Genomic DNA, 247446 nt, shown 5'->3' with positions numbered 1-247446 from the left:
CAAAAATAAGCCTGATAGTGAAAGGTAAAATATAAAGGAAACCAGAAAAGCGATCCAAAAGAGACTGAAAAGATCACTACGCCTCATGATGGAAAAAAAACGTCCTTCAGACTGTAAAGAGAGAAAAGAGGGGGGGATGGGACATGATATACTGCCTTTCTGTGATTACAAAATGGTTTAATATTTTTTTTTTTTTAAATAGTTGTAGTCTTGTTTTAATATTGTCTTGTAATGCTTGTTCTTAATTTGTTATGTAAGCCAAATTGAACCTGAGCTTTCTTGAGAAAATGCAGGGTAGAAATGTCATCATAAATAAATTATATACAGGTACTTATTTTGTACCAGGGGCAATGGAGGGTTAAGTAACTTGCCCAGAGTCACAAGGAGCTACAGTGGGAATCAGACCCAGTTCTCCAAGATCAAAGTTCACTGCGCCAACCAGTAGGCTACTCCTCCACTCCAGCTGCTCTTTCTGTAATTCCTGGGACATCAAGGGTCAATCTTAGGGCTGCAGTGCAGGAATGCATGCGTGTATGAATGGATGTGTGCTTGTGGGCATATATGAATGTGTGTGTATGAATATGTATTTTGCATGTGTGTGTGTATGTATGTGAATGTGTGTTGTGCACATATGTGTATATAAATAGATATGTGTAGCCTAGCTTGTAGCGCTATAGAAGTGATAAGTAGTAGTAGTAGTGCAGTGGACTTTGATCTTGGGGAACTGAGTTCGATTCCCACTGCAGCTCCTTGTGACTCTGGGCAAGTCACTTAACCCTCCATTGCCCCTGGTACAAAATAAGTACCTGAATATATGTAAACTGCTTTGAATGTAGTTGCAAAAACCTCAGAAAGGTGCTATATCAAGTCCCATTTCCCTTTCCCTATTTGAGATTCTACATGGAATGTTGAAACTATTGGAGTTTCTAGAAGGAATGTTGCTACTATTGAGATTCTGTTGCTACTATTTGCAGTGGGGCAAGTCACATAACCCTCCATTGCCCCTGGTACAAAATAAGTACCTGCTTTGAATGTAATTGCAAAAACCTCAGAAAGGTGGTATGTCAAGTTCCCTTTCCCTTTTGTGTGTGTGTGTGTATATATATATATATGAATGTGTGTATGAATTGTGTATTTATGGACCTATATGAGTGTGTACAATTATGTGTGTGTGCATATGTAAATGTGTGCATGACTATCTGTCTGTGTGTGTTTGTGTGTGCATGCATGTGTGTCAACCACTTGTAATGGGGCTCAAATCATCACCCTGTCACTGGACACAGAAGCTCCTGGCAAATGCTTTTTCAAGATATCTTTCAACAGTACAGGATCATAAATAAATAAACCTTCTGACATCTAGTGATGCATTTTGAGAAAGAAATCTGCACTCTGCAAGATAACATGCTGATGCAAGCCCAGAGAAACATCACATGTGCTCTGGGAGGCTATATATAAATCAGGAAATCATCCCATCATAAAGCACAACGCCACTTTGATGTCCAATGCTTCCAAGGGCCTAACTCAAAAGTCACCCACGCAGGGACTCTGGAACTGTTCCCTCCTGGGATCCCTGTGGCTTAGCTGTTTATTTATTAGTAAAAAAGGCCCGTTTCTGACACAAATGAAACAGGCGCTAGCAAGGTTTTCCTCGGAGTGTGTATGTTTGAGAGTGTGTGTGAGTGACTGTGTGAGAGAGAGTGAATCTGCGAGGGTGTGTGTGTGACAGAGCGAGTGAGACTGGGTGCGAGTGTGTCTGTGAGAGTTACGGACACAGGTAGGCAGACGCATAGAACGTTGGAGGTGAGAATTATTATATATGATGTGTCATAATGGGTCTAGTGACATCAGGTAGGGCTTCAGATTCCATCTGTGAAGAAAGTTACGGACACAGGCAGGCAGATGCATAGAATGTTGGAGATGAGAATCCTATATAATAAAAAGCACCTCCAACATTCTGAAGCTGACTCCGTGGCACTATGGCAGTGTAGGGTTCGTAAGTCTGTAGTTCAGCGTTTCATTGGCTCTCACTGTCAACGAAGAACCAATCAGACAGAACGGAACTTGGAGGAGGGAAGTGGAGCGGATTGAATCTCTAACAAACAATCATATACAGGGAGGTACAAACATCAGTGGAAGCAAGTGCACAGAACGGAAGGGAAGACAAACATTTAATCACTTTGTCACTCACACACATCACACACACACAGACAGACAGACACTCAATCACTCTGTGTATCTCTCTCTTACACTGTCTGTAAAACACATTGAGGCATGTTTTCAAAGCACTTAGCCTTCCAAAGTTCCATAGAAACCCATGGAACTTTGGAAGGCTAAGTGCTTTGAAAATATGCATATTTGTCACTCTCAGTCTCTCACATGGGCAACTGTATGTTGCATTCTCATGAATAAGGAGCTCTTCTGATGTGATTGTTAAACTGATTGAAGGGCCTGAACAAGGAAAACTTGTACCACATTGTAACACAGTTTACATAAAAACTATTGTATATAAAGAAATCTTACACATGTAAACAACAATTATATTCAGAATACAACCGTGGAAACATTAATGGCAGGAACTCGTTACATTGCTAGCGCCCGTTTCATTGCATTAAGAAACGGGCCTTTTTTACTAGTATGAAATAAGTCACCACTGAGGTCTGATACAAAATGTGTGATTAGAATTGTGCAGTAGGAAGAATATTGGGTTTATTTAACTGATTCAATTTGATGACTGCTGCTGAACAATGAGGATCTGAACAAAGCGATTTATCATAATGTGTTGATGTGGTATGTCTGCACCTTCTGCAATTAGATCAGTATTCTTCACTGCAAGGCTAGCGGGCCAAAGGCAGCCTCCATTAACTCTTTTTAAGTGTGGTCCTGCAACTGGTGCTGTATCCCTAGCACTTATTCTGTTTTCTACCACCAACTTTCAGGTCTCATAAGGTTGAGATGTGTGTTGTTCAAACTCCTCCACTATTCTCATAAGACTGAGAGCACTGTGTGAGACTGAGCAGCTCGGAAGAAAACAGAATAGGTGTTCCCCTGATGCAGGTGCAGGGTTTGAGAGGAGTTTTCATGGTAGCAGTCTGGTCTCCGCACAGGCTGATGAAGCTGCATTTCTGTGACCCCTGTCACCCCCAGACGTCTGAAGGTGAGGGACCTACATTTTATTTAGGGGGGGCTATGCCCCCCCAGCACTACTGGCATGAAGGGGGGCACTGGAAGAGCACCCGTAGGAGCAGTGACTTTTTCAGGTGCCAGAGAGGCAGGCAGGCAGGCAGGTTTATCAATTAAAAGCAGCAGGACCTTTCAGCCTCCGCATGCGCTTGAGATTTGCTCTGTCTTGTACCTTCCTGTTTTGAAAAGCGCAGGGAATGACAGGCTGTGAGCATGCAGAGGAGCCAAATATGCTAGAGAGGTGTAACCAGGAGGTGTTGAGGCCCTTGTACAAGTTGTTGGTGAGGCCCCACCTGGAGTATTCAGTTTTGGAGGCCGTAAAGTGTGGCCTCCACTCCATCCCTAAAAACAATTTACGAACTAACCAACTTTTGTAAATCTCTGAAGAACTCTCTCTTCAACAAGGCATACCACAACGATCAAGGAATGTAAATGAAACATATCATCACTTTACTTGATATTCTGAACTGTTTTCTTCCTATATCTGTTCATGCAACACTACTATGTCATCCATGATTGTTATCTGGAATGGCGAACGCCATAACAGAACATTGTAAGCCACATTGAGCCTGCAAATAGGTGGGAAAATGTGGGATACAAATGCAACAAATATAATATAATATATCCCTGCCCATGGAGCTGTTTCCTAATAACTACACATCCTTTGCTCTCTCCCTCTGCAAGACTTCTACAGAGTTGAGGGAAATGCATTTCCAGGGTAACAGCGCTAGCCTCCTGCCCCAGCCTTTGCTTCGTTTCCATGGCAACAGCACTGGCCTGTCTGGCCTCAGCTTCGTTTCTATGGTAACAGAACTGGCCTTCCCTCCTGCCTCAGCTTCATTTCTATGGCAACAGCACTGGCCTTCTGCCTCTGCTTCATTTCCATGGCTGTTGCACTGGCCTGCCTGGCCTCTGCTTTGTTTCTATGGCAACAGCACTGGCATGTCTGGCCTCAGCTTCGTTTCTATGGCAACAGCACTGGCCTTCTGCCTCTGCTTCATTTCCATGGCTGTTGCACTGGCCTGCCTGGCCTCTGCTTTGTTTCTATGGCAACAGCACTGGCCTTCCCTCCTGCCTCTGCTTCGTTTCTATGGCAACAGCACTGGCCTTCTGCCTCTGCTTCATTTCCATGGCTGTTGCACTGGCCTGCCTGGCCTCTGCTTTGTTTCTATGGCAACAGCACTGGCATGTCTGGCCTCAGCTTCGTTTCTATGGCAACAGCACTGACCTTCCCTCCTGCCTCTGCTTCGTTTCTATGGCAACAGCACTGGCCTTCTGCCTCTGCTTCATTTCCATGGCTGTTGCACTTGCCTGCCTGGCCTCAGCTTCATTTCTATGGCAACAGCACTGGCCTTCTCTCCTGCCTCTGCTTCGTTTCTATGGCAACAGCACTGGCCTTCTGCCTCTGCTTCATTTCCATGGCTGTTGCACTGGCCTGCCTGGCCTCTGCTTTGTTTCTATGGCAACAGCACTGGCATGTCTGGCCTCAGCTTCGTTTCTATGGCAACAGCACTGACCTTCCCTCCTGCCTCTGCTTCGTTTCTATGGCAACAGCACTGGCCTTCTGCCTCTGCTTCATTTCCATGGCTGTTGCACTTGCCTGCCTGGCCTCATCTTCGTTTCTATGGCAACAGCACTGGCATGTCTGGCCTCAGCTTCATTTCTATGGCAACAGCACTGGCCTTCCCTCCTGCCTCTGCTTCGTTTCTATGGCAACAGAACTGGCCTTCCCTCCTGCCTCTGCTTCGTTTCTATGGCAACAGAACTGGCCTTCCCTCCTGCCTCGGCCTCTGCTTCGTTTCCATGGGAACAGCACTGGCCTTCTCTTCTGCCTCGGCCTCTGCTCCCCCCACCCCCCATGGTCTGGAAACCCCGCCCCCCGGCCGGCCTCCGCTGCGTTTCCATGGTAGCTTCAGTCTCGGACGGAGTGAGCCCGTCATCATGGCCGCCGCCGCCTCCTTCTCCCGCCGCCTGCACGGGAATGAGGCTTCCTTCACCGACGCCCTCCGCAGCCTCATCAACAGTCCGCAGTTCAGGTGAGCTCCTGCGGCCGAGCGCAGCTGGGAAAGGCGGGGGATAGGAAGGCGGAGCAGGCCGCGAAACGCACAGCAACTAAAGACCCCACTGCCACGCCCAGCTTATTAGCAGAATTAACATATATGCAAATTAACCGCTTAGTCTCCCTGTTCCCGCGCTTTTCAGTTTCACTCTGTGTTTCTTCAGCTCCATCCATTCGTGGGGACGTGGTGTCTGGGGGGTCGTGAGAGGCGCCTCTTCAGCAGATTTACACACTCCACAGTTACTAAAGCGTGTTAAAGATACATGTTAACGCGGCAGGAGCGTAGCCAGACAACAGATTTTGGGTGGGCCTAGGCAAGAAGTGGGTGGGCACCAAGTGTTCTTCCCTTCCCCCGCCCAACCACCACCAAAAAAATCTCAGCTGGCGGGAAAATGTGCTGAAAAATGAGCATGCTCAGGTGCCAGTATCATGGAGAGTAGCGTTTTTGTTACCATAAGGGAGAAGTCTTCAGCTGGCCAAGCTTGGGATCCCTACCATGTGTGCTACTGTTGAGTGGGCCTGAGCCCACCCATTTAGGGCTCAGGATCAGGCCCACCTGTGGCTATGCCACTGCAACGCGGGTTTAGTACCTAGCTGTGATTCCTGCTAGATTTAATACACTAACACTGTCCACAAGTAGCCAACTTTTCAAAATTATTGCGGGTGCTAAGCCCAGTAGAAACCATGTAAACTACATGCTACAAAACGGACTCTTCCCAAAGGAAAAAGGAAATATTTTGCTTACCCCAATACCCAAAGACACAAAGAAAAGCGCAACCGAAATAACCAATTACAGACCAGTAGCATCTATACCACTAATAACTAAAATAACCGAAGGGATGGTAACAAAACAACTCACAAACTATCTAAACAAGTTCTCAATACTGCATGATGCCCAATCAGGATTCCGGTCAGATCACAGCACAGAAACAGTATTAATTACCCTAATGACTAAATTTAAACAACTGATTGCAACCGGCAACAATATACTCCTCCTACAATTTGACATGTCAAGTGCCTTCGATATGGTTGACCACGGAATCCTATTACACATACTTGAATATTTTGGCATCGGAGGCAATGTCCTAAACTGGTTCAAGGGGTTCCTAACCTTGCGATCATACCAGGTCACATCAAATTCAACTACGTCTGCTGCATGGACACCAGAATGTGGAGTACCGCAAGGATCACCCCTCTCCCCAACTATTTTCAACCTAATGATGATACCCTTGGCAAAACTACTAGCAAACCATAAACTTAACCCACATATATACGCCGACGATGTGACAATATATATCCCTTTCAAACAAGACATTAAAGAAATCTACAATGAAATCAACCAAAGTTTACACATCATGAACACCTGGGCAGATGCATTTCGATTGAAACTGAACGCAGAAAAAACTCAATGCCTGATACTTACCTCCCAATACAACACGAATGAATTTACCGCTATAAACACACCAACACTAAATCTTCCAATCTCAGAAACTTTAAAAATCCTTGGAGTCACTATCGACCGCCACCTTACACTTGAAACTCACGCAAACAACACAACCAAAAAGATGTTCTACTGCATGTGGAAACTGAAAAGAATAAGACCATTCTTCCCAAGATCCGTCTTCCGCAGCCTAGTGCAATCACCCGTACTCAGCCATCTGGATTACTGCAACTCACTATACGCAGGATGTAAAGAGCAAATACTGAGAAAACTTCAAACAGCCCAAAACACAGCAGCCAGACTTACCAAAATACGAAAGTGCGAAACCCTTACGAGAGAAGCTACACTGGCTCAAGGAACGCATCACCTTCAAAGTATGCACACTAGTCCACAAAATCATCCATGGTGAAGCCCCAGCCTACATGTCTGACTTAATAGACCTACCACCCAGAAACTCCAAAAGATCATCCCGAAATTTCCTCAAGCCTCCACTTCCCAAATTGCAAAGGCATAAAATACAAAGTGCTGCACGCATCAACCTTTTCCTACATGAGCAAGCAATTCTGGAATAAACTACCACGCAACCTGAAAACGATCTACGAACTAACCGACTTCCGCAAACTATTAAAGACTCATCTCTTTGAAAAAATCTATTGAAAGGATCAAAACAAATGAATTACACACACACAGTTAGCAATGCATCAATATACTCTCTTCTATACTCTCATCCCCAGTAATTTTATCACATTTAAACCTCAATTTACAGATAGAATCCCTACATACTCAGTTTTACAACACAATATGATTAGTGTACTGTTATTTATACTAACATTACGAAAACTAACCTGAAACATTTACAGACTATTGAGAACACAGTTGCCCATATTATCTGTCGAGCCTCAAAATATTTATTTATTTATAACATTTATACCCCACTTTTTCCCACCCACTAGCAGGCTCAACGTGGCTAACATCAAACCGCAAAGGCAATCGCCAATCCCGTAAATAAACAAATCCAGTATAGTGTGGTGAACAGGAAGGATAGTAATTACAAGGGATGAGGGAAAAGAGGGGGAGGGTAAAAGAGTCCATGACGGCCCATTAATTAGTTGTATTCCAGGAATTATGGATTTAAGACGGGTCCATTAGGAAGCCTTTCCAAATAAGCTGGTCAAAATATGATAGGGCCACTCCTCTCTTACGCTGTCTTCAATGGATTCCGACAGACTTCAGAGTAAAATTTAAAGTTCTCATTCTGACACATAAAGCGCTTTAAACGGCAACCCCCATCTTACCTTGCAATGCGAATGCTCCCTTCACTCACATACAATAGACTAGTTATACCCCCATCTTCAAGACCTAGATGAGAATCAACCTGTGCATCAGCATTCTTCTTTTTATCCCCAGCATTATGGAATTCTTTACCACAGTCAATTAGGTTAGAACTATCATACTTAGTTTTAAAAAGAAAGCCCGTGATAGGAAGATTTTACATCTTGAGCATCAAGTTACTGCAGCGTGCATTCTCTATGGCACTTACATAGTAACGTAGTAGATGACGGCAGAAAAAGACCTGCACGGTCCATCCAGTCTGCCCAACAAGATAACTCATATGTGCTAATTTTGTATATACCCTACTTTGATTTGTACCTGTGTTCTTCAGGGCTCAGACCGTATAAGTCTGCCCAGCACTATCCCCGCCTCCCAACCACCAGCCCCGCCTCCCACCACCGGCTCTGGCACAGACCGTATAAGTCTGCCCAGCACTATCCCTGCCTCCCAACCACCAGTCCCGCTTCCCACCACCGGCTCTGGCACAGACCGTATAAGTCTGCCCAGCACTATCCCCGCCTCCCAACCACCAGCCCTGCCTCCCGATGTTAACTAAGCTCCTGAGGATCCATTCCTTCTGCACAGGATTCCTTTATGCTTATCCCACGCATGTTTGAATTCCGTTACCGTTTTCATTTCCACCACCTCCCGCGGGAGAGCATTCCAAGCATCCACTACTCTCTCTGTGAAAAAATACTTCCTAACATTTTTCTTGAGTCTGCCCCCCTTCAATCTCATTTCATGTCCTCTCGTTCTACCACCTTCCCATCTCCGGAAAAGGTTCGTTTGCGGATTAATACCTTTCAAATATTTGAACGTCTGTATCATATCACCCCCGCTTCTCCTTTCCTCAGCAGAGGGGTCATCTGTTGGCAGCCCAGGTCGTCCTTAATGAACTTCTTCATGAATGCACAATTAAATCTAAGCAGTATTACAAGTATCGGCTCTATTTACATGACAACAAGCATGGGCAGCTTTTGGTCAACCTCGTCTGACACTCTAAAGGGTCGCAAGTCATCTCACAAGTGGATAAAGGGAGCGGGGCTGTTAGTGTACAAGGATTTAGAGATGGCTGCAGTATTTTGGGATTATTATAAACAACTTTATGCTTGTCTCTCTGGAGGAGGTCTGGAAAGCGACGTTTAATGGAAAAGTTTGAATTTGCTTACAATTTCTACTAATTCTAAAGGTAAGTTCAGTGCCCTGATTACAGCGGATGAGGTTGACTTGCAAGCTGATTTTCAAAGCACTTAGCCTCCCAAAGTGCTTTGAAAATATGCCTCCTGATGATCCAGCAAAGAGCCCTGACAGGTTCCGGATAGAATTCTATAAGATGCTAAGTTCCTTGATAGTGCACACCTTGCAGTCTTTATTTAAGTAATTTGTGGTGAATGGTGAATTGTCAGACTTATTGCAACTTGCTCGGGACAGTGGTGCTTTTGAAGCCTGGGAAAGATCCTACTGAAACCACTTGTTACTGGCCCGTTTCTCTTTTAAATGTTGAAACCAAACTGTTGCCAAAAGTTTGGCTAACCGTTTGGCACAGGTGTTACTGCCATTAGTGGTGGATTCACAAGAGGGATTTGTATGGAGATTTACGATTACAAAGAATGTGAGAATGCTCCTTGCTTCCATGAAGCAGGTGGAGAGGTTGTCAGTACCTTCTCTGTTCGTCAGTTTTGATGCAAAGAAGGCGTTCGACTGCTTGAGCTGGGGTTTCCTATTTTCTATTCTATGTAAGTATGGTATAGAGGAGGTTTTTTTTGGGTCCAGTACGGGCTCTTTATGTGTCACCCATCGTTGTACTCTGGGTAAATGGTGTTCTGTCTGGATCCCTTGACATTCAGAGAGGCACGTGTAAAGGGTGTCAACTTTCGCCACTCTTGTTTATTCTATCTTTGGATCCCCTTATTTGGGAGATTCTGGATAATTCGGACATTAAAGGAATGCGGATTGGTACTCAGGAATTCTAGCTTTTGGCATTCGCTGCAATCTTTTGGTCCACCTTGTGGAACCACATTTCTCTTTATCAGGGCTGATGGACAACTTTGCCAAATACGCTGATTTTTCTGGTTTTAAGTTGAATCTGGACAAGTCTTTGGCATTGCCTGCTGTGGCCTCGGTACAACATTATTGGGAGGGCCCTTTTCCCTTAAAGTGGGAAACTGCATCCTTTCGATATTTAGCCATTCAGTTGCCCTCTAAAAATTATTTGCTTTGAGTGGTTAATATCTTGCATCTTTTAGATCATATGACTTTCCCCTCTCTGTTCATGGCCAGATTCACCTTTAAAGAGGGACGCCATTTTGAAATGCTTTGGCATTTATAATGACGGAACAGAAACGCATATAAGGTAGGCACTGCACTAGGAAATTATCCATGTGAATTGAAATCCCTTGTAGCTTTCACTTATATACCTCCTTGTTTAATGTATTTTATTTTATCCAGGGCAAGATAAAAAGAGGTTTGACTCCTGAGGAAGCTTATTGTGAAACAGAGGCTTGCTGTTGAGCAAACCAAATCATACTATACTGAATGAAGATAAGTGCCCTTGAATAGTTATAAGTACATAAGTACATAATTATTGCCAAAGGTCCATGAAGCCCAGCATCCTGTTTCCAACAGTGGCCAATCCAGCTCACAAATACCTGGCAAGATCCCAAAAAAGTACAAAACATTTTATACTCCTTATCCCAGAAATAGTGGATTTTCCCCAAGTCCATTTAATAATTCCTTTAGGAAGCCGTCCAAACCTTTTTTAAACTCCGCTAAGCTAACCGCCTTTACCACATCCTCTGGCAACGAATTCCAGAATTTAATTACACGTTGAGTGAAGAAAGGTTTTCTCCAATTCGTTTTAAATTTACTACATTGTAGCTTCATCGCATGCCCCCTAATCCTAGTACTTTTGGAAAGCGTGAACAGACGCTTCACATCTACCCATTCAACTCCACTCATTATTTTATAGACCTCTATCACATCTCCTCTCAACCGCCTTTTCTCCAAGCTGAAGAGCCCTAGCCGCTTTAGCCTTTCCTCATAGGGAAGTCGTCCCATCCCCTTTATCATTTTCGTTGCCCTTCTCTGCACCTTTTCTAATTCCACTATATCTTTTTTGAGATGTGGCGACCAGAATTGAACACAGTATTTGAGGTGCGGTCGCACCATGGAGCGATACAAAGGCATTATAACGTCATCATTTTTGTTTTCCATTCCTTTCCTAATAATACCTAACATTCTATTTGCTTTCTTAGCCGCAGCAGCACACTGAGCTGAAGGTTTCAACGTATCATCAACGACGACACCTAGATCCCTTTCTTGGTCAGTGACTCCTAACGTGGAACCTTGCATGACGGAGCTATAATTCATCATGCAAGGTTCCACGTTCTGGATAATAGACAATATTAGGTATAGTCATATTGATGTACATATATTAAAAACAAAAAAAAAATAGAATATATAGTAAAATTTTAATTCAACTATCGGAGGTTTTTTGGACTGATGAGGAAGCTCACCCGGCATCCATAGGAGCAATTGTTCCGTTGAGAGCCGAGCATCTGAAGTCTTTTCCTCCGTCAAGCAAATATATCTGCAGGTAACAGGAGGGATGGCGCTTGCATAATTTATAGTGTTGTTCTCATAAGCAAGCTAGCGTTTTGTAGTAGATTTAATTACAATAGACTTCTACCAGGTCTCCACTTGTTTGTAGGAAAAAAAATCTTCATTGTTATTTATGTCTTGTCTTGGACTTTGGGAAAGTGTTATATTGAAATAAAATGTTTCACAGTAATAAAAGGTTACAGATGACTTTGTGTAGGGAGGGGTGTCTGTTGCACCCACACATCTTCAGTAGTCTGTTCTGATGCAATAGGAGATGCTGAGGTTTCCTGTACACAGGAAATATGCAGAAGTCGTATCTGCAGCTTATCATGGAATAAACATACACAGAACAGGTGGTTTTCATGACCCTGGTAGTCTTGCGTTCTGAACTTTCCCTCGTTTGGGGACTGGTGTGTTGAGCATTTTTTCTGCTAATGCAAATGCTGTTAATGCACATTATCTGTCATAGGGCTCAGAGAAATAAAATGGGCCCTGTGGCAGGTAAGGCACCCTGGTGTTTAGTAAATAAACCCCTCCCCTTTAGTACATTTGGCTGTTGGAGAGACCGCAGTCCTTTTTATTTGGCTGATGAAAATAAAATATTAATCTTTCTCCCCTATGCCTATGCTACAAAAAGAAAAAAAACAATTTCCTGTATTCTTTTATGACTTTCCCTTTCAGACGTTAGCATTAATCAAGAAATTACCTTGTTTTGTTTGTGTAAGAAACATTTTTTTTCAGAGAGAGTTCTGAGAAAAGAGGAAGCCTCAGTGGGTAAGTGAATATTACTTAGCTGGTAGATTTGGGAGCTCATTTTTGAAACAGAAAAATGTCTAAAAAATGTAATAACAGGCAGATATACATATTTCTTGCAGAAAAACGTCTAAAGAGTATAATAAAAAAAAAACCCTGCTCACAATCCTCTCCTGCACACACACACTCCCCCTCCCCAGCACAAAACCTCTTCCCCCCCACCCATCTCCTCCCCCTGAGCACACACCCACCTACCCCCTCTCCCCAGTACATACCACCACAGCACATTAGCTGGATCACAGCCCTTCCTCATCCCCCTCCCCCCCCCCCATCCACTCTGGGAACCACCTCTCCCACCCTGTTCCCGAGTTTCTGGCGATGGTCCAGGCCTTGCAGGAGCAGAAAGTGTGTCAGAGTCCTCCCTTGAAGGGCTCCCACTGTGCTCACAGTCATCAGTTCATCCTGCTTTCTTCTGCACCCTGGGAATCTGGCCAACTGATTGGCTGGGTGGCTGATCTGCTTCCCGGCCCAGCACCCAGTAAGGGACCGTCTGCTGTCCCTGAGGGACCTGGCCTCACAGTTGTCCCTCTGGCTTGAGGTGCTGGGGGTCCCATCCTTGGATGCTTGGATATCTGTTGTGGTTCTGCAGTTGAGGCGGGTGCTGTGAAGCTTGGCTGGGTGGTGTCACATGCGGCTGGTGTGGAGGATGTTGCTGCAGGACTGGTGGCCTCAAGGGTCCCAGTTGGAGGCTGAGGTGCTTAATCGCCAAGGCCACTATGTATTTCTGAAGATCTCACTGGATAGCCAGAAGCTGCTGCCAGATATTCTGGGCTGTATCTTGGCTCTCCTGCTGCATGGTTCACAGCAGCTGCCCGAATTCTTATTGGACTTGGAGCCCAAAGATGTTTACCTCTACATTCAGCACTGCAGGAGCCAAGAGGTATGGTGCACTGTGTACCTCAAAGGCCAGGGTGTCAGACAGCCAGACAGCCAGGTGGGTACAGAAGGAAGGATTTTGGAAGTGGTGTGGAGGGCACAGTGAGAGGAACACAGAGGCATAGAAAGCAGGAATAGACATTGATTCGTGATGTGCGTAGGCGGAGGGGGGAAAATTAAGTCACTTAAACATTACAGATATAGGGGCCCTCCACCCAGTCAGCTGAGTGGCCCCAGACCTGCCCACTAATCAGTACTTTCTGTTGAATTATTGGGATGTAGTCTTGGTGTGCCTTCTAACCCCCTCCCCTACCTACCTGAGAACCTGTACTATACATGGGAGTTTTATCAATGAGCCCCCCCCCCCCCATACTCTCCCTGCTTGAGGAAGAGAGGGTGAAACAGAGAGCAGCCAGCACAGCTTTGTTCGTCCAAACTTACCTGGCTTCCCAGCCTGTGCTGAGGTGTCCTGGCTTCCCAGGCCACGGATGCCCTCCTGGATAAGAAGGCTGGGCACCATGTGCTCTATAGGCCCTAGCCTTACACCTCACAAATCTCTTCAACTGCCTCCATTTTCTTCTTTTCTTTTCCACCTCCCTATTTGCGAGGTAGATCACATTAAGCTTGTTGCATATGTTGACCCATTCTTTTCCATTGGTATAAGCACATATTGTTTGCCCCTTCGGAGTGAAGAGATTGGCATGACGTGCTGTGATCTCCTTGACAAGGAGCTCAATCTTGCCAGCTCTGGAATTGCAGTTCCTGCTCTGGGCCTTCTTTTAGGGTGCCATAGCAATTGTGGGATGTGGAGGGTTGAAAATCCTGAGATGCACATTTTTATAGGGCACTGTAGATGTTTCAACTGCGGCCACTTAGACGTATGGAAGATGGACTTTTTAAAAATTATGAGCCACACATGAAAACGTTTTAGGAAGAATGACGTCTAAATCTTGTGATTTAGATTCCATTTCAAACCTTAATGTTCCTAATGGGGAGATGGGTTCTCATCTGTCTGGAATCTTCTACACCTGGGAAACTAACTCATTTGCTCTCCATTCTGTCTCTGCAGCATCAGGCAGCTGAACCCTGGAAACCATGAGCCAGCTGAAGTCCCTTTTTGCCAGTGCCTACAGGTAAGCAGAGACCTCTGATCCTACCATTCCCATTCTGGTAGGGAGCTGATCTGAGACCAGATCTGCCTTATGTTTCTCCTAACAAAGGACTCCTTACTTTTTGCCGAGCCCGGCTACTGGACAAGTCACTTAACCCTCCATTGCCCCATGTAAGCCGCATTGAGCCTGCCATGAGTGGGAAAGCGCGGGGTACAAATGTAACAAAAATAAAAAAATATTGTACTGTATTGGGATCTTGCCAGGTACTTGTAACCTGGTATCGCCACCTGTTGGAAACAGGATGCTGGGCTTGATTGACCTTCGGTCTATCCCAGTATGGCAACACTTACGTTCTTATGTTCAGTTCTTTTGTAGCTAATTGAACTTTTCAGGTCAGGATTGGTCATGATGCTTCCTCTTGGATCAGCGTTATCTGCTATTCTTTTCAGTCTTTATATGACACCAACTGAAGTGGCCAAATATAATTAGGCAGTTGCTATTTGTATTAAAGGAGGAAAAAGCCTCTGTGTTCCCGATTCAGAACATCATAACGTCTGTTAGACCGGGGTGGAATCTTCATCGGCTGAAAAACCTCCAAGTAAAACTTTAATTGGCAAATAATCACATCAAAACGAACACTTATCTTAGTGCCGCAGGTGCAGTTTGGTTTCACTCTTGTACGCCCGACGGGGTCCCGTTTCGCCGTCACAGGCTTTATCAAGGGAACAACTTTATACTGTGATGTGAAATCTGTGAACGAGAGTGGCCTAGTGGTTAGGGTGTTGGACTTTGGTCCTGAGGAACTGAGTTCGATTCCTGGCACAGGCAGCTCCTCGTGACTCTGGGCAAGTCACTTAACCCTCCATTGCCTGCCATGAGTGGGAAAGTGTGGGGTACAAATGTAAAAAAAAAAAAGCAAATTAGCCCCTGCAAAAATACCATGCTCATGTACTTGGGTTCCAGTTTACACTCTTCTGTATGACCTACTTGTTGTGCTATGCGGTTTCTCATAACAGTTTTACAGTGTTGCAATGGGCTACTAAGGGGGAACATAACTGTTTCCTTTTCAAACATGATTTGTGTTCTAATAGCCTTGTGTGGAGCTGTCTCGTGGTTTTGCCTATGTAGATCTTCAAACAAGGACACTGCAATAAGTAGACGACATGGCCAGATTTGCAATTGGTATAAGAATTTATGTAATATTTCTTTGAATCAACCGGATTGACAAATTCATTACATTCAGACATCATATTGCAGGTACTGCAGCCATTGCATTTGAAATGGCCCCTTGTTGCTGTTGGTCCAGATTTCTCCCTCAACCTTGCTGGACTCAGATATTCCTTTAAATACTTGCCCCTAGAATATGCAATGTGCAAATTGCTGTTGATGAACAACGGGTGAGATTGTACTATGTCCCAGTTCTTCCTTATGATGTTAGCTATTACCTCACCCCCTCTCATAAAATTCAAAGTGAAAATTTTGTGGGTGTCTCTGGTGGGAACTTCAGGATCCTTATCTAGTAATAAATAATCCCGTTCACTGTATTTAGCTCTTGTATACGCTTTTTTGATAATTATGGCTGGGTAACCTCTCTCTTCTAAATGCAAGGATCCTTGTTTGAAGATCTACATAGGAATGCATTGGCGTCTCTAATGTTTAGCGCGCCCACAATTTTAGCGTGCGCCAAAAACGTGAGTGCGCCTTAGTAAAAGACCCTCTTAGTTTGCTAGAGGGCTTTCTTTGATCATCTATTTTTCAAGTGATGGGACCTACTCTATGGAATGCTTTGCCTCATAGGCGTAGTTTGACTGTTTCATTTGGGGGGGCAAAGAATGGGCGGAGCATATTAGCATATCATTTGCATATATACATATGCAAATGAATATGCTAATATGGAGGAAGGAAATGAAATTTACAGGCAAAATATCACAGATGCACATTTCAAAAAGCTGACACATTTCAATTAATAAATTATGAATAAAATAAACTTTTATTTACCTTTGTTGTCTGATCATTTAGTTTTTCTATTCGCTTTGATCCCAGTGTCTTCTGTTTTATGCAGTGTCTTCTTTCCAGTAGGCTTCCCTCTGCTCCCCACCCTCCCAGTCCCATCCATCTCTTGCTCTTTCCCTCTGCTCCCCACCCCTCCCAGTCCCAACCATCTCTTGCTCCTTCCCGCTGCTCCCCACCCCTCCCAGTCCCATCCATCTTCTGTTCCTTCCCTCTGCTCACCATCCCTCCGTCCCATCCATCTCTTGCTCCTTCCCTCTGCTGTGCCTGACCTCTCCAAATCCCATCCATCTCCTGGTCCATCCCTCTGCTCCCCACCCCTCGCAGTCCCATCCATCTTCTGTTCCTTCCCTCTGCTCACCATCCCTCCGTCCCATCCATCTCTTGCTCCTTCCCTCTGCTGTGCCTGACCTCTCCAAATCCCATCCATCTCCTGGTCCATCCCTCTGCTCCCCACCCCTCGCAGTCCCATCCATCTTCTGTTCCTTCCCTCTGCTCACCATCCCTCCGTCCCATCCATCTCTTGCTCCTTCCCTCTGCTGTGCCTGACCTCTCCAAATCCCATCCATCTCCTGGTCCATCCCTCTGCTCCCCAACCCTCGCAGTCCCATCCATCTCTTGCTCCTTCCCTCTGCTCACCTCCTTTCCCAGGCCAATCCAATTCCTGGTCCTTCCCTCTGCTCCCCACCCACCCCTCCCAGTCCCATCCATCTCTTACTCCTTCCCTCTGCTCCCCACCCACCCCTCCCAGTCCCATCCATCTCTTGCTCCTTCCCTCTGCTTCCCACCCCTCCCAGTCCCATCCATCTCCTGCTCCTTCCCACTGCTTCCCACCCTCCCAGTCCCATCCATCTCTTGCTCCTTCCCTCTGCTTCCCACCCTCCCAGTCCCATCCATCTCCTGCTCCTTCCCTCTGCTTCCCACCCTCCCAGTCCCATCCATCTCTTGCTCCTTCCCTCTGCTTCCCACCCCTCCCAGTCCCATCCATCTCCTGCTCCTTCCCTCTGACCTTCTTTCCCAGTCCAGTCCAATCCAATTCCGGGTCCTTCCCTCTGCTCCCCACCCACCCCTCCCAGTCCCATCCATCTCTTGCTCCTTCCCTCTGACCTCCTTTTCCAGTCCAGTCCAATCCAATTCCTGGTCCTTCCCTCTGCTTCCCACCCCTCCCAGTCCCATCCATCTCCTGCTCCTTCCCTCTGACCTCCTTTCCCAGTCCAATCCAATTCCTGGTCCTTCCCTCTGCTTCCCACCCCTCCCAGTCCCATTCATCTCCTGCTCCTTCCCTCTGACCTTTCCCAGTCCAGTCCAATCCAATTCCTGGTCCTTCCCTCTGCTTCCCACCCCTCCCAGTCCCATCCATCTCCTGCTCCTTCCCTCTGACCTCCTTTCCCAGTCCAGTCCAATCCAATTCCTGGTCCTTCCCTCTGCTTCCCACCCTCCCAGTCCCATCCAATTCCTGGTCCTTCCCTCTGCTCCCCACCCACCCCTCCCAGTCCCATCCATCTCTTACTCCTTCCCTCTGCTCTCCACCCTCCCAGTCCCATTCATCTTCCCTCTGCTGCCCCCCCCCCCCCGCGAGGTCCAGGATCGTGACTCCGTTTACCCCCTCTCTTCCTCCCTCCCTCCGGTGCAGGCAGCAGTCTTCTTCAACCTTTCTGTGCTCCTGGCAGCGGTAGCGACGTATACACGCTGCCTTCGGTCTGCCCCGGAAGCCTTCTCTTCAAGTTCCTGTTCCCACCTACGCGGGAACAGGAACTTGAAGAGAAGGCTTTGGGGCAGAGCTGAAGGCAGCGTGTACGTCGCTACCGCTGCCAGGAACAAGAAAGGCTTAGAGAAGATTGGTGCTGCCTGCGCCGGAGGGTAGGAAGAGAGGGGGTAGATAGACACGCTCGTCTCCGTCCGCTTCGCTGCTTCCCTGCCCTCTCTGTCTGCGTCCCGCCTTCCTCTGATGTCATTTCCTTTCGGGCGGGACGCAGACAGAGAGGGCAGGGAAGCAGCGAAGTGGACGGAGACGAGCGCGTGCCTGCTTGTTTTTTTTTTTTTTCATTCTAGCGCCAGTCCACGTCATCGTCGTTTGGGGGGGCATTGCCCCCCCTCGCCCCCCCCAGTCTACGCCTATGCTTTGCCTGCTAATTTGCGTAAATTGGAGTCTTATCTTATTTTTAGAAAACAGCTTAAGGCTTTTTTATTTCAAGAGGCATTTGGGTAAGCCAGTTTGTTACCTGTGATATTTGTATTAAGAGGTATAAAAACTATGAGCACTCACGTGTCATTGTCTTAATATATATGTTTTATTGTTAGTATCAGATATTTTGATTATGTGTGTGATATTGTGGTTTATGCAGAATATAAATGTTTTAAATAAATAAATAAACGTTGATTTCACCATTTGAATTGCATATCAAAAATGCCCTCCACATGACTTAAAGCTTGAGATAGAAGAGAATTTGTAGCTTTATTAATAAAAATCTTTTTTAATTTCATTAGAAAAGGTAAACAGTTAGTATTTTGTTTAGTCTAGCATTATTTTTCTTTAGTTTAAATGTAATTGTTAGAGCCCTAGAACAGTAAGAAAAGGTATATATTAGATACTTATCAGGTCTACATCATTTTGCCTTAGGTTAGCTTTCATTATTAAACTAGTAAAAGAGGCCCGTTTCAGAGCAAATGAAATGGGCGCTAGCAAGGTTTTCGTCGCCAACACCCCCCTCCGTCCCTGGGCAACCCCTTCATTGTTCTGGCATTGCTCCGCCCCCAACGTCATGACGTTTGACGCGAGGGCAGGGCCAGGAGCGATTTCCCACCCCCCGCCTCCCTACCTCCATCCCTGCCAACCCCTTCGTTGTTCTGCCATTGCTCGGGCGGGGCCCGGAGCGATTTCCCCCCCCCGCCTCCCTGCCTTCCTCCCTGCCAACCCCTTCGTTGTTCTGCCATTGCTCCGCCCTCGAGGGCGGGGCCCGGAGCGATTTCCCACCCCCCCGCCTCCCTGCCTCCCTCCCTGCCAACCCCTTCGTTGTTCTGCCATTGCTCGGGCGGGGTCCGGAGCGATTTCCCCCCCCCCCCCCGCCTCCCTGCCTTCCTCCCTGCCAACCCCTTCGTTGTTCTGCCATTGCTCCGCCCTCGATGATGAGGAAAATGGTTATTACCGGAGGATGTGGTAAAAGTGTAACTGTGTTTAAAAAAAGTTTGGACAAGTTCGTGGAGGAAAACTTCATAGTCTGTTATTGAGATAGACATGGGGAAGCTACTGCTTGTCCTGAGATCAGTAACATGGAATGTTGCTACTTTTTGGGATTCTGTCAGGTACTTGTGACTTGGCTTGGCCACTGTTGGAAGCAGGATATTAGGCATGATGGACCCTTTCTGTGACCCAGTAAGGCAACTTTTATGTTCTTATAGAAAATAGTTGGAAAGCAGCTGTTCTCTTCCCTTCAGAACTGCAGGGTGTTGCTTCAGCCTAGCCCTGCTCACTGCACGAAATGCATTCTGCACACCTGGCTAAAGCCACAGTGTCAACTTTCCAGCAGTATTTTCAGGCAGTGCCCCTCTTTGTTTTTATAGCATGACAACCATATCCTGATTTCAACACCTCAAACAGATTTTCTGGGTGATAAAAGTAGCCAGCTCTTCTTTAAAAATATCACACATAAACTTGTGGTAAACAGACAAAAGCAAAGTAAAAAAATGGCTTGCTGATGGAAAAAATGCGGTTATCACACTTCTTTTTACAGCTTGCCGAACACCCACGTTCTGTAACAGCCAATAACAAATTCTCTGAAGTCAGCACTATTTGCTGCTTCCTGCATTATTTTTTTTAGTCTGTTACTAAATGCATGCACTTTAAATCTTGCTAACTTGTGATGCATTGCTGGGGAATAATCTGCAGGCGATATGCAAACACTAAAGATGATAATACAGTATATTATGACTTTTTAACAATTCCTGATAACCCCTGTTTCTGCCTCCCTCCCCCCTCCGTTAGACTATCATTTCAGCATTTTATGGCCTCTTCTGTTGTAGAGTTGGCAGGGAACACTTCTGAAACTGAATGCTTCTTCTGTTCTTTTCTTTTAGTCTAATCACATGGGTATGAAGCATGTAATGCTTATACAATTTTAAAATGGTGGAAAGTTTTGGGTAATCGGAAGCATGTGAAGACACTTTATTTAGAAAACTGGCATATAATGTTATAGTAGTCCCAGAAGTTGATCAGACATTAAAGGTTTTAATTAATTATTATTATTATTTGTTGCATTTGTATCCCACCTTTTCCCACCTCTTTGCAGGCTCAAAGTGGCTTACAATACATCATGAGTAATGGAAGAATGCTAGAAAATAAACATTTAGTATTACAGAAGGATCTTGGTCAGCATGATGATAATAAAACAAAGTAATAGTATGCAAGCAGATATTATGAAACAGTTCTGAATATAAATGGGCGAGTTGTGCATATTCACATTAGTTGATCTTTGTGGTAGGCTTTATTAAAGAGATGGGTCTTCAGTAGTATGCGGAAGTTCATTCTTTCGTAGATCGATTTCAAGCTGCGCAGCAATGCGTTCCATAATTGTGTGCTCAGGTAGGCAAAGCTTGATGCACTGTTTGCAACTTTAAAGAAAGAGAAGAGTCAAGTATTACCTATATGATAACACATATCTTTCTAGAATCACTGAAGACAGATCATTTGGAATGTCTGACTTAACAGCATTCAAGTTTAGTTTGTTTAAACTGAGATAGCATTCAAATGGCAGTGTAAGATCATTCATCAGTGGATTGTAGATCTTGATGTTTTTGGCATATATCCAAAAGCCAAAATAAGAACATAAGAGTAGCCATACTGGGTCAGACCAATGGTCCCTTTAGCACAGTATCCTGTTTTCCAACAGTGGCCAAGCCATCACAAGTACCTGGCAGAAAACCCAAATCATAGCGACACTCCATACTACAAATCCCAGGGCAAGCAGTTGCTTCCCATATCTGCCTCAATAGCAGACTATGGACTTTTCCTCCACGAATTTGTCCAAACCTTTTTTAAACCTAGATACGTGAACCGCTGTTACTACATCCTCCAGCAAAGAGTTCCAGAGCTTAACTATTCGTTGGGTGAAAAAATATTTCCTCCTATTTGTTTTTAAAGTATTTCCATGTAACTTCCTTGAATGTCCCCTACTCTTTATACTTTTGGATCAAGTAAAAAAATCAATTTACTTCTACTTGTTCTACACCACTTAGGATTTTGTAGATCTCAATCATATCTCCCCTCATCCGTCTCTTTTCCAAGCTGAAGAGCTCTAACCTCTTTAGCCTTTCCTCATACGAGAGAAGTTTCAATTCCGCTATATCTTTTTTGAGATATGGCAACCAGAACTGAACGTAGTACTCAAGGTACGGTTGCACCATGGAGTGATACAAAGTATTTTTTATCTTATTCGCCATCACTTTCCTAATAATTCCTAGCATCCTGTTTGATTTTTTTGGCTGCCGCTGCACACTGAGCAGAAAATTTCAGTGTTTAATCTACAACGACATCTAGATCCTTTTTTTTATTGCTGACCCCCAAAGTGGACCCTAGCATCAGGTAACTATGATTTGGATTATTCTTTCCAATATGCATCACCTTGCATTTGTCCACATTAAATTTTGTCTTCCATTTGGATGCCCAGTCTTCTAGTTTCCTTCAGTCTTCCTACAATATTTCACAGTTCACTCGTGTTTTAACAACCTTGAATAATTTTGTATCATCTACAGATTTAATCACCTCACTCATTGTTCCGATTTCCATATAATTTATAAGTATGTTAAATAGCATTAGTCCTAGTATAGATCCCTACAGCACTCCACCCTCCTCCATTGAGAAAAGTGACCATTTAACCCTACCCTCTGCTTTCTGTCCAATAACCAGTTCCTAATCCACACCAGAACCTTGCCTCCTATCCTATGACTCTTTAATTTTTTCAGGAGTCTCTCATGAGGAATTTTATCAAAAACTTTCTGGAAATCTAGATACACTACATCAACCGGCTCACCTTTATCCACTTGTTTATTCACGCCTTCACAGAAATGAAGCAAATTGGTGAGGCAAGATTTCCCTTGGCTGAACCCATTAAATCATAATGAGACAGAGTCAGCATGGGTTCAGCCAAGGGAAGTCTTGCCTCACCAATTTGTCTATGTGTTCTGTAATTTTATTCTTTATAATAGTTTCCACTATTTTGCCTGGCACCGACATCAGGCTTACCAGTCTGTAATTTCCCGGATCACCCCTAGAACTCTTTTTAAAAATTGGTGTCACATTGGCCACCCTCCAATCTTCAGGTACTACAGATGATTTTAACAACAGGTTACATATTGCTAATAGCAGATGAGCAATGTCATGCTTGAGTTCTTTATTTATTTTTATTATTTATTTATTGCATTTGTATCCCACATTTTCCCACCTATTTGCGGGCTCAGTGTGGCTTACAATACATTGTGAATGATGGAAATACAATTTGTTACAGTACGATTATGGGTTACATTGTGAAGAGTTATGGGAAGACAAAGTCAAAGTCAAAACATCATTTGGGGAATAGAACAATTGAATTTAACAATGGGGAAATGATAGGGCGATAAACAGTAACAAGAGAACATTAGGGTATAACAATTTTATCTGTGGGTAGAGTTTTAAGTGTGGTGAAAATACGGGGGAAGAGAATTCAGAAGAGAGTGTATTGATGCATTTCTATTAGTGTGTATGGACTTCATGTTACTATGTTACAATAAGTTTTCTCAAAGAGATGAGTTTTCAATAGTTTGCGGAAGTCGGTTAGTTCGTAGATCGTTCTCAGGTTGCGTGGTAATGTATTCCAGAATTGCGTGCTCATATAAGAGAAGGTTGAAGCATGCAGTACTTTGTATTTTATGCCTTTGCACTTAGGGAAGTGGAGATTGAGGAAAGTTCGGGATGATCTTTTAGCGTTTCTGGGTGGCAGGTCTATTAAATCAGACATGTATGCAGGGGCTTCACCGTGAATGATTTTGTGAACTAAGGTGCATACTTTAAAGGTGATACGTTCCTTGAGTGGGAGCCAGTGTAGTTTCTCACGTAAGGGTTTTGCACTTTTTTATTTTGGTTTTCCAAAGATGAGTCTGGCTGCTGTATTCTGGGCTGTTTGAAGTTTCCTCAGTATTTGCTCTTTGCAGCCCGCGTATAGTGAGTTGCAGTAGTCCAGATGACTGAGTACGAGTGATTGCACTAGGCTGCGGAAGACAGATCTTGGAAAGAATGGTCTTATTCTTTTCAGTTTCCACATGTAGAACATCTTTTTGGTTGTGTTGTTCGCGTGAGTCTCAAGTGTTAGGTGGCGGTCAATAGTGACTCCAAGGATTTTTAAAGTTTCTGAGATTGGCAGATTTAGTTTAGGTGTGTTAATAGTGGTAAATTTATTCGTGTTGTATTGGGAGGTAAGTATGAGGCACTGAGTTTTTTCTGCGTTCAGTTTCAATCGGAATGCATCCGCCCAGGTGTTCATGATGTGTAGACTTTGGTTGATTTCGTTGGAGATTTCATTAATGTCTTGTTTGAAAGGAATATATATCGTTACATCATTGGCATATATATAAGGGTTAAGGTTAAGGTTTGATAGAAGTTTTGCCAAGGGGATCATCTTTAGGTTGAAAATAGTTGGTGAGAGGGAGGATCCCTGCGGTACTCCACACTCAGGTGTCCATGCAGCAGACGTAGTTGAATTTGATGTGACCTGATATGAGCGTAAGGTTAAGAACCCCTTGAACCAGTTTAGGACATTGCCTCCGATACCAAAATATTCAAGTATGTGTAATAGGATTCCGTGGTCAACCATATCAAAGGCACTTGACATGTCAAATTGTAAGAGGAGTATATTGGTGCCGGTTGCAATCATTTGTTTAAATTTGGTCATTAGGGTAATTAATACTGTTTCTGTGCTGTGATTTGACCGGAATCCTGATTGGGCATCATGCAGTATTGAGAACTTGTTGAGATAGTTTGTGAGTTGTTTGGTTACCATCCCTTCGGTTATTTTGGTTATTAGTGGTATAGATGCTACTGGTCTGTAGTTAGTTATTTCGCTTGCGTTTTTCTTAGTGTCTTTGGGTATAGGGGTGAGTAAACTTTTTCCTTGTTCCTTTGGGAAAAGTCCATTTTGTAGCATGAAGTTCACGTGGTTCGTTAGGTCTGTTATGAATTGTTGAGGAGCTGATTTCATGAGGTTGTTTGGGCAGATATCTAGTTTGCATTGGGATTTGGCGAATCTTTTGAGCGTTTTAGAGATGAGGTCCTCTGACAGTAATTCGAATTCGGTCCAGATCCTGTCTGCTGGATATATTCCGTCTTCTGGGTCTAGACAGTTTAGGAGTGTGGCGTATTCAATAGGGCTGGCGGGTATTTTAAGTCGTAATTGTATAATTTTCTCCTTGAAGTATTTCGCGAGGTCGTCGACCCCTGGTGTATCTTTGCTGTTATTTGTAACTGGTGTGGTGTCTAGCAATTTATTTACAAGGTAGAAGAGTTTGTGTGTGTCTTTGTAGTTTGGTCCAATCATTGTTTTGTAGTGTAGTCTTTTAGTCTGTTTTATGGTATATTTGTATTTCCTCCGAAGTAATTTCCAGGCATTCAGTGTGTGTTCATCTTTCTTTTTGTTCCATGCGCGTTCTAGTCTTCTGACTTGTGTTTTGAGTTCTTTCAGCTCTTCGGTGAACCATGGATTTGATTTTTTCCTATGTGATGTTCTAGTTTGGATTGGGGCAATTGTGTCTAATGTTGTTTTACATATATCGTCCCATTCTTGGAGGAATTGAATGGTGTCTGCATTTGAGTTCTTTCAGTTCCTCCACATCATCATCCTTGAAAACCAATTCCAGTACAAGCAGATCTCTTATATCTTCTTCCATTAAGACCGAAGCAAAGAATTCATTCCGTTTCTCCGCTATGGCCTCGTCCTCCCTGAGCACCCCTTTTGCTCCTTCATGGTCCCATGGATTCCTTGCAGGCTTTTTGCATCTAATGTACTTGAAAAAGTTGTTACTGTAAGTTTTACCCTCATTCAGATGAGTTCTCCAGCATGTAGCATCAGTTAATAATAGATGTCTTGCAGTATGATTCTCTGAAGAAGCATAGCGAAACGGGACCGTTGGAATCAACACGCGAGCTGGAGTTCACAATAGAAAGATAAGTTTACATATTCATCTAATCTTTTGATTCCATAAAAGAATTTGACATATGAGGATGTGATGCATGAACAGATCTAAAAGAAATAAAACAATAAAGAAAATATAATCTATGGGGTTTTTTCATCTATGATGACTTTTTTCTGCGTGCAATCAATGATTGAGATTTTTTCCTCAGCAGTTGAGACTTTTCCCCCTATTTAATATAGACACTACGGAACTGCTAATATAGTTTTTGAGGATATCAACATCAGCAAGCAGTATCTTTGATCTGTGTGTGGTATGTGCAAAAGTTTAGCCACTCCTCTCTGGTGGTTATTATAAGAAGAGCACACCACTTCCCCCACCCATCCTTTCTTTAATTTTTGATGTTCTACTGCTGATAAGTATGTTTCCTGGATGTATGCTATATCCGTCCCCCTCCTTTTTCAGCTAAGTCAGGATCTTAGTCCTTTTTACGGGAGAGTGGATACCATCAACGTTTAATGTTATTATTTTGAGCTTAACCATCACCACTACACAGCTCTGCAACAGCGTATCCTCTAATAACCTAGCCCTTTGGATCTCCCAGCAAAACCCTCCAGGTTGTACTATTGTAAATTCAGAGAGTGAAGAAAAAAAGAGGAAATAACACATAAGGTACTCCAATCCTCCCCGTCTTTCCTTCCCCTTCATTCCCAGCAAGCTCCTTGTGAACTACTTCTTACTACTGCTTCTAATGCGCTACTAGACTTACACAGCGCTGTACACTTGAACATGAAGAGACAGTCCCTGCTCAACAGAGCTTACAATCTAATTAAGACAGACAAATAGGACAAACAAGAGATAAAGGAATGTTAAAGTGAGGATGATAAAATAAGGGTTTTGAACAAGTGAATAAGGGTTAGGAGTTAAAAGCAGCAGATTTCCTTTGCGGGTTCATCCCAGACAGTAGCTCAAACTTGATCATCTTATGATCACTGTTTTCCAGGGAACCCAACACAGCCACCTCTCACACCAAGGACCAGATCCAAAATGGCTCCCCCTCTTGTTGGTTCCTGGACCAGTTGCTCCAAGAAGCAGTCGTTTATTACATCTAGAAATTTTATCTCCCTGGCACTCCCTGATGTAACATTTATCCAGTCAATATCGGGGTAATAGAAATCACCCATTATTATAGCGTTGCCAAATTTGCCAGCTTTCCTAATTTCTGTAAACATTTCTTCATCTGTCTGTTCGTTTTGTCCCAGCAGACAGTAGTACAGCCCTACAAGAATACTCCTTCCCTTCAGACATGGAATTTCTATCCATAATGATTCCATGCTGCTAGCTGTTTCATGTGGAATGTTTATTTTACTTGACTCAATTCCCTATTTAACATATAGCGCAACCACCCCTCCCTATAATTTGATCCTCTCTATCATTGCAATACAATTTGTACCGTTAACACAGTGTCCCATTGATTGTCCTCTTTCCACCAAGTTTCTGAGATTCCTATTATATCTACTTAGATTGTGAGCCCTCCTGGGACAGAGAAATACCCAGAGTACCTGAATGTAACTCACCTTGAGCTACTACAGAAAAAGGTGTGAGCAAAATATGTTACAAGAAATTATTTACTTGGGGAATATTGCTCTAAAGCACTCGCTACTGTTTATAATATAAGAGCAGGCGCTGTATTTATAAGTTTTAGGATATTAATTTCTCTACCAATCACCAAAGGTGATAATTGCAATAAATTAAATAAATTAAGTATATATCTCTGTTGAAATGCAGTATTCTGTACTGCAAGATTTGAAAGCAAGTACTCAGAGCATGGCACTAAGTTTAAAAGTGTCCATGCGCTATCAGTATAACCTTAACAGATACCATATACACAGAACACAAAGATACTATATTTTTAGCTTCAGAAAAGGTTTATTTTAAAATACAATTGCACACCAAACGAGAGTTCTTTAGGAGATCTTTACAGATAATCTGTACTTAAGTAAGGTAAAGTAGCAGGTCTAGATCAAAAGTTATGTTACTTACAAGTCCTTGTTACATAGTATGAACAGCATGAGGTAAGCACATGTTTGCAGAAGAGGTCCTCATAGCAGGCAGGTGGGCTACAGGTCCCAGGAAGAGAGAATCTGCAGAGAAGAATCTGTGTTGCAGTTGAAGGGAAGCATCTGCTTGTCTGGAACAGCTTCTATCTTTTATACTCTTGCAAGCTGCAGGAAGACATGCCATGAGTATCTCTGTCTTGGTTTCCTGGTTTGCACACGACCCGGAGTAGTTGCAAAGCATTGTGGTATTTTGGTCTCATGTCTTATGACATCACAAGACTTGCTGTCTGGATTTTGCTGACAAATAGTTTATTGTAGTGCAGGGTTTCCTGCTTGAATTTCTGTGATAGATATTCTGATAAGATTTGTCTGGGGCGGCCAGCAGGTGTCCTTTGTCTTTATTAGCTGTATTTCACACCTTTCCCACCTGCCTGTCTCCTTGCCTCTACTGGATACCTTTGATATTTGTTGTGTTGATCAGCCAGTCTTTTTGATCAGAGGATCACCACACATGTCCTCGTCTCATCCATGCAAACGTTCCCGCAATATCTCCAATTTCATCTCCATTCCCCTCCTCCCCCCTTCCTCCCTCCCCTTCTCGTGTGCCCTGTGGAATGCCCACTCAATCGGCAACAAACTTACCTTCACCCATGATCTCTTCATCTCCCGCTCTCTCCATCTGCTCGCTCTAACCGAAACCTGGCTCACCCCCGCCAACTGTGCCTCAGTCGCAGCCCTTTGCCACGGAGGCTACCTTTTCTCCCATTCGTTCCGCACAGCTAGCCGCGGTGGCGGCGTTGGCCTACTACTTTCGCCCTCCTGCAGTTTTCAACCCCTCCTCCTACCACAGTCTCACTGCTTCTCATCCTTTGAAGTCCATTCGATCCGTCTATTCTACCCGCTGCCACTCCGTGTTGCAGTCATCTACCGCCCCCCTGATAAGTCCCTCCCTTCCTTCCTTACTGACTTCGATGCCTGGCTCTCCATTTTTCTCGAGCCCTCATCCCCATCCCTCATTCTTGGTGACTTCAACATACACACTGATAACCCATCTGACTCATACGCTTCTCAATTCCTCACCCTAACCTCCTCCTTCAACCTCCAACTGAGCTCCACCACCCCTACTCACTAATCTGGTCACTGTCTTGATCTCGTCCTCTCTTCTACCTGCTCGCCCTCTAATCTCTGCGTCTCCGCTCTTCCCATTTCTGACCATCACCTGATCACATTCACACTTCATCACCCTCCCCCTCAGTCCCGCCCAACCCTAACTACTACCTCCAGGAATCTCCAGGCAGTTGACCCCCCCCCACCTTATCCGCTAGTATCTCTGATCTCCTCCCGTCCATCACGTCCTCCGAGTCTGTCAACAAGGCTGTCTCCAATTACAATGTCACTCTCTCCTCCGCCCTTGACACCCTTGCACCGTCTGTTTCCCGTCCCACTAGGCGCACTAATCCCCAGCCCTGGCTTAACCCTTGCACCCGTTACCTTCGCTCCTGCTCCCGATCGGCTGAACGCCTATGGAGGAAATCTCGCACCCATACTGACTTTATTCACTACAAATTCATGCTATCCTCCTTCCAGTCCTCCCTATTCCTCGCCAAACAGGACTACTACACTCAATTGACTAATTCCCTCAGCTCTAACCCTCGTCGTCTCTTCGCCACCCTCAACTCCCTCCTCAAAGTGCCCTCCGCTCCCACCCCCCCTTCACTCTCTCCTCAATCACTGGCTGACTACTTCCGTGACAAGGTCCAGAAGATCAACCTCGAATTCACCGCTAAACCTTCTCCTCCCCTTCATCCTATCTCCCACTCCCTCAACTAACCAACCCAGGCCTCCTTCTCCTCTTTTCCTGATATCACCGAAGAGGAAACCGCCCATCTAATCTCCTCCTCGAAATGCACCACCTGTTCCTCAGACCCCATCCCCACCAACTTACTTACCACCATCTCTCCCACTATCACCCCTCCCATCTGTCATATCCTCAATCTCTCTCTCTCCACCGCAACTGTCCCTGACACCTTCAAGCATGCTGTTGTCACACCTCTCCTCAAAAAACCTTCACTTGACCCTACTTGTCCCTCCAACTACCGCCCCATCTCCCTCCTACCCTTCCTCTCCAAAATACTTGAACGCGCCGTTCACAGCCGTTGCATTGATTTTCTCGCCTCTCATACCATCCTCGATCCGCTTCAATCTGGCTTTCGCCCACTTCACTCGACAGAAACGGCATTATCCAAAGTCTGTAATGACCTTTTCCTCTCCAAATCCAAAGGTCATTACTCCATCCTCATTCTCCTCGACCTATCCACCGCCTTTGACACTGTCAATCACAACTTACTTCTTGACACACTGTCCTCTTTTGGGTTCCAGGGTTCTGTCCTCTCCTGGTTCTCCTCTTATCTCTCCCATCGTACCTTCAGAATACACTCTCATGGTTCTTCCTCCACCCCTATCCCGCTCTCTGTTGGAGTCCCTCAGGGTTCTGTCCTTGGACCCCTTCTTTTCTCTATCTACACCTCTTCCCTGGGCTCCCTGATCTCGTCTCATGGCTTCCAGTATCATCTCTATGCTGACGACACCCAGCTTTATCTCTCCACACCTGACATCACTGCAGAAACCCAGGCCAAAGTACCTCCACTCTCTATTTCGGTTGATAACACCCTCATCGTCCCCGTCTCATCTGCCCGCAACCTCGGTGTCATCTTCGACTCCTCCCTCTCCTTCTCTGCGCATATCCAGCAGATAGCCAAGACCTGTCGCTTCTTCCTCTATAACATTAGCAAAATCCGCCCTTTCCTCTCTGAGCACACCACCCGAACTCTCATCCACTCATTACCTCTCGCCTTGACTACTGCAACCTACTCCTCACTGGTCTCCCACTTAGCCACCTATCCCCCCTTCAGTCCGTTCAGAACTCTGCTGCACGTCTTATATTCCGCCTGAACCGCTACACTCATATCACCCCTCTCCTCAAGTCACTTCATTGGCTTCCGATCAGATACTGCATTCAATTCAAGCTTCTGCTACTAACCTACAAATGTACTCGATCTGCAGCCCCTCCTTACCTCTCAACCCTCATCTCCCCTTACGTTCCTACCCGTAACCTCCGCTCTCAAGACAAATCCCTCCTTTCAGTACCCTTCTCCACCACCGCCAACTCCAGGCTCCACCCTCTCTGCCTCGCCTCACCCCACGCGTGGAACAAACTCCCCGAGCCCATACGCCAGGCCCCCTCCCTGCCCATCTTCAAATCTCTGCTTAAAGCCCACCTCTTCAACGTCGCCTTCGGCACCTAACCTCTACATCTCTACCCAGGAAATCTAGACTGCCCAACTTGACATTTCATTCTTTAGATTGTAAGCTCCTATGAGCAGGGACCGTCCTTCTTTGTTTATTTTGTACAGTGCTGCGTAACCCTAGTAGCGCTCTAGAAATGTTAAGTAGTAGTAGTAGTAGGAAGAGAGTCAATTTAGCCTTGAGGCAGTCTCTTACTTGAGAAGTCTTTTGTTAAAGAGGGAGGGAAAGGGGGAGGTGAGGTCAGCAGTACCTTTTGTCTTTTAACTGTCTTTTAAATGTTCCCCAAAGGGAGGGGGAAGAGGGCTTTTGGAATGAAAGCCAGTTCTGCTGCAGTGTCAAATATATTTTTAAAAGCTGCACAGATATATTGGTGTATATATATATGTATCTGATCCAACACAACATCATGCTACACATTTAATTCTGATGATTAAACTCATATCACGCTACATTTATCCCTCTCTTGATTCTAAGTGACAATGTTTACAATATATTGGAACGAAGAATCATAAAATGAACTATAAAAGCTAAAATTAAAAACTCTAACTCTGACCTAGTACAGTAGCATAATTTCAAAAAGAACAGTAGCAAAGATACTGAACTGTTTACGTGGGCATGTGTATTGGCTTCCTTCTCAACCCATGAGCCAGCTTTTAGGTTGCCAGATATGTGCTGTCCCTCTGCCTCCTCAAGATAATGTGGAGCTGCTATCTCCTGAGCTGGTGACCAGGGTCCCTTGCATGATGAGACAGGGTGAAGCTGCTTACTGGAAGGTAAACTATGCTGGGCAAGGGCATGTGCTTAATTTAGTTTGTTGGATACTTTGCTTAAATTAAAGGAAAATGCCATTAATAATCCTGTTTGCAAACACACTTTGAGCTTCCCCAGCACTGACAGCCACGTCAGGGCCAGCAAGATATTTTGTCTGAATGTAGTACCTTAGAATTTGATGAGAGATCTCTCTTCAGACACTCTAATGCCACTTCTGAGCTGGCATTATGATTTTGGTGGTAAGGGCGGCTTTGTTTTGTGCAGTGTTCTTCTCCCAGGGTCGCCCAAATTGGCATAATCAAAAGCCGATTTTTGGCATCCTCAACTGCTTTCCGTTGCAGGGACGACCAAAGTTCATGGGGGTGTGTTGGAAGCATAGCGAAGGCGGGACTGGGGCGTACTTAACACATGGGGTGTCCTCGGCCGGTAATGGAAAAAAGAAGGGCGTCCCTGACGAACACTTGGCCGACTTTACTTGGTTTTTCTTTTTTAACGACCAAGCCACAAAAATGTGCTCTAAATGACCAGATGACCACCGGAGGGAATCGGGGATGACCTCCCCTTACTCCCCCAGTGGTCACTAACCCCCTCCCACCCTAAGAAAATTTTAAAATATTTTTTCCAGCCTCTATGCCAGCCTCAAATATCATACCCAGCTCCATGACAGCAGTATGCAGGTCCCTGGAGCAGTTTTAGTGGGTACTGCGGTGCACTTCAGGCAGGCAGACCCAGGCCCATCCCCCCGCCACCTGTTAAACTTGTGGTGGTAAATGTGAGCCCTCCAAAACCCACCACAAACCCACTGTATCTACATCTACATCTAGGTGCCCCCCTTCACTCCTAAGGGATATGGTAGTGGTGTACAGTTGTGGGGAGTGGGTTTTGGGGGCTCAGCACCCAAGGTAAGGGAGCTATGCACCTGGGAGCAATTTCTGAAGTCCACTGCAGTGCCCCCTAGGGTGCCCGGTTGGTGTCCTGCCATGTGAGGGGGACCAATGCACTACAAATGCTGACTCCTCCCACGACCAAATGGCTTGGATTTGATCGTTTTTGAGGTGGGCGTCCTCGGTTTCCATTATTGCCGAAAATCGGGGACGACCATCTGTAAGGTCAACCTAAATGTTGAGATTTGGTCGTCCGTGACCGTATTATCGAAATGAAAGATGGATGCCCATCTTGTTTCGATAATATGTGTTTCCCCGCCCCTTCGCAGGGACGTCCTGCGAGGACGTCCTCAGGAAAACTCAGGTGCCCCATTCGATTATGCCCCTCTTGATATTTGAATGTTTTCAGCAAAATATCCAAAATTGGATTTAGATATCATATCGAAAATGGCCCTGAATATATCATTCAGTGCAGATGTGATGAAGGAAACTATGCTGGGGAGACAGGCCAAATACTAAAGAGAAGAATCAACTCACATGATGCCAGTGTGGGTGAGCATTTTTCAGAGTCTGGGCATTGTGTCAGTGATTTTATGGTAAGAGTACTAAGAGGTAACCTTTGAAGTTAAGGTGATGAAATATTTTGACACCCATGTGACAGGGCTTAACAAGGATCTGGGTTCATAAAATTATACTGCTTTGTCACCTTCTGATTACCCATCCACCTCTCCCTGTTTCTCAGCCCCTCTTACCCTCCCCCCCACCCCTACATTCCTCTATTATCGGAATGTTTATGTGTTTCATTTATATATATTTTGAAATCGTCATCTTTTGCTCATACCTGACCTGAAGAAGAATGAAAGTTTGTCAAAAAATGTATTGTTAGTTGAATAAAGAAGCATCACCTTATTTTCCTTTGTTTTATTTCTGTTTGTTAGTAGTGGCACAGAAAGGCTGGCTGTCAGTTTGCTGTGAGAATGGTTTTCTTCACTCTCAGATGTTCCTGCTGTGTCACTGTGTCTCAGAGCTGTCGTCAGCATTTGCACAGATAGGTGGCATGGTTAGTGCCAGTGGAATGTTTGTTGGCTTTGAAGAGTTTTACTTCCTCTGTGTGTGCATTTTTTCACATCCTTTTCAGTCTCCTACCCTGCCTATGCCGGAGGGTAGTGAGTCAGAGCTCCACTGCTTCTTATGTTTGTTAGTACAGAAATGGACTTTCCATTGAGTGATCTATGAAAAGTGAAAGTCTTGTGGTATTCAGGATCTGTAGGAGCATTGTTCTTTCCAGTATGTATCATGGAAGAGGTTGAAGATTCCGTGTGGTTGTGCAGGGGAATACCCAGAGCACACACACCAGTGGTTAATATAGGCAACCGAGACCCCTCGGGCATATAGGTTATCTGATATTTACAATAAGGACACAATAATAATCACCCGACACATGGTATTTTCTTAAATATGGCACAACTTGGCCGCAGCTTTATTTAGATACAACACATCTTAAAACCTTAGGTATACCCAAGCCAAATTCAGCCTTCGGCTCATTATCCAACATTCAGCCTTTGGCTCATTAACCAACCGAGTTCGCCGTATTAGCAAGACTGACCAGTCGTAAACATTGCTCCCCGCCGCACAGCAGGGGAGCTCAACCGTAAGCACAGCTATCCTAGCTGCCTAGCTTATACCATCAGGCTTGGGTACCCCACCAAATCCCTTTGTAGCTCTTCCCCCTTTTCAGCGGGGTGCCCTTTGGGCGGCGGGAACGTGCCCATCACACCTCGCTTGCACCCCGCTGGCCTGGTGCGCATGCCCATCGGGGCACGGCGCCATATTATAGGCGGCTCCGTGCACCCATGGGGGCACTGCGCCTTGCTTTAATGCCCCTAAGGAATTTCTGCTGCAAGGCTGATGGCCCAGAGGAGGTTGCAGCCCAGAAAGCAAGTCTCCTCTCTCAACTCTATTTGTTTAAAGATAGAGGGGTAGGAAGAACACATTAAGGGAGGTATGATATTATAACCCGCTTAGACTCTTGCAGATATAGCGAGTTATAAATAAAGTTTTATTATTGTTTTATTATTATACCAGTACAGAAAAGTGCTGCTCTAAAATTAGGGCAATTTATTATCTAGTTACACTTCATATGGCCCAATTTCCGCTGTGAGAACCTGGCTTTACAAATCATAAGATAGTCAAAGATAGTCAATCCGGGCTTGCTTTTAGTGGGCCCTAGAAAGGTGAGTGTAATCATGATCACTTGGGTTAAGTGTTTGCCACATATCCAGCAAAGTATAGTCTTATGAATTTGAATGGCAGCTGGGGCCATGGATTTGTCCATTGCGGGGTCAAACACCCCATTAAAATTGCCCCCCCCCAGAATGAGGGGAAGATCTTCAAAATACTTGAGGGAATGTAGAAGTCTGGTATAAACTTTTTTGTCATAAACATTTGGTGTATAAATGTTGCAAAGGACATATTTATTCCCAGCAATGATCATATGGAGAATAACATATCTGCCTTCTTGGTCGTCCACCACCCAGTGTACAGAAGCATCTAGCCCTTTTCATAACCCCTGCTGTCTTTCCCTTAGCGGGGGATTCATAGCAGACGCCTACTGATCATCTGACCAATTTCTTGTGTTCAATGGATGATAAATGTGTTTCTTGCAAAAATGCTATGGTGGCATGATTCTGTTAAGTGCTGATAAGATTTTTTTTTATTTCTTTATGGGAGAATGGCTCTCACATTCCAAGAAATCAGTTTCAAATCATTAAGTGATCCCACCTGGAAAGAGAAAAAGAAAAAAGACCATAACACCAGGGAGAGTGTCCCAGCCTCCACTCTCCCTAAATTTCCCCAGTATCCCAACAGCAAACCCTCCCCACTGACCCACCCCCTCCTATTCCCTTCCATATCCCAAGAAGTGCCCTTAAAATGACCAGTCCACAGTAACACGGCACCTCTCCCCATTCCACCACCCTAGAAAAAAGAAAAAATAAAAAAGCTAAAATATAAAGCCCCCATCTCTCTTTAATGTAAATACCCAATGAAAACATAGCTGGCAACAGCACGCATTAAACAGTAATGAAAATCTCCTGCTACAGCAAAGAAGAACAGTAAAACCTATAGAAGGCAAAACAATCAGTGGTTCCCGAACAGGGAGAGATAAAAAAAGGATGATATTCTGTCATCCTGCTGCACCGGCAGTCATAATGATCCCGGATCAGGAGACAGCTCAGCAACTGCAACACAGGCCCCAGTGGCCTAGCCGTAGGTTCTTTGCAGGCCACCGCTCTCGGTTACCGCCAGGATCAGATATATGCCATCCAACAGAACTTACGTGGCCCAACAGAAGGCCTAGAAGCACACTCCAGCAAAATAATTTTGAATTAAAACAATGTTTTTTTTACTTTGTTCTCTAAAAGAATTTCTCCAGTCCCCATCCATTCAAGGAGTTTCACAGGGGCTGTAAGATTATCTCTTGCTTTTGGCTTGCATGTCCTGCAGAAGAGTGCCTGAGATTTTGCTGCTGAGGAAGAAGAAGAGTCATGTCCTCTTTGTCCTTTGTTTCAGCAGCCCTTGTATATTTTCTGTTGCAGTGACGTGAAATTTCTTGTGGGAAAGGAGAAGCAAGAGGTATGTGCCCACCGCTGTATCCTGGCTTCCCGCTGCAGTGCGTTTCGTGCGATGTTCAAGCAATCACTTCAGTCCCCAGACTCTTCCCAAGAGCCACCACAGGTCCCTATCATCCTGAGTGATGTACAGCCAGAGGTCTTCCTGCCACTGATCGAGTTTCTCTACACTAACTCTGTGACACTCAACAACTTGATAGTAAGTAGCACTGGTGCAGGGATCTGGGAAAATGCTTGTTTCCTTGAACATACATTTATGTATTGCTTTTCATTCAAACAGGATTCCAACTTGCATTATGTCTGTGGCTCTTCAGGATCCCACAAGTGGTCACTCTTTGGATGGCTTTTTCAGTGCAAGGACATTGTGACAACTTCCATAGGAAGGAAAGGATTAAAAAAAAACAATTTTATGAGGAGCAGGAGAAAAGCCAACCTTTCATCTAATCAACGACATAAATAAATTGATTGCTCTTAGTATGAGCTCTAAAGTGACTATCAGGGTTAGAAATTGGTGGGTTTCTCACTGAGAATAAGGGCGTTACTAGTGGCATGCCACAGGGATTGGTTCTTTCTCCTGTTCTTTTTATTATTTATTTATTTGTGTTATTTTATTTTATTTTTATTTTTAGGATAGTTTCTTAACACCCGGAGTGGCCTAGTGGTTAGGGTGGTGGACTTTGGTCCTGGGGAACTGAGGAACTGAGTTCAATTCCCACTTCAGGCCCAGGCAGCTCCTTGTGACTCTGGGCAAGTCACTTAACCCTCCATTGCCCCATGTAAGCCACATTGAGCCTGCCATGAGTGGGAAAGCGCAGGGTACAAATGTATCAAAAATAAAATAGATACTATTGGAGATTCTAAATGGAATGTTGCTACTATTGGAGATTCTAAATGGAATGTTGCTACTATTGGAGATTCTACATGGAATGTTGCTATTCCACTAGCAACATTCCATGTAGAAGCCTGCGCGGCCACATTGGTGATCTGCAAGGGCCGACCTCTACATGGAATGTTGCTAGTGGGACTCTGGGCAAGTCACTTAACCCTCCATTGCCCCATGTAAGCCGCATTGAGCCTGCCATGAGTGGGAAAGCGCAGGGTACAAATGTATCAAAAATAAAATAGATACTATTGGAGATTCTAAATGGAATGTTGCTACTATTGGAGATTCTACATGGAATGTTGCTATTCCACTAGCAACATTCTATGTAGAAGCCTGCGCGGCCACATTGGTGATCTGCAAGGGCCGACCTCTACATGGAATGTTGCTAGTGGGACTCTGGGCAAGTCACTTAACCCTCCATTGCCCCATGTAAGCTGCATTGAGCCTGCCATGAGTGGGAAAGCGCAGGGTACAAATGTAACAAAAATAAAATAGATACTATTGGAGATTCTACATGGAATCAGGGCCGTGCCGATGCGGTAAGCGAGGTAAGCGCCGCAGGGGGGCGCCCACCTCTGGAGGGCGCCGCCGCGGTGCTTACCCTCGCCCCGCCGAGGACCTCAAATCTTTTGGCACCAGAGAGGGGGGTGCCGCCGCTCCCGCTGCTCTTCATCCTGGCACCCCCCCCCTCCCGCACCAGCCCTTTAAATTTATTTGCCGAGCGAACGCAGCGCAGCACCTCGTGTGCAAGTAAAAGAAGCGGATCCGATCATCTCATTGGGCCTTCCCTCACTGTCCCGCCCTCCTCTGACGCAACTTCCTATTTCCTCTAGGGCGGGACAGTGAAGGAAGGCCCAATGAGATGATCGGATTCGCTTCTTTTACTTGAACACGAGGTGCTGCGCTCTCTATCACGTCGGCGATTTCTTTTTAAAGACGGGTGGCAGGGAGAAGACGAGGCAGGGTGAGGGTGGGGGACAGATGGGGTGACCGTGAAGGTGGGGGAGGACTCGGATAGCAGAAGGGACTGGGTGGGAGCCAGATGGGGTGAGGGGGACTCGGATGGGCAGAAGGGACTGGGTGGGAGACAGATGGGGTGAGGGGGACTCGGATGGGCAGAAGGGACTGGGTGGGAGACAGATGATGGGGTGAGGGTGCGGGGCACTTGGATAGCAGAAGGGACTGGGTGGGAGCCAGATGGGGTGAGGGGGACTCGGATGGGCAGAAGGGACTGGGTGGGAGACAGATGGGGTGAGGGGGACTCGGATGGGCAGAAGGGACTGGGTGGGAGCCAGATGGGGTGAGGGGGACTCGGATGGGCAGAAGGGACTGGGTGGGAGACAGATGGGGTGAGGGTGGGGGGCACTTGGATAGCAGAAGGGACTGGGTGGGAGCCAGATGGGGTGAGGGGGACTCGGATGGGCAGAAGGGACTGGTTGGGAGACAGATGGGGTGAGGGGGACTCGGATGGGCAGAATGGACTGGGTGGGAGACAGATGGGGTGAGGGTGGGGGGCACTTGGATAGCAGAAGGGACTGGGTGGGAGCCAGATGGGGTGAGGGGGACTCGGATGGGCAGAAGGGACTGGGTGGGAGCCAGATGGGGTGAGGGGGACTCGGATGGGCAGAAGGGACTGGGTGGGAGACAGATGGGGTGAGGGTGGGGGGCACTTGGATAGCAGAAGGGACTGGGTGGGAGCCAGATGGGGTGAGGGGGACTCGGATGGGCAGAAGGGACTGGTTGGGAGACAGATGGGGTGAGGGGGACTCGGATGGGCAGAATGGACTGGGTGGGAGACAGATGGGGTGAGGGTGGGGGGCACTTGGATAGCAGAAGGGACTGGGTGGGAGACAGATGGGGTGAGGGGGACTCGGATGGGCAGAAGGGACTGGGTGGGAGACAGATGATGGGGTGAGGGTGCGGGGCACTTGGATAGCAGAAGGGACTGGGTGGGAGCCAGATGGGGTGAGGGGGACTCGGATGGGCAGAAGGGACTGGTTGGGAGACAGATGGGGTGAGGGGGACTCGGATGGGCAGAATGGACTGGGTGGGAGACAGATGGGGTGAGGGTGGGGGGCACTTGGATAGCAGAAGGGACTGGGTGGGAGACAGATGGGGTGAGGGGGACTCGGATGGGCAGAAGGGACTGGGTGGGAGACAGATGGGAGAAGGGGCATGGAGCTGGAACTGGGGTCTGAAAAGTGAGCAGGAGGGAGAATGGGGTCATGCCTGGGGCAAGGGTGGATGGGAGAATCAATGGATCTGGAACTAGGGGCAGCCGCAGGTGGGAACTGGGAGCCAAAAAGAGGGGGCAGTGAGAGAGGGGGGATAGATCCTGGATGGAATGGGGAGTGAGAGGGAGGGCAGACCCTGAATGGATGGGAGGGCAGAGAGGCATGGATGGGAGGGCAGGGCCCAGGGAGAGGACAAATTGCTGGAAGGGGAGGGGAGAGAGGATTGCTGGCTATGGATGGAGGAGGGAAGGGCAGAGAGGGACAAGGATGGACATGGGGGCCCAGGGAGAGGACAAATTGCTGGAAATAGAGGGGAGGGGAGAGAGGAGGATTGCTGGCTATGGATGGAGGAGGGAAGGACAGAGAGGGACAAGAATGGACATGGATGGGAGGGCAGGACCCAGGGAGAGAGGAGAAATTGCTGGAAATGGATATAGAGCAAGAAATGAAGAAGAAAGGAGAAAAGTAAAGAAATAAATGGAAAGGAAGCCCTGGAAATGGAGTTAAGAGGACAGATAGCAGCAGAATCAGATACTGGACCAGCATGATCAGAAAAAGAAAGTCACCAGACAACAAAGGTAGAAAAACATTATTTTATTTTCATTTTAGCGTTTGGAATATGTCCACTTTGAGAATTTACATCTGCTATCTTATTTTGCAATGTATAGCAATTTGTTTCTAAGAATATTGCTGACAATTCCTTTCAGTGTGGCAAGTGGTGAGCGATCATTTTCATGGGGGGGGGGGGTGATCATTTTCACGGGGGGGGGCGCCAACTGATAGTCTGCAGGGGGGCGCCAGAGACCCTAGGCACGGCCCTGCATGGAATGTTGCTACTATGGGAGATTCTACATGGAATGTTGCAATTCCACTAGCAACATTCCATGTAGAAGGCCGCGCAGGCTTCTGTTTCTGTGAGTCTGACGTCCTGCACGTATGTGCAGGACGTCAGACTCACAGAAGCAGAAGCCTGCGCGGCCACATTGGTGATCTGCAAGGGCCGACTTCTACATGGAATGTTGCTAATTTAATAGCAACATTCCATGTAGAATCTCAAATAGTAGCAACAGTGGAGGAGTGGCCTTAGGGTGGTGGACTTTGGTCCTGGGGAACTGAGTTCGATTCCCACTTCAGGCACAGGCAGCTCCTTGTGACTCTGGGCAAGTCACTTAACCCTCCATTGCCCCATGTAAGCCACATTGAGCCTGCCATGAGTGGGAAAGCGCGGGGTACAAATGTAACAAAAATAAAATATATACAATTGGAGATTCTACATGGAATGTTGCTAGTGGGACTCTGGGCAAGTCACTTAACCCTCCATTGCCCCATGTAAGCTGCATTGAGCCTGCCATGAGTGGGAAAGCGCGGGGTACAAATGTAACAAAAATAAAATATATACAATTGGAGATTCTACATGGAATGTTGCTAGTGGGACTCTGGGCAAGTCACTTAACCCTCCATTGCCCCATGTAAGCTGCATTGAGCCTGCCATGAGTGGGAAAGCGCAGGGTACAAATGTAACAAAAATAAAATAGATACTATTGGAGATTCTACATGGAATGTTGCTACTATTGGAGATTCTACATGGAATGTTGCAATTCCACTAGCAACATTCCATGTAGAAGGCCGCGCAGGCTTCTGTTTCTGTGAGTCTGACGTCCTGCACGTACGTGCAGGACGTCAGACTCACAGAAGCAGAAGCCTGCGCGGCCACATTGGTGATCTGCAAGGGCCGACTTCTACATGGAATGTTGCTAATTTAATAGCAACATTCCATGTAGAATCTCAAATAGTAGCAACAGTGGAGGAGTGGCCTTAGGGTGGTGGACTTTGGTCCTGGGGAACTGAGTTCGATTCCCACTTCAGGCACAGGCAGCTCCTTGTGACTCTGGGCAAGTCACTTAACCCTCCATTGCCCCATGTAAGCCACATTGAGCCTGCCATGAGTGGGAAAGCGCAGGGTACAAATGTAACAAAAATAAAATAGATACTATTGGAGATTCTACATGGAATGTTGCAATTCCACTAGCAACATTCCATGTAGAAGGCTGCGCAGGCTTCTGTTTCTGTGAGTCTGACGTGCAGGACGTCAGACTCACAGAAGCAGAAGCCTGCGCGGCCACATTGGTGATCTGCAAGGGCCGACTTCTACATGGAATGTTGCTAATTTAATAGCAACATTCCATGTAGAATCTCAAATAGTAGCAACAGTGGAGGAGTGGCCTTAGGGTGGTGGACTTTGGTCCTGGGGAACTGAGTTCGATTCCCACTTCAGGCACAGGCAGCTCCTTGTGACTCTGGACAAGTCACTTAACCCTCCATTGCCCCATGTAAGCCGCATTGAGCCTGCCATGAGTGGGAAAGCGCAGGGTACAAATGTAACAAAAATAAAATAGATACTATTGGAGATTCTACATGGAATGTTGCTACTATTGGAGATTCTACATGGAACTAGCAACATTCCATGTAGAAGGCTGCGCAGGCTTCTGTTTCTGTGAGTCTGACGTCAGATTCACAGAAGCAGAAGCCTGCGCGGCCACATTGGTGATCTGCAAGGGCCGACGTCTACATGGAATGTTGCTAGTGGAATAGTAGCAACAGTGGAGGAGTGGCCTAGTGGTTAGGGTGGTGGACTTTGGTCCTGGGGAACTGAGTTTGATTCCCACTTCAGGCCCAGGCAGCTCCTTGTGACTCTGGGCAAGTCACTTAACCCTCCATTGCCCCATGTAACCCACATTGAGCCTGCCATGAGTGGGAAAGTACGGGGTACAAACTCTGGGCAAGTCACTTAACCCTCCATTGCCCCATGTAACCCACATTGAGCCTGCCATGAGTGGGAAAGTACGGGGTACAAACTCTGGGCAAGTCACTTAACCCTCCATTGCCCCATGTAACCCACATTGAGCCTGCCATGAGTGGGAAAGCACGGGGTACAAATGTAACAAAAATAAATACATTTTCCAGACCAATACATTTGTACTCCATATTCAGTAACTTATTAAGGCATCTTATTCCCTATCTGATACTAAACTACAAAACTCAAACCCATTAGCATCTCTTCATCTTTTTGTACAACATTTTCCTTGTTTAACATAACGGTCCAATTCTTTTTAACATTTTTGTAAGCAGTATTGCAGAAGGATTAATATTTTTGTGCGTGATATTGTGAAAGGATTGTCAGGTAAGGTTTGCTTTTCCCTTGATAATACCAAAATCTGCAATAGGTTAGCTGCCCTGGAACTTGTAGATAATATGTGAAGGGAACCAGTGAAAACTGGAAAATGGTCTAGAATTTAACAGCTAAGATTTAATGCTTAAAAAATGTAGTCTTATTCATTAGGACTGCAAAACCTGTAGTTTTATGGGGTGAAGTACTTCTGTGCACAGAAAAGGAGTAGGACCTTGGGGTGATCATATCTGACAGCCTTAAGATGACCAAGGTGATGGCAAAAGCCAGAAGGATGCTTGGGTGCTTAGGAGAGGAATAGGCAGCAGGAAAAAAACTACTACTCCTTGAGATCTTGGAAACGTCACTTAACCCTCCATTGTCTCAGGTACAAATTTCAGTTGTAATCCCTTCAGGAAAATACATGGAGGGGCATGTTTGATGTGACAGGTCTAAGTCCAATTTTGGATGTTTTGCTCAAAACGTCCACACTCCGAATAGCAAATATAGCCATTTTCAAAAAAGCAAAACGTCTATCTTTTTTTTTTTTTTCGTAAATGGATATTTGCTCGATGTTCTTGTGCTCTGTGCATTTATTTTTTTGGTTCATTTTTGAAAAAAAAACCAAACATCCAAGTGAAGAACGCACAAAGTCAAGCCATTGGGATGTAGGATGAGCCAGCATTGTTAGTAGACTGGCCACACAGACATCCCAGCAGAGCAGTGAGGCACCCTAGGGAGCACAGCAGTGGACTTCACCTAAAAGCTCCCAGGTACACATCCCACCGTTGCTCCCTTATATTGTATGGTGAGCCCTCTAAAACTCACCAAAAAAGCTACTGTACCCAACTTATGCCACTACAATAGCTCTTAAGGCTGCAGGTGTCACCTATATGTGGGTACAGTAGGTTTTTGGTGGGTTTTGAAGGGCTCACACTTTCCAGTACAAGAGTGGATTATTGACGTCGATCCCCTTCTCCACAGTGCACTGCACTAACCACTAGACTAGTACAGGGACCTGCTTGCTGCTCTAATAGCCTCAGATGTAACAGCCAGTCCTATCAGAGAGGATGGTATGCACTGTTTCTTTCATATCTTTGGGGGATGAGGGAGGGAGTCAGCGACTCTAGTGGTCATCTTATCATGTAGGGCACTTTTTTAATGACTTAAGTCATTATTAAAACAGGTTTAGCTCAAAACGTCTTAGTTTTAGTCCTGGACGTTTTCATTTTGTTCCATTATGGCTGAAAAACATGCAGTTGGAATGCCCAAATCCTACCCTTATCACGCCCCCGACGTACCCCTTCAGATTTGGATGCATTGCAGACAAACAGCATAGAAAAACATCTGGAAAATGGGTTTCCAAAATACTGATTTGGACGTTTTGGCGAGAGAAACATCCATCTGCCGGTTTATGTCACTTTTTAAACGTTTTTCTTTTTTGAAAACGAGCCCATAGTGTACTCGAATGTAATTCACATTGCCATGAGCTAAATCCACAATCTAGAATTAGGCATATTGTGAAGTAATATAAAACCTTAAAGTCATGTAAGATCTATAAAGCAAATATACCATACCACCAAAGCAGTTACTTCCAAGACTCACACAACAAAGGACTACCAAGGAAAAAATAACACTGTAAATATATCAGTGGACACAAGAACATTAATATACCCTACTAAACAAACTGGATAAATACAGATTGATTCTACAGAGATACTCAACACTTTCAGAATAACATGCCTTTTTCACAAATGCAGAACACAGACAGACTCTCACCAAGAATTAAATAAGTAACCACAAACTAAAAATAGAAATATGTAGATAAAAAATAAACTGAAACCTCAAGAAGCTGGACTCTGCATCCAGTATAACACCAGAGAACTAGAAGCAGTGTTTCATTTCCTTCTGTACTGTGCAAAATAAAACAATTCACTCTGCTAATTTCTCCTATCAAGGCACCAAACTTTGGAATTCTCTTCCTCAGTCAATCAAGTTTACAGATGATCACCTAACTTTTAGAAGAAGTCATCTAAAAACACATTTCTTCAGTCTGGCCTTTCTGATTACAAAGAGCTCTATCTGAACTTTACCCAAATCCTTTTCTTAATCTAATTTTTTCCTTTTTTCCCCCCCATTTAGTCCTGCCTAATTATGGTCTCACCTATCCATCCTTAATTATTTGTTTGTCCTTGAGATAGTCTAAAATCTTGCTTACGTACTGCACATATATTAATTTGCTTCTTGAAGTTATTGTAATTTGTGTTATATTCTGTACATTATTATGTTTTATTCACTTACACCCTCATGATCAAAAGCAAACGCTGGTGCTAGAGGCTGTTAGCGCCATACTAGTGTCGGCGTTTGCTAACCCCACATGATCAGAGCCCTCAAGCGCGTGAAACAACGCACTCAAGGGCTCTTACCACAAGTAGCATGCAAATGCATGCTAAATGGGGCTTAACGCATTCATCCCCAATGATCAGCGACCAGCGCGCCAAAGATTGGGTCGCTGGCCACGACAAACCCTATGCCAGCTCCGAGCTGGCGTTAGGGTTTGCAGATCATTGGGGAGGAATGGTAAGCCCTGTCCAGCATGCATTTGCATGCTGGCAGGCCCCCATTCCCCCCAACAACGCAAACCCCCCCCCCCCCCCAGTGACAGGGGACTGGAGGTCCGGCGGACCTCTGGTCCCTCCCGACAATCCCATCCCTCCCCCCCAGGTTCAGGGAGGGCTGGAGATCCAGTGGGCCGAATATGGTCCCTAATGGTCCCTGGTGGTCCAGTAGCTGCCGCCCCCCCAACCCAACCCCCAGCATTGGCAAGGGTCCGCTCTGCCATCCGATCCGACGCCCACCCTCCCTCTCTGCCTGCCCGGTGCCCACCCCCCTACCTTGGTTGGAGGAGGGACACAGCCTGCCTCCCTCATCTTCCTTCGATGCCGCAAAATGGTGGCGCCTTGGTCAGGATAGCTTACTTACCTGAGGAATTTAGGCTTTGGCTTCCAATAGCTAGTCAAAAAATGTATTTAGTCCAATAAAAAAAGTATCACTTTATTTTCTGTGTTTTGTTGTATTTATATTTATTAACTTTTTTAATGTGGACTAGGAGGGGCATTTTCGATATGACATCTAAGTTTGAATATTACTTGCCAGCCTCAGATGTTATATCTGCATGCTATTTGACCTGAGTATAACATCTGAGGCTGGCATAAAGGCTGGCAAGTAATATTTTTAATCACATTTTTGGGGGGTAGGAGGGGCTTAGTGACCACTGGGGGAGTAAGGGGAGATGATCCCTGATTCCGGCCAGTGGTCATCTGGTCATTTGGGGCATCTTTTTGTGTGAAGTGGAGGAGTAGCCTAGTGGTTAGTGCAGTGGGCTTTGATCCTGGGGTAGTGGGTTCAATTCTCACTGCAGCTTTTTTTTTTTTCAAAAACAGGCCTAGCTCAAAACGTCTTAAGTTTTAGTCCTGGACATTTTTGTTTTGTTCCATTATGGCTGAAAAACACCTAAGTCTTGGGAACGCCCAAGTCCCGCCTTGAACACGCCCCTGGCACACCCCCTTGAGATTTAGATGCACTTCTGATGGAATTCAGAGAAAAACGTCTAAAAAGAGGTTTCGAAAATACTGATTTGGACGTTTTTCTGAGAAAATGCAGACGTCACTTTTTTTGGACGTTTTTCTCATTTGAAAATGAGCCCGTAGGTATGTTTAAGGAGAAGAGATAAAAAATAGAGAACAAATCTCTAATTGTGAATGAAGAATCATTTTACTAGACCACCGGACACGCAATTAAATTACGTGGAAATACTTTTAAAACAAATAGGAGGATATATTTTTTCATTCAATGAATAGTTAAGCTCTGGAACTTGCAGCCGGAGGATGTGGTAACAGCTGTTAGTGTATCTGGGTTTAAAAAAGGTTTCAAATAAGTTCCTGGAGGAAAAGTCCATCGTCTGTTATTGAGAGGGACATGGGGGAAGCCACTGCTTGCCCCGGGATTGGTAGCATGGAATGCTGTTACTAATTGGGTTTCTGCCAGATACTTGCAACCTGGATTGGCCACTGTTGGAAGCAGGATCCTGGGCTAGATGGACTATTGGTCTGAACCAGTATGGCTAGGCTAGTCTTATGTTCTTAAGTATGAAAGAGGAAACTAGACTGTTGTTCTGAGCTAGCAACTTTACTTTGAATAAGGTGCAATAATTGGTATTTATTTGAATAGCCAGCAGGTTTAGAGACATCCTACTTAAGACTGCTGAGGCAGGCCATTGTGGCCGAAACATGACTCGTGTTGAGTCTTTGGATGCTGTAATAAACTCCTTTTATTTTGGACATCATCTAGTTGTCCATAGTTTTGTCACCTTCGCTGTGTTGGACATGGCTTAAGTATGAAAGGGCAGGAGAAAACTACCAGGCCAAAAAACACATGTGCTATTGGGTTGCAGCAGGAAACTAGGGGCAATTGCCATACTAGCCACAAAGTCCCCTGCCCTCATCCCTTGCCTGGAAACACAAGCAGACCGTACACAATCTGCAAATCACCCATTTTCAAATTGCTTTGGAGATTGTGCTCCTCTGTTTTTTGATGTTGGTTCTTTGTAATGTACTATTGTGTTAAATAAAGATGTGACAAATGTAAAAATAATTTTGCTGCTAAGTATTTTGTAGATTGGTCAGACTGCACTGCTGTTGCTCTGTTTTATCTCTGCTCATCTGTGGAAGTTCTCTTTGGCTCATGAATAGCTGGCTTGATATTTAAAGCTGCTTTATCCTTGGCTAAATCCCTAAAGTTTTAAAGAAGCAGAGCTTTTTTCCTTTCATGGCAGTTGTTACAGGCTGAGGGCCTCTTTGAACTCCTTTTCACTTTGCTTGTTTTGTCCCTCTGCCACAGGCCCTGGAAGTACTTACTTCAGCCATGGAGTATGAGCTGGATGACCTGAGAAAGGTAAGGAATGATTTCTCAAGTTTTATGCATGATTTTTTTTTTTCAAATGAGAAATGTGAGTGCTTTGATCCTGTGTTGCACTGGAGAGGGGGCTTCAGACTACCCAGGAAGTGGCTGCTAGTAGAGGGGCAAGAGGACATACCCATATCAGTTAATTTTCTGACCTGCTGTCGAGGCCTTGTAAAGCATAATATTTTTAAGGCTTTAATATCCAAGAAGTGTAACCTTGGCACATCACACCCAGGAGTCTCTTTTCTTTTTCTGAAATTTACCTTTTTGAATAAATGTAGATAGTTTACTCACAGTCAGTAGATGTTCAGAAGTTCATGTTTCAAGGCAAGAGGCTTCATAGCTCTGAGAGCTGCAAGGGTGGATGGAGGTAGAAATCTGAAGAAAGGAGGGTGATTTAAATAGATGGAAGCAACAATTTCTCCTTGGGCGCACAGCCAAATATTGAATAGATTGCCATGGGGTAGATAGCTCTCTCATTTCCAAAAGCAGTGCTCTGGGACAGGGGGAGGCAGGGTAGGATGAGGGGGGAGAAGCGGGTTAGGGCTTGGGAGGGTGGGGAGGGGAGGACAGACACCACAAAGACATTACTGTATTATATAGGAAATTCTTGGTCATGGAGAGCTGTTTTGGACTAATAATCATTATGGTTCACACATTTCAGGACTAAGAACGGTTCATAAACAGTACTCATAGAAATAAGGTTTGAAATTGCTCAAGCTATTAAATGTGTCCAAGGAGATAATATCCATAGAAGTAGCAGAAGGTTAGTAGCTTAGTTAAGGGTTCGTTTTCTAAATTCATTGTTGGAATAACCAAGTTATATACTGCTCTAGGGGTTACATCACTAGTAGTCTCAACATTAAATTGATTGACATAGCTGGAATCTGCACTAATGGTGGGGGAGGAAGGGCTGGGGGGAAGGGAGAAAAGTTATTAAAATGGTGGATGAAGGCTTATATCGTTTTGTTCTTCTCTGTACGTTTGCTGTTGGTTAATGGTTTTAAACCAGCTATTGCTGTATTACCAAGAACTTTCATCAATAAAAATGTTGAAACATAAATAGATGGAAGCAATCCGGAAATGGAGTGCTGGATTTGTGCAATATCTTGAGAGAAAGAAACAACAGGGTGAAAAGATGAGTTTTCTTCAGGGGAGCAGAAAGACAAGTAAGTGCTGTGGTGGCAAAGATGGAGAATGCGCCTCATGGAGACAGGGAGGCCAAGAAAAGCCCCACACAAGCACAGGGAGGGGGAAGTAAAGAGGCCAATAGGGACAGAACCTGAGATCAGCTATCAGGGGTGTTCACAGAGCGGAAGTACCTGAGTCATGTAATACATTTTAATATTGTTTTGGAAATGCTTGACTTTCCCTAGCAGTTTTTGGTTGAAACAGAGTATATTTTTTATTCTATTTATGAAATTGGGGACTGCAGCAGTACATTATTTTGATTTAATACATTTGACAGCGTGTGCCTGGCAGTAATTCCGAGTTTGGTGCGCGCCGAATCCTGTGGTAGAAAATATTTTTCTATTTTCTACTATGGTGAGGGGGGGGGGGGGGAGGGGAGTGTTCCTGGCGGTAATTGGCAGCTTGGCTACTTTGGTGTGCACTGCATAGTTACCACATGGCTAGCAAGTGAGTCCTTACCGCTAAGTCAATGGCTGGCGGTAAGGAATAAGGCCGTAAATAGGCATACGCTATTTTTAAATTTTGTGCACGCTCATTTCCCTTCCCATTAAAAAATGGCCTTTTTTTTCCCAGCTGTGGTAAAAAGTGGCCTAGCGTGCACCCAAATGATGTGCCTACACTACCGTAGGCCACTTTTTACTGCGGCTTTTTAAAAGGACCCCAAAGAGAGGTTGTCTTAGTGAATTCACAGAAATGTCATACTGTCATATCAGCCATCTGTCCACAAAGTTCCCAGCTGCACCCTAATCAAGGAGAGCTTGGACAACAATTTGTTTATCTTCCCATTGAAGGGCAACAGGTAGAGTAATGAGAGAGGTCAGTACAACTCAGTAAGGACCTAAGGAAGTCTCCCCCACTACTCCTAGCCCTTGAAGTGTTCCCGGTTTCCTAGGACATCACTTAGCATAATGTCCCAGGTGCACACAGTATAGACAGAGGTCTTGGGTTCTCCGACACCTTTTTTCCTCATCTGAAAGTCAAGAATGTCCTATCTGCATGGGAACCGCTTCCTCCAGGGTGGCAGGAGGAGCTGGCATCTGTGGGTCTTTGGGGTCCTGAAACTGGGGTGTCGACCGTGTAGAGCGACATTTGCCTCCCATGTTCCTTAGCCCTCTCTTGAAAGCGGATGTCCACCTTGATGCATAGGGAAACCAAGTCATCCAAACTGGTGGGGAAATTCCATTCCCACCAGCTCATCCTTAATGTGCCCTGCCAGACCGTGTCAAAAGGTGTCCACCTGGGCTTCCTGATTCCATTGCAGCTCTGAAACCAGGGTCCGGATTTGAATGGCATATTGACCCACAGTTAGTGCCCCTTGTCGTAGGTGCAAGAGCTCAGAGGCCAACGAGGACAGACACCCCGGCTCATCAGATACCTGCCAGAAGCACATGATGAAGGCCACTAGATTGGACATAAGTGGGTCATTTTACTCCCACAGAGGAGATGCCCAAGCCAGTGCTTGCCTGGAAAGGAGAGAGATGATAAAGGGATGTGGTCCCTCTTCATAAAAGTGGTGATAGGGAAGAAGCTGGAAACTACAGGCCGGTAAGCCTCACTTTGGTTATTGGAAAAGTAATGGAAGCGATGCTGAAGGAAAGGATAGTGAATTTCCTTGAAGCCAATAAGTTGCAAGATCTGAGACAACATGGTTTTACCAAAGGGAAATTGTGCCAAACAAATCTCATTGACCGGAGAATTGAATCAGGAACGTGCTGTAGATGTAATCTACTTAGATTTCAGCAAAGTTTTTGACACGGTTCCCCACAGGAGGCTCTTGAACAACAGGCTGAAGATAGGACCCGACGTGGTGAACTGGTTGACGGACAGATGCCAGAAGGTGATGGTAAATGGAATTCACTCGGATGAGGGAAAGGCGAGTAGTGGAGTGCCTCAGGGATAGGTGCGGGGGCCGATTCTGTTCAGTGTGCTGCTGCGGCTAGGAAAGCGAATAGAATGTTGGGTGTTATTAGGAAGGGTATGGAGTCCAGGTGTGCGGATGTTATAATGCCGTTGTATCGCTCCATGGTGCGACCACACCTGGAGTATTGTGTTCAGTACTGGTCTCCGTATCTCAAAAAAGATATAGTAGAATTGGAAAAGGTACAGCGAAGGGCGACGAAAATGATAGTGGGGATGGGACGACTTTCCTATGAAGAGAGGCTGAGAAGGCTAGGGCTTTTCAGCTTGGAGAAGAGACGGCTGAGGGGAGATATGATAGAAGTGTATAAAATAATGAGTGGAATGGATCGGGTGGATGTGAAGCGACTGTTCACGCTATCCAAAAATACTAGGACTAGAGGGCATGAGTTGAAGCTACAGTGTGGTAAATTTAAAACGAATCGGAGAAAATGTTTCTTCACCCAACGTGTAATTAGACTCTGGAATTCGTTGCCGGAGAACGTGGTACGGGCGGTTAGCTTGACGGAGTTTAAAAGGGGTTAGATAGATTCCTAAAGGACAAGTCCATAGACCGCTATTAAATGGACTTGGAAAAATTCCGCATTTTTAGGTATAACTTGTCTGGAATGTTTTTACGTTTGGGGAGCGTGCCAGGTGCCCTTGACCTGGATTGGCCACTGTCGGTGACAGGATGCTGGGCTAGATGGACCTTTGGTCTTTCCCAGTATGGCACTACTTATGTACTTATGTACTTATGTACTTATATTTGTGAGTGACATTGCCGAAGGGTTAGAAGGTAAAGGTTGCCTTGTTGCGGATGACACCAAGATTTGTAACAGAGTGGACACCCCGGAGGGAGTGGAAAACATGAAAAAAGATCTCCGGACGTCAAGCCTGACCTTGCGCCGTCTCGGGACGTCGAGCCCTGCTCTGTCTCTGGACGTTGCTCCATCTCCAGATGTCGAGCTCTGATCTGCCTCCGGGCGTGGGCGTGGTTGTGTCTCTTTGGCCCGGCTGCGTCTCCGGGCGTCGGGCTCTGCTCTCCCTCCAGACATCGGGCACTTCTCCATCACTAGACGTCGGGCCTTCTTTGCATCTGGGCAATGGCCCTACTCCGCTTCCGGGCATAGGGCCTTGCTTCGCCTCTGGGCGTAGGGCCCTGCTCCGCTTCCAGATGTCAGGCCGTGCTCCGTGTCCGGACGTCAGGTCCTGCTCTCCAGCTGCTGGCCCAGCTCCGTCTTTGGATGTCGGGCCCTACTCCATGTTCGGGATGTCAGGCCCTGCTCTCTGGCTGCTGGCCCTGCTCCGTCTGCGGACGTTGGATCTGGTTCTGTCTTCGGACGTTGAGTCTTCTTCCAGAAGTTGGGTTTTGCTCCTTTTCAGAAGCTGAGCCCTAGTATGTCTGCTTCTTGCTGGCCTCCCACTTAGTCACCTCTCCCCTCTCCAGTCGGTTCAAAACTCTGCTGCCCGTCTCATCTTCCGCCAGGGTCGCTTTACTCATACTACCCCTCTCCTCAAGACCCTTCACTGGCTCCTTATCCGTTTTCGCATCCTGTTCAAACTTCTTCTACTAACCTATAAATGTATTCACTCTGCTGCTCCCCAGTATCTCTCCACACTCGTCCTTCCCTACACCCCTTCCCGTGCACTCCGCTCCATGGATAAATCCTTCTTATCTGTTCCCTTCTCCACTACTGCCAACTCCAGACTTCGCGCCTTCTGTCTCGCTGCACCCTACGCCTGGAATAAACTTCCTGAGCCCCTACGTCTTGCCCCATCCTTGGCCACCTTTAAATCTAGACTGAAAGTCCACCTCTTTAACATTGCTTTTGACTCGTAACCACTTGTAACCACTCGCCTCCACCTACCCTCCTCTCTTCCTTCCCGCTCACATTAATTGATTTGATTTGCTTACTTTATTTATTTTTTGTCTATTAGATTGTAAGCTCTTTGAGCAGGGACTGTCTTTCTTCTATGTTTGTGCAGCGCTGCGTATGCCTTGTAGCGCTATAGAAATGCTAAATAGTAGTAGTAGTATGTCTACGGACGACATACCTGGTGTCATCTATGGAAGGCGAGGCCTGTTTCACCTTCGGGCACCGGGTCTGCCTCTATCTCCAGGCACCGTGCCTTCCTCTGGGTTCGAGCTCCGGGCTTGGCTCTGTCTTGAGGTGCCAAGCCTTGCTCTGACCTGTTTCACCTTCTGGCGCCGGGTCTGCCTCTATCTCCAGGCACCGTGCCTTCCTCTGGGTTCAAGCTCCGGGCTTGGCTCTGTCTTGAGGTGCTGAGCCTTGCTCTGTCTCCGGGAGCAGAGCCTTACTCCGTCTCTGGGCATGGGGCTTCACTCCGTCTCCAGTCATCGAGTCTTGCTCCATCTTACGGATGTCCCTTCTGGCTGTCTCGACGGGGCTGGTTTCTCCTTGCCTGGCTTCTTTGCTGGATGTTGGCCCTGACCCAGCCAGCATGCTGGCTATGAAGACCTCACAGGCATTGGCTCTTGTGGTTTGGGCTCTTTAGATTTTGCGACAAGCGGCTCCGGATATGGAGCCTGTCGGTCCTCGGCTACTACAGTAGGCTCTTGACTGGCTCCATCCTTTTCCAGGGGGACCGGCTTAATATGCTGGCATGCAGCATGATTGTCTGAACCGGCTTTGGCCTGGTTCTTGCCAGGCTCTGTCTACCTCCCGGCAGTCTTATATATCTCACTAGGGATGGGCAGTCTTGCCTAGCTCCGCCTTTCTCTGCGCAGTCTTGCATAATCTCGGTCTTGTATGGGTAGTCTTGGTCAGCTCGGTTTTGGCTGTTCCTTTTTGTCTAGCTATGAGTTCTGCATGGCAGGATTGCATGGCTCCAGTTCATTCTTGGAACCGGGCTTAATTACAGCTTGTTCCTGACCCTATCTGGTTTGGAATGCATCTGTACGGCCTTTCTATCTGCGGCAGAGGTGGACGACCTTGCCCATCTTGGCCCCCTCAGCGGAGATATGTGGTGGCTCCGCACTTTGTTTCGGAATTCCGCTGTTTCCAGAGGTCCGTCAGGTGTTCTTTTCCCTTGGTTCCGACATTTAAGTCTGGCTGAGTGGCAAATTTGGCCATTGTGCTGGGCTTGGCTCCATCTCTGTCAGGATGGTCTGATCCATGTGCGCTGCTCTTGGCTGGGCTTGGCGTTTCTTCTCTGGCTGACCTCTTGGATTTTTTCCCGGTGCTGACCCGGTACAGCAGGACCTCTTGGGGGCTGCTTTGGGTGGCCCTTCGTGCCTTCTGCCATCTAGTTATATCCCTTTGTTCTGACTGGCTACTGCTTTGTCGGTGGACCTAGTTCCAGCCTTACCAGGTGGTCTTTCGTACAGCTGCTTCTTCCAGTTTACATGTTGGAGACTCTTGGTTTCCTGTTGAAGGATCTTCGTCTCTTGAGCAGCTAGCCCCTACTGATTCCTTGGTTCTTGATGGTCCTAAGGGCTCTCCTGTGGTGCTCTGAGCCAGGTGGTTTATTCTTCTGTGCTGTTCCCGATGGTCCAGGTGGAGTCCGTTTTTACCAGCTGATACCTTCAATTTCGCGCGATCTTTGTGGGCTCCATTTCTTTATCCGAATCTGCTACTGGATACGTGTCCTTGCCAGGTACTTTTGCAGTTCACTCTTGCTGTTAGTTGGTCCGGGAATCTTCCCTGCAGGGGTTCTGTGTAGTAGGAGTGACCACGCAGGCGGTAGACCTTGGTGGTCCTTTCCTGGTTGAGGGTGCTCTAGGGTTCCCCAGCCACTGGAGTGTTTTCCCCGGTGATGCTATTTCATCGGCTTGGTATGGGATTTCGGGTCTCTGTTCCCTCTGCTGGCCTGGTTCTGCGTACCATTGGGTGTACTTTTTCCTCGGTGCCAGCATCTCTGGTAGTATGCTGGTATTCTTCACTTGTTTTTCTCTTTATGGGTTGTGCTGTCCCGCCCTAATTGTGGACTGCTGTGGTACATCCCACTCGTCTCTGGATTGATCTGTGGGACGTTATGGAAGGTAAAATTAGTTCTTACCTGATCCTTTTCTTTTCATTAGTTCCAACAGATCAATCCAGAAGCCCTCCCTGTGTTGTCATTGATTGATTGTGGAGCTGTTTTCTTTTGTTTAGGTTCTTTGAGATGTTCATCGAGCTGTCAAGCTACAGTTTCTCAATTTGGATATTTCCCTCCCGCGGGAGTGGTGGAGGTGGTGCCTACTTGGCCGATGTACAGGCAAGAGAGGGTGTTTATGTTGGATTTATTTCTTCTTCCGCTGCTTTGGTATCGACAATACTGAGGCTAAGATGGAGGCACAGGTCCATATATGGCAAACCTTTGAGGTTCTCTCTATCTCCACCTGCTGGTAGAGGGACATAACCCACTCGTCTCTGGATTGATCTGTTGGGACAAATGGAAAGAAATTTATCGGGTAAGAACTAATTTTACCTCAGCAGAGTCAGTATGTAAAAAAAATGCTGACCGTCACTAGCTGACTATTGACCAATTGGTTTTAGTTTTGCTAATATGGCTATTGAATCCATCAGCTGGTCAGATCATTCCTTAATGAGTTTTAAGCCATCTGGTTTTTCATTCTTAATTAATGGTGGTAGAAAAAAAGAGAGTCACCTTGATTTTGTGGCGGATGTGAAGCAAGTTGTTTTAGATCCAGCTGGTTCCCTTTCACATCTGCTTAATAATTGGAATCTTGATTTGATTTAACATAAATTTATTGCCATTTGGCTCCAGAGAACATCCATCAGCTTAGCAGCCTAATCTTTCCCCTGTACGATAAATAGCTTTGGGAAAGGAAGCATAATAATAGACACCTGGAGAGATTCAGACAAAAAGTCCAGTCAGTGAGTGATAGAGCTAATTTTTTGGCCCACATATATCTTATAAGCAGTGGCGTACCAAGGGCAGGGCGGTGGGGGCGGACGGCCCCAGGTGCAAACCAGTAGGGGGGTGTCCTAACTTTTGCTTTGTCCGTCGGGTCTTCGGCCTGCCTTCCCCAAGTTCCCCTAACTTTTTCCATGGCGCCAGCACGCACTTTCCACCTCCGCCCACAGTCCGCCGAGTGCTGTTCACTGCATCTTCTCCGGTCCTCCCAGTGGCTGCTCTCTCCCGCCCAATGAGGTTTGCTCCTGCCCATCTGCACTACTACTACTACTACTTAACATTTCTAGAGTGCTACTAGGGTTACGCAGCGCTGTACAAATTAACAAAGAAGGACGGTCCCTGCACAAAGGAGCTTACAGTCTAAAGGACGAAATGTCAAGTTGGTGCACTACACACGTCACTGCGCCTTCCTCCCCCTGCGGCACCCTGACCCTGCGCACCATTCACGCTAGTTCGCCTTGCGGCCTTTCTGCAGCTGCTGTGACATCTCCGGGTGGCTGCCTGACTTCGCTCTCCGCCCTGTTTCATGGCCGCCTGCCGTCTTCACTGCAACCACGAGCCTTTGCCTTCTTCTTCCAGCTGCACTACTAGTGCACTCCACCCTTCGGGGCCACCAGTCGGCAGAAGAATCTTGGAGCAAAGCCAGGTAACTAGGCCCCACAGCGTGACGTAAGATTCATTTAAATTGTGCTGCCTTGACTTTTTTTTTTAACATTTTATTTCATTTCCTGCTGCTACTGATTTGTAGTAGTAGTAGTAGCACTGCTGCTAGTTTGGCAAGAGCAGCAAGCGGGGGCGGGGGGTCACAAAATGTGAAAAGGAAGCACTGGCGGGGGGGGGGGGGGGGCAAGAACACTAGTCTGGATGGGAGAGAAAGAGAGCATGCTGGATGGAGGGGAGTGGGGACAGACAGAGGGATGGACGGCACTGAAAATGAGAGAAGGGCAGACCAGACGCTAGGTGGAAAGGTGCAGAGAAAGGAGGCAGATGCTGAATGGGAAGGGGCAAAAGAGAGAGAGGGGGGCGTATGCTGTATGGAAGGCAGGGAGAGAAAGGCAACAGACGCACATGCGGCTAGATGGAAAGGGACAGAGAGAGTTTCAATAAAAGAAAATGTTCACTGTCTATTTCTTTTCTGACCATTTATCTCATTTCATGATTATTGCTAAAAATAATTTTTTCATGGGGGGGGGGGGGGGTTAAAAAAATGGTTGGCCCCGGGTGTCAAGTATGCTAGGTATGCCACTGCTTATAAGATGGCCAAGTAGGAAGCATCTTAGTTTGATCTGGCCTTAAATCAGACCAAGCAGCTTTTTTAATGTGGTACAAAGATTAACCAGTCTGTGTTGGTCTTCCATCAGCTCCATATTATATTGTGGTGATTGCTTACTATTTGAGTGACAAAATGAGGGAACCGGGCCAGAGTTTACCTCTGCAGCATTCCTGCTTCAGGTTGATGGTAGGCCTAGTAGGCAGCTTTCTATAGGCTAGTCACTGTCTGAACCATTAATGAAATTGGGATCATTGATAAGCTAAGCCTGTGCTCCAGACTCCTTGTCCCTTCTAATTTTATTAATGAATCTGATGCTGATTTAGAGGCATCTCTGGCAATGATTAATAGTTCACTGTTCAACGTGATGTTTCTAGACCTTCTTAAGAGGATTTAATAAAGGCACTTTTCAAAATAACCTCTCTTTAGATCCTACTCAGATTGAAAATTATAGACTGGTAGCAAATTTAGCATTCCTTGCCAAGATTATTGAGTGCTCCCTTCTAGGAGAGCTTCATTTATTACGAATATGGACACTGGATTGTATCCATTTCAGTGCCAGTATCATTGTGGTTTTACTTTCTTTTATTGATGGCCTTTGAATGAATCTGGACCATGGTCGTGTGACATCATTCATCATGGACTGTGGTCATGTGGCACGATTCATCACTAGATCCTCTTCTCTAGGTCACTGTGAGGGGGTCTACAGAACATTGCCCCTCTCCCTTAAGAAAAGACCCTCCGATAGCCGAGGCCATCTTAACTGTCCGTCCAATAGCTGGGAATACCTTAAGAGCATGAGACCTGCCCTGGGAGGAGGTAAGCTTGGAGGGGTGGAGCCCTTACCTGGGAATATAAAAGACAGGGCCAGGCTAAGGATAAGGAGGCCCAGGGGAGGAGAAGGAGAAGCCCCAGCATATGCCCTGACTAAATAAATCTCCGTTCTGTGACCTGAGGTAAGCACCTTTTTGATGCTGCTTTTAACTCCTAACCCTTATTCACTTGTTCAGAACCCTTATTTTATCTTCCTCACTTTTAGTATTCCCTTATCTCTTATTTGTCCTGTTTGTCTGCCCTAATTAGATTTTAAGCTCTGTCGAGCAGGGACTGTCTCTTCATGTTCAAGTGTACAGCGCTGCGTACGTCTAGTAGCGCTATAGAAATGATTAGTAGTAGTAATTTATCAGACTGAACCGCATAAGTTTTTGCTTTCAGGTCTCGCGGGATCCAGACCTGAGCTTTGACAAAGACTTGAGAATTCACGGCTGTGTTTGGGGTGTGCCGCCAGAGGCCGTTAAGACAACATTGAACTGCAGAAGTTTCCCTATCCTATATCTCGGCCCTGTGAAAAGAACAGGCCGAGAATTTCTTTAAATAAATACTTAATTTGCATTCATACCTGTTGTCCAGCTGTGTTATTCCACTGGCCTACTCCCCGCTTTCGCTTGGGGTGTCGTGTAGCAGCGATGGGATCCAGAGGTTGTCCTGCCTAAGGAAGCCGGATCCGTGAATTCTGGGGCTCTGGGTCTTTTGACAAGACAACGCGGGAACAGCGGGCAAAAGGGATTAGCCCTGCTGTAGTCCGGGGGGGGGGGGGGGGGGAGTTTAGCTAGTGCTGGACAGGTAGGTCTTTTATTTTATTTTCTGGTGTACTGTGCGGTCCGAGCCGCTGACAGTGGAACCATGGAAAGACTGCTTTAAGCCTTGGTGGAGGGCCAACAGCAGTTTATGCAGGCGCATATCGAGCAGCAGAAGCAGCAATAACAGATGAAGGCTACAGCAGCATCAACAAGTGCAGCAGCAAGTGTTGCAGAAGCTTGTCGAGCTGCACAGCGCTCGCAGGCCCAAACAGGGATAAGTGCCCAGGCACCCAGTCTATCAGTAACCCCTTCGGGTTCTGTGTTAAAGAAAATGGTACCGAAAGATGATCCGGATGAGAAGTGCCCACTTTGCTGGTTGGCCAGAAACTTTGTGGACTGCATATCTGGGAAATTTAGTGACCGGTAACAGCCAGACAGCATTCCAGGATGTTAATCCCACTGGGACAGCTAACTATGCAGAGGTGAAAGCAGCTATCTTGGAGAGAGCGGGCTACACCCCAGAGGCCTGTCGGCAGTGGTTCCGGAAGGGTTCCACGCAAGCCAAAGAAATCCCCAGGAGTTTCTTCTACCGCTTCAAGGAGGTCGCCTGGAGGTGGCTGCAGACAGAGGAAAAGGCAGGCCCGTAGATCACAAGAATCATCCTCCTGGAAGGATTACCACGGTCCGAGAAGCAATGGGTGTGACAACTCCCCAAACTAACCCCAGAAAGTGCATTAGAAGCAGTCAAGGCCTTCTACGAAGTGCAGCCAGAGTCAAAAACTTGCAAGGAGAAGAAGCAACCTGAAAGCCCTGTGAGGAGATAGGAGAGACCTGGACCAGACAATCCGAGGGTTCAGAGACAGCCCTCTAGCCAGGAGTCTCCAAGGAAGGGATTGTAGCAGTGGAAGCCCTCATCCCCACAAGCATACCGTGGCTCTTTTTCCTGAGCACAAGAAGAATATTCCCTCATTTTGCTAAATTATTTTATTTTTACCATTTTTATTGTTGCTAGTTTTATTATATACATTGTGCTGATTTTTTTTTTTTTTATTTTTTTTTTTATTTTTACATTTATTCAAATACATTATGCAATCCACATAAATTCACATTCTGGAAATAAAACAAGACTTCTATATTGGGAATTAATTCCCTTAATAAAGGCAAAATAAATAACAATTTAGTCCACATAATATTGCATTGTGCTGATTTTTTTGTTAGACAATTAAGAACTGGAAATGAACATCCTGAGAGTAGGTCTCCTTATTTCAAGCCCTCAGGCTGTTTCTGGTTTCCTGCTTTCTGCCCTCTGACCCCTTCTTTCCATCACCTTGATCCTGTTTCCTCCTGGTTCTAGCTTATACCTTTCAAGCTGATTAGATAACATTGTTAGCACATGACACCTAAAGTGTGAGCTTTATGTAGGAGATCTTTTCCATTCCTTGTGGATAATGAAGAAACCAAGCCCTCTTATCTTAAGATACTGTTTGCAATTGTTGCTCTGAGCTCAATACAATATTTCTCTTTCATTTGTTGAAGATATCAGAACTCCTTTTCTTGACTTTGTCCTAATCTTAGGTTGCCTTTTTTTGCTGACCTTTTTAAAAGTCATTTATTCAGGACAGTAAATAGCTCTTTACCCAGGTAAAAGGGCTGTCTGTTTTTTAATGTATGGAAGCTGCTTCTACCCTTGAGAGGCTTTTCGCATGTTGCATACAAGTTGAACCATCTCCATTCCAGCTGCCTGTAAGGAAAGTTTTTTTCTGAATTGTCAATTTTTAAGTAATGTGCACAAAAGGGGAGGTAGTTCTAGCTTGGTGAATGTATCAGCACACTTCAGGGTACCTGAGAGCATGTGGCACTGCATTTTGTTAGTACTAATTTGATATGCGATGTGCATAGTGTCCACTCAGATATGAGCAACCTGATGTGGAAGCATTTACTCAACAGAATCATTTGCAAGAGAAGCATGAACATTCTCAGCATAACGTGATCCTTGATATGGATTTGCCTACACAAGCTGAAAATAACCATCTGAATCATTCTGTCCCTTCTGAATTGTGAAAATATCAAAAATCAAATTTATTGGGGCAAAAGTAGAAATATGACTCAAGAATAAAACCAAAAGGAACAGAACACTGAAAAAGAGTGCCACTGATTAAATGTGTGATTTGGGTAGTGAGCCAATTTCATAACAGAAAAGATCATTTAGTACTTCCTGGGAGTTCACAAACCATCAGGAACTTTGTCTCTTATTCTTTCTTTCTTTCTTTCTTTCTTTCTTTCTTTCTTTCTCTCTCTCTCTCCACTGCCAGCCCAAAGGTTTTGGACATCTTAGGTGAACCATCAGCTATGCACTCCCTTGCCCCACCGATGGTCCACCATCTGCCCTTCCCTTTCCTACCCCATACCCAAAGACGCAAAGAAAAGTGCTAGTGAACTAACCAATTACAGGCCAGTAGCATCCATTCCCTTAATAACCAAACTTACGGAAGGGATGGTGACCAAACAACTCACAAACTATTTAAACAAATTCTCAATACTACACGACTCCCAGTCAGGATTTCGGACCAACCACAGCACTGAAACAGTACTAGTTACTCTCATGACAAAATTCAAACAAATGATTGCAACTGGCAAGAACATACTACTTCTACAATTTGACATGTCTAGCGCCTTCGACATTGTTGATCATGGAATACTAATGCATATCTTCGAGTACTTCGGAATTGGAGGCAATGTTCTCAGTTGGTTCAAGGGGTTCTTAACCACACGATCATATCAAGTGACATCTAATTTGACTACATCAGCCACATGGATACCTGAATGCGGAGTTCCACAGGGATCCCCCCTTTCACCGACCTTATTCAACTTAATGATGATACCCTTGGCCAAACTACTATCAAACCAAAACCTCAACCCATACATACAAGCAGACGACGTAACGATCTACATCCCGTTTAAACAAGATTTAAAGGAAATTTCCAATGATATCAACCAAAGTCTACATATCATGAATACATGAGCGGATGCATTTCAGCTGAAACTCAATGCAGAAAAAAACCCAATGCCTAATACTCACCTCTCAACATAGTAACACGAACAAATTCACCACCATTAACACACCAAAACTGAGTCTTCCAATTTCGGACACCTTAAAAATTCTTGGAGTTACCATTGATCGACACCTAACACTTGAGAGTCTTGCGAAAAACACAACCAAGAAGATGTTCCACTCAATGTGGAAATTAAAAAGAGTAAGACCTTGCTTCCCAAGGACCGTCTTCCACAACCTGGTACAATCAATGGTATTCAGTCATTTAGACTACTGCAACACACTCTATGCTGGCTGCAAAGAGCATATAATCAAGAAACTCCAGACAGCCCAGAACACGGCAGCTAGACTCATATTCCATAGAACAAAATATGAAAGTGCTAAACCCCTACGAGAAAAGCTACACTGGCTCCCTCTTAAAGAATGCATCACGTTCAAAATACGTACCCTAGTTCACAAAATCATTCACGGAGATGCCCCAGCCTACATGTCAGACCTGAAAGACTTACCACCCAGGAATGCTAAAAAATCATCCCGTACATTCCTTAATCTTCATTTCCCCAACTGCAAAGGTCTAAAATATAAACTAACGCATGCGTCAACCTTCTCCTACTTGAGCACACAATTCTGGAACGCGCTGCCGCGCAACTTAAAAACGATCCATGAATTAACTAACTTTCGCAAACTATTGAAGACCCATCTCTTTAACAAGGCATACCACAAAGACCAACAAATGTGAACTCCTCTACATATATCCAGAATTGTCTTATAATATTTGATTGTTATACTAATATCTTGCTTTATCATTATCATGCTACCCAAGATCTTTCTGTAATACTAAATGTTTATTTCTTATACATCTCCACCATTCATGATGTATTGTAAGCCACATTGAGCCTGCAAAGAGGTGGGAAAATGTGGGATACAAATGCAATAAATAAATAAATAAATACCCCTCAAGTCTCCAACATCTCCTGTTCTCTAGTCATCCCCACCCCTCTAGTCAGCATCCCCCCTTCCCAACCCCTCTCCAGGTGTTTGGCATCTCTTTTCTTCCTCTCCCTCCCCCAGGTGGCCAGTATCGCTCCCTCTTCCCTCCCTCACAAAATGTCCTGCGTCTCCCCCTCCCTTCCCTTCCCCCTGCCGCCACTATTGCCTCCCCCACCTCCCTATCACAGCAGGAGCCCAAAGAAAATACATGCTTTGAGGTTGACAGCCCTGTGCCAGCAAATAAAATCTGCTGTTATCTTTGCCAGCTGTGCTGGTGCTGCACTGTCATCCCCTGAAGCCTTCTGCCCTAAGCGAATAACTGGTCTGTCTAGTGTTAAGGTCAGCCCTATCTTCTTTCCCTTTAATCTTCCTCTGCCTTCCTCCTTTTCTGTCTTCTCTCCCCCAGCTGTGGGATAGGAGGTCATGAATAGAGATATTTATTCATTCAAAATTCTTATATACCACCTACACCTCTCCACAAGGAATGATCTACACAGTGCACAACCACATCATCAAAGCCATCATACACTATAAAAGAACAGAAAAAGGTATAGGTATAAGTGTCAATCCCATTACCCCTCCACACCTCTCCAGAAGCACAGACCTTTTAGATAGCTCCAGATTTCACTTGGGCTGTTCCTTGGCTCACTATTTTTCTTTAGATGTTCTGGTCAATATCAACCCTGTGGCAGTCAAAGGGCTTTTTATTTATTTATTTATTGCATTTGTATCCCACATTTTCCCACCTATTTGCGGGCTCAGTGTGGCTTACAATACATTGTGAATGATGGAAATACAGTTTGTTACAATGCGATTATAGGTTACATTGTGAAGAGTTATGGAAGACAAAGTTACATTGTGAAGAGTTATGGAAGACAAAGTCAAGTCAAAACATCTTTGGGGCATGGAAATTATTGAATGTGACATTGGGGAAATGATAGGATGATCGAATAATATCAAGAGGGCGTTAGGGTATGACAACTTTATTTGTGGGTAGATTTTAGGTGTGGAGAGAATCCAGGGGAAGAGAATTCAGAAGAGAGTGTATTGATGCATTTCTATTAGTGTGTATGGAGTTCATGTGTTTTGGTCCTTGCAGTAAGTTTTTTCAAAGAGATAAGTCTTCAATCATTTGTGGAAGTCGGTTAATTTGTAGATCGTTTTCAGGTTGCGTGGTAGTGTATTCCAGAATTGCGTGCTCATATAGGAGAAGGTTGATGCATGTAGTACTTTGTACTTTATGCCTTTGCACTTAGGGAAGTGGAGATTGAGGAAAGTTCGGGATGATCTTTTGGCATTTCTGGGTGGCAGGTCTATTAAGTCTGACATGTATGCAGGGGCTTCACCGTGAATGATTTTGTGAACTAACGTGCATACTTTTAAAAGGCTGGCTGCTGCGGGCTGTTCAGTGACTGCCGTATCCAATTACCAGTTCTTGTCTGGATACTTCCAGTATTCAGAGCTGGCACCAGATAGCTATGCAGGCCAGTTACGACTGTGGTGCCTGGATAACTTCTGCCTTTGCCCCGTTCCCAGGACCAGCCCAGCACTAACTGGACAGTGTTGTGACTCTCAGACATGATATTCAGCAGCACTGTCCAGGTATCATGAAGGAACCTGGTCAGTGGGAGTTAACTGGACACAAGCTGCTCCTACTCGTTAACTCCTGCTGCAGAAGGACTCCATTATTTCTTATGTCAACTGAGAATTGTGTTAACCTTAAAAACTGGATTCCCATAATTCTCTTCAGTGTGGTAAAATTATTTATTTGTTGCATTTGTACCCCACATTTTCCCACCTCTTTGCAGGCTCAATGTGGCTTACATAGTACCGTGAGGTGTTAGCCACCTCCGGTGATGAAACAAATACAGAGTGATGTTGTTACAGAACATTAGAGAATCGAGAGAAGAAGAGGGATATATTGTTCATTGCAGGTTATGGAGTGCCTCAGGGATCGGTGCTGGGGCCAATTCTGTTCAATATATTTGTGAGTGACATTGCCGAAGGGTTAGAAGCAGGGCCGTGCCGATGCGGTAAGCGAGGTAAGCGCCGCAGGGGGGCGCCCACCTCTGGAGGGCGCCGCCGCGGTGCTTACCCTCGCCCCGCCGAGGCCTTTAAATCTTTTGGTCGCCCCGGGTGTCACCAGAAAGGGGGGTGCCGCCGCTCCCGCTGCTCTTCATCCTGGCACCCCCCCCCCCCCCCCGCACCAGCCCTTTAAATTTATTTGCCGACGCGATAGTGAGCGCAGCACCTCGTGTGGAAGTAAAGGAAGCGGATCCAATCATCTCATTGGGCCTTCCCTCACTGTCCCGCCCTCCTCTGACGCAACTTCCTATTTCCTCTAGGGCGGGACAGTGAAGGAAGGCCCAATGAGATGATCGGATTCGCTTCTTTTACTTCCACACGAGGTGCTGCGCTCGCTATCGCGTCGGCAAACAATTTCTTTTTAAAGACGGGTGGCAGGGAGAAGACGAGGCAGGGTGAGGGTGGGGGACAGATGGGGTGACCGTGAAGGTGGGGGAGGACTCGGATAGCAGAAGGGACTGGGTGGGAGACAGATGGGGTGAGGGGGACTCGGATGGGCAGAAGGGACTGGGTGGGAGACAGATGGGGTGAGGGTGGGGGGCACTTGGATAGCAGAAGGGACTGGGTGGGAGACAGATGGGGTGAGGGGGACTCGGATGGGCAGAAGGGACTGGGTGGGAGACAGATGGGGTGAGGGTGGGGGGCACTTGGATAGCAGAAGGGACTGGGTGGGAGGCAGATGGGGTGAGGGGGACTCGGATGGGCAGAAGGGACTGGGTGGGAGACAGATGGGGTGAGGGGGACTCGGATGGGCAGAAGGGACTGGGTGGGAGACAGATGGGGTGAGGGTGGGGGGCACTTGGATAGCAGAAGGGACTGGGTGGGAGGCAGATGGGGTGAGGGGTACTCAGAAGGGACTGGGTGGGAGACAGATGGGGTGAGGGGGACTCGGATGGGCAGAAGGGACTGGGTGGGAGACAGATGGGGTGAGGGTGGGGGGCACTTGGATAGCAGAAGGGACTGGGTGGGAGACAGATGGGGTGAGGGGGACTCGGATGGGCAGAAGGGACTGGGTGGGAGACAGATGGGGTGAGGGTGGGGGGCACTTGGATAGCAGAAGGGACTGGGTGGGAGGCAGATGGGGTGAGGGGGACTCGGATGGGCAGAAGGGACTGGGTGGGAGACAGATGGGGTGAGGGGGACTCGGATGGGCAGAAGGGACTGGGTGGGAGACAGATGGGGTGAGGGTGGGGGGCACTTGGATAGCAGAAGGGACTGGGTGGGAGGCAGATGGGGTGAGGGGGACTCGGATGGGCAGAAGGGACTGGGTGGGAGACAGATGGGGTGAGGGGGACTCGGATGGGCAGAAGAGACTGGGTGGGAGACAGATGGGGTGAGGGTGGGGGGCACTTGGATAGCAGAAGGGACTGGGTGGGAGGCAGATGGGGTGAGGGGGACTCGGATGGGCAGAAGGGACTGGGTGGGAGACAGATGGGGTGAGGGTGGGGGGCACTTGGATAGCAGAAGGGACTGGGTGGGAGCCAGATGGGGTGAGGGGGACTCGGATGGCAGAAGGGACTGGGTGGGAGACAGATGGGGTGAGGGTGGGGGGCACTTGGATAGCAGAAGGGACTGGGAGGGAGACAGATGGGGTGAGGGGGACTCAGATGGGCAGAAGGGACTGGGTGGGAGACAGATGGGAGAAGGGGCATGGAGCTGGAACTGGGGTCTGAAAAGTGAGCAGGAGGGAGAATGGGGTCATGCCTGGGGCAGGGGTGGATGGGAGAATCAATGGATCTGGAACTAGGGGCAGCCGCAGGTGGGAACTGGGAGCCGAAAAGAGGGGGCAGTGAGAGAGGGGGGATAGATCCTGGATGGAATGGGGAGTGAGAGGGAGGGCAGACCCTGAATGGATGGGAGGGGGAAAGAGAGAGGGCAAATGGTGAATCGAAGGAGCGAGGGCAGACAGTGGATAGAAGGGAGTGAAAGAGCAGACAGTGGATGGAAGGGGGCAGAGATAGAGGGCAAATGCTAGAGGGAAAGGAGAGAGAGAGGGCAGATGGTGGATGGAAGGGGGAGAGAGAGATGGCAGACTGGGGCAGATGGTGGATGGAAGGAGCAGAAATAGAGGGCAGATGTGGATGGAAGGAACATTAGAGAGGGCAGACACTGGAGAGCAGAGAGAGAGCGAAGACAGATGCTGGATGGAAGGAAGACGGTGAAAAGAAGATAAGGAAAGCAGAAACCAAAGACAACAAACTGTAAATATATATTTTTATTATTTTGCTTTAGGATATAGTATTTTAGCTGTGTTAATAAATGTTTATAAATAGAACATGTAAATAAGGTAATCTTTTTATTAGACTAATTTTAATACATTTTGACTTAACTTTCAGAGAACAAAACCCCCTTCCTCAGGTCAGGATAGGATACTGTAACAGCACTATACTGTATTGACCTGAGGAAGGAGATTTTGGCCTCTGGAAGCTAAATGTATTAGTCCAATAAAATGGTATTATTTTATTTTCTGTATATGTTTTATTTCTATTTGTTAATTTGTAAAGTGGTAATTGGTATTTGTTAGTTTTTTCAAATTTACATCTGCTGTCTTTATATTTTGCACAGTACTAGGGGACATTTTCTGTTTCTGTGGTGTTGCATTGTATGCAGAGTCTGGCATCGGGGGTTCAGTTTAATTTTTGTCTAAATAGAAAGTTTATGATTACTTATCCTATAGTGGATTAGGGTGTATCTGTGTTTGAAAAAGACATGGCTTTCAGTTGGCATTGACTGTGCAGGATCTACGATCTGTACTATTCTGTCTGGTTTCGTTTTACAATAGGTGAATTGATGTTCTAGTGCTCACTGTAGTGTTTAAGATGCTTTCCTTTTCCTTGTGTGACTCGTAGAAACGACTGCTTATGGTATGGTAAAATTGCTCTATAGGTCGTGAGTGTTTTGTATTCTCGGTATGCCTAGTACTGGATTTGGGGGGGGGGGGGGTGTTAAACAATGACCGGCCCCGGGTGTCAACTACCCTAGCTACGCCACTGCTGCCGACGTCTCCCTTCCCTTGCACTCGTTGGTTCCCTCAGTGTCCCGCCTTCTTCTGACGTCAGAAGAAGGCGGACACTGAGGGAACCAAGAGCGCAAAGGGAAGGGAGACGTCGGCAGCGCTCCGCTTTCACTGACGCTGCTGCGACCGGAAGTAAAAGATTTAAAGGCCCCAGGGTGCGGAGGGAAGGGCAGAGAGGCATGGATGGGAGGGCAGGGCCCAGGGAGAGGACAAATTGCTGGAAGGGAAGGGGAGGGGAGAGAGGATTGCTGGCTATGGATGGAGGAGGGAAGGGCAGAGAGGGACAAGGATGGACATGGGGGCCCAGGGAGAGGACAAATTGCTGGAAATGGAGGGGAGGGGATAGAGGAGGCAAGGATTGCTGGCTATGGATGGAGGAGGGAAGGGCAGAGAGGGACAAGGATGGACATGGGGGCCCAGGGAGAGGACAAATTGCTGGAAATGGAGGGGAGGGGAGAGAGGAGGCTTGCTGGCTATGGATGGAGGAGGGAAGGGCAGAGAGGGACAAGAATGGACATGGATGGGAGGGCAGGACCCAGGGAGAGAGGAGAAATTGCTGGAAATGGATATAGAGCAAGAAATGAAGAAGAAAGGAGAAAAGTAAAGAAATAAATGGAAAGGAAGCCCTGGAAATGGAGTTAAGAGGACAGATAGCAGCAGACTCAGATACTGGGCCAGCATGATCGGAAAAAGAAAGTCACCAGACAACAAAGGTAGAAAAAAATTATTTTATTTTCATTTTAGCATTTGGAATATGTCCACTTTGAGAATTTACATCTGCTATCTTATTTTGCAATGTATAGCAATTTGTTTCTAAGAATATTGCTGACAATTCCTTTCAGTGTGGCAAGTGGTGAGCGATCATTTTCATGGGGGGGGGCGTGATCATTTTCACGGGGGGGGGGGGGCGCCAACTGATAGTCTGCAGGGGGGCGCCAGAGACCCTAGGCACGGCCCTGGTTAGAAGGTAAAGTTTGCCTATTTGCGGATGATACTAAGATTTGTAACACAGTGGACACCCCGGAGGGAGTGGAAAACATGAAAAAGGATCTGAAAAAACTAGAAGAATGGTCTAAGGTTTGGCAATTAAAATTCAATGCGAAGAAATGCAAAGTGATGGAGTAGAAATCCACGGGAGGCATATGTGTTAGGCGGGGAGAGTCTGCTAGGTACAGACGGGGAGAGGGATCTTGGGGTGATAGTATCTGAGGATCTGAAGGCGACGAAACAGTGTGACAAGGCGGTGGCCATAGCTAGAAGGTTGCTAGGCTGTATAGGGAGAGGCGTGACCAGCAGAAGAAAAGAGGTGTTGATGCCTCTGTACAAGTCGTTGGTGAGGCTCCACCTGGAGTATTGTGTTCAGTTTTGGAGGCCGTATCTTGCTAAGGATGTAAAAAGAATTGAAGCGGTGCAAAGAAAAGCTACGAGGATGGTATGGGATTTACGTTACAAGACGTATGAGGAGAGACTTGCTGACCTGGACGTGTATACCCTGGAGGAAAGGAGAAACAGGGGTGATATGATACAGACGTTCAAATATTTGAAAGGTATTAATCCGCAAACGAACCTTTTCCGGAGATGGGAAGGCAGTAGAACGAGAGGGCATGAAATGAGATTGAAGGGGGGCAGACTTAAGAAAAATGTCAGGAAGTATTTTTTCACGGAGATGGTGGATGCTTGGAATGCCCTCCTGCGGGAGGTGGTGGAGAGGAAAACGGTAATGGAATTCAAACATGCGTGGGATAAACATAAAGGAATCCTGTTCAGAAGGAAGGGATCCTCAGGAGGTTAGCCTTGAATGGGTGGCAGAGATGGTTGGGAGGCGGGGCTAGTGCTGGGCAGACTTATACGGTCTGTGCCAGGGCTGGTGGTTGGGAGGCGGAAATAGTGCTGGGTAGACTTATACGGTCTGTGCCAGAGCCGGTGGTGGGAGGCGGGGCTGGTGGTTGGGAGGCGGGGATAGTACTGGGCAGACTTATACGGTCTGTGCCAGGGCTGGTGGTTGGGAGGCGGGGATAGTGCTGGGTAGACTTATACGGTCTGTGCCAGAGCCGGTGGTGGGAGGCGGGGCTGGTGGTTGGGAGGTGGGGATAGTGCTGGGCAGACTTATACGGTCTGTGCCCTGAAAAAGACAGGTACAAATCAAGGTAAGGTATATACAAAAAACTAGCACGTAATGAGTTTATCTTGTTGGGCAGACTGGATGGACCGTGCAGGTCTTTTTCTGCCGTCATCTACTATGTTACTATGTTACTATGTTGTGTTGCTGAGTTCAGTTACTTAAGTTGGATCAGTAGTGTATGCCTTTTCGAACAGATCGGTCTTTAGTGATTTCCAGAAATTGAGGTGATCCTGCGTTATCTTTATGGCTTTCGGTAATGCGTTCCATAGTTGCGTGCTTATATAGAAGAAGCTGGATCCAAAGGTTATAGAGACAGAAAAAGGCTGTTTTTATTAAGGATGTAACTCATCTGAGAAGCTTTGGAAAGTGTTGCCAGAAACAATAATTTACGTTTTCTAAACTTTCCCTGTGTGAACTTGGTCTCTCCTCAACAGATGTTAAAGAGATAATATAATGGATGTTTTGCAAGTTCCTGAAGAAAAAGTTCCACCTGTTACTCGAGCTTATTATTTAGCCTTGCCAAGGAGCTGGGAAAGGAAAGGATTTGGAAGGCTCTTTGGAGATCTCAGACACTGAATCTGAGACAAGTTCCACTCACAGTAACCTTTGCATTGGCTCCAGATAAGCAGTGGTTGTTAAATTTGTTTTTTAGAAACAGAGAGGAACTTTTTCGTGGTTTAAAAATGTGGTTTTTTTTCCCCTAATGTCTCTTGAAACATCCAGAGACACAGGCAGCAGTTTATTTTGATGAGGCCTGGGGTGTTTCAGTTAGGGCCACTTTCTTTTTCAGATATCTGTGTAAATGTGTAATCAGATTTCAGTTTTCTTTAAATCAAACTCACTTAGCTGCTATTTTGGCAGCCATGCACATTGCTATCCACCTCAGATATAGGAAGAAGGATGTCAAATTTTGACTTGTCTAGTTATATTGATGTGTCTGTGTTTTGTCCAGGTCACATTTCCTTAATGCTATAATTATCTTTATTTCCTCCATGTGTTAACTCTCGGATCCTTATATTGTGGACTTTTCCCTGTCACTTATATACCTTTATTTGGAATTCATATTGTATTTCTTTTCTGTACAAGTTCATGTAGCTTGGTTTGTAAAACTTAAAATCTTATAAATACAATTTTTTTTTTTTTAATGGCTTCCCAATCTTGGTCAGGAAATAAAAGCAGAAGAGAAGCAGGAGCTGTGGCCAGCAGACTCTGAAAGCCAAAGGAAACCAGGAGTGTTTGTAAGCGTGTCTGGAAAAGACTAGCAAGCCCTCCTTTAAATGTGAAGACACAGTGTGATGCATTGTGTCTGGCAGGACACCTGTCCTCATTACCTTGTTCATCCTGGCACTGTAGCAGTGTGATTCATCAGCCCCCAGCAGGAGGGGGTGAATCCATGACAGCTAGGGAAGACTCAGCAAAATCATTATGTACTGAACATGAAGCAGAGCGTTTTCTTTTGTTTCTTTTTATTTTTCTGAATATTAAAACATTTGGATTTGGGTCATCCTGGTAGTTCAGTGGCAGCTCTTGAGTTTGATTTTCAACTCATGCCTTCAGCTCCCCTGGCCAGCTGAGGCTAGAGAGATGGTGCAGTGGCAGTGTTCACAACCCCAGGTGTTGGGGGTGGGGTGGGGTGGGGAGGAGAGAGAATGTGTCCCACTGATCACACAAACATGAATGAAGAGACTGCGTTCATCTGAGACCTTCCCATTTCAAATGATGATAAGCTCAGTGGAAGAAAACTGGATGTGTTGAGGGCAGTTCTGTAACTGGGCACCCTGAGGGCGCATGGTAGGAGCCTGTCTGCAGTGGATTCTAGGTTCCCATATAGAAGACTAATATAACCCATATCAATGGGCTTAACATTTAGGCATGCACACTTAAGTCAGTCTTAGATCTGGTGTAAGTGCAAGCAATATCTCTCTTATCTGCACCCTTCTCCTCCACCGCTAACTCCAGACTCCGTTCCTTCTATCTTGCTGCACCGTATGCCTGGAATAAGCAGACTATCTTTCTCCCGTGCCGATTCAAAATGGCTGCTGAGAGTTTAAGCAGTGACCATGCAAGACTTCTGCGGAAGGCTCGTGAGGCCGCCGCTTGAACTCTCGGCAACCATTTTGAATCGGTGCCGGGAGAAAGACAGTCTGTAGATGTGTCAGGCAGGAAAGAGGGGGCTCTTTCCTGCCCCGAAGAGGTCACTAGACCACCAGGGCACCACACTAAGGTAAAGGAGGGGAGGGTAGGGTCGCTTTACTCATACTACCCCTCTCCTTAAGTCGCTTCACTGGCTCCCTATCCGTTTTCGCATCCTGTTCAAACTTCTTCTACTAACCTATAAATGTACTCACTCTGCTGCTCCCCAGTATCTCTCCACACTCGTCCTTCCCTACACCCCTTCCCGTGCACTCCGCTCCATGGATAAATCCTTCTTATCTGTTCCCTTCTCCACTACTGCCAACTCCAGACTTCGCGCCTTCTGTCTCGCTGCACCCTACGCCTGGAATAAACTTCCTGAGCCCCTACGTCTTGCCCCATCCTTGGCCACCTTTAAATCTAGACTGAAAGCCCACCTCTTTAACATTGCTTTTGACTCGTAACCACTTGTAACCACTCGCCTCCACCTACCCTCCTCTCTTCCTTCCCGTTCACATTAATTGATTTGATTTGCTTACTTTATTTTTTGTCTATTACATTGTAAGCTCTTTGAGCAGGGACTGTCTTTTCATGTATGGTGTACAGTGCTGCGTATGCCTTGTAGTGCTATAGAAGTGATAAATAGTAGTAGTAGTAGTCTCTTGTAACCAGAGCTAATATTGTGATGTCATAATGCCTCAGGCCACCAATAAGAGCCAACCTCATCAGTGATGTCACAATGGCTTGATTGTCCTATACTTGGCTCACTTTTATTACATAGCTCTTTGAGCAGGGACTGTCTTTCTTCTATGATTGTGCAGCGCTGCGTACGCCTTGTAGCGCTATAGAAATGCTAAATAGTAGTAGTAGTAGCAACATTCCATCTAGAATCTCCAATAGTAGTAGACTTTGCACCTTCTGTCTCGCTGCACCCTACGCCTGGAATAAACTTCCTGAGCCCCTACGTCTTGCCCCATCCTTGGCCACCTTTAAATCTAGACTGAAAGCCCACCTCTTTAACATTGCTTTTGACTCGTAACCACTTGTAACCACTCGCCTCCACCTACCCTCCTCTCCTCCTTCCTGTACACATTAATTGATTTGTTTGCTTTATTTTTTGTCTACTAGATTGTAAGCTCTTTGAGCAGGGACTGTCTTCTATGTTTGTGCAGCGCTGCGTACGTCTTGTAGCGCTATAGAAATGCTAAATAGTAGTAGTATTAGTAGTAGTAGGACGCCTGTCTGCCCGCTAGCCTGCCCATTCATCTGTTTCTGCATAGGCGGAGTACATCAAAAAGAAGGCTGTGGAGCCTGCGGGAGCAGTGTGTATCAGTCACATTGCTCACTGCTGGCGAAGATGTACTCTTTAAAAGATATGCGGGAGGGAGAGGTGTTGGGAATTTCACCTGGCAGGGCTTAGGGATCCTCGCCAGACACATCATAGCTGTGCTGCTACTGCATTGGCCTGAGTGGAATTATGCAGATACTAGCTGGATCTATATAAATCCTTTTGTCTAAGCAGTGTCACCCTTGGAATGCTCCAAATCTCATCCCCTTTTTGGATGGTTAATTTTAGCCACATATCGATTTATACATCTGAATTAATCTGTTCAGCCCCCAGGATTTCTAAATAAAAAGCACTTGTATGACCAGTGCTGCTGCTGACCTCATAAATGTGTTATTAATAACATCAACATTTGTAAAGTTATCAATCCACACTGCATTTCTTGAACTTTTTTGCAGTGTACCCCAGAAAATCACAGAGAACACATTCATTTGACACTTTGACTTATTTCTGTTACATATTTGTATTACAAATACCTGTACATACATATGGGGGCAGTTTGGAAACAGTACAACAAGCTTTGGTACAAAAAATCCACAGGAATTTTCATCCAGAGGCTTTGTAGCAGTGCTTAAAAGGACAACTACAAGCACACTTACCCTCTGATCATGCACACTTTTATATGATTTTAGAGTGGGTCATTTTCAGAAGCATTTTTACTCAAGCAAATCGCTATGTACCACAAAAATGAACTCCCAATATGCAATTCTGTTGTTACAAGATTGTTCTTTGAGAGGTGGCTATGGGGTCATCATGATGGTTCATGGGGGGGAAGTGCAAAGGGTACAGTCACCCAGGGTCGTGGCCTAGGGCACCTAATAGTCTTGCACCAGCACTGTTTCTACTGTAGTCAGGAAGTGATGCATAGCAAGTTACAACACTTTATTACTATGGCACAGTGTATGTAATCTTAGTATTGTCACTTGTCCTTTGAGGAACATTCAACCCTGCAGCACAACATCTGCTGTTCATTTTAAGCAACACAAATGTAATATATTGCCAAATAGTCTGTACAAATTAGTTGACTGGATCTGGGAAGCTTCTCCTTCTTACAGTAGATAGAAATCACAGTAAGCAGTGATCACAGAGATCAGAACCTTGAACTTGAAGGAGGTTTTGGCCTCCAAACGCTTGTAAAAATGTATGAAGTTAGTCCAATAAAAAGGTATCATCTTATTTTCCCTTTTTTTTTCTTAATTTCTTATGCTGAAAAACTTAGGGCTCCTTTTACAAACCTGCGCTAGTGACTCCAGTGCGGCAAATGTGATGAAGCCCATAAGAATTCAGTAGGCTTCGTTGCATTTGCCATGCTGGAATTGCTAACGCGGCTTTGTAAAAGGAGCCCTTAGTATCCAAGGGAGAAAAAGCTTCACTGAAGAACATAAATTACATCAGAAAATAATACTCTCCGAGGACAAGCAGGTTTATAATTCTCACAAGTGGGTGATGCCGACCCGTGTCACCCGGTCTGGAATTTACCAGACTTAAACAAGAGTTTTGTGGAGCATGTGCGAGTGCCTTCCCGCCCACCGCGAGAACACGGTCTCCTCAGTTATTTTTCTACTTTGGTGAGGAGAGGACATGTTTTTTTGTACCATCTTCTCACATCGCTCGGTCCTAGAGAGCTTTTTTTGTGCCTTTCGGCTATTTTTTATGTTTCAATCATTTTTATTCAAAACTTAAGAAGAAAAGTTAACATCATCATGTATGAACGTCTGATATTTTCCCCCCATGTGGCTAAACTAACACACAGTACTTCTACCCCAACAAATAGGACTTAACCTTCCCTCCCATTCCCTTCCCCTCCCACCCCCCACCCCCTTTGTTTCCCTTGCTATGGCATCAAATGAACATAATAATGCAGGGTACAGGGCAATATCTAGAAGTTTTTTTTTTTTAATTTCTTTTTATTCATTATAAACAAATTACAAATAAATGCTTCCTTCTTGCAAAAAGCAAAACCACAGCTGTAATACACTGATCGCCTTTCTCAATTGTTACAACTGTTAAATGAATTCCCCTCCCCCTATCTCTCCCCTCCCACCCCCCTAGGCCATAACATTATTAAACATCATTAAATCCCTTTCCATTGTTTATATGGATTCCAAATTTTTTGAAATTTTTGTAGATGTCCTTTTCGGATAGCTGTCAGTTTCGACATTTGGTAGACGTGGTGTAATCTATCTTCTACCACCTGTAGTTTGGGAACTTCCTTCTGCCTCCACACTTTAGCTAGAGCCAGCTTGGCTGCCCCCAGGAGCTGGATAGCCAGTTTATGACAGTGTGTCGGGCTCTTTTCAGGTTGTATATTCAGTAGACAATACATAGCATTCCCCGGGTAAACTAGCTTTAACATATCCTGTATCCATCCTAAAATTTCAAGCCAAAACCCCTGTACCTTGGGACACTCCCACCAGATGTGCCAGAATGTACCCGTCCCCCCACATTCTCTCCAACAATCTGTCGAGAGGCTTGGATAGAATCTATGGAGCCGCACCGGAGTATAATACCATCTATACAAAATTTTAAATCCATTTTCTACCAATGGCTGGGCGATGGATGGTTTCAGCAGGTATCTATAACACCCCGCCCACCACTCCTCTGTCCCCTGGAGCTGGAGATCCTCCTCCCAATGTTTTGTGTAGATGCCTTGAGGCGAGGAAAGGAGAAGCAGTGCTCTATATAATCGAGTTATACTACCTTTGCTCCCCCCCCCCCCCCATAGCCTTTTCCAACCCTGTTTCTGCCAACTCCAGCTCTTCTCTCGCCCGCCTCATAACATAATTTCTTAGACAGATATAATACACCATGTCCCTCTCTTCCAAGCCAAACTCCTCTTTCAGATCCTCAAAGGGTTTTAGTTCTCCATTACACCACATCTGTCCAGGGTACTAAACCCTTTCTTGGCCCATGTCTTATACAGTGGTGGAAATAAGTATTTGATCCCTTGCTGATTTTGTAAGTTTGCCCACTGACAAAGACATGAGCAGCCCATAATTGAAGGGTAGGTTATTGGTAACAGTGAGAGATAGCACATCACAAATTAAATCCGGAAAATCACATTGTGGAAAGTATATGAATTTATTTGCATTCTGCAGAGGGAAATAAGTATTTGATCCCCCACCAACCAGTAAGAGATCTGGCCCCTACAGACCAGGTAGATGCTCCAAATCAACTCGTTACCTGCATGACAGACAGCTGTCGGCAATGGTCACCTGTATGAAAGACACCTGTCCACAGACTCAGTGAATCAGTCAGACTCTAACCTCTACAAAATGGCCAAGAGCAAGGAGCTGTCTAAGGATGTCAGGGACAAGATCATACACCTGCACAAGGCTGGAATGGGCTACAAAACCATCAGTAAGACGCTGGGCGAGAAGGAGACAACTGTTGGTGCCATAGTAAGAAAATGGAAGAAGTACAAAATGACTGTCAATCGACAAAGATCTGGGGCTCCACGCAAAATCTCACCTCGTGGGGTATCCTTGATCATGAGGAAGGTTAGAAATCAGCCTACAACTACAAGGGGGGAACTTGTCAATGATCTCAAGGCAGCTGGGACCACTGTCACCACGAAAACCATTGGTAACACATTACGACATAACGGATTGCAATCCTGCAGTGCCCGCAAGGTCCCCCTGCTCCGGAAGGCACATGTGACGGCCCGTCTGAAGTTTGCCAGTGAACACCTGGATGATGCCGAGAGTGATTGGGAGAAGGTGCTGTGGTCAGATGAGACAAAAATTGAGCTCTTTGGCATGAACTCAACTCGCCGTGTTTGGAGGAAGAGAAATGCTGCCTATGACCCAAAGAACACCATCCCCACTGTCAACATGGAGGTGGAAATGTTATGTTTTGGGGGTGTTTCTCTGCTAAGGGCACAGGACTACTTCACCGCATCAATGGGAGAATGGATGGGGCCATGTACCGTACAATTCTGAGTGACAACCTCCTTCCCTCCGCCAGGGCCTTAAAAATGGGTCGTGGCTGGGTCTTCCAGCACGACAATGACCCAAAACATACAGCCAAGGCAACAAAGGAGTGGCTCAGGAAGAAGCACATTAGGGTCATGGAGTGGCCTAGCCAGTCACCAGACCTTAATCCCATTGAAAACTTATGGAGGGAGCTGAAGCTGCGAGTTGCCAAGCGACAGCCCAGAACTCTTAATGATTTAGAGATGATCTGCAAAGAGGAGTGGACCAAAATTCCTCCTGACATGTGTGCAAACCTCATCATCAACTACAGAAGACGTCTGACCGCTGTGCTTGCCAACAAGGGTTTTGCCACCAAGTATTGGGTCTTGTTTGCCAGAGGGATTAAATACTTATTTCCCTCTGCAGAATGCAAATAAATTCATATACTTTCCACAATGTGATTTTCCGGATTTAATTTGTGATGTGCTATCTCTCACTGTTACCAATAACCTACCCTTCAATTATGGGCTGCTCATGTCTTTGTCAGTGGGCAAACTTACAAAATCAGCAAGGGATCAAATACTTATTTCCACCACTGTATATGTTCTCTTCTACCCCAAGTGGGAAACCCGGTGCTCCTCGTATTGCCATCTGTAAGAAGTATTTTCTATCAGGGAAGACCCTCTTTCTAATTTGAAGCCATGTATGTAACAAGTGGTTAAGGCCCAGCGGCACTCTTCGTGCTGCTGTTAAGATATCTTTTCCCACGCTCCAAAGAATGGAGCTCAAGTCTCGGGTGCCCAGCCAGGCTCTTTCCCAGTGTAACCACTTCTTGGGTCCCACTCCGCTAGAATTCGCAGTTGTGCCGCTTGGTAATATACATAGAAGTTTGGGACTCCCATACCTCCCCTAGCTAAAGTTTGAAACATCATGCTTCTTCGCACTCGAGGAGGCCTTTTACGCCATATATACATAAACATTTTCCTGTTTAGCTTTTGAAAAAAGGCCCGGAGGGATCGGCAGTGGGAGCGCCATGAATAGATAGAGCAATTTTGGTAGAAGCATCATCTTGATGGCGTGAATTCTGCCCAGCCAAGTTATAGTGAGGCCTTCCCATCTGTCTAGCTCATCAAACAGCTCATTTAACTTCTTTGGAAAGTTTTCCTGATATAAGTGTTCTATTTTGGGGGTAATCCTCACACCTAAATATCTAATTGCTGTGGGCGCCCAATGAAATGGGTAACTTTCTTTTAGCTTCAATGCATCTCCCACGGGCATGGTGAGATTGAGGATCTCCGATTTATTTACATTAACTTTAAACCCCGAGAGCCTACCATAACGGGACAGTTCCTCTATGACCTGCTGGAGCGATTGTTCGTGGTGAGTCAGTGTCAGTAGCACATCATCAGCAAAGAGCATGATCTTGTGTTCCCTGGAACCCCTGACTACTCCCCGCACCCTCCCATGTTCTCTGATCCTCTTTGCGAAGGGCTCAATCGTTAAGGCAAACAGCAGGGGGGAAACTGCACACCCCTGTCTCGTCCCTCATTCTAAATGTAGCACTTCCGTGTGAGTTCCATTTATTTTCAATGCTGCCATTGGGCTCGTATATAACAATTGTAGCCACTTCACAAATCTCCCTCTCAAGCCTATCTGCTCTAGAACGGCAAACAGAAAAGGCCACTCTACCCGGTCAAAGGCCTTCTCTGCATCAACTGAGAGAAGGGTGACCGGGTTAGCCTCATCCGAGGCCTGTTGTATTATATGTATCAGGCTTCGAATATTATCGAATGTCTGTCTGCCTTCAATGAAGCCCTCCTGGTCCTGATGTATAATATATGGCAATACCCTCTGAAATCTATTGGCCATAACCTTTGTGAAAATCTTATAGTCAATATTTAATAGGGATATGGGCCTATATGACCCACAACTCAAGGGGTCTTTATCTGGCTTCTGAATTAACACCACCTCCGCCAGCCTCCATGCAGGGCCGTGCCTAGGGTCTCCGGTGCCCCCCTGCAGTTGGCCCCGCCGGCGCACCCCCCCCGAAAACGATCGCTACACTACCCGCCCTCTTCTCCCCAGATCCTTTTCCTTTTTGTTTAAATTTACCTCTCCGGCGCGCGGCAGCGTAGCGTTAGTGAGAAGAAGGCGGCGCTCCCCCGCCCCGGCGTGTCTTCTTCCCTTCGCTCAGTGTCCCGCCTCCTTCTGACGTCATTTTTGATGTCAGAAGAAGGCGGAACCGAGTGAAGGGAAGAGACTGACACGTCTGGGCGGGGGAGCGCCGCCTCCTCACTAATGCTACGCTGCCACGCGCCGGAGAGGTAAATTTAAACAAAAATAAAAAGGACAAGGATCTGGGGAGAAGAGGGCGAGGTAAGCATGGTGCGGCGGGGCGCCCCCCAGAGGATGGCGCCCTCCTGCCATGCTTACCTCGCTTACCGTGTCGGCACGGCCCTGCCTCCATGAATATGGCAGTTCTCTTGCCTGATCAAAGGATGTGAGCACTTTCAGCAGCAGTGGGGCTAGCCATTTTGCAAACATTTTATAAAAGCGTGCTGGAAAGCCGTCAGGGCCCGGGGATTTATTTAGTGGTAGAGCTTTTATCACTGTTTCAATTTCCTCCAGAGTCACAGGATCAGATAACTCATCCGCTGCCTCCTGTGACAGTTGTGGGAGCGGGACCTCTTGTAAATATTGCTCTATTTCTTCCTGCACTATGGTCTGTTCTGATTTATATAACTGGGCATAAAAGTCCCTGAATGCTGTCTGTATTTCATCTACTTGGTTGCATAATTTCCCCGAGGAGTCCTGTATCCCTGAGATAAAATTTCTCTGGGCCTGCTTTTTTAATTTTTGCGCCAAAAGCCTACTAGCTCTGTTCCCGAATTCGAAATGGGCTTGCTGTGCGTGTTGCAGTTGTTTAGCTATTTCTGACATTTGGAGTTCATTAAGCTGGGCCCTAGATTGTTGTAGGTCCTGTAATATCTTCTTATCTTTCGGATTTATTTTGTGTTCCCCCTCTCTCATCTTTATCTGTCGTCTGAGTTTAGTCTCCTGTTCTATTTGGCTTTTATTTGTGTGGGATTGTAAAGCTATCAATTGACCTCGCAGGACCGCTTTCAAGCCCTCCCAAACACTTGCTGGTTGCACTTCTCCCGTATCATTAAATGTGATGTATTCAATGATGTATTTTTCTATCACTGAGCTCTTCTGTGGATCTAGTAATAAAGCTTCATTTAATCTCCAAAATGTTTTCCCATGTGTTTTAATACCGGTGTGCAGCGACATGGTCACCACCGAGTGGTCCGACCAAATGCAGGCTTCAATTCGCACCCTATCTGTTTTGGTTCTCACACTCACATCGCCCAGCCAATAGTCTATTCTCCCAAGCGTAGTGGGTATAATCTTTTTCTTTCCCATGGGTATCCTGCCATAAATCAATCATCCCCCATCTCGCCAGCCAGGTCTTAAAAGCCTTACGTTCCGCTACCGCATATCCCACCGTGCCCCCCGAATTATCAAGTTGTGGGTCAAGGGTCAGATTAAAGTCACCCCCCACAAGCAAATGGCCTTTAAGATGTCTCCGGAGGAGCTGTTCCAATTCTCCAAGGAATTTCCCCTGGCCCTCATTTGGTGCATAAATACACAACATAGTATAGTACACTGTATAATAAGATGCAATCAACAAAAGATATCTACCTGCTTTGTCTCTAATAGTAGTGTGTATCACCCATGGGTGCGCCTTTCAAAACGCTATCATAACCCCTCTTTTTTTTTTATCCTCCATACTAGACGCATAAAATATTTGTGGGTAGTACTTGTGTCTTACTAAACATTCATACTTCCTCTTGAGATGTGTCTCTTGGAGAAACACCACGTCAGTCTTTAGGCGCAGCATCTCCCTAAACATCTGTTTTCGCTTTTGCGGGGTATTTAATCCCCGTACATTAACAGTTGCACAGTTAATCATTATCTAGCGGTGACATAAAAGCTATCCATATTCTAGTTATAACAAATAGTGGGATTTTCCATCTTCGCCATTCACTATTCCACCCACCCCTACTTCCCCACCCCCCAACCCTCTTCTGCTTCCCTACTCCCCAGCCCCTCCCCCCCGTAACCCTTACCCCTTGACATAGTATCCGCGCCATCATGTGGACGGATCCAGAGGAGAGGTATGTGAACCTGCAGCCCCTATTTGCAACAAATCCTTTTTCACAGCAAAGTCACAAACATTAACTTCTCTTAATAACTTGGTCTCAACAAACGTGACCCAACTTAACTGTTCAAACAAAAGCAGCAGCCATGTAGTCCGTCGAGGCCTTGCAACAACTTTCGTAAGCCTCTGAAACTGGGCACTTGCACGGGCGCCTCCCGGGCAGTCAGTTATCCAAAGTCTGCTTACTGACTAGTTGGTTCATCAAGTGAGGCGCCCTGCCGATTTCTGGCGTTGCAAACGTTTATGTCCCACGCGCTGCCATTTCGGGTGCGCTTGCGATGCTTGATTTAGCTTGGAAGTGCCATGTGTGGATGGCGGGTCTACCCTGTGGCCCTCTTGGAGGATCTCCTGAGCCTCTGCTAGCGATTTGACCTGGTGTAACTTGCCATCTTTGTAGAATGCCAGTGCAAATGGGTATTTCCAGCGGTAGCGGATCCCTAGATACCTCAATTTATTTGTGAGTGGCCTGAGTTCCGCTTTTCGTTTGAGGGTGCTTGCTGCCAGGTCCTGATAGACCTCAATTGAGTAGGAGTCCCATTTAAAATCAGATGCCCGCCGCGCTGTAGTCAGCACGCGCTCCTTGATGTGCCTGTGATGGATCGTGAGGGGCACTTTTTGCTGTGCCTCTAAAGAGAATGCTGTTGCCAACTCTTCCTGGACATCCTCCGCCAGCGCCTCCCAGGACAAGGAACGTATATAATGCTTTAGCTGTGCATAATAGAACTCATCGGAGGGCGGCAGGGCGTATTCAGCACAGAGCTCCTGAAACGGCTTTACCTGTCCTTCACGGGTAAGTACTTGTAACAAGTATACTATCCCTTTCCTTTTCCATCTGCGGAACACCAGATATAGCCTTCCAGGTGCAAAGGCAGGGTTCCCGCATATTGGCAAGTATGGTGTAACCTTAGAAGAAAATCCGTGTAAATTTACAGATCCATTTCCAAGGTGCTTTTGCTGATGTCGTTATTCCTGTATGCTTCAGTAGGGGCGGCAATGGTAATCCCATTGTGTGCAAATAGCTGCTGAAGTGCGTTTCTGGGTATAATTGTAATTCCAGTTCTGTATTTGTATGGTCCTGTGTTCTGCAAAACCAGTCAGTGATGTGGCGCATGCCACTAGCTATTGTTAGCTATTTCACGTTCAGTAGTCCCAAACCCCCATATTCTACCGGTATACTCAGTGTTGGAATGGAAAGGCGGGGTTTCTTCCCACTCCACAAAAATTTTTGCATTAACCTCATTAATTTCTTTTCCTCCCCCCTCTTTAAGTAAAGTGGGAGAGTTTGAAAAACATAGAGCCACTTTGTAACTACAATTCCATTTCATCATGCTGATCAATCCATAGACTGGTGGGTTGTGTCCATCTACCAGCAGGTGGAGATAGAGAGCAAACTTTTGCCTCCCTATATGTGGTCATGTGCTGCCGGAAACTCCTCAGTATGTTCTCTATCTCAGCAGGTGGTGGTCACACACAGCAGCAGCTCTGGCTAGGCCTCCAAGCCTAATTTTTAGGTTTTGTTGAGTGCCTGGGGTTGAGGGCTCTTCTTGAGCAAGTGCAAACCTGGTGGTGCCAGGTCCCTCCTTTTCTCCCCCCTCCCGCTGGCTCCGTTAAAAAAAAAAAAAAAAATTTTGACCGTCCTTAAAGGCGTTTATTTCGACGTTTATTTAAACGTTTATTGCAGCTACTCACTGGGACACCAGGTCGTTACAGCTCGGAGCGGAAAGCAGGTAATTTTTTACCTTTTGTATAGCGGGCAGGGGATCCCCGATTTATCTCCACGTGGCATATGGCGTCGGAGGGCGATGGCGTAAAGAGTCGCTCCCCGGATCGCTTGAGCGCTTCTAGAGGGGATGCGGGGGTCTTAAAGCCTGATTCGCCCTTGTTGGGTGACAGTTTCATGACCGAAGAATGTCCCGGTCCTTCGTCCGACGTGGCGGTTTTTCCCGCCATAGACGCCCATCCCCCACTCCTCGCCTCCGTCATCTTGGCCGGCCACGCGGCTCGGACGGCTTCTTCTTGGGCCGCCCTTGAGGTTGGAGACATTAATGCCATGAACGCCCTTAATTTGGGCGACGGCACCAAAGCGGCTAAAGTTAAGCGCCGCTCTTCCCGCGCGGCTCCTTCGCGGAGTGTCGTGCCGGACGCCATTTTGGATGCGCAGCATGTCTCTCCCCCGCTCTTGCGAGCGCCGGTTGAGGGTGCGTCTAGGGCTGTTGCCCAGGCTGCGGAAGTGCACAGTCTGGGGGGTTTCTCCCCCGAGTTTGTTTTGCTGCTGCATCAGGCCTTCCTTATGCAAAACGCTGCCCCTGCTCCCTCGTCTGGTAAAGAGGTGGAGGTTCCCAGAGGTAAACGCCCTCGGGTTGATTCCCAGGCCTTGGAGGACTTTGTCTCCTCCGATGTAGATGAGGGCAGCGTATCTGAGTTCTCCCAACGGTCCTTTGCGGATTCCTTGGAGGAGACGGATCCCCGCTCGGATGGAGCGGATGACCCCTCTGCAGCGCGGCTCTTTAGCTCAGAGGATTTGCCCAACCTGTTAGTGCAGGCCATGGGCATTTTGAAGATTTCCTCTCCGGAGGACGTCTCTCCCTCAGCCCCTGTTGGCTCTGCCATTATGCTGGGGACGAAACGCCCGCCTAGAACCTTCCACGTGCATGATGCCATGCACACCTTAATTTCGGCTCAATGGGATGTCCCGGAAGCGAGCCTTAAAGTGGCTAGGGCTATGTCCCGCCTCTATCCTTTGCCTGAAAGTGAACGTGAGGCCTTTCTGTGGCCTACCGTGGATTCTTTAATCACTGCGGTGACTAAGAAAACGGCGTGACCAGTGGAAGGTGGCACGGCCCTAGAGGACGCCCAAGGCAGAAGATTGGAGGCGGCCTTAAGGTCGTCCTTTGAGGCGGCTGCTTTAAGTTTGCAGGCCTCAGTTTGCGGCTCCTATGTGGCCAGGGCGTGCCTGACTATGGTGCAGCGGGCTTCCCCCTCAGATCTTTCCTTGAGGGCTGATTGGCCGGCCCTGGAATCGGGCTTGGCCTATTTGGCAGACTTGCTGTATGATGTCTTGAGAGCCTCAGCTAATGGCATGGCTCAGACAATCTCTGCGCGGCGGTGGCTTTGGCTGAAGCATTGGTCTGCAGACCACGCCTCTAAATCCCGCCTGGCTAGTTTGCCTTTTAAAGGCAAGCTGCTCTTTGGGGTCGAGCTGGACAAGATCGTGACCGTTCTCGGCACGTCTAAGGGCAAGAAGTTACCAGAGGTCAGGGCTCGGGCTAGTGCTCGCCCTGGTACCTCCAGAGGACGGTTGCAGGAAGCCCGTCGGTACCGCCCGGGCAGGTCGGGCTCTTCTGCCCCCTCTTCCTTCAAGAGGAACTTCTCCCCCAAGCAGCATTCCTTTCGCAGAGACCGCCGTCCCGGAGGTGCTCCCTCCGGTCCTCCCCCAGGGTCTCGTACCCAATGACGGGGCCTTGGTCCACGCCCCGGTGCAGATTGGAGGACGGCTGTCCTCGTTTATGGGCGAGTGGACCACAATAACTTCAGACGCTTGGGTGCTGGAAGTCATCAGAGACGGCTACAAGCTAGAGTTCTGCCGACCCTTAAAAGACGGGTTTGTACTCTCTCCCTGCAAGTCTCCGGTCAAAGCTGTGGTAGTGCAGCAGACCTTGGACAATCTGATCCGCCTGGGGGCGGTCGTTCCGGTGCCAGAAAATCAGCTTGGCAAGGGACGTTACTCCATTTTCTTTGTGATTCCAAAGAAAGGAGGTTCTGTACGGCCTATCCTCGACCTCAAGGGGTCCATTGAGCCTTGAAAGTTCGGCACTTTCGCATGGAGACCCTCCGCTCTGTTATAGCGGCAGTGAAGGCAGGAGAGTTCCTGGCATCCTTGGACAGCAAGGACGCGTACTTGCATATTCCCATCTGGCCTCCTCATCAACGCTTTCTGCGTTTTGCAGTACTGGGCCGACACTTCCAGTTCAGAGCCCTCCCGTTCGGGTTGGCTACTGCTCCGCGGACCTTCTCCAAAGTAATGGTGGTCATTGCGGCCTTCCTGAGGAAGGAAGGAGTTCAAGTCCATCCTTATCTGGACGACTGGTTGATCCAAGCCCCCTCTTATGCAGAGTGCGGCAAAGCTGTGAACCGGGTGGTTGCTCTTTTGAGCTCCCTGAGGTGGATCATCAACTGGGAGAAAAGCCAGCTGCGCCCGACTCAGTCCCTGGAGTATCTGGGAGTTCGATTCGACACCCAAGTGGGCAGAGTGTTCCTGCCAGACAATCGGATTGTCAAGTTTCAGGCTCAGGTGGACTAGTTCCTAGTAGCCTCTCCTATTTGGGCTTGGCACTATGTGCAGCTGTTGGGCTCTATGACGGCCACGATGGATGTAGTGCCCTGGGCCAGGGCTCATATGAGACCACTACAACAATCTCTGCTGCTGCGCTGGACTCCGATGTCGGAGGTTTATGCTGTGCGCCTTCCCTTGGACCCAGCAGTGCGCAAGGCGCTGAGCTGGTGGACGCAGACAGACAAGTTGTCTGCAGGAATGCCTCTGGTGACCCCGGAGTGGATTGTCGTCACGACGGACGCCTCTTTGTCGGGCTGGGGAGCCCACTGCTTGGGAAGGACAGCGCAGGGGCTCTGGTCTCCTGCAGAGGCAAAGTGGTCTATCAACCTCCTGGAACTCAGAGCCATTCGGTTGGCGCTTTTGGAGTTCATCCCGGTACTGGCGTTGAAGCCAGTACGGGTCCTGTTGGACAATGCCACGGCTGTGGTCTATGTCAACCGCCAGGGAGGTACCAAGAGCGCCCCTCTAGCCAAGGAAGCCATGAATCTATGCCAGTGGGCGGTAGCGAGCCTGGAGCAGCTGTCAGCGGCCCACATTGCCGGAGTCATGAATGTCAAGGCGGACTTTCTCAGTCGCCATACCTTGGATCCCGGAGAGTGGCAGTTATCGGCTTAGGCGTTCTTGGATATCACGAAGCGCTGGGGCCAGCCGAGCCTAGATCTGATGGCGTCATCGGCCAATTGCCAAGTGCCGCGCTTTTGCAGCAGAGGACGGGACCCTCGATCTCTGGGAGTAGATGCTCTCCTCTAACAGTGGCCAACACAAGAGCTTCTCTATGTGTTCCCGCCCTGGCCCATGTTGGGCAGGGTGCTAGACCGATTGGCAAAGCATCCGGGCCGGATAATCCTGGTGGGGCTGCCAGTGGAGCAGGGTCTGTTACATCAGGGTCCCGTGGTGATGGAGGATCCCTCCCCCTTTGGTCTTACGGTCTGGCTATTGAGCGGCAGCGTCTGAGGAAGAAGGAATTCTCAGACAAGGTCATCGCCACTATGCTGAGAGCGAGGAAAAGCTCTACTTTTACTGCTTACGCCAGGGTTTGGCGTACCTTTGCAGCGTGGTGAAGCAGGCTCATTTTCTCCATTCACTGCTCCAATTTCTTCAGTGTTGGCATTCCTGCAAGAAGGTCTGGAGAAAGGCCTGTCGCTCAGTTCCCTTAAAGTCCAGGTAGCGGCCCTGGCTTGCTTCAGGGGCCGCCTGAAGGATGCTTCCCTGGCTTCGCAGCCAGATGTGGTGCGTTTTCTCAAGGGAGTTAAGCACCTGCGCCCTCCTCTGCACTCAGTGGTGCCTGCGTGGAATTTCAACCTGGTGCTAAGAGCATTACAGAAGCCGCCTTTTGAACCCTTGTTGAGGGCATCTCTGAAAGACCTGACGTTGAAATGGGGGCTATCACTTCAGCCAGAAGAGTTTCCTAGCTCCAGGCACTCTCATGTCGAGAGCCCTTTCTGCAGTTCACTGAGGCAGGAGTGTCTATTCGCACAGTGCCTTTCTTCCTGCCCAAGATTGTTTCTCGCTTCCATGTGAATCAGCAGCTCTGTCTCCCTTCCTTTCCTAGGGAGGACTACCCAGAGGAGTACTCTGCTCTTAAATATCTGGATGTGAGACGAGTCATCATCAGATACTTGGAAGTGACCAATGATTTCCGGAAATCGGATCATCTGTTTGTCCTGGTTGCAGGTCCTCGTAAGGGTCTGCAGGCTGCTAAGCCTACAGTGGCAAGATGGGTCAAGGAAGCCATTGCAGCGGCTTTTGTGGCCGCGGGGAAGGTGCCGCCTATACAGCTGAAGGCTCACTCCTCTAGAGTTCAGGCGGCCTCGATGGCAGAGGCCGGGTCCGTCTCCTTGGAAGACATATGCAAGGCGGCAACTTGGGCATCGGCCCATACATTCTCCAAGCATTACCGCTTGACTGTGGCTGCTCGGGCGGAGGCCCGGTTTGGAGCTTCAGTGTTGCGATCAGGGATTGCTATGTCCCGCCCTGGGTGAGTACTGCTTCGGTACATCCCACCAGTCTATGGATTGATCAGCATGATGAAATGGAAGGTAAAATTAGGTTTCATACCTGATAATTTTCTTTCCATTAATCATAGCTGATCAATCCATAGCCCCTCCCAGATATCTGTACTGTTTTTATTCTGGTTGCATTTCAGGTTCAAGTTTAGTCTTCAGTTACTTCAGAAAGACTTCGTGTTCAAGTTTTTTCACTTGGATTCTTCAAGAGTTGAGACGAGTTTGTGTTACAGTGAGCTGCTGCATTCCTCTCCCCTCCGTTTTACGGGGCTGGATTGAGACTTAAAATTCTGCCGGCACTCCCTCCCGCTTCGTGCGGTTGTAGGGCAGCTTTGTACCCCTCCCGCTTCGGCGGTGTTAGGGTCAGTCAGCTCCTCCCGCGGTTGCGGTTGCAGGATAAGCCAGATCCCCCCGCATCGGCGGGTGTGGTGTCCCTCCCCCGCTCCGCGGGGATGAGCTGGACGGATTCCCCTCCCCCACTTGTGTGGGGATGAGCTGGGTTAATTCCCCTCCCCCGTTTCGGCGGTGGTGAGCTGGGCAGAGTGTCCCTTCGTGGGTGTAATTCTCTAAGTGCTGAGTCCTGCGGATGGAGCTTTGATATCGACATACTGAGGAGTTTCCGGCAGCACATGACCACATATAGGGAGGCAAAAGTTTGCTCTCTATCTCCACCTGCTGGTAGATGGACACAACCCACCAGTCTATGGATTGATCAGCTATGATTAATGGAAAGAAAATTATCAGGTATGAAACCTAATTTTACCTTATATTGTACAATGCAATACGCCCCAGGAGAGAGAGTGGAAGGGATCCCCATGCCTGCAATTGTTTTTCAGTGTCTTAATAAGCGTTGTATATTTAGCTCATATAACTGGGACAAATCAGCTGGAATACATACTCCTAAATACTTAATCATGCCCTGCACCCACTGTAAGGGAAACTGTCCAGGCCAAGATGTTTCGGCTATTTTTTGTTTTTCATCTTTTATTGTGGAACCTCCATCCTTTTATTTTTCCCTTAAATTGTTAGTGATTTTGCCCAATTTTAAGTTTCCTTTTATTTTTCGTCGTTATCAGGCTGCTTTTAGGCCTTGACTTCGGCTGGGAACTTTTTTCTTTCTTTTTTTGCCATGCCTTTCTCCTTTTTCAGGCACTATCGCTTCATTTAATTTAGCCGAGGAAGTTTCTCCTTACATGTCCACAAAGGTTCCCAGTGGCTTCAAGCGCTGTATCCGGTGCAATCGGACAATCTCTAGAAAAAACACCCATTCTTGGTGTCTACAGTGTCTTGGGCCCAATCATAGGTTCTCTGACTGGAAGCTGTGCAAAGAAAATCTACAGAAATGGTATGGGATTTGCATTGCAAACCGTATGAGGAGAGACTTGTCGACCTGAATATGTATACATTTGAGGAAAGGAGAATCAGGGATGACATGATACAGATGTTCAAATATTTGAAAGGTATTAATCTGCAGACAAACCTTTTCCGAAGACAGGAAGGCGGTAGACCTAGAGGACATGAATTGAGGTTGAAGGGGGGCAGACTCAGGAGTAATGTCAGGAAGTATTTTTTCACGGAAAGGGTGGTGGATATATGGAATGCCCTTCCACGGGAGGTGATGGAGATGAAAACGGCAATGGAATTCAAATATGAGCGGGATAAACACAAAAGAATCCTGTTTAGAAGGAATGGATCCATGGAATCTTAGTGGAGATTGGGTGGCAATGCTGGTAATTGGGAAGCAAAACCAGTGCTGGGCAGACTTCTACGGTCTGTTCCCTGATTGTGACTGAATAGATATGGATGGCTGGAGTGTAAATTTTAAGGGTCTTCGCGATGTTAGCTTCAGAGTTTTTAGTACAAGAACAGTGCTGGGCAGACTTCTATGGTTTGTGCCCTGAGAATGGCAAGGACAAATCAAACTCGGGTGTACATATAAAGTATCACATACCATGTAAAATGAGTTTATCTTGGGCAGACTGGATGGACCATACTGGTCTTTTCTGTCGTCATTTACTGTGTTACTATGTTACTAAGTCTTCGCATGAAAAAGAGGACCCAGGTTTCCAGAGAGGCTTAATGAGAGAGGATTTGTGGAGCCAAGTCCAGTTCCTTGGCATTGATGTCGAGCGTTGCACTGGCATCGGGAGCTTCAGTAAGCATGGCTGCTGCTAGACTCTTAACTGGGAGCAATGAAGCAACAAGTGGGTCTCCACCTGCCTCGAGGCCTGCTGCTGTGCAGAGCCCCCAGGACCGTCCATCGTCAGAACCAACCCCAAGGCGATGTGTTGATTCGACATTGTCCTGTCGGCACCGAGGAACCTTGGTGACACACTTCAGGTGAAGACCAAGAAGCATCATCATTGGTCACCTTCGACACATGGTGCTGGGAGCTCCAGAGCACGGAAGGATTCGGCACCCAAGTAGGCACTGGGAGGACCACTCCCCCTCCTTACAGGAGGTGTCGATGCATCGGTTTCCCAGCAGCAAAGACTCTGCTGCCTGAGTCTGAGCCGGCACCCCAGATTTTTCCAATATCTGCCCTTGATGAGCGTATCTGGGCCTTGCTCCCTGAGCTGCTGGATTGCCTCTTGCAATGGTGTGCATCGGCATCAGGGGTGCTTGCGCCTACCCTTCCTCCTGTTGCGGCCCCACTTGGCCCTCAGCCTGTGGTGCGGCCTTGGTGTCGACTGCCACCCAAGCCGGCACTCCCTCGACGTTGGTGGAGGACGCTTCACTGGAGTTGAGGCAGGAACCAACTTCTCGACACCGCTCTTGAGGACATGGTTCCTCCACATCAAGGCAGGTTTGGTCTCGACACTCCCATCAGGAGATAGTGTCTGACACCGAAAAGGAGTGCTCATAGGATTCAGAGGAGGATCCTTTTCCTCAGATGACTCCTATGGAATTCCTTCTGAACCCTCCCCTCCACCTGAAAGGAGAAAGTCTCCTCCAGGGAGCCTTTCATCTGTTGTTAAGGAAATGGCTGATGCCATTTAGTTTCCTTTGGAAGTGGAGGATGAGCTCAGGGCCAAGATGCTCGAGGTCCTGGATTACACATCTCCTCCTAAGGAGGCTGTGACTGCTCCTCTCCACAAGGTACTCAGGGAAGTCCTCATCAGGAACTGGGAGTCCCCTCCGTTGGTACCTGCATTGCCCAAGAAGATTGACACCAGGTGTCGGATCCACAGTGTGCCTGGTTTTGGTAGACCTCAGTTGCCTCACAATTCCATGGTGGTGGAATCCGCTGTCAAGGGCCAGGAGTTCTAGGGACTATGCCTCGGCACCCCTAGGTATAGAAGCTAGAACCCTGGATTTTTTTGGGAGGAAGATGTATCAGGCTTCAATGCTCATTTCCTGAATAAAATCAAACCAGCTCTTTACGAGCATCCACTTGCGAAACTCGGTGCGCAAGTTGTACAACTTGGCTGAGGTGCTCTCCCCAGAGCAGGCCGAGTCAGTTCGCCAGTTGGTCAAGCAGCAGAAGGCATGTTGAAAGTTCTTGGCCAGGGGCACTTACGACACTTTTGATGTGGCCAGGATTTCTGTTCAAAATATAGCAATGCACAGACTCTCATGACTGCTTGTTTCTGACTTGGAACGTTCTGTTTAGCAGAGGTTGGTGGATGCCCCATGCGGGAGGATAAACTTTTTGGAGAGAAGATTGAAGAGGTTGCAGACCAAATCAAAAAACACACTGATACCATCTCTTCTCTCTCCTGCCGGGCGCCTTCTGAATCAGTCTCCTCAGCTAGGAGGACTTATGGCAAGCCAAGGAAGAGTTCCTATTAGTATCCTAAGCGTAGGTACAACCCTTCAGCTTGCCATCCTACTTAGGCTCAACCTCAGTGTGCTTATTCACGTCAACAGCATGCACCTAAGGCCCCTGCTGCTACCCAGGTAAAGCAAGGAACAGCTTTTCACTGGCTCCAGCAGAGCATAGCTGCAGTAAATGTGTCCATCCAGGACGACTTGCTAGTCGGGAGGAGGTTAAAATTTTTTCATGAAAGGTGGCCTCTTGTAACCTCCTACCTGTGGGTTCTTCAAATAGTCTGCTCAAACGCCCTCAATTGGTATCTCAAGCCTCCAAATTTCCCACCGAGAGCTCATTCATTCAGCTCTCAGCCCAGGTAGAGAAACTCTCAGCCCATCTGAAGGCCCATGCGGTCGAGCCCATATCACCAGGGGAGGAAGGGCAGGGATTCTATTCCAGGTACTTCCTTCTGTAAAAGAAAACAGGGGGGATGTATCCCATCCTAGACCTAAGGACCCTGAACAAATTCCTTGTCCAAGAAAAGTTCAGAATGGTTTCCCTAAGCACTCTTCTCCAAATGATTAAAAAAGCGATTGGCTATGCTCTCTGGACTTAAAGGATGCATATACTCACATCCTGATACTTCCAGCCTACTGGAAGTATCTTCAATTTGGGCTGGGAATACATCACTTTCAGTACCACATCTTACCTTTTAGTCTCGTGTCAGCTCCCAAGGTCTTCACCAAATGTCTAGCGGAAGTTGCAGCATCGCTACACAGACTTAGTCCATGCGGATGACTATTCAGGTGCTCGAGCTACTAGGGTTTGTTTTAAACTACCCCAAGTCCCATCTCCACCCTGTCCAGTGATTAGAGTTCATAGGAGCTCTGCTTGATACTCAGATGGTCGGGCCTACCTCCCGGAGGTGAGAGCAGACAATCTGATCGCACTCGTGTCCAAGGTTCGTACCTCTGAGCAGGTCACGGCTCAGCAGATGTTGAGATTGTTGGACCACATGGCTTTCACAGTGAACATTACACCCATGACATGTCTTCATATGAGATCAGCTCCATGGACCCTAGCTTCTCAGTGGTATCAAGCCACGGGGAGTCTAGAAGATGTCATCCAAGTGTCCCAAGAGCTTGTACTCTCTCTTCAGTGGTGGACCATTTGATCCAATTTGACTCTGAGACTTCCATTTCAAATTCCTCAGCCACAAAAAGTGCTGATGACGGATGCATCTCACCTGAGATGGGGAGCTCATGTAAATGGACTTCACACTCGAGGAGCTTGGTCTTCCCAGGATATGAATCTTCAGGTCAATCTCTTAGAGCTCTGGGTGATTTGGAACGCTCTAAAGCTCCTTGTGACTCTGGGCAAGTCACTTAACCCTCCATTGCCTCATGTAAGCCGCATTGAGCCTGCCATGAGTGGGAAAGCGCGGGGTACAAATATAAAAAAATAAAGGCTTTCATAGATCGGCTGTCTCACCAAATTGTTCTCATCCAAACCTCAATCAGGTTGCAATTTATTACATCAACAAGTAGGGGAGCACCAGATCATGCCCTCTGTGTCAGGAGGTTGTCCGGATGTGGCATTGGGCATGTTATTGCAGTGGAAAACGAAAGATTGAGGATATGACAGATAAAAGGGATGACAGTAGTAGAGATAGTGCTAAGTAGATGGGTGGGAATAGGATCAGAGGAACAGGTAGTTAGTTTCAAGGAGGAAAGAAAATGTGCAGTTTCCTCTTCAGTGATTTCAGAAAAGGAAGAAAAAGAGGCAGGGATTGAAGGAGGGTTTGAAGGAGGGTTGAGAGAATGGACTAAGGGAAGGAAAGGTGGAGGTAACTTGGTTGAGAATTCAAGTTTAATCTTGTGAACCTTATCATGAAAGTACTCAACCAGAGAGTGGGGAGAAAGTGAAGGGGGAATTGGAGGTGAAGGCACTTTGAGGAGAGAGTTCAGTGTGGCAAAGATATGTTGAGGGTTTGAGCCAAGTGAATTAGTCAACTGGATGTAGTAGTCCTGTTTGGCAAGTGAAAGAGCAGACTGGAAGGAGGTCAGCAAGAATTTCAAATGTATGAAGTCAGCATGGGCACGGGATTTCAGCCAAAGGCATTCGGCAGAGCAGGCACAGGAGCATAGGTAATGGATTCTAGAGGTCAGCCAAGGCTAGGGTTTGGTACACCTTACGGAACGGGGAGTGGCAGGAATGAGAGTATCCAGAGAAGAGGAGATAATATTATTATAGGAAGAGACAGCCTAATTGACAGACTTGGATAACATAGTGGTTGAGAAGAGATTTGAAACACTGGAGGACAGAGTAGAAGGGTTAATAGCCTGAAGATTCCTAAATGTATTGGTTGAGATTGGATGGGACTGGGGGGAGCATGTTTAAGTGTGAAAGTTGATGATGTTCAGAGAGGGGAAGAGATGAGGTGCGGAAACTAGAGAGTGAGCAGTTGGGGAAGAGGATAAGATCAAGACAGTGGCCATTCTGGTAAGTGGGGGTAGTGGAGCACAGTTGAAGATTGAAAGAGGATGTTAAAGCAAGAAACTGAGAAACATAAGAATCAGAGGGTTAGCATGAATGTTAAAATCCCCAAGAATGAGGGAAAGAGATGAAAGTTCAAGAAAGAAGCAAAGTCAGGCGTCAGTCAGTGAGTAAAGAAGAAAGGAACTTTATCAGGGAGTCAATAAATGACTGCTACTCAGAGAGGCAGAGGAGTGAATAGATGGATGGAATGGACTTCAAAGGAAGAAAAGCAGTGAAACTGAGGTGGAAGAAGAGATTGAAATTTACAGGAGGGTGAAAGCAGTAGCCCGACACCACCTTCGCGGCCAACTGGGCGAGGAATATGGGAGAAAAGATAACCTCTATGACAGGGCCACGGCTGAAGCAGAGTCTTCAGGGCAAAGCCAAGTCTCAGTTATGGCAAGCAGTTGCAGAGTACGAGAGATAAAGGTCATGGATGTAGGAAAGTTTGTTGCAGACAGAGCAGGCATTCCACAGAGCACATGAGAAAGGCAGGGAAGAAGGGGGGAGGAGAGGAACAGAAATTATATTGGAGACATCACCGTGTGACCTGTACAAATAGGATGAGAGCTAATGTGGAGGACCAGGATTGGGATCGATATCCCCAGTGGAGAGCAGAAGAAGGAGCAAGAGAGTACAGAGAAGAATAGGAGAGACATGACGACAGCGATGAAGATGAGATGTACACAGAATGGAGATGGTTGAATGGAAGGAAGGAAATATTGATGGTTGAGAGCTGAGAAGAAGGGAGAAGACAAAAGACATGGTGAGACGATAAAAGCAGAAGGTGGGCAATGTGTTCCTGCGGTATACAGTGGTTTCAGATGGAGAAAGAGATTGGGAAGGCAAAGTAGTAATTGGGAGAAAATACAAAGTGTATAGAGAAAATGCTTCGGCACCTGGAACAAAGTCTCTGGGAGGATCGGGGTGAACCTGGGAGTCACCCTGGAGAAGGCTGTGAGGATATGCAGATGGGCTACAACTCCTCCACAGCACCTGGAAGACAGCTGGTGGGAGCGCTGGGCACCTGAAGTGAAAACACTACCATTGTAACACAAAGACCACTATCATAGACTGGCCAGGAAAATAATTGCTAGAAACAGAGAAAAAGGTAGGCAGATAAAGACACCTATCCAGTCTGCCCATCCATGTTATCTACACTCCCTATCACTCCCTTAGAGACCCTGTGTACTTGTTCCAAGTTCTCTCAAATTCATTTACTGTTTTCATCTTCTCCACTTCCACTGGGAGGCCGTTCCATGAATTCACCATCCTTTCCATGAAAAAGAATTTCCTTAGGTCACATCTGAGCCTGTCCCCTTTCAGTTTACAGTTACAGTTTATTGAATTTAATATACAGCTTTACATAATATTATATCAAAGCAGTTTGCAATAAAAATATATAAAAAGATGAAATCACAGAAAAGAAACTACAATAGTATAGGAAAGCCTTGATCTTCATCCTATGCCTCTCGTCTTCAATTAAAAGAGACTCATCTCCTGTGCATTTATGCCACATAGGTATTTAAATGTCGCTATTATATCTTATTTTTAGTTTATTTTATTTGTTACATTTGTATCCCACATTTTCCCACCTATTTGCAGGCTCAATGTGGCTTACATAATACCGTAACAGCGTTTGCCAAAGTGTACATATTGAGATCTTTAAGTCTGTCTCCATATGCTTTATTACAAAGACCACTGACCATTTTAGTAGCCACCCTCTGGACCGACTCCATCCTGTTTATAACTTTTTGAAGGTACAGTCTCCTGAATTGTAGAGTCCTGCTCCTCTTTCATGCACAAAAATTCTTCACCCCCTAAACTGTACTGTTCTCTAAGGTTTTGCAGCCCAAATGCATGACCCTGCATTTTTTTTAGCAGTATATCTAAGCTGCCAAATTCTAAACCATTGCTCTAGCTTCGCTAAGTCTTCCTCATTTTATGCACACCATCATGGGTGCCTACCCTATTGCAGATTTTGATATCATCTACAAAGAGGCAAAACTTACCAGGCAGCCCTTCAGCAATATCGCTTACAAAAATGTTAAAAAGAACCAACCCAAGAACCGAACCTTGCGGTACACCACTGGTAACATCCTTTCCTCAGAATGAGCTCCATAGACCACTAGCCTCTGTCGCCTTCTACTACTACTACTACTTAACATTTCTAAAGCGCTACTAGGGTTACGCAGCGCTGTACAATTTAACATAAAAGGACAATCCTTGCTCAAAGAGCTTACAATCTAAAAGACGCGTGGGCAGTCAGACCGATAGGGGCAGTCACCCAAGCAGCTGCTAACCCAGGGCCCATACCTGAGTGTAACTCGCCTTGAGCTTGGACTTGGTAAATGCAAGTGATTAAAATTTAACTCGGCAGTAACAAGGATGCTGTCTCTGTAAGAGCAGAAGAGTCAGTGTGATAGGATGAATGAGAGGGGCTTGGGAAAGCCTGCAGTGTAGTTAGTACCTGCACTCACAAGTCTCCAGACATGTACAGTGTTCTGGGTTGTGAGACACCAAGGTTGTGTCCTTAACCTACATTCATTCTCCCAGAACGAAATGCTGACTGTACCAAGAAGGAGGTGGAATGGATAGGAATGCAGGTGCAAGCCTTGGCATGCTGGGGGGGGGGGGGGGGGGGGGGAGGGGGGATGATGCAAGGAGACAGAGAGAAAGTGCTTTCCAGTTTAGAGGCGACTCTAAATGATTTGAATCTTAAGTTCTATATTCCTCACAATGCTTAATGTCTACATTCAACAGTGACACAAAGGGGCAGATTTTATAACACAGACATCTATTTGAGAAGTTCAAAAGGGGAGCTTATTTTAAATTATTTTATAAAAATATAAACACCCACACAAATACCCATGCACAAATTTACACTTGTTTCCAGTTCATGTAAATGCATGCAAAATATATGTATATTACAATTCCACTACTGTAGGAGTGCCTGCATATAAACATGCCACAGCTAAACACTATCAGGGGCATTTTCGAAAGAGAAGGGCGCCCATCTTCCAACACAAATCGGGAGATGGGCGTCCTTCTCTCAGGGTTGCCCAAATCGGCATAATTGATAGCCAATTTTGGGCGCCCTCAACTGCAGTCCGTTGCGGGGACGACCAGAGTTCACGGGGGCGTGTCGGAGGCGTAACAAAGGCGGGACTGGGGTGTGCTTAAGAGATGGGCGTCCTCAGCCGATAATGGAAAAAAGAAGGGCGTCCCTGACGAGCATTTGGTCAACTTTACTTGGTCCATTTTTTTTTCACTACCAAGCCTCAAAAAGGTGCCCAAACTGACCAGATGACCACCGGAGGGAATCGGGGATGACCTCCCCTTACTCCCCCAGTGGTCACCAACCCCCTCCCACCCTAAAAAAAATCTTAAAATTTTTTTTTTGCCAACCTCAAATGTCATACCCAGCTCCATGACAGCAGTATGCAGGTCCCTGGAGCAGTTTTAGTGGGTACTGAAGTGCACTTCAGGCAGGCGGACCCAGGCCCATCCCCCCCCCCCCCCCCCACCTGTTACACTTGTGCTGGTAAATGTGAGCCCTTCAAAACCACCCGAAACCCACTGTACCCACATGCAGGTGCCCCCCTTCACCCCTTAGGGCTATGGTAGTGGTGTACAGTTGTGGGGAGTGGGTTTTGGGGGGGGGGTTTGGGAGGCTCCGCACCGAAGGTAAGGGAGCTATGCACCTGGGAGCAATTTGTGAAGTCCACTGCAGTGCCCCCTAAGGTGTCCGGTTGGTGTCCTGGCATGTGAGGGAGACCAGTGCACTATGAATGCTGACTCCTCCCACGACCAAATGCCGTGGATTTGGTGGTTTTTAAGGTTGGTGTCCTCGGTTTCCATTATGGCCGAAAACCAGGAACGACCATCTCTAAGGTCAACCATCTCAAGATTTGGGCGTCCCCGACTGTATTATCGAAACGAAAGATGGACGCCCATCTTGTTTCGATAATACAAGTTTCCCCGCCCCTTCGCCGGATGTCCTTAGAGGTGGGTGCCCTTAGAGATGGTCATCCCCGTTCGATTATGCCCCTCCACATCAGCCATTCCCAATCCAGTCCTTGGGGCACACCTAGTCCCATCGGGTTATCAGGATATCCACAATGAACGTGCATAAGATAGTATCTAACTTATACATATTCACTGTGGATATCCTGAAAACCCAATGGGACTAAGTGTGTCCTGAGGACTGGGTTGGGAATGGCTGCACTATACCGTGATTTTAAATAGTTAATATAGTACACAATAAAGAAAAATTGGATCCAGTAATCTCAGCAGTGCTGCTTTCAGTATCATCAATACATACTGAAAGACTTATAACACCCAACTCCTCACTGACCTTCGGATCACAATTTTTGAATTTCAATTAATAATATTCTTACTACTTAATACTTCAGTGGTATGAACATAATGTGACTTTAATAATTTCTGAAAATTAAAGATGAGCATGATTAAAGTCACATTATATTCATACAACTGATTAAATGATTAAAGTCACATTATATTTATACCATTGAAAAAGTATTAAGTAGTAAGAATACCATTTCTGGCACCGGTATCTCTCCCAAGTCTTCCTCGGTGAAGACTGAAGTAAAGAATTCATTTAATCTCTCCGCTATGGCTTTGTCTTCCCTGATCGCCCTTTTTATCTCTTGGTCATTTAGCGGTCTAACCGATTCTTTTGCTGGCTTCTTGCTTTTTATATACCTACAAAATTTTTACTATGTGTTTTTGCCTCAAATGCAATCTTTTTTTCAAAGTCCCTCTTTGCCTTCCTTATCAGCTTTGCATTTGACTTGACATTCCTTATGCTGTTTCTTATTATTTTCAGTCAGTTCCTTCTTCCATTTTCTGAAGGACTTTCTTTTAGCTCTATAGCTTCCTTCAGCTTACTTTTTAACCATGCCAGCTGTCGTTTGGCCTTCCTTCCTTTTTTTAATATGCGGAATACATTTGGCCTGGGCTTCCAGGATGGTATTTTTGAACAGCATCCACGCCTGATGTAAAATTTTGACCCTCGCATCCGCTCCTCTAAGTTTTATTTTCACGGTTCTTCTCATTTTATCTTAGCCTCCTTTTTGAAAGTTAAACGCTAACGTATTGGATTGTAAGCTCTTTGAGCAGGGACTGTCTTTCTTCTATGTTTGTGCAGCGCTGCGTATGCCTTGTAGCGCTATAGAAATGCTAAATAGTAGTAGTAGTAGATTTCCTGTGTATACTTACTCCAAAGCTAATATGAAATCTGATCATATTATGATCACTGTTATCAAGCGGCCCCAGCACCATTACCTCCCATGAGGAACTTAAGAGAATGGGAGACTGGGCATCCAAATGGCAGATGACATTTAATGTGAGCAAGTGCAAAATGATGCATGTGGGAAAAAGGAACCCGAACTATAGCTACGTGGTGCAAGGTTCCACATTAGGAGTCATTGACCAGTGATGATACATTGAAACCCTCTGCTCAGTGTGCTGTGGCGGCTAAGAAAACAAATAGAATGTTAGGTATTCTTAGGAAAGGAATGGAAAACAAAAATGAGGACATTATAATGCCTTGGTATTGCTCCATGGTGCGACCGCACCTCGAATATTGTATGCAATTCTGGTCACCGCATCTCAAAAAAGTTATAGTGGCATTAGTAAAGGTACAGAGAAGGGTGATGAAAATGATAAAAGGGATGGGACGACTTCCCTATGAGGAAAGGCTGAAACGGCTTGGGCTCTTCAGCTTGGAGAAAAGACGGCTGTGGGGAGATATGATAGAGGTCTATAAAATGAGTGGAGTGGAACGGGTAGACATGAATCACTTGTTTACTCTTTCTAAAAATACTAGGACTAGGGGGCATGCGATGAAGCTACAAAGTAGTAAATTTAAAACAAATCGGAGAAAATATTTCTTCACTTAATGTGTAATTAAACTCTGGAATTCGCTGCCAGAGAATGTAGTAAAAGCAGTTAGCTTAGCGGGGTTTAAAAAAGGTTTGGATTGCTTCCTAAAGGAAAAGTCCATGAGCCATTATTAAAATGATTTGGGGAAAATCCACTGCTTATTTCTAGGATAAGCAGCATAAAATGTATTGTACTGTTTTGGGATCTTGCCAGGTACTTGTGACCTGGATTGGCCACTGTTGAAAACAGGATGCTGGGCTTGATGGACCTTTGGTCCGTCCCAGTATGTACTTATGTGATTGCTGATTTATTATTGTATTAGTGGTACAGTTTTGATAAATTTGATATTGTTATTTATTAATTGTAACGGAATTCAAACATGCGTGGGATAAGCATAAAGGAATCCTGTGCAGAAGGAATGGATCCTCAGGAGCTTAGTCGCGATCGGGTGGCAGAGCTGGTGGTGGGAGGCGGGGCTGGTGGTTGGGAGGTGGGGATAGTGCTGGGCAGACTTATACGGTCTGTGCCCTGAAGAGCACAGGTACAAATCAAAGTAGGGTATACACAAAAAGTAGCACATATGAGTTATCTTGTTGGGCAGACTGGATGAACTGTGCAGGTCTTTTTCTGCCATCATCTACTATGTTACTATGTTTAATTATTGATTTGTAATTATTTTTATTTTGTAAACTGCTCTAGAACTTATGTATTGAGCGGTATATCAAGTGAATAAATCCAGTCCAATGCAATTGTGTACAGTAGGTCTTTGGTGTGTTTTAGAGAGCTCACCGTACAATATAAGGGAGTAATGGTGAGATGTGCACCTGGAACATTTTATGTGAGGTCCAGTGTTCTGCTGGGATGTCTGTGTGGCCAGTCTACTAAGAATGCTGCCCCCCCTGCATCCCAATTGCTTGTTTTTGTGCGTTTTTCCCTTGTATCTTTTTTTTTTTTTTTTTTTTTTAATGGTCTCTAAAAGATAGACGCACAGAGGACAAAAACATCTCACAAATGGCCATTTTTGAAACAAAAAGTTGGATGTTTTTCTGGTTTGACAATGGCCATGTTTGCTACTGGATTTTTACATCTACGTTGCCAATTTATATTGAAAGGTGATATAGCAAATGCAAATGAACATAAATTTCTCCGAGGACAAGCAGGCTGCTTGTTCTCACTGATGGGTGACGTCCTCGGCAGCCCCTCCAATCGGAATCTTCCTAGCAAAGTCCTTTGCTAGCTCTCGCGCGCCCACGCGCACCGCGCATGCGCGGCCGTCTTCCCGCCCGAAACCGGCTCGAGCCGGCCAGTCTTCTTTCGTCCGCACTCGGTACGGCTGTGTTTTTTGCCGTGTTGAGCCCCGGAGAGTCGACCTCGCGCGTCCGTTATCTAATCGACGTGTTTTTTCTTCGGAAAAGTTCTTTTCGTTCGGAAAGTGCTCCGGAAACCCCCTTGGGTTTCGTTTGCCCCTTCCCGTATTTCCAGTTTTTGCCCCGGTAAGTTTTCTTTCGTTGTCGGGGTAGGCCTCTTTTCGGCCTCGGTCGAGATTTTTCTCCCTTAAAGTTTTGGTGCTCCAAATTCGTCATTTCGGATTTTGACTTCGCCGGCGTGATTTTTCCGCCCATGACATCGAAGCCTTCCAGCGGCTTCAAGAAGTGCACCCAGTGCGCCCGGGTAATCTCGCTCACTGATAGGCACTCTTCGTGTCTTCAGTGTCTGGGGGCCGAGCACCGTCCCCAGAACTGTAGTCTGTGTTCCCTCTTACAAAGGCGGACTCAAGTAGCGAGATTGGCCCAGTGGAACGTTTTGTTCTCGGGCTCTTCGTCGGCATCGGCACCGGGGTCATCGTGTGCATCGACGTCATCAGCGTCCAGACCTTCTTCCTTGGCTGCCAGTGCATCGAGTGCATCGAGGCATCGGCCCTACATCGGCGCCGAGACATCGGATAGCTGCATCGACGTCGGTGGTACCGGGACCTCGTCTCCTGATGTCGTCGGACGGTGGTGCATCGAGTGGAGTGCAGGTGAGGGCTGTCCATTCCCCTGCTGGTGGCGGTGAGCCCTCGGGTGGGTCTCCTCCTACCCTGAGGGCTCCTGCGGTACAGCCCCCCCGAGACCGACCTCCTTCGGCCTCGGCCCCGAGGAAGCGACGGCTGGATTCTACGTCCTCCTCGTCGGTGCCGGGGAGCTCCGGTGACATGCTTCGGAAGAAGTCGAAGAAGCATCGACACCGGTCCCCTCCCCGCGTCGGCACCGAGAGCTCTGGGTCGCCGAGGGAGTCGGCACCCAGCAGGCATCGGCACCGAGAGGACCGCTCACCCTCTGTTCAGGAGGTGTCGATGCGCTCCACTCTGGACAGCCCGGAACAGCCTCCACGCCCGGAACAGGTTCTGACGTCGACGCCTGCATCGACCTCCATGCCTTTCTCTGCAGCCGCTCTGAACGAGAGCCTCCGGGCCGTTCTCCCAGAGATTCTGGGAGAGCTGTTGCGCCCTACCCCTCCGGTACCGGCGGTGCTTGCGCCTCCGGTACCGTCGAGCGTGGCGCCGGCTGGCCCATCGCCCGGGGTGAGGTCCCCGACGTCGGTACCGCGTGCGGTGCCGACTGCGGCCACCTCCCAGGAGGGCTCCCCGACTACGTCGGCGGAGGGAGCTTCGCCGATGCGGGCGAGGGAGTCTACCTCTCGACGCCCCCATCGTGGACGTGGCTTCACGGAGTCGAGCCGGGCACGGTTGCAGACGCAGGTCCGTGAGCTTGTGTCTGACACCGAGGGTGAGGCCTCGTGGGAGGAAGAAGAAGACCCCAGATATTTCTCTGACGAGGAGTCTGAGGGTCTACCTTCTGATCCCACTCCCTCTCCTGAAAGACAGCTTTCTCCTCCCGAGAGTCTGTCTTTTGCTTCCTTTGTCCGGGAGATGTCTACGGCCATCCCCTTCCCGGTGGTTGTGGAGGACGAGCCCAGGGCTGAAATGTTTGAGCTCCTGGACTATCCTTCTCCACCTAAGGAAGCGTCCACTGTTCCCCTGCACCATGTCCTCAAAAAGACATTGCTGGCGAACTGGACCAAGCCTTTAACTAATCCCCACATCCCCAAGAAGATCGAGTCCCAGTACCGGATCCATGGGGACCCAGAGCTGATGCGCACTCAGTTGCCTCACGACTCTGGAGTTGTGGATCTGGCCCTAAAGAAGGCTAAGAGTTCTAGGGAGCATGCTTCGGCGCCCCCGGGCAAAGACTCTAGAACCTTAGACTCCTTTGGGAGGAAGGCCTACCATTCCTCTATGCTCGTGGCCAAAATTCAGTCTTACCAGCTCTACACGAGCATACACATGCGGAATAATGTGCGACAGTTGGCGGGCTTGGTTGATGCTCTTCCCCCTGAGCAAGCCAAGCCTTTTCAGGAGGTGGTCAGGCAGCTGAAGGTGTGCAGAAAATTCCTGGCCAGAGGAGTTTATGACACTTTTGATGTTGCGTCCAGGGCCGCTGCTCAAGGTGTGGTGATGCGCAGGCTCTCATGGCTGCGTGCCGCCGACCTGGAGAATAGAATCCAGCAGCGGATTGCGGACTCGCCTTGCCGTGCGGACAACATTTTTGGAGAAAAAGTCGAGCAGGTGGTAGAGTCTCTCCACCAGCGGGACACCGCATTCGACAAGTTCTCCCGCCGGCAGCCTTCAGCTTCTACCTCTACAGGTAGACGATTTTTCGGAGGAAGGAAGACTGTTCCCTATACTTCTGGTAAGCGTAGGTACAATCCTCCTTCCCGACAGCCTGCGACCCAGGCTAAGCCCCAGCGCGCTCGCTCTCGTCAGCAGCGTGCGCCTCAGCAAGGCCCCGCGGCTCCCCAGCAAAAGCAAGGGGCGAGCTTTTGACTGGCTCCAGCAGAGCATAGCCGACATCCAAGTGTCAGTGTCGGGCGACCTGCCAGTCGGAGGGAGGTTGAAAGCTTTTCACCAAAGGTGGCCTCTCATAACCTCCGATCAGTGGGTTCTGCAAATAGTCCGGCAAGGATACACCCTCAATTTGGCCTCCAAACCTCCAAATTGTCCACCGGGAGCTCAGTCTTACAGCTTCCAGCACAAGCAGGTACTTGCAGAGGAACTCTCCGCCCTTCTCAGCGCCAATGCGGTCGAGCCCGTGCCATCCGGGCAAGAAGGGCTGGGATTCTATTCCAGGTACTTCCTTGTGGAAAAGAAAACAGGGGGGATGCGTCCCATCCTAGACCTAAGGGCCCTGAACAAATTTCTCGTAAAAGAAAAGTTCAGGATGCTTTCCCTGGGCACCCTTCTCCCCATGATTCAGCAAAACGATTGGCTATGCTCTCTGGACTTGAAGGATGCCTACACACACATCCCGATACTGCCAGCTCACAGACAGTATCTGCGATTTCAGTTGGGCACACGCCACTTCCAGTACTGTGTGCTACCCTTTGGGCTCGCCTCTGCGCCCAGGGTGTTCACAAAGTGCCTAGCTGTAGTAGCAGCGGCACTTCGCAGGCTGGGGGTGCATGTGTTCCCATATCTCGACGATTGGCTGGTGAAGAACACATCCGAGGCAGGAGCCCTGCAGTCCATGCAGATGACTATTCGCCTCCTGGAGCTACTGGGGTTTGTGATAAATTATCCAAAGTCCCATCTTCTCCCAGTGCAGAAGCTCGAATTCATAGGAGCTCTGCTGGATTCTCGGACGGCTCGCGCCTATCTCCCAGAGGCGAGGGCCAACAACTTGTTGTCCCTCGTCTCGCGGGTGCGAGCGTCCCGGCAGATCACAGCTCGGCAGATGTTGAGATTGCTGGGCCACATGGCCTCCACAGTCCATGTGACTCCCATGGCCCGTCTTCACATGAGATCTGCTCAATGGACCCTAGCCTCCCAGTGGTTTCATGCTGCTGGGGTTCTAGAAGACGTGATCCACCTGTCCACGAGTTTTCTCGAATCCCTGTATTGGTGGACAATCTGGTCCAATTTGACTCTGGGACGTCCTTTCCAAATTCCTCAGCCACAAAAAGTGCTGACAACGGATGCGTCTCTCCTGGGATGGGGAGCTCATGTCGATGGGCTTCACACCCAAGGACGCTGGTCCCTCCAGGAACGCGGTCTACAGATCAATCTCCTGGAGTTGCGAGCGATCTGGAACGCTCTGAAGGCTTTCAGAGATCGGCTGTCCCATCAAATTATCCAAATTCAGACAGACAACCAGGTTGCCATGTACTATGTCAACAAGCAGGGGGGCACCGGATCTCGCCCCCTGTGTCAGGAAGCCGTCAGCATGTGGCTCTGGGCTCGCCGTCTCGGCATGGTGCTCCAAGCCACATATCTGGCAGGCGTAAACAACAGTCTGGCCGACAGATTGAGCAGGATTATGCAAACTCACAAGTGGTCGCTAAACTCCATAGTGGTGCGCCAGATCTTCCAAGCGTGGGGCACCCCCTTGGTGGATCTCTTCGCATCTCGAGTGAACCACAAAGTCCCTCAGTTCTGTTCCAGGCTTCAGGCCCCCGGCAGACTGGCATCGGATGCCTTCCTCCTGGATTGGGGGGAAGGCCTGCTGTATGCTTATCCTCCCATTCCTCTGGTGGGGAAGACTTTGTTGAAACTCAAACAAGACCGAGGCACCATGATTCTGATTGCTCCTTTTTGGCCGCGTCAGATCTGGTTCCCTCTTCTTCTGGAGTTATCTTCCGAAGAACCGTGGAGATTGGAGTGTTTTCCGACCCTCATCACGCAGAACGAAGGGGCTCTTCTGCATCCCAGCCTCCGGTCCCTGGCTCTCACGGCCTGGATGTTGAGAGCGTAGACTTTGCCTCTTTGGGTCTGTCAGAGGGTGTCTCCCGCGTCTTGCTTGCTTCCAGGAAAGATTCCACCAAGAGGAGTTACTTCTTTCTGTGGAGGAGGTTTGCCGTCTGGTGTGACAGCAAGGCCCTAGCTCCTCGCTCTTGTCCTACACAGACCCTGCTTGAATACCTTCTGCACTTGTCTGAGTCTGGTCTCAAGACCAACTCTGTAAGAGTTCACCTTAGCGCAATCAGTGCATACCATTACCATGTGGAAGGTAAGCCGATCTCGGGACAGCCTTTAGTTGTTCGCTTCATGAGAGGTTTGCTTTTGTCAAAGCCCCCTGTCAAGCCTCCTACAGTGTCATGGGATCTCAATGTCGTTCTCACCCAGCTGATGAAACCTCCTTTTGAGCCCCTGAATTCCTGCCATCTGAAGTACTTGACCTGGAAGGTCATTTTCTTGGTGGCAGTTACTTCAGCTCGTAGGGTCAGTGAGCTTCAGGCCCTGGTAGCCCAGGCCCCTTACACTAAATTTCATCATAACAGAGTAGTCCTCCGCACTCACCCTAAGTTCTTGCCAAAGGTCGTGTCGGAGTTCCATCTGAACCAGTCAATTGTCTTGCCAACATTCTTTCCCCGTCCTCATTCCTGCCCTGCTGAACGTCAGCTGCACACATTGGACTGCAAGAGAGCATTGGCCTTCTACCTGGAGCGGACACAGCCCCACAGACAGTCCGCCCAATTGTTTGTTTCTTTTGATCCCAATAGGAGGGGAGTGGCTGTAGGGAAACGCACCATATCCAATTGGCTAGCAGATTGCATTTCCTTCACTTACGCCCAGGCGGGGCTGGCTCTTGAGGGTCATGTCACGGCTCATAATGTTAGAGCCATGGCTGCGTCGGTAGCCCACTTGAAGTCAGCCTCCATTGAAGAAATTTGCAAAGCTGCAACGTGGTCATCTGTCCACACATTCACATCTCATTACTGCCTGCAGCAGGATACCCGACGCGACAGTCGGTTCGGGCAGTCAGTTCTTCAGAACCTGTTTGGGCTTTAGGATCCAACTCCACCCCCCGAGGGCCCTGTTTGTTCTGTTCCAGGCTGCACTCTCAGTTAGTTGGTAAATTTTTTAGGTCAATCTCAGTTATGTCCTCGCCGTTGCGAGGTCCAATTGACCATGGTTGTTGTTTTGAGTGAGCCTGGGGGCTAGGGATACCCCATCAGTGAGAACAAGCAGCCTGCTTGTCCTCGGAGAAAGCGAATGCTACATACCTGTAGAAGGTATTCTCCGAGGACAGCAGGCTGATTGTTCTCACAAACCCGCCCGCCTCCCCTTTGGAGTTGTGTCTTCCCTTGAAGTGTATTGTCTTGCTACATACTGGACTGGCCGGCTCGAGCCGGTTTCGGGCGGGAAGACGGCCGCGCATGAGCGGTGCGCGCGGGCGCGCAAGAGCTAGCAAAGGACTTTGCTAGGAAGATTCCGATTGGAGGGGCTGCCGAGGACGTCACCCATCAGTGAGAACAATCAGCCTGCTGTCCTCGGAGAATACCTTCTACAGGTATGTAGCATTCGCTATACTGGCACCAAGGAATTTATCGACTAGAAAGAGTGAAAAATCTTGCAAATCTCTCCCAAAAAGAATTTTACCTGCATTAAAAACAGGTGTAAAAGTCATATTTTCAAAGCAAAAGTATGTAGTATTTTCCTTTGAAAATTTGGTGTAACAGCCAGTGGTTAAAACTTACATTAAAATATTTTTATATGCCCATCTATGATTCTGAGTGATGTACAAAGCAACACAAGAAATAACAGTGTTTAACACAGTGGGCCCTGTTTACAAAGGTGTGCTGGCGTGTAGATGCCCATAATATTCCTATGGGCATGTACATGGTTAGCTTGTGCTAAAAACACTAGCGCACCTTTGTAAACAGGGCCCAAAAACTCAACTACATAAAAACAGGATAAATAAGACTAAACACAAAGATAACAATCTATTGAAAAAAATGTTCCAAGAAGCATTGCTCAGCATTATACAGAAAAACCTGAGAATCGGAGTAAATGACCTCCTAGACCACATGTGCCCATGAATATTGCACCAAAGCAGGTGGTTTGAAAATGACCTTCTTAACTGGATGGAAGATTTAAATTGTATCAAAGCCCCATGTTTAGGGTGATCTTGAATCTCTGTGCTTTCCTCACTCTAAGAGTTAGGAGAGCTGCTCTTCACCGTGCATATTTTTGGTGTCTGCAGTTGATCCAGAGCTAAATATGGTGATGCTTATGCAAACAATATCCCAAGCTGAAAGATGCCTATCAAGTCTAAATGCTTTTTCATTCACACCGTGATGCTTAAGGTCAACAATGTGTTTAATATGTTTAATGGAGGAAAAGACCTCAAAAGTCTAGGCACAGCAGCAAGTGTAATATCTTAGTGCCTGCACATAACCGACTCTGGTATTATCATAGGTGAAAAAGCCTCCACATATTTTAATTCAAATTCACTGGCTTAACCTATAACTTTTTTCTAAATTTTTCTTCTGTTTTCTTAATCTTAAATAATTACAAAAACTGTATCATGACGGGCAATTCTGAAGTAATTTAGCTTTCGCCTTGCCCATCGGGGCTCTCTGTTTCACTCACTGTGGAGCTTCTTCAGGGGACTAAGTTCTTCTAAAACCTACAAAAATCCAATATAATCAACCAACTAAGCAGAAGAAATATGTTACAGCAAAAACTCACAGTGGAATGTCTCACTCATCTTATCATCTGCGTTAATCTTAAAGATGGCGTTCCACGCCTCAAGAACACGAACCTCTTTGTGAACAGGAAGCGGAACAAGAATGACATCGCTCATCATTCGAATAATACATTGCCTCAAAATGTTTTTATAAAAAAAACAGTCCATTCGATCTGTGAATTTAGACCGAGTGGTTCAAGGGATTTCAAAATAGAGATCCCTCTCGTTCTCGTTTTCTTAATATTTTATTTCTATCTCCTCTTCTGTCATTAAATGGGACCATATCAATGATAAAGCAACGAAATGCTTCAAAACCTTGTTGTTTCTCTAGACAGTGTGCAACCAGTGGTGCCCCCTTTTTTTGATTCTTTACACAGGAACGATGTTCTGTGATACTTACATGTAAATTTCTGGTGGTTTTTCCGACATATAATTTCTGGAACTGAACTGTAGAATATAGATCACAAATGAAGATTGACAGTGTTGTGTTGTGTTTTAACTGAAAAATCTTACCGTCAACTGGATTTGTAAATTCAGTGATTTCTGCCGTCATGGAGCACGTTTTACATTGGCCATACTTTTTATGTCCTCCCCCAATACCGGTACCGTCTACCTGAAAAGGGTGGTAAATTTGTTGGACTTAAAATTTCTTTGATATTTCGTGATCTAGAAAATGCCATTCTGACTTTTTGGTCATGAAAAAGGTGATGCGTTTGCATCACATCCCAATTACGTTTTATGATTTTTTTTTTTGCTGAGATTTTGTGCAGATATTTTTGAACGATGGATAGGACCAACCATTTGTAGTTTGCCTCAGTATTTATTTATTTGGATTCTGCTCATACCTTTTTCAATAGTATCTCAAGGTGAGTTACATTCAGGTACACAATCTATGGGGCCCCTTTACCAAGCTGCGGGAAAAAGGGCCCTACGCTGGCGGCAGGGGCCATTTTTTTCATACGCTAGGGTGCAGCAGGTAAAAAGACCCCAGGCATACATGGCCATGCGACGGGGAGCCCTCACCGCCACCCATTGAGGTGGTGATAAGGGCTCCCGCGCTAACCCAGCACCGCCACCAGTAGGTTATTGCTGTGCAAACCATTTCCGGGGCTTTTCTTTTTCCCCTAGAAATGGCGCATGCTCGGAGCGGGGCCATTGAAAAGTAAGCGGTAAGCCTGCATTGGGCTTACCGCTGGTCTGTGGCCCATAAGGTTGTACCTGAGGCAATGGAGGGTTAAGTGATTTGCCCAGGATCACAAGGAGCAACAGTGGGATATGAACCAGGCACCTCTGGATGTGAAGGCCAGTGCTCTAACCAGTAGGCCACTCATCTCCTCAGCCCAAACCTGTGACACTTTGTGTTTTCAATATTGAATGCATAACTGTTTTAAAATACTTTTGGTAGTGTTTGTTTTTTATGCTGTTGTATCATGGCTATATGTGGCTTTTTATGGTTACACTGCCCAGAGTGCGGTTTTGTATCCTGGTGGACTATAAATGTAAATAAATAAATATGTTTCTCCGAGGACAAGCAGGCTGCTTGTTCTCACTGATGGGTGACGTCCTCGGCAGCCCCTCCAATCGGAATCTTCCTAGCAAAGTCCTTTGCTAGCTCTCGCGCGCCCACGCGCACCGCGCATGCGCGGCCGTCTTCCCGCCCGAAACCGGCTCGAGCCGGCCAGTCTTCTTTCGTCCGCACTCGGTACGGCTGTGTTTTTTGCCGTGTTGAGCCCCGGAGAGTCGACCTCGCGCGTCCGGTGTTTAATCGACGTGTTTTTGCTTAGGAAAAGTTTCTTTTCATTCGGAAAGTGCTCCGAAAACCCCCTTGGGTTTCGTTTGCCCCTTCCCGTATCTCCAGTTTTTGCCCCGGTAAGTTTTCTTTCGTTGTCGGGGTAGGCCTCTTTTCGGCCTCGGTCGAGATTTTTCTCCCTTAAAGTTTTGGTGCTCCGAATTCGTCATTTCGGATTTTGACTTCGCCGGCGTGATTTTTCCGCCCATGACATCGAAGCCTTCCAGCGGCTTCAAGAAGTGCACCCAGTGCGCCCGGGTAATCTCGCTCACTGATAGGCACTCTTCGTGTCTTCAGTGTCTGGGGGCCGAGCACCGTCCCCAGAACTGTAGTCTGTGTTCCCTTTTACAAAGGCGGACTCAAGTAGCGAGATTGGCCCAGTGGAACGTTTTGTTCTCGGGCTCTTCGTCGGCATCGGCACCGGGGTCATCGTGTGCATCGACGTCATCAGCGTCCAGACCTTCTTCCTTGGCTGCCAGTGCATCGAGTGCATCGAGGCATCGGCCCTCTGCATCGGCGCCGGGACATCGGATAGCTGCATCGACGTCGGTGGTACCGGGACCTCGTCTCCTGATGTCGTCGGACAGTGGTGCATCGAGTGGAGTGCAGGTGAGGGCTGTCCATTCCCCTGCTGGTGGCGGTGAGCCCTCGGGTGGGTCTCCTCCTACCCTGAGGGCTCCTGCGGTACAGCCCCCCTGAGACCGACCTCCTTCGGCCTCGGCCCCGAGGAAGCGACGGCTGGGTTCTACGTCCTCCTCGTCGGTGCCGGGGAGCTCCGGTGACATGCTTCGGAAGAAGTCGAAGAAGCATCGACACCGGTCCCCTCCCCGCGTCGGCACCGAGAGCTCTGGGTCGCCGAGGGAGTCGGCACCCAGCAGGCATCGGCACCGAGAGGACCGCTCACCCTCTGTTCAGGAGGTGTCGATGCGCTCCACTCTGGACAGCCCGGAGCAGCCTCCACGCCCGGAACAGGTTCTGACGTCGACGCCTGCATCGACCTCCATGCCTTTCTCTGCAGCCGCTCTGAACGAGAGCCTCCGGGCCGTTCTCCCAGAGATTCTGGGAGAGCTGTTGCGCCCTACCCCTCCGGTACCGGCGGTGCTTGCGCCTCCGGTACCGTCGAGCGTGGCGCCGGCTGGCCCGTCGCCCAGGGTGAGGTCCCCGACGTCGGTACCGCGTGCGGTGCCGACTGCGGCCACCTCCCAGGAGGGCTCCCCGACTACGTCGGCGGAGGGAGCTTCGCCGATGCGGGCGAGGGAGTCTACCTCTCGACGCCCCCATCGTGGACGTGGCTCCGCGGAGTCGAGCCGGGCGCGGTTGCAGACGCAGGTCCGTGAACTTGTGTCTGACACCGAGGGTGAGGCCTCGTGGGAGGAAGAGGAAGACCCCAGATATTTCTCTGACGAGGAGTCTGAGGGTCTACCTTCTGATCCCACTCCCTCTCCTGAAAGACAGCTTTCTCCTCCCGAGAGTCTGTCTTTTGCTTCCTTTGTCCGGGAGATGTCTACGGCCATCCCCTTCCCGGTGGTTGTGGAGGACGAGCCCAGGGCTGAAATGTTTGAGCTCCTGGACTATCCTTCTCCACCTAAGGAAGCGTCCACTGTTCCCCTGCACCATGTCCTCAAAAAGACATTGCTGGCGAACTGGACCAAGCCTTTAACTAATCCCCACATCCCCAAGAAGATCGAGTCCCAGTACCGGATCCATGGGGACCCAGAGCTGATGCGCACTCAGTTGCCTCACGACTCTGGAGTTGTGGATCTGGCCCTAAAGAAGGCTAAGAGTTCTAGGGAGCATGCTTCGGCGCCCCCGGGCAAAGACTCTAGAACCTTAGACTCCTTTGGGAGGAAGGCCTACCATTCCTCTATGCTCGTGGCCAAAATTCAGTCTTACCAGCTCTTCACGAGCATACACATGCGGAATAATGTGCGACAGTTGGCGGGCTTGGTTGATGCTCTTCCCCCTGAGCAAGCCAAGCCTTTTCAGGAGGTGGTCAGGCAGCTGAAGGCGTGCAGAAAATTCCTGGCCAGAGGAGTTTATGACACTTTTGATGTTGCGTCCAGGGCCGCTGCTCAAGGTGTGGTGATGCGCAGGCTCTCATGGCTGCGTGCCGCCGACCTGGAGAATAGAATCCAGCAGCGGATTGCGGACTCGCCTTGCCGTGCGGACAACATTTTTGGAGAAAAAGTCGAGCAGGTGGTAGAGTCTCTCCACCAGCGGGACACCGCATTCGACAAGTTCTCCCGCCGGCAGCCTTCAGCTTCTACCTCTACAGGTAGACGTTTTTTCGGGGGAAGGAAGACTGTTCCCTATACTTCTGGTAAGCGTAGGTACAATCCTCCTTCCCGACAGCCTGCGGCCCAGGCTAAGCCCCAGCGCGCTCGCTCTCGTCAGCAGCGTGCGCCTCAGCAAGGCCCCGCGGCTCCCCAGCAAAAGCAAGGGGCGAGCTTTTGACTGGCTCCAGCAGAGCATAGCCGACATCCAAGTGTCAGTGTCGGGCGACCTGCCAGTCGGAGGGAGGTTGAAAGCTTTTCACCAAAGGTGGCCTCTCATAACCTCCGATCAGTGGGTTCTGCAAATAGTCCGGCAAGGATACACCCTCAATTTGGCCTCCAAACCTCCAAATTGTCCACCGGGAGCTCAGTCTTACAGCTTCCAGCACAAGCAGGTACTTGCAGAGGAACTCTCCGCCCTTCTCAGCGCCAATGCGGTCGAGCCCGTGCCATCCGGGCAAGAAGGGCTGGGATTCTATTCCAGGTACTTCCTTGTGGAAAAGAAAACAGGGGGGATGCGTCCCATCCTAGACCTAAGGGCCCTGAACAAATATCTCGTAAAAGAAAAGTTCAGGATGCTTTCCCTGGGCACCCTTCTCCCCATGATTCAGCAAAACGATTGGCTATGCTCTCTGGACTTGAAGGATGCCTACACACACATCCCGATACTGCCAGCTCACAGACAGTATCTGCGATTTCAGTTGGGCACACGCCACTTCCAGTACTGTGTGCTACCCTTTGGGCTCGCCTCTGCGCCCAGGGTGTTCACAAAGTGCCTAGCTGTAGTAGCAGCGGCACTTCGCAGGCTGGGGGTGCATGTGTTCCCATATCTCGACGATTGGCTGGTGAAGAACACATCCGAGGCAGGAGCCCTGCAGTCCATGCAGATGACTATTCGCCTCCTGGAGCTACTGGGGTTTGTGATAAATTATCCAAAGTCCCATCTTCTCCCAGTGCAGAAACTCGAATTCATAGGAGCTCTGCTGGATTCTCGGACGGCTCGCGCCTATCTCCCAGAGGCGAGGGCCAACAACTTGTTGTCCCTCGTCTCGCGGGTGCGAGCGTCCCAGCAGATCACAGCTCGGCAGATGTTGAGATTGCTGGGCCACATGGCCTCCACAGTTCATGTGACTCCCATGGCCCGTCTTCACATGAGATCTGCTCAATGGACCCTAGCCTCCCAGTGGTATCAGGCTGCTGGGGGTCTAGAAGACGTGATCCACCTGTCCACGAGTTTTCTCGAATCCCTCTATTGGTGGACAATCTGGTCCAATTTGACTCTGGGACGTCCTTTCCAAATTCCTCAGCCACATCCCCTTTGGAGTTGTGTCTTCCCTTGAAGTGTATTGTCTTGCTACATACTGGACTGGCCGGCTCGAGCCGGTTTCGGGCGGGAAGACGGCTGCGCATGCGCGGTGCGCGTGGGCGCGCGAGAGCTAGCAAAGGACTTTGCTAGGAAGATTCCGATTGGAGGGGCTGCCGAGGACGTCACCCATCAGTGAGAACAATCAGCCTGCTGTCCTCGGAGAATACCTTCTACAGGTTTGTAGCATTCGCTATCTCTGAGGTACCGTACATCCTCTCATCCCAACACAGCGCAGACATCCCCACAGGTATCACACCCTTCCTATCTCAGACAGCTTGAAAATCCTCGGCGTTGCAATGGACCGTAACTTAACACTAGAGAGCCAAGTGGCATCCACGACAAAGAAAATGTTCCACTCAATGTGGAAACTCAAACGTGTGAAGCAATTCTTCCTGAGAGAAACATTTCGCAACCTGATACAATCAATGGTACTAAGCCATGTAGATTACTGCAATGGAATTTATGCGGGATGTAAAGAACAAACCTTAAAGAAACTTCAGACCGCTCAAAACAAGGCAGCTAGGCTTATATTTGGTAAAACGCAGTTTGAAAGCACAAAACCCCTCCGTGAAAAACTACACTGGCTCCCACTCAAAGAATGCATTGCCTTCAAAATCTGCACCCTGATTCACTAAATCATCTACTGAGAAGCCTCGAGTTACATGACAGACTTGATTGACTTACCAATTAGAAATACATCTGAATCAACACGATCTTATCTAAATCTGCACTACCCAAGCTGCAAAGGACTTAAATACAAAACAACTTATGCATCTAGTTTTTCCTACATAAGTACACAACTGTGGAACGCATTACCAAAAGCCTTGAAAACAACGTACGACCACCTAAACTTCCAGAAATCACTAAAAACCAACCTGTTTAAAAAGGCATACCCTACCGATCCAACTTAAATGCCTAATTTCTGCAACACAACCAAACTAAAGCACGTAATGGACATACCACAACTCTTCCGTTCTCAGATTCCCAAATGTGGCTGTGCCACATGAACTTGATCTTACCACAACATCACCCTATATTCACACCAGAGCCTGCAAAGGCCTCTCCGTTTCTATGTAAGCCACATTGAGCCTACAAATATGTGGGAAAATGTGGGATACAAATGTAACAAATAAAATAAATCCCAGCACTTGCATTGGTATGCTAAAGTTTGGATTCGAATGGGGCTCCATAGCCTACTCTACCCGCATGACCTGCAGTTAAGTATTATTTTGTGTTGTTGTATTGGCTGTATAAGGTGTCAGTGTCATACAAAAGTTTCCTTCTGCCACAGCCTCTCCCAAGGCTCTCTGTGTGGGAGGATTCTCTGATACCACGCCGCTCTTTCCAAAAAAAGTCATCCTGCCATACAGTGATGATTAAGGGATTTGGAAAGCAAAAAAGTGGATATACTGGAGGTGTAGTGATACTAGGTGCTGCCACCACACCTGAAGGGATGTGGAAAAGAAACAGAATAAAACTAAAATTAGTGCTGCAGGTGACACCATGGCCTGTTTGTTTATTCCGGCAAAGATGAACGTTTTGCTCTGAAAAAGACTGAAGCTATAATTACCTTTCCTGTTATTACATTCCTGAGATATGAATGCACATTGAGGCACCTCTTCTGCTCTGAAAACCATAAGCAGCAGGCTGCAGCATTGTTTAGCATTGCTTCACAGGACGGGTGGCATGCAGCCTGCCCTCATTTCCTTTTTTAAAGCCTTGACAGCTATTAGGGCCTTATACCATCATCCGATCACAGAGTTCAGGGTAAATGGACTGTCTTCTGCTTCTTTTGCTATAGATTGGGGGATGAGACAGGGATGCCCTCTTTCCCCACTCCTATTTGTACTGGTCTTGGACCCTTTGATCAGAGATATATTGGTTACAGAAGACATAAGAGGGATGTAGATTGGCTCATGTGAGAGTGCAGGTGAAAAGGGATCCGGGAAGGCATGAAGAAAGGGGGTACAGGGAGCCGGGGAATCCCAACGGGGCAGATTTCATGTGCACAACACCCACATTCAGAAAGCTGGCTACCGGAGGCAGAGAGGTGGCTGGGTTAAGGAAGAAGGGGAGGAACTACCAGTCCCAGAATCCTTCTCTTCCCCACCCGGCTGTGCAAGAGTTAGGGGAGGAGATAGAAGATTGGGAAATGGTCTCTGAGGAAGGTGATGAGGGCCAGCTGGAGAGATTGGGGGCGGGGGAAGTGAAGAGGAGGATAAAATGGAGATTACTGAAGGGCTAGGGGAGGAACAGATGGAGATTGGAGCCCTGGCTCAAACCCAAAAAGCTGCTGTAAGAGGGTGGCTAGCTGTACCTTGGAGAGACTGGTGGAAGACCGGAGGAGAGAGGCTGAGGCACTGGGGGAAATCTCTACTAAAGAGGAAACAGCTGCAGCCTGTGGGAGAGAAAGAGAGCTGGGCACAATTGAAACCCCAGCCTGAACCAGGTGGGAATAAAGCTGTGTAACCGTGCTGTAAGAAGGTGCAAGAAAGACTGTGTAAACTGTTTCATACTAAAAAGGTCTGGGCTGCAACCTACCAAGCTATTGGGTTTTTCCCTCTGATAATGTACTGTTCCCTAAGTGAAGTAATCTGAGCTAAAGTGAAGTGAAGTTGTATGGACTGTTTTTGAACCTGAGTTTGAAGTTATATGGACTGTTTTTGAACCTGAATTTGACTGTGTTGAACTGAATTGTGCTCTGGGCTGCTAGCCTAAACAACCTGGAGTGAAGGGTGCTTTGTTGATTTGAAGCAAGAAAATAAAAGCTCTTACTTATAAACATTGGGCTTTGAATGTGCCTCTGTGAAAGGAACGGAGGGAGGAGAAGGTCCTGGGAGCTCGCAGGGCCTGGAGCCAAGGCTCAGAGGAGCCAGATTGCTGTGGAGTGAAGGCAACAGTCATGTGGAGGAAGAGGCAGCTAAGCAGGGTCGAGCCAGCTACACTCGGAACATTTTAAAATCTCTGCATTTATTTATTGGATTTATTAACCACCTTTATGAAGCAGTTCACCCAAGGCGGTGTACAGCAGGTACAGTTTAACATAAAACTTACAGTTTTGGTTAACAGCATAACAATAGTTAAATGATCAAGATAAATGTAAATACAATAAATGAGGTAAATTTGAAAACAGCACATTGAAGCCTACCATGAAACAGGATCAAAAATATGCATATTTAATAGCACTGAAATTCAAACAACAGAGATATAATACGATGTCAGCATAATACTAATGAAGCATCTAATAAGCATGCATTAGAACATTCAGCTGAAGGGCCAAGTGCAGATGGGGACAAAATGTGTGGTAGAGAGTCAGTTGGCATAAATAGATGGGTGGCTAAACTCAAGACAAATTCTTTGTACAGTTAAACAAGATATAAGTTACTGATCTAAGTTAGTGTGTGTAGCAAGCTAGTCCAGGTTCAGAATGAGTGTATAGTCAGTCACACTATGGGAGAAGAGCCAGGCTTTCACCTGCTTCCTGAAGTAGAGGTAGTCTCCAGCCCCTCTGGGCTCGCTGGCAGGTATCATCGTACAATTTCTTTTGATGAGGGGACAGATAGTGATGATCCTTGAGAGGACTTTAGAGGTCTGAAAGGTGTGTAAAGGGCCCATTTTGTCTGAGGACCTTGAAAATCAAACATAGAGTTTTAATTTAGCCCTATAAGGTCCTGGGACCTCTTTTCTCCATCTGTACTTCTTTCCTTCGTATTCTGGTTTTCAATATCACGTTTATTCTGATGACTCCCAGATCTATCTCTCCACATCAGAAATTTCAGCAGGAATCCGGGCCAAAGTATCGGCCTGCCTGTCTGACATTGCTGCCTGGATGTCTCACCGCCATCTGAAACTAAACATGACCAAGACTGAGGTTCTCATCTTTCCCCCTAAACCAACCTCTCCTCTTCCTCCATTCTCTATTTATGTGGATAACACTCTCATCCTCCCAGTCTCATCAGCTCATAACCTTGGGGTCGTCTTTGACTCCTTCTCTGCACATATTCAACAGACTGCTAAAACCTGTCATTTCTTTCTCTATAATATTACCAAAATTTGTTCTTTCCTTTCTGAGCACACTACCAGAACCCTTATCCACACTCTTAACACCTCTCTCTTAGATATTCCAACTTGCTTCTCACAGGTCTCCCACTAAGCCATTTCTCTCCCCTTCAAACTGTTAAAAATTCTGCTGCACGCCAGTGTCGCTATGCTCATATTAGCCCTCTCCTCAAGTTGCTTCATTGGCTCCCTATCTGTTTCCACATATTTATTTATTTGTTACATTTGTATCCCACATTTTCCCACCTATTTGCAGGCTCAATGTGGCTTACATAATACCGTAAAGGCATTCGCCAGTCCGGTAAGGAACACATACAAATAGATGTTAGGGTCAATAGGGTAGATAAGGTTCTGGCACATTATGGATTGGGGATAGGAAGGGGTATATAATGACTGATAAGATTGTTCAAACTCCTCTTATTGACTTACAAGTGCATTCACTCTGCAGCTGCTCAGTACCTCTCCACTCTCATCTCTCCCTACATTTCTCCCCGGGAACTCCATTCACTGAGTAAATCTCTCTTATCTGCACCCTTCTCCTCCACTGCTAACTCCAGACTCTGTTCCTTTTATCTTGCTGCACCATATGCCTGGAATAGACTTCCTGAGCTGGTACGTCAAGCTCCATCTCTGGCCGTCTTCAAATCTAGGCTAAAAAGTCCACCTTTTGATGCTGCTTTTAACTCCTAACCCTTACTCACTTGTTCAATATCCATGTTTTATTATTCCCACCTTAGTAATTCCAGTGCCGTAGCTAATGGCACCCGGGGCGGGTTGCCGCTGCTCACCCCCCCCCCCCCCGGGTGCAGCACGGCGCGACCCCCCCCCCCCCCCCTGGACTGCATTCTTACCCTGCGGGAGGGCCGATCCGCCCCGAGTGCATGTCACTCGGAGGCTGCGTCGGCCCTGCTGGTTCCCTGTTCTCTCTGCCCCGGAACAGGAAGTAACCTGTTCCGGGGCAGAGAGAGCAGGGAACCAGCGGGGCTGGCACCCCCCCGAGCGTGTGCACCCGGGGCGGACCGCCTCTCCCGCCCCCCCCCCCCTTCCTACGCCACTGAGTAATTCCCTTATCCCTTATTTGTCCTGTTTGTCCTACTTAGATTGTAAGTTCTGTTGAGCAGGGACTGTCGCCATGTCCAGTATACAACACTGCGTACATCTAGTAGCTCTATGGAAATTATAAGTAGTAGTAGTAGCTTTTGCAGGAAGGGTATGATGTGGTCACATTGCTTGTAGCCTTCTATCAGTCCTGCTGCAGCATTCTGAATTAGTTGGAGCTGATACAAACTTTTTTTGGTTTGACCAGTGTAGAGGTCATTACAGTAGTCTAGTCACGATATTTTATCATGGCATGCACCACTGTGGTCAGACTCATCTTTTCAATATATGGAGAGAGTTTTCGTAGCTGCCATAGGTGATAGAGACCGTTTTTAAAGGTTGTTTGAATTTGCGGGATCAGAATGATCTCTTAGTTCTTCTAAGTGACCCTTCATTGCCAGCTTTGTCAGACATCTTCTCAGAGTTTGCAGACGTCTCTGGGTTCTGCCTTAATCTTGCTAAATCTGAGGTTTTAATGATTAATTTGGATGATAGTTTTTTTTGAGGGGGTACTTGGGGGTACTGAGTACCGGCACCTTTTCCATTGTCTGCTAAAATTGACCCATGGACCCCAAGTTTTAATGAAAGAGTTCAGTCTCTACACACCAATTCTGCCTTGACATAGATTCTGTGACTAGCTGCAGGGTCCTGGCTATTGTGGTCCATGGGTCCGCCCCTGAATGATGGCCTAGCATTTGAGTACCGGCACCTTTTTTGCTAGAAAAAAATACACTGATGATACTGATTGGGAGATGTTGCAATGTCCTTTAGGGAGGGCTCAAGATACATTTATCTATCTGGGGGTTCAGCTTTGTGGGTATAAGTACATATACATCCTATATAATAAAACGCACCTCCAACATTCTGAAGCTGACTGCATGGCTCAGGCATTCCTGCTCTCTGTATCCATCTCCTGAATTGACATCACGTACTTCCGGGTTCGTCACAAGCAGAAGTGACCAACCACACGAGGTTTCTCGGCTTCAGAATGTTGGAGGTGCATTCTATTAAATAGGATTGGTCAGTTCCTTGAAGCACAGCCAGAGCTCAGCGTCCTGCACAGTAACGCTCAGACACCAGAGAGAGAGAGGGTGGAGGGCTGACAGCAGAGAGAGGGGGGGGAGGTATCTCTGTCACACACTCTCACACACCCTCTCTCTCACACAATGTGTTTCTGTCTCACACACACTGTCTCTCACACTGTATCACATTCACTCTCTGTGTCACACAGTCACTCACACACTCTCTTGGTCTCATACACTCAGTCTCACAGAGAGTCTGTCTCACACACACTCTCTCTCTCACGCACGCACACACTGTATCTGTGTGAAACACACTCTCTCTCTCTCTCTCTCTCTCTCTCTCTCTCACACTGTGTCTCACATACACACTTGCACACACTCTCATTCTCACACACACACACACTATCTCTCTCACAGACACACTCGCACCCAGACTCACTCTCTCACATACACACACTCGCACATTCACTCTCTCGCACACACAGTCACTCTCACATACACTCTTTCAAACATACACATTCCGAGGAAAACCTTGCTAGCGCCCGTTTCATTTGTGGGAGAAACGGGCCTTTTTTTACTAGTAAATACATAAGTGTTGCCATACTAGGACAGACCAAAGGTCCAACAAGCCCAGTATCCTGTTTCCAACAGTGGCCAATCCACTTCACAAGTACCTGGCAAGATCCCTACACAGTACAATACATTTTATGCTGCCTATCTCAGAAATGAGCAGTGGATTTTTCCCCAAGTCATTTTAATAATGGTCTATGGACTTTTCCTTTAGGAAGCCGTCCAAATCTTTTTTGAAACCTCGCTTAGCTAACCGCCTTTACCACATTCTCTGGCAACGAATTCCAGAGTTTATTTACACGTTGAATGAAGAAAATTTTCCCCCGATTCATTTTAAATTTACTACTTTGTAGCTTCATCACATGCCCCCTAGTCCTAGTATTTTTGGAAAGAGTAAACCAACAATTCATGTCTACCCGTTCCACGCCACTCATTATTTCATAGACCTGTATCATATCTCCCCTCAGCTGTCTTTTCTCCAAGCTGAAGAGCCCTAGCCGCTTTAGCCTTTCCTCATAGGGAAGTCATCCCAACCCCTTTATCATTTTCGTTGCCCTTCTCTGTACCTTTTCTAATTCCACAAAATGAGCAACACTATAATAATGGGTGATTTCAATTACCAAATTGTAAAGAATTGCTTCTACAATTGTCCTAAATATCTCAAGGTATATCTTATGTAATGAAAAATAGTGAAAAAAAAAAGACCTCAGTCTCTTCAGAGAACACCATAGTTTGAATGCTAAAACTTTCATAAACACAGAGGGCTCCTCTTAATCATTGATCTTTTGTGTTTAGGAGCCAGCAGAGACGCTTGTCAGCTGAAATTTTGTTCTTGGATGGATTATATTTAAAAAAGTGTTTTCCCCCTGAAGCAGCCAGGTCAAGGCGAAACAGGGTTCCCCTGTTGGGATACATGTGGACATTTACTTGTGGATATTTACTTGATGAATATGAAGAGTCATCCGAGATAAGTACTGTGTGTTTATAAACAGCACTTTATTGTCTCCAGTCAAATTGGTATCTTTAAAAAGGGTATCTTGTTTTTGATATATGAATATTACTGGGACTAATGGAGTTTTTTTTCAGACCAATGATTAAGAGGAGCCCTCTGTGTTTATGAAAGTTTTAGTGTTCAAACTGAGGTGTTCTCCAAAGAGACTGAGGTCTTTTTTTCTCCACTATTTTTCATTACATAACATAAGATATACCTTGAGATACTTAGGACAATTGTAGAAGCAATTATTTACAATTTGATATTAAATTCTACAGATTCCAATACTTGTAGTGATTTCAATTACCCCAATACTGACTGGATAAAAGTTAGATTAGGGAGCACTAGGCAGGTAAAATTCCTAGATGTAATAAATGACTGCTTCTTGGAACAACTGGTCCAGTAACCAACAAGAGGGGGAGCTATTTTAAATTTAGTCCTTAGTGGAATGCAGGGCATAGTACGAGAGGTAATGATTTAGGATCTGCTGGGAAACAGTAATGATAACATTTGAGCTGATATCTGGAGTGAAGTTACTAAGGAAACTACTGTGAGAGCATTTAACTTTCGAAAGGGTAACTATGATAAAATGAGGAAAATGGTTAAATAGAAGCTAAAAGGATCAGCCACAAAGGTTAGGACTTTAAATCAAGCATGGATGCTGTTTAAGAATACCATTGTGGAAGCCTAGATCAGATGTATTCCACGTATTAACAAAGGTGGGAAAAAGAGCAAACAGCAGCCAGCATGGTTAAAAGGTGAAGCAAAGAAGGCTATTAAAGCCAAAAGGACATCCTTCAAAGAATGGAAATAGGATCCATCCTAATAAGAAGCAAAAGAAGCATTGGCAAGTTAGATTCAAAGCATTCATAAAGAAGACTAAAAGAGAATATGAAGACAAACTTGCCACACATCAGAAGCAGAAAGCTTGTGAGGAAATCCATGGGACTGTTAGATCATCAAGGAGCAAAAGGGATGTTCAGGGAGGACAAGGCCATAGCCGAGAGACCGAATAAATTTTGCACTTTGGTCTTTACGGAAGAAGATATAAGAGATCTACTTAAACCAGAAATTTATTTATTTACTGCATTTGTATCCTACATTTTCCCACCTATTTGCAGGTTCAATGTGGCTTACATTGTTCCGTCATGGCGATTGCCATTCTGGAGTGAGAAATACAAGAGGTATTACATAAGATCATGAATAACATAGTAGATTAAGCAATCAGGTATAAAGAGTTCAAGTTCGCAAGAAGAGAGAGAACGGTATTCCATTAAAAGTTCATAGGATAGGTCGTTGGAGTATGCCTTGATGAGGACATAGTAGATTCAATTTCGGAATGGGAGATAAAGCGGTATTGCATTAACGTTCATAGGATGGATCTTTGCGGTATGCCTTGTTGAAGAGGTAGGTCTTCAGTGATTTCCAAAAGTTGGTTAGGTCTCGCATTTTTTTCATGTCGTGTGGTAGTGCTTTCCATAACTGCGTGCTTCTGTAGCAAAAGCTGGATGCATGTGTTAGTTTGTATTTTAATCCTTTGCAGCTGGGGAAATGGAGATTCAGGAAAGTGCGTGCTGATTTTTTAGAAATGGTTTTCAAAGGTAACGATGCGGAGCAACTGAAAGAAATCTCAGTGAATCTGGTCGACAAATTAAGGAGCCCTCTGATGTACATTAGCAGAGTGATTTACACACTAACAAGAAAAGAGAGAACTACAACAATAGTAAGCTAGAGAGTTTAGAGAGAATAGAATGGAGAGGAAGGCAAGGGCAGATAGGAAGATAGCTGCTACATGTGGTGCAATGGAGGTATCTTCGGTGGGATAGTTGTGTAGGAGGACTTTCTGATCTAGGGAGGGCATCTGGGGCAGTGGTGCAGGGGGAGTACTTTGAGGAAGAAAATCCTGGAGAAGGACCACGGTCTGTTGCCAGGGAATATCTGGGAATGGAGTGGATATTGCGCCATTCACGGATGAAAGCATTTATAAACAGCTTGAAAATCTGAAAGTGGACAAATCTGTGGGGCCGGATGGGATAAATCCCAGGATACGGAGGGAGCTCAGAGAAGTCTTGACAGGACCCCTTAAGGATTTATTTAATAGATCTTTAGAGATGGGAGAGGTTCCACGGGATTGGAGATGAACTGTTGTGATCACAAAAGCAGGAACAGGAAAGAAGTGGGAAACTGCAGGTTGGTAAGCCTCACGTTGGTGGTAGGAAAAATAATGGAGTCACTGCTGAAGGATATTTAACTTTACAGAAGCCAACAGATTACATGATCCAAGGCAACATGGCTTTACCAAAGGAAAATCCCGCCAAACGAATCTGATCGACTTCTTTGACTGGGTGATCAAAGAACTGGATGAAGGACATGCACTAGATGTTATCTACTTGGATTTCAGCAAAGCCTTTGATACAGTTCCTCACAGAAGATTCATGAATAAGCTGAGAGGGCTGAACTTAGGACCCAAAGTGGTGAACTGGATTGGAAACTGGTTGTCCGACAGATGGCAGATGGTGGTGGTAAATGGAATTGGCTCAGAGGAAAGGAAGGTGAGTGCCTCGGGGGTCTGTGCTGGGGCCAATTCTGTTTAATATATTTGTGAGAAATTGCTGAAGAGTTAGAAGGAAAAGTTTGCTCTTTTGCGAATGACATAAAGATAGCCAATAGAGAGGATACCCTGGAGGGAGTAGAAATCATGAGAAGGGATCTCCAAATGTTGGAAGAATGGTCAAGGCTCTGGCAGTTAAAATTTAATCTAAAAGAACTACAGAAACCTTGTTATATAATAAGAATCATTACACAATTTCACGGATGAACTGAACTGAGTGCATCATAGAGAGCTTAACATGTTGATGGAGAGAACCTCAAAAGAGAGGGTAAAACAGCATACAAACCAATCCAACAACAAAAAGAAGCAACACTGGGTCTTCAAGATTGGGATAATCAATATTCTCCTTTATTGCGCAATAAAGGAGAATATTGATCTTGAAGGCCCAGTGTTGCTTCTTTTTGTTGATGGAGAGAACCTACCATGAATGATTTGTACGAGTTAACACCCTAGTCTTCAGATAAGTTGAATTTTTGATTTGAACAAGTGAGTTTATTGATAAGTTTAAGGAAAAATCATTTTGCAATTGAACTTTTGTGTCTGCAAGTTCTGAACACAGCTATTGGTAGGAAGGTGGACTTTAGTGCAATGATGGTGGCAAATAGTGCTATCAGTTTAGATGGCTCCTATTCTATGATATGCATTCATTTCTGAGCACTATTCACTATATTTAGTAAAAGTCTAACAAAAATAATAAAAAATGATTGTTATTATATAAAAAGGAAGAGTTAAACTTTAATGTCAAGAAGTGCAGAGTGATGCACTTGGGGTGCAGAAATACAAAAGAGACATACCAGATAGGAGGGGAGAGATTGGTAAGCTCAACTGAGGAGAGGGACCTAGGCGTGATGGTGTCCGAGGATCTCAAAGTGGCGAGACAATGCGACAAGGCGGTGGCTCGGCCAGAAGGATGCTAGGTTGCATGGAGAGGGGTATAACCAGCAGAAGAAAGGAGGTGTTGAAGCTCGTGTACAAGGCATTGGTGAGACCCCACGTGGAGTGTTGTGTTCAGTTTTGGAGGCCTTATCTTGCTAAGGATGTAGAAAGACCTGAAGCGGTTCAAAGAAAAGCGACGAAAATGGTATGTGGTTTACGTAGCAAGATGTACATGGAGAGACTTGCTGACCTAAACATGTATGACCCGGAGGAAAGGAGAAACATGGGTGATATGATACAGATGTTCAAATATTTGAAAAGTATTAATCTGCAAATTAACATTTTTCCAGAGACAGGAAGGCAGTAGAACCAGTGGCGTTCCTAGCCTCGACGGCATCCGGGGCGGATCGCCGATGCGCCCCCCCCCCCCGCGAAATGACACTCCCCCGGGTGAACGCCGCTGGGGGGGGGGTGCCGCAGCACGCGCCTGTCTGCTCCCAGTTCGCTACGCTCGCTAAATTCTCTCGTTCGCTGCAGCTCCCTCCCTCTGCCCCGGAACAGGAAGTAACCTGTTCCGGGGCAGAAGGAGGGAGCTGCAGCGAACGAGAGAATTTAGCGAGCGTAGCGAACTGGGAGCAGACAGGCGTGCGCTGCGGCACCCGGGGCGGACCGCCCCCCACTGCCCCCCCCTTGGTACGCCACTGAGTAGAACTAGAGGACTTGAATTGAGGTTGAAAGCAGGAATAATGTCAGGAAGTATTTTTTCACCAAGAGGGTGGAAGAAACCTGGAATGCCCTCCCACAGGAGGTGATAGAGATGAAAACGGTAGCAGAATTTAAAAAAATGCATGGGACAAACACAAAGGAATCCTGTTTAGAAGGAGTGGATCCAAAGAAGCTTAGAGGAGATTAGGTACAAAAGTCGGTGCTGGGCAGACTTCTACGGTCTGTTCCCTGATTGAGGCTGAATAGATTTGGATGGGCTGGAGTGGAACTGTTGGGCAGGCTGCATGGACTGTACAGGTCTTTATCTGCTGTCCTCTACTATGTTACTATGAGTTGTGTGTCCAGGGAAAGTGTCAGGGTGCAGTGGATGGTTTGGAGGAACAGCCTCCTAACACCAATGGCAGATAAATTCTTTTATTCTGGGACACTACCCTCTCCTTCAGCAGTGTTGCTGTGGTTTCAATGGAAGTAAAACCCAGGCTGGCTCAATCTGGCCTCCTTTATCTGGAGCCATATGGTAACTTTATGCTGTGCTGCCTCCAGTCCTTTTATTTTATTCCCAGCAGGAAAAGCCCTTCCTGTCCTGCTGCTGTGGGGCCAGGTTTCAGGGTTTGATCCTCAAGATTGAGACCTGGCCCCAAGGCAAGACGAGAGGAAGTGCTTCAGTGCCTTTCCTGCTGACGTGGTGCACTGGGGTCGGGGATAAAATAAAGAGATCGAAGGCAGCACAGCAACACTGCTGGCAACATAGGCGCCCGGTATAAGAGGCTAGCCTCCCCAGCCACAGCCCAGCCCAGCCATTAGCATCGACTCCGTGGGTGCTGGGGGTGCACCCACCGGAAGTCACGACTCTGTCTACCCCCTCTCTTCCTCCCTCCCTCCGGCGCAGCAGTCTTCAGCCTTTCTGTGCTCCTTGCAGCGGTAGCGACGTATATATGCTGCCTTCGGCTCTGCCCCGGAAGCTTTGTCTTCAAGTTCCTGTTCCCACCTATGCGGGAACAGGAACTTGAAGAGAAGGCTTCCGGTGCAGAGCCAAAGGCAGTGTGTATACGTCGCTACCGCTGCCAGGAGCACAGAAAGGCTGAAGACTGCTGCGCCGGAGAGAGAGAGGGGGTAAACGGAGTCACGATCACCGTTTGGGGGGGCTTGCACGATCCTGGACCTCGCAGGGGGCGGGGGCAGCAGAGGGAAGATGGATGGGACTGCGAGGGGTGTGGAGCTGAGGGAAGGAGCAGGAGATGGATGGGACTGGGAGGGTGGGGAGCAGAGGGAAGGAGCAAAGGAGCAGGAGATTGATGGGACTGGGAGGGGTGGGGAGCAGAGGGAAGGAGCAGGAGATGAATGGGACTGGGAGGGATGGTGAGCAGAGGGAAGGAGCAGAAGATGGATGGGACTGGGAGGGATGGTGAGCAGAGGGAAGGAGCAGAAGATGGTCAAAGCCAGTAGGTAGATGGATACTAAGGACTAAAGAGTGAGAGAAAAGTTTGTGGGTGGGGGGGAGGGTCGGGGGGGAGATGTAAAATGATAGATCAGTGCCAGACAGATGCAGAGAAGGACAGTAAGAAGACAAGAGAAGGGCGAAGAAATGGAAAAGTCAACCTGGAAAAGAATTTAGGAGAATATTGATACATGGAAAATGGAAAGGAGACTGGGACCAGACCAACTAGAAAAATAGAATGCTCAGACAACAAAGGTAGAAAAGAAAACATTCTTTGTATTTAATGCTTTTTAAGGACTAAGATGTGCCTGCTTTGTGAAATGTACTTTTTTTTTTTCTATTGTATTTTGCAGAGTACAGGAGAAAATACATTTCTGTTTATCTTTTACTAGTATTTGCACTGCTTACAGAGTCTGTCTTTCTTAAAGAGATCTATATTTCAGTTTTTGTGGGCATGTTTTTTGTGGTTCCCTATTTTGTATCTCATGAGGGTCTGTCCCTGTTCTGCGTATGTGACGGATTCTGCTAGCATATATGTGTAACAGTCCAGCTTGTTGCAATTTTCCAGTAGCAGGTATATTGATGCTGTAGGGTCCGATCATCTTGGGCTGGCTGGGTGGCGTTTACAACCCCCCTTTTTTTCTCCATATGCTGAAAGATTCACATTTAATTGTGGGTGATAACTTGGTCCTGTATCCTGTCATATCCTCAACCTCTCTCTCTCTACTGCAACTGTCCCTGACACCTTCAAGCACGCCGTAGTCACACCTCTCCTCAAAAAACCATCATTTGACCCTACCTGTCCCTCCAACTACCGCCCCATCTCCCTCCTACCCTTCCTCTCCAAAATACTTGAGCTTGCCGTTCACAGCTGCTGCCTTGATTTTCTCTCCTCTCATGCCATCCTCGATCCACTTCAATCCGGTTTTCACCCTCTACACTAGACAAACAGCATTCTCTAAAGTCTGTAATGACCTGTTCCTTGCCAAATCCAGAGGTCACTACTCCATCCTCATCCTCCTCGATCTATCCGCCGCTTTTGACACTGTCAATCATGACTTACTCCTTGCCACACTGTCCTCATTTGGGTTCCAGGGCTCTATCCTCTCCTGGTTCTCCTCCTATCTCTCCCACCGCACCTTCAGAGTCCAGTCTCATGGATCTTCCTCCACTCCCATCCCCCTATCTGTTGGTGTTCCCCAGGGATCTGTCCTTGGACCCCTTCTCTTCTCAATTTACACCTCATCCCTGGGCTCCCTGATCTCATCTCATGGTTTCCAGTATCATCTCTATGCTAATGACACCCAGCTGTATCTCTCCACACCAGACATCACCGCGGAGACCCAGGCAAAGGTATCAGCCTGCTTATCCGACATTGCTGCCTGGATGTCCAACCGCCACCTGAAACTGAACATGTCCAAGACCGAGCTCATCGTCTTTCCACCAAAACCCACTTCTCCTCTTTCTCCACTTTCTATCTCAGTTGATAACACCCTCATCCTCCCCGTCTCATCTGCCCGCATCCTCATCTTTGACTCCTCCCTCTCCTTCTCTGCGCATATCCAGCAGATAGCCAAGACCTGTCGCTTCTTCCTCTTTAACATCAGCAAAATTCGCCCTTTCCTCTCTGAACACACCACCCGAACTCTCGTCCACGCTCTCATTACCTCTCGCCTTGACTACTGCAATTTACTCCTCACCGGCCTCCCACTTAGTCATCTATCCCCCCTTCAATCAGTTCAGAAATTTGCCGCACGTCTTATATTCCGCCAGAACTGATATACTCATATCACCCCTCTCCTCAGGTCACTTCACTGGCTTCCAATCAGATAACGCATTCAATTCAAGCTTCTCCTTCTTACCTACAAATGCACTCAGTCTGCCGCCCCTCACTACCTTTCTACCCTCATCTCCCCTTACGTTCCCGCCCGAAACCTCTGTTCACAGGACAAGTCCCTCCTCTCTGTGCCCTTCTCCACCACCGCCAACTCCAGGCTCCACTCATTCTGCCTCGCCGTGCTTGGAACAACCTTCCTGAGCCCATACGCCAAGCCCCCTCCCTGCCCATCTTCAAGTCTCTGCTTAAAACCCACCTCTTCATTGCTGCGTTCGGCACCTAACTCTTACCGTCAGTAAATCCAGACTGCCCCAATTTGACTGTTCACTTGTCTACTAGATTGTAAGCTCTTTGAGCAGGGACTGTCCCTCTATGTAAATTGTACAGCGCTGCGTAACCCTAGTAGCGCTTTAGAAATGTGTAGTAGTAGTAGTCATAAAGATGACTTATACTGTGCCAAAATTGAAATTTGAAAACTCTTATCTCTATCTGGTTATTAATAAAAGGAGCTCATTGTGAACACTATCCACCCTAAAAGGATGTTTTGTGGCTGTACATGAGAATTGTGACATGATCCCTTGTTTCATATTGTTGAGGGTCTGCATTTTCCATATGGGTGGTATATTGGTGTATTAGGTTCTGCCCAGTGTAATATTTATGGTACAGTAAGGTTCTGAGTGTGTTTTTGCACAAAGTTGTGCATAGTGTTTTGCAGTTGAGCGATTGTGGTTAGTATATGCTTTGAGCAACCACTTTATTCTTTGACATATGATACATATCTAATTTCTAAATTTAATAAAAGGTATTAATTGTGACTTTTATTTTTTTTTTTTCTGTGTGTTATCAGACAATTATGGATTTAAGCTCCACCCCTGGCCCCACCCCTAACCCCGCCCCCTTTAGACTCCCCAAACAGTTGGGCCACCGACTGCCTAAGGCTGGCAATAAATATAGTTTCTGCAGTGCCACTGTTGCTGCCTCCCCTTCAATTCTGCAGTCCCCTCACTATCTACTGGTAGTCTTAGCTCTTTGCAGGCTCACTCAATGGTGGCTACACCGCCAGTTAAAATAGATTAGATGGGCCATGCAGCCTTTTACCTGCCATCATGTTCTATATCTCTGTTTAAATATGCATGCCAGTGATGGCAGGCATAATATATAATAACTATGTGGATAAAGGGTGCTTTGTAAGTTCAGGTTACTGTTTGTATTGTTTCTCCTGGGAAAATACCTTATTACTATGGTTTCCCAGTCTAAAGTGTATTACACATCCCATTACAGTAATGTGAAACCACCTATTTCAGTCACAGTATCTCCTGGGGCTTTCTATGTTCACAAAAGATTGTTGTCATAGGCACAAAATGGTACAAAGCCCAGTTGCCTTCTTCAGAGGTTAAAATCTGAGTTAGCAGTTTGCAGTACCAGTGGGGAAATAAACTTTAATTCAGGCTGAGAGGATTTTCTCTCAGCACTGGCCAAATCTCTCCAGACTTTCTGTGCTTGCCCTTCCTCACTGAAATTTAAATTCTGATTCTGGGCACATGAGCAGCCACTTGTGCTGGTGAAAGGAGGTTAATCTGATAGTGCTGCTGACTGTATTCCAAGTATTTGAGGTATGTGGAGGAGTGGCCTAGTGGTTAGAGCACTGGTCTTGAAATTCAGAGGTGGGCGGTTCAAATCCCACTGCTGCTCCTTGTGATCTTGGGCAAATCACTTAACCCTCCATTGTCTCAGGTACAAACTTAGATTGTGAGCCCTCCTAGGACAGAGAAATATCCAGTGTACCTGAATGTAGCTCACCTTGAGCTACTACTGAAAAAGGTGTAAGCAAAATCCAAATAAATCAAAATAATAATGTGTTTACAATGCATTGGTTCCTGAGACATACAGAGCTGCAGAAATTGTCAGTCTTGCAAAGCCTCTCCACGCTGAGGCATTTGGAGAACAGTTTCAAGAAATGTACCATGTGCCCAATGCAAAGAGCTTCTAGCTCTTAGAGAACGTGTCCGTTCTTTTGAGGCTAGAGTAGCAGACTTGGTGGAGCTGAGGGAGACAGAGAGATACATAGAGGAGACCTACAGGGATGTTGTAGAGAAGTCCCACCTCCAGTTTGGTAGCCCTTGTGCTACCTTGGAGGAGGGAGGTCTTCTAGAAGGAGAGCATCACCCTGGTGAAGTAGGAAGTACTCCTGTAGCCAGGACCTGCCCACCAGGGAATGTACTATCCTCTCACACCGAGGATATGTCTCCAAGTGCTGCCCGGGAGGGAATGGTTAGGACAGCTGTTGTAGTTGGTGATTCGATCATTAGGCATATAGATAGCTGGGTGGCTGGTGGACGTGAGGATCGCCTGGTGACTTGCCTGCCTGGTGCGAAGGTGGCGGACCTCACGCGTCACCTAGATAGGATTTTAGATAGTGCTGGGGAGGAGTCCGCTGTCTTGGTACATGTGGGTACCAATGACATAGGAAAATGTGGGAGAGAGGTTCTGGAAGCCAAATTTAGGCTCTTAGGTAGAAAGCTCAAATCCAGATCCTCTAGGGTAGCATTTTCTGAAATGCTACCTGTTCCACACGCAGGGCCAAAGAGACAGGCAGAGCTACTACTACTACTACTACTACTACTATTTAGCATTTCTATAGCGCTACAAGGCATACGCAGCGCTGCACAAACATAGAAGAAAGACAGACCCTGCTCAAAGAGCTTACAATCTAATAGACAAAAAATAAATAAAGTAATCAAATCAATTAATGTGGACGGGAAGGAAGAGAGGAGGGTAGGTTTAGGCGAGTGGTTACAAGTGGTTACGAGTCAAAAGCAATGTTAAAGAGGTGGGCTTTCAGTCTAGATTTAAAGGTGGCCAAGGATGGGGCAAGACGTAGGGGCTCAGGAAGTTTATTCCAGGCGTAGGGTGCAGCGAGACAGAAGGCGCAAAGTCTGGAGTTGGCAGTAGTGGAGAAGGGAACAGATAATAAGGATTTATCCATGGAGCGGAGTGCACGGGAAGGGGTGTAGGGAAGGAGCTCCGGAGTCTCAGTGCGTGGATGAGACGATGGTGCAGGGAGGAGGGTTTTAGATTTGTTAGGAACTGGGCAACATTCTGGGGAAGGGGGAGCCTATTCCGAAAGGATGGGCTCCACCTTAACCAGAGTGGGACCAGGCTGCTGGCATCGGCATTTTAAAAGGAGATAGAGCAGCTTTTAAACTAGAAATGAGGGGGAAGGCCGACAGTCGCTCAAAAGCGCATGGTTCGGGAAAAGGTATCTTGCAAAGATACCTCACAAACAGGGAAGATAGGGTTTCTGGATAGTGAGGTTGCACAACAGACCGTGGTAGGCCAGGTGCCCTTAAATGCAACTAAAGATCAGACAAAAGATGTCAAATCAATAGTGTCAGGTACTAAGCATCATGCAAATAGGAACATCAAACAGACTCTGAAATGTCTATATGCAAATGCTAGGAGTCTAAGAAATAAGATGGGAGAGTTGGAATATATTGCACTAAATGAAAAATTGGATATAGGCATTACTGAGACCTGGTGGAAGGAGGATAACCAGTGGGACACTGTCATACCAGGGTACAAAGTATATCGTAGTGATAGGGTGAACCGGACTGGTGGAGGGGTAGCATTGTATATTAACGAGAGCCTTGACTCAGATATATTACAAATTCAGCAGAACACAAATCACACCTTTGAATCATTGTGGGTTGAAATTCCATGTATAAAAGGGAAAAGGACGGTGATAGGAGTGTACTACCGTCCGCCTCGCCAGGATGAGCAGGTAGATGCAGAAATGATAAAAGAAATCAGAGATGCAAACAAAATGGGCAATGTGATAATAATGGGTGACTTCAATTATCCAAATATAGACTGGGTAAATGTAACAATTCTGGAACGCAATTCTGGAACGTGTTGCCACGCAACCTAAGAGCGATCTATGAACTGACCAACTTCCGCAAACTACTGAAGACCCATTTCTTTGACAAGATATAGCACAAAGATCAACACATGTGAAACTCTCCACATATATCCAGAAATGTTTAATAATGCCTTCTGTTATATTACTATCATGTATTCCATTACCATGCAACCCACAATCCTTCTGTAACACCTAATGTCTATTTTCTTCCTATTTCCACTATCCATGATGTATTGTAAGCCACATTGAGCCTGCAAAGAGGTGGGAAAATGTGGGATACAAATGCAATAAATAAATAAATAAATAATAAAAATAACATCGGGACACGCTAGAGAGGTACAATTCCTTGATAAAATCAAGGACAGCTTTATGGAGCAGCTAGTGCAGGAGCCGACGAGAGAAGGAAAAATTCTAGACTTGGTCCTTAGTGGGACGCATGATCTGGTGAGGGACGTTATGGTACTGGGGCTGCTTGATAACAGAGATCATAATAAGATTAGTTTTGATATCAACTTTATGGAGTGGAGGAGTGGCTTAGTGGTTAGGGTGGTGGACTTTGGTCCTGAGGAACTGAGTTCGATTCCCACTTCAGGCACAGGCAGCTCCTTGTGACTCTGGGCAAGTCACTTAACCCTCCATTGCCCCACGTAAGCCGCATTGAGCCTGCCATGAGTGGGAAAGCGCGGGGTACAAATGTAACAACAAAAATAAAATAGATACTATTGGAGATTCTACATGGAATGTTGCTACTATTGAGATTATACATTGAATGTTGCTACTATTGAGATTCTGTTGCTACTATTGGAGATTCTACATGGAATGTTGCTATTCCACTAGCAACATTCAATGTAGAAGGCTGCGCAGGCTTCTGCAGGACGTCAGACTCACAGAAGCAGACGCCTGCGCGGCCACATTGGTGATCTGCAAGGGCCGACTTTGCTAGTGGAATAGCAACATTCCATGTAGAATCTCAAATAGTAGCAACAGTGGAGGAGTGGCCTAGTGGTTAGGGTGGTGGACTTTGGTCCTGAGGAACTGAGTTTGATTCCCACTTCAGGCACAGGCAGCTCCTTGTGACTCTGGGCAAGTAACTTAACCCTCCATTGCCCCATGTAAGCCGCATTGAGCCTGCCATGAGTGGGAAAGGGCGGGGTACAAATGTAACAACAACCTTTAAGTAACTATACACAGGAAGTCAAATACATTAGCATTTAACTTTAAAAAAGGAGACTATGATAAAATTTTATTTTATTTTTATTTTATTATAAAATGAGAAGAACGGTTAAAACAAAAACTTAGGGGGCAACTGAGAGGGTAAAAACTGTACAACAGGCATGGACGCTGTTCAAAAATACCATCCTGGAGGCCCAGGCCAAACATATTCCGCGAATTAGAAAAGAAAGACGGAAGTCCAAAAGACAGCCGGCGTGGTTGAAAAGTGAGGTGAAGGAAGCTATTAGGGCTAAAAGAAACGCCTTCAGAAAATGGAAGAAGGAACTGTCTGAAAATAACAAGAAGCAGCATAAGGAGTGTCAAAGCAAATGCAAGGCGCAGATAAAGAAGGCCAAGAGGGATTACAAAAAATAAAGATAGCATTAGAGGCAAAAAAACATAGCAAAAATTTTTTTCGGTATATTAAAAGCAGGAAGCCGGCAAAAGAATCGTTTGGGCCGCTGGATGACCGAGGGGTAAAAGGGGCGATCAAGGAAGATAAAGATGTAGCGGAGAGATTGAATGATTTCTTTGCTTCGGTCTTCACCGAGGAAGATTTGGGTGGGATACTGGTGTTGGAAATGGTATTTCAAGCGGACGAGTCGGAGAAACTTACTGACTTCACGGTAAACCTGGAGGATGTAATGGGGCAGTTCAGCAAACTGAAGAGTAGCAAATCTCCTGGACTGGATGGTATTCATTCTAGAGTACTGATAGAACTGAAAAATGAGCTTGCGGAGCTACTGTTAGTGATATGCAATTTATCCTTAAAATTGAGCGTGGTACCGGAAGATTGGAGGGTGGCCAATGTAACGCCGATTTTTTAAAAAGGTTCCAGGGGAGATTTGGGAAATTGTAGACCGGTGAGTCTGACGCCGGGGAAAATGGTAGAGGCCATTATCAAAAACAAAATTACAGAACACATCCAAGGACATGGATTACTGAGACCAAGTCAGCATGGCTTTTGTGTGGGGAAATCTTGCCTGACCAATTTACTTCAATTCTTTGAAGGAGTAACCAAACATATGGACAAAGGGGAGCCGGTTGATATTGTGTATCTGGATTTTCAAAAGGCGTTTGACAAGGTACCTCATGAAAGGCTACAGAGGAAATTGGAGGGTCATGGGATAGAAGGAAATGTCCTATTGTGGATTAAAAACTGGTTGAAGGATAGGAAACAGAGAGTGGGGTTAAATGGGCAGTATTCACAATGGAGAAGGGTAGTTAGTGGGGTTCCTCAGGGGTCTGTGCTAGGATCGCTGCTTTTTAACATTATTTATAAATGATTTAGAGATGGGAGTAACTAGCAAGGTAATTAAATTTGCTGATGACACAAAGTTATTCAAAGTTGTTAACTCGTGACAAGATTGTGAAAAATTACAGAAGGACCTTACGAGACTGGGAGACTGGGCGGCTAAATGGCAGATGACGTTTAATGTGAGCAAGTGCAAGGTGATGCATGTGGGGAAAAAAAACCCCGAATTATAGCTATGTCATGCAAGGTTCCACGTTAGGAGTTACGGTCCAAGAAAGGGATCTGGGTGTCGTCGTCGATAATTCACTGAAACCTTCTGCTCAGTGTGCTGCTGCAGGTAGGAAAGCGAATAGAATGTTGGGTATTATTAGGAAAGGTATGGAAAGCAGGTGTGAGGATGTTAAATGCCGTTGTATCGCTCCATGGTGCGACCACACCTTGAGTATTGTGTTCAGTTCTGGTCGCCGCATCTCAAGAAAGATATAGTAGAATTGGAAAAGGTGCAGCGAAGGGCGACTAAAATGATAGCGGGGATGGGACGACTTCCCTATGAAGAAAGACTAAGGAGGCTAGGGCTTTTCAGCTTGGAGAAGAGACAGCTGAGGAGAGACATGATAGAGGTAATGAGTGGAGTGGAACAGGTGGATGTGAAGCGTCTGTTCACACTTTCCAAAAATACTAGGACTAGGGGGCATGCGATGAAACTACAGTGTAGTAAATTTAAAACAAATCGGATAAAATTTTCCTTCACCCAACGCATAATTAAACTCTGGAATTCGTTGCTGGAGAACGTGGTGAAGGTGGTTAGCTTAGCAGAGTTTAAAAAGGGGTTAGATGGTTTCCTAAAGAACAAGTCCATAAACCACTACTAAATGGACTTGGGAAAAATCCACAATTCCAGGAATAACATGTATAGAATGTTTGTACGTTTGGGAAGCTTGCCAGGTGCCCTTGGCCTGGATTGACTGCTGTCGTGGACAGGATGCTGGGCGTGATGGACCCTTGGTCTTTTCCCTGTGTGGCATTACTTATGTACTTATCTAAATTAGAAATGTACCTGTCTAAATTGGCTTTCTAAAAATTGCCCTGACTTGCCACCCTTGCATCCTCCTCCCCTGGGGTTTGTGCGTAAAAGTGAAGGAGGCAAGTTGGAACGTGCATTGCTTCCCTTTCAAAAGTAGCATAAAGGGGTAAATGGTGCCGAAATTTAGGCACTAGGATTAATGCAAGCTAAGCATGAATTCTTAATGGCTGTTCTGTGCAGAACTTCCGTATTTATTTATTTATTTATTTTATATTTTTCTTTATAATGCCATATGTATCCCGCATTATCCCAAACAGAGCTCAGGTTCAATGTGGCTTACAATCCAATTTTAATACTATAAGTTCACAGTTTTGCAGCTAACTTTAGGTACGAGCACTTATGTCAAAGGCTAAGAACATAAGTGTTGCCATACTGGGACAGAACGAAGGTCCATCAAACCCAGAATCCTGTTTCCAACAGTGGCCAATCCAGGTGACAAAGACCTGGCAGGATCCCTGGCAGTAAGACGTGTAACCCCTAGCATTCTGTAACCTGCACTCATAACTCCTAGTCCGCTTCTGCCTCTCCCACAGCCATGCCCCCTAGTACGTAGCTTCTAGAATAGCGACTACAGTCAGTTGTATGCGCAACTGCCAATTAAGGCCAATTAACACCAATTTAAACCAGTAAATGACTGTTAACTCCAACCAGTTATTAACTTAAGGTGCTCAGCTGTGTGGTAAGTGTGACCACATCACACCATTTTTGCAAAAACTTCATTGGCTACCAGTAAACTACAGGGCTAAATTTAAAACTCTGTCTGATCTTCAAGGCCCTAAAAGGAAATGGCCCCGAGTATCTGAAGAATAGGATCCTCCACACACCGCCAAGGACACTAAGGTCCTCCCAAGGACTTTCACTAACTACACCCTCTCCAAAAGACATTATAGGATGTGATACCTGCAAGTGAGCCTTCTCCGGAGTAGAATGCATTGCCTGAAAGGCTCCGCTTAACACAAGACTATCTGTACTTCAGGAGGCAGGTGAAAGCTTGGCTCTTCAACTAGGCCTTTAAGAGAAGAAGTAGCTAAATTTAATAAATTTAAAACAAATCGGAGAAAATTTTTCTTCACCCAACGTGTAATTAAACTCTAGAATTCGTTGCCGGAGAACATGTTGAAGGCGGTTAGCTTAGCAGAGTTTAAAAAGGGGTTGGACGGTTTCCTAAAGGACAAGTCCATAAACCGCTACTAAATGGACTTGGGAAAAATCCACAATTCCAGGAATAACATGTATAGAATATTTGTACGTTTGGGAAGCTTGCCAGGTGCCCTTGGCCTGGATTGGCCGCTGTCATGGACAGGATGCTGGGCTCGATGGACCCTTGGTCTTTTCCCAGTATGGCATTACTTATGTAGTTATGTAACTTGTTAGTCTCACTCACACACACAAGGAGTGACTCGGGCTGCACATACTGCAGCAGGACATGTTTATCCACTCCTACCCTAGCTGAGATAATATTTAACCATCTCTGACCTCATGTGCACCTTCTTTAAATTATTTTCTAACCCTTCTTACTCTCTTTCATATCTATATGTTCCATTTTTATATATACCCTTCACTATCAATTAAAATGTTCTACTACGTAGTGGGTTGACATTGTAAGTAGTACACTATGCCATACTTTGTATTGTTTGAATATTTTTACTGCTGTAATTGCCTATTGCTCATATTTGATTTTTTCTTACTGTATACCGCCTTGAGTGAATTCCTTCAAAAAGGCAGTAAATAAATCCTAATAAATAAATAAAGTTTATAGAATTAGGGGAAGCTGCACATTTGGAAGTAATTTTCTAAAGGTTGCTTTCATTAGTAAGCAGGATGGAGTCATACAAACAAGTGGGGTGACATCTTCACAGGTCGCAGGGACATAAGAATTGTCCCACCTAGCTTGGTAGCTTGTTTCCTCAGTCCAGGTGGATCCCAAAAAGTGGCACGATTCCATGCTACCGACCCCCAGTGATAAGTACTGTGCTGATTTTCCTCATGTCTATCTCAATAACAGTTTCATGGACTTTTCCTCCAGGAATTTGTCCAAACCTTTTTAAACCCAGCTATGTTAAATGCGAGCACAAGAGCTCAAAGGAGCAAGAATAACTGGGGGCTGGGCTCCCCACTCTGGTGGCCTGCCAGTGTTGTGGAGGCAGGATGAGAAACTGGGAGGAAGGGATATGAAAGGGATAAGGTCAGGATCAGAGCCTCTGGGGATTAGTTAGTTTGAAGTGTAGCGGTCTTTCCCTTCGAGGCTCTGTATCCTCATTGGTGTAGTAGCAGGAAAGAGGGAGGGCAAGAGGAGAGTATTTAGGGGTTGGACGTCCGGGGCAGAGAAGCTTCTTTTGGTTCCTCGGAGGTAGTTTTCCCACCCACTCTCCCTTTGAAGAGTTGTTACCAGGAACGTGGTCCTGGGAGGGAGGTGCCAAAGAGTGAGGTGCAGGATGTCGCAGCGGGTGGATACCCAAGCTGCAGGAGGAAGCTCAGTAAAATGAACTTACGGAAGGCTTCATGAACCGGAAGGTTGGAAGGTCAGGTGACCCAATGCTGATAGGCATGGAGATCCATGCTGCAGCTACCACTCTAGCTGAAATGGCGAAGCGGTAGTAAGGGGGGGGAAGGGAAATTTAAGAAAGTTATGATGTTAGGATTATTACTGTAGCTCGGGTTTTCAGCAAGGTGTTTAGTTGTTCATAATTTGATATATGTTAATAAACAAGCTGTGGCCTGTGTGTTTATACCAAATGTGTGTCCAGTGTCTGTTATTTAGGGGGGGGGTGATTGAGATGAGATTGAAGGTTGAGAAGCAATGGCAGTTGGGGGGGGGGGGGGGTTGGAGTGGGGACAACAGGGCTGGCCCAAGGCAAGATGCTGCTTGAGGCAGAGCTAACATGCCACTCCCCTCGGGCCGAGATGCCTCCCCCCCCACTTCCCCGGGCATCTTACCTCCTGAGTGAAACAGGAAGTTACTTCAGGCGGCTGCAGTAAAGGGAATAGGCAGGTGCTGGCGGCGGCAGGGCAGCGTATGTGAATTGCTGCCGCTGACGGGTTTGGAACATCACCGTGACAATGTGAAATGCTGCAAAATTGCCCCTTAAGATGCCGCTCCTGAAGAGTGCCGCCTGAGGCCCCTGCCTCAGGTGGTCTAATGGTCGGGCTGCTCCTGGAAGACAGTACAAGATCCCAAAGTTACTGCTTTTTACCAAAGCTTAACTAGGTGTTGAGTGAAAAATTATTTTCTCTTATTTGTTTAAACGTGCTACTTAATAACTTCATGGCATGTTCCCTAGTCTTTGTATTTTAATTTGTGTTTACCCGTTCTACTCCACTCAGGATTTTTTAGACTTTGTGAAACACACAGAAATGTGTGTTTTTACAGAAATGGCAGTGGATGCTTGTGACACTCTCTCGGTGGAGGTGGTGAGATGACACAATCGGTGATAGAATTATAAAAGGTATGAGATAAACACACAGGATTCTTATATAGAAAGAGCATGGAATCAAAGCAAAAGAAATCACATAGATGCGAGTGGGCTTTGATCCTGGCAACATGGGGTCATTTACTATGTTACTGTAGCTGTTTGTGACCTTGGGCAAATCCATTGTCCCAGATACAAAAACTTAAATTGTCAGCCCTCTAGGGGCAGAGAAAGTGCCTGCTTATAATGTGGATAGTGCTGTGTATGGCTAGAGTGCTATAGAAATCAATACTAGCAGCAGGTGCAATGTTAAAAAAATGTATAGAGGAGGTAACAGCATGTTCTGCACAAAGCAGCAGGTATAACTAGCCACCTTGCTGGGTAGGATCATGTGTTACCATGCTGATCTTTATCTGTTTGCTGTTACTATGTTACAAGCAACACATACTTGGCTCCTTTTCTAAACCGGCTTTAGTCTCTCTACTTTTCAATACCCCCATTCCTGTTGTGGATTGATTTCGATATCTTGCTGTTATCCCAGATTCAAAACGCTCCTTTGATGTCCAGGTTTCACAGGTTCTCTTTGTCGACTTTGTGCGATTTCTGTATTTTTCTCTTCTTCATGCATTGGTTCATGCATTTGTCATTTCTCATCTAGGTTACTTAATATCGTATGCCCTGGTTTAACCGTGCATCTGTCCTGAAGGCTACAAACCCTACAGAACACCACTGCCTGTATTTTATGTAAAGCTCTCAGAAATGACCTGGCATCTCCATTGTTACTTAAATTGCTTTGGCTTCTGGTTAAGTTTCACATATGGATTATCAATAGAAATCAAACAAAATAAAACATGGAAAAGAAAATAAGATGATACCTTTTTTATTGGACATAACTTAATACATTTCTTGATTAGCTTTCGAAGGTTGCCCTTCTTCGTCAGATCGGAAATAAGCAAATGTGCTAGCTGACAGTGTATATAAGTGAAAAACATTCAAGCATTGCTATGACAGTCTGACAGGGTGGGAGGATGGGGGATAACTACATAGAAAGTTTCAGACATAGGGTTAAATCACAACTCTCCAACAAACAAAAAAGAATTCTGTACAATCTTACCCCACCAGAAAGAGCGGCCATAAGAACCCTACAAACTAACGAACGCATTATCATCAAACCCGCAGACAAAGGAGGCGCAGTGGTAATTATGGACATACAAAAATACATTGAAGAGGGCCACAAACAGCTCTCAGACAATAAATACTACAGGAAACTTAACTGAGGACCCCACACAGGACTACACAAAACAGCTGAAAGACCTTATCAAAACATTTCCTACACAAGCGCAACCTCACCTGAAGAAACTCATACCAAATCAACCTTCCGTTGGCACATTTTACATGCTACCCAAGATCCACAAACTGGGAAACCCTGGCAGACCAATCATATCAGGTATTGGCACACTCACGGAAGAAATATCTGGATTCATAGAGGGAATTCTGAAACCTCTCGTACACAAAACTAACAGCTTCATACAAGACACCACAGACTTTCTGAATAAATTGAAAAATATCAAGCAACTACCACCTAACACCCTTCTGGTCACGATGGATGTAGAATCACTATACAGCAACATTCCACATGTGGATGGCATAGCTGCATGTGGAAGACTTCTAAAAAAATCCACACTGGACCATCAATACTCTCCAGAAACTATTACAAAATTAATCAAATTCATTTTAACTCACAACTACTTCCACTTTAACAATGATATCTATCTGCAAATAATGGGCACTGCGATGGGCACCAGGACAGCACCCCAATATGCCAACCTTTTTATGGCTGAGCTGGAAGAGACATTTCTGAATACACACCAGACCAAACCTCTAAAATACTACCGGTACATCGATGACATTTTTATGATTTGGACGGAGGGTGAAGAAACTCTGAAACAATTTTATTCTGCATTCAATACATACCATCCTACAATCAGATTCAAAATTGACTACTCTCCAGAAAAAGTCAATTTTTTGGACACCACAGTCTCAATCAGTGATGGCTGTATACAAACATCTGTATACAAGAAACCCACAGACAGATGTAGCTATCTCCACAACTCCAGCTTCCATCCTTCACATACAAAAAGATCCATCATTTACAGCCAAGCCACAAGATACCACCGTATCTGCTCTGACCCAGGGGACAGAGACAGACACCTTAAAACCCTGACTGAATCCTTCAAACAGAAGGGCTACAACCCCAAAATAATCTCCAAGAATATTGCCTCCTCCCTCAAAACACCCAGGGAGAATCTGCTACAGTACAAAAGAAAAAATCCACAGACAGAATCCCGCTTGTAGTGACATACAATCCAGAGCTGGAAAAACTGAGGAAAATCATAAGAGATCTACAACCTATACTCCAGGAGGATGAATTACTGAAAGAGATATTCCATCCCCACCAGTACTGGCCTTCCGACAGCCACCCAATTTAAAACACAAGCTAATCAGAAGTAAACTTCCTTCACAGACTGAAAAGGAACAGAAGGGCACACTTCCCTGTAATTTATCCAGTTGCAAACTATGCCAAAATATTTCACAGGACCCCAAAGTCATCCACAAAGGAAAGACATTCAACATAAAGGGATCTTTCACTTGCTCATCTTCCAATGTGGTATATATCATTCAGTGTAAAAAATGTAATGAAGGATGCTATATTGGAGAAACAGGCCAGATGCTTAAGACAAGATTCAATTTACATAGACATCATATAAACAATGCTGGTGCCAGCAGGGTTCCCACGCCTGTTGGGCAACATTTTACAAGACCAGGACACTGCACCAGTGACTTCACAGTGAGAATCCTCAAAGGTAACTTTAAAACCATACAAGAACGTAAGACCTTTGAAGTCAGAATGATTGAATATTTTAACACCCAACAGAAAGGACTTAACAAGGACCTGGGGTTCCTAGCCCATTATAAACCATAAAGCTGTATGTCTCTGTTGATCACCCTCCCCTCACCTGTCCACACCCACCCTGTTAGAATACCAAAGATATACTTTGATGTCCCCATGCATACTTCCTACCCACCCCCATCCTCCCACCCTGTCAGACTGTCATAGCAATGCTTGAATATTTTTCACTTATATACACTGTCAGCTAGCACATTTGCTTATTTCCGATCTGACGAAGAAGGGCAACCTTCGAAAGCTAATCAAGAAATGTATTAAGTTATGTCCAATAAAAAAGGTATCATCTTATTTTCTTTTCCATGTTTTATTTTGTTTGATTTCTATTGATAACCTTAAGAGTGGACTAACACGGCTACCACACTCCTCTACATATGGATTAAAATCCCTTGCATTACTCATGAGATCCTTCATTTAGGTTCCCCTTCTTACCTTGCCTCTGTAGTAATTCCCTATACCCTTACCCGGTCCCTTCATTCACTCGGCTCCCACTGTTTAGTCCTTTACTCCTCACTAATCCACCTCACCAACCTACTCAGTTATGAAAACCCACCTTCTATAACTACCCTAATCACTCCCTTCCTCTTCTCTCTTCCCTACTTAATCTCGGCACAATACTAACTGTATCTGATACCCTAGAATGACAATGTTAATAAAACTATGTAAGCCACATTGAGCCTGCAAATAGTGGGAAAATGTGGGATACAAATGCAATAAAGAAATAAAACAAGCTCATTATAAATCAACAAGACGTGCAGCTTTATAAATTTTTGGCTCCAGAGCTTTGGAATGAGCTTCCTTCTTCCCTTGACATCTGAGCTCTCTTGTTCACGATTTCAATCCCAGCAGAAAACTCACTTTTTTACTTGCTTTTGGTGTCACATTTCCTGGCAGGCCACATTGTCTTTGACATTCTTTGTTTGTTATTCTTGTGTGAATAGTTCTTTTCCTGTTTAATATGGCATTTGTTTTTGTGTTTTATTAGCCTCTGCTTTATTTATTTATTTATTTATTGGGATTTATTAACCACCTTTATGAAGAGATTCACCCAAGCTGGTGTTCAGCATGTACAGTTTAACATAAAGCTTATAATTTTGTTAATTATTATAAACCGTTGTGACCTACACTTAGAAACGGTGGTATATCAAGCATAACAATAAACATAAACACATACAGGCACATATAAACACACACACATAACCCTCCACCCTTCACACTACTCCACAGGCAACACAGTTACCTACAGCCCCATACATATGTAGTAGTGTTGGAAAGAATTTCATGAGCCATGCTCCACCTGCTTTTCCCACTTGTTGATTTTTCTAATGTTTAATCTGGGATGTGGGTTCCTTCCTTGTCTTATTACCTGGTATTGGAGTAATCCACACAGCCACCAAAATATCAAGGCCTCCCATGCTTGTTGGTGTTTGGGTTTAAGCCATGATCAATCCATAGTGGTTGCTCTTAGCCATCTTGAATGCCTGAGGCAGCTGTTCAAGTACTGATCAGGGATGTAATTGCCACTCCATGCAGGGCATCCAAGTGGCAGATGAAATTTAATGTGGGCAAATGCAAAGGGATGCACAGTTGGAAGAATAATCTGAATTATAGTCACCTGATGCTAGGGTCCACCTTGGGGGTCATCACTCAAGAAAAAGGTTATATTGTAGACAATACGCTGCAATCTTCTGCTCATTGTGCAGCGGTGGCAAAAAAAAAAAAGCAAACAGGACACTAGGAATTATTAGGAAAGAGACGGTAAATAAAACCAAGAATACTATAATACCTCTGTATTGCTCCATGGGTGCGACCTCACCTGAGTATTGCATTCAATTCTGGTCACCATATCTCAAAAAAAGATAGAGAGGAAATAGAAAAGGTTCAAAGAAGAGTAACCAAAATGACAAAGGGGATGACATTCCTCTTATATGAGGCGGTGGCATAGCCAGACCTGATATTTTGTGTGGGGGGGGCAGAGTTAACATGGGGGGCACTAGGCATATAGGTGTGAGTAGTTCTTGATATACTAAATAATGCTGTAGAGTACACTTGATAATGAATTAGTAAACAGTCTGTCCTGCATCAAAAATAACCCCATACACACTTATGGAAACTTTGGAAACACTAACATTTTTATGTTTCAACGTTTTTATTGAAGACACAACAGAAACTTTTTTACAATCATTGAAACCACTTTTGACAAATAAAGTTTTACAACAACTTGTGGCTATTGTCTCCAAAGATTTCTTTTCCTCCCCCTCCCACCTCCCACCTCCCTCAACCCCCCCTCCCCGCCCCCATTTGAAAATGATACATATGTGTTATTAACATCTTAATGTGTTGAGGACCAAACTTCTTCCCTATGAGACAGAGAGTCTATATAAGCACCCCAAATTTTCATAATGTGTTCTTTCTTTTCAATGAACGGTTGGCTTCTTTTGCTTCCCACATCATTAACTGGTGGGTGAGGTTCCGCCAGTGCCAATAATCTGGTCCTATGTCATTCGTCCAGTTTTGCAAGATACATTTCTTTGCCAACAGTGTTGTTTTACGTAAAAATATATATGTTCCGGTATTGACCTCTAAATGATCCCGGTAAATTAACAGCATCTGCACTGATGTGCCTGCCAGCTTGTGGCCTAAAAGTTGTGATATGTAATGAGTTATTTTTCCCCAAATCTTCTAACCTTCCAGCAGCTCCAAAAACTATGGTAGTATGTGTTATCTGTTCTCCCACATCTCACACACAAGGGCTGTCTGCAATCCCCCGAATTTGCTAGTTGTGCAGGTGTCATATATGCTCGGTGTATAAAACGGAATGCACATTCCCTATACTGGGCTCCACTGACCAATTTCGGTATCCCCTTCAGTTGCCTTTCTACATCCCATCCCACTAGTGTAACTCCTAAGTCTTTCTCCCAGCGCTCTCTTAACTTTTGAAAGTTTTTGGGTTTCTCATGTGTCCACAGTGCCTATGTATCCCTGAAATTGATGGTGCTTCTTCAGAAATCTCTAGGAAAACATTTTTTTAGCTTCAATCCCTGTTTTCTGTTCCAATCGGCCTTGATCTAGTGACTGAATAAAATGCTTCAGTTGGCATGTGCGCAAATGTGTCACCCCATTGAATTGTATCTGCACCCAACAGTTGATCTAAAGATTTAATTTTCCCACTTTCATCTAGTACGTCTTCCAGACATTCCAAACCTCTCTCTGCCCATCGCTGAAAAACTGGGTTTTCTATACCTGCTGTAAAGGTTGGGTTTCCTCTAATTGTTATAATTCTGTTACTCCTCTCCCCATCTTCAATCTGTTCCCCAAGAATTGCCACGCTCTCCTAAGCGATTTTAGTAGTAGGTTATTCCTGTGTATCTCCGGGATCTGCGGCGTTTCTAATTGTATCAGGGATTCCAATCGCCACTGACCAAAGTATTCCTGTTCTAACGCTAATGGTGTATACCATGTCGTTCCAAATATCCAGTCCCTCACATGTCGCATTAAACAAGCCATATTGTATAACTTCAAGTCTGGTAATCCCAGCCCTCCCTGTTGCCAGTTACCCATCATGAACTGTTGTTTCATCTTAGCTTTCTTATTGGCCCAGCAAAATTGCATTACCATCTTAGTGAATGTTTTCAGATCTTTACCCATTATACATATTGGTATGGTCTGCATAACATACAACCATCTAGGTAGGATCACCATACGAATTAGGCATATTCTACCCATCAGCGACAACTGCAACTGACTCCAACTTGCGAGTTGGTGTCTAGTCTGAGTCAACAGCATCTTAATGTTAAGTGAGTATAATTCTACCACATCTGGCGTCAACTGTATACCCAAGTATCGAAACGATTTAGTTGCTCTTCTCAATGGAAACGTTCCCTGCCAAGTCGCTGTATTCTGTATATTACTAACCAATGCTTCTGATTTCTCCAGATTTAGTTTGAACCCAGAATAGGTTCCAAATTCTTTAAACACTTCCAGTAATGCTTGTAAGGACTCTTCTGGGTTTGTAAGTATAACTAATAAATCATCTGCAAAGGCAGCCAATTTGAATTCCTGTTTCCCCAACACCACTCCTCTTATGGCCGTCATATCCATAATATCTCTAATCAGGGGGTCTAAGTATAATGCAAAAAGAAGTGGCGATAGGGGACACCCTTGCCTAGTTCCTCTTTGTATTTCAAAAGCCTCCGAGCAATTATCATTGACCGTTATTCTAGCTTGCGGGGATGTGTATAGTGTTCTAATTGCTGTGACAAACCACCCTGCAAAGCCATAGGCATTTAGCGTGTCGAACATATAGTTCCAGTCAACTCGATCAAATGCCTTCTCGGCATCAAAACTGATCATCAAGGTTGGTTGTAACTCCCTCTTTACATGTTCCAGCGCTGTGATAATTCTCCTCAAATTTTTAGCAACTGATCTTCCTTTGACAAATCCCACTTGTCCCTCTTGCACTAAATTTGGTAATACGCGGCTCATGCGTCCTGCCAATATCTTGGCAAATATCTTCATTTCACAGTTCAATAGAGAAATAGGTCGATATGACTCCGGCAAGGTATGATCTCGTTTGGGTTTGGGTAGCAAAATAATTTGAGCCATGTTCAGTTGTCTAGGAAGAAATCCTCTCTCTACCCACCCATTGAAAGTCTCTACCAGTGCAGGCTGTATTTCTTCTCCTAATAGTTGGTAAAATTCTACTCTTAGCCCATCCGGTCCTGGCGCTTTCCCTGGAGAGCTATTAGTTATTGCCCAATGTACTTCATCAATATTTATTGGTTCATTTAATATTTTTTTGTTCCCTTTCAGAGAGAACCGGATGGGCCACCCCCTCTAAATATAAATTGCTCGGAAGACCTGAGTTATGTTCTTCTGCATATAAGTTCTGGTAGAAAGTTTTAAAAATATTTTGGATTTCCACATCTTTAAAGCACATTTTTTCCTTTCTCGTCCTTTAAAGTTGTAACTCTTCTCGATGTCTGTTTCTGGGCAATAAGTCTGGCCAACATCTTTCCCCCCTTACTGCCATACTTATATAATTGAAATTTATAATAAGCTTGTGACTTCATCTCTCTCTCATGTATAATAGTATTTAGAGCTACCTGAGCTGATACCAATTCTTTCTTCAGTTGAGCGCTGGAAGACCCATCATATCTTTTCCTCAATGTTACAATTTCTTTTTCTAGCCTCAGTATCTCTCTGTCTCTAGCTTTTTTTAATTGGCTTACATAACTAATGATCTCTCCTCTTAGGACCGCTTTCGCCGCTTCCCAGAATATTATTGGGTCGGAGGCTGTATTCTCATTAAAAAGTTTATATTCTTTCCAAGTTTTCATCAAATGTTCTCTAAATCCCACATTATGGGTCAAGTAACTTGGGAATGTCCACTGTCTAACTTTACCTCCCTCCTCCCCAGGTTTCCAATTCGCCCAAACTTCTGCATGATCCGATATTGCATAAGGTCCTATTTGAGTATCCTGTATCTCTCCCATTAATGTACGTGACACCAGCAGGTAATCTATCCTTGATTGTGTGTTGTGTGCTCTGGACATATGTGTGTAATCTCTATCTTGTGGGTGGAGCACTCTCCAGATATCCAATAGGCCCAAAAGTGAACACAAGTTCGGTAGACCTTTTGACATCCAGTGAGATGGTGTCTGTGTGGCACTAGATTTGTCCATCTGCGGGTCCCATACTGTATTAAAGTCTCCTCCCAAAATTAATCTGGAAGAGTCTTCTCCTATTAAATGCCCCAATAGTTGTCGATAAAATTTTTTATCCATTTGGTTTGGTGCATAAATACTGCCCAGTATTATCTGCCTCTTTGCCAAAAGTACCTTACAAAAAATGTACCTTCCCTCTGGATCTTTAATTACATCGCAAATCTTGTCCACCACCCCTTTTCTTATGAGGACAACCACTCCGCCTTTTCTCCCCTTTGCAGGCGATCCAATGCATTCTCCCACCCACCATTTTTTAAGTTTATCCTGTTCTGTCTCCTTTAGGTGTGTCTCTTGTAAAAGAGCGACATCTGCTTTGATTCTCTGTAGATATTTTAATATCTTAGAGCGCTTCACTGGCGACCCGATGCCTCCCACATTCCAGGTCACTATTTTAACCATCTTTCACGTGTTGTGGTGGCTACGGATCACCCACAGAAGCTCTTTATCATCCGGGAGCAACCACCCCAGCCTATGGTTCCCCCCTCTTATCATGTAGTCCCCACACATTCTCTTTTGCTGCATAGTATCATTTTTTCTCTCTTCCTTGTTCCTTATCTTGTTTACGTCTATTTGCTTCCCCCTACGCCCTATCCTTCCCCAACTCCTCCCTCCCCTTAACATCCCCTCCCTCCCTTCTATTACCCTCCCTCCCATGTTCCCTATTAACCCTCTACGTTCCGTCCCTAGTATGGGACTAATCACGTTTACGCCTCTCTCTACATTCCTTATAATTAAGCTTCTATTGCAAGGTTACTTCCCTCTTCTATATGTGAGCCCTTATACGAATTCCCCGTTCCTCCCTCTCTCTTCTCATATTCAAGGGCATCTCTTATCATATTCAGTGATCTGTAATTCTAAATAACTGTTTCAATATAACATTTTCCCATCTTGTGGTTATGCCCTCTCCTATAATTGGGGCCCATTGTATATTATATATATTAACTCCAACATTAACCAATAACGTTATGATTTCCTTAATCTAGTGTTTTCACAACTTGCATGTATAGCATCATCCCCGTCTCCCTCCTTTCCATCTTAACAAGATGACATGGTTTTATCTACTAAGCATTGTCTTTGTAAATGTTCAATTCCAGCTTCTCCGGAAGATCAGCCGAAACTCTTCCAGTGTATCTTCCATGTTATTTCAAAAGTTCCACTCTTGTTGGTTAGCGATAGTATTATTGACTGTGGTTGCTCGCCTTGGTTGTTGCTTATTCATTCAGCAGTTGTAATCCACACTCCTGTATACGGACGATCATGTTGCCTCATCCCATCAGCAATTGTAATCCAAAAGTATAATAGGGTTGTTCAGGTTGCGGCCTCCACCTTTTATTCTTATTATAGCCCGTCATGGGCCACTTGTATTCCGTGTTGGCTGCTCAAACCACGTCCTGATTATTTTCTTAAATTGTAGTCCCCATTATTCCACCCCGAATCATGTCTTCCTGGGCACTTGGTTTTGTTATTCAACTTCTGAAAGTTTCTACTCGCAGTGTTTCTGCCGCTTCATTTCCGAGTTTGTAATCCATTGTATTCCAGTTGATGCTTCCATGTATGTCATTGCTACTCAACCCTGAGCCTCCGTCAGGGTCTGGAGCTGAGCCGATAATCATTCAGTTCTTATGTTTACTGTGACCCCCGAATTTATCTGTAATCATACCAACTCCGGCTGTCGCTTTATATCACTGAGGTCATTTTATCCAAAGATTTAACTTCCTTAATCAACTTTTCAGCATTGTCCATGATTTAATTCCAACATTCAACTGTTTTATTCCATGTCTTTCCCAGTCTCAGCCTGATCCGTCATTCATCTCTTTCACTCAGTATTTGTCTAATGTATTGCTGTGCTTCCAGGACCGTCTCACAAATTTTAACAGATGATTGGTAAAAGATCTTTAATTTTGCTGGGTACAACAGCGCGAATTTGACCTTGTGTTGCACTAGTTGTGAGCACGTCGGTGAAAAAGCCTTCCGCTGCGCGGCCACTGCGCTCGAATAATCTTGAAAACACAGGATTTTTTGATTGTTATAAGTCAGAGGTGTTCCACCACGTATGGCCTGCATTATTGCAGTTTTATGGTTAAAGTTAAGTATTCGGCATATCACTATTCTGGGCCTCCCCACGCTTTGTCGCATAGGTCCTATTCGATGGGCTCTCTCAACGATTAGGGGCCCCATTTCTGCTTGCAGCTTTAGTTCTCTCATTAACCATTTCTCTAGGAAAGGGCGAAGTTCTTTTTCCCCTATATCCTCAGGTAGCCCAACAAAACGCAAGTTATTACGTCTAGACCTATTCTCTAGGTCTTCTATCTTTTCGGCTTGTGTTTCCACTGTTTTTAAGAGTTTACCATACCTCTGTTCCATAGTTGTAACTTGGTCTTCCAGGGCCCCCGTTCGTTGTTGAAAGCCCGCCATATCCTGGGCGAGTTGCGCCATATCGCTCTGCAAACCTACTAGTTTGGAGTCCAGTCCCTGTAATTTTTTGTCTAGAATAACTTCCAGGGCTGCTATTACTTCTCCCACTATTTCGGCGGTCCATGCTGAGCTAACTGACAAATTCGATGGGCTCGCCGGTGCCGCCATCTTGTCTTCTCCCGCTTTTCCTTTACGAAGCGATTTAGCGGCCATTGCTACTTCGGACCTCCGATCCAAAAAGATAGGTGGATGGGTAAGCCTCACGGGTTCTTTATTTTAAATTTTAGCCGGTTTCCGTTTTTTAGTTCGAGGGTTTTAGCTTAGAATGCGAGAGAGGGCACGGAGCTAATCTTTTAGTGACCGCTCGCGTGCATCGCGTCACGTGATCCACACTAACATTTTTAAATAAGTAGTTTTATCCCATAACTTAAATGTTGCCATTATAGTATTTATTTATTAGGATTTATTTACCGCCTTTTTGAATGAATTCACTCAAAGCGGTGTACAGTAAGAATAGATCAAACATGAGCCATAGGCAATTAGAGCAGTAAAAATATTCAAACAATACAAAGTATGGCATGGTATACTACTTGCAATGACAACACAATATGTACTAGAACATTATAATTGGTAGTGAAGGGTAAAGCAAAGTTGTAACATATAGATGAGTAAGAAAGTAGGAAGAATTAGAAAGTAAGGTGATTGATTTGAAGAAAGTTGCACATGAGGTCAGAGAGACTTGTGTCTGGTCTACATCTCAACACACATTGCAGTATCGGGCAAAATAATTACGATAATGGCGCACATCCTTCAACTTTGCTTTAAAACAAATATAAATTTATTATAAAGCTATAATAATAAAGATATTAATAAAATACCTATGAAGTAGCAATTTAATTATGTAGCCTGAAAATCTAATATACACAAAATATCAACCCCTGACACTGCACACTGGACCATCCTACTGTTAATTTAAACATATATTTTGCATCCACATAAAGCCCCATAATCCCTCCTCTGATAGTAAAAAAATAAAAAAATATATATAGCAGAATTAGAAAAGGTTCAAAGAAGAGCAACCAAAATAATCATTTTGAACTCCTCTCATATGAGGAAAGGTTTAAGAGGTTAGTACTCTTCAGCTTAATGAAGAGACAGCTGAGGGGGGTTATGATAGAATTCTACAAAATCCTGAGTGGAGTAGAACAGATAAACGTGAATTGATTGTTTATTCTTTCAAAAAGTATAAAGACTAGGGACACTCAGTTATAGTTTTAAAACGAACAGAAGGAAATATTTCTTCATGCAACGAATAGTTAAGCTGTGGAACTCACTTCTGGAGAATATGGTAACAGCAGTTGACATATCTGGGTTTTAAAAAGGTTTGGACAAGTTCCTAGAGGAAAAGTCCGTACTGCTATTAAGATGGAGATGGAGAAAGCCACTACTTCACCCTGGAGTTGGCAGCATGGAACCTTGTTACTCAGGATTCTGCCAGGTACTTGTGACCTGGATTGGCCACTGCTGGACGCAGAATACTGGCCTGGATGGACCATTGGTCTATCCCAAAATGGCTTTTCTTAAGTTCTTATGTAAAGCAGAAAAGGAGCGTTTCCTCAGGAACTCACCATACAAAAAAAAAATTCTGATTTTGGTGTCATCTCAGTAAAAACAAACACTCACTCTGCAGTTGTACTCTTATTGTAAAGTACTTGTAATGCCTAAACAGACATTGAATGTTAACAGAATACCTGACCTTTTCACACACGGAACGCAAATAGACCCTCAAGTACAGAATAAGTAAACCACAAACTAAAAGTAGACATATGAAGACAAAAATTAAATTGAACCCCCAAGAAGCAAGACTTTGCATACAGTGCAACACTAGAGAAATAGAAACAGAGACGTATGTCCTTCTGTAGTGAGCAGATATAAATTTCAAAAATTGACATATTCTAATTGCTACATTATAAATTAACAAATAAATGCTGGGGTTTACTAAGCTATGTGCATCAAGTCAGTGTTACTGCCCAATTTTCGCCACATGCCAGAAAATAAAAGTTATTTTTCGGTGCGCGTAAATAAATGAAATTACTGCACGGGCCACACGGTAGCCAGGAGGTAACTCCGAATTGGCTTGCGTCGGGCTTGTGTAGGCATATACAGTTTGTCTGAATCTCAAGGGGCGTGTTGGAGGCATGTTTTGTGTGAGACTAGGGTGGGCATAGGATTTGAACGTTTTTCCTCGACAATGAAACATTGTAAAAATATCCAGGGAAAAAAAGTATTACATTTTTGGTTAGACCTGTTTCAGTAATGACTAAGGGGTCCTTTTATTAAGATGCGCTGAAAAATGGCCTGTGCTAGTGTAGGCGTGTGTTTTGGACATGCGCAGATCCATTTTTCAGGAGGAGTAGCCTAGTGGTTAGTGCAGCAGACTTTGATCCTGGGGAACTGGGTTCAATTCCCACTGCAGCTCCTTGTGATTCTGGGCAAGTCACTTAACCCTCCATTATCCCTTGTACAAAATAAGTACTTGAATATATTATGTAAACCGTTTTGAATGTAGTTGCAAAAACCTCAGAAAGGCAGTATATCAAGTCCCATTTCCCTTTCCCTATTTGAGATTCTACATGGAATGTTGAAACTATTTGTAGATTATAGATGGAATGTTGCTACTATTGAGATTCTGTTGCTACTATTTGAGATTCTACATGGAATGTTGCTATTCCACTAGCAAAATTCCATGTAGAAGCCTGCCCTTGCATATCAGCAACACGGCCGCGCAGGCTTCTTTTTCTGTGAGTCTGAGTCTGAAGAAGACGCGCTGAAGAAGGCTCTTTGGCTGGCGGGGATTGGGGACCCCTGCCAGCAAACAAGTTACCTGATGTGGGGGCAGGGGGCGGGGGGGGGGGTTTGAGGTCAAGGTGGGGGTCCAAAGTGGTGGGGGGGGTTGCTGTTGTGGCGGGGGGGGGGGGGTCAGCGGCTAAACAGTGCCCCCCCACCTCGGGCTCTGGCCCCCCCTCACGCCGAGGTCTGGCTACACCCCTGGTACCTGGGACCTTTTATGTGAAGTTCACTGCAGCGCCTCCTAGGCTGCCCCACTTTTCTGCTGGCATGTCTCTGTGGCCAGTCTAGTAGGACTACTGGTCCCCATATATCCCAGTGGCTTGTTTTTTTTTGTTCATTTCCCTTGGACATTTTTTGTTTGAAAATGGCCCTAAAAGAAAAAAATGCACTGAGCACAAAAAAACGACATCAAATCGAAAATGCCCTTCCATACCACATACCACACCTGAAACCCCAATATCACATACGGTAAGTGAAAATGTAAAAGCAATACACTTAAAACCATCAAATGTGTATAGGGACCAGGCAAGGTGCACTACCTACCCTTGTGGTGTTAGACATTCACTTCACCCAAGGTAAAACTGCAATAATTACAAAAAGAAAACGTCAGAGCTATGTATAAATATAAAACTTAAAGCCACTCAGTAGCAATTATAAAGAGGGCAGCATAGAATATTAAAGGGAGTGCACACACCATGAGCTCCTATCACCAGCTTCAATAAGTGTCTATATAGAGAACAACTCCTTTTAACAGCTGCTGCGTCACACATGACTTGCTGCCAGCATGATAATAAAATTTAAAAAAATTAAAAAATGTGAAATGGTATTCAACTCTGGGATGTGGATGATGTTTAGGTTGCTCCAAGTAGATGGGGGTGGGAGTTCCACCTGCAACAGTTGAAAAGATGCTGATAAACATTTTTATCGAGAGATATGTATTTTCTGTGGAATAGTCTTTTGTAGTGTTTAGTATGATGTAGTATCAACACCTGTTTACCATTTAAGACAATGGGGGAGGGTGGGTGGGAGAGAGGGGAAGGAGGGTGGGATGGAATTGTTAAAATGTTTGATGACGCATTCCATTTTATAGTTCGCTTGTGGAAGTTACAATGTTGGCATTTTTTTCTTGGTCAGTAATTGAATACTTTGTATTGTGTCTGTCATCAATAAAATGACGAAACATTAAAAAAATGTGAAAAAAAAACCTTTAAAACTGCCCTGCCCATAAAGTGCATTCATAAAACATAAGAAGACTGGATTTAAAATTAATATAAAAATATTACAAATAACTTTAAAATATGTTTTATTTCCACTGTGTGTCACAGTGACATCACAGGAAGCAATGTGGCCACTGAGATGAAAACCTATTCCATAAAACTTTAACAAAAGCAACTTTTTGTTACAAAAACAGTAGAAATGTACAGGGTAGAGGCAGATTAAGTAAAAAAAAAAAAAAGCCACCTTAGAAAACAAATTAAAACACCTTAAAAATCACGATTACAGTGTCAGAACCAAGATGGTTGCCATCATTTCAAAGTTAAAATACTCCCTTAAAAATGCTGTTGTGAAAACAGAAAGGCAGATCCATGAACTACAAAGGAGATGTGCCTGTGACTTTAAAGACGATTTGAATATCATCCGCATAAGAAAATTAAGTGCAAGAACAGTTCTGAATGGCAGTGAGCAGAGGGGCTAAAATTTTTTTAAAGAGAGCTGGTAACAATATAGAGCCTTGAGGAACTCCAGAAAGAAGATGGAGAATTTGTGTTTTTTCTTGTTGTGCTCACCCGGCAGTATTGACCTTGTGTGTGAAGTCTGCAGCATCGCTCCTTGCCATGGCGTCTCAGACAGAGTGCAAGAAGCACTGCCCCCTTGTTCAGCATCTTCCTTCTGTGTCCTTTCCCCTGTTCCACTATCTACCTTCTGTGTCCAATGTCTGCCCTCTGTGTCCCTGTTCAGTATCTCCACTTGGTGTCCATTTCCTCCTTTGGTCCAGCATTCCCCATCCTAGTCTTTATCTCTACCCCATGCCCTCCCCATGTCCAGCATCTCCTTTCATCCAGCCCTGTCCCTGCCCTATCTCTATGTCCAGTGTCTCCCATCTCTGTCTCTGTAATTGCCCTGATCCCTCCCCCCATGGCCCAGCACCTCTCATCACAATGTCCTCCCCCCACCACACTCATGGGCTTAATTTATCCTGAGTCTAGAAACTACAGCAGCAAGAGCTAGGGGCCTGCCTTGGGATCATGCATATGCTGAGGTAGATCTGGAGCATCCCACCGCCTCCAGTGCTAGAGGGGAAGGACATAGCAGGCCACCTCAACACACACATAGGCTCAAGGTAGGTCCCACACTTTCCATTTCCTGTGCCGGTCAGCACTGCTGGCTGCCGCTGGCAGTTGACATGTCCCAAACAGTGGCCAATCCAGGTCACAAATCCATGGCAAGATTCCAAAAATGTTCAATACATTTTATGGTGCTTATCCCAGAAATAGCAGTGGCTTTTCCCCAAGTCAATTTAAAAATAGTCTATGGACTTTTCCTTTAAGAAGCCGCCCAGACCTTTTTAAACCCCCCCCCCCCCAAGCTAACCACCTTTACCACATTCTCTGGCAACGAATTCCAGAATTTAATTACAGGTTGAGTGTAGCAGTGGCGTACCAAGGGGGGGCGGTGGGGGCGGTCTGCACCGGGTGCACACCACTGGGGGGGGGGTGCCGCGTGCCTGTTGGCTCCAAGTCCGCTCGTTCCCTCCCTGCTGTTCCCTCTGCATGGAACAGGTTACTTCCTGTTCCGGGGCAGAGGGAGCAGCAGGGAGGGAACGAGCCGACTCGGAGCTAATAGGCGCGTAGCACCCCCTCCCCCCAGCAGGTAAAAATGCACCGGGGGGTAGTTTCGCTGGGGGGGGGGTCGCTGCACCCGGGGGGGGGGGGGTGCATCGGCGATCCGCCCCGGGTGTCAGCCAGGCTAGGAACGCCACTGGAGTATAGAAATATTTTCTCCAATTTGTATTAATTTTACTACTTTGTAGTTTCCTTGCATGCCCTCTAGTCCTAGTATTTTTGGAAAGAGTAAAGAAATGATTCACTTCTACCCGTTCCACTCCACTCATTATTTTATAGACTTCTATCATATCTCCGCTCAGCCATCTTTTCTCCAAGCTAAAGAGCCCTAGATGCTTCAGCCTTTCCTCAAAGGGAGTCGTCCCATCCACTTATCATTTTCATAGTCCTTCTCTGTACTTTTCTAATTCCACTGTATCTTTTTTGAAGTCTGGGATGTGATCAGCAGGTTGGCAACAAACATACTTAATCCAACAATGTTGGGTTTCCCATCACCACGTCTTAGCAAGCTTTTAAATCATTAGACAGTTTATGACACTATGGGACTGTTACCCAAAGAAGTCCCCATGGAACTAGCAGACAGTACCTGCCAGCACCAGCTTGATTGACTTCTGGAGAGTTGTACCTCATGTACCACTCTTTCGGCTTCATCGCCTCTGCTGTTACTTCTGCTTGTTATCTCCAAACCCTGTTCTACCCAACTCCTCCCAGCTTGGTATATTATCTGCAAACTTTGTAAGTGTGCTCTTAGTGCATTCACCCAAATCATTAGAAATATGTGGGAAGATATAGTTTGTGTACAAAGGCAAGAGTGAAAGGGCCTGCTGTGTAACTGTCAACAGAAGCAGCTGGTTTGACTGTGAAAAGACCAGATTAACCTCAGAGGATGGGAGGGCAGAAATCCATAGTGCTGTTTTTCTTGCACCTGCTGGGACCCTTTAAAAGAAAGTGAAAACAAACCCTCTGTATTAATCCCGAGGAAATCCCTTCTGCTGTGGGGCATGCTGGCTAGATCCCTGGCAGGAAATGGAGGCTTGTGTGTGTTTGTTCACTTGTTGTAAGCTGAGACTCCTGGGGCCTTGTGCCATTGTGTTCTTAATGTTCCAGGGAGGGGGACGCAATGGGGTTTACATGTGCAAAGCTGATGCCTGGGTGGGTTTACCTCCTGTAGAGTTTCAAATCTTTCATATGATTAATGGTGCTGTGAGTCTTTTGGCCCTGCCTGAGATCAGGTAGAAGGGAAAAGTGCTTTCCTCATGGGTTATAGGGAAAGGGAAATTGGACTTGATATACCGCCTTTCTGAGGTTTTTGCAACTACATTCAAAGCGGTTTACATAATTCAGGTACTTATTTTGTAGCAGGGGCAAATGGAAGGTTAAGTGACTTGCCCAGAGTCACAAGGAGCTGCAGTGGGAATCGAACTCAGTTCCCCAGGATCACTATGATTGCATAGAAAGAAAGACCAGCAGACAAGTACAGGTGATATATTTGTCCTGGACCAATGGTTCTCAACCAGTGTGTCCCCAAGAGGTGGGAGGTGTGTCACAGTAAATTTGGTATAGACGCACAGCCTGTTGTTTCCTTTTACAACCATCAATACCTGCAAGCTGGAAAGACCGGCAGCAATCTCCAGAGCAGTGGCGTTCCTAGGGTCGCTGACACCCGGGGCGGATTGCCGATGGGCCCCCCCCCCCCCCGGCGAAATGACGGACACCCTCCACGGGTGCATCTTTACCAGCTGGAGGGGTGCCACACATCTGTCGGCAACACTCGTTCCCTGCTCCCTCTGCCCCGGAACGGGTTACTTCCTGTTCCGGGGCAGAGGGAGCAGGGAACGAGTGAAGTCGACAGACGCGCGGCACCCCCCCAGCGGCGTGCACCTGGGCGGACCGCCACCACCCCCCCCCCCCCCCCCCCCCCCCCCCCCCCCCCCCCCCCCCCTTGGTACGCCACTGCTCCAGAGTCAGGTTCTTGAAATCCTTGTAACTGGTCCCTGTTTCTGCTTCTCCACTACCCCCAATAATAACTACTGTCTCCAGCCCCAACTGAAAATGTTGCAGCTCTGCTAGCCATAGATTCTGTTTGCTGTATAGTAGCATATTTGCAGGTTGTTGTTGTTGCTTCACAATATCTGGCCATGGAGGGATTTTGGGTTGCTGTTACTGAGGCGACACTAGAATGTGAATGTTTCTTTGTTTTGTTGTATGACAAGTGAGAAATCTGGGGCTGATGTGTTGCATATAGCTTTTTGATATTGGATAGGCAAAGTCATGCTAAACTTAAAGTTAAACAATGAAATATTTAGGAGTGCTTTTTTCAGCTGTGAATTTTACTGTTTGGTGTGTCACATATATGAACAGAAGAAAGGTTGAGAACCACCTTCCTGGACTATCTTGTGACTGGCTCTCAAGAGCTGAGCTCCAGACCCTTTTTTTTTTTTTTCAAAGCTGCAAGATGTATTTGCAGAGAGGTGAGAAAACAGCACAATATACAGCTACAGGAAGAAGTCTGTGTTGATGGCACAGGAAACTAATATCCTTGTTAAGTCCCTTTGCGTTTCTTGAAACCATTTGATCCTTCTCATTTCAAATGCCTAAGTTCCAGAGTAGTTTTGAAGGTCCTTTTTGCGGTTCTTGCTGCTATGATCTGGCCTAGTTTCTTGGTCAGTGTTCCACCTTGTAATTCTCTGTGTCACGTTGTCTTGTATCTGTATTCTTCTGTTTAAAGTTTGACTTGTGTCACTTTTCATATTTTCTGTCCTGCTTTCTGTGTTAGCTGTCCAGTTAGCGCTCTGAACAGACCCCCATAGGATAGCACCTCCAGTCAGTGCCGAAACCACATGTTTGGATCCCAGGGCTGAACATCAGTTCCTTTGTGCTTAATGTGTTGCTTTCTGAGGCATGTCATATAGTGAACCTCACCCCAAAGCCAGGGTATAATGCTCCCCATGGTGTTTCCCATGTGGATTACTGGGGGATCTTGTCAGATGTAACATAGTAACATAGTAGATGACGGCAGAAAAAGACCTGCACGGTCCATCCAGTCTGCCCAAGAAATGTGCCACTTTTTTGTGTATACCTTACCTTGATTTGTACTTGTCTTTTTCAGGGCACAGACCATATACAGTAAGTCTGCCCGGCACTATCCCCGCCTCCCAACCACTAGCTCCGCGGCTCTGTTATCCAATCTCGGCTAAGCTCCTGAGGATCCATTTCTTCTGAACAGGATTCCTTTATGTTTATCCCACGCGTGTTTGAATTCTGTTACCGTTTTCATCTCCACCACCTCCCATGGGAGGGCATTCCAAGCATGCACCACTCCGTGAAAAAAATACTTCCTGACATTTTTCTTGAGTCTGCCCCCCTTCAATCTCATTTCATGTCCTCTCGTTCTACCGCCTTCGTATCTCCGGAAAAGGTTCGTTTGCGGATTAATACCTTTCAAATATTTGAACGTCTGTATCATATCACCCCTGTTTCTCTTTTCCTCCAGGGTATACATGTTCAGGTCAGCAAGTCTCTCCTCATACGTCTTGTAACGCAAATCCCATACCATTCTCATAGCTTTTCTTTGCACCGCTTCAATTCTTTTTACATCCTTAGCAAGATATGGCCTCCAAAACTGAACACAATACTCCAGATGGGGCCTCAGTTTCCAGCATGGCCTAGTTTCTTGGTCAGCTTTGGGGTGAGGTTCACTATATGATATGCGTAAACTGAGCTGTTTGGGACATAACTGCCTCAGAAAGCAGTTTCCAGCATGGTATTATCTTGTTTTGAATTTCTGTTTGAAGTGTTATTACCATGACGCTAGATAATGTGTAACTTCGTAATCTCTGTCTATCTATTCCCTAATGTGCTTCAGCTGACTGTTAAATAAAGTGCTGGCGCTATTCATATATTCAGCAACAGAAGCTGTTTAATTCAGGGCTTCCCAAACCTTTATCCAGTGTGACCCCAGAAAGCAATAGCAGACCTGCAGCCCCCTCTTTTCCCTCATCCACTTCCTTCTTATCCCACCTATCCAGAGCAGGAAGGTAGCAGCAATCAACACAAGCCCAAAAAGGAGGCAGCATAACCTGTGAACATTCATTCCCTCACTGACTTGCTCCATGCTGACTGCCCTGGAGTTGCAGAGACCCCGGTCACTGATGAAGTGACCCACAGTTTACTCATTGGACAGCCCCTGCTTACCCCCAGCTCTGCCCACTCAAGTAATAGTCATTTGTCTGAAATTTCTGCCCTTACACTGGCTTAACCCCTGGATTCTATAAGGTTGGCCAGGGCAGATATAAGTACATAAGTGTTGCTACACTGGGACAGACCTAAGGTCCATCAAGCCCAGCATTCTGTTTCCAGCAGTGGCCTATCCAGGGCACAAATACCTGGCAAGATCCCAAAAAAGTTCAATACATCTTATGCTGCTTATCCCAGAAATAAGCAGTGGATTTTCCCCAAGTCAATTTAATAATGGTCTATGAACTTTTCCTTTAGGAAGTTGTCCAGACCCTTATTAAACCCCGCTGAGCTAACTGCCTTTACCACATTCTCTGGCAACGAATTCCAGAGTTTAATTAATTACACGATGAGTGAAGAAAACTTTTCTCTGATTCTTTTTAAATTTACTACTTTGTAGCTTCATCGCATGCCCTCTAGTCCTAGTATGTTTGGAAATTGTAAACAGACGCTTCACATCTACCCGTTCAACTCCACTCATTATTTTATAGACGTCTATCATATCTCCTCTCAGCCACCTTTTCTCCAAGCTGAAGAGCCCTAACTGCTTTAGCCTTTCCTCATAGGGAAGTCGTCTGATCCCCTTTATCATTTTCATTGCCCTTCTCTGCACCTTTTCTAATTCCACTATCTTTTTTGAGATGCGGCTACCAGAATTGAACACAATATTTGAGATGCGTTCGCACCATGGAGCGATACAAAGGCATTATAAAATCCTCATTTTTGTTTTCCATTCCTTTCCTAATAATACCTAACATTCTATTTGCTTTCTTAGCTGCAGCAGCACACTGAGCAGAAGGTTTCAACGTATCATTTATTTATTTTCACTTGTATCCCACATTTTCCCACCTATTTGCAGGCTCAATGTGGCTTACAAAGACCTGTTGTAGCATTGCCATACAGGATGAAGTATACATTTGGTGTTACAAAGAAGTTAAGGAAGACAAGAGGAATTAATCAAGTAGTTGAAGAGAGATACATTCTGCCTAGAGTTGAGAGGGTGTTGTGTTATGGTTAGCTATGGGTTCTCGTGGTAGGCTTTGTCAAAGAGGTAAGTCTTCAGTGATTTGCGGAAGTTAGTTAATTCGCTAATCGTTCTTATGTGAATTGGAAGTGTGTTCCACAACTGTGTACCCATATAACAAAAGCTAGTCGCGTGAGTTAGTTTGTATTTTAATCCTTTACAGCTGGGGAAGTGTAGGTTGAGAAAGGTGCGGGAAGATTTTTTAGCGTTTCTAGTTGGTAGGTCCACTAGGTCTAGCATGTAGGTTGGGGCATCTCCGTAAATGATTTTGTGAACAGTCGTGCAGATCTTGAACGCTGTACGTTCTTTAAGTGGGAGCCAGTGTAGTTTTGCTCTCAAGGGTTTTGCACTTTCATATTTTGTTTTCCCAAATATGAGTCTAGCTGCGGTGTTCTGGGTTGTTTGAAGTTTTTTTGATGATTTGTTCTTTACAGCCAATATAGAGTGCATTGCAATAGTCCAGGTGACTTAATACCATTGATTGAACCAGGTTCCGAAAAATGGCTCTTGGGAAGAAAGGTTGTACTCTTTTGAGTTTCCACATGGAATGGAACATTTTCTTAGTTGTATTCTTCACGTGGTTTTCCATTGTAAGATTTCGGTCAATGGTAACACCCAGAATTTTCAAATTGTCTGAAATGGGGAGGGATACGTTTGAGGTGGTTATAGTGGTGAATTTATTTGTGTTGTATTGTGAGGTGATTATAAGACATTGTGTTTTTTCTGCATTGAGTTTTAGTTGAAATGCATCTGCTCATGTATGCATGATTTGGAAGCTTTGGTTGATTTCGTTGGTGATTTCCTTTAAGTCATGTTTGAATGGGATGTAGATCGTGACATCGTCTGCATATATGTATGGGTTGAGATTTTGATTGTCTAATAGCTTAGCTAGTGGTATCATCATTAGGTTAAAGAGGGTTGGTGAGAGGGGGGATCCTTGGGGAACCCCGCATTCGGGTATCAATGGGGCTGATATCTCAGCGTTGGTTGTTACTTGGTAGGATCTTGTTGTTGGGAATCCTCTAAACCAGTTAAGAACATTGCCTCCCACTCCAAAATATTCCAGGATATGTAATAATATGCCATGGTTGACCATATCGAAGGCACTGGACATGTCAAATTGTAAGAGAAGTATGTTGTTGCTGGTTGCAATTGTTTGTTTAAATTTATTCATTAAAGTTACTAACCAGCTTATTTTCGAAAGAGAAAAACGCCTATAGTGCGACCTAAATCGGGAGATAGACGTTTGTCTCGCAAAGGCGCCCAAATCGGTATAATCGAAAGCCGATTTTGGGCATTTCCAACTGCACTCCATCGCGGAAACGAATAAAGTTGACGGGGGCGTGTTGGAGGCATGGTGGAGGCAGAACTGGGGCGTGGTTATCAGCCGAGGAGAGATGGGCGTCTTTAGCTGATAATCGAAAAAAAAAAGGCGTTTTTACCGTGATTTTGGGTCACTTTTTTTGGACCCTTTTTTTTCACGAACAAGTCCCAAAAAAGTGCCCCAACTGCCCAGATGACCACTGGAGGGAATCGGGGATGACCTCCCTGGACTCCCCCAGTGGTCACTAACCCCCTCCCACCAAAAAAAAAACCCACTTTAAAAACTTTTTTCCCAGTCTGTATGCCAGCCTCAAATGCCGTACCCACCTCCATGACAGCAGAATGCGTTCAATCCTGTCACAGCCTTTCCCTGGGTCAGATTTGGCTCTCGGGTGCAGTACAGGGTCACATCAGCAGTGCATTGTGGTGGGTGTAGGGTATTGGGCTCCGTGATTTCATTAGCTTGTGTTACAGTCTCACAATGTTGGTAGTTGGTAGGCTCTTCTCCCATGGTGCTTTTCCCCCTGCCTACTAGGTCAGAGTGTGCCCTGTTGTGTTTCCTGTTGTAGTCCATGCGGTAGTGGCCATTTTTGTAAGCCAGTTTTAGTTCCCTTTCGTGTGTTAGCCACGTTAGACAACTTAGTTCTTCCCTTGAATGTGGCTGAATGAGGGCATTGTACAGCATTCTGCCAGTTCTGACCTACTGCTCATCTCAGTACCAGGGAGACTCGTTGCCATTGGGGCACAACCTCTGATCTGCAGTTAACTGTGAGTAAAGGCGGTTATTCCAATAAAGGACGTTTTCGTAGAGATTAGTCTTCAGGTGTCAACTGGTGTGCCAAGGTTATATAGCAGCAACCAGTCCTAGAGGCCTGCGTGTATGCAGGACCCTGGAGCACTTTTAGTGGGTACCGCAGTGCACTTCAGCCAGGTGGCCCCAGGCCCATCCCCATCCCCCCCCCCCCCCCACCTGTAACACTTGTGCTGGTAAATGGGAGGCCTCCAAAACCCACTGTACCCTTCCCTACACCCCTTCTCGTGCACTCCGCTCCATGGATAAATCCTTCTTATCTGTTCCCTTCTCCACTACTGCCAACTCCAGACTTCGCGCCTTCTGTCTCGCTGCACCCTACACCTGGAATAAACTTCCTGAGCCCCTACGTCTTGCCCCATCCTTGGCCACCTTTAAATCTAGACTGAAAGCCCACCTCTTTAACATTGCTTTCGACTCGTAACCATTTGTAACCACTCGCCTCCACCTACCCTCCTCTCTTCCTTCCCGTTCACATTAATTGATTTGATTTACTTTATTTATTTTTTGTCTATTAGATTGTAAGCTCTTTGAGCAGGGACTGTCTTTCTTCTATGTTTGTGCAGCGCTGCGTATGCCTTGTAGCGCTATAGAAATGCTAAATAGTAGTAGTAGTAGTAGTAATGTAGGTGCCCCCTTCACCCCCTAAGAGCTATGGTAGTGTTGTACATTTGTGGGTTTTGGGGGAGTTGGGTTGGGTGTTCAGCACCCTTGGTAAGGGAGCTATGCATGTGGGAGCTTTTTCTGAAGTCCACCGCACTGACGTAGGGTGCCCAGTTGGTGTCCTGGCATATCAGGGGAGGCGAGTGTACTATGAATCGTGGCCCCTCCCACGACCAAATAGCTCGGATTAGGACGTTTTTGAGCTGGGCGTTTTTAGTTTCCATTATCACTAAAAAAAACAAACGCCCAGCTCAAAAACGTCAATTTTTTCGAAAATACGGTTCGGCCCGCCCCTTCACGGACCCATTCACGGAGATAAACGCCCATGGAGATAGGCGTTTCCGTTCGATTATGCCCCTCTAATACTGTTTCAGTGCTGTAGCTCGATCAAAATCCTGATTGGGATTTGTGCAGAATTGAGTATTTAGGTGGTTCGTGAGTTGTTTCGTTACTACTCCTTCCATAAGTTTGGTTATCAGCGGGATAGATGCTACTGGGCGATAGTTGGTTAAGTCATTTGTAGACACCTAGATCCCTTTCTTGGTCGGTGATTCCTAACGTGGAACTTTGCATGACGTAGCTATAATTTGGTTTCCTCTTTCCCACATGCATCACTTTGCACTACACATTAAACATCATCTGCCATTTAGACGCCCAGTCTCCCAGTCTTTTTAAGGTCCTCCTGTAATTTTTCACAATCCTCCTGCAGTGTCATTAAATTGAATAACTTTGTGTCTTCAGCAAATTTAATTACCTCACTAATTACTCCCATCTCTAGGTCATTTATAAATATGTTAAAAAGCAGCGGTCCCAGCACAGACCCTTGGGGAACCCCACTAACATTTTCCCAGTCAATTAATTGGCACTAATTTGGACTTACACAAGCTATTCTATAATACTGTGCGCCCAAAGTGTCTCGCGCACAACCCAGAAGGGGGTGTGGCCATGGGAGGAGCACGGGCAGGTCAAGGGGCAGTGTTATATGTTTTGTTACATTTGTACCCCGCGCTTTTCCACTCATGGCAGGCTCAATGCGGCTTACATGGGGCAATGGAGGGTTAAGTGACTTGCCCAGAGTCACAAGGAGCTGCCTGTGCCTGAAGTGGGAATCGAACTCAGTTCCTCAGTTCCCCAGGACCAAAGTCCACCACCCTAACCACTAGGCCCCTGTATTATAGAATACAGGGGTTATGCACCCAACTTGCGTGCCAGGATTTACACCAGGTTTCAACAGGCGCAAATCAGGCAAGGGAATCTGATTTAAGTGCTATTCTACAAAAGCTGCTCAGCCAAGAGCGCCGTTTGCTGAACCTGGCTCTACGTGAGCAGAGAGATTCTGGGGGCAGGGAGAGGGTTGTTAGGCAAGCAGCACGCATAGCTTTCATCTTAAAATCTCCATGTGGGATTTTGCCTGTGAATTTGATTTCCCTCTGAAAATCAGCTCCAAGGGCCGTAATTCCAAAGTTCTCATGTATTTTGTACATTTGTGCTTTGGAAATAGCGATGCCATTGCAATATGATGTAAGCCACATTGAGCCTGCAAATAGCTGGGAAAATGTGGGATACAAGTGCGGCAAAATAAATAAAATTCCCCTCAACTGAAAACCCAGCTGAGCTCTGTGGATTTGAAAATTGATACAGTTGAAGGTGTTGCTGGGAGTAGAATTGGGGGCCAGAGGTGTAAAATCACTTACCCAGGGTCAAATAGAGAGTCATTGGCAGATCTGGGATTAGAATGGAGGCATGTAACTTGTCTGAGGTTGTACACAGAACAGAACTGGAACCTCCTTGGCAGAGGCTGAGCCTGTCAGAGGGGCAGGACTCAGGCCAGGAGGGCATTAAAAGCCCTGAGGCTGAACAGATCAGGCACCCCCCCCCCCCCCCCCCCCAATGCAGAGGTTTTTCAGGGTGGAGCTCCAGGAGAGAAGAGGACTCCATTTTAAGCTAAGCTGCAGTACCATAGGAGAGGATCAGGGAAGCAGTGTGGCTCAAGCTTAATCCTCTAGAGTGTATTTGGGAAGACTATCAAGGTGGGAGAGAACCTTGAATTCTCTGCTGGAAGTACTTGTTTTGATGCATGTCCAGAGGGAACCCAGGAAGGGGTTAATGGACACTGTTGGGCTAGGCTGGGAGCCAGCCCTAGAGAGAGAGTGCTGACCAGTGGCAGCCCTACTGTTAAGCCAACGGAGGTGGGGGCCTGGGGCGGCACTCTCCCCTTCCCTCTTCTTCAGGTTTACTTTACTTTTTCCTTTTCCAAAAGGTGGTAATGGCGGTGGCAGCGATTCTCATAGGCTGCCCTGCTGTCAGCACTGGCCTCTTCTCCCTACTGTGGCCCGCCTCTTGGCATAGCTTCGAGCGAAAAGGCTGGTGTCGGTGGTACTGCGGCAGGGCAGTCTGTGGGAATTGCTGCTGCCTTTTGGAAAAGAGAAAAATAAGTTAAATGTGAGGAAGAGGGTTGAGGAGGGAAAGGGGGAGATGCCAGACCAGGTATGGGCAGGGGTGGGGGCGGCATCTCATCCCATCCGACCCTGGTGCTGACAGTGATATCTGAGGAACCAGATAGAAAGCAGAGACTGTAACTGTGCTGGAGTAAACCCTGTGAAGTAACAGGGGTGAACATATTGAGAAACAATACAATATTTCCCGTTTTTTCTTGCAAACCCTCTGTCTGACTGAGTTTGTGCCTGATCCAAATCCCATCTTTGACCACATTATCACAGATGGTAAAAACATAGGACTTTCATGGGCTGATTAATGGGAAGTGTGGGGTCCCATTTGTGTCATCGTCTGACCTCTGCTCATGCTGACTGTCACATGGGGATACTCACAAGACAATCAGCGAAGGATCTCTTCCCTTCTTAGAATAATCACAAGATAAAAGCTGTCTTCATTGCTTCCTCTTCTGGGCCTCTTATAATTTATTATGTTTTAGTGACTTCTGGGAGGAGGTTCTGATATCATGTAGGGTCTTTGCAGATTGAGACTATTAGGTTTTATTGTGTATTATTCATGCGACCTGCACCAGGACTTTCTCTGTGAACTATCCCGCCTCTTCTGACACAACTTCCTGTTTTGTGCACACGCTGAACATAAAGTATTTATGTAGAGAGAAATGGGTGGAGAAGGGGTACTATGGGCATGGGCCCCACTTTGTGCATATTGGCCTAGTGGTTAGGGTGGTGGACTTTGGTCCTGGGGAACTGAGGAACTGAGTTCGATTCCCACTTCAGGCACAGGCAGCTCCTTGTCATTGAGCCTGCCATGAGTGGGAAAGTGCAGGGTACAAATGTAACAAAAATAAATAGATACTATTGGAGATTCTACATGGAATGTTGCTACTATTGGAGATTCTACATGGAATGTTGCTATTCCACTAGCAACATTCCATGTAGAAGGCTGCGCAGGCTTCTGTTTCTGTGAGTCTGACGTACATGCAGGACGTCAGACTCACAGAAGCAGAAGCCTGCGCGGCCACATTGGTGATCTGTAAGGGCCGACTGTTGCTAGTGGAATAGCAACATTCCATGTAGAATCTCAAATAGTAGCAATAGTGGAGGAGTGGTCTAGTGGTTAGGGTGGTGGACTTTGGTCCTGAGGAACTGAGTTGGATTCCCACTTCAGGCACAGGCAGCTCCTTGTGACTCTGGGCAAGTCACTTAACCCTCCATTGCCCCATGTAAGCCGCATTGAGCCTGCCATGAGTGGGAAAGCGCAGGGTACAAATGTAACAAAAATAAAATAGATACTATTGGACATTCTACATGGAATGTTGCTACTTTTGGAGATTCTACATGGAATGTTGCTATTCCACTAGCAACATTCCATGTACAAGGCTGCACAGGCTTCTGTTTCTGTGAGTCTGACGTCCTGCACGTACGTGCAGGACGTCAGACTCACAGAAGCAGAAGCCTGCGCGGCCACATTGGTGATCTGCAAGGGCCGACTTCTACATGGAATGTTGCTAGTGGAATAGCAACATTCCATGTAGAAGGCTGCACAGGCTTCTGTTTCTGTGAGTCTGACGTCCTGCACGTACGCAGGACATCAGACTCACAGAAGCAGAAGCCTGCGCGGCCACATGTGTGATCTGCAAGGGCCGACTGTTGCTAGTGGAATAGCATCATTCCATGTAGAATCTCAAATAGTAGCAACAGTGGAGGAGTGGCCTAGTGGTTAGGGTGGTGGACTTTGGTCCTGAGGAACTGAGTTCAATTCCCACTTCAGGCACAGGCAGCTCCTTGTGACTCTGGGCAAGTCACTTAACCCTCCATTGCCCCATGTAAGCCGCATTGAGCCTGCCATGAGTGGGAAAGCGCAGGGTACAAATGTAACAAAAATAAAATAGATACTAGTGGAGATTCTACATGGAATGTTGCTACTATTGGAGATTCTACATGGAATGTTGCTACTATTGAGATTCTGTTGCTACTATTGGAGATTCTACATGGAATGTTGCTATTCCACTAGCAACATTCCATGTAGAAGGCTGCACAGGCTTCTGTTTCTGTGAGTCTGACGCCCTGCATGTACGTGCAGGACGTCAGACTCACAGAAGCAGAAGCCTGCGCAGCCACATTGGTGATCTGCAAGGGCCGACTTCTATATGATTACTCCTAGGACCTTTTACCATAGAATTTTGAGGAATTGGGACTGAGGAGAGCATGAGAGGATGTGTCAAGACAATATTAGGGGAGTTTGAAAATAGTATACATCTTGATTTATCCAGATTAAGCATATTATTGTGGTTATTTGTGTCAATTTAGAGTTAGCTTCCGAAATCTTTCAAGAATTATGGGAATCTAGAGGATATAGTAGTTGAATGTCATCTGTGTATACATAAGTTGTGAACTTGAAGCCTAGGGTTTGAGTCAAGGTAAGAAAATGTGCCATAAAGATATTGAAGAATGGTTTTAGTGCTATGGTGTGCATGGAATCCCATTTGATTTGGATGAAGGGCATTAGCTTTATTCAAAAAACTTGGAGTTGGTTATAAATAATTTTCTCAATTTTATGAGAAATGGAAGATTAGCTATCAGTTGGTAATTACTACTTTCTGTTGGTTTGGAAGTATTTGTCAGTTTTGGTCTAATAGCTGCAAGTTTCCATTCACGGTGCACAATTAAGAAGCTGTTGGAACATTAAACGTTGAAACGGTACTAGCAGGTAGTTCAATTTGCATATCTGATTGAGGTTGTGCTGTGTTTGTGGTAGAAGGTAAGCTAGCCAGTAGAGAGGAAACTTTGGTATGAAAGTAATCTGCAAGATCTTGACTAGAAGGTAGTTTGGTAGTAATTTGTTTATTTAGGTAATAAGTAGTCCAGTGTCTTCGTGGTTTGATACAGCACAGCAGTATTGGGGGCTTTAGTGGTTTTAGTAGTATGGTACGTTTTCTTGACATTTTGCAGTGCGAATTTATAGGATCGCGTGGAGGGGCATAATCGAACGGCCATCTAGATGGCCGGCGCCGCAAAAAACGGTCCCAAACCGTATTATCGAAAAAGATGGCCAGCCATCTTTTGTTTCGATAATACGGTTGGGGCCGACCAAATGTCAAAGATGGCCAGCATCAGTTTTCGCCCATAATGGAAACTAATGCCGGCGATCTCAAACCCAGCCATATCCAAGGCATTTGGTCGTGGGAGGAGACAGCATTTGTAGTGCACTGGGCCCCCTCACATGCCAGGACATCAACCGGGCACCCTAGGGGGCACTTCTAAAAATTAAAAACATAAAAATAGCTCCCAGGTGCATAGCTCCCTTACCTTGGGTGCTGAGCCCCCCAAATCCCCTCCAAAACCCACTCCCCACAACTCTACACCATTAGCATAGCCCTTATGGGTGAAGGGGGGCACCTACATGTGGGTACAGTGGGTTTTGGGGGTGGGGGTTGGAGGGCTCCCATTTACCACCACAAGTGTAACAGGTAGGGGGTGATTGGCCTGGGTCCACCTGCCTGAAGTGCACTGCACCCACTAAAAACTGCTCCAGGGACCTGCATACTGCTGTCAGGGAGCTGGGTATGACATTTCATTCTGGCATAAAGGCTGGCAAAAAAGTTTTGTTTTTTGGGTGGGAGGGGGTTTGTGACCACTGGGGGAGTAAGAGGAGGTGATCCCTGATTCCCTCCGGTAGTCATCTGGTCAATTGGGGCATTTTTTGAGACTTTGTCCTAAAAAAATGGATCAAGTGAAGCCGGCGAAATGCTCCTCAGAGCCGGCCTTCTTTTTTCCATTATCAGCTGAAGCCGGCCGTGTCTTACAACGCCCCCGTCCCGCCTCCCATACCCTTCCAAAATGTCCCCTTTAACTTTGGCCGGCTCTGCGACAGAAAGAAGTTGGAGCCGGCCAAAATCAGCTTTCCATTATACCGATTTGGCCGGCTTCAGGAGATGGCCGGCTATCTCCCGATTTGTGTCAGAAGATGGCCGGCGATCTCTTTCGAAAATAAGCTGGTTAGTGTCTTTATAGGTCACTAGAAGAAGGTTGGCGTCTCCAGTTACACTCAGCCTGTCTGAGTTGATGTTTCATTTGGTGGAGTATCGGTGTAAACCATGGTTTGCTACGTCGATTGGGACTTCTACAGGGGAGTATTTTAATTAGGGCTAAAGTGTCTAGAGATGTACAGAGTGATTCATTTCAAACACTGGCCTGAGTTTGTATAGGTAAGCTATTAAAAGAATCGAAATCTGAAGAGGTATGGGTTAAGAATGCTTGTGCAGTAAGCTGGCTAAGATCTCTGAACTATACACATCTAATGATGGAGTGCTGTGTAGAGATGACGGGGCAAGAGTAAAAATCATTAGATAATGATCGGTCCATGGCAAGGGGTAAAGAGAGATGGAGCGTGGCTGATCCTTTGAAGAAGAGACAGTGAGGATAAGATCTAGTGTGCACCCTCCAATATGAGTTGGTTGAAGTATATGTTGTCCGAGATCCAAGTTAGAAAATAAGAGTTAAAAGATCCTAGGTATAGGGGGCTGTGGCAACATCAAGATAGAAATTAGTTGCCTAGAATAATGGAAGCAATCAAATTAACACAGTGATCCGTCAGTAAGGTTTGAAAGAGGGAAAAAGAACGTGCCAATGGGGGGGGGGGGGGGGGGGGGGGGGGGGGGGGGGGGGGGGGGGGGCTGTGGACTGGGCATGGAGGCACGTTAACAGAGTGACCTTTTTCCTTTATCTCTGTCTTTCCTATCTGGCATTCTGGTTCACTCCCTTTGATTTTCATTTGTTTTACACCACCTTGAGCAGTATATCAAATAACTTTGGAACTTGGAGTGGAGAGAGAGAGAGCAAAGTAGGATACTGATGCAGGGAGGGGAAAGGATATTGTTGGAGCTGCCTGGTAATATTCCTGGGGCTGCTGAGGGGGAAGAGGGAGATGGAGCTGCTGGAACTGAGATGAGGTGGGAAAAGAGCTAGGGGTTCACTGGAGAGAGAGAAGCTGATGGGGTCAGGAATAAAGAGGAGGCTGATGTACTGAAGGTGTGTGACATGGCTGGGGGGGAGGGAGATTCGTTGAGGGTAACTAACTGGACTGGAGCAGCCCTAATTGGAGCTTATGTAGATTTTTCCCGGTCAGGTCAAATTAGAGACCAGTACCTGACTCCCCAATGTGAATGATTAATCTCTGAGGTTAAGAAGGAAACGGGGCATTAATTAGAGAACTGTCTGAGCTCTGGGGTGAGAAAGGTACCTGTAGTGATGTGTAATTTGAGGAGTGACAGAGTTGTCTCCTGTAAGTAATAATTTCACTTTGTGTATATACTGTCACTGTATCAGAACGGGAAAATGTGCTGATTGAAAAGTGGGTAGCGTGGGAGGTCTACGTTTGCGCCCCCTTGTTGAGACATTTCTCCAGCAATGAGTGACTCGGCTGTTTGTACTGTGTGGGATGTGGGACAGTCAGGGAACTCCTCTGAGTTATTTCTGCTGTAAAACAAGCTAACATCCTGACCGCAAAAGTGCTGTAAATGGCAAGCAGTGAGCAAATGAGAAAGCGAGGGAAGGAGTTTCCTTTCTCAAGCTGCCACGTGGGAGGGAGGATTGTCAGATGACTTTCTCTTTAGTCTGACCTGGTTGTATAACCCCTTGTCTTGGGTTTGATGCCTAGGGTTCTACTTTATGACCTCGGCTTATCAGTTTCTCAGTACGTGAACAAATTTTACATCAAATGAATACATATGCTGTGGCAGCGAGAGACATCCGAATGTTTCCTTAGTCTTTGTATTAAGGATTTGTTCCTTTTTCTAATGGGCAATATGTGTTAAGCTGCTGTACATTGAACTATCTCTCTACACACATGGAATCTGTTATGTGGCATCCGAGTTTTCCCCAGCTATCAGAGAAGCTGATACAGGCTGGACATAACCAGCACTGATTTTAGAAAATAAAGAAGTGCAGTAATGCATACCAACAAAATAACCTCCTCCCCTTCCCTGCTGTATGCTTTTAATACTTAGCATTACTCACCAGCTAATGCAAAACCTAGGGGATTTCTCACTGCTTCTTTGCTTTACCACATTCAGGCAGCACAACAGAAAGAGATTGTTAATCAGAGGCAGTAGGTGGCCAGCAGGAGACAGGGGCTGTCATATTCCTGTAGAGAGTTTGAGTTGTGTGTTGTTGAAATGTCTGTTAAAGGTAGAGCCATGCTTTCCATGGTGGCCTTCTCCTCCTCTGAGAAGCACAGGGCATGTTCTGTACTCTTTGATCACTAACACTGTCTCTGGTTTGTTTTACAGTTGTGTGTGGAGTTTGTCATAGAGATGCTGACAGTGGATCAGGCCTGCGAGGCCCTGCAGGTGAGTCATCCCCTGTTGTGTAGGTGACAGCTCCTACCAGAGCAAAATAGAGCAGCTTTCACATGTGGGCAAGAGCCACACACTCGATTTCTGAAGAATTTCTAAGGAACTTCTACCACAGAAAGATACCCAGTGTGTGCTACTATTTCTCTGTCATACAATAAAAGCTCCACATGTCAGTGGTTCTTGTAGCTGAAACATCAGTCATTCAAACTCAGATGTGGCACTATCTGAACAGCTACAAGAACCAGCTGCAGCAGCCTAAGAGAATAGCGATGTGACAATATTCAAATATTAACATTATCTGTGGCTTTTTAAACCTCTTCTGCGCATGGTGCTAAGAACATGTGGAGAGCAGTGACTGCTGCTGGCTCTACAGATTATGGTGATATTCAGGCACTGTGCAGTTTAATTGGGGGATCTCGCCAGCTATCCACTCTTGCACTATTAAAAATGTTCTGCCGCAAGATCTAGATAGTTCCGTTGGACAGTGCCATTTAGGCACATCCATTTAGTGGCTACCATTATATGCATACATGCTTTTGCATATCCAGCCATGAGTTTCTTGCAGCACTTGAGTGACAAAGTTGTTTTTCTGTCCATAAGCAGGACTGATCAGACATCCAAGTGGGAAACATCATTTGGGAAAGTTCTCCCAGCGTTCACAATTAAGTAAAAGGTTCTGATCATGCAAGACAATTCCCCTTCAAAGAAATGTAGTAGATTGGTGAGGCAAGATTTCCCTTCACTAAATCCATGTTGACGTGGAAGGGCATAATCAAAAAGGGACAACCATCTCTAAGGGCGACCATCTCTAAGGACATCCTGGCGAAGGGGCGGGGAAACCGCTATTATTGAAACAAGATGGGCGTCCATCTTTCGTTTCAATAATACGGTTGGGGACGCCCAAATCTCAACATTTAGGTCGACCTTAGAGATGGTCGTCCCCGGTTTTCAGCCATAATGGAAACCAAGAACGTCCATCTCAAAAATGACCAAATCCAAGCCCTTTGGTCATGGGAGGAGCCAGAATTTGTAGTGCACTGGTCCCCCTCACATGCCAGGACACCAACCAGGCATCCTAGGGGGCACTGTAGTGTACTTCATAAATTGCTCCCAGGTGCATAGCTCCCTTACCTTGGGTACTGAGCCCCCCCCAGCCCCCCCCAAACCCACTCCCCACAACTGTACACCACTACCATAGCCCTAAGGGGTAAAGGGTGGCACCTACATGTGGGTACTTTTGGTTTTGAAGGGCTCACGTTTATCAGCACAAGTGTAACAGGTAGGGGGGATGGGCCTGGGTCCGCCTGCCTGAAGTGCACTTCAGTACCCACTAAAACTGCTCCAGGGACCTGCATACTGCTGTCATGGAGCTGGGTATGACATGTGAGGCTGGTATAGAGGCTGGCAAAACATTTAAAAAATTTTTTTTTTAGGGTGAGAGGGAGTTGGTGACCACTGGGGGAGTAAGGGGAGGTGCTCCCCGATTCCCTCCGGTGGTCATCTGGTCAGTTTGAGCACCTTTTTGAGGCTTAGTCATGAAAAAAAATGGACCAAGTAAAGTGGACCAAATGCTCGTCAGGGACGCCCTTCTTTTTTCCATTATGTCGCGTTCTCGAGGGCCTTGGCATGCTGTCAGGTCCTCGAGGCGGAACTGGGAATAGTGAGTCCTTGGACCCCTGCCAAGGAGCGGCAGAGGCAGGCAAGACCACCCTGGAGCGGAACACACGGAAGGGCCGGACTGGACCTCTGGATTGGGAGCAGGCAACTGGAACTAGCAGAACAGGAACCTCTTCACCTGCACTTAGCCACCGTTCCGCTAGAGTTGAGCTCTAGCGTGCAGGCGGCAGACAGGACTTGCAGGACAAGGTGGAACTGGAATCCAGAGGACCCCCCCGGGTCTAGGAAACACGAGGGAACAACTATACTAGACTGCACTAAGCGCTGCACGCAGCCGCTAAGCCAGACACACCGCACAGACTAGACAGAAGCTTATCAGGAGCAGGGACTAGGGCAGACATGCAAGCAGGAAAAAAGGGGAGACAGGGAATACCCACAGGGCAAACCCACTAGCTAGGTCAAGGCAGGTAACAGGATAAATTCCCCAGAAGATACACGCTAGCTAGACAGATAAACAGGAATCAGGATACATAAGCAGAGATCCGGATAAGGATATACAAGCAAGGTACAAGGTAGACACACGGGACAGAAGGTAGCTAGGCAGAGCGGAAAGCTGGATAACACTAGCTAGCCAAAACCAGGACGAACAAGCAAGGACCAGGATATGCACACAGGATATACAAGGTTCAAGATGTTCACACAGGGAAGATGGCAGCTAGGCAGAGCGGAAAGCCAGATAACCCTAGCTAGCCAAAACCAGGACTCAGGACGAACAAGCAAGGACCAGGATGTGCACACAGGATATACAAGGTTCAGGATGTGCACCCAGAGTATACAAGCAGGGAGTAGGGCAGGCTGCAAACACAGATGGGGAAACTCGGGCTGACCTGCAGAGGCTACCTCCACAGTGAAGGCAGAAGGACTAGCAGCCAGGATGTGCACACAGGATGTACAAGGTTCAGGATGTGCACACAGAATATACAAGCAGGGAGTAGGGCAGGCTGCAAACACAGACGGGGAAACCCGGGCTGACCTGCAGAGGCTACCTCCACAGCGAAGGCAGAAGGACTAGCAGCCAGGATGTGCACACAGGATATACAAGTTTCAGGATGTGCACACAGAATATACAAGCAGGGAGTAGGGCAGGCTGCAAACACAAACGGGGAAACCAGGGCTGAACAGCAGGCTCCAAACACAGACTAAAGGCAGAAGGGATAGCAGCCCACTCAGAAGGGCAACCAGCCCACAGGTACTGGGAACAGAAGGGCACCAGCCCACACAGAAGGTCAAGCAGCCCACAGGTCCTAAACAGATGGGAAAGCAGCCCACAGGTACAAAACAGAAGAGCAACAAGCCCACACAGAAGACAGGCTTAGAAGCAGCGCAGCAACACACTGACTAACCTGTAGGCCTCTGGGCATGACACCAGACAATGACACCATGCAAAGGCACTGACTGCAAGCACAGGCCTTCCTTATAAAGGAACTCACTGATGAGTCACCACCAGCAGGACAGAAGCAGGAAGTTCCTTGCCTCCAAACAGAGGCTTGACACACAGAGGAAGTGAGCCCACAGGAAGGACAAGCAGGAGCCATCTTGGATACTGGCATAGAGGAGGCGGCAGCCATCTTGGAAGAGGCATAGCCCACACAGGTGAGGTCCAGTAAGGCAATCATCACACATAGCCAGAGAGAAACTAAGACAGAGACAGACACAGTGACAAGCAGAAGCCAGCACAGCCACTGACTCCCAGAAACAGGGTAAGTATGAGGGTGGTCACGGCCACAGACGTGACACATTATCAGCAGAGGATGCCCATCTCTTAAGCACGCCGCAGTCCCAGCCTTCGCTACGCCTCCGACACGCACCCGTGAACTTTGGTCATCCCCGCGACGGACTGCAGTTGAGGACGCCCGAAATCGGCTTTCGATTATGCCAATTTGGGCGTCCTTCTCTTTCGAAAATGCCCCTGTTTGTCTAATTAATCCACGCTTTTGAATATGCTCTGTAATTTTGTTCTTTAGTATAGTCTCTACAATTTGCCCGGCACCAACATCAGGCTCACTGGGCTATAATTTCCCGGGTCACATCTGATAGATTGTTCAGGCTGGTGCTGCTGGTTCCTGGCCTAGCTCCCCACTCTGCTGGCTTTGGCTGTACAGCGAGGTTCACCTATTTTCAGGCCAGCTAAGTGGTTTATAATAATACATTAATTTAGAGAGATAGGTAGAAGGAAAAGAAAATGGAAGGGGTTCACAATACAGATAGGGAAAGAGGGACAGAATTTAGAAGTGCATCTATTCTATTTTCATTCTCATACTCCAGTGCTAGGTTATCCCTCATTCACTGGCAATATGGGTTTTTTTTCAGAAAAGTAGGATTTCAGAAGCATCTTGATCTTACCAAGAATTCCAAATGCAAATGCAGTGGCAAGGTATTCCACAAGGAAGGAGCCACCACACTGAATAAAGAACTCATAGCATATCTGTCAGTAAGATGGGACAGTCAGTAAATTCTGGTTAGCAGGGCACAAAGCCCTGTTTGGAACATAGGGGGGGTCAGATAGTGGGACAAACAATGGGAATCCCAAGGAACGAATCTAATGGGTTAATGTGAGAATTTGATGTAGGATTTTACAAACAGCAGGTGACCACTGTTCTTCTTTAAGCAATGGTGTTACATCGTCCCATTTTTTAGTGCCAGCAATGAGTTTGGTGGTGATGTTTTGGGATTATTTGATGAAATCTTAAGTCCTGTACCCATAAGCCTTTAAATAGAGAATTGCAGTAGTCCGTTACTAAGGAATGTACCAAAATGTGAATGAACTTATGATCAGGAAGGAAGTGCGTGGAATGAATTAGTTTCAACTTAAAGAAACATTTTTGTAGCAGAGAAATGAGAGACTGGAAAGTTAGATTTCAATCCCTGATCTTCAGGGAGTCCACCGATTCTATAGTTTGATCTGCTATACAGAGAGGCCTAGTTAAGGGAAATCTGGCTTCATCGGAAAACACAATGGTTTTCAACTTAACAGGATTCATTATGAGTTTGTGTTCTGTGAGCCAGCTAGAAATAAGCTTCAGCTTTGAACTAAGGTTAAGAATATCTTGTGCATTGGAGGGATCCAGAGTACTCAAAGGGTGTAAGGTCTAAATATTGAATTAGCAAAGCCAATGGTGATTTAAAAAATGTTGAATACTATAGGTTTTAACACTAAGCCTTATCACAGAATAAGTGATATGATGAGGATTGGATATTGTCCCATAGCACAGCGTTAGAGCTATTGAATAAATATGAATGAAGCCAGAAGTACACTGTGTCTCTACATGGGAGAATGGTATGGGGGGAGGAATGCTGGCTTCGGCCTAACCCCTGGTAAGCCTTTCCTCAGCTGAGAGGTGCCCAGCTCTACCACCGGCTGCCTTTCAGGTGCTGTGGAGGACTTGCAGCTCATCTGCATATCCTTTACAGCCTTCTCCGGGGTGACTCCCAGATCCACTCAGGGCCTCCGCTCTAGGGGCATTTTTCTCTTTACATCTATTTTTCTCTCAGTTACTACTTATGGCTCCAGTACACTTTTTCTTCTTGGCACTGTCCCTTCATAATGTGTTTCTACATCTTAAACCACTGTACACTGCAGGAACACATTGTCCACCATCTGTATTCATCATCTCACCATCTCTTTTTTTCCTCTTCCTTTTTCTCAGCTCTCAACCTTAAACATTTCATTCCTTTTATTCATCCATCTCCTTTCTATCTGAGTACATCTCGCCTTCGTTGCTGTCGTCATACCTCTCCTACTCTTCTCCGTACTCTCTTACTCCTTCTCCTGCTCTCCGCTGGGGACATTAATCCCAATCCTGGTCCTCCACATCAGCTCTCATCCTATTTGTGCAGGTCACACCGTGATATCTCCAATCTAATTTCTGTTCCTCTTCTCCCCCCTCCTTCCCTGCCTTTCTCTTGCGCTCTGTGGAATGCCCGCTCTGTCTGTAACAAACTTTCCTACATCCATGACCTGTTGCTGCCCTGAGACCTCTGTACCTCCCTGTCCTCTGCAGGATGCCCCCCTCCCAGGAGAAAAAAGGGGGGGACAAGCATTAAAACCTACAGGAAAGAAACACAGGACCATTTACCTCTCAGTCCGCCTGTTCCAACTCGCTCCAGCCCGTCCTTTCCAGCTTGCTCTGGCTCGCCTGATCCACTTGTTCCTGCTTGTTCTAGCTCAGCTGCTCAGCTCTGCTCCAGCTTGTTCCGGACCATCCACTCCAGCTTGTTCCAATCCACCTGATCCAGCTTGTTCCAGCCTGTCCCGGTCCTGCTGCTCCGCTCTCTTCTGCTTATGATTACTCTGGTCTGTCTTTTCCAGCTTGTCCCGGTCCTGCTGCTCGGCTCTTCTTTGCTGCAGCTTATTCTAGTCCGACTGCCCCAGCTTGTTCCAGTCTGCCTGATCCAGCTTGTTCCAGTCCGTCCATTCCAGCTTGTTCTAGTCCTGCTCCTCTGCTCGTTCCAGTCTGTCTGTTCCAGCTTGCTCCAGTCCTGCTGCTCTGCTCTCTTCTGCTCCAAATTATTCCAGCTTCCTCCAGTCCTGCTGCTGAGCTCTCCACTGCTCTCATCCATTCCTGCCTGCCTGCCTTGCCCATCAACCAACCTACCTGCTAGTCAACCCATCAACTTGCCTTCTTGTCAGCCCATCAACTACCTGCCTCCTTGCCTGCACAACTACTTACTTACCTGCCTGCCTCCTGCCTGCACAACTACCTACCTGCCTCACCGCTTGCCAGCCCATCAACTTACTTGCCTACCAGCTCACCCATCAATCTGTCTGCCTCTTAGCCCATCAACTTAGTGCCACCCAGCTCACCCATCACCTGCCTGCCCCCCAGCCCATAAACCTAGCTACCTACCGCCCACCCATCCACCTACCTACCCTGCTGTCCCAGTCCTAAGCCTCCAGTTCTACTATCCTGCTCTACCCGTTGCCTCCCAACTCACCCATCAACCTGCCTGCCTCCCATCCCATCACCTGCCTGTCCATCAACCTAGCTACCTGCTTGCCCTTTCCTTTCTGAGCACACTACCAGAACCCTCATCCACACTGTTATCACCTCTCGCTTACTATTGCAACTTGCTTCTCACAGATCTCCCACTTAGCCATCTCTCTCCTCTTCAATCTGTTCAAAATTCTGCTGCATGCCAGTGTCATTATGCTCATATTAGCCCTCTCTTCAAGTCACTTCACTGGCTTCCTATCCGTTTCTGCATACAGTTCAAACTCCTCTTATTGACCTATAAGTGCATTCACTCTGCAGCTCCTCAGTACCTCTCCACTCTCATCTCTCCCTACATTCCTCCCCGGGAACTCCGTTCACTGGGCAAATCTCTCTTATCTGCACCCTTCTCCTCCACTGCTAACTCCAGACTCCGTTCCTTTTATCTTGCTGCACCACATGCCTGGAATAGACTTCCTGAGCCAGTACGTCAAGCTCCATCTCTGGCTGTCTTCAAATCTAAGCTAAAAACCCACCTTTTTGATGCTGCTTTTAACTCCTAACCCTTATTCACTTGTTCAGAACCCTTATTTTATCCTCACTTTAATATTCCCTTATCTCTTTTTTGTCCTGTTTGTCTGTTCTAATTAAGATTGTAAGCTCTGTCGAGCAGGGACTGTCTCTTCATGTTCAAATGTACAGCGCTGCATACATCTAGTAGCGCTATAGAAATGATTAGTAGTAGTAGTAGTATGGTCAACAATGTCAAGGTAGACAAGAATCACAGTTTTGGGTTTATCCAGATGCATGTAGATTTAGGACATGGTGCCTAATGGGGCCAGTCTCTGTACTATGATAAGCCCTAAAGCCTCTTTGACTAGGTTGAATAGTATTTGTTTTCTGTATGAAGTGGACTAATTTTGAAATGAATGATAAGTTTGAAATATGACAAAAATTTGAAAGTACTGATTTGGGGACTGTAAAGAAAGATCCAGAATTCAACACCCATTCCAGATACCTGGTATGTCTGGGTTCAGAACATCCTCAAGCTGACTGTGTGCATTGTGCCAAGATGTCTCTGTGAGCCTAAAAAGACCACCTAAACCACATTGTTCCTCCTAAAGACCGGATCGCCATCTGCAAAAAGTTTCGGATACATTTTCCTGTGAAATATGTAATGTTTTAATAAATATGTATGAAATACGTATTAAATATATGAACATGTATTGAAATGTGTATTTCAATAAATACATGTATCTACTTGCTACATGTATTTATTGAAATAGTGTGTTTGTTTTAATTATTCAGGCCCCACAATACACACTTTGCCCTATACTGTACACACCAAAGATATATTTTTTTAGTTTTCTTTTATTTATTTATTGGGATTTATTAACTGCCTTTATGAAGAGATTCATCCAAGGCAGTGTACATAAACTGTGGATAGGAGGATCCAGCCAACCAGAAGCAGGAGAAATTTCTGTGCGGTACAAGTGAAACTTCTGCATCTAGTGGGGGCAGAAGATAAATGAACCCCCACTAATAAAAATGCCTCAATACATTTCTATGGGAGAAGCAGCTCCAAGAGCTTCAGTATACAGTACATACACTGCAGGTCTGAGGTGCCATAGAAAGTTAAGGAGAGCTCCCCTTCCCCCCCCCCCCCCCCCCCCCCACCGTGACCTAGATTTCTGCATCAGCCCCCACACCCAACCTTTTAAAAAATCCATTGTATTTAGCAGCATCCCTCACTCCCCTGAATTAGACCCGACCCCTTTCCACCTTAAAAGTAAAATATCTCTGGGGTCTAGTAACACCTCCCTGCACCATTTCAACCCCTCCCCTCCCCCATTGTACCCTGAAGAGGTAGGAGCAGCTCCCACTCGCTCCTGCCTCAGCACTGCCATTTTGGAAAATGTGTGCACCTGGTACATCAGGCTGCACAGAGCAAGGTCGGGTTGGGCTGTCAAATAAGACAATTTTTCCCTCATATGGTCATCTGGGCGGACACTACCAATAAGAGAAAAATTACCTTATTTGGCTGCATGGTGTCAGGTGCCGCCATTTTCCAAGATGGTGGTACTGAGGCAGGAGCAGACAGGCATCACTCCTGCTTCTTCAGTGTACAGTGGAGGGAGGTTTGAGGGGCCAGTGGGAGCGATTGGGGTGGGGGGTGTCAATAGGCACTAAGAATATTTTAAATGTTGGGTAGAAGGAGGGCCTCAGGTTGTGGGGAGGTCTTCTAGACACTAGGAATTTTTTACTTTTAAGTCTGGGGAGGAGGAGGAAGGTTGGATCAGGGGATAGGGAGGAGCTACTAGATACCAGGAAATTTAAGTAGAGGGGGTGGGGGTGCCGCTAGATACGAGGGATTTTTTTAAATGATGGGTAAAGGGAGGTCAGGGAGCCAATGTAGGGAACCACATGCTGGGGGGAAGGGGATGGGGGGCAGACTACCATCCACTTTGTAGACTTGGGTAGCTATTTATATTTGTAATGTCCTCCTTCCTGTCATTGTTTGAGCCAATCACTGCTTTGCACTGAGAGAATGGGGACATTTCACAATGAGGACATACGAGAAGTGGAAGGGCAGTGGTCCAGGCTGAAAGAAACTATAAATAGGGCCACAAACCTTTATGTAAAGAGAGTACATAAAAACAAGAGAAAAAGGAAACCAATATGGTTTTCCAAGCAAGTGGCTGAGAAAATAAAGGCTAAAGAGTTGGCATTCCAGAAATACAGAAAAACTCAAGAAGAGGAACACGGAGAGGAATACCGGATGAAACTGAAAGAAGACGAGAGAGATACATCTGGTGAAAGCGCAAGCGGAAGAACAAATGGCTAGAAGGAAGAAAATCCTGGAGAAGGGCCGCGATTGACTGGCAAAAGTACATGTGAGAATGGAGTGGATAGAACACCGTTCACGGAAGAGAGTGTGTATGAACAACTAGGAAATCTAAAGGTGGACAAAGCCATGGGACCAGACGGGATCCACCCCAGGATCTTGAGGGAGCTCAGAGAGGATCTGGTGGGTCCTCATAAAGATTTGTTTAATAAATCCTTGGAGACGGGAGAGGTTCCGTGGGATTGGAGAATGGCAGAGGTGGTCCCTCTTCACAAAAGTGGTGATAGGGAAGAAGCTGGAAACTACAGGCCGGGAAGCCTCACTTCGGTTATTGGAAAAGTAATGGAAGCCATGCTGAAGGAAAGGATAGTGAATTTCCTGGAAGCCAATAAGTTGCAAGATCAAAGACAACATGGTTTTACCAAAGGGAAATCGTGCCAAACGAATCTCATTGAATTCTTTGACTGGGTGACCGGAGAATTGAATCAGGGACGTGCTATAGACGTAATCTACTCAGATTTTATCAAAGCTTTTGACACGGTTCCCCACAATAAACTTGACAGGCTGAAGATAAGACCCGACGTGGTGAACTGGTTGATGGACAGGTGCCAGAGGGTGCTGGTTAATGGAATTCGCTCGGATGAGGGAAAGGCGAGTAGTGGAGTGCCTCAGGGATCGGTGCTGGGGCCGATTCTGTTCAATATATTTGTGAGTGAAATTGCCGAAGGGTTAGAAGGTAAAGTTTGCTTTTTGCGGACGATACTAAGATTTGTAACAGAGTGGACACCCGGGAGGGAGTGGAAAATATGAAAAAGGCTCTGCAGAAGCTAGAAGAATGGTCTAAGGTTTGGCAATTAAAATTCAATGCGAAGAAATGCAAAGTGATGCACTTAGGGAGTAGAAATCCAAGGGAGACATATGTGTTAGGCGGTGAGAGTCTGATATGTACGGACGGGGAGAGGGATCTTGGGGTGATCGTATCTGAGGATCTGAAGGCGACGAAACAGTGTGACAAGGCGATGGCCGTAGCTAGGAAGTATTTTTTCACGGAGAGAGTGGTGGATGCTTGGAATGCCCTCCCGCGGGAGGTGGTGGAGATGAAAACGGTAACGGAATTCAAAAATGCATGGGATAAACATAAAGGAATACTGTTCAGAAGGAATGGATACTCAGAAGCTTAGCGGAGATTGGGTGGCAGAGTCGGTGGTAGGGGGCGGGGCTGGTGGTTGGGAGGCGGGGCTAGTGCTGGGCAGACTTCTACAGTATGTGCTGTGAAAATGGCAGATACTAATCAAGGTCAGATATACACAAAAAGTAGCACATATGAGTTACCTTGTTGGGCAGACTGGATGGACCGTGCAGGTCGTTCTCTGCCGTCATCTACTATGTTACTATCCTGCTTATTTTCGAAGGAGAAGGGCAGCCATCTTCCGACACAAATCAGGAGATGGCCGGCCTTCTCCTAAGGCCGGCCAAATCGGTATAATCGAAAGCCGAATTTGGCTGGCTTCAACTGCTTTCCTTCGCAGGGCCAGCCAAAGTTCAAGGGGGCATGTCGGCAGTGTACTGAAGGCGGGACAGGGGTGTGGTTAAGACATGGCCATCTTCAGCCGATAATGGAAAAAAGAAGGCCGGCCCTGACGAGCATTTGGCCAACTTTACTTGGTTACTTTTTGTTCACGACCAAGCCTTGAATAGGTGCCCAAACTGAGCAGATGACCACCGGAGATAATCGGGGATCACCTCCCCTTACTCCCCCAGTGGTCACCAACCACCTCCCACCCAAAACAATTAAAATACATTTTTTTGCCAGCCTCAAATGTCATACCCAGCTCCATCACAGCACTATGCAGGTCCCTGGAGCAGTTTTTAGTAGGTACTGCAGTGCACTTCAGGCAGGCGGACCCAGGCCTATCCGCATCCCCCCCTACCTGTTACACTTGTGGTGATAAATATGAGCCCTCCAAAACCCACCAGAAACCCACTGTACCCACATGTAGGTGCCCCCCTTCACCCATAAGGGCTATGGCAGTGGTGTACAGTTGTGGGGAGTGGGTTTTGGGGGGCTCAGCACACAAGGGAAGGGAGCTATGAACTTGGGAGCAATTTTTGAAGTCCACTGCAGTGCCCCCTAGGGTGCCCGGTTGGTATCCTGGCATGTCAGGGGGACCAGTGCACTACAGATGCTGGCTCCTCCCACGACCAAATGGCTTGGATTTGGCCGGGTTTGAGATGGCCGCCATTAGTAAACATAGTAGATGACGGCAGAAAAAGACCTGCACGGTCCATCCAGTCTGCCCAAGAAGATGAATTCATATGTGCTACTTTTTTATTTGGACTGTCCTCTTCAGTGCACAGACCGTATAAGTCTGGCCAGCCCTAACCCCGCCTCCCAACCACCAACCCCGCCTCCCAACCACCAGCTCTGGCACGGACCCTATAAGTCTGCCCAGCACTATCCCCGCCTCCCAACTACCAGTCCCACCTCCCACCACCAGCTCTGGCACAGACCGTATAAGTCTGCCCAGCACTATCCCTGCCTCCCACCACCGGCTCTGGCACAGACCGTATAAGTCTGCCCAGCACTAGCCCCGCCTCCCAACCACCAGCTCTGCCACCCATTCTAGGCTAAGCTCCTGAGGATCCCTTCCTTCTGCACAGGATTCCTTTATGTTTATCCCACGCATGTTTGAATTCCGTTACCATTTTCATGACCACCACCTTCCGCGGGAGGGCATTCCAAGCATCCACCACCCTCTCCGTGAAAAAATACTTCCTGACATTCTTCTTGAGTCTGCCCCCCTTCAATCTCATTTCATACCCTCTCGTTCTACCGCCTTCCCATCTCCGGAAAAGGTTTGTTTGCGGATTAATACCTTTCAAATATTTGAACGTCTGCATCATATCACCCCTGTTTCTTCTTTCCTCCAGGGTATACATGTTCAGGTCCGCAAGTCTCTCCTCATACGTCTTGTAACGCAAATCCCATACCATCCTCGTAGCTTTTCTTTGCACCACTTCAATTCTTTTTACATCCTTAGCAAGATACGGCCTCCAAAACTGAACACAATACTCTAGGTGGGGCCTCACCAACGACTTGTACAGGGGCATCAACACCTTTTCTTCTGCTGGTCACACCTCTCTCTATACAGCCTAGTAACCTTCTAGCTACGGCCACTGCCTTGTCACACTGTTTCATCGCCTAGCAGACTCTCACCGCCTAACACATACGCCTCTCTTGGATTTCTACTCCCTAAGTGCATCACTTTGCATTTCGTCGCATTGAATTTTAATTGCCAAACCTTAGACCATTCTTCTAGCTTTTTCAGATCCTTTTTCATGTTTTCCACTCCCTCTGGGGTGTCTACTGTGTTACAAATCTTAGTATCATCCGCAAATAGGCAAACTTTACCTTCTAACCCTTCGGCAATTTCACTCACAAATATATTGAACAGAATCGGCCCCAGCACCGATCCCTGAGGCACTCCACTACTCACCTTTCCCTCCGAGCGAACTCCATTCACCACCACCCTCTGACGCCTGTCCGTCAACCAGTTCCTAATCCAGTTCACCACTTTGGGTTCTATCTTCAGCCCATCCAGTTTATTTAAGAGCTTCCATTATCGGTGAAAACCAATGTCGGCCATCTCTAAGGGCGGCCCAAATGTTGAGATTTGGCCGGCTCTGACCGTATTATCGAAACGAAAGATGGCCGCCCATCTTTTTCGATAATACGGTCGGGTACGCCACTTTACGGGGTCATCATTATAGATGGCCGGCCCTGTTCGATTATGCCCCTCCACATTACTATGACCTGTGGATTAGTGCTGCGATTTTAATGTAGAACATTAAAACATACCCTTTCCTCAAGGCATTTGGCCTGTAGGGTATCTGCCACCGTCGAGGCTGGTTCAGGTTGTGGGTTAGTCCTGTGTAGTAGCAAAGTGTAGCCTACCTTCTTTTGTGCTTTTTCTGTTCTTCCTCTTTCCTATGTTATTGTAGCTCCTTTCCTTTGTAAACCACACTGATAGTTGTTTCCTAAGCAGTATTTTAGGTCTATAATAAATTTGAAACACATCACCAATAAATGAACCCAAAAATTATAGTGGAAAATACAATATATAACCAAAAACAACAACAACAACAACAACAAAATCCTTCCCCAATATCTTTGTTTTTGACGATTTTAATGTGGCAATAATTTGCATGCACATTGAATATTGCATCCTATGGGTAATGTTTTGCAAAAATCTTGTGTTAGAAACCATGCAATTGCCAGCTCTAACACAGGGCTTTCTGCATTGGCCTGTCTGTGCTACACGGGTGCTGTTTCTGGCTAGATCATTTGTTCTCAGGTAGATTATTTATTTTTTTTATTTATTAGGATTTATTTACTGCCTTTTTTAAATAATTTACTCAAGGCAGTGTTCTGTAAGAATAAATCAAACATAAGCAATAGACAATTAACAGCAGTAAAAATAACAATACTAAGTATAGCATATTATAACATCAGTTGTAGAATCCTTACTTTCTTCTTTGATGATACTTGGTATGTGGTTTGTATTTGTGCTGAGGGAGGATCCTGGAAGACATTTCCCCTTTTGTGACCTTTAGATTGTGTCCCCAGCCAAAGCCTGATAATGAGGTCTCATAGCAGTACTTGTTTTCTCTTTTGATTTGTTTTATCAGTGCCTTGGGGATTTTGTGTGTTGAGTATTTTTTATCATCTCTGGCACCAATTTGGATTCTATTTCAGGACTGTTACAGTTTTCCAGTGCATCAAAGGCATTTTGCAGTGGTATATCATTTGGGACAATGGTGTCTCTTTGGTGGAGGTTTCTAGTGACATTTTCTTGTTTGTATATCCAGTTTTTCAAGATCTTTTATGGGTCCAGCGTGCAAGTCCTCTGAGGAAAGGTTAAATCAGTTGATAATACTTACTGCCTTTCTGTTGTACAACCAAATCTTTGTAACAATGTAAACTGGTTTTCACCTCCTTTCTGTACTCTCCAGTCCTCAGTTTCCCTTTTTCACCTCTTACCTACCTACTAGCTTTCCATCCTCTACTCTCCCTCCTCCCCACTTAACCGATTCCCTCCTCTGTCTCTCACTGTTTCCCCAGTCTTCTGTTCCTCTTCTGTCTTCCTCTCAATCCCTAGAAAAGGGGTGTCCAACCTCTGTCCTCGAGGGCTGCAATCCATTCAGGTTTTCAGGATTTCCTCAACGAATATGCATGAGATCTATTTGCATGCACTGCCTCCATTGTATGCAAATAGATCTCATGCATATACCTTTTTTCTGTGGTATCTTTTTTAGAATTGTTTTACTTTCAGTTTTTTTCTGAACTATAAGGTTATAGCAGAATACAAGAATGTATCAGTATCATGGGGGAAATCCTGAAAACCCGACCTGGCAAGGGCCGAGGTTGGACACCCCTGCCCTAGAACCTCATTTACAACCTTCTGTACTGAACCCCCGTCTAGCACTCTCCCAGCATCCTCTGCTTCTTTATAAGCTCCATCTCCTTCCCTCTTACTGAGTCCCTTCTTGACCTCCGGCCTTTTATTGTGTCTTCTACTTAGGTTCTTCTTAATTGCTTTCACCTCTTCCACGGCTCCTCTATTTTTCCACCTTCACAGACCTGTCCTTTCCTCAGTTTTTCAGCCTTTCTCCTGCACCTCCACACCCTTCACAGTTTCACACTATTACTCCATCTCACCTGTCTGTTCTACTGTCTACCTTGTCTCAATACCCCATCCCATTCAACACTGCGCTACAAACACAATCCCACCGTTCCCAATTCTCTACTCCCACTCAGTTCCTCAGCTCACGCATTCCAACTTTCCACCCAATCTTAGTCTTGAAAGCCATTTTTTTCGGTTGGGGGGGGGGCACTTGCCAAGTGAATTGAAATCACAATTCAAAATCATTTTGTGTGATTTTTAATTTTTATTTGTTATCAATAGAAATCAAACAAAATAAAACATGGAAAAGAAAATAAGATGATACCTTTTTTATTGGACATAATACATTTCTTGATTAGCTTTCGAAGGTTGCCCTTCTTCCTCAGATCGGAAATAAGCAAATGAGATAGCAGATAGTATATACAGTGGTGGAAATAAGTATTTGATCCCTTGCTGATTTTGTAAGTTTGCCCACTGACAAAGACATGAGCAGCCCATAATTGAAGGGTAGGTTATTGGTAACAGTGAGAGATAGCACATCACAAATTAAATCCGGAAAATCACATTGTGGAAAGTATATGAATTTATTTGCATTCTGCAGAGGGAAATAAGTATTTAATCCCTCTGGCAAACAAGACCTAATACTTGGTGGCAAAACCCTTGTTGGCAAGCACAGCGGTCAGACGTCTTCTGTAGTTGATGATGAGGTTTGCACACATGTCAGGAGGAATTTTGGTCCACTCCTCTTTGCAGATCATCTCTAAATCATTAAGAGTTCTGGGCTGTCGCTTGGCAACTCGCAGCTTCAGCTCCCTCCATAAGTTTTCAATGGGATTAAGGTCTGGTGACTGGCTAGGCCACTCCATGACCCTAATGTGCTTCTTCCTGAGCCACTCCTTTGTTGCCTTGGCTGTATGTTTTGGGTCATTGTCGTGCTGGAAGACCCAGCCACGACCCATTTTTAAGGCCCTGGCGGAGGGAAGGAGGTTGTCACTCAGAATTGTACGGTACATGGCCCCATCCATTCTCCCATTGATGCGGTGAAGTAGTCCTGTGCCCTTAGCAGAGAAACACCCCCAAAACATAACATTTCCACCTCCATGCTTGACAGTGGGGACGGTGTTCTTTGGGTCATAGGCAGCATTTCTCTTCCTCCAAACACGGCGAGTTGAGTTTATGCCAAAGAGCTCAATTTTTGTCTCATCTGACCACAGCACCTTCTCCCAATCACTCTCGGCATCATCCAGGTGTTCACTGGCAAACTTCAGACGGGCCGTCACATGTGCCTTCCGGAGCAGGGGGACCTTGCGGGCACTGCAGGATTGCAATCCGTTATGTCGTAATGTGTTACCAATGGTTTTCGTGGTGACAGTGGTCCCAGCTGCCTTGAGATCATTGACAAGTTCCCCCCTTGTAGTTGTAGGCTGATTTCTAACCTTCCTCATGATCAAGGATACCCCACGAGATGAGATTTTGCGTGGAGCCCCAGATCTTTGTCGATTGACAGTCATTTTGTACTTCTTCCATTTTCTTACTATGGCACCAACAGTTGTCTCCTTCTCGCCCAGCGTCTTACTGATGGTTTTGTAGCCCATTCCAGCCTTGTGCAGGTGTATGATCTTGTCCCTGACATCCTTAGACAGCTCCTTGCTCTTGGCCATTTTGTAGAGGTTAGAGTCTGACTGATTCACTGAGTCTGTGGACAGGTGTCTTTCATACAGGTGACCATTGCCGACAGCTGTCTGTCATGCAGGTAACGAGTTGATTTGGAGCATCTACCTGGTCTGTAGGGGCCAGATCTCTTACTGGTTGGTGGGGGATCAAATACTTATTTCCCTCTGCAGAATGCAAATAAATTCATATACTTTCCACAATGTGATTTTCCGGATTTAATTTGTGATGTGCTATCTCTCACTGTTACCAATAACCTACCCTTCAATTATGGGCTGCTCATGTCTTTGTCAGTGGGCAAACTTACAAAATCAGCAAGGGATCAAATACTTATTTCCACCACTGTATGAGAGAAACATCAAAGCATTACTTTGACAGTCTGACAGAGTGGGAGGGTGGGGGTATGCATGGGGACATCAAAGCCTTTCATTGATATTCTAACAGAATGGGTGTGGGTAGGTGAGAGGAGGGTGATAAACAGAGAAATAAAACTTTATGGTTTACTAGTAAAAAAGGCCCGTTTCTTTTTTTTTTTTTTTTTTACCATTTATTTTATTATTTCATGTATAAACATATCAAAACAGAGAATAATTTTAATACAACCATATTGCTTGACACCTTGCCTGGACTGTTTCCCATTTCTAATTCCACTCATTCAATTTCTCAGAGCCCCTCCCACCCCCTCCCTTCCTCTCCTCCCCCCCCCCCCCCCCCCCCCCCCCCCCGCTCGATCTACTCATTCGTGCCTAACATTTACTGTCTCTTAGTGTCTCGGGAGGACAACCACTGTAAAAAGGCCTGTTTCTTAACGCAATGAAACGGGCGCCAATGAAATGGGCGCTAGCAATGTAATGAGTTCCTGCCATTAATGTTTCCACGGTTGTATTCTGAATATAATTGTTGTTTACATGTGTAAGATTTCTTTATATACAATAGTTTTTATGTAAACTGTGTTACAATGTGGTAAAAGTTTTCCTTGTTCAGGCCCTTCAATCAGTTTAACAATCACATCAGAAGAGCTCCTTACTCGTGAGAATGCAACATACAGTTGCCCATGTGAGAGACTGAGAGTGATAGTGTGTTTTACAGACAGTGTAAGAGAGAGATACACAGAGTGATTGAGTGTGTGAGTGTGTGTGTGTGATGTGTGTGAGTGACAAAGTGATTAAATCTTTGTCTTCCCTTCCGTTCCGTTCACTTGCCTCCACTGATGTTCGTACCTCCCTGTATATGATTGTTTGTTAGAGATTCAATCCACTCCACTTCCCTCCTCCAAGTTCCGTTCTGTCTGATTGGTTCTTCGTTCCTGTGACGTCGCGTTTGTTTGCTTGGCAACTATGCAGCGTTCCGTTTCCTCGACGTGAGGGTGGGGACAGTGAGAGCCAATGAAACGCTGAACTACAGACTTATGAGCCCTACACTGCCACAGTGCCACAGAGTCAGCTTCAGAATGTTGGAGGTGCTTTTTATTATATAGGATAATGGGCTAGAAAACTCAGATCCTTATTAAGTCCTGTCTGTTGGGTGTCAAAATATTCAATCATTCTGACTTCAAAGGTCTTACGTTCCTGTATTGTTTTAAAGTTACCTTTCAGGATTCTTACCATGAAATCACTGGTGCAGTGTTCTGGTCTTGTAAAGTGTTGGCACACAGGAGTGGGGGCCTGACTGGCACCGGCTATTTTCATGTGATGTCTGTGCAGATTGAATCTTGTCTTAAGCATTTGGCCTGTTTCTCCAATATAGCATCCTTGGTTACATTTTTTACACTGAATGATATAGTAACATAGTAACATAGTAGATGACGGCAGAAAAAGACCTGCACGGTCCATCCAGTCTGCCCAACAAGATAACTCATATTTGCTGCTTTTTGTGTATACCCTACTTTGATTTGTACCTGTGCTCTTCAGGTCACGGACCGTATAAGTCTGCCCAGCACTATCCCCGCCTCCCAACCACCAGCCCCTCCTCCCAACCACCGGCTCTGGCACAGACCGTACAAGTCTGTCCAGCACTATCCCTGCCTCCCAACCACCAGTCCCGCTTCCCACCACCGGCTCTGGCACAGACTGTATAAGTCTGCCCAGCACTATCCCCGCCTCCCAACCACCAGCCCCTCCTCCCGATCTTGACTAAGCTCCTGAGGATCCATTCCTTCGGCACAGGATTCCTTTATGCTTATCCCACGCATGTTTGAATTCCGTTACCGTTTTCATTTCCACCACCTCCCGCGGGAGGGCATTCCAAGCATCCACTACTCTCTCCGTGAAAAAATACTTCCTGACATTTTTCTTGAGTCTGCCCCCCTTCAATCTCATTTCATGTCCTCTCGTTCTACCATCTTCCCATCTCCGGAAAAGGTTCGTTTGCGGATTAATACCTTTCAAATATTTGAACGTCTGTATCATATCACCCCTGTTTCTCCTTTCCTCCAGGGTATACATGTTCAGGTCAGCAAGTCTCTCCTCATACGTCTTGTAACGCAAATCCCATACCATTCTCGTAGCTTTTCTTTGCACCGCTTCAATTCTTTTTACATCCTTAACAAGATACGGCCTCCAAAACTGAACACAATACTCCAGGTGGGGCCTCACCACATTGGAAGATGAGCATGTGAAAGATTCATGTTGAATATTTTTCCTTTGTGAATGACTGTGCGGTCCTGTGAAATGTTTTGGCATAGCTTGCAGCTGGATATATTACAGGGAAATGTGCCCTTCTCTTCTTTTTTAGTCTGTGTTGGGAGTTTACTTCTAATTAGCTTGTGTTTTAAGTTGGGTGGCTGTCGGAAGGCCAGCACTGGTGGGAATGAAACCACTCACCCTGATTTACATTTGAAATCACATATTCAAGTGATTTTGTATCTTTTTCCGTTATTAAATGAAAATCACTTGCTGATGGTTGTTGATTTCATCTTAGGATTCATGAATTTATTACTGTGATGGTCAATAACACCTGCAAGGTCTAAACTGGAGCCTAAGCTACCAAAATCCCTAAATCCTATTTATATATTAATTTTTGCTATATATAGACTTTAATTTGCATGTCAAATGAAATATAAATTAGTCTGTAATCCTGTCATGTGATAGTTATATTTAATAGTAGTACCTTGCTCTGCCAATTTTCCATTTAAATTTGAAATCACAACTGGCTTACTGATTTTGATCTCAAATCCATTTTGTACTTTTTGATTTTAATTTGAAATCTTTGTCAAAATGATTTTACCCAACACTGCAATTAAGACATTTAAAACTTAGACACTTAAAATCCCCATAACCAGTCTCTATTTCTTTTTGACTCCCTGGTTCTCCTGACCCTCGGAGCCTACAGACACGCATGGTTGTTTAGAAAAGGATGAGTTTGGTGACACACCAGTGTGTCCTGACACACTGGTTGAGAACCACTGTTCTAAATGAAGCAGAGCATCTCTTTCCGCCAGCCTTTCCTTGTCTCTCTTCCAATTCTTCTTTTATCTCTTTCTCTTCCATTTCCTTGCTTATTTTCCTTCCTCATTCCTTTCCTTTCCCTTCCTTTCCTAATTTTCCTTTTCAGTCCTGCTGAACACCAGTAATAGTGTGGGTCTCTAATCACCTCTCTCCATAGCCATCTCCAAACAGGAAGCACTGAGATCACACTGCACATGCTGAGAGACTCTGCAGCCGGGGGCTGCTCTCACTGTTTCACTTAGAATGATGCCCTCAGGCAGGCAGAGCACTCAGGTAGCCACCAGGGTAACTGTTCCATGACACCACTTCTTAAGCGCAGATATAAGCATATTCTTTAGAGAATAGGCTTAAAATCAGGGGCATAGCCAGACCTCGTGGTGGAAGGGGTCCAGATCCTGAGGTGGGGGGCACATTTTGGTCTGCTGTCCCCCCACCACATCGCCGCCCTGCCACTCCCCACCCACTGTCACAGTAAGTACCTTGGCTGGCGGGGGTCCCCAACCCCCACCAGTTGAAACCTTGTCCATCATCAGTGTCCTCCGGTGCCACCGTATTGCCTGCCCTGCTCTCTCTTCCCCTCACAACCTGTTCAAAAAGGCATAGCCTACCGACCCAACTTAAATGCCTGAACCCTGCAACACAATGAAACCAAAGATCGTAATGGACATAAAATACCTCTTCCTCTCCACAATTCCCTAATATGTCTGTTACACATGAACCTTATTCTATCACAATATCACTTTGTATTTGTTCATACCGGAATGGGCGAACGCCTTTACGGTACTATCCTGCTTATAATCGAAAGAGAAAAACGCCTATATTGCGACCCAAATCGGGAGATGGGCGTCTTTCTCCCGTGGGCGCCCAAATCGGTATATTCGAAAGCCGATTTTGGGCGTTTCCAACTGCAATCCGTCACGGAAACGGGTAAAGTTGACGGGGGCGTGTTGGAGGCGTGGTGAAGGCAGAACTGGGGCATGGTTATCGGCCAAGGAGAGATGGGCGTCTTTAGCTGATAATCGAAACAAAAGGCGGATTTTGGGTCACTTTTTTTGGACCCTTTTTTTTCACGAACAGGTCCCAAAAAAGTGCCCCAACTGACCAGATGACCACTGGAGGGAATTGGGGATGACCTCCCCGGACTCCCCCAGTGGTCACTAACCCCCTCCCACCAAAAAACCCCCACTTTAAAAACTTTTTTTTCCAGCCTGTATGCCAGCCTCAAATGCCGTACCCACCTCCATGACAGCAAAATGTGTTCTATCCTGTGACAGCCTTTCCCTGGTTCTGATGTGGCTCTCGGGTGAGTGTGACACCTTTTCTGTTATGCGCACTGCAGAGTCACATCAGCAATGCATTGTGGTGGGTGTAGGGTATTGGGCTCCGTGATTCCACTAGCTTGTGGCAAATGCTCACGATGTTGGTAGTTGGTAGGCTCTACTCCCATGGTGCTTTCCCCCCTGCTTACTGGGTCAGAGTGTGCCCTGTTTTGTTTCCGGTAGTCCATGAGGTAGTGGCCATTTTTGTAAGCCTGTTTTAGATCCCTTTCACGTATTAGCCATGTTACAGAACTCAGTCTTAGAGGCCTGCATGTATGCAGGTCCCTGGAGCACTTTTAGTGGGTACCGCAGTGCACTTCAGCCAGGTGGACCCAGGCCCATCCCCCCCCCCACCTGTAACACTTGTGCTGGTAAATGGGAGGCCTCCAAAACCCACTGTACCCACATGTAGGTGTCCCCTTCACCCCTAAGAGCTATGGTAGTGTTGTACATTTGTGGGTAGTGGGCTTTGGGGGAGGAGGTTGGGTGCTCAGCACCCGTGGTAAGGGAGCAATGCATGTGGGAGCGTTGTCTGAAGTCCACCGCACTGACCTCTAGGGTGCCCAGTTGGTGTCCTGGCATGTCAGGGGGGCGAGTGTACTACGAATCGTGGCCCCTCCCACGACCAAATGGCTCAGATTAGGACGTTTTTGAGCTGGGCGTTTTTAGTTTCCATTATCGCTAAAAAAAACAAACGCCCAGCTGAAAAACGTCCATTTTTTCAAAAATACGGTCTGTCCCGCCTCTTCACGCACCCGTTTTCGGACATAGACGCCTATGGAGATAGGCGTTCGCGTTTGATTATGCCCCTCCACGTAAGCCACATTGAGCCTGCAAATAGGAGGGAAAATGTGGGATACAAATGTAACAAATAAAATAAATGCTCCTTTTAGTGAAATTGAGCCAGCAAAACCAGGGACCCAGAGGAAATTTGGGGGGCCCAGGCCCCCGTGGCCCCACGTAGCTACACCACTGCTTAAAATAGATGCCTTGTTCTGGAATGACTCTCCACATGCTTCATGGCATATTTGTCATGCAGTTGGCCATCTTAAGACTGCATACATCTGTTTCTGGAGATGTTTGATACAATATGACAAAGTAAACATGTAAAGATGATTATACCTTGAAAGATGATTCAGTGTTTATTTGATGCATAATTTGTGGAGAGGAGAAATCTGGAAAATATTCAAGGGGCTCATGGCCAGGGGTTTGCCCATGAACCCATAAATGGTTAAAATGGCCCTGCAGAAGTGGATGCAACAAGAATCTGAGATCCTAATTCACCAAACATTTTCCCTATAGGCACCAAAGAGCAGAAAACACTTAATAAATCAGTCCCTTGGAAAAAGGTAAACAGAGTGACACAAATCATTGTTTAATACATAAATTTGTAGCACATCAGCCCCCACTTTTATACATCACATCTATGAGCGTTGGAGAAGATAAGTGCTTTGGATAGTGGGCAGTGACAGCTTTTATCATTCCTTTAATCTATATTTCTTGGTGAGGTTTTCTTACTTACTTTATTTATTTATTGCATTTGTATCCCACATTTTCCCACCTATTTGCAGGCTCAATGTGGCTTACAGAGTTTTGTTATGACATTGTCATTCCAGGATATCAGATACAATTAGTAGTGTACAAAGATTGAGTAAGGGAAGAAAGAAGGAAAGTGTTAGGCGGGTAAGTATAGAAGGTGGACTTTCATAACTGGGGTAGGTTGGTGAGGTAGTTTAGTAAGGCTATGGGTTTTCTTTGTAGGCCTTGTTGAAGAGAGATGTCATCAGCGATTTGCGAAAGTTAGATATTTTGTCAATAGTTTTCAGGGCTGTAGGTAGTGCATTCCACAACTGTGTGCTCATGTATGAGAAGGTAGTGGCATGTATCAGCTTGTATTTTAGTCCTTTACAGCTGGGGAACTGTAGATTGAGAAATTTGCGGGATGATCTTATGGCGTTTCTGGGAGGCAGGTCCACGAGGTTTAGCATTTAGGTTGGGGCGTCTGCGTGAATGATTTTGTGTACAATTGTGCAGATCTTGAACGCGATGCCTTCCTTAAGTGGAAGCCAGTGAAGTTTCTCTCTTAGGGGTTTTGCACTTTCATATTTAGTTTTTCCAAATATGAGTCTGGCGGCGGTATTCTGGGCTGTTTGGAGTTTTTTGATAGTTTGTTCTTTGCAGCCAGCGTAGAGTGCATTGCAGTAGTCCAGATGACTTATTACCATTGACTGTACCAGTGTACGGAAGATGTATCTCGGGAAGAAAGGTTTTACTCTTTTGAGTTTCCACATGGAGTGGAACATCTTTTTCGTCGTATTCTTCACGTGGGCATGAGGTTTCGATCAATGGTAACTCCAAGAATTTTCAGATTTTGTGAGACGGGAAGAGAACAGTATGGTGTGGTTATGGTAGAGAAGTTGTTTGTGTTATGTTGTGAGGGTGTTTTTTCTGCGTTAAGTTTTAGCTGGAATGCATCCGCCCAGGAGTGCATGATTTGGAGGCTTTGGTTGATCTTGTTGGTGATTTCATTTAGATCATGTTTGAACGGGATGTAGATTGTGACATTGTCTGCATATATGTAGAGGTTGAGGTTTTGATTGGCTAGAAGTTTGGCTAAAGGTATCATCATTAGGTTAAAGAGGGTTGGTGAGAGGGGGGATCCTTGGGGGACTCCACATTCAGGTATCCATGGGGGTGATATGTCCACGTTCGTTGTTACTTGGTATGATCTTGTGGTCAGGAATCCTTTGAACCACTTGAGAACTGTACCTCCTACTCCGAAGTATTCTAGTATATGTAATAGTATTCCATGATTAACCATGTCGAAGGCACTGGACATGTCAAATTGTAGGAGGAGTATGTTATTACCAGTTGCAATTGCTTGTTTGAATGAATTCATTGCAGACACTAGAACAGTTTCAGTGCTGTGATTTGACCGAAATCCTGATTGAGACTCATGCAGAATTGAGTGTTTGTTTAGGTATTCAGTGAGTTGTTTCGTCACTATGCCCTCCATGAGTTTGGTTATGAGCGGAATAGATGCTACTGGGCGATAATTGGTTAGGTCCATTGTGCTTTTCTTAGCATCTTTAGGCAGCGGAGTAAGATGTTTCCTTTATCCATGGGAAAGAGACCATTTTGAAGCTTGTGGTTTACGTGATTCATGAGGTCTGTTTTGAATTGTTTGGGGGCAGATCTTTTTGGCTAGTAGGGCAAATGTCTAATTTGCATTGCGACTTGGTGTATTTTCCGAGCCATTGTGAGATTTCATCTGATGAGAGCGTGTCAAAGTTGGTCCATGATCGGTCTGCTGGGTATTCCCCAGGTTTTGGGTTGTCTGTCCTAATTAGATTGTAAGCTCTGTCGAGCAGGGACTGTCTCTTCATGTTCAAGTGTACAGCGCTGCATACGTCTAGTAGCGCTATAAAAATGATTAGTAGTAGTAGTATCATGAGTCGGAGTTTTATAATTTTTTCATTGAAGTAGTTCGCAAGATTGGTTGCAGATGGGGTGTCTATATTATTAGAGGTAACCGGTGTAGTATTTAGTAGTGTTTACGAGTGAGAAGAGTTTGTGTGTGTCCTTGTATTTTGGTCCTATTTTGGTTTTATAATACGTTCTTTTAGTTTGTCTGATAGTGTATTTGTATTTTCTTTGTAGTTGTTTCCAGTCTTTGAGTGTGTGTTCGTCTTTTTTCTTGCTCCATGCTCTTTCTAATCTTCTGACCTGTGCTAAGTCTCACTTTATTTTGCCAGATGTATGTAACTGAAGCCATGTAGAATGAAAGCATTGAGTGGCTCTGTCAGCAGCGAAGTTGAACAGCAGGCAGAAAGTGGAGGAAGAGAGAGAGACACAGATGCGAAAGGATTTGAAGAAATGAATGGGTTTATAGACAGGCCTTAGAAGCACAAAGAATGAAGACCTTGGAAGAGTAGGCACTAAGCATGGTACTTACAGGTAAGGGATAAAAGAAAGGAAGCTGGGCATGTCGTGAGAAGTACTTGTAGGGACTAGTGTAAAGAACACAATAGGAAGGGGTTGTGTAATGAAGAAGAAAATAAGTCAACAGCATCAAGACATGAATGGATAAATCATTGGTCTAAATCAGCTAAAAGGTATGAGCAGCTTGTAAATGAGTCTATCAGTGTTTATGCCCACCACATTCACAAACTGAACTTGCTTCTCTTCAGTAGAATCAGTGGAAGACTAGCAGGCTTATTTTCGAAAGAAAAGGGTGCCCATCTTTCAACACAGATTAGGAGATGGGCGTCCTCCCAAGGTCGCCCAAATCGGCATAATCGAAAGCCGATTTTGGGCGTCCTCAACTGTTTTCTGTCGCGGGGATGACCAAACTTCATGGGTGCGTGTCAGAAGCGTAGCGAAGGCGGGACTGGGGCATGCCTAACACATGGGAGTCCTCGACCGATAATGGGAAAAAGAAGGGCGTCCCTGACGAACACTTGGCTGACTTTACTTGGTCCTTTTTTTTTTTTTTTACGACCAAGCCACAAAAATGTGCCCTAAATGACCAGATGACCACCGGAGGGAATCGGGGATGACCTCCCCCTACTCCCACAGTGGTCACTAACCCCCTCCCACCCTAAAAAATTTTTTTTTAATATTTTTCCAGCCTCAAATATCATACCCAGCTCCATGACAGCAGTATGCAGGTCCCTGGAGCAGTTTTAGTGGGTACTGCAGTGCACTTCAGGCAGGTGGACCCAGGCCCACCCCCCCACCTGTTAAACTTGTGGTGGTAAATGTGAGCCCTCCAAAATCCACTGTACCCACATGAAGGTGCCCCCCTTCATCCCTAAGGGCTATGGTAGTGGTGTACAGTTGTGGGGAGGGGGTTTGGGAGGCTCAGCACACAAGGTAAGGGAGCTATGCACCTGGGAGCTTTTTCTGAAGTCCACTGCAGTGCCCCCTAGGATACCCGGTTGGTGTCCTGGCATATGAGGGGGACCAGTGCACTACGAATGCTGGCTCCTCTCACGACCAAAGGGCTTGGATTTGGTCGTTTCTGAGATGGACATCCTCGGTTTCCATCATCACCGAAAATCGTGGGCGACCATCTGTAGAGTCGACCACCTCTAAGGTCGACCTAAATGTTGAGATTTGGGCGTCCCCGACAGTATTATTGAAACGAAAGATGGACGCCCATCTTGTTTCGATAATACGGGTTTCCCTGCCCCTTCGCGGGACATCCTGCAAGGATGTCCTCAGGAAAACTTGGGCGCCCCGTTCGATTATGCCCCTCCACGGTTCCTCCAGAGCAGTGCCTCTCAACCTTGTCCTGGTGGCACGCCTAGCCAGTCAGGTTTTCAGGATTATCACAATGAAAGGGGCATTTTCGATAAAACGTCTAATTTTGGAGTTTTGCTAGAAACATCCAGAAATTGAATGGTGAACGGAGGCCATCATTCTTAGTAGACACAGACATCCCAGCAGAGTAGTGGGGCAGCCTAGGGGGCACTGCAGTGGACTTCACCTAAAAGCTCCCAGGTACACACCTTATCATAACCCCCTTTGCTCCGAGGAGAAGCAGGCCTATAATGTTCATAGCAGTGGCAAAGCTACTTGGGGCCATGGGAGCCTGGGCCCCTGTAGATTTGACCCTGGACCCCCCTGCCAATGACCCTCTCGCCCCCCCCCCCCCCCCCCGCTGCCGACCCTCCCCCGCCACCACCGTTGCCTTGGGCTACCTTTGCTGGCGGGGGACCCCAGTCCCTGCCAGCTGAAGTCCTCTTCTTCCCGCAGAGGCTTCGTTCTGTTTCTGACGTCCTGCACGTTGTACATGCAGGACGTCAGACTCACAGAAACAGAACGAAGCCATCTTGCAAGGCTTCATTCTGTTTCTGTGAGTCTGACGTCAGAAACAGAACGAAGCCTTCGCGGGAAGAAGAGGACCTCGACTGGCGGAGATTGGGGTCCCCCGCCAGCAAAGGTAGCCCATGGCGGTGATGGGGGAGGATCGTTGGCGGGGGGGGGGGGGGGTCGAGAGGGTCATCAAAGTTGGTGGTGGCGGGGAGGGGAAGGGAGGGGGGGTCGGCAGCGCCGGGGGGGAGGGGCAAAATGTGACCCCCTCACCTCGGGCTCTGGACCCCCCCCCCCCCCCGCTGAAGTTTGGCTGTGCCCCAGGTTCATAGATGGGTAACACATGTCCGCATTGCTGGTCCAGAGCTTGTGACAAGCTTAAAAATACGTCTTTGAGCGCGAGACTCACTCCACCATGCATGTGTGAGTGCCTTCCCACCCACCGCGAAACTGCATGACCAGCAGTTCTCTTTTTTCCACGGTGAGGAAAGGACATGTTCAATATCCACTCCTCACAGCTGGTTCGGATATTTGGTCTTTTTGTGACTTCCTTTCTTTTTTTAATACCTCTTTTGAGGTTTATCTTTATTTTATTCCTTCCTGTATTATTTTTAGATAATTTTTGCCTTTTTTTCTAAGTTTTCTTTGTTTTGCCATGCTTGCTAGGCTGTATTTAGGTCTGAGCTCTGGTCAGGGTTTTTCCCTTTTCTCTTTTTTGTTGCTCTCCCTTTTTTTTTTTTTTTAAGCACCATTGAGCATTTGATTTGCCCACGGCTGGGCTGACCCTTGAGGGTCATGTCAGGGCTCACAATGTCAGAGCCATGGCTGCATTGGTTAGCCCACTTGAGGTCAGCGTCCATTGAAGAAATTTGGAAGCTGCAACGTGGTCTTCAGTCCAACTTAAATGCCTGAACCCTGCTACACAAGAAACCAAAGCTCGTAATTGGACATACCATAACTCCTCCTCTCTATAATTTCCCAATGTGTCTAACACATGAACCGTATTCTACCTCAACATCACGTTGTATTTGTTCTTACCGGTCTTGGTGAACTCCATACGGTACTATGTAAGCCACATTGAGCCTGCAAATAGGTGGGAAAATGTGGGATACAAATGTAACAAATAAATAAATACGTTCACATCTCATTACTGCCTTGAGCAGGATACCTGATGCGACAGTCGGTTTGGACAGACAGTTCTGCAGAATTTGTTTGGGGTCTAGAGTCCCAACTCCACCCTCCTAGGCCCATTTTGTTCTGTTCCAGGCTGCACTCTCATTCAGATTGTATATAGTTTCAGGTTAATTACTATTTTGCCCTCGCCATTATGAGGCCCAATTGACCACTGGTTGTTGTTTTTGATGAGCCTGGTAGCTAGAGATTCCCATCTGTGAGAACTATAGGCCTGCTTGTCCTCGGAGGAAGCAAAGATAGATACTTACCTGTAGGAGGTATTCTCTGAGGACAGCAGGCCTTATATTCTCACATACCCCCCCCCCCCCCACCTCCCCTTGGAGTTCTTTCCTTTTTATTATGCTTTATATTGTACTGCTTTTGTGATGGGCGGGAAGGCATGCGCACATGCGTGATGGAGTGCATCTTGTGCTCAAAGACCTATTTTTAAGCTTGTTATAAGCTCCTGACTATCAACGCAGACCCGCGTTACCCATCTGTGTGAATATAAGACCTGCTGTCCTTGGAGAATACCTGCTACATATATCTTTGCTATATTGTATGGTGAGCCCTTTAGGAGCAATAATATACCCACTGTACACCACTACAATAGCCCTCAAGCTTGCAGGTGTCACCTATATGTGGGTACAGTAGGTATTTAGTGTATTTTGGAGGGCTCACATACTCCATCACAACTGTGTACCAGTTAGAGTGGGATATGGACCTGGGTCCCCTTCTCTACAGTCCACTGTACTGACCACTAGGCTACTCCTGGGACCTGCTGCTCTAATAAGAAACTGTCATGAAGCCTGGTATTTACTGTCACTGTCACATCTTAGAGGGCTGGGAGGGGGTCAGTATAAGGGGAGGTTATTCGTTAATCCTTCCAGTGGTAATTTTGTTATTTAGGGCACCTTTTGGCCACTTAGTCGTGATTGAAACAGGTATACTCAAAAACGTTTGTCTTTTGAGGCCGTCCAGGTCACACCCAAAACACGCCCCCATCATGCCCCTTGAAATATGGGCAAACTGTGGAGCAAAATGTCTAAAATCGGGGTGTTGAAAATTGCAACTTGGATGTTTTTGAGAGAAAAAAGTCCTTCTTCCACATTATGACATTTTTTGAACATTTTTCTGTTTTGAAAATGAGCCCCCTGCATATGGAGAAGATTTCTATTATATTGAAGACCCATTGGATGCAAGTCTTATCTCATTTATTTACATTTTGGCATATGCCTTTCTCAGTGGTAACTCAAGGTGAGTTACATTCAGGTACAATAGGTTTTTCCTTGTCCCTGAAGGGTTCACAATCTAAGTTTGTACTGAAGATCATAAGGAGTGTCAATGGAATTTGAACTCTGGCTTTCCAAGTTCTCAGTCTGCTGCTCAAACCATTATGCTTCTCCTCCACTCCTTGTATATTCACTGTGGTAGTCCTGAAAATTTGACTACATACGTGTGCCTCCAGGAGAGGGTTGAAGTGCTAAGGTGGATAAAAATCAGTGATTTAAATAAAAATAAAACAAATCAGATTTTTTTTCTACTAAGAGTTTTAAAATTCAAACCATACTTTAAAATATTCTTAAAACATTTTGGGGAAAAAGGAATTTACCTAAAAGATATTCTCCGAGGAGAAGCAGGACAGGTATCTATACATATGGGTGATGTCATCCCGACGGGGGCCCGGTGCAGACGTTGCCCAGCATCTTATAACTTTTAGAGATTTTTGGCCACAGCCCTACTGTGCATGCACAAGTGCCTTTCCGCTTGACAAGCGAGCGCGGGACCCTCAGTCTCGTTTTTTTTGCAGAGCTGAGGTCGCATCTCATTGATTTCCTCAGCTTGTTTTCACTGCGTGTTGTGCCTTCCCATGGCCGGTATTTAAAAAAATATTTTTTTTCTCTTCCCTTCCTTGTACCCTTTTTAAAAGTTTTCTTTCTTTTTCACAGCTCCTGAGGCCCTCTTAGGCCAGAGCACCGAGCTCAGTTTGAGGTAAGCCTCTTTTTTGGCCTCACAATTGAGCCTTTTGATTTAGCTGCTGTTCTTTGTCTCAGAAGACTTCCAGTAGCTTCAAAAGATGCACCCAGTGGAACTAGGTGATCTCTAGCACTGACCTACACAATTGGTGTGTGGGTGTGTTTCCACCTTGGCCCCTAATCGGGTGGATTCTCAGGAAGGTACATAATCATCCTTTCTTGGTCCTGCTTGTGGCCTCGAACTGTCTAAGGGAGGCAACCATTGCCTGATACTGATACAATACCTGGATCCCTTTTGTCTTATGGTTTGGCGGTGGCTGTGTAGGAAGGGCTATTCTTCCTCAGTAGATTTGACCCTTCTGAAGGCCTGAAGAGCTTCCACTTCACTGCCTTATTTTCAGATCTGGAAGGTATTTGAGCAGTAGTGTGTTATATATGAGGATTCACCTTGGAGAGCAGATTTTTCTTTCATCATAGCTTTCCTGCAACATGATCTGGAGAAAGGATTGGCCTTGAACTCTGTCAAGGTTCAGAGTGCAATGGTAGCCTGCTGTCAGGGCCAGACTCAGAAGGAGTCCTTGGAGGCCTATCCAGACATTTCCTTTTTCCTTTGGGGTGTCAAACAGCTGTGGCCCAAATTCAGGCAGGTAGTTTCTCAGTGGAATCTCAGGCCCAGATGCACAAAACTTTAACGACCCTCTAACCAGGAAAATTTGAAACGTAGCATGCATTAAAGGCCATTTTCCGACGACGCTAGCAGCTAACGAAAACGGAATGCAAACGAGAAACTACCATTGAAATGTGGACAATTCGGAATGCACTAACCATACCGACGATTACAACGAATCATTTTCCGTGAGAAATTTAACGTCAGCTCAGACCTGTCGTTACGGCCTGAGCTGTCATCTCCTCGCTTCCCCCTGCACCATGAAAATCCAAGCTGGCAAGTTTAAAAACAAAAGTGAGATAAAAACACAAACAGTGGCTCCCCGCTTCCCTCTGCATAAAATAAAAAATGAACACAAAATCGAAAAAGGATCGGGAGGGGGCAAAGGCGCTCGTCAGAAGCGTCCTGTATGGACGGCCTTTCCCCCCCCCCCCCCCCCCCGAGGTCGCCACTGGTCCCCGCTTCCGCTCGTATAAAATAAAAAATTAAAGCAAAACTAAAAAGTTTAGCAGCCCCGCCCCCCCCTGAGGTCGTCGCCACCGCTCCCCCACTCCACCGGACCCCCCTCCACCTTACCGGCCCGCGCAGCACCGCTCACCTCTGTGTGAAGGCGCTGCACGGGATGGAACAGCTGATCGGTGATCACTGCTGCCTCCTCCGACGTCTCTCTGTTCTTCCTGGGCCCGCCTTCCTCTGACATTAGTTATCTACGTAGGTAACTTACGTCAGAGGAGGGCGGCCCAGGAAGAACAGAGAGACGTCGGAGGAGGCAGCAGTGATCGCCGATCAGCTGTTCCATCCCGTGCAGCGCCTTCACACAAAGGTGAGAGGCGCTGCGCTGGCCAGTAAGGCGGAGGGGGGGGGGTCCGGTAGAGGGGGGAGTGGCGGCGACAAGCTCAGGGGGGCGAGGCACGGGGGCGGAGGATGGCGGGGGGCAGAGCTATGGGAGAAGGAGTACAGAGAGAGGAAGGGAGGGGGACAGGGGCTGCTAAACTTTTTTTAGTTTTGTTTTAATTTTTTATTTTATACGAGCGGAAGTGGGGAGCAGCGGTGACCTCGGGGGGGGGGGGGGGCAAGGCCGTCCATACTGGACGCTTCTGAGGAGCGCCTTTGCCCCCTCCAGATCCTTTTTTGATGTATGTTTATTTTTGTATTGATGCAGGGGAAAGCAGGGAGCCACGTGTTTGTGTTTTTTGTTTTTTTTTGCTGCTGTTTTGGACGTTTGTGGCATGCGCAGAGCAGCTAGCATAACGCTTGGCTGCTCTGCGCATGCTTTAGGGGCCGATTACCGACGGGGATTACGAATCTTTGACACATTGTACTTTTCAATACCGCACCGAACATGTGCGACTTGTTTTTTTGCTGCATGCTTCGTTTTTTCAAATTCGTTAAGGACTTTAACGTTTTAGATTTTTTTACGTATGGTTGATGCATCTGGGCCTCAGTCTGGTTCTCTCTGAGCCACTGAAGCATGCAATAGTGAAGAATCTCACCCTGAAGGTGGTCTTTTTTGTGGAAATTGGTTCCATCTGTTGCATCTTGGAGCTGCAGGCTCTCTGTTACAGGAGCCCCCTACCTGACATTTTCTGGTGAGTTGGTCTCCCAACATTTTAGAAGTAGGAGTTTAGAGAGAAGGACAAAGTTCTGCGGCTGTGGGATGTACATAGGTGTCTACTTAGATCCTGGAAGTGACTGTTGCCTTCTGAATGTCGGTTAGTCTGTTTGTTCTATTTAATGTTCATCAGAAGTGGGTCAAGGAGGCAGTTCTTCAGCTTACATTCTGAAGGGTTCGCCAAACCCATAAGGCATTAAAGAACATTCCAGTGGCGTACCAAGGGGGGGGGGCGGTGGGGGCGGTCCGCCCCGGGTGCACGCCGCTGGGGGGTGCCGCGGCGCGCGCCTGTGGGCTCCAACTTCGCTAACTTCGCTCGTTCGCTGCAGCTCCCTCTGCCCTGGAACAGGTTACTTCCTGCAGCAAACGAGGGAAGTTAGCAAAGTCGGAGCCCACAGGCGCGCGCCGCGGCACACCCCCCCCCCCCAGCGGCGTGCACCCGGGGGGGGGGGGTCATTTCGCCGGGGGGGAAGGTGTAATTTTGCATGCGGGGGGGGCGTGCTGCACCCGGGGGGGGGGGCGCATCGGCGATCCACCCCGGGTGCAATCCAAGCTAGGAACGCCACTGGAACATTCCACTCGAGTTTAGGCTGCTTTGTGGGCTGATGTATGGGCAGTGTTGCCAGAAGACATTTGCAAGATGCTCACACAGTTGTCTCTATGTTCTTTTGTCCAGGCTCGAGAAGATTCAGCCTTCAGGGAGGCTGTGCTTATGGCAGCTGCAGCCTCCTTTCACCTGGTTGTGTGAAGATTGGGTACTTCCCTTAGGTTTGGGCTGGGCTACCAGGATAATAACGAAGGAAAAATTTGGTTCTTACCTGATAATTTCCTTTCCTTTCTTTGGGTCCTGCCAGACCAGTCCCATTGCCGCCCAGAGATGGTTTGGCTGTGAGAAATGTTCTCCGGTGTTGGCATCTTTCTCATCTTGATGTCATTTGGCACATGGAGCCCTTGTGATTGAGGCATGTAGGATGGAAAGTTAGACTGTTTCCCTATAGTGGGTCCATTTTTCCCTTTTTACTCTGTTGTGCTTTGACATTCATTTCAAATTCTAGGTCTGTGCAAATGGAATTTAAAGATTTATTTCACTTTCAAGGCTGTATTAAAGCTTCAGTACTAAAAGTGAAGTTTAAAAAATGATCTCATTGCTAGTATAATTTCCAGCATTAGAAGTAATTCCATATGCAGGTCATTTCCATCCATCCAGATGGAAAGTCTGCCAAATTTAGTGCACAGTTTTGATGTGCCCTTCCTAATTTGAGGAAACCTGCAATCCAGCAGCACTCAGGGAGTCCCGTAGTATTTTTGGTCAGGGGTGACACTGAGTATGGGCAAATCAGGCAGTTTAGTTTGATTCTCCGACAGGAGACTAGTGTGAACTCGGGGGGGGGGGGGGGGGGGGGCTCTGGATACTGCCCTCTCTGGGAGTTAAGGACAGTGAGTGGGCGAATGCCTATGTCTAGAGTTGATCAGTCATTGCACTGTTCCTCAGACTCTCTTGTTCTTAATTTCCTCTTGTTTTCCACATACATTGTGTATTTGCTGTTATGCATTTTCTAGTGGAGCTCGTCCTGAGATGGTCAGCTTGTTCTTCATGTGACCAATATGACGTAAACCTTACAGTATGCTGCATGAACATTACTAAGCCACGCTGGAAAACAAAGTGCTTCCTGTTTACAACACCAGGAGGTGGGCCGTGGCATGGGGACACACGGGACAACAACGAACGAAAGAAGAGGAACCGCAAAACAGAAAGCAGGTCAACGGCTAATTCTTTATTTTTACTGAAGGCTGTGGCCCGTCTTCCTCCCACAAAAGATGTCAGGCTGAAATCGGCTGCTTTTAGCATGCCTTGTTTATGTCATACAGCAAACTGCTGATAAGATTTTGCAGTGCAGGTGTCCTGTCCCCTCAGCAGATTTGTTACGCAATTAGAGATGTATAAAGTCACTACAGAAACAGTATTATAAAGGCTTTCTAGCCTGCATCAGATTATTGTCTGTGTAACTGATATTTTGTCATTTGCAAACAGTTCTTCAGATGGATTATTAATATCTGAAACTGACAATGGGATCTAAATTGCCAAGTGATCCAGTATTTGAATGGTCCTAATTTATTAGTGCATTGTGGGATTTATGATCTGTCCTTTTCATGTAAACAGATTTCATCAGGAGTGAATATCAGAAAACTAGAACTGGTCTAATATGTATCTCTGAAAACTGGCTACCCGATATTCAACCCCTGGCAGTCAGCAATTTTTAAAACCACTGACTGCTGAAGGCTGAATCTCATCCGGATATTCAATACTGAGGCCAGGGCAGGGCAGTGGTGTGCTGGAGCCAGCTCGCACCAGCTCGAGAGAGCCGATTGTTAAATTTTTTAAAGATCTTGCGAGCCGGTTGTTCCAGGGGCATAGCCACGGGCGGGCCTGGACGGGCCCAGGCCCAGCCACCCAACATCCCCTCGGGGTTTAAATCTTTTTTACCTCCGTCATGGAAGCATGAGGTCGTGCTCGCTGTTATCCCTCGCCCCAATTTCCCCTACATTGTGCACTGCACAACCCATTTCCTGCAACTCAAGTGCTTTTCTCTCTCTAGCACAGAGGTTCTTCTCCTCGTTTCCTCTTCTTGCGTTTGATCTTTCTTAAAACTCCTGACATCGCTCTCCAGTCCTGTCAACCTGCAGAGTCCATGACCTGTCACAGCCTAGATCTTCAAACCGGCCGCATCATTGAAAGCCCTGCCCATCAAGCCTTCCCTTCGTGAGTTTGTCCACTCAGAGTCCCACCTTCTGACTTCATTTCCTCTTTCCGCCCATCCATCCAACCTGTTGGCCCACCCAAAAAATGCCTTCTGGCAATGCCACTGGGTTGATCTGCAGGGCGAGCCGGCTCAGGTAAACGAGGTAAGCATGGCAGGAGGGCGCCACAAGCCCTATGATGGGGGGGGGGGGGGGGGGGGAGGGGTCAGTGACCACTGGGAGAGTAAGAAGAGGGTCATGCCTTAATCCCTCCATTGGTCATTTAGGGCACCTTTTTGTGACTTAGTCATGATTGAAACAGGTCTAGACCAAAGCATCTAACTTTTAGCCTCAAACATTTTTGCTTTGTTCCATTATGGCAGAAAAACGTCTTAAGTTTTGGGAACACCCAAATCCTGCCCCCAACAAGCCCCCTTGAGATTTGGATGCACTGCATAGAAAACTGTCTTAAAATGGGTTTGAAAATATGATTTGGACGTTTTGGGAAAAAAAACTTCTATCTGCCACTTTGTGCTGCTTTTTGGATGTTTTTCTGATTTGAAAATGAACCCCATTGTCACTCGTGTTATTGGTTATAAGTATGGTGGTCATCATGGTTTAGGGTCCTAGGTCATAGGACACAGGGCTGGCTTAACCATTGGGCCAAGTGAAGCTCTGGCCCAGGACGCTGGCAATTCAGGGCGCAAAATACCTAGCTTCTGATTTCACCTGGTCTACAGGTTAAGCCTTTTCTTCCCTCCTCACCAATTCTGGTCCAGTCTCTCCCCTTCTCTTTTTCCCTTCCCCGCGGGTCTGGCACTGCTCCCTAACCTCTTTCACTCCCCCACGGTCCTGTAAAGTTTACTTCAGTCACCAGCAGTAGCAGCAGCATGAGAGGCTGCCTTTGGCCAGCCCCTGGGTCTTCCCTCTGCCGTGTCCTGCCTCCTCTGATGCAATTTCCTATGGGCAGGATGCGGCAGTGCTCTGGGCCCCCAGGCAGTAAAGGTCATTTGGCCCCCTCCGGCATTGTCTGTGCCCTCCCATCCACACACTGATGCCCCCCCCCCCCCCCACACACTAGTGTGCCCTCCCCAGTCCTACATTGAAGGGCCCTGGCTGTCTATTGCCTCTTCTGGGGCAGGAAAGAAAGCAAAGAACCCTATTCTTTCCTGCCCGCTGCTGCTGCTCTGCCCGGCGTCGCCATGTTTTCAAAATGGCTGCTTAGACTTCCTTTAGTAGTCTCACAGGTTTCAGCAGTCTCATGAGACTGCCAAAGGGAAGACTCAGCAGCCATTTTGAAAATGCAGCAGCACTGGGCAGAGTAGCAGCAGCAGATAGGAAAGAGGCCCTTCAAGGTGGGACCGTAGGGATGTAGTTTGGAGGGGGGGGGGGGGGAGAGAGAGAGAGAGAGCTTCAGGGCCCTCAAGCATTGCCTGTATGATTAGTCCACCCCTGGGCAGAAGGAAGATCCAGGGGGTAGCGAAGGCAGTCTGTTATGCTAATGCCGCTGCCACTTTACAGGATCACAAGAGTGAGGGAGGTGAGGGAGCAGGAAGGGAAAAGAGAGACTGTACCAGGGGGAGGTGAAGAGATGCCAGCCCAAGGGAGGGGGGCAATGGGGGGGGGGTGCCACTATCCCTTGATAGGACAGTTGGTAATAACATAACGTAACATAACATGACATAAGACAGTAAATGCAGAATACAGAAAACCAGAAACTAAAAGATATGGAATAATAAAACTAAGTAAAATGTAAATTTGATATTTTATTTCAAACCATATCACAATGACAACTCAATCATTTTCACACAGTATCAATTTTATGATATAAATATCATGTTATGTAAGTAAATGATTATGGGGCTCATTTTCAAAAGAGAAAAACGTCCAAAAAGTGGCATAAATCTGCATTTGGACATTTTTCTCACAAAAACGTCTAAATTGGTATTTTCTAAACCAATTTTTAGCCGTTTTTCTATGAAGTCCATCAGAAGTGCGTTCAAATCACAAGGGGACATATCAGGGGTGTGTTAAGGGTGGGATCTGGGCGTTCCTAACGGACGTTTCTCTGTCATGATGGAACAAAACAAAAACATCCAGGGCTGGAAGCTGGACGTTTTGGTCTAGACATGTTAAACGACCAGATGACCACTGGAAGGCATCAGGGATGACCTTCCCTTACTCCCCCAGTGGTCACTAACCCCTTCCCACCCCCAAAAAATGTGATTTAAAAACATTACTTGCCAGACTCCGATGTTATACTCAGGTCCATTACAGCAGCATGCAGGTCCCTGGATTAGTCAGACAGGTGGACCCAGGCCCAGGCCCTTACCTCCCCCTACCTGTTATACTTGTGGAGGAAAATGAGAGCTCTCCAAAACTCACCAGAAACCCACTGTACCCACATATAGCCCCCTTCACCCATAAGGGCTATTGTAGTGGTGTACAGTTGGGGTTAGTGAGTTTTGGGGGACTCAACAGACATTTCACATATTTTTAAACGTGCCGACTTGTGCAGCATACAGATGTACAAAGATGAAGTATAATAACGGAATAACTTTTCATAGGTAAAGTAGTAATTTGTTATAAATCGTAATCAGTGTGTCATTTGGAGGGGCTGGTTATAGGGACACCCTAGCACTGTTATATTTGTGTAGAGAAAAAGATGGTGGGGAGGAGGTGGCGAAGATCAGTGTGGCCGGGGGGGGGGGGGGGGGGGGGGGAGGGTTGCCGGGAAAAATAGTTCAGACATGAAGGGTGCCATGAACCGAAAAAGTATGGGAACCACTGCCTTAGGCTGAGCAGTATAGAGGAGAACCACCAGGCAGTCTGGGCTAATTAAGCCTCACTTCCAACCATTACTGTGTTTCTGCTATAGTTGGCTGGGTCTAGACATGCATTTTGTAATGCCTGGGATCAGGAAGGTGCTTGAGACTCTGTAAGAGAGTACTGTTGTTTTGCAGCATGGGCAGGTGCTTGGGGAAGAACCTCCTCTCCTTTCTTGTTTTCATTTACACACATTACTTTCTAAGCTCTAAGGGCTTCTAACTGCTTCCAGCATCCTGTTTCTGCTTTCCTCTAATGCTGCTCTTTCACCTGCACTCTGAAGTAAGTCTCACTGTCTATGTGGTTCTCAGCTCTTTGCCTGCCTCCATCCTCTCTCACTGCAAGTTCCTCTTAACTTCAGTGCAAGCCTGGAAGCTGTCCTCATTGTGACATTAGTCATCAGATAATTGGCCTACGTCTTTAGATGGTGACTTCCTTCTTTTATAACAACAGGTTCTTCGGCATTGCAGATGTCATTTCTTCCATATTGTCTGCTCTCTGATCCTGTATAGGAGTGAATGTTAACCAGTAAACTGAGATCAGAGCTGAATGGTGTGCAGAGGATAGCCAGTAAGTTTTGCTTCCCACAGTTTGAACCACACACGGCACAGTAATCTTGCAGGAGTTGCTAGCCCAGCAGGAAATAACTGGAGCAGCAAGAAGAAGGGTGTTAGCTGTCCCTCACAGAGTTTAAAGGGACCATGAGTCACAAAGCAACTGCACCCAGTCATTATCCAGAGAATTCGCAGGAAGAAAGGTGTTCACTGTCCCTCACACAACTTAGAGGGAGCATGGGTCACAAGATGATTGCGCCCAGTCATTACCTTGCGGTCTCAATTTTACACACTTAAGTTTCGCACCAGAAGAACAGTTCATTGGAAAGTGTTTTGGGCTTGGCTTAGATTCCAGCCTGGTCCAAATCTGCCCTAATCCAGTTTACTGAAAGGAGGGTGGTGGTCTGAAGCTGAGATGCTAAGGCCTTTGGTTTCCAACCCCCACCTACTATAATTAAATAAAAAACTAAATTTTGCATACTTGATCAAAATTATGCAGTAAAATACCTGTTCTTGAGTGTTAAGTAATTTAATTTACTGAAAACAGTGTTTCTCAGGGATGTGAGAATGTTAGGTTTTTGATGCAGAATTCCCCAAGGTATACTGTAATGGCTTCCCATAAGTAGGACTTCTGGGTTTTGGCAATCCACAGAGAGCAGGAAGTGCTCTGAGCTACAGGCAATTCTAACTACTTGCAGCTGCCAATACTATGTTCATTTTTAATACATGGAAGCATTGCTATGAGTTTATCCATTTAAAATTCTGGGCAGATTATTGCCCTTCACCCTGTGCAAGTAAAAGTGTGCACATGCATATTCCAGGGGAAAATGTGGGTAGAGTCAGGTCACCATATCTCAAAAAAGATATAGAGGCATATTTTCAAAGCACTTTGGGAGGCTAAGTTCCATAGGTTTCTATGGAACTTTGGGAGGCTAAGTGCTTTGAAAATGAGCCTCATAGCGGAATTAGAAAAGGTTCAAAGAAGAATAACCAAAATAATAAAGGGGATGGAAAAGCTAAAGAGGTTAGGGCTCTTCAGCTTGGAAAAGAGACGGCTGAGGGGGAGTATGATTGAGGTCTACAAACTCCTGACTGGAGTAGAAGTGAATTCATTTTTCACTGTTTCAAAAAGGTCAAAGACCAGGGGACAGTCGATGAAATTACATGGAAATACTATTCCTGGAGGAAAAGTCCATTGTCTATTGTTGAGACAGATATTTTTATTATTTGTTACATTTGTACCCCACATTTTCCCACCTATTTGCAGGCTCAATGTGGCTTACATAGTACCGGAGAGACGTTTAACGACTCCGGTGTGAACAAATACAATGTGATTAGTGGCAAGATAAAGTCCATGTGGCAGAAGTACATTAGGGATCATAGAGCAGAAGAGTTGTGTTATGTTCATTACGTTCTTTGAATTTCTTGTGTAGCCGAGTATGGGGAAGCTACTGCTTGCCCTGGGATTGGTAGCGTGGAATGTTGCTACTATTTGGGTTTCTGCCAGGTACTTGTGACCTGGGTTGGCCACTGTTGGAAGCAGGATACTGGGCTAGATGGACCATTGGTCTGACCCAGTAGGGCTACTCTTATATTCTTAGGAAGGGAAATTCTACATGGATACTGTACGACACTTCTGGTGCATACTTATGTACCTGCTTCTGTTCTGGTGCTTAGGATCTTCCCTGGAGAATGAGCTTGTAGTACCACAGAAATAAAATACCTGCCTCCCTGGAGTTTTCATTATTACTCTCCCCAATGTTAGATAGTTAATTGTATCCCCAGAGTGGGGGAACAGGGAAGGCAGATCGCAGCAAGATCCTCACCCGTTGATTTGAAAGGAAGAAAGTCCACACAATGCAGCTATTCCTCATGATATATCAGTCCACACTAAGGGATACTTTTAATGAAACACTTCTATTAAGTAACAGCCCCCAAATCATAAGAACATAAGTATTGCCATACTGGGACAGACCAAAGGTCCATCAAGCCCAGCATCCTGTTTCCAACAGTGGCCAATCCAGGTCACAAATACCTGGCAAGATCCTAAAAAAGTACAGGAGGAGTGGCCTAGTGGTTAGGGTGGTGGACTTTGGTCCTGAGGAACTGAGTTCGATTCCCACTTCAGGCACAGGCAGCTCCTTGTGACTCTGGGCAAGTCACTTAACCCTCCATTGAGCCTGCCATGAGTGGAAAAAGCGTGGGGTACAAATGTAACAAAAACAAAACAATACTGCTTATCCCAGAAATAGTGGATTTTCCCCAAGTCCATCAAATATGGAAAGTTGGAAAAGCAAAAATAGATAAAGCATTTAAACTGAGTCCCAGTTCCTTTCTATATCAGTTCCACATAGAGATCTGATTCCTCTGCATGTTCTCTTTCTGGACTCCTCTTCTGGGGTCCTGGTGGACACCCTTCCTTCTTTGCTTCTTTTCCTAGTGTCCTGACTGGGTACCCCAGACTCCTCCAACTATTGTTAGTAATATGTAATTTATTTTTCAAATCAAGCATGGTACCGGAAGATTGGAGGGTGGCCAATGTAATGCCAATTTTTTAAAAAGGCTCCAGAGATGATCCAGGAAATTATAGACCGGTGAGCCTGACGTTGGTGCTGGGCAAAATGGTAGAGACTATTATAAAGAACAAAATTACAGAGCGTATTCAAAAGCATGGATTAATGAGAGAAAACCAACATGGATTTAGTGAAGGAAAATCTTGCCTCATCATTCTGTTACATTTCTTTGAAGAGGTGAACAAACATGTGGATAAAGGTGAGCCGGTTGATATTGTATATCTGGATTTTCAAAAGGCATTTGACAAAGTACCTCACAAAAGACTCCAGAGGAAATTGGAGAGTCATGGGATAGGAGGTAGTGTTCTATTGTGGGTTAAAAACCGGTTAAAAGATTAGAAAACAGAGAGTAGGATTAAATGCTCAGTATTCTCAAAGGAGAAAAGTAGATAGTGGGGTTCCCCTGGGGTCTGTGCTGGGACCACTGCTTTTTAACACATTTATAAATGATCTAGAGATGGGAGTAACTAGTGAGGTAATTACATTTGCTGATGACACAAAATTATTAAAAGTTGTTAAATCGCAAGAGGACTGTGAAGAATTACAAGACGACCTTATGAGGCTGGGAGACTGGGCATTCATATGGCAGATGATGTTTAATGTGAGCAAGTGCAAAGTGATGCATGTGGTAAAGAGGAGCCCAAACCGTAGCTACATGATGCAAGGTTCCACATTAAGAGTCACCGACTAAGAAAGGAATCTAGGTATCATCGTTGATACGTTAAAACCCTCTGCTCAGTGTGTGGCGGCAGGTATTATTAGGAAAGGAATGGAAAACAAAAAATAAGGATGTTATAATGTCTTTGTATCACACCATGCTGGGACCACACCTCGAATACTGTGTGCAGTTCTGGTCAATGGAATTAGAAAAGGTACAGAGAAAGGCAACGAAAATGATAAAGGGGATGGGATGACTACCCTATGAGGAAAGGCTAAAGCAGTTAGGGCTCTTCAGCTTGAAGAAAAGATGACTGACAGGAGATATGATAGAGGTCTATAAAATAATGAGTGGCATGGAACGGGTAGACGTGAATCACTTGTTTACTGTTTCCAAAAATACTAGGACTAGGGGGCATGCAATGAAACTACAAAGTAGTAAATTTAAAATGAATCGGAGAAAATATTTCTTCATTCAACGTGTAATTAAGCTCTGGAATTCATTGCCAGAGAATGTAGTAAAAGCAGTTAGCTTAGCGGGGTTTAAAAAAGGGTTTGGCTAGCTTCCTAAAAGAAAAGTCCATAAGCCATTATTAAGATGGACTTGGAGAAAATCCACTGCTTATTTTGAGATTAAGCAGCATAAAATGTATTGTACTTTTTTGGGATCTTGCCAGGTACTTGTGACCTGGATTGGCCACTGTTGGAAACAGGATGCTGGGCTTGCTGGGCCTTCGGTCTGTCCTAGTATGGTAACACTTATGTACTTTCACAAGACACTACTAGCAAAATTCACAACAATGATCTCTCGCAACTATTCAGACCAATACTGTTCCCAGCTTTGGATATTTCTGTTGCATTTGACACAGTTGACCATTCTCTGCTGTTGGCAAGGTATTCTGATAGGCAGTCTTTGATGTCAGTACTACTACTACTACTATTTAGCATTTCTATAGCGCTACAAGGCATACGCAGCGCTGTACAAACATAGAAGAAAGACAGTCCCTGCTCAAAGAGCTTACAATCTAATAGACAAAAAATAAATAAAGTAAGCAAATCAAATCAATTAATGTGAATGGGAAGGAAGAGAGGAGGGTAGGTGGAGGCGAGTGGTTACGAGTCAAAAGCAATGTTAAAGAGGTGGGTTTTCAGTCTAGATTTAAAGGTGGCCAAGGATGGGGCAAGACGTAGGGGCTCAGATAAAGAGGGTTTATGAGCCTGTGCCATATCTTTTGTGTGATTCTAGACATGTTCTGCCCAATACTTAAAGCAATTTAATTAGGCAGGAGAGGGTCCTGCCCAGTTAAATCCAGTGGCATAGTCAGACACCAATTTAGGATAGGCCTAAGGGCAAAGTGAATAGGCTCAAAATGTCTTCTCTGCCCCCCCCCCCCCAACCTCAACAACTAAAGGAAATATCCAAGTGTAATTTCTTCTCCCCCTTCTCTCTCCCGACACCCCCTCCAAAGTAAATAAATATCTGTGCTGGCAGGAATCCCGAAGCCCCATCAGCTGAAGACCTCTTCCCCGATGAACGAACATACATCTTGGACAGTCGGTGGCAGTGTCCCTGAACAGCTACTGCCAACCTCCGCATATACTTAGTTTTGTGCATATGCAAAAACTGAGCATGAGTCTTGGTGGGGGGGGGGGGGGGGCAGCTGGCTATAGCTGCTCAGAGACATAGGAGCCAACTTTTCAAAATTATTGGGGGTGCTAAGTCCAATGGAAATGACCCCTCCCTGGACATATACAAGGAATTTTCTCAATATTGGGGGTGCTCCAGCACCCACAGCACCCACAGAGTCGGCTCCAATGCTCAGAGACACTGCTGCCGGGCACCCAAGATGTAAGTTTGTTAGGTGGGGAGGAGGTCTTTGGTAACAGGGCTTAGGGCTCCCCGCCAACCACAGTAAGAGAAAAAACATTTTGGGTGGGCCTGATCCTAAAATAGGTGGCTGTGGTATGGGTTAAATTGCACATGGTCACCTAATTGACAATATTGAGTGGCACTTAAGTGGACAGCGCTTCTAAATTTCACCACTAATCGCCCATCCACTGTCTGGTGAGTGCCTCGGCAGTCTGTGGGTAGAGCTTGGACTGAGCTTGGGAGGAACCAGTACTTAACTGGCTAACAGCAATATTCACATCATTAACCAGTTAAGTAAACAGCAAAAGTACAGTGAACTAGGAGTTGTGGCAGCCATTTTGTGCAAGGAATCATGACAGGCTGCAGCAAGTGGACATTGCTCACAGGTAAACCTGGGGAGGGGCCTGGTGTGTAGTGTACTGCCTTTGGGGATAGGAGAGAGGAAGGAGGGGCCTGGTCTGGGGTTTGCTGCCTTCAGGGGGTGAGGATTTGAAATCAGGATTGGGAACATTGAGGAATGTGTTTTGTCCTCTTAAGTGTCTTGTGTAGGTCCCAGCTGAATATTGGCTGGGATCCGCATAAGCTCTAGCAGCCTGTGCAATTTGAATTAGCCCTGGATAGTTAATGCTGGTGCCCGAATATAGCCTGGAATTAAATATATGCAGCTAATTCTGCCTGCAGGAGTCAATATTTTTTAAAAATGCCGACAGCTGTGGGCTAACAACCTGCCTGTTCATTATTATCAATACATTGATCTGTAACCACCCCTACAGCCCAAAGAAATCATAAAAAGGTGTTAAATCAGTGGAGCTTCCCAGGGTTCTGCATGATCTACTGTTCTCTTAAATATCTATCTCAGCCCTTTGTGCAAGATCTTTCGATTCCAAGGAGTATATTTTCCAAATTTCCTGTCATCTCAAAACGCTGTGCAGCCCCCAGTGCTATGAGGCATCAGTATGGTTGCACCAGCATGTTCTTACGTCCTGTTGCGCTCAGGATCATGACTTGCCTAGTCAGTTTTCTGTAGACGAGAATTCGATCAGTTTTGGCTCAGAGGGTCACTACCTTGGCTTTGTGTTTGATTTGCCTTTGTCAAAAATAGCACAGACTAAATTGTTATAAAGTCAGAATTTTTCAGAATTAAACTTTTACCAGACTAAAAAGCCTTTACCGTTTCAGGCATTTTTTTCTCTCCAGCTGATGCAGAATGTCATCGCCACCATGCACCATCTCTGCCCTCTGTCTCTTTACTCTCTCTGCTCCACAGCTTTTCACCACCTACCCAACCGTTTCTTCTCCCTAACCAGTTTATCTCCTCTCCCAACTTGTTCCCAACCAGTCTCCAACCCCACCAGCTACTTTCACAAACTCATGTGCTCTCCCATGCCAATGAAGGAGTATCAGTGCCCTGCAGCTCTAAGGCAGTGTAAGAGCCAGGCAGTGTTGTTGTAGGAGTGGCAGAAGTGTAACTGCAACTGTTGTAACAAGGTGAGGGGGGAATGGGCTTGCAGAGAGAGAGAGAAGTGGCATCTGTACCCCAGCAGCTCCATTTCATTATAATTGTTTTCTTTCCCATTGGTTCGCACTTCACCCAAATTGTATATGAGAATTAGAGAGCGGTGGTAGCCGTGTTAGTCCACTTTTAAAGGTAATCAATAGAAATACAAGAAAAGAAAATAAGATGATACCTTTTTTAAGTTAATCCAACAAAAAAGGTATCATCTTATTTTCTTTTCTCTGTTTTATTTCTATTGATGACTTATTTGAGAATTGAAAGCTCTGCATTATGCAGTGACATGTAAGTATTGCCGCAGGAGTTCTCATTAGTAGTCCATGGAATACAGCAAGGCTGGAACCTGTTGCACTCTCTGTTCAGTCTGTACGTGCAGTGCCTTCTGTCTTCTCTCCCTTTCCTCCACAGCCTAAGAAGCCAGATCTCTGGTTTCCATTTCTGCAGAGGGCTAACCCAAAGAGCACCTCGTCTTTGTTTAAAGTATAATCATTAGATAATCGATTAAGTGTTGTGAAGACTAACTTCAGGGCCGTGCCGATGCGGTAAGCGGGGCAAGCGCCGCAGGGGGGCGCTATCCTCTGGGGGGCACCGCCGCTGCGTGCTTACCCTGCCCTCCCGCTCCCATGTAGGAACTGGCCACCCTCTTCTCCCCCCCCAAGATCCCGTTCCTTTTTTTTTTCTTTTAAATTTACCTTCCTCCGGCAGCGCAGCGTCAGTGAAGGAGGCGGCGCTCCCAGTCCCGACGTCTCTAGCCTTCCCTTGTTCGCTGCTCACTGGCCCGCCTTTTTCTGACGTCATCCTTGACATCAGAAGAAGGCGGGGCAGTGAGCAGTGAACAAGGGAAGGCTAGAGACGTCGGGACTGGGAGCGCCGCCTCCTTCACTGACGCTGCGCTGCCGGAGGAAGGTAAATTTAAAAGAAAAAAAAAAGGAACGGGATCTTGGGGGGGGGAGAAGAGGGCGGGCAGTTCCTACATGGGAGCGGGAGGGCAGGGGAGAGAGGGGAATCGCTGCCTAGGAGCCAGGCAGGTGCGGGGGGGGGGGGGGGCGCCAACTGGTAGTCTGCAGGGGGGCGCCAGAGACCCTTGGCATGGCCCTGACTAACTTGTAGACATGTAGCAAGCTGAGAAGATATTGCACTTGACATATGTCGTCACTATAGGTAAAGGATAGAGACAATGGCTTTGTTCTGTTTTGCAGGCAGCAGTGATATATAGACTGATAGACATGAAGAATCGCTGCCTGGCATTCATTGAGAGCTGCACTCAGGTATGTGTCAGGTCTCTGGAGATAACCCGAGTAGAACTTAAATCCTACAGTGGAGCAGAAGCAATGAGTGAGGACAGTCCTGGAACTCCAGAATCTTCTGTGCAGTTAGGAAAATGAGTAGTATCTGCTCACTGCCTCAGTGAATGGTTAGTGTGTGCTCAGCGCAGTGCGTGATTAGTATCTGCTCACTAACTCAGGGCGGGAGTGAGGTGCATCTGCTGATATTAGGGGGTTCTCAGTACCCGAATAGCAGAGCTGCTTCTCTCTGTCTCGGTCTGTCAGTGGCTTTCCCTTGCACTGTCTTTGTGTGTTACAATATCTATCCTCTTAAATTCAAGATCACAGACACATAGAAGCCTGCATGTCCTGTGACAGAGCCAGCTGCTTCTTGCATGGATGCCTGTATTAATATTGTTTTGTGCCAGTTCTGCTGCTTGTGATCACTGTGAAATGAGGAGTGCTAGCTAGAATAAAAGACAGACAGCTCACTTTCCCATTCCTCCACCCCTCCTGCCCTCACACTTGAACTTTCTTTCCAGACTGCCAGCTGTCTGGCAGACCTCGGCATTTGGTTTGCAGTTTGCCAGTTGCTACGCTTGACAGCGTTCTGTGTGGGGGATGGAAAAAAATGGCCACACTCTATTATTACGAAACCCCTCCCTCAGCCTGCCAGTTTGTATCTGTTAACCTCAGGAGGTGTCTAAAAATACCTCTGAAATCTTCCTTGGCTCAGCCCCCAGTGAGGACTCCACTCTGCCCAGGTGCTTCAGACAGCTGGAAGTGATATGAAGTGGTAGCAGCACAAACCCTTTAGTTTTAATTTTCCTGCCCACACAATGACAAACGTTTGACCCTGGAAGTCACTATGGGGGTAGTTCAATAACAGGGCACCAGCATTTAGGTACCCCAGTACCTCGTAGTTAGACACTATTCTATACCAGCAGCTGGCCATCCGAATCCCATTACAGAATGCTGGCATAAGCCGGTATCATCGGACTTTACGCATACATGTCCTGCAGTTACAGCAGCCATAGACCTGGCGGTAACCACAGTCACATACTACTACTACTACTACTACTACTACTTAACATTTCTAAAGCGCTACTCGGGTTACGCAGCGCTGTACAGTTTTACAAATAAGGATAGTCCTTGCTCAAAGGAGCTTACAATCTAAAGGACGAAATGTCAAGTTGAGGCAGTCTAGATTTCTTGAATAGAGGTAAAATGGTTAGCTGCCGAATGTGACATTGAAGAGGTGGGTTTTGAGTAGGGATTTGAAGATGGGCAGGGAGGGGGCCTGGCGTATGGGCTCAGGTAGTTTATTCCAAGCATAGGGAGAGGCGAGGCAGAAAGGGCGGAGCCTGGAGTTGGCGGTGGTGGAGAAGGGTACTGAGAGGAGGGATTTGTCTTGAGAGCGGAGGTTACGGGTAGGAACGTAAGGGGAGATGAGGGTAGAGAGGTAATGAGGGGCTACAGATCGAGTGCATTTGTAGGTTAGTAGGAGAAGCTTGAACATAAAGCAGCAGGGACATGCATATCTTCCACTACCCATCCATTGCTCTCCCTTCTGTGCGTCCTTATGGCCCCACTATCACTTTTGTGGGTAAGGTGTGTAAATGCCAGGATTCTGCAAGAGGTATGTAAATGCAGTCAGAGCATTGCCCTTCAGAGGGGTCATGTTAGAAATCATTTCATTTCCATGGATGAACAGAACTGAATGAGGCACACAAGTAAGTGACATCCTAGGACAGCGCTGGGACAGGTGTGCAGTTCTTCCCACACCCAGCTTTCTTCTCAGCTGCTCAGTTTTTTGTTTCTTCTGCTCTGCCAAATGTACCTGTAACAAAGCTCTCTCTGCAGTCATTTTCTGTAGTTGTTTTTATCACTTTTTCGGTGTATTGATGAAGTTTCTGAATGCTCTCAGTCCTTAGGGTGCTGTAGAAACGCTTCTCCTCATCTCTAATGTCTTTTATTTGGTCATGCCAGCCCTCAATCCATTCTGCTTCAGCTGTAGAGGTCCTAGTGATGACCTAGAAAACTGCATGTTCCATAAATCCAGTCCTTGAGGACCACTAATCGCCCAGGTTTTCAGGTTATCCCTAATGTATATTTATACAATTTCTTCAACAACTGTTGGTACATGTATCAAACTATAAAGTATTTTTTACCTTTGTAGTTTTACAAAAATCTGAACTCAAATTGCTGCCCCTAGGAGTGGCCTAGTGGTTAGGGTGGTGGACTTTGGTCCTGGGGAACTGAGGAGCTGAGTTCAATTCCCACTTCAGGCACAGGCAGCTTGTTGTGACTCTGGGCAAGTCACTTAACCCTCCATTGCCCCATGCAAGCTGCATTGAGCCTGCCATGAGTGGGAAAGCGCAGGGTACAAATGTAACAAAAACAAAATAAAATAAAACCTAAACACATATCAACACAATCAATCATTCTCACAGCAATTTCTCTTACAATTTTAAGAATTACTTAATCCTAAATACTGAAGTCAGTCCATGTTTCCCCAAGTCTATTCCAATGGTTAAACATGGTATTTACCACGTTTCAAAAGTCTGTGAATTGAGCTTGAACTATATACAGTCCTCTGTTCAGTTTTACATTGACTCAAAATTCATATGACTGGTCTTATCCAACCAAATGTACTTGTACTCGTATATCCAAACTCTTGAAAACTTCTTCATAATCCGTAAAGAGAAACATGCAGCTGGTCTTCAACTTGTTACTGCCGTATGTCTACTGGTTCATGCTGGTTTCTTCTTATTGTAGTGGTGTAGCTGCCTTATGATGGCAGTAACAAGTTGAAGACCAGCTGCATGTTTCTCTTTACGGATTATGAAGAAGTTTTCAAGAGTTTGGATATACAAGTACATTTGGTTGGATAAGACCAGTCATATGAATTTTGAGTCAATGTAAAACTGAACAGAGGACTGTATATAGTTCAAGCTCAATTCACAGACTTTTGAAACGTGGTAATACCATGTTTAACCGTTGGAGTAGACTTGAAGGGGAAACATGGACTGACTTCAGTATTTAGGATTAAGTAATTCTTAAAATTGTAAGAGAAATTGCTGTGAGAATGATTGATTGTGTTGATATGTGTTTAGGTTTTAAGTATATGGGCAGCAATTAGAGATTTTTGTAAAACTATAAAGGTAAAAAAATACTTAATAAAGTTTGATATATGTATCAACAGTTGTTGAAGAAATTGTATAAATATACACAGTACAACTAGTAATTGAAAGTGTACCTATAGGATAACGGTGGTTAGTAATGAATATTTATGAGAGATTTGCATACTATGTAAGCTAGAAATCTCCTTCATGCATATTTATTATGCATATCCTGAAAACTTGACCCATGGTGGTGGCCCCTACCTCGCTTCAACCACTTTCTTGATGCCTTCTCTGTGGTCATAGAGCACCAGGCAATCCGAGTCAAGAGGATCAGCCACCACCTGAAGTCAATATTCCCACCTGTGCTCAGGCCCAAAACAGCCAGACACAGAGGAGCAATTTCTGGAGTCTACTCCACCTAGCAAGCTTGCATGGAGCTTCAGCAGATGACATCCTGTAAGCAATCAGTTTGCTCAGCCCAGTGCATTGCCATTGTAGTCATCTTAAACATGACCAGCAGAGCCTTCCAGGCACACAGGCTGCCCACCATGATTGCACCAGGGGCGTAGCTAGACCTCGAGGTGGGAGGGAGCCAGAGCCCAGGTTGGGGGGGCATTTTGCTCACCGACCCCCTTCCGCCGCCGCTGTACATCTTGGCTGGCCAGGGTCCCCAACCCCGCCAGCTGAAGCACCGCCACCACAAATACCTTGGCTGGCGGAGATCCCCAACCTCAGCCAGTTAAAGACTTCGTCCAGCGCTGGTCTCTGGCATCGCCGCATTGCCTGTCCTGCTTTCTCTTCCCCTCACGTCTGGCACGCTCCTTTTAGTGAAACTGAGCATGCTCAATTTCACGAAAGGAAGCATGCCCGACGTGAGGGGAAGAGAGAGCAGGGCAGGCAATGCGGCAGCACTAGACAAAGTCTTCAGCAGTTGGGTACCCCCACCAACCAACCAGGGGCCCAGAGCACATTTGGGGTCCCAGGCCCCCGTGGCCCCACCTAGCTATGCCACTGTGCTGCTGCAAGCTTCCACTCACAGTTGCAGCAATCTTCCACTGTGCAATCGTTCTAGCCTCCCGCTGCTCACTTGCTGGACAGAATCTATCTTCTATGCTCATTTCACACTTTCTGTAGAGATGCCAGCTTATCTCATTTTGCAGGCCATGCTAAAGAATTATATTAAAGGTTCTTCTGACTGACAACCTCTGTTCCAGTTGTGAATCGCCTAAAGACTGCTTGGACATTGTGTAATGTTTCTTTCATTTTTATAATGTGTCTGCTCATTTTGGGTGGACTTTGATAAATCTCATGTTGATGTATTGTTCTCCTGCAGCTTTTTTCTACTAAGCTATACCTTTTCTGTTCTTGCCACTGATGGGCGCTATGATAGTGATGTTGCAGTATATCATATGATGTGCATGTAAACAGTGTCAGCTGAATATATTTTCTTCCTTTACGCTTGCTCGTAAGCCTCTTTCAGCTATTCTAAGTGCATTTTTCACTTAGTTATTATTTAACCTCAGGGGAAGAACCCAGGAATGCACCCCAGTACTTCTTTTCAGCCATCCTGGGCTCTTATGTCTTCTTATTCATAGTCAAATGTGGACATAAGTACTTTAATAGGCAAATAGCAAATTAAAAAAAGAGAGAACAGAGAACAAAACATTTCTTTCTGCTCAACCATTAGGGAGTTGACAATAGCACTTTCTCAGTAATCTCATAAGTCATCACAGGGGTTTTCCAGCATTTTCTCGAGTTACATTAACTATGTAACATCACAGCCACAAAAAAATAATAATAATGAGAAATCAAAACAGGATCTGGAATAAATAGGTCAATACTTTTTCTTTCCTTGGACAGTAGATCTTGTGTGGACATCGTACCAACCCACACAAGCTTTGGCCGTTGGATTTTTCTGTACCTTTTTACAGTAGCCTGTTTTTCAGTTTTAATATGGACTGATTCATTTTGCAGGTTTATAGAGATTTCATTCAGTTTCTCTGACTCGTCAGCTTCGAATACCATTTCTGGCACCGGTATCTCTCCCAAATCTTCCTCGGTGAAGACCGAAGCAAAGAATTCATTTAACCTCTCTACAATGTCTTTGTCTTCCCTGATTGCCCCATTTACCCCTCGATCATCTAGCAGTCCAACTGATTCTTTTGCCGGCTTCCTGCTTTTAATATACCTAAAAAAATTTTACTATGTGTTTTTGCCTCCAACGCAATCTTTTTTTCAAAGTCCGTCTTAGCCTTCTTTATCAGCGCTTTGCATTTGACTTGACATTCCTTATGCTGTTTCTTATTATTTTCAGTCAGTTCCTTCTTGCATTTTCTGAAGGATGTTCTTTTAGCTCTAATAGCTTCCTTCACCTCACTTTTTAACCATGCTGGCTGTCGTTTGGTCTTCCTTCCTCCTTTTTTAGTACACGGAATATATTTGGCCTGGAATTCCAGCATCCACGCCTGATGTAAATTTTGACCTTCGCAGCTGCTCCTCTAAGGTTTCGATTCAAAGTGGCTTACAGTTTACAGTTAGGTGCAATTACAGAATGTATACAGTTAGAATGTGATTTAGAACATCATTAGTTTATGTAGATAACGATAGATGTTTTTGAAAAAGTAGGTCTTACGTTTTTTTCTGAACTGAAGATAATTAGTGATGCTTCTTGTGACCTTGGGTATTGAGTTCCATGATGGATTGTTAAAGATGGAACGTTTTGATATAACAGACATATTCTCGGTGAGAGGTGAATGCTTTCAATGGACCTAGGAGCGTTTTTGGGCTACGTTACAATCCACTGCACGCAGTAGAATCCTTCAGCTATAGATTCATTGGACTGAAATTTGTTGTTTTGTTCCGAACAGCAGTGATCATTTCACATCTGGGGGGGGGAATTAAAGGGGGGGTGTTGACTTTGTAGGGTGGGAAGGAGGGAAGGGAGAAAATATTTTATCAGAAATACTGTTGAGTTTTGCATCGTCTACTGCCAAACTTGCTGCTTTGTTGTGATGAGTATGTTGTAATTTTGTCATCACTTGGTTAATGAAGATGATTTAAACACAAAATGGTGCTGTAAATGATCAGATGACCACTGGAGGGATTAAGGCATGACACAGTGGTCACTGACCCCCTCCCATCCCCCAAAGATGTGAAAGAAACGTATATACCAGCCTGTATGACAGCTTCCGATGTTATGGCCGGGCCTATTAGAGCAGCAAGCAGGTCCCTGGAGTATCCTAGTGGTCGGTGCAGTGCACTATGGAGAAGGGGTCCCAGGCCCATATTGCACTTGTGGTGGAAAGTGTGAGCTCTCCAACACCCACCAAAAACCTATTGTACTCAATCCGCAATTAATATGTATGAAAGAGATTTGCATATTATGGATGCAGTGTATGCAGATCAAGTTCATGCATATTCATTGTGGATATCCTAAACCTGACTGGCAAGGGGGTACTCCAGGACCGACTTGGGAAACACTAGTCTAGATGTACCATCGGGCTGACCCATTATAGCTATTCATATGTTATGTTTTTAAGGATTCCCGTTAACTGTGAGTATTTGGGTTTTGTTTGATGTAACACTTTCAGTGTTTATTTATTGTGAACATTTATATCCCACATATTCCCACCAAGGCAGGCTCTATGTGGCGTGCAATGTTAGGAGAGTTTAGATTTTACTAATCTATGTTTTTAGAATTGTTTTCACTTGAATTTTTCATGGTGTTTACATTGTTGTGATTTTATATTTATTATTGTACATTACCATGAGCTATGGTTGGAAAGTCAGTATAGATGTGTAAATAGATTAAATTGATATTGATATTCACCTCTCCTCAGTGGAAAGAAGTGCTATGCCATTGATTTACAGTAAGAGGAACAAGTCATTGAGCCATGCTTTGTACACATTTCTTTGTCATAGGAGGTGATCAGAAGCAGGAGTTTCAGGGAGATGTCTGCACCAGCCCTGCTATGCATGCTGCAGAGTGATCGGCTGACAGCTGATGAAGTGGAACTGATCCGTGCTGTCCGAGAATGGGCACATGTCAATTCAGTGAGTGCTGAGGGATGAACATGACATGACAACCTTGCAGGCCAATCCTCTTGTCACTAGCTGTGTTGGTCCTAACACAGTGTGGCTAACCTTGGGCTTGTCCTATCTCTTTTCAGCCCAGCATAAAGTCTGGACCTCTCTTAATTTTCATGTAATTTTTCACTTCTAGCCCACTTTTATGAACAGTTGATTTGAAGCAGAGTATAAACATAATGAAATACTATTTACAGGTAAAATCACATTGGGGGTAATTCTGTAAAATAGGTGCTAACAATTACATGCCTATTAATGTTTAGAATAATGGTGAAGGAGACAGGTGCACAATGCTCAATCACTCCTGCTTCTACTGGTGCTGGGTTCAAAATGGTGCCAGTGACCCCTAGTGGAGGCCTTGCAGTACTACTGCTAGGGGGTCAAGATGCTATATTGCTCTTATATAGCATCTTGACCCCCTAGTGGTAGTACCACAAGATTACAGGTAGGGGTTGGTGGCACTATTTGGGGATCTCCTAGACCACAAGGGATTGACTGAGGTAGGCCCAGGAAACTATGGAGGGGATGGAATATAGGGGGAGGGGTTGTCTTTACTGCTCCAGACCCTTTAAGATGGTGCCCAAGCACATCGAGACATGCATTAGTCACCCAGTGTTCCTGGACAGAAAAACTAACACCAGTTCTGAGCTGGTATTATTTTTCTGCAAATAACACTGCTTGCAGAGTTCAGTATAAAGCTTTTACATCTCACTATTATGCAGCGTGCGGAGACTTACACTAATGTGCATTGCAGTTAAATAACAAACAGTTTTGCCGTGTAATGCACATTTAAGTGGCAGATATTATGCTTTATTTCCCTAATGCATGTTGGTAACTACCTCCCCTAATCATATATTCAGGTAGCTCCTTTTGATGAAAGCAGAAAAAGTCAAGCACGCATCGTTAATCAAATGAGCCTTTCAGTCTGACATCATACAGAATCTTAGTATTACACTCAGTCCTGAGGAAGGTTCAGAGCTAAACCGAAACACATATTTATTACTTTTCCAAAGCTAGGGCGAGTTGCAGTCAAGTACACAAGCTACTTCCTCCTGAAGAAAGCTTTCAATCTGAGGGCCTCATTTACTAAGCTTGTATTAATGTTTTCATGCATATCAGTTAGCTCAGCTTCAATACATGCATTAAGGCTTTGGCTGAGTATCAGCTGAGTTTCCAATAATACCATAGTACAGAGACTCTTTTGGCTGGTTTTGTGGATAATCGTAGGCTATGTTTAGATTGGGTTCTAGATTCATTATTGATAATGTTAGATATTAGTGCTGCTTTTGATGTTTTCTTGACCATAATCTTTTGTTGAGCCGATTGAGGGTGTTAGATTTTGGAGGTTTAGTATTGTCCTGGTTTTCCTCATTTTGTAGAGGGAGATGCATAAATTTAGGCAGTTATGAGCATAAATGTTAGTGTTCTAGAACCTGTGTATTCAAGATAAATACTAGTGTTCTAGCAGCCGTGTGTGCAAGATAAATGCTAGGGTTCTAGTGTCTGTGTATGCAAGATAAATGCTAGGGTTCTAGAACCTGTGTGTTCAAGATAAATACTAGTGTTCTAGCAGCCATGTGTGCAAGATAAATGCTAGTGTTCTAGTGTCTGTGTATGCAAGATAAATGTTAGTGTTCTAGAACCTGTGTATTCAAGATAAATACTAGTGTTCTAGCAGCCATGTGTGCAAGATAAATGCTAGGGTTCTAGAACCTGTGTATGCAAGATAAATACTAGTGTTCTAGCAGCCATGTGTGCAAGATAAATGCTAGTGTTCTAGTGTCTGTGTATGCAAGATAAATGCTAGGGTTCTAGAACCTGTGTGTTCAAGATAAATACTAGTGTTCTAGCAGCCGTGTGTGCAAGATAAATGCTAGTGTTCTAGTGTCTGTGTATGCAAGATAAATGTTAGTGTTCTAGAACCTGTGTATTCAAGATAAATACTAGTGTTCTAGCAGCCGTGTGTGCAAGATAAATGCTAGTGTTCTAGAACCTGTGTATGCAAGATAAATACTAGTGTTCTAGCAGCCGTGTGTGCAAGATAAATGCTAGTGTTCTAGTGTCTGTGTGTTCAAGATAAATACTAGTGTTCTAGCAGCCGTGTGTGCAAGATAAATGCTAGTTTCCTTAGCATCCCTCCGGACCGGCCCAGGATTGGACTGATGGGTTGTGCACGCCTACCAGCAGGTGGAGACTGAGAAAAAAACTCTGACTCTAGAGAGCCAATGAGAGCCCTGGTCATGTGACCCTAGTCCCAGTATTTTCTCAGTCTCCCAGCAGGTAGGACGTGAGCCTATTAGTCTCTCTTTTTGGTATTTGTAGATATTTTCTTTATTGGTTCTTCTGTGCCCAGGAATTTTATTGAGGTCATTCCTGATACTAAGTGCCTTAGTGTTCAGCCTCTGGGGTGTTAAACTCGGGTGCCCCGAGTCCCTCCCCCCTATTTCCTCCCCATCTCCCTTCTGGTGTATCCCCACACAGCTTTATTAATAACTAAGGGAAGGGCTACCCTTTCATTGTAAAGGAGTATTGCCTTTGGGAGAGGCAGCCAGTATTTAAAAAAAAAAAAAAAAAAAAAGAACTGAAACAGCTGAGTAAGCTATCTGTTCCCCGCTGACTTAACGAGCAGGCAGCTCTGTCAGGCAGCTCTGTGTTTTCAACTCTGTGGGTTTCAGCACCTGTTTTGAAAAAAAAAAAAAAAAAAAAGAGCTTTGAGATAGGGGAAGCGAACGAAGGCAAGCAAGTACCCTTTTAGTGCTTTATTGCTCCTGTCAGCCCTTGGGTTTTTAGCTGCTAAATAGGCGTTTTAAAAAGGCGCGAACCGCGTTGCCGCTTTCTCGCGAGTGCTCGCTTGTTGCCGCGATGGCGGAGAAGTTGAAAAGATGTGCAGTCTGTCAGCGTCGGGGGGTTAATGCCTCCGGCGCCTGTAAATTTTGTACAGCGCTTGACATGCCCGCCGTTTCTCTTCCTCCGCCGGTTTTGCCTTCGGTTCCGTCGGGGGTTCCGATTTCGCCGTCGCGCTCCCTCGCTCCTACTTCGGAGATCTCTGGCTTAGAAGCGCCCGCGGCAAAAGGGCCGCGAACGGCGGCCATTTTGTCTCCTGCTCCTTCAACGTCGGGTGCCGCGTCTGGCCCTTTAAACTCCGCGATTTTGGGAGATTTAAATACGGAGGTCCTGGCACATTCGACAGCCACTCAGGGAGGAGGTTTTCCCCCTGAGTTTGTTATTCAGATGTACCAGGCCTTCCTGATGCAGCGAGAGGGGCCAGCAGCGGGGCTGGCAGGGACTACAGCGGGGCTGTCACGGGCTATGGGCAGTTTGGTTCCTACTGCAGCTAAGCCTAGGACATGTGAGTTTCCTTCAGATCTGGTACCAGAGCATACTTCAGACATGCCTTTTTTGGAGGAAGAGGAAGACTTAGGACCGGCACTTAATGAGCTGGCTTGGGAGGATCCTTCCTCTTTAGATCCTGACTCTGTTCCTTTGGGCCAGGGGGAAGATCCCTCGGTGGCTAGAGTGTTTCATAAGGAAGATTTACAGGATCTTATTGTTATGGTGGCTACTACTTTAAATTTTGATGATCAGCCTCCAGCTTCACAAGTCCGTAAGGTTGATTTGTTGGTTAAGGGCTCTAGGGCTTCCAGCAAGACCTTTCCTATGCATGAGGACATTTGGGATGTCATTAAAGCGCAGTGGGAGGTCCCGGATGCTGCTTTTCGGCCTACTAGATCCATGTCTCGTTTATATCCAGTGCCCGAAGCTGATAAAGCACTTCTTAAGCTGCCAGTGGTTGATGCTGTGGTCTCTGCGGTTACTAAACGCAACACAGTCCCAGTAGATGGAGGAACGGCGCTTAAAGATACTCAAGACAGGCGTTTGGACTCTCTTTTGAAGCATAATTTTGAGGTTTCCTCTCTGGCAGTGCAGGCGGCCATTTGCGGATCTTTAGTGGCCAGGGCCTGCTTTCGTTGGGCCGAGAGAGTCTTGGATAGATCTTCGGATGATCTTGCAGCTATAGATGTCGAGGTGGCAAAGATTGAAACGGGCTCTGCTTTTTTAGCCGATGCCCTATATGACCTGTTGAGGGCTTCTTCTAAATCTTTGGCCCTGGGAGTTGCAGCTCGCCGCTCTCTTTGGTTGAAAGGTTGGTCGGCAGATGCGGCCTCCAAATCTAAGTTGAGTAAATTTCCCTTTAGGGGGTCATTTTTGTTTGGAGAGGATTTGGACAAATTGGTTCACTCCCTAGGAGACTCTAAGGTGCCTCGTCTCCCTGAAGATCGGCCTCGCCTATCCAGTCGGGGTGCCTTGTTTGGACGTGGTAGGCTAAGGTCTTTCCGTAGATTTCAGCCTGATAAAGCTTCTCAGCCTCAGAGATCGCGTTTCTTTACCAGGAACCAGTCCTTTCGAGGTTACCGCAGAGGAGGCAGATTCTCAAGCGGCAATTTTCGCTCCCCTGCGCGTACTTCCCAATGAAGGTGCGAGGGCCCCTTCTCTGGTACCTGTCGGAGCTCGGCTTTCTCAGTTTTATCAGAGGTGGGCCCACATTACATCAGATCAGTGGGTCTTGGAGGTGGTTCGAGACGGATATGCCTTAGAATTTGCAAGGCCTATTTCAGACGCCTTTCTGGAGTCTCCCTGTCGCTCTCCACTCAAAGCGCGTGCGGTTCGGGAGACTCTACAGAGGCTCTTAGATCTTCAGGCGATTTATCCAGTTCCTCCTGCCGAGTACAAGCAAGGTCGGTATTCCATTTACTTTGTGGTGCCCAAAAAGGAGGACTCCCATCGTCCTATTCTCGACCTCAAAGCTGTCAATCGCGCTCTCAAGGTCACCAGTTTCAGGATGGAGACCCTTCGGTCAGTCATAGTAGCAGTGCGCAAGGGAGAGTATTTAACAGCTTTGGATCTGACAGAAGCCTATTTGCATATTCCCATTCGTCCTGCTCACCACAAGTTTTTGCGTTTTGCAATTCTAGGCCGGCATTATCAGTTTCGCGCTCTGCCTTTCGGCCTGGCGACGGCGCCGCGCACATTTACCAAAGTGATGGTCGTGGTGGCAGCGGCTCTCAGGAAGGAAGGGATTCTGGTTCATCCCTACCTGGACGACTGGTTGATAAGGGCAAAGTCTTATCAGGAAAGTTGTCAGGTCACGGAGCGAGTAGTATCGTTCCTGCAGTCCCTAGGTTGGGTGGTGAACATTGCCAAGAGCCGTTTGGTTCCCTCTCAGTCTCTAGAGTATTTGGGGGTCACCTTCGATACTGCGAGGGGTCGAGTTTTTCTTCCGCAGGGCAGAATCCTAAAGCTCCGGTCTCAAGTTCTGAATTTGATGCATCTGAAAGTACCGTGTGCTCGAGACTATCTTCAGGTTCTCGGTTCCATGGCTGCCTCGATAGAAGTAGTTCCCTGGGCCAGAGCTCACATGAGATCTCTTCAGTGGTCTCTTCTGACCCGGTGGTCTGCTCAAACAGATTCCCTTCTGGTGAGACTGCCTTTGCGGCTCCGGGAGCGAATCTCTCTGTTTTGGTGGCTACGGATGCAGAATCTCAATGTGGGGATGCCGTTGGAGCCTCCGCGGTGGATTCCTCTAACAACAGATGCCAGTCTCCGAGGCTGGGGGGCTCATTGCCTGGACAAGTGGGCCCAGGGCCTCTGGTCGCCGCTGGAAGCAGTTCAATCCATCAACTTTCTGGAGACCAGGGCGATTCGGTTAGCTCTGCTGCACTTCGGTTCTCTTCTGGAGGGCACAGCTGTGCGAGTTCTTTCGGACAACGCCTCGGCAGTAGCCTACATCAACCGCCAGGGAGGTACGAGGTGCCGTCTCCTGTGTCGGGAAGCGGAGAGTCTCCTGGCGTGGGCGGAGATTCACCTCACGGCCATCTCAGCCTCGCATGTGGCAGGAGTGGACAACGTGCAAGCAGACTTCCTCAGTCGTCACACTCTCGATCCCGGGGAATGGGCTCTGAGCGATCGGGCGTTTCAGTTGATAGTACAGCGTTGGGGTCTTCCAGTACTAGATCTCTTCGCCTCCAGGCTCAACTCCAAAGTTCCTCGCTTTTTCAGTCGCCGAAAAGATGTAAGGGCGGCAGGGGTAGACGCCCTCTTGCAGCAATGGCCCTCCGGCCTTCTTTACGCGTTTCCTCCATGGCCACTAATAGGTCGTCTCCTTCAGAAGATCGAAGACCACGGGGGGCCGATCATTTTGGTGGCACCGGACTGGCCTCGGCGTCCCTGGTACGCGGATCTCCAGCGTCTGTCCGTGGCGTCTCCTCTTCGTCTTCCGGCACACAAGGCGTTGCTGGTTCAAGGACCAGTTCTACATCCAGATCCAGCTCGATTTTGTCTTACGGCTTGGCTCTTGAACGAGCTCGTTTAACTAAGCGAGGATTTTCAACGCCAGTGATTTCTACCATGCTGCAGTCTCGTCGCCGTTCCACTTCATTAAACTATATTCGCACGTGGAGAATTTTTGAGGATTGGTGTGCAGAAGCTGACATTGTTCCTTTTCGGGCGTCAGTACCTCAGATGTTAGACTTTTTACAGCGAGGTTTTGATAAGGGGCTCTCTCTTTCGTCGCTGAAGGTGCAGGCGGCAGCTCTGTCCTGTTTCAGAGGTAAAATAAGGGGTAAGTCTTTGGCTAGTCTTCCCGAGGTGGCTCGTTTTTTGAAGGGGGTCTGCCTTCTTCGTCCTCCGGTCAGATCGGTTTTTCCATCTTGGGACCTTAATCTGGTGCTTTCGTCTCTGACAAAGCCTCCTTTTGAGCCTTTACAAACATGTTCTCTGAAGGATTTAACGCTTAAGACGGTGTTTTTGGTGGCTATCGCGTCAGCTAGAAGAGTCTCAGAGTTGCAAGCTTTTTCCTGTAGATCTCCATTTCTGGAATTTTCTAAAGAGCGAGTGGTCCTTCGGCCGGTTCCTTCCTTTTTGCCCAAGGTACTATCTCGGTTTCATATGTCCCAGTCGGTTTTTCTTCCTATTCTGGGATCCTCCTCCGGAACGCAGGAGCAGCGAAAGTTGCATACTCTGGATGTTAGGAGAGTACTTAAACGGTATCTTGCGGTTACGGAGGACTTCCGTCGATCGGACCGCCTCTTTCTGCTATTTGCTGGTCACCGCAAGGGCCTGGCAGCTTCTAAGCCTACTTTGTCTCGGTGGATCAAAGAAATGATAGCGTCTGCTTATCTCTTGGCAGACAGACCAGTTCCGGCAGCGCTTAAAGCTCATTCTACCCGGGGGCAGGCAGCCTCGTGGGCGGAGTGTTCCTTGGTGCCTCCAGCGGAGATCTGTAAGGCAGCGACTTGGTCGTCACTTCATTCTTTCTCTAGGCATTACAGGCTAGATGTACAGTGTCGTCAGGAGACCGTCTTTGCATCTCGCGTACTCACAGCGGGTTTGCTGGGGTCCCTCCCTTAGGACTACTGCTTTGTTACGTCCCATCAGTCCAATCCTGGGCCGGTCCGGAGGGATGCTAAGGAAGGAGAAATTAGACCTTACCTGCTAATTTGCTTTCCTTTAGTCCCTCCGGACCGGCCCAGGTCCCTCCCGTGTTCTATGGTTCTCAATTTTACTGTGTACAGAGATGCAACTGTCGTCTACAGAGCTGTTCTGCTAGTTAGACAGTTAAAGGAGATACATTATGTTCTACAAGAAATACATTAAATGTTTTGCAAGTTCTCTGGTTATTCAGTTCATAATATTATACAACTTGCACAGTTTATGGGATACACATTTCTGTACATAATTGGCCATGCCACGGCTCTGAACTGAGTTGTTGGTGCGCCCAGTGTCACGGCGAAGCTGTAGTTTAAGCACGTTGGTTTCTCTCGTGCTGCCTGGCTGCTTAAATTCCTCAGGGCACAGAATATAGGTCCTTCTTTTCCTTTCTGCTTGGTTATTCAAATACTGAGACTAGGGTCACATGACCAGGGCTCTCATTGGCTCTCTAGAGTCAGAGTTTTTTTCTCAGTCTCCACCTGCTGGTAGGCGTGCACAACCCATCAGTCCAATCCTGGGCCGGTCCGGAGGGACTAAAGGAAAGCAAATTAGCAGGTAAGGTCTAATTTCTCCGTTCTAGTGTCTGTGTGTTCAAGATAAATACTAGTGTTCTAGCAGCCGTGTGTGCAAGATAAATGCTAGGGTTCTAGAACCTGTGTGTTCAAGATAAATACTAGTGTTCTAGCAGCCGTGTGTGCAAGATAAATGCTAGGGTTCTAGAACCTGTGTGTTCAAGTTCTAACCACACCTCTGACCAACCCATGCCCCGCCCAGATCTACGTCCCCTTGCAATAAACTAGAAGTTAAGTACTTTGCATGGTGTATATAAGTGCCCATTTACACCTGATGTAAATGGACACCATAAATGTAGGTGAGCCAATTCAAGTTTATGTTAGTATCCTGTAACAGCAAGTTAGCACACAGGGAAATCTAACAGGAGAGGCATCGCCCATGAAATGTTCAGGCCACTGGGAGACCCCATCTCAGTGAGGTTCTGTAGGAAAAATCTGGTAAGGATATTGAGAGAATGGGGCAGTTCAGAGAAAGGAGCAGGGTCTGTAACCCAAACTCTGCAAAGAGGCTTAGGATATATTCTGTTCTACAATTTATATTCTGATTATTTTGTATTAATTCAAGGCAGATTACAATATAAGGAGTCTCCTACGTAAACGAAAAGAAGTTACAGCAAATCATAAAACCAAAAGTTACAGATAAAAACCATAAATTAACCAATTTTGAGAACAGGTCTTTTGAAATAAAATAGAAGAAGGGATATGTCTTGTTTGTAAAGGGTGTCATTCCATATTTTTGCACTCTGAAAATGAAAAGAACGTTCTAGCATTAACTTAATCCTTCTTCTCCCTCTCTAAGTTCCCCCCCTCCCCCCCCCCCCAAAGGTCTTTACCATACATGTACCTTAACATCACCTTGTTCATACCAGAATCGGCTAACGCTGTTTACGGTACTATGTAAGCCACATTGAGCCTGCAAAAAGGTGGGAAAATGTGGGATACAAATGTAACAAATAAAAATCTTCTTAGCTGTGGGATAACCTAATTTGAGAATAGTGGTTGATCGACAAAGCATCTGGGAGAGAGTTAAGGAATACATACCATGTAAAGATTTTTAAACTAAACAAGCCACTTACACTGTATGCACTGGAAGAGAGAGGGGAAACATTCAGATACACAGCAGGTTTCTGTAAAGTATAACAAGGACACAGCACTTTCCACAAGAACTAAGGAGTCATGATGTGATGCTGGCAGTGTAAATCTAAGGAAATGTGTAGGTTGAATACCAGATCTTCAGGGACAGATACAGAGCAGGTTGTAAGTGTGAAGGACAGGGATCTAAGAAATAATAAGGGGCTATATTGGCTATAGAATAAGTGGGGGGGGGGGGGGTAAGTGGGGCTAGGTGAAGAGGTCCTAATCTTCTGACTCCTGCCATGTTACACTCTTACTGTGTGACGATTTCTCACAACACCAGATTTAGGACTTAGCCCCAATTCTGCTCTTTGTGTATTATTTATTCAGTACTTTTCAGGAAGAGTAAGTGCAGCAAAAATATTCTCAATTTTGCTTGATTTTCTGTGGTTATTGCTTTGCTCAGTTGTTAAATTTGCTGTGAAGAGTTCTGCTGCCTGTGGAAGGATCCCTGTCAGCTGTGAGGGAGTGGGACAGGCTGGGGCAAATCCTGTCCTACCCCTTGCCCTCTGTCTTTCAGGTAGTTCTTGACACTCCAGTTCTGCAGATTGCAGCAGAGGTCGTGGATGAGATACGTCTCTTTCTCCTTTCTCCAGATGAACTCACTACCCTCGAGAAGGAGAACAGAAAAGATCAATTTATTCCGGTATGGAGTCAAGTCTTACCCCTTTCCCCTTCCTCTATCTCTGTCCTTCATGTGACCTTCAAATCCTGTCCTACCAATGGAGTGCTCCCCCATCCCAGAGGCAGGTACATAATTAAAATGTGGTGTGTATGGCCAGTTTTACACTCCTGTTGCTCACAGCACACTTCCCGTGAGAATTTGAGCAGAATTCTGTTGGACTCAGAAATGATCAGACAACATAATTGGGTTGTCAGTTCTAGGTCTTCTTGGAGCAGGTCTCTTCTACCTCAGATTCCAGCATTGGGCTTTCTCACTCTCCTAACTCTTGTTGAAGGTGCCTGTTTTGCTATTCTTTTTCTTCTGCTACTCTATGGCCCTTCTCTGCTCAGTTATTTGGGGCAAGGATTAGGTCCTGTGATTCTCCTTAGGAAAACATACATAAGTTATACAAATCACATATAAATTACAAACTTAACTGCACTAAATAATGCAAGCTCACTCACTGATCTGCATTAAATTGTATGAGGATGCTCATTCATCTGCCACTTATATTAATTAGCTCTTTAAAAAAAGCGTCTTGAAACAAATATGTTTTTAACTGTTTCTTAAATATGAACAAAGAATACCATGACTGCAAGCTGGGCCAGTAAGGAGCCTAAAGCTTCCACGCATGCTCCAGGCCTGTCCGATCCCAGCAGGAGCCAGCAGGCCTTGAACATGAGCAGATGCTCAAGGCCCTGCACCAGCCCAGCTACTGTACTTCCCTGTCAGCAGTAGCATCAGAGGCAGCATGCAGGCAGTACCAGTAAGGAGAAACACCAGTCACTGTGGGGCGAGAGAAGAGAAAGACGTGCTGGAAGGGAATGACAGAGGCACTAAAGAAAACTTATCGGACCTCTCCCTGCACTGCTTGAGTAGCAGTAAAAAGAAACATTGATCACTGCGGGGAAGGGGGGAAGAGAAAGACGTACCATCGCTGTGGAGGAAGACCAGAAATGTGTGCTGAACCAACTATAAAAAATCTCAGCTTACAGTTGAGTATATACAGTACTTAGTTTTTATACTTCCTTCCAAAAGCTCACACACAGATATTATTGGTTCATATTCTCAGAAAAGATCTGTGGAACATTCTCCCGAGCAGGGATTCCAAATGTTTCTCCTGCAACTGTACAGGAAGGTAGTACACTTGGAGTCCTGCTACACCAGCATCCTCTGGGACACCAAGGCTGGGAAATCTCTTTTTGCTTGCTTTATTTTCTCTATCTCCATCTGTCTACAACAAGTCCTTATCTGATGAGCAAAGAGGAGACCATCATCTTCTCCTTAGGGTTCATAACGTTTTGAAAGAAAAAAGCCTGAACACTGCCCTGCCACATGTCCCTCCCTTGCCCTGTTCCGGTGCCCCATCTCAAGAGATACAAAGGGTGGCCCATCCCAAAGAATGATATTGAAGGCCAATGAGTACCAAATCTATATCCCAAATGCAAGGCCATAGCAAGCTATGTACGGCCACTGCAGCCGAAGCCTTCCCTTGGCTTCCCTTGTGCCGATGTTACCAAAGTGGACACCGTATGAGTTGGAGGCATGTCACATGGAGAATTAGGCGTTCACGATGCTCCTGCCCTAATGTACCACATTCATTGGCCTTCAATCTCACTTTTTGGGTCACCGTTGTCATCTCTTGGGGTGAGGCTTGGGAGCAGGGCAAGGGAGGGAACATTTTGGTGGTACAAAGGCACCTATTCTAATGCCTTTGGTATAGAATACTGTAAATTATGTACCTATTCTGTTGCATTTAGGTGCTAACATTTACGCCAGCCGTAGAACTGACGCGAATGTTAGTACCTGAATGTAACAGCGTTGATGCATAAGTGCCATCAGAAAATAGGTCATAGCCCTCGTAAAGTGAGCACCTAAACTACAGTGCTCAGCTGTAGAATTGCTTCCTAAGTACGTAGGTATCTAAATTTAGCTGCTCAGTCCTAGTCCATTTTCAGAAGAGTGGAAAATTAACCCTTTACTGTGAGGCCAACATCTGTATATTCTATGCTCTGCCTCACTTTTTGATTGTGACACATTTGCATTTATGCTGGAGGTTTTTGGGATTTTCTCAGAGATCCTAATTTTGTCTTTTGCACACAGGGCCTAGATTTGCAGTAGCTTTACGTTCTTTTGCAGACATCTGGAGTTGGGGATCCTCTGACTTTATCTACCTCTCCTTTTCCTCCTATCTGTGTCTTTAGGGCTGTACATTTTGCACACTTTATAACATTTGGATTTCTATAGAACCTTTCATCTATCAGGAACATGCATGCCAACCTATGTCTAGCTATGTCTGGATTCAGGGATAACGGGAGCTGCCCAGAGTTGGATTAGAACTGAAGCAGTCACACAGAGAATAAAATGAAAATCTGAGATTAGAAGTGGACTGTCTGTGGGGGCTGAGATTAGAAGCCAAAATGCATTTTTCTTGTGTGGTAGGTGGAGCAACATTAGTCATGTGATTTGAGCAAATATTTCTGTATGTGCAGCCCTCTTTAAATGTTTTTTCTGCCCCCTCCTTCCATGAATAAATACATAAAGAACAGCATAGATAGCAAAAGCACCAAGATTTGCCCCTTTTTAGAGAATGGCTGTGGAGGCCTGTTCAGAACGCAGATCTTTACATAGAGCTTCTGGGTTCTTTTCACAGGTGGAAAGGATTGCTGAGGCCTGGAAGTTTCATGCTCTGAAGAAAGGAGGTGGGGTCCAGCACCATCTGTTCTGCAGACGGAAGGGCACCCTTCCACGGGACCACCACAGATATCTCGACCCACACTACAAGTGAGGAGAAGAGGGGGGTCAAAGGTCAGCAGCTGGTGCTCAGGCCCTCTGTCATGTTGCATTTCTTGAAGCAAGGGAGGGCCTCTCATCCTCCAGGGAACTGAATATCTTAAAAAGTCACTGACAGACGACCAAAGCATAAATCACAGCAAATGCCACCTTTATATTTCAATTAATAGACTAGGTCTTTTATTATTGAAATATCAGAAAAGTGTATATATATGAATATGATATGTACACCTGTTAACACAGGCAGATCAGTATGTCAGTTCTATTAAGAGAGAGTTTTATTCTGCACCAAGTGGTCAACAAGTTTAATCTGGATAAAGCCTGGACTCAACGCCTTTGAGATGAAAATCTTGTGATCAGTGGGGGTGTTGGTAATTGGTAAGAGGGGGATCCATGTGCTTAGTAGCAGCTGCTGAAAGAAAGACAATGATACGGGAGCCCTGTGCATCAAAAGGAACAGTAAAGACTGCATCCATCATAAGCTGCAATAAGCTTAACCAAGAGGAGGTCGTGGAAGGGGCTACAGTGGAGCATTGTGAGGGTAAACTTCCTGAATAGTACTCCTAGGCCCAGATGCACAAAACCTAACGAGCCCACAACTTGCGTTTTAAACTGGTTCCAGCCAGTTTAAAACGCAAGTAGTTCACCCCGGGCATGCACTAAGGGCATTTTCCCTGCCACGGTAGCAGGCAACGAAAACGGAATGCAAATGATTGAAAAGCTATTATAATGAGCTGCAGTACCGTTGCAGCCCATTATAATCAGATGCACTACCGTTTTTCCGATTCCCTTACCGTAGGAACCCTAACGAGATGTCTGACCTCTTGTTAGGGCTCCTGTGAGGGAATCGGAAAGGAAAAGGGCCCCCAAAAAAGGTGTAAAAGAAAAAAAAAAAAGCAGGGAGCGCATGTGAGGGGCGTCCTTTAAGGACGTACTCTCCCTGCGCTTCTGAGAGACGTCTTTTTTTTTTTTTTTTTGCAGTTTTTTCTGCCGGCGCTCGTGTTTTTTTCCCCCCTTCTGAGTCTTCGCCGCGCCACTTACCCCTCCAACAGCGAAATTTTTCTATTTTCCTGGTTGCCGGAGAATCGGGACGTCCCTTTAGATTAGGCTCCTCTTCCTGGTCTCTTCAGCCAATCAGAGCGCGTTTCGCTGACAACAGCCAGCTAAGCCCGCTTTGATTGGCTGAAGAGACCAGGAAGAGGAGCCTAATATAAAGGGACGTCCCGATTCTCCGACTCAGGTACCGAAGGACTAGAGAATGCAAGTGAGCTACAACGAGTAGCTCATTTGCATTCCCTATCGTTGATGCATTCCCGTTCCCTACCGATTCGCTATGGAATTGGTAGGGAATGGGAATTACCAATGTCTTTCATGCATCTGGGCCCTAGTCCCTTAGACCTGCAGTGTATATACAGTAAGGACTTTCCAGTCTTAATGAGCCATCACTAAGTGGACTACATGACTGCTTTGGAAACTTGTCAGCCAGTATTAAGCTGGCAGCAGTCAGCGGTCTTTTTAAACACTGACCATCACCAGCTAGATTAACCCCTGATATTCAATACTGAGCCATACCCAGGGCTAACTGAAAGGGTCCTGGCCACCAGAATTTATGCAAGTCCTGCCTGATATTCAGCCAGGGCCCACATAAGACAGGTATGTAGGTCCCGGCTAAATATTGGCTGGGATTCGCATAACTTTTTTTATTTGCCCCCAAGTCCCCCGAAGCAGGCGCCTCCTTCCCTTCCCATTCCCCTTTCCCCAATCCTGAGCCAGTGAGAAACCCCTCCCCCACAGAACAGCCCCTCAACCCCCACTTACCCTAGTGGTCCCAGGGGTTTCCCTGATGGTCCAAGTGGGGGTGATGGGGTTAGCAGCGAGGCCCACTCATTCCTACCCCTTGCAGCTGCCATCAGAAAATGGCAGCCATAATCTCTTGTGGTTGTGCATGGTATTTCGCTGTATGGGCCTGGCATTGAATATTTCCAGCACTTGCATAACCGCCAGCTCTTCTCTAGTGCTGCCTCTTGTACTGCCCCTGACTTGCCCACTTTTAACGTGGGAGGTCAGAGATGATATTCAGCGACACTGCCCGTTTAGTGCTGCTGAATATTGGTGGTTGAGTGGCTCACCGTGATTTAACCGGACCAGAGTCTCTCCTGCTATCTTAAATCGCTCTGAATATCAGGCCTTCACATCTACCTGTGACTTTTCATCTGCTGTACAGTCACTGAATAAGAAGAATATCACTCCTTTAGGAGCTGGAATGCAGCATGTATGTCAACCCCTGGAGGCAGCTGCATTTGGACATGTCTAGGATTACTGGTGTTAGCTTGCCACTGTAAAAATGTTTCTTCATGCCATGGCTTATTTTGGTAATCCAGTTCCAGAGACCGCCTTCAACTATTGCGTGTGAGGACTATACGTAACATATATCCTGATAACACTGTCCCAAACACCATATATTACTGATTACGTGCAAATTTAATGATGAAGATCAAGCAATAAACATTCCATGTCCAATTAATTTCATACTTTGCTACATATTGCTTTGAGTGTTTTTAAATTTTCTAAGGGGGATCGTCAGAATATCCTGCAACGCACACCATTAGAAAACATTTTTTCTGCAAAAGCAGTGTGGTGCAAATCGTCATTGATCCACAAAACTTTTTCTTTTCTTTCCTATTGTGTTTGCTCTTATGTTCAATAGTATATCAATATGTAAGAACTTTTTCTTTATACAGCTATTTTATCCATGCTTTCTGATGCTTTCTGTGATCAAGTGATAAACTCTAGTATATGTTGTATATCACTTAAATGGCAGCTCTTTCACCAAAAGAGAGCCTCCGTCAACATGGCCAGGTTTCGAATTCAGGGAAGAGGTTCACTATAAAGAGAATAAAGATAATTGTAACCTTTATAACCAATTACTAAGTTCAATCTAACACCCCCTGCAAATACATTCATTTTCTATAAACTCACAGCATAATACATCATGGAATCTCTTTGAATGAAAAAAATGGCCGCAGCATCTAAGTGCAGTACTGATGTTTAAATAACTTCCAGCTGACTGTCAGATTTCACATTCTGATTGGATATTCACTCAAACCATTTTGGCCAATCATATCAATGATCACCAGTCAGTCTCTGAATTCAAGCTCGAAGGGTGAAGCGTTTGTAAAGAAAAACCAACATTGCTCTTTATAGTTTAACAGTTGTTCAGCATTCCCTCCTTCCCACCGTAGCTGAACACTGTCCCGAACTCTCCATCTAATATTACTAAGCTGATGCTGGAAGTCCAACCAATGTTGGACAAGTGAGGCAGTTAGAACATTATTTTTAATTCTGGACTTGTGTTTGTTCAAACAAACCTTAATGGGGCGGCTCGAGCGCCCTATATAAATCAATTGACAAGGACAAATAATAGCATAGATTACATTACTGGTTTTACACGTAGAGAAAGAGCGGGCATAAATCTGATGTCGGATCACTGGATGTCTCCAAATTGGCCCCTCAATGGTCAACTTAACCATTGGCATACCCCGCATTTAAAGTGGCCCAAGGTATCTTGGGGCATATGCATACAAGAAACAGAACAGGGGCTTGAGCCTTTGTCACACAAGGTCCTGTAAGACCCTCCTTCCCTTCCTTTGCACTTTGGGTTTTCACTAGGCCTTTCTTGAGCTCCCTGTGTTCTCATGGACCCATCTTGGCAGTGAAGGCTCTACACGTTAGCTCAAGGAATAATTATTTTTGAGTACAAGTTAGTAACCATTGGTATTTACTGGAACCCAAGGACTTCAAGCTGTCTGATGTTCAGTTAGAGCAGGTGGCTGTTGTGACGTAAAGGGTGGTGGTGAGCCCTGTAGAAGACAGAGCCTGCATCTTCACTCCTTGATCCATTGACTAAAAGAGAGAAGGTACAGTAAGGGGCATTAGATATTGTAAAAGAGTTTCCTCCTCTAGCTACCCATTAGAGACCAGGAACTACATCCCACAAACTGCAAACTCTGACATGGATCCTCCAGTTCAGGGCTCAAGATGTATTACTAGTTCAAGTAGACATTTCAGACAAGATTATGGGTTTCCAAAATACGTGTTTCTCCGAGGACAAGCAGGCTGTAAGAGAACATTGGCCTTTTACGTGGAGCGGACAAAACCCTATAGACAGTCCACTCAGTTGTTTGTTTCTTTTGACCCTAACAGGAGGGGAGTCGCCATCGGAAAACGCACAATCTCTAATTGGCTAGCAGATTGCATTTCCTTCACTTATGCCCAAGCTGGGCTGACTCTGGAGGGCCATGTGACGGCTCATAATGTTAGAGCCATGGCTGCGTCCGTGACTCACTTAAAGTCAGCCTTCATTGAAGAGATTTGCAAGGCTGCAACATGGTCATCAGTCCACACATTCACAACTCACTACTGCCTTCAGCAGGATACCCGACGCGACAGTCGGTTTGGGCAGACAGTGCTGCAGAATCTGTTCGGTGTTTAGAATCCAACTCCACCCTCCTAGGCCCATTTATGTTCTGTTCCAGGCTGCACTCTCACTTAGTTGTGTTTCTTTTCAGGTCAATCTATGTTATGTCCTCGCCGTTGCGAGGCCCAGTTTGAGTGAGCCTGGAGGCTAGGGATACCCCAATCGTGAGCCGGTGCGTTCTAGAAATTTTTGTTTTTTCTTATGGATTTGCCGGACTCCTGGGCCGTCGCGGACGACGACCCAATCGTGAGAACAATCAGCTTGCTGTCCTCGGAGAATACCTGCTACAGGTATGTATCTACACTTTACCAATAAAAGGTTCTTCAAATCAAGCAGTGTGTGAAGGAACAGGTGCAGCTTCACGGCATATGTGTGAAAAAAAAACAGAACAGGTGTTCGATCCTTTCTATCACATGCTTTTAGGAGATTGTCCTTTCCATCCTCTGGACTTTAGGTTCCCTCTGGATCATTCCTGTGCTCTGTCTTTTCAAGGATCCATTACTCTCAGTGCTTGAATCTTCCCTCTCCATTCTGCTTTCCACCTCATGTACTCCTGGATTAAGCACAGGACAGGCACTTCTTGTGTTCATTCTACACAGTGCTGATTCCTTAGGACACTACTTCACTGAATACCAGAAGCTCCACCACAAGAATTCTTCTGCAACATGTTGTGCAGCCTCCACAGGAAACTGAACAAGAGACAAGACACAGACTTCCCAAAGACAGTCAAGGAACAGGAGACCAACTTCTTTATTTATTTATTTATTTATTTATTTATTTATTGCATTTGTATCCCACATTATCCCACCTATTTGCAGGCTCAATGTGGCTTACATAGTTTTGTTAACATAGTCATTGTGGGTTCAATGTGGCTTACATATTTTGTTAGCAAAGTCATTGCAGGGTGACAGATACATTTAATATTGTGTCGAGGTTAGGTAAGGGTAGGAGGAAGAAGAAAGGGGTGATTAGGTAGTTATAGTGATTAGGTAGTTATAGTAGGTGAGTTATCTTGGCTGAGTGGTAATTATAGTAGGTGAGTTATCTTGGCTGAGTGGGTTGTCAGGCGGATTTGTGTGGCCGTTAGTTCTCATTGTATGCCTTGTTGAAGAGATATGTCTTTAGAGATCTGCGAAAAATAGTTGTTTCGTTGATTGTTCTCAGGTCTGTAGGCAGTGCATTCCACAATTTCGTGCCCAAGTACGAGAATGTAGTATCGTGCATCTGCTTGTACTTTAGTCCTTTACAACTGGGGAAGTGCAGGTCGAGGAACTTGCGGGATGCTCTTGTGGCATTTCTTGGAGGTAAGTCTATGAGGTTTAGTATGTAGATTGGGGCATCTGCGTGAATGATTTTGTGTATAATCGTGCAGATCTTGAACGTAATGCGCTCCCTAAGTGGGAGCCAGTTGAGCTTCTCTCTTAAGGGTTTTGCATTTTCATATTTATTTTTCCAAATATGAGTCTGGCGGCAGTATTCTGGGCAGTTTGTAGTTTTTTGATAGTTTGTTCTTTGCATCCAGTGTATAGTGCGTTGCAGTAGTCCAGATGACTTATTACCATTGACTGTACCAGGGTGCGGAATACGTACCTCGGGAAGAAAGGTTTTACTCTTTTAAGCCATATATTAACAGCTTCCACATGGAGTAGAACATCTTTTTCGTTGTGTTCTTCACGTGGTCATCAAGGGTGAGGTTTCGATCAATGGTGACTCCAAGAATTTTAAAGTTTTTTGAGATAGGGAGAGAGCAGTGTGATGTGGTTTTGGTGGAGAAGTGTTTTGTGTTATGTTGTGAGGTGAGTACAAGACACTGTGTTTTTTCTGCATTAAGTTTTAGTTGGAATGCATCTGCCCAGGTGTGCATTGTATGGAGGCTTTGGTTGATCTCGTTGGTGATTTCGTTTAGATCATGTTTGAACGGGATGTAGATTGTGACATTGTCTGCATATATGTAGGGGTTGAGGTTTTGGTTAACCAGCAGTTTGGCTAAAGGTATCATCATCAGATTAAATAATGTTGGCGAGAGGGGGGATCCCTGGGGGACTCCACACTTGGGTGTCCATGGGGGTGATCTTTCCGTGTTCATTGTTACTTGGTAAGATCTTGTGGTCAGGAATCCTTTGAACCATTTGAGGACTGTACCTCCTATTCCGAAGTATTCTAGTATATGTAACAGTATTTCATGATTAACCATGTCAAAGGCGCTGGACATGTCGAATTGTAGGAGGAGTATGTTGTTGCCAGTTGCGATTGTTTGTTTAAATGAGTTCATTGCGGACACTAGAATAGTTTCGGTGCTGTGGTTTGATTGGAATCCTGATTGAGAGTCGTGCAAGATTGAATGGTTATTTAGGTATTCAGTGAGTTGTTTCGTCACAGTACCTTCCATGAGTTTAGTTGTGAGTGGAATAGATGCTACTGGGCGGTAGTTGGTTAGGTCAATTGAGCTTTTCTTAGTATCTTTTGGTAGCGGCGTAAGAAGGATGTTTCCTTTATCCATGGGGAAGAGCCCATTTTGAAGCCTGTGATTTACGTGGTTTGTGAGTTCTGTTTTGAAGTGTTTGGGTGCTGATCTTATTAGATTATTAGGGCAAATGTCTAGTTTACATTGTGATTTGCCGTATTTTCCAAGCCAATGTGAGAGTTCATTTGGTGAGATCGTGTCAAAATTGGTCCATGATCGGTCTGCTGGACATTCCTCGGGTTTTGGGTCTAGACATTCAAGGATATTTGTGTAATCCGTTGCATTAGTAGGTATCGTGAGTCGGAGCTTTATGATTTTTTCTTTGAAATGATTTGCAAGATTGGTTGCTGATGGGGAATCTGAGTTGTTGGATGTAACCGTAGTAGTATTTAGAAGATTGTTTACAAGTGA

General features: G+C 46.0%; 1 protein-coding gene across 3 annotated transcripts; it reads left to right on the top strand.

Annotated features, from left to right (window-relative positions):
• Positions 1-5067: 5067 nt before the first annotated feature.
• BTBD19 (BTB domain containing 19) lies at positions 5068-240728 on the top strand. Of its 3 annotated transcripts, XM_030206277.1 has the most exons (9): positions 5131-5216; positions 14371-14434; positions 36194-36425; positions 47409-47462; positions 173352-173411; positions 220167-220235; positions 227279-227410; positions 237158-237283; positions 239955-240728. In XM_030206277.1, the coding sequence occupies exons 2-9, from the start codon at positions 14397-14399 to the stop codon at positions 240087-240089; spliced, it is 846 nt and encodes a 281-aa protein (XP_030062137.1). In that variant the 5' UTR covers positions 5131-5216; positions 14371-14396; the 3' UTR covers positions 240090-240728. The 3 variants fall into 3 exon arrangements, with proteins under 3 accessions (XP_030062136.1, XP_030062138.1, XP_030062137.1); XM_030206276.1 differs by lacking the exon at positions 14371-14434 and having other exon boundaries at positions 5068-5216; XM_030206278.1 differs by lacking the exons at positions 14371-14434; positions 220167-220235 and having other exon boundaries at positions 5068-5216.
• The last annotated feature ends 6718 nt before the right edge of the window (positions 240729-247446 follow it).

This window comes from Microcaecilia unicolor, chromosome 6 (genome assembly GCF_901765095.1).
Source record: "Microcaecilia unicolor chromosome 6, aMicUni1.1, whole genome shotgun sequence".
NCBI classification, from domain to species: domain Eukaryota; kingdom Metazoa; phylum Chordata; class Amphibia; order Gymnophiona; family Siphonopidae; genus Microcaecilia; species Microcaecilia unicolor.
This window is presented reverse-complemented; position numbering and strand designations above follow the sequence as displayed.

Coding starts and splice junctions, on each gene's coding strand:
- BTBD19 (XM_030206276.1), top strand. CDS start 5,122: ATGGCCGCCGCCGCCTCCTTCTCCCGCCGCCTGCACGGGAATGAGGCT. Junction 173,412..220,166: donor AGGCCTGCGAGGCCCTGCAG/GTGAGTCATCCC, acceptor TCTGTTTTGCAG/GCAGCAGTGATATATAGACT. Junction 227,411..237,157: donor AATGGGCACATGTCAATTCA/GTGAGTGCTGAG, acceptor TCTGTCTTTCAG/GTAGTTCTTGACACTCCAGT.